Source organism: Botryllus schlosseri, chromosome 7 (assembly GCF_051294905.1).
Source record: "Botryllus schlosseri isolate E-star chromosome 7, Bs_hap1, whole genome shotgun sequence".
NCBI classification, from domain to species: domain Eukaryota; kingdom Metazoa; phylum Chordata; class Ascidiacea; order Stolidobranchia; family Styelidae; genus Botryllus; species Botryllus schlosseri.
Window position 1 is genome coordinate 29,610,249 of NC_137242.1, and position 288,358 is coordinate 29,898,606.

The window sequence follows — 288,358 nt, forward strand, 5'->3', positions numbered from 1 at the left end:
ACGAATTAAAGATTTTCGTCGACGATAGCGTCCTCGTGTCGTGATTGGCTCCATTGAAATGGTCACATATGCTTATTAGTCACCTATGAAGCAGTTAGAGCAGGGATTTAGAAATCCCTGAGTTAGAGCGCTGTCAAGTTGCATATGGTATAGCCTGTATGCCTAAATAAACAAAATCCAACATTCCAAAAAGACTACTATGCCGTGGCACAAATCCTCAAAATTTATTGATATCAATGATAGATACCTGATAGCAGCAAACATGTAAAATTGGAAGACACTTCTGGATTGTGGGCTACGTATACGTACGTACGTATGCCAGTGTCGATATGGTACTATAGGGATTGAAGTAATCTTTTTAAAATGTATTCTGATTCGAATCCAATTTTACGACATGTTTCTATATGCTCGCATTTTAATTAGAATATATGATATCTGGTTTTCTTGAAAATGATACACAAGAGGACTGAATTATGCGAAACGAGTCAATAAGCTTGGTGTATAGACATTTCCATTTTCGTGCTTATGAGAAGGGAATCTGATTCGGAATGTGATTCAATTTCCAAATGTTTGCGAATTCGGCAATTCTAAATTCAGCCTAATCTGAACAAAACTGTGTCGCTGTATCGTTCTAATTCTAAAATGCAATTTTAAAAAGCTGAAAATCCAGTTTTACGAATGTAGTCCTGAGTAGTCAAGAGATCTGTATAAGTTACACGCAAGCGTTAGCTTTATCGCACTTCTTCTGGAAGCGCGCAGTACTCACAGATGCGACCCATCCGACGTAAAGCGCGGCCCCGAAGTGATACTTGAAATAGTCTCCGTTCGCTGCGTGAAAGTCTTTGACAACGTCGGCTGCGTACCAGGACACCGTGCTCAAGGTCAGTACGGCTGAAGAGGAAAAGCACGTTGAACGTACGGGCATTCGACGAACAGAGGGATTTTCAACCTTATTTGCTCATGGCCCGAAAAATTACTACTTCGATCCGACAATTGATTTTGACTAACTTTTGGGCGCTGAATTCAAAAATGACTTCGCATTTTCTCTATCACGTTAAGTTTTTTGGTTAGGCTCCCCACATTGTCTCGTAACCCACATAATAGCACTACTTTTAACATTTCGTGTTTATTGTATAAAACGATTCAAAAACCACAAGCAGTCGAAAGTAAATCGATAGACTTCAAATAAACATTTGCACTGCTCTATTTGGTTGATTTAATCTGATATTGCTTATAGGTCAAATAAAGTGCGAGTTTCAGGTTCCAAATTTACGATAATAACCCATAATTCTGTAGGTTATCTAGTTGGATACTCGAGCAATAGTCAGCTAACATATATGTAAGCTCCAATCTACTCTGGTATCTTTTACCATCATCTTCAGATGTTGGGGGACATTTTCGCTTTGCCCATCTCTGACTATGTCACGGGTTTCAGGGAAATAATTAGGATATCTTAGTTTTTTTGGATGTCTGCTGTCCAACATGTAAACATATGGCAGTGGTACACATGTGTATCAGGGTTACATGTGCTGTGCATCCTTATTGTCTGACCACTAAGAAAGCACAATATTTCAAAGCTGACACATATATGATCCAATCGTGCTCGTGATAATGCAACAATGCAATGTTCTGTATTATTCTTAATGTTTCTGTATTATTCACGAAGACTAACTGAGTATGGAATTGTTACTGCACCTAAAACGTTGCCATTTTGGAGAATGCCACACTTTAGGATCCTTTTTGAGCTACCTATAGTCATTTTCCATTCACTTGAGTTGTAAATCGAGATTCCTAACTTCTCCAGTAATCCATGGTAACAGAATCATGCCAATGCCAGTATCACGGCAATACACAAAGCTACCGAAAGTACGCCTACGATGCAAAGGCCAATTCTCCTGATTGAAAGTGAAATATACCTTGCCAAGTAATCTTTTCGTACTTCGTAACAATGTTAAAAGTTCCGAAAATTTCTATTCCAAATCCCAAAGTTCATGTCAGATCAATAACTTGTGTTGATGGACTACTCTACGTTCTGAATCATCTTCGATTTCAAAATCTTCATCATTAGGCCCGCTATCCCTAAGATCTTCATCTTGATCCAAATTATCGAGCGTATAGCAGTTTCAAGTTACACTGGATAAGCTGAATAGGACATTGGACATATAGCTGATAGTATATGTAATGTTTATTTTCCTTGTCCTATCCTGCAGTTTGCATCAAGTATGTGTGTGAAATATCCAGTGTTGGGATGACTCGAGTCATGACTTGACTCGAGTCAGACTCGAGTCACCTTTTTCGAATGACTTGGCTTGACTCGAGTTTCTTTGCTAAAATGACTTGACTTGACTTGACTCGGCGTATCAGAAATATGGATTGACTCGTGACTTGGAGCAAAATTCACGAGTCAATTTCGAGTCATCAAATAATCGGTGTCGATAAAGATCACTGAATCTTGCATATGTTCGGATTGTTCGCGAAACGCTGGTGCAACCGTGAGCGCGATCAATCATTTAATGATCGTGCGTTTTACTGAGCCTCAATTGTTCCCTCACAAATAAATTGACCGCAAACGAAGTGATCGAAACTTACAGCTTACGTTGTCGTAAACTAGTATAGTAAAGTAATTAATCTCTGTTTTTTTTTACCTTAACCAAACCTCTTGTTTTATTGAAATTGAATTCGAATATAGTTTAAATAGTCCTCAACCATTTGCACAGGCTTGAATTGTATCATATCGATTTGTAAATGGGTAATGTATTGCATCCTATCAATTCGTATCTATCCTCTATTTAGGCTGGTAACTATAAACTGTGGTCAAGCAGTTCTACGTATCTGTGAGCGATATAGCGTCTTCTTGCATGAATATTAAAGTCTATATTCGTTCATCGGTTCAAAATCAATGACCACTCAATCTGTTTTTCAGACAGCTTTCAAAATGCAATGACGTTATCATGCCTCGTGCTTCGAAAAGGCAACTTGACTTGAATTGTGACTTGACTCGTGACTTGACTTGACTTGACTCGACTTGACTCGAGTCACCTCCAAAAATCGAGTGACTTGACTTGACTCGAGTCACCTTTGAAAATCGATTGACTTGACTTGACTCGAGTCAAAATGGGCAATGACTCGAAATGACTCGTGACTCGAAGGTAGTGATTTGATCCCAACACTGGAAATATCCTCGGATGGCTGCATCCTTTAACCAAAAATGGGTGAAAGCGTCGGCCTAGATCGATACCAGTACCTTTTTTCCTAATAATTCAATTGAGACTTTGGCTCTATACCTATATATGGTAAAAGTGTGGATTTTTATATGCTATATGTAAAAGTAATATGGCTAAATTCGGGAATATTTGCATATTTTGGGCATGGTAGAGCAATAACTTGACGTGATAGAAGAAAACTAGCGGCATTTTTGGAATCAGCACGCCAAAATTAGCCTAAATCAAGTGCAAAATCAAAGTCAACAGATTTTTCGTTCAAAATTGTTGCCCAGTGTAATAAAATTTGAGAGTGGTAATATATAGTTTGACACCCCTGCTGTATAGGCTACCCTGCCAGCTCTGTGAGATATTGAAAACAGCGTGATGATCAGATGTGATCAAAGTAATCATCGTTGCACTCAAGTTGAAGTAACATAAATTTCTATTGAATTACAGTAGAATTAGTGATTTCCAAGTAAGTTAGTAATAAAAATATATATTCAAAAGCCTTTAGTTTTGCATTAAAAACTGAAAACCGTTAGTCAGAAGTGGAAGTAGTCTACAAACACGATCCTCTAGTAAGTAGTGCGAGTTGGAAAAATGAAATTGAGTACTCCGAAAAAGCATTAATACTTCGTTACTGTATTACTGACCGCATCCGTTCACTACTAGGCCATGGCTCATAGATTGCAAACGCCTGGATGAAACAATTCGTACACGAAACAAAGAATAGAATTCCCCCTCCCCTGGCTGAGTAGACCTTCTGTCTTCTACGAACGGCGTGGACGCAATTCAGCCCCAGACAGCCCCCTAGCAGACCTCCGAAAGCAAGTATGGACGCGGTCACCATCATTCCACGCTGGGCGTGTAGGGTGGCTGAAAACAGAATACGTTCCAGGTACTGGTCTCGTCTAGTGACATGCAGGTGTGGTAGTCGTGACCTACTAACAGACATAAGCTTGTATAGGCTTTTATTCACTACAGGTATAAAGAAAAGGACACTCTTGGAGGTACAGAACTTCAATAAACAACCCAAAACACCGCAAGATTGCGATACAATAAAAAGATAAGAAGATGTCGAAACCACTTGAAGTGGTTTTTGAAATCAGAAAACCCACCTGAGCCGAGGCCATGTAAAGAAAAGGTAAGCACATTGAACGAACAGTAATAAAGGAAGTCTATACCGCAGAAACACTCAACATATAAATACGTCCCATTGCCCAGTGTCCATCGTAGATGTCTACATGGCCGGCGACGAATATTGCTGTGACGAAGGGATCCAGGGGGTCTGAGTCACCCCATAAGATTGATTTAACCTCCTTTGTGGGGGGCGGGGGCAAGAAAACATTTTGCAGGGGTACGACAAAGTATTGTTTCGTCGTGGCCAGCCGAAAATATTCGGGTATATTTCAATATCAATATATTTCCAATATTAAATTGTTTCTAGAAGTGTAAACTATACTACAAAAAATATATTTACGTTACAACACATGTTAACCAGGGAAACCCACTCACCACACGCTCGCTATATTTCAGCACGATCAGCACGGGACTAACCTTCCAGTTCAAATATTGACTTGTCAAATTTGTCGCATTGAAAAAATCCCACCACGTTGCTTGAACACCGCACCCATAGTCCCTCGTACTCCTGCACCCCGTAATATCTTCCTTGTGATGCAACTTGTGAGTTGATCTTCCAATATCTGGACGCGAGGCAATACAGGATGCCAACAGTCGCGACCGCACATAAGGCGCTGCCAATAAACCCGCAATTCGCCATCGGGGTTAAACACTTTGATCTTCTGGAAGCGTAATCACATCGCATCTTATCTATCAATATTGATGTAGCTATTTCATTTTCGTTGCGTCCGGAATCATTGTTCTTGTGGTAACTGAGACAAGTCTAAATCAGGCCAAAGGCAGTGGCGTAATCAGAGAGCTTTAGGGGCTAATTTGTGATCCATTTTGTGAAATCATTCAATGCTCACATGTCTATGGTTTTACCGAAAATGCTCTATGAAAGCTGCATAGTGCGAAACGAGCCGAGCTTGATGTACAATCATTTGCCATTCTCGTGCTTATGAGACTGAAATCTGATTTGATATCAACTGAACTTAATTTTTCTACCTGACTCGGAATTGAACTCAATTTCCACGCTTTTTCGTATTCAGTAATATTAATTCCTATCTAATAATCGAAAAGCTGAAATTTTTACGGCTCTCCAACTCTGTTCTGAACCTTTCAGTTGCACCAGCAATGAGTACTTCAGCATTACCGATCCTTCACCTACTGGATTCCAGTTCCTTCTACGTTCCATATGGTTATCTTTCCACCAGTAACTAGACCTCAAATTAAACAGCTTGGGCATGCCCATATCTGCCGCCATAATGGCATTACAATTTTATTACAGCGAACGTGAATTTATTTATTTAATATCGTTTGTGGTGAAACTGGCTGCGCGCGCATGCGATCACATATTTTTGAACCCAACAATTCTTATTCGTAACCAGAGACAGTCAAAGCAGTCAGCGTTGTTACTACTCAAGTACACGGAGAAGTATCGCCGTCAATTTATTTACAAGTAGAAGTAGATTTGAAATTTCCATGTCATGCCATCACTACGTCAAGTGGAAGTAGAAAATTAAAAGTTTAGAAATTAAAAAAGTAGATTTGGTCGAGGCTGGCAGGCTTTTAGCCGTTATAGATAGAAGGAGGTGTCTGTACTTTCGAATTGCGAGGTATATCTTCGCTGCCACCAAACTGACTATAGCGAGTATCAGACATGAGCATGCATTAGGATTTGGGAAAACCGGATTTGTGATTTTTTTTCGGATTAGGAATGGATTTACCGATTTTCGGGAGATTGATGTTGTGTGACGAATGGCGACAAAGATTTCCGTCCTACTGTGGTGCTTATCGTTTCTTCGTGACCTCTTGATGTGTGTTGATTATACCCGCACTGTCCCGCACGTTACCCTACCTATATATATTGGATGTTTTGGTGTATCGCGTTTAGTTGCTAGAGTCTTCACAAACCAAATTTGCGTTGAGGTCGTATAGTACGTTTTCAGTACAATTTTATTAACTAAATGAACGTAGCGTCTTTGTTGTAAAAGACATGGCTGCATACAACGAGAAGCTCATCCGCTTACCGGTATTGGAAGTGTTACCGCGTGCGATGGATTCGCAGAATGTTTTCAACCATTGGAAGCGTATGTTGGAGGGCTGTATTGAAGCCGTTGAGCAATCAAGAAGTGCCGGCTCTGCATCGTCTGGAAGTGGATTAGATTCACCCGCCCTTGTCGCCATAAATCAGATCGCCATTATGGGTGGATATTTGTCTGCTAAGATATTTTCGTATATCGAAGATAAGGAGAACTACCTTGATGCAATGGAAAAATTGTAGAAGATGCATGTCAAGAAGAGCAATACTATTTACGCTCGTCATAACTTCTCGGCCAGAAAACAAATGACGAGTGAGGGCGTATCTGAATTTGCACAAGACTTGTTTACATTGTGCAAGAAATGCGAGTTCATTCAAGCCGCTGTTACCGCAGAAACGCATTTGGAAGAATCTGTACGCGATGCGTTCATTTCTGGATTTCGATCAGCAGATGTACGTCTTCGTCTTCTGGAACACGAGGAACTATCTTGGGAAAAAGTGCTTCAAGTTGCAGACACGATGGAGAAAGCAGAGTGCTTCTCCCGTTCCTATGAGACCTCCGCTACTGTGAATAGCGCATATACGCACACATTGCTATCAATAATGATGCAAGTGAAGTCACAGTATAGTCCGTCGTCAATCGTCTAAGTGCATATTTTGTGGTAACAGTACACTCTAAATTTAGAAGTGTTGCTCAACCCGGAAAATTGAACACGATTTGTGATCCAAAAATGAACACTTAGAAGTGTTGTGAAGTGTTTAAATTTAAAGTGTTTACCTAAACAAGTGTTCAGTCTCAAAGTGGCTGGTTGACCTGTCACCGGAACGCAGGGCTCAAAATGACATCGGATTTTATTGCTTCATTCAGAAATGACACTTATAACACTCAACCTGGGTGAATATTGAATAAATACGTGCAAACATTCAAATTTCCAATAGCTGCTGAGACAGGGTTTTATAAATTCAAATCAGCAGTTGAAACCGTATCCGAAATAGTTCATGAAATCACCAACATCACAAATGATTCAGAGCAAACTCACTACAAATATCATGCAACTCACTCAATCATGGGAATGAAAACGATGCACTGGGATAGTAATAACAAAATATCATTTAGTGTCTCAACTTTTCGTGACGGGCATGGAGTCAAATTCATTGGTTACGTCCATTAGCAGAAAACACGATCAACGCAAATCATTACAACTTATGGAAAACGTATCAAATTATGGTTTGTAAATTGCAAAGTTTATTATTAACAAACATAACAAATGTATCAGTACCGCTACCACTACCAAGAAAACCAACCACAAGTATTTCTTAATTTTTAATGAAATTGGGCCCGCTAACCAGGCAACAAAAATATTCCAGTGCTTGCATTACAAGTATTTATATCATGGTAATGCCAATCACTTTTAGTTTAAACAAGAATGGTTTCTTCGATTCAATACAAATTTTGCAGATTTATAGAAAAGATTTTTGTTGTCCTTTACCACAGTGTGCTGCAAAAAAAATGAAATCTGAAAGTCATTACAGCAGTGGTTCCCAGCCCCCCTTTATGATAGCAAAAAATATCGCACACCCCTTATCGTCATATCTTAAAATAAAAAACAACCAGAATGCTAGAAATCCCAACGGATGGATAGTTTGAGGGCATGGAAGTTAATGGCTGCTAGGGAGAGAATAGTCCAATATGAAATTCTGGCTATACAATGAGAACTAGCTATGAGATAGAGGTAAATCGCACCGCGTGAAATAAATTCAGTTGACTGCAGTATCGCGCGCCCCTTCAAATGCTTTCACGCCCCCAGTTCGAGAACTCCTCCTTTAGGATGTGATAACTTCAATGCATAGCAGCTCAAAATGTCAACAATCTTTCTGAATGCGCCATCTTCGCCGAAGCATTTTTATATTCTTGCGATCAGCTGCAACCAAGGCTTGATGAATCTTTGCTTCGAGGCGTGCCATGGCGGCTACGTGTTCTTACTGGTCGACTCCGAGTGGTGCTCCTTGAAAATATGATGAAATACCAAAGTTTTGAATATGCCAAGGAAAATTCTAATTTTTATGCAGAAATAAATAAAAATATTTCAGATAGGTAGGTTACAGAAGCACGGGAAAGGCGCTCGGCTACATGTGAAATCCTATCACTGAGTTAGAGTAAGTCTAAAATTAGCAAAACGACCAATAAAAATATCTTTAATCAGGTCTGTATATTTTTCTATTCGGCCATTTTGACATTTACATTAACATGGCAGGTATTGCTAGGCAACAGTGAAAATGCAGAAATGTGACTTTGAATGAAATTCATAGCAAAACGTTGCAGGTCTTTCTAAACTTGCATGGCCCATAAAACAGAAAGATTACCTGATTCAATGATAAGACATGCCCTCGGAACTTGAACATATATTCGTTTGTCACTCCATTTGACTTGAAGAAGAAGACAGTTGACTTAATCAACCTCATTTTGCTGAAAATAAAATTGATTGCAAACAAGATCAGACAATAAATATAGCAAAATAAATTGTATTGATGGGGTTAGAATCGCTGTTTCTATGGGTTCAGATTTCCATTATGATAATTGACATAGGATTTACATATGACTTTTAATCTAAAATTATATAGCTGCTTTGAATTTAGACGAGAAATATATCACACCTTCGGTCGTCTTTAGAGCAAAAACTTGAGGACTTTTCCTTCATTGCAGGAATTGTAACTGTTGTCAATCATTTAAAATCCTTCCTTCCGGATGATATTTAATTAATGCAAATTGGAAATTCTCCTAATTTGATGTTCACCTAGTGCGTTATAGTTCAGTAAGCAATAGCTCAAATACAAGTTACACGAGCTTATTACGTTCAACTACACCTCTGTTCAATGTATACAGATGAAGCCATTTTCAGCTCATATCGGCTCTACTGGATAGTTTGTGAGAAAAGTAGGACTGCAAAAAAACAGCACAAATGGTGATATATAAAATTAATAAATAGGCTTACATAACCATACGTATCCATGGGTTCTTGAGACAAACGTATGTATCGCATAAGATGACTGCACCGGGAAAAATCCGTTACGAGTGAGTCCTCACGTCACTGTCAACATTGTCTGATAGCGCAGGCAGAGAAGAACAAGAGGGCTCTTCTCAAGAAGTTGACATCAGTTGGACGAATTTGAGGACCAATCCAAGACTATTGAATAGAAAATATTTGTTTCAAAAATTTGCAATAAAACTGAACTAACTATTCAGTATTCACGCAGATATCAGACTAAATACAATTGTGCGTGACAGAAGTGTGTCTTTCATAGAATAATTAAATAATGGAATGGAAAGTTGCACGTGACGCTACCACCAATTTTACTCTGGCACAGGTAGCATACTTCCTGGATTATTAATCATTTTAGTGAATTTTACCCACAAACATTCAGGAAAATCTTTATCACGAAGGTAACCGAGTGCAGCAGAATCAAATTCATTATCTAAGGATATACCAGTTTACTTACGAAACACTGCGATGCTTACCAGTATTTTAAACACCAAATGCATTTCAAAAAAGTGCGAATTGCAATACATACTACCTGCACATTAGGGCATTTTTCATATTCTTTCCATCAGCCGCAACCCAGGCTTGATGAGTCCCTGATTCGTGGCGTGCCATGGCGGCTCCATCTTTTTACTGGTCAAATCCAAATGCTGCTTCTAGAAAATACGATAAATACCAAAGGAAAATTGTAAATTTTATGCAGAAGTAAATATAAATATTTCACACAGGTAGGTTACAGAAGCGCAGGAGAGGTGATCAGCCCCCCAGGTTGAGAACCACTGACCTAGCCCATTATAGTTCAGTAAGCAATAGTTAAAGTACACATTACACGAGCTCATTACGTTCAACCACATCTCTGTACAGTGTACAGTGTACACAGATGAAGCCTTTTTCAGCTCATATCGAATAGTCCGTAGGCTACTCTGCGAGATAGTTCGTGAGAAAAGTAGGACTGCAAATACCAGAAAATTACATAATCAATGGTGATATATAAAATGAATAAATAGGCTTACATAATCACATGTATCCATGGATTCTTGAGAAAAGGTCTGTATCGCATAAGATGACTGTGCCGGCACAAAACCCGTTACGAACGACTCCTCACGTCACTGTCAACATTGTCTGATACCGCAGTCACGGTAGACCCAGGGGGCTCTTTTCAAGGAGTCGACATCAGTTGGACGAATTTGAGGATCAATCCAAGGCTATTGAAAAGAAAATATTTGTTTCAAAAATTCGCAATACAAATGAACTACCGTACTCAGTAATCACACAGATATCATACTGGATACACTTGTTGTTTTCTGCAATAAGTTGTGAGTGACAAAAGGGTGTCTTTCATAGAATAATTAAGTAATGGAATGGAAAGTTGCACCTGACGTTACCACCAATTTTACTCTGGCACAGGTAGTATACTTCCTGGATTGTTAACAATTTTAGTGAAATTTTATCAGCAAACATTCATAAAAATCTTTACCACGAAGATAACCGAATGCAACAGAATCAAATTCATTATCTAAGGATATACCAGTTCACTTACAAACCACCGTGATGCTTACCAGTATTCCATATAGCAAATGCATTTCAAAAAGGTGCCAATTTCAATACATACTAGCTGCAAAATAGAGTTTAGTTCAGTTACCGTATCATAATAAACTCAGGAAAGTCAAATTTGGGGATTGGGCAAAACAAATACTACCCCGTGTGATCCATGGTTTATTGAAAAGATTGTTTGTTTGGCTGTGCCATTATCAGGGCTATTTTTTGGACCTAAAATAGGAAGATTTTGACCTAAAGATACAAATTCACACATATTTTGACGATAAAAAACCTAATTTTGACCCCATGTACTTAAATTAGGTATTTCTCACATAATGTTAGAATTGTACTACCGCGTCGGTACTTATCTTTATTTCTGGCTGGAGCTGTCTGTTCTTCCGAAGTAGTTTGAACTGAAAAAAAATCTTTTGGCATGAAAACTGACAAATTTTCTAATGAAAAAACCTTATTTTATCGAAATCTCGGCCCATGAAGAATTCCAGTATTAGTTACATCTCGTATTATGGTAGAAATAATTAAAACTTTTTTGTAGTACAACAAAAGATACTTTCCTACATTTTCGGCTAGAAAGTGTCTGTCTTTACTAAGTAGCTCGACAAGAATGGAGAAAGAACATTCACCCGCAGCAGTTGTTGGCCGGCAACACTGAAGTTGTGCGTACACTGCAGATGACACACCGTGTTGCTTCATTATGACAAAGTTGTCAGCATAGTAATTTTTCATCATACGGTTTCTAATAGAAGAACCAATGCCCACGCAGTCTTGCTTCAGTTAGGATACTGCAGTAGGCTACGTTGAGCAATTGTTTCATTTCAGAGTTTATAATTCACAATGAGCAGACGATGGTCCGTCTACAACGGTAGGACTATAAAGTAAGCTACAAGATGTAATTTGTAAAATGATAAGTTCAGCGACAGTGCAATCAACTATGAAACTAACGAAATGCAAGTTGCCAAATTTTTTTTGACTTTTTAAACAATTTTGACAAAATTTTGACCGATTTTGACATGTCAAAAAAAATCGCCTTATTTAACACCTCACCACTTAAAATAAACAGTACAGTGTAAAATATGTTGCAGTTGAAAAACCATCAAACCGTTGCATGACTGTCATACCGGTATTCAATTGCTGACATTGCAGTACTTGTCCACAATGCACCACAATATCGCCTCCATAGGGATATTTCAGTGTGGATAGAGAGAACATTCCTTTATCTATATATCAAAAAAGTTAGTTCGATAGCAGCTTCCCATCAGTACCGTAGTACTGGACCAGGTAGCAGCCTGGTATATTATCAGATTCGAAGCTCGATCAACCAGCAATAAGATCAGACGAATCATATACTACAAAACATCCAAAGAACATTAATATGAATAAGGGATATCAGTAGCCTATTAAAACATCTAAAACAAAGACCTTACTGCAATGTCAAAACGAGCTCATTTTATGACTATTCTCACATTACATATAATCAATAACATTTACCGCTTTCCATACCTTACAGTACATGGATGTTATGATCCTTTACGCCAGCAGGTAGCAGAAACTGCTTCAATATATCCATTCCGCAAAGTCTTTTCGTGTACCCTACTCTGTGCCTGAAGCCTGACGACCAACCAATTCAAATTCCAAACTTAAATCGAGCGCGCTCTACCGTAACGAAGGTGGTGACCCTCTGCGTCACAGGGAAATATGTATATTCTATTGAAATAATACTCTCAAACTTAGTGGTTTGGTCAATTGAATAATGTTGTTTTACATATACCATGATTTTATGTGATGCCCAAACGTACCGATTGTTTATGAATGCGAAATTGATGATAAATTACTAAGTATAAATGTTATTGAAAGTAAGCCGCAGTGGCGAAGTGTTACATATAAACGGAGAAATACGCAGAAGCGTTGCGACGATAATGGTCATATGCGTTTATATGCCCAAAAAGTGTGTCTGTACGCAGAATAAAGTGTTATGAAGTGTTCAATACGACCTTGCGGATTTAGAGTGTAGGGTTACCATCTGTCCTCCTTTATGAGGATTTGTCCTCCCTTTTCGGGGTTTTGAAAATGTCCTACGAGGACGCCTAAATGTCCTCCTTTACAGCATTTACAGCTAAGATAATGGACATTTTCGAGTGAAAATGTGCATAAATGACACAAAATAGCAAATACGGACGTTCGAGCGGGAAATTCGTGGTTCGATCCGAAGTGACGACTTTTTTTTAGTTAACGCCACCGAATATGAGTAAAAAGTGTGCAAATCGGGAGCCGAACGGAATCGATGACGTATTTTTGGTCAACTCCGCCTATTTTCCAGCAAAAATAGCAAAATCCGCTGATTTCAGTCTTGAACACAGAACTTTTCTGATTTGGTCAAAGTGTCTTCTTTTCTCGGTTCCAAAATATGGTAACCGTATATGTAACAGTCACGTTTTAGACCGTGCCCTATGCCCTGCTCGGTACGTGAGGTGTTTCAAGTGCCAAAGGCAAGGACATTTGGGTAAAATGTGTCGATCCTAAGTATTGAAAATAGCTGCGTCTGTCACTGAGCCTCGAATCTCGTACATTCCTGCATCTAATGGCTGTTCCTCGCTGTCCCACACTACCGTCCCCGCTTACGTTCGTAAAGCAAAGTTTCGTGCCTTTCTTGATCCGGAGCTTAGGAGAATTACATGGATTCTAATGTAGCCGCTCCGCTTGGTTTGAAAGGCTGGAGGACTGCAAGCCATGATCAAACTCGCTTCAGGACAATTCGCCACCAAAGTCAATGGTTTCGTTAGCGTGTTCCTGTGGATTTGAGTAATCGAATATATATAAGTCTGTTTGGTTTGGCGTTCTCGACGATCTTTGTTGCGATTTGGTTCTAGGCCTAACTTCTTCGAAAAGCAGAATGAAATTGTTTTTAAATTCAGTGGTGATGGAGATCTAACCATCACCAGTGGCAGATCGAGTGGCGGTGGCGATGGGATGGTCACATAATGCAAGCTCGGACGGGAGCGCTGATACAACAGCAGCAACCGATGCTTGTAATGTGATAGCTGCTAAAGTGGTCGAGACGCCGTGTATTTTTCGGTTTGTTGATGGAAACGTGAAGCCATTGGCTACTAAGTCTAGAAACTACAGTAATGATGACAAGGTGTTTATACTTTTGGAATCTGGAGTGATCGAACCTTCCTCATCTCTGTGGAGAGCTCAGGTGTTGGTGGTAAAGGACTCCAGACATATACAATACATACATTACTCTCAAATAATCAACCGGTATACTCCGCTCGATGCGTATCCGCTTGCGAAGATTGAAAACGTTATAAATGAAGTAGCTCGAGGTAAATGGAACAGTCCGATAGATTTGAAGTTCGCTTACCATCAGGTACCTCTTTAAAGTAATGATAAGCTTTTTACTGCATTCGAAGCTTGTGGTCGTCTATGTTAACTTTACGGGCTCCCTTTTGGAGTCACTAATGGAGTTGCTGCGTTTCAACGCTTTATTGACAGATTTATAGAAGGCAACAGACTGAAAGGCACTGTCGCTTATCTAGACGACATTACCATTTATGGCGCTACAAATAAGCAACAGCATGATGAATGTTTGGAATCTTTTGTAACCGCTGCAAAGGTTTGTGATCTCACTTTGAATGTTAACAAGTGGACGTTCTGTGTTAAAGAATTGTCCATTTTTGGTCACATCGTCGCTCCTGACTCCATGAAGCCTGATCCTGCTCATCTGAAGCATCTGGTTGACTTACCTGCGCCTTGTGACGGGAAAAGTTTGAAACGTCGTCTGGGGATGTTTTCTTACTACTCGAAGAAGTGGATATAGAATTTCTCCGGTAAAATTGGTCCGTTATGTAACAAACGGTTTATAAAGAATACAAAATTGTCCTTGTCGACCAGGCAAAGACAACGTATCCGCCGATTCGATGTCGAGAGTTTGTGCCTTTACAGGATCGAGCTTTCGGAATATTCACGTAACCCTGTCTCACTCAGGAGTGCATTTCGTTTTTGCATTTCATGCATTTCGTTCGAGATAAATTTTTACCTTTTTCCACAGAAGAAATAAAGGAGTGCCGAAATTGTCCAGAATTTGCTGAAATTGAACCTCGATTTTCAGACCATAAGCATTTAGCCTACTCTCGTCAAAGCTATTATGTTATGGGATCGCGTGAGTAGGCTATATATTTTAATGGACCAGTTGCTGGAAAGCGACCTTGCTTGCATGTTGTAATCGATGAATTCAGTAGTTTTCGTTTCGTCTTCCCCTGCGCCATATGACGTCGCAGACTGTTGTTAGCTACTTATCGTCATTGGTCGCTTTGTTTGGACTGCCTGGCTATGTGCATATAGTGACAGGGGTAAGTCCTTTCTCTCTGAAGATGTCAACGAGTTTTTGATCCGAAAGGGTGTTACGACCAGTCGTGTAACACTCCTTATCGCCCTACGGGTAACAGTCAGTGTGAGCGGGCAAATCAGACGATATGGAGGTCAATCACAACTCTTACGCGCATCGCCAGAGAGCACTTGGTAGTGGTGTTAGCAGACGCCTTGCACTCTATTATAATCTCATTATTATGTATATATTATAATGACAACATTATGTATACTGCCACCGGAGTCACTCTGCATGAACGTTTCTGTTCGTTTCGTCGTCGATCGATGCACGCTCGCCGCTCAGTCTAATCCAGATTGATTGATATTCAGCAAAGATGCACACCTGAGGAAATTTGTCCGAAATAAAAGCGATCCTCTCTGCAAATATGTCGAGCTCATTGAAGCACATCCAAAGTATGCCCTAGTAAAACGCCGAGACGGTCGTGAAACTACGGTATCTGTGAAATATGCCTTGCTCCATGTCCTATGCATTTTTTGCGGCCCGCGACGAAATTTTAGATTTTTATTAATTTAACAATATTTAGGTGTCACAAATCTTTTCAGGTTTTAAAGTGAAAATACTCTCATAAATTGCTCCTAAAGCCTCAAACTATTCATCAAACTTCACTATCACATCAATTGTAAACGCTACCGTGCAGTGGAAGATTCACTATATCATCGCCACAGTTCCAATTCATGATGACAAAACCTGACCCTTAGACGATTCGTGACTTGGAATTGGACGCGACCTCTCTTTGAATTACTCAGACTTGGGCTATCTCGATGGCAAAAGGAAAATGACTCGAGTGGACTGGGAGTGACTCGGAATGCCGTGAATTCGTTAGAACCATGGACGCAACGAACTAATCGCGTATCAGGGGAATAGTAATAGATCAGAAGGTCGCAGCTTGGTATTTCGCTAACTAAGCAAGTAGTTATGGCAACCATTGGCAATCTGTTAGTTTACGTCTTTGGTCGCTAAACCATGTTTAATATAGTTATATTATATTTATGTTCTTTCCGCTCCTATATTTGAAGATATTTGGCCATGAGATTAATAGCCTACTCTGCAGACGTATAGGCTACCCGAATCCTGGATTGGGAATACAATGCCCATCCTAAAAGTGTTTTGTTTCAGATCAGTCTCTATTATCAATCTGTTAAATTCAAAATATTCATAGTATAGCTGCAAAATTATAACCCGATAGCTTTTATGATGGCAGCACACATTTTTCCGACCATATGATGTCTATATCTTATAATTAATATATATCAAGTAGCCTACAACAACAATTATATTCTAATAGTTATAAATGCGGCGAATCTTTTCGTGCTAGGCCTAAATTGATACAAGAGAAAGTCACATTTTGACGATGTGTGTTTACCGTCAGTCTGTTTGATTGGCTCGCCTTCAATAGGACAATTCATTCCCGCCAAATAACGCCTATACGTCATCACTCATCATCATCATCATTGGTTTATTAGCAATTTTATCAGTTCAATACACCACAAAAAATGCGATACAATGAAAAGAAAGGAAGATGTCGAAGCGACTAGGAGTTGTCTATGGAATCAGACACCCACCTTGGCCTAGGCCAGTGGTTCCCAACCTTTTTCATCTCGTGCCTCCCTTGGCCGAAATTTTAGCCAAAATTCCCCCCTAAGGATAAATCTGCCCGATGATTAAAAATGGTCATTTTTACCGCGCAAACACCTGTTGACTGAGAGAATAAGACGGGCGGTACCGAGTGTTTGTTTCTAGCAGTGCTGTAATAACACTTTATAGACCTCCAACAACCATGGTCTTGGTCCCAATCACACATATTCTGGAAGGCTTGACTCAACAGAGCCCCACACGTCCATTTGTGTTTCCGGCATACCATGCAGCAATCGCTAATATAACTGCAGTGAAAAATCAGTATCCATAAATTTACTGGTGGTATCGCGATTTTTTTTTCAAGTTTGCGTATGCATTTCGCCAACAATAGGGGCACTTTCATACACAGCCGGGCTGACCAGACTCGAGTTTGACTCGAGTCACCATTATCTGATAACTCGACTTGACTTGAGTCATTTTCTCAAAATACGGAAACGACTCGACTCGAGACAATTTGGGTATTGACTCGACTTGGACTCGAGTCATTGTGCATGACTCGAACCAAGCCATATGACTCAAGGCTGTACAACGGCCAAGACCGACATTTCATTGTAATTTCGAAGAACAGTAAAGTTGGACATGAATGTTGGAATTTCGTCTATTGATCCTGGTACTTGACAATGCGACGAGAAACAAGTCAGGAAAATTAGTATATCATAAATCCAAATCATTCAATATCACCAAACAGTGTTGACTTGTGTGTGACTTGGACTCGTACTCGAGTCATAATACCATGACTCGGACTCGACCGTCTGCTCGGTGACTTGGACTCGGACTTGACTCAATGGTGAATTGAAAATGACTCGACTTGACACGAGTCAAAACTATGAAAGTGAGATTGACATGTGACTGGGAGCCCGGTGACTGTGTTACTGCCCTGATATATAACATACACGTGATCAGATTCCCTGCTGGGGCTCATTGAAATTTAGGACACCCATTACGTTTCGGCAACATTTCACCAAGTTCACCATGCCCTTTTTCGATCGGGTAGCTTTTCACAGCAAGGCTGGCGATCTCTTCGACTTGAAGCGATGCCGATGACGTTGGAATATTTAGTAACTGTCTGAAAATGTTGACTTGAAAATATAAGATAATACTTTCACTAAATGCCTTGTTGTGATGGATTCGGTATGACATTTACTCGCTTAGGATATATTTGATTGAGAGGCCGTCGCTGGCCTACAAAATTGTCTTGCGAACCGCAGCACATCTGAACTAGTTAAAATAGGGGTGGGGGGATTTGTATATGAAAAGGAAATTTCAAATAGCATTTAAACATACTTTCAGCAAACAAAAAACAGCCATAAGAAGCATACTTTCAGATATAACTGGTTGACTACATGACAGATCGAACATGAACAATTTGGGAAATCCGTTACAATTCTATAGTCGAATTCCTCCCTAGAAATTGCAAAATTCCCCCCAAGGGGGGAATTCCTCCCCGGTTGGGAACCGCTGGCCTAGGCGATGTAAAGAGGAGGCATGCACACTGAATGAAAGTAAGAAAAATAGTATAGAAAAAGGAAGCGACAAGAAATAGGGCGGCATGTCATGGGAGGCGAGATCGATAGGTCAGTCGTGGTCCGGTAATCTTGCGGATGGACTGTATTTATTTAGTAGTAATTGCTTGTATTTCGACTTGAATGTGGACACTGGACATGCTCGTCGACTGCCGGATGGCCGGCGGGATACTGTTCCACATATCAGGTCCGGCATATTTGATAGAGCGATGATCTTTTCGGTCGATCATATGATATTTGGACGACGTGGACGCGCGTGTGTTGTACTTGTGCGCTTTTCATTCAGACAGAGGTAAAGAAGTCATTGAAATATTCGGGGCAACGACCGCAGTGAAACTGATACATAAACTTGGCGATTTCTAGTTTCCGCATATCTTCTTGGAAAGACATAGAATACCCCTATAAATGCTGCGGCCCGCGGCGTCGTCAAAACTGGAAAACTGGCCCGCGAGAACAATTGAGTTTGAGACCTCTGGTCTATGGAATCAGACACCCACCTTGGCCTGGGCGATGTAAAGAAAGGCATGCACACTGAATGAAAAGTAACGCAGATAGTATAGAAAAAAGCATGCGACTCAAATGGGATGGCATGTCCTGTAAGGCGAGATCGATAGGTCGGTCGTGGTACAGTAATCTTGAGGATGGACTAGTATTCATTTAGTAGTAATTGCTTGTATTTCAACCAGGGCTTTGGAGCAGCCGTAAATTTAAACTGCTCCAGCTCCGGCTCCGGAGCTCTCTCCTATCATACATTAGCTCCGGCTCCAGCTCCGGAGCTGCATTATAACCACTGCTCCGGCTCCAGCTCCGGCTCCGGCTCTGAAATTATCGAATGGTCCTGTCTTTATCAGGGGTGGCCCGCAAATGTGGCCAGCGAGAGGGTTTTGCGTGGCCCGCGAGGTAATGTCCTATTATATTATCGAAAATGAAATGCTCAGATTGTTAACTTGCAATGCCAACCAAAAATTACAATTCTGGCTGCGACACTTGGGATGTTGATGACTAAAATATCAGTTCCGACGAATTGGCAGATCCAGGGTCCAGTCACATTTTCAGTAAATCGTCGTACATTACAGTAAACTAAAATAGTAGCGAAATTTTTCTTCCCGTTTCGCGTGTTTAATTGTCACACGATTTTTTGCTTGGTAGCCTACCCCCTACTGAAAATGAAAAAAACGCCTAACCGTATTCGCAATTACGTAAAAAAGTTTTTTCGCGTTTACGCTCGCATAAAATCGTCGACGGTGAAATGTAGGCACCAAATGAATGTCGCATATTATCGGAGACCTTCGATATCGATGTGTTCAGACGCCGAACAGTCGTGTCCTTGCAAACCGAGCCTAGCGGGTGGTATACAATAGACCCTCAATACTCACCTAGTTTATTTATAAACTTAGAAAATTTTACCCGCTTGGCGTGGCTAGTGGACCGCGCACTCGTTCGTAAATTGCATGTGCCCCTTTAGCCGAAAAGGTTGGCCATTCCTGGTCTATATAGATTACTAATCTACTAATGGGTTAGTAATCTATAGTAATCTAGAGTCCGTCAGCCGCCAGTAACATGCGATGTAGCAACAAAGACATATAGGTGCCGCCGTGCCGGCCTGTGACTTCATACTGAATACTTGTCAATTGTCGACAACATCATAGTTGCACTAGATTGCACTTTAGCCTACTCTATGTCATTGCTGCGCACAGCATTAAAATTCAGGTCTGCTGTTCAATTATGATAAATCAGCAGATGTGGTTGTTGCATATATATAATGACATCTTATGAAATAGGTCGGAGCCGGAGCTACTCCTCAAATAACAGGCTCCAGCTCCGGCTCCGGCTCCGGCTAAATTTTATGTAGAGCTCCGGCTCCGGCTCCAGCTCCGGTGAAAATGCACGGCTCCGGGGCTCCGGCTCCGGGCTCCGGCTCCGGCTCCGAAGCCCTGATTTCAACTTGAATGTGGACAAGGACATGCTCGTCGACTTGTCGGATGGCCGACTTTCAAAACAAGAGAGAAAAGACGTGGAGTGGTCGCCTAATAAGACACTCCACATTGGCCCAGAGCACGTATTCACAAGAGGCACCCACATGACAAGTAAATACAACATAGAAGGACGATTGTAACATAAATATTCAAGTCCAGATCCGATAATGGCTGAAATCTGTTGAAAATTAGCACACCAATTATTATAAATTTCATATACAAGTACATATCAAATCCCGGTCAAAATCTGCGAATCATTACATTTTTGGATCCAATTCAAAGTACATTGCTTCTTAATAAACTGATACTGCTCATCTCTCTGTTTGACGGCTGACGTAGGGGTGATATCTACGGTAAATGCGACTAGTGACGACATAAGAGTACCCTACAATTACAAAATGCCGTAAGGTTAAGAATAAAACAATACAAGACGGTCAAGACTTTTCGCTTGTGTAACGTGTTATCCACGTTGTTTTTTTTTCGCTAGATTTACTGTATTTTGACTTGAACTAGTGCAATTCTGTATTCATTTTCAAAATTCTGAAATCTAGTATTTATTTTACATGCAAGAAGCAATCACACCAACCCTGTAGAAATTTGGATTGGAAGAATGTTCAAATGATCAAATCGAATGGTTCTTTCTTCGCTGCATGAATTGCAATGTTTTTAATTACTATTTACCGGTTCTTACTTACCATAAATTCTCTTTATATTGTATAATAAAGTTATGACTCTATGATATACGGGCACAGTAGATTATTTGGATGAATGGTGATTCGCAACAGAAGATTTCCGAAACTGAAACGCGTTACCTATACAGCATTTTAGCTGATCATGGCTGGATGGGATGTAGATTTCAGCAATGAAGAGCAAGTGAAAGAATATGTACAAAATGTTGAAATTGAATTCATGTTTGGCTGTGAAAAAGAGCACAACTCCGACAGTAAGTAGCCTATATTTGTATGGGGTTGTAGAGTACACTACAAAAAAAAATTAGACAAATTGGTCTCAAAATTAGACAAATTTGGTCTCAAATTTAAGAAATGAGGATGATTTGGTCTCATTTTACCACCCACTCACCATAAATGCTATTTTCGACTCAGACAACCATATATATATTGATCTGAATAGCACATGTGAGTAGTAAGTGGCATGTACCTTGATAACTATATCTAGTGAATACCTTGTAAACTTAGTACAGGATCATCTCAACACTGCAATTTCTGGTCTCTCTCAACCTTCCCCCCCTCCGCTCAGACCCCTAACACTGAAAAGGATGCCCCCGAGGCACTGCTACTATTTTCGATCAATTTCTGGCTTACTTTTGAGACATAAAGTACTTGGTAAGACTAATTGGTCTTTAAGACTTATTGGTCTTTAAGACTTTTTTTTTGTAAAAAATCGATTTGAGACCAAATTTGTCTGATTTTTTTTTGTAGTGTAGCCTATAAAGAGAGTTTAATGTGGTATCAACAGGGTGCGGTATGGTATGAAATCTGGAAATAGGGTATAGAACAGTGGTTGCCACCGGCTGGTTTTCCAAATATTGTGCTTCACTTTTCAAAACTGAAAAACTACCTCAATGCCAGTATGGAATCGGTGTCCAAGGCACGCAGGATCACGCCGACTTGGTCGCCAGTTGCACGCGATCACGCCGTCACGGGTCGTTGATTTCATTTTTTTTTAAAATTAAAAAAAAAAAATTGAAAAAAAAAGTCAATGTTCTCAGCCACCCCAAATGCTATATTCCAGTTAGTATGTGGTATATAATGTTTTGACCTAATCCTCTAGCCAGGATCTGTTGATTACTGTCTGTTGGTAAAGTACTTGCACCTTGCCAGTTGCCAACCATTAGCATCTGATCTCCTCTCACTGGCTTAACACAGTCATTTGAAGTCAGTAATCTTGCTTCTATCACGCAGGATTTATTTCAAAAAAAGGACGGAGATTCCAATCAGGCCTCAATGGGCCGCGAAACCAATAGCCTAAGCAGTATACCGTTGGATTCTGAATGTCAGGCCGCAAAGCTAGACGAGACCAAGGCAACCGAGACCAAGGCAACCGAGCTTATATATCAGGGGTCAGGGTCGTCAAACTCAAATTGCGTCGCGGGCCGGATTCAAGCCTTCAAATCTCCTGCGGTTCAGATCAATAAACTGATTCCCAAATGCAACCTCTTATGCTTGCTTTTCACTTGAATATTATATTATCAACCAATACACGGATCATCATAGGGGTTGTATTCCAGCAAGTCGCAACGTCCTTATTCGTGAACAATAGGATTGTGAAATAACGATGATTGAATACAGTTACGAGCCGATAAAACAGTGGCGTTAACGACTAAGTTGGCATATTTCAATTTCCCCTTTGCTGTTGTCGTAATCCACCGTTAGCCCCGCGAATGCGCTGTGAGGAATAGGCTACACGATATATGTAACTGTAAACGCAGGCGTAGGGCGCAAGTCAGGTTTCTCTACCCGTGTCCCCTTTGAATGGCTAGTGACACAGCAGTGCGATCATAGATATTCTTATATTATCTACTCATGTAACTATAATATATATTTCCATGTAAATTGCATATAACGGGTCAGCATTGGCGTTTTCTCTTCTGTGAATAGCTACTTTTTGGTCCATTTTTCCATAAAACTTTGAACTCGGTGTGCAGCTGTGCACACTCTGCCTTCTCGAATTTTGAGAGATTGAAAGCACAACGCCGTAGTAGGATGGCTGTAATGGGACCTATGGACATTAGGGTTGTTCAAAATTTGGAAAATGTTTGGAATTCTGCGTGTCCATCGCTTATTCTGTAGATTATTGTTAAAAAACAATAATGGGCTTGAAAGAAGCTCACAGGAAAGCCGCTAATATTTGTCTGAATGCGTTTGAAAGTCGTTGTTGAAGAGTGGGCGGGCAACCGACAGCAGAGGCGGGCAATCACGAAACCACGGTTCTTGATTGGGTAATCGGCTAAGCATCACTGATTACTGCAACAGCTGACTCGGATTCGGGAGCTTCGTTTTACTAAATTGAAAGTCTGTTTTGCTTAGGTAGAGTCTGTTAGTTGCGGTTGTGGTTCTGTACAAGCGCGTTGTGGGTTGATGAGTCATTAGTAGTACTGTAACACGTGTTCTTTGAATGCTTCAGAGTCGATAGCAGTAGTTTATGATTTGGAGCAACAATAGTGCAGTCATGGCAGAGGCAAAGCGGCGAAAGATTGCACACATGCCGCAGCGAAGAACAAGATCCAAATCTGAGCAGTACTTGGTCGGATATACTTGCGATACGAGAAGTAATGAGTTACTTGCTGCATCTGAAAGAGCATTGTCCTCAGTCAACCCCTACTCATGAACTATGTATTGTGGTGGTGGATGATGTAATGACAGTGTGGAAAATGGCGAGAATTGCGACAATGCAGAAATCACATGTGGTGCGATCACCTCAAAACCTGCACGAAAGATAGCGTGATCTGAAGAAGAATCCGAAACAGGAAAGTGATTCACTGATAATTTGGACAAGCTGTGGGATATTGAAAGTAGAGATGCCATAACAAAAATAGAAAATGACATTTATCCATCACACGAAAGAAAGCTTGAAGACATTGCATTTTATGAAGATCAACGGCAATCTCGCCAGTCAATATTGTTGGGAAGAGACAAAATTCTGGCTAAAGACCTCAAAAAGAAAACAGCAGCCATTGCAGATCAAATTGTTGAAACGTTTCACACGACTCAAGTTGTGACTATGTTGTTTTAGCATCTTCGTCATCTTCAAAAGAGGGTGAAAGTTTGAGTTCAAGTTCTGACTATGATGCTGATGTTGGACTTTGCACCTCGACCCAATCCATTAAACTGATGGCACCTAAAAATATTATGAAAAATACGCATGTGTCCCAAGCTCTGGCTCGATTGCAAGTAACTGACAACGATGCAACGATGCTGATGGGAGCATTTATTAAGGCTTGTGGAGGAGATGTAGCCATGTTCTCCCTGTCAAGATCTTCAACGAAGAGAGCCAGGGAAACAAATCGCCTAGAAATATTTCAGGACATTTTGGAAAAATTTGCCGAAAATAGACCACAGCATGTTGCCATTCATTGGGATGGGAAGCTCACAGAGGATAGATTAGGAAATCGATATGAAGCTTTGTCTATTGTTCTATCTTGTCAACCTCAATACTCGGAAGGAAAACTACTTGAAATTCAGAAGATACAAAATGCGGCAGGTCAGACACAAGCTGAAACTACTTTCGACATAATTAAAAAGTGGGATATACAAGATGCTGTTACAGCTTTGGTTTTTGACACCACAGCAAGCAACAGCGGCTGGAAGAAGGGTGCAGGGAAGATCCTTGAGGACCTTCTAGGAAAGAAGGTTTATTACCATGTGTGTCGGCACCATGTGTATGAGCTAGTAGTCAAAGACGTCTGGAAACGTTTATTTGGAAAAGCAACAACCGGACCAGAGAACACATGGTTTGCCCACCTAAATAAGAGCTGGAGCAGTCTTGACAGAAAACAGCAATTCAAGACTCTGACCATTCCTATATGCTTTAAAGAACGAGCAGCAATGACAGTTGAGAACTTCAAGCTACTACTCGCCAGAAAAGATTTCTTCACACGGGATGACTACAAACAATGCGTGACTAATGGTCTTGCTCTTCTCGGTGCAGATGGAGATATACATCATCACAAACCTGGTGCAACACACCATGCAAGGTGGATGGGCACAATTCTGTATGCTCAGAAGATGTTCATGTGGGCTGATCAGTTACATTACAAATCTGAAAAAGTGGAACTGCTGCATCGCTTCAATTTATTTTTAGTTATCTTTTATATCCCTGCCTGGGTTGCTTCCAGCATCGGTCGTGATGCAGCCGGTAATGACTTGAGATTCATCCAGGACATGTTGAGTTACAAGGAACATGATGAACAAGTTTCCAAAGCTGCTTCACAAAAGCTTTTAAAGCATGACTGGTATATCGTGGAGGAAACCGCTGTATATGCCTCGTTTTCGCCGAGTGAAAGCAATGAAACCCGAGAAAATATGGCAAAGACGCTCCTGCAGGTAGAGCGAACTTCAAGTTTCAGGAGAGGCCCGCCCTCGTTGAATGCCACTGTACACATCAACAAGGACACTACTTTGTCTGATTTTATTGGGCCACAGTCGTGGTACATATTTGATGTTTTTGAATACTCTGGGGCGTGGCTAGCTCAACCGGTTGATGTTTGGCACTTATCAGATTCCTACACCAGAATGAGCTCCTACATCAGTTCTGTCAAAGTCGTTAATGATGCCGCAGAACGAGGTGTAAAGCTAAGCACAGACTATGCTGCAATCTTGACTGACAATGAACAACAAAGAGACAGTCTGCTTCAAGCTGTGGAACAGCATAGGAAGACAGTTGGAGACAGCAGGAAGTCAACTCTAATCAAAAGCCTGTAATCTGCAACTTGTGCCTGACAATGCAACACTGATCTGCAACGTACTTTTTTAATGTCTTTTGTAAATAGTGCTTTTCGCCTTCATTCAATTGTAAATAAAAAGTGTAATATGCGTTTGTTTATGGGTGAGACGTCGACTAGTCATAACAAGTACTACTGAGATGTTGACTCCTGGTGGTAAATTTTTTGAGTTTCACTCACTGTCAGTAACTTTAGGAAAGGTTGAAGGTAGCAAGATGCATGTTTATTCGTATCTCAACTAGCGAGAGCACCTGTGCAATACATAGCACTTTCTGCAGGTAGATATTAACTTAGGCGGTTGCAATGTCGTACTATGGACTCTTGATGACAACATTAACAAAGGCAATATATCATGTCTGTAATGCCACCAACAGAAACGACTGCACAACAGCACGCAAAAATCGTTACCAGCAGTGTTCACAAAGTCGGTCTTTCAGCCAATCATTAGCTTATTATTACCGGCTTCAACCAATCAGGATTAATGGCTTCTCTTTGCCCGCCCACTTCATCGATTCCCCGCCCACTCGCCGACGGCTACTTTCAAACGCATTTAGACAAATATTAGCGGCTTTCCTGCGAGCTTCTTTCAAGCCCATTATTGTTTTTTAACAATAATCTACAGAATAAGCGATGGACACGCAGAATTCCAAACATTTTCCAAATTTTGAACAACCCTAATGGACATGCTTGGCATTTGTTGTCTTCGGGAAAATTTAATGAAGGTATTTGCTGCAAAAAATCTCAACATTTGGTACAAATGTGCTGAATAATACAAGAAATTTTCAATCTACTTAGAATTGCTTTGCGGGCCGGATGAAATCGTCTGGCGGCCTGAGGGCCGTATGTTTGACACCCCTGGTGTATATAATCAAGAAGGCGAGATAAACTTGTTAAAAATAGATAAGTTTTAATGTGTTTAATTAGTAGATCTCTTCCCGCCATGAATGAGTGACCGCCTTTGCTCAACTAATTCGATCGTTAATCAAAACATTGTGAAGTGTTTCACAATAAATACACAGTCTGACCCAGCTGAAGCAGGAGCCGACGGCGGTTATCTCGTCTCGGTAGCCTACATGTTGCGGAAGGAACCAAAAATTATCCATTTTTACAACAAGGTTAACTCGTCTTCTTGATTATACACGTGCTCGGTTGCCCTGTTCTCGTCTCGCTTCGTGGCGTAGTTGGTTAGTCGTTGACATTCTGAATCCAACGATATATGACTTGATGCTTTCACATCCCATTGAGTTTTACAGTTTTGAAAAGTGAAGCAAATTTTTTTGGAAAACGCGCCGGTTAAACTAGATAAAACTAGATAATATGCATCATGAGCCCTGTCATTCACTTGTGTCCCCTGGGCAAAATAATTTGTATTTCGTCATTATTGAATTACTTTAATTCATTCACAGGCTGCGCAAGGTTGGGAAATTTTCTTGAATCTCTGAGGCAAAATTTTACGGAGGCTGCTCGTATCTACAAATCTTGTTGTGACACATACCGGAACCCAATATGCTGCTACAAGACCGGCCAATATCATATGCTTGGCAAAGGTATGATACAATCAATTGTTGCTTATTATTATGACTGGAGGCAATGATTTGAGTGTTCAAATATGAATAGAGTGTAAAACGTAATGGTTCGCGTCAGGATGTGAGAGATGATCTTTTGAATGCTGAAATGATACGCTCCTTGCCACTATGAAAGACTTCATCAATGAGAATGATAGTTTTGATACAATTTTTCATTGTGGAAGCCCTGATACCTCGATTCACCGTATCACAGCATACAAAACATGTAGGCTCAGGGGTGGGCAATTATTTTCCTCTGCGGGCCAAATGAGAAGTATAAAATACGTTGGCTGGCCGAGTGAAAAATTGTAGCTATATTTTCCAGCGTATTTTATTTTTATTTCTAAATTACATCGCCGTAAATGCTGCTTAGTGAATGTGTCAATGTTAGGTAACAAAGTGGCGGTTAATTAAAAAATAGTCTATTTGTCGTCATGACTGGAAACAATGTTAAACATGATACATTTTTCACTCTATTTAAACCCCTATTAAGGTTTTTCTATTAAGACGCTAAAATAGTGGTTCTCAAACTTTTTTAGGCACGCCTCCCTTTATTATAGTGAAAAATTTCGACCCCTCTTAGTACGATATCACAAAATATTAAAAAGAGCAACGAGAATTCTAGCAATCCAAACTGATAGTTTGATGGCCATGGAAGGGTGTGCCTGATGATGAGAAAATTCTGAAATAATAAAGTCGGACAATACACAGAGCCATAACTATAATACCATGGTCACGGTGTAAATCGCGCAGAGCGCATAAAAAAATTCATTCAACTTCAGGTTCACGCTCCTCTCAGATGCTCTCACGCCCCCCACTGCCCTGAAATGTATATGACATAGTACAGACAGGGTTGTAATGACTCGAGTCATGACTCGACTCGAGTCAGACTCGAGTCACGATTTTTTTATGACTCGACTTGACTCGAGTTATTTTTTTGAAATGGGAAAATGACTCGACTCGATTCGAGTCAATATTTGGATTGACTCGACTTGTACTCGAGTCATTACGCATGACTCGACCCAAGTCATTGACTCGGCTTATTTTATACGACTTGAAGATGAAGAAATTTGCGAATCGTAATGGCTAGATCAACGCATAACTTCTTTTTTATTTTACTGGGTGGTTACTTGATAAAATTGTTATGTTGCATAAAAGGAACACTGAATCTGGCTTAATTTGAAAAAAGTGGAATCAATGATGTGAGAGGAGAATATTTTGGATTTGAAAATAAATGGAGTATTTTAGTGAGAAATTCTTTCATATAATGTAATTACATAGTAGTAAGCCGACTATTTTTTCATATCCAAAACATTCTACTCTAATAACTTCACTTTTTCTAGTTGGAATTGAGTCAAATTTGCTATGAATCATATTTTTACACAATGTAACAATATCATGAGATAGCCGGTAAAATTCTAAAATCTCTATTTGTAAGTAGTCTAAAATTTTCTTTCATGGCATTGCTTTCTACTGGTTGGAATTGAGCCAAATTTGATTTTTTAGGCAATCTAGCAATTTTAAGAAGTAGCCGGAAAATTTGAAAAAATGTTTTTGAACAGCCCCATTGTACAATTATTTATCCAATGCTGTAACTGCGATGTAGTCTGTAATGCAATTGGGAAAACCTTTAGTATAATCAAAAGGTATCTGTTCTGTTGTCACTGCACAATGCACATAGTTGCATGCACGCTTTTACAGCATGCTGGCCTGTTGTAAATACCTCTACATAAACATGCATCTATTGATTCTCTGTCAACTAGTATCTTGACGTGAATTTGTTGGTTCTCTATCAGATAGTATGTAGACGTGAATTCGTTGGCTCTCTATCAGCTATTCGTGAGCTATCGTCGATGTGCTCATAATAAAAACTGAATGCTGGTATTGGTGATGTATCAGACTGACAAGAGAGATATTTGATTTTAGTTTCTAAGATTAGTAAAGTTATATTTAGCATCGGTAAATGAGGCCAGGACCTGTCCGTTATCTGCCTAAATAAACACGTGCTAAGACTCTGATAGGGACAAAATGAGCATGTTTCGCAAACAAGGAATTCGATATCACCCAAGCAGGATTGAAAACATGAGTTGAACATGACTTCAATACTGTGACTTGGACTCGACTCGAGTCATAACACCATGACTCGGACTTGACCCTTTAAACGGTGACTTGGACTCGGACTCGAGTCTGTGATGAATTGAAAATGACTCGACTCGACTCGAGTCAAAACCACAAAAGTATGATTGACTCGTGACTCGGAACCATGTGACTTGGTTACAACCCTGAGTACAGAGTTTATTGTCTCGGTCGCCGCCTTATGACCAGCGTTCACCTCAAATAGCCTTGATGTTGAGCGAAGCTTGCAGTTTTTCTGCAATACGCCCTCCCTTGTGTTTCATGTTTATGCCATAATTAAAATTCTTAATCTCGGCCACATGCTCGGCAAAAACTCCAATATACAAATATTTAGTGCTCTATGCCGTCTTTGAATTTCAGCGCTCGATTTTTGACATGCCGGTTCATCCCTTATGGGCAGGCCTGTTTATTTTTGGATATTGGGTTTTATTTTTGGAGATTCTCCAAAAATAAGATTTGAAAACATCCCAAAATAAGATTTTTTTGGATGACGATTTTTCAGGTTTTTCATGGAAATGAACAAGTCAGAGCGATGTAAACAGCCAGGAAACTCATAAAAACACACAAAAAATAGCCTGTGTGTTAGGGAAGGGGTCACCGAAACGCTAAAACTAGTTCCACTCATTCCACTCCACGTTTCTGCTGACCGTGCCTTCCCGCCCCCTCCGTCTTTGTACTCCTATAAGTTTCACAGTACGGCACGTAGAGAAGACGGGCAGGCAGCTTGAGTGAGGCAAATGGAACGGCGAAACCAAATACGGCCACCTCTGTCACAATCACTTCGTCTACACGGGACGGGACTGATTGGCTACCTCAGACGGCCACAGAACTTGATCCAGGAGATGGAAAGTGCGTGACCCAAGTCTGTTAACGCCCATTGGTTGTCAATGAAGAAGATGGCCTCTTAGTTGACTGGACACCCTACCAAACTCCTTGATGTTATGGATGAGAAAAGTCCGGCATATGCACCTTCGCTGCAGTGGTGATTCCAACTGATCGTTCTCGATCGCATGGTCCCAGAGCTGAGCAGCAACACCGTCACGAAGCTTCAGGGTATTGGCAGTCTAATCGAGGAGCAGCAAGTGTTCCAGCGCCTGGTCGAACGTCTTCGAGCCAGTCCAGGTGAGGACTGGGACAACGACGCACGCCACAGGGAAGGTTTTCTGGTCAGACGGTGTTGGCCGTTGGGTTGTCAAGTTCAATGAGGCACGCAACTTCGTGGAGGATCAGAGGGTTTCAAGCGCATCACTGACGAGCGCTTGTCAGGAGCAAAGCTTGGAAGATTGAGGAGTTTGGATAGTTAGCCATCCATCCGTTTTTGAACCCCTAGGCTCAATGACTCCCACAACTGCGACGGTCGAGGTCTCGAAAATCAAGCCTCTCTCTGATTTTTCTTTAGAAGGTATTCTCCAAGCCAACAGCTTGATTTTTTGACCGATGTATTTGAAAGTTATATCAAGATCACTGATGATGTCGATGTGTCAGAGGACTTGAATACATGATAATAACATACGCTCGGTGGAGTTTTCCAGTGGTAATAGGGCTCAAAACACGTTCATTTCTTATTTTTGGAGATTCTCCAAAAATAAAATTTGAAAACATCCAAAACTAAGCTATTTTTGTTATTTTTGGAGAAATCCAAAAATAAACAGGCCTGCTTATGGGTGATATACACGATGCGTCATAGTAATTGGGAGCACTGATTGACTTGTTTTACGAATTAGGGATTTGGAAACGCCTCAGATAACAATTTGAAACACATAGGCCTAATGTATAATGCGTAATCTGACAATGGCGGCAATGAAGGTTTGCTTGAGAATTTAATTGCTACTCATACTTAGCCACATTGCCTTTAATTCAAATCTGGATTATGCATGCGAGGTACGTGGACAGCGTAATCGTAATGAACAGGCTTCAACATAAACGAATTTCCTGTTTAGTTGATACAGCCTATTGTTTTAGTCCACGCGTAAACATTCAAAAAGCAGGTTTTATGTGATGGATTCCAAGCGACCTTTCGTGGGCCGCACAGAATGGCTTCGCAGCCGCGGCACTTTGTCCAGGTCTGTGTAGGCTAGTATACTAAAGCTACATGCACGTTAGTGGAAATGACACAAAGTCTGAAATCATGACCAACTCACAGCATTGTCACTAAGTGCAATAAAATAGGTTTGGTCAAAATATACCAAATTACATTTACTGTGATGTAGAGCTGGCGATATAGTCATTGTGGTCGCATAAAAGGTACATGTATAAACTGTCCACATCATTCATACTGTAATGACATGATAGTCTAATAAATGATGCTCAAATACCCGACTCGACGCCTAATACTCTATTCAAAATCGTGTCTTATGCCTTCAGGAGGATTAGAGAAAGACCCAATCAGTGCATTTCGGAGCTACAGAAGAGGCTGTATACAGCAGAAGAGCCAAGAAGAAGGAAAAAACGACAGAATCGCAAACAGTTGTGCCAATATGGGATCGTTATTGGTTATGCATAAGGTAGTTTGGATGGTAAAAATTTTGTAACGAATGATATTTGTTATGACTAGGGCTATGTACGATTCGAGTACTCGGTTCTGAATGGTGCAGCATTTAGAAATGCTTTACTGCATTTGTAGTGTTCCAAAATGCAATCTCTAAGTTTGCGAGCAAGCATATTGCTGTAATCAATGCAGGCCAGATTGCTAGAGCTATTTTTGCAAAGGAATTCCAGTTTTTTATCATCACGGACAACATTTTAAATCTTGTTATGGCCGACTTGGTCAACTAGTCCAGTGCTTTCCAACCGGTGGGTCGCAAACCTATTTCTGGTGGGTCATGAAGAATTTCTAAATGTTACAGTTTTTTATCCAATTTGCCACAAATGCCAAACACCTAATCTTCTTACGATTAGACAAGGTCATACCCTTTCTCCTCTGAATTAAAGTCATTTTGATAGGAGTGCGAAATTGGACAGTGTGTTTTTGTGTATACCTTGAAATAATGAACGTTGATTGGAAAATGCAATCCATCCAGATTGCAGTTGTCAAACAATACTCGGGACTTATTTATTTTTGACGTAAACAATGAATTACTACTTATATACCCACTTTCTCGTTTGGTACACTATTACGAGCATTCTTGTCAACTTGATACACTCATATTCTCAAATTGTCGCGTAATTTCACTTGTGGGCATCTCTCACACGACTCATTGTTCGTTAAGTACGTTCTCATGGTGGGTCGCACAATGAAACATTGCGGTAAAAGTAGGTCGCGAATTGAAATAGGTTGGGAAGCACTGAACTAGACAACTCTAGTTGTGTGATTAGACTAATTACAACGAAATGTCGGTTATCCAATTAGTGAAGTTTGTCTTTGCTCTCATTTCAATTTGTATCTAATTTCTGCCTTTCCTGAAAATGCTACAGGAGAACCGTAGAGTGAAACGAACCAAACTCGGTCTGCAGACATTTTCCATTGTCGTGCTTCTAACAAGGAAGTCTGATTTGTTATAAACTAAACTTGATTTTTTTTATCTTGGAATTGAATTGAATTTCCAAATTTTGTGCACATTCAGTAACTCTAATTTTGAAGAACTGCAGCTATCCGTCTAATTTGAATCCAACTCGGAAGAGCTGAAAATTTCTAGTCACTTTCCAAATCTTGTTACAGCACGAAACCGACAAACTGCTGGCAGTCGCCGATGAGAAGCAGGATTACTCGAAAGCAGACAACAAAGTTGAAATTTCCAACCCGCCTCAAACCGCTATGGAAGCCTACCAGAGATCGTGCTTGCTCAAAGACGGCTTAGGATGCAATTTCTTAAGCCAAATGTACATGGCCGGTTTCGAAAATCAATGTAAAAAGGACTTTAAGCTTGCCGCGCGTTATGCGGACAAAGCTTGCGAACTGGGCGACGCGTCTGCTTGTCATAACTTAGCAGTCATGTACGAGCGCGGTGACGGGGTTCCTGTGGACAAGAAAAAAGCGGCAGAGAAAAAAGCCAAGAAAGAAGAAATTTTAAAAGGTTCCGTGTCGCTACAATTTGGGGCGCAATAAATCTGTGAAAGCCGTCTTGTAGAGAGAGTTTCACATCTTGGATTTGTGTTGGAAGATGAGCGAAGGCGATTCACTGTGAATGTATGATTTTCTCTGTGGAGTTTGCAAAATATGAAATCAATCTTCGGGAGTATTCGATGATGTTTTTGTAATGGAGCATGTGTTGGTTTAGCAGACTCTTTTCACTAGGAACTTAACGATAGCAATCAATTGCCAAGCATTGTGAATTGAATTGAAATCAGTCTATAACAGGGCAAAGGGCCCTCGAACCAATCTGCGGATTGACTGCAGTCGATTCCCGGTGCTAATTATCACTAGTGAGAGGAAGACTAGCCTATCTTCAAAGAATACATGGAACTTGATCACATAATGTAAAATAGTAGGCTTTTTATTTTTAATACGGAATGGTTACTGTTCGTTCGTGCTGTAATTCGCAGGTCGTCAAAGTGGTTCTTTTCTACTAGAGAGCAGCTAGCCATTTCTAAGACATTCTTCAAGTGGAAGATGAAAACAACTGCGCAAGTAGTTTCAGAAAGTAGATCAGGTTGAGGTGATGTATACTAGCAATCAATCGTGGGTTGCTACTTCTGAAATCGCAAGATACGTCTTCGCAACTAGAGGAAAATAACACACATAGTTCAACTTTTGAAAATATAGTCAGTTGCCTGGGGGTTATTTCATCAGTTGTAAAAGTGGAATATACCTACCTCAAAACTGCCTTCCACAGTACTCGACAAAATCCAAAGTGGGATGAACACCTCAACAGCGCTGCATTGCGGAGGGCTACCCCATACACTATGATATTTTCTCATGTGCTAGGCGCCGGTATGTTGTCACCAAAATATCAAAAATTTTAGTTTTTCTACTGCCTACCAGTGTTGGGATCAAGTCACTACCTTCGAGTCACGAGTCATTTCGAGTCATTGGAAATTTTGACTCGAGTCAAGTCAAGTCAATCAATTTTCGAAGGTGACTCGAGTCAAGTCAAGTCACTCGATTTCTGGAGGTGACTCGAGTCAAGTCGAGTCAAGTCAAGTCAAGTCACGAGTCAAGTCACAATTCAAGTCAAGTTGCTTCTTCGACGTATGAGGCATGATTACGTCATTGCATTTTACTAGCTGTCTGAAACACAGATTGAATGGTCATTACTTTTCAAGCGATGAACGAATATAGAGTTGAATATACACACAAGAAGGCGCTGTATCGCTCACATCTACGTAGAACTGCTAAACTACTTAAATAATTGCATAGCCTCAGTTTATAGTTACCAGGCGAAATAGAGAATAGTGAAACGAATTGATAAGATGCAATACATTACCAGTTTACAATTTGATATGATACAATTTGAGCCTGCGCCAATGATTGAGGGCTATATAAACTATATTCGAATTCAATTTCAATAAAACAAGAGGTTTGGTTAAGGTAAGAACATAGAGCAGAAATAGACATTTTGCTATTAAATCACTTTACTATATTAGTTTACGACAACGTAAGCTGTAAGCTTCCATCATTTCGTTTGCGACCAATTTATTTGTGAGAGAACAATGGAGGCTCAGTAAAACTCAAGATCATTGAATTATTGGTCGCTCTCACGGGTTACATCAGCGTTTCGCGTACAATCCGAACATATGCAAGATACAGTGATTTTTATCGACACCGATTACTTGATGACTTGAAATTGACTCGTGAATTTTGCTCCGAGTCACGAGTCAATCCACATTTTTGATACGCCAAGTCAAGTCAAGTCATTTTAGCAAAGTGACTCGAGTCAAGTCAAGTCATACGAAAAAGGTGACTCGAGTCAAGTCATGACTCGAGTCATCCCAACACTGCTGCCTACCTCATAGAATTTGGATTTGACAGGACAAAATGTGTGCCAACACGACAAACACATGTCATAGGAAGTACTGGGACCGTCCTACATGTGGCTAAGTTCAGAAGGATTATGTTCAATTTATTTGGGGAAATTTCGTTTTGAAATTTCATAGTTGGCTGTGCAATTCTGTAACTCAGGGCATGGTAGATAGGTCAAAAGACTAATATAAGTCCGGAGGGTAGCTTTCTGAAAATCCATAAGCGATTCATGTGGGACATATATTTAATACAGAATTCTGGTTAACAGCGAAGCGATACAACATTTTTGCAATGGAGGAAAATGAATTTCAGGGTTAGCTAGGACTCTTGGATACAATACTGAGTAGTGCCATTAGGCATACTTGAATACTGCAAAAAGCAGAAGTACTTTCGTACTGATCACCTCTGATAACACTTGACGAGCAATGTTCCCTCTAATTTTTGACGAATCTGCGCACACTCACCAACTCACTGCGCACATCCTTGGAATACGGTGCGTAACGACTAAAAAAGGGTCATCACTTCGGATTTTTTGTGCGCAACCAAGATTTTCTGTGCGCAGAGACCACGTCACCACTGCGCATTTGCGCACGTGCGCAGCTTAGAGGGAACATTGTTGACGAGTCACGTCAGCTTCATTTTCTATCATTCTCAAACATTGTATTCCTCCAATGAAATAGGTGCCACATTGGTTCTAGCATGGCGGTCTCAGGCGTAACATATAATCAGTATGAAGGTAGGTCACTGTCTGACGTATTTCTCCAATGATGATATCCATCAATCAACCTGTCCATCAGTAGCATTGGCCGTCTGGAACCGTTCACATTTCACCGTGTGGAATTTATTATTTCGAAGAGAATGTAAAGCGCAATTGAAAAAATCTTGTCTAATACACCTGCCCGGTCCTGGGATACCACTTCATGCGGCTGGGACGCATCAACGGACGCGTGACCGTTCGCCACCAAAACGGTGGATATCCGTCTGATGATTTTGCGGCCGGAAACTTGTCACTCATCGGAACACCCTAGAATGGGAGACAGACAAAAAATTACAAAAATACCAAATGGATAACGCAGCATAGACACAGAGGTGTTAAAGTAGGCAAGCATTAGAAATGCTGAAATTGGTTTCAGTTTAAAAATATCGTTGTTGTCAAAAATAAACTATTCTCATTTGCCCAACCAACATCACTATACCTCACTAGCTGAAACCGCTTCAACGAGGGAGAATCAGCAATTATGAAAGGAATGCCTAGACCGAGACGATTAGAAAAGGGCTTGGGGCTCTCCGCAAGATCAAGCATTGCGATGTGATAGCCTTCCAACTATTAATGTATCTCGCTAGCCGCAAAATCGTCGGGTATCGCAATATTGCCAAGTTCATATCGCTCATAGTTCAAAATAAACGTGAAGATCATGAAACTTTATTATTAATAATTATTAATTTAATAAAATATTATTCTTTTGTGATAACTTATACCCGTCGCCCATGTTATGAAGCTTAAAATATGGTTTCCAAAGGCTGCGGCCTATATCTCGATATCACATTCTTGCTGCTCGCGGACTCTACAAAATTTGAAAAGTGGCCCACGAGCCGTTTCAAGTGGGCGACCACTGGTCTCTAAAAAGAAATAGAAATACAGCTTTAAAAAGCAATAAATAGGCATCATATCTTTTGCTCAGAAAGCTTTCACTGTGGTTTGCTAAAACAAAGCTTTCACTGTGGTTTGCTAAAACAAATTCTTACACCATGTAATGAGTTTCAACTGCAGCCTGGACTTAGCTGAACTAACCGAACATGTTTGAAAAATCAAAGAACGATAGCCACCAGTCCAGGCACTGGGCTATTTCATCGGCTTAGTTCTCAAATCGTCAGGTCACCTACAAAAAGACGTTGGACACCTAATTTGACTCAATTTCAACCAGTAGAAGCCGAGGTCAGTCAAATTGATATTTCGGTCATTTTTGAAATAATAGTATTTACGGTGACCAATTTCGTCACACGGTCATGGCCAAAAATAATCGGGTTCCAGGTATGCTTGAAGAGGCAGGCGTGTCTTTTCCACTTGCTTTGAGCTTGACAAGGGCCTATGGTCGAGTTCGGATGAAGAAATCGCCTATAAACGAAAAAAGTCATGACACGGATTAGCTGGAAATTAGTCCACTTCATTGAAATATCCACGTTAAAACGATGGTGAGATAATTTTCAAATAGATTACTTTACACACTGAAACTAACGACCACAAAAAAGAAATGAGCTGACAAGCAGGTAAAATATGGGTAAATATATTTGTTAATTGATAGTCATATGCAGAAATCTTTTTTGTAGGACCAATTTAGATCTCACGAAATCCATCCCAAGGCATACCGATGTATCTCTGCCTTGATTCGAAGTTTTGTAAAGTCGCCATTCCCAAAATCTCATCCATAGAGACATCAATTGCATTCCTCAGCAACTCAGTGTTCGAATATTTCTCTGCTACTTGACATTGACTGCTGCAGGGCGTTAAAAATGGTGTGCCGATTGCAATTGAGAATGGGCTATGCTTATGAATAGTATTTATGGGTTGAAAAAGCATTCCTGGTACTTCAAATAAGCGTTGATAGTTGATACTAGAGCTTTTTATGGGCTCAAAACTGTGCGAGCTTTAGGGCAACTAAATGGTAACTCACTGAGCTTACAAAGCACATTAGTCTTTCTCACATTACTCTTCTTGTCACAGAGTAATAAAAAGCATGGGTGTTTTCCCACGATATATGGATACAATTAGATGGTATTCACAGAGTGTGGAGGATGACATGAAGAGAGGGCGATAAATTTTGATAGGAATAAGATCTTTAACGATGCCCATTAGTCTTATAATCCGCCTGTGAGAGTACTATAGGAGAGCTGCAGAGCAAATGAGAGAATATCAAATAATATCGAATTGTATCGTGAAGAAATCTACATTGGACCGACAAAGAATATTGACTATCACTTGAGAAATATATTTACCCGTATTTTACGTGCTTATTATCAGATCATTTCCTTTTCGTGGTCGTTAATTTCAGTGTGTAAAGTACTCTTAGTTGAAAATGATCTCACCATCGTTTTAACAAGTCTATTTCAATGAGGTGGACTAATTTCCAGCTAATCCGTGCCATATCTTTTTTCGTTTACTGCCGATGTCTTCATCCAAACTCCACCATAGGCCCTTGCCAAGATCAAAACAAGTGGAAAAGTTATCCCTGTTTTTTCAGGCATACCTGGAACACGGTTTTTGGTCATGTCGGTGTGACGAAATTGGTCACCGTAAATACTATTATTTCAAAAATGACCGAAACTTCAATTTGACTGCCCTCGGTTTCTACTGGTTGAAATTGAGTCAAATTTGGCGTGTGACGTTTTTTTAGGTAACCTGACGATTCGACAACTAAGCCGATGTCATTTGAACAAAAAAAGTTTGTTTTGAACACCCTACCGGGCATAATTACGTAGTCACATGACATCAAATGATTGAACGTCCTGTTCTGCTACAATTCAACGTGATTATGCCAATGTTATGAGGTTAAAGTGGCAGTTGACTTGAGTATATAGTGGATGCAGAGAAAAACTCACTTGTTCCACATTTTTCTTGTCCCATTCTTCCAATTCCTTCATTTCCTCGGGCCAGACCTTCTCGCGGATTTTGTACCATTCCTCTTTCTTGGCGAGATAGTCCGGAAACATGGCTTTTTCCTCGTTTGCCCACAAGTCGGTGTAGTACTCGTCGATCTGTTACAAAAAATCAACATTTTCAACCACACGTGCAGCATGCTGGCTACCAGAATTGGAGAAGTTCATTCTAGTCTGATTAGACTCGTTAAAGCGAAATGTCGGTCATCTGATTCTAATGCGATTTGTCAAATATTACTATGCACTCATTCAATTCTAATCTTTACGATATATTTCTAGATCTATTTCTAATCCGGAATTTCAAAGTTCCATGAATTCAGTAATTCTGATTTGAAACAGCTGTGTAGCCATAATACTAATTCAAATCCAATTTGGAAAAAAAACTATATAGCTATCATTCCAATTCTAGCTTAATTTGGAACAGCTGTGTAGCTATAACTAATCTAATTTTGAAAAGCTGAAAATTTTTTAATTGTTTCCCGTAATTCTAATCCAATTTCTGACTTTCCTGAAAAGGCTACAGAAGGACATTAGGCTATAGCGCAAAACGAGCCAAGCTTGCTGTGCAGACGTTCGTCATTCTCGTGCTTTTAAAAATCAACTCTGATTTGATACGAACTGAGCTTGATTTTTGTCGCATTTCTTTCAAAATTGGAATGAAATTAAATTTCAAAGTGTTTGCGAATTCAATACGGTGACTTTAATTCTAATCTAACTTGGAATAAAGCAACTGCTCCTTTTCTAGTGATAAAGTGACCTCGATACCACAGAGATGCAGTGGAATGGTACACCACGTGAAAATCTTTTAGCTGCAGTTCATAATACGGTGAATTTCAGAGCAAAATGCCTGCTGCCAAATTGTTTTCTCGCATTCAACTTTAATTTGAAACTACTTCATATTTAGAGTGTAGTACGCCTTCAACTTACCCTATATTTGTCAAATCTTTCGTACATGACACCCCCATATGGACTATTGGTGAATACGGGGGGCATCACATGCTGGCTCTCCCAAAATTCTTCTTCCCCCAACCTGAGGACTTGCGCAGCTTTGGTTTCGTCTTGGATGTCTTTGTTTTGATCGAATCGCGCTCGGAGTAAAGTCCGCTCGTAACAAAATTCACCACTGAGATGAAAAAGATGGGCGGGCTCAGAAATAGACCTACTACACAGCTTGGTGAAATAGGAAATAGCCCTTGTAGCACGGTAGCTGTACTTCTGGTACTTACTCAAGTAGATCTTTTTTTCGCTACTTCTACTTGGTAATATTTTGTGATCTTCTTACTTACTTTTCGCTATTTTCAGTTTGTCAAGTAGAAGTAGTTTAATTCTCCAATCAGGAAGAAAGCCTGAGGAACTTTGTGGCTGTTTTCACGGAGTATCAACATTTAATTTTCATAAAAGTTGAGAGTAAAACCGAGAATTTTCGTCGCGCTTCGCACACAGTGGATATGGAGTGACCAGTATGATTTTACGAAAGTATCGATGAATATAATTTAGGTGGCGGGTTGCATGGTTCCGTTCACATCGCATTGTTGCCCACATAAAATATTTCATCACAGTATAATTATATGTCCCATCATAACGTTTGAAAGTGATGTTTCGCATTCTAGTAGCCTATATACTTATCATATCGTAATCTAGCAGTCCATGGGGTGTCGTGATCTGGAAAAGTTGACTCTGACTTTATTTTAGCTTTAGACCTGTTTTAGCATATTACCTTTGAAACTTTTCTGGACTAAAGACATGAAATAAATTTTCCGCCTTACAAGTAGTATTTATATTTGCCTTTCAATTCCCGTTATCATACTTTGAGCTCTAATTAGTTTCAGTTCTTTTGTCTGGATAACACACATGTCGAAGTATAGAAGCAAGTGTAGTAATGCCTTTAATTTCCGGAAGTAAAGCTACACTATATGACATTTTACGATCCACCATATTTTTTATCAACGTTTACTGATCGCGCAAAGTGTTTACACCGTATCCGATACAATTTCTCTGTATCGCTTTTCGACTACACTATACGTGGCTTATAATATGGGGGAGGGCGCCATACCATGATATTTTCTAAAACGGGCTGTTCGAGTAAACTGAGGATTAGTATCGCATTACCATATCAATGATAACATTTTCATCCCATGATGTGGCGAATGCTTATGCTGTCGAAAATTGGATACCTGCTGGTATGCATCAATATAAATCAAGCTATGCATCTTTCGCAGAGCTCAATTTGCAGCTTTTGACAATCCATGCGAACGAATTACGATCGTTCGACAACTACTTACTTACTTGAGTAGATTTAAAGTCAGTCAATTCTACTTCTACTTCCAAGTAGTTTTAGGTTGCTTATGAAAAGTACATCTACTCGCACTTAAGTAGATTTTTCGTCGCTACTTCTACTTCTACTTGAGTAGCTTTCTTGACTACTTTGACCACCTCTGCGCATTATAAATATCATGGTACATGATATTGGTAGGCTACAATTTTTATAACCCTGTTTGATGATATCAAATGGTTCGCATTTATAATATACTAATTTCCCTCACTTTAAGTGCTGCTCAGCTTCTGGTTGCATTTTAAAGTAGGCTACCAGTACCAATAGAGGAAATCCCAATCGGGTGGTTACTTTACTATTCTTCGGAATTACAATGAAATGTCAGTCTTGGCCGTCTGAGTCTCGAGTCATGCGCAGTGACTCGAGTCCAAGTCGAGTCAATACACAACTTGACTCGAGTCAAGTTTAGTCATCAGAAAATTGTGACTCGAGTTGAGTAATGACTCAAGTCATTACAACCCTGACACAGCCTGCATATGAGTTCATTATACGAGTACATTATTGACTATTACACTACAAAAAAAAATTTGACAAATTTTGTCTCAAAATTAGACAAATTCGGTCTCAAATTTAAGAAATGAGGATGATTTGGTCTCATTTTACCACCCACTCACCATAAATGCTATTTTCGACTCAGACAACCATATATATATTGATCTGAATAGTACGTGTGAGTAGTAAGTGGCATGTACCTTGATAACTATATCTAGTGAATATCTTGTAAACTCCTTAGTACAGTATCATCCCAACACTGCAAAATCTGGTCTCTCATGCTTCCCCTTCGCTCAGACCCTAACATTAAAAAGGATGCCCCCAAAGCACCCCTACTATTTTCGATCAATTCCGGTCTTACTTTTAAGACAGAAATTACTTGGTAAGACTAATTTGTCTTTAAGACTTTTTCTGCTAAAAAATCGATTTGAGACCAAACTTGTCTAATTTTTTTTTGTAGTGTACAGCATCGATCAACATTAGTTAGCCTACCATATACTCACTTATCTTGTCTTAAAAACAAACAAAATAACTGTTTCACTATGTCCTGCTGTATGGAATCGGTCTCCTGTGCTCACACCATGTTTTATTTTTCAATTATTTTTTGTTAAGTTACTTTAACTTGGAAAATCATCGCTGCTCACCTGATATATCAGGCAAAACGGCGATTCCTGTCCGGCAGACCAGCACTGTGTCCTAGCATTTAGCAACAATGCGATTCTGGAACCTGTGCCCGAATTTAGCGAATTCGACTGGATATATATTTGGATTTTCTCTCTCTCACTCTGTCTCCATTAGCTAGGTCACGCCTGTTCCTAGTTATTCGTAATAATCATAAGGTTTGGTACCGTAGCCTAAGCCTACCATAACGATTCAAAAAGTTTACCATGTGGAGTGTGAAATATTGCATGCAAAAGCCAAGAGTAGCGTGTACGGTAGTATAAAATCGAAAATGATATCATCTGCGCAACTCTATATCAATATACTTACGGGCCGAGATTGACGCACCATGCTTCCAAATGTCTCAACGATTTTTTATACAAAGCCTTGACCTTCCTCTTATGTGACAAGAAACGATAAAGGGAGCTTGTCTTCACGACGTTTGCCATCGTTCGAAATGAGAGCAATCGATAGGTTCGCTGCTAGAACACCACTACCGCACTGGAAGTATAACAAGACTAAAACAGAGATGACACTATATTTTCGACCAGTATACAATTGAATAGTATATTCATATTGAAATGAAACCTGAACATTCTCGGCTGTCAGCCGAAAATATTCGGGTTTCATTTCAATATGAATATACTATTCAAATGTACACTAAAGTCCTGTACCTCCAAGAAGCTCTTCAGATTTCGACCGGGCAGACCAGGACGTCCGCAACCATTTCGAGCCAATTGACCTCAGAGACGGTACTACCTATATTGGTGACGTCTCTACGAAGGTATCACCAAACGACATGACAGTTTCTCGTCACTCGCCACCCACGGTACAACGGCCTACTGCTTTCGCCAATTTTCTTGAGATGTCAGTGTCACCAATTTTCTATTTCAGTGCTTTTTAACCTTTTTCGGAATGGTACACACTTTCAATGTTTACTCAAATCTTATACGCCTTACGCTTAGCCCATGTAATGCACCGAATCAGTAGTAATCCTGCAGAAACTAGAAATTCCCAAGTCTATGTATCATTTCCAATGCGGTTATTGCCTCGACTTCTTCAACTAAGAACAAAATATGCATAAGTATAACACACGCGCGTCCTCGCCAACTCTCATATCATACAAACTGCACTCGAGCCACTGCAAAAACTGCAACATAAGGTACTCCGTATCATAGCTAGGGCTCAACAGGGGCCTGGTTGTCCATCCAACAAGTCGATGCTGAAGATATTCGGTGTCCTAAACATAGAAGATATGCGGAAACTAGAAATCGACAAGTTTATGTATCAGTTCCACTGCGGTCGTTGTCCCGAATATTTCAATGACTTTTTTTTACCTCGGAATCAAAAGTGCACAAGTACAACACACGCGCGTTTACGTCGTTCAAATATCATGTGATCATGATCAACCGAAAAGATCATCGCTCCATCAAATATGCCGGACCCGATGTGTGGAACAGTATCCCGCCGGCCATCCGACAGTCGACGAGCATGTCCAGTAGGGCTGTTCAAAAATAACTTTTTTTCCCCGATTCAAGCCGGTCACCTCTTAAATCGTCAGGTTGCAGTAGAAAACCTTGCTCACCAAATTTCACTCGATTCCAACCAGTAATGGCCTCCGCAGATCCAATTAAAATTTTTAATTTATTATTAAAATTAAAAAAAAAAATTCCAAATTTTTCTGCCAACCCCATGAAATTGTTGAGCTGTCTTCAAAGACGTTGCAAAACAAATTTGAGTCAATTCCGACCAGTAGAAGCGGAGTTATGTGAGTTTTTCGATGATATTCCCCGGATTATCCTTGATCGGTGGATAATCCGCGATTTGTCAACGAAAAACTCACATAACTCCGCTTCTACTGGTCGGAATTGACTCAAATTTGTTTTGCAACGTCTTTGAAGACAGCTCAACAATTTCATGGGGTTGGCAGAAAAATTTGGAAAATTTTTTTTCAAATTTTCCATAATAAATTAAAAATTTTAATTGGATCTGCGGAGGCCATTACGGGTTGGAATCGAGTGAAATTTGGTGAGCAAGGTTTTCTACTGCAACCTGACGATTTAAAAGGTGACCGGCTTGAATCGGGGGAAAAAAGTTATTTTTGAACAGCCCTAATGTCCAGTTGTCCACATTCAAGTCGAAATACAAGCAATTACTACTAAATGAATACTAGTCCATCCTCAAGATTACCGGACCGCGACTGATCTATCGATCTCCCCTTCCATGACATGCTACCCCATTTCTGGTTGCTTGCTTTTTTTTTATACTATCTTCTTTACTTTACATTCAGTGTGCATGCCTCCTATTTACATCATGTAGGCCAAGATGGGTGTCTGATTCCATAGACGATTCCAAGTCGCTTCGACATCTTCCTATCTTTTCATTGTATCGGATTTTTGTGGTGTATTGAGCTGATAAAATTGCTAATAAACCAATGATGATGATGAGAGTGACGAAAGCCGCCAGGTAGAGCCATTGAGCTAAAACACAGTAGAGGTTAAGTAGTGGCACCAAAATGGGTGTTGACCAGTGATAATTCATGTGTTCTGTTGTGTGATGTTTTTGCATACATTGCTAGCTCAAACTCATCCCTACTAACAGTGACGCTGCCAGAGCGTGGGTTTTGGGCATCGAAACTAGGGCTGGTAAAATGATTCCAGTTCTCGAATCAGAATCGAGTATTAATTCTAATGATTCGAGTCGAGAAGTAAAAGTCGATTTTTTGAGTGGTGAAATTATACACTCCTCGCTACCGAGAGCCGATTTATCAACGTGAATTTTAGTTAAGATACTATTTTCCACTGTGGGAGCCTTGAAACCACAATTGGGCGTTTCGCTGCATAAGAAACAGATAGTATAAAGCTACGAAGGTTGCTGAAAAACTTATTTCTCAAGTCATAATCAACCCACAGCATAGTTACAAAGTGAAATGAAATCAGTATGGTCGAAAAAATACTCAAGTATATTTAATGTGATGGAGAACAGGCTTTATATTCTTTGTGGAGGCATAAATGGTAGATATTTCAACTTTGACTTCTTGCGTAATGTTATTACGTCATAATGCGTGATACTCGAATACTCGACTCGAAGCATAATGAGCAGGCCTGTTTATATTTGGATATTGGATTTTATTTTTGGAGATTCTCCAAAAATAAGATTTGAAAACATCCAAAAATAAGATTTTTTGGGATGATGTTTTTCAGTGAAATAAACAAGTCAGAGCGATGTAAACGACCAGAAAACTCATAAAAACACACAAAACAGCATCTATGTGAGGGAAGGGGTCACCGAAACGCTCAAACTACTTCCACTCAATCCACTTCACGTTTCTGCTGTCCTTGCCAGCCTGCCCGCCCCTCCGCCTTTGTACTCCTATAAGTTTCACATTGCGACATGTAGAGAAGACGGGAAGGCAGCTTGAGTGAGGCAAAGGGAACGGCGAAATCATATACAGCCAACTCTGTCACAATCACTTAGTCCACACGATGATGGGACTCATCTGCTGATGCTTCAGACGGCAACATAACTTGATCCAGAGTAGATGGAAAGCGTGCACCCCAAGTTTGTTGACGCTCGTTTATTGTCAATGAAGAGGGTGGCCACTTGGTTGACTGGAAACCGTACCAAACTCCTTGATGTTATGGACGAAAACAGTCCGGCGTGTGCAACTTCGCTGCTGTGGTCCATCTGATCGTTCTCGGTCGCATGGTCACGCTCGCACATAGCTGAGCACAACCGTCACGAAGCTTCATGGTCTTGACGTTCTGATCATGGAGCAGCAGGAGCTCATGCGCCTGGTCGAACGCCTGTGTCCAGGTGAGGACTGGGACGAGGACCGCCACAAGGAAGGTCAGAGGGTGTTGGGCTGTCAAGTTCAATGAGGCACGCATGGGATGAGGTTTCAAGCGCATATTACTGACGAGCGCTTTTCAGGAGCAAAGGCTTGGAAGATTGGAAAGTTTGAAGAGTTCCTCCATTTTGGACCCCTAACCTCGATGTTTCCCACAATTGCGACGCTCGAGGCCGATATCTCGAAAATCAAGGGGGGGGGGGCGTCTCGCAGTGATTAATATTCTTTAGAAGGCATCCTCCAGGCCAAATACTAAATTTGTGAAGAATGTATTGGAAAGTTAGATCAAGATCACTGATGATATCTATGTGTTGGAGGACTTGAATACATGATAATAACATACTTTTGGTGGATTTTTTCAGTAGTAATAGGGCTCAAAACACCTTCAATTCTTATTTTTGGAGATCCTCCAAAAATAAAATTTGAAAACATCCAAAAATAAGCTATTTTTGTTATTTTTGGAGAAATCCAAAAATAAACAGGCCTGATAATGAGTGATTCAGAATCGAATCACTCGGGTACTCGAATTTGTCCAGCCCTTATCCTAACGTCTTCCTGTAAGCCGGTTCGTTCGGTAAAATTAAAAATAATAAGATGCTTCGTAACTGATTATAGTTAGTTTTGTTTTAGTTATAGTTACTCGCGGATTTTTAAAGGTCGTCAGTTGTAATTTTAGTGGCAAGTTTGTGTACAGTTTCTACAAGTTTGTTTGTTTCCCTTAGTTGCAACACGGTTAACGGTTTTACCAGAACAGTTTAGGAATTTATCCTCAGGCATAGACTATAGTAGTGCTAACCAATATTGTATTGCTTACAGACAACAACGTAGAGCAGCAGACGAGACATCGGGTTCGGCCGTTGCACTCGGAATCGAATAGGGTTAGGGTTCTTTCGACGACATGATACGAACCGAACGAATATAAAATCGTGAACAAGATTGTCACATTGCAGTTCGTCGAATACCGAGACGCCTGACATTTTGTTAGGGTCAAGCCAGCCTATTTTTTCTCGTGAGAAGAGTTTGACTAGGACTAGGAAATTTTTATCTTTTCCAAATGAGATTTGAATTAGAATGATAGCGAGACATTTTTCGAAATTAGATTAGAAGTTGAAATCCTACAAAAATTAAGTTACATTAACATTAAATCATACTTGATACTCATGAGCGCGAGAATGGCAGATGTCCGTACAGCAGGTTTGGCTCGTTTTGCACGATACACTTCTCATGTAGCCTTTTCAGGAAAACCGCAGATTAAATTGGAATTAGAGCATAGGAACATTTCTCAAATAAGAATTAGACTGGGATTAGTATAATATACAACGAGAATTATCTAGTCGTGCATGTCTGCTCGTAAGACTGATGTTTCCATCACAGTCATTTTAACTGCTGAGGAAAAGTAATGTTATGGGCTCAGGAGAACATATTATTATGACTGCGATTGTGAATTCGACTTCCATTTGAAAACTGAATATAATTTCAGCATTTCGAAATACGTTATCAAACGTTCATATAAAATCTCAAATCATATCGGGGAAGCACGCGCTTGGACGATGCGTACTACCAGTGGCGGCTCGTGACAATATCGGGTGGTGGGGCAAGGGCTGCGAGCGACTTTTATCAACATGACGTCACAATGGCGTTTTCCAACGTAAAAAAGTAAATTTATGATGGTCACATGAATTTCCCGACAACAGTGATTTTAACGTAGGTGCCGCGAGAGGTTTGCCGGTGAGCCGTGACTTGAAGTGTGGTAACAAATGTTTTATTCATTTATTTTTAATCAAAGGATTATTTTACAAAATGTACGTGAACTAAGAATCGTCCCTATGCCACGAATCAAGTATCAGGTCATCCTTAGTAGCATGCGTTTTGATTTCATGGTAGAGTTATAGATTACGCAAATCGATAGACCCTAAAATCCGACCGTCACCCCAAATTCGAAATCCGGATCCAGTCCGGCCAGGTAAATAAACATTGAAATCCTGCTCCTGCTCCTGAACCGGACTGTGGCCATCTCTGGTTACGACCAGGTGATAATAGGCAACCAAAGCGGAGGCACCCGGCGTACGATTGGATCAATAGACTGGACAACTTCTAGACCTCTCATTTTCGCTCTAAAGGCAACTGCTTAAACTACGTACGGAATAAAGATTCAATACGATTCATGTTCGCACTTGACTTGACCTGACTAATTCCAATGACTAGAACTCGAGAGATTGCGTAAGCCTAACTGGACAGGTCAACGAGTTCGGACACATACGCAATTGTTATCTCATAGATTGGGCCTGTCATATTGAATCCAGAACATCAATTTGAATGGTCTTTGAAGAACTAAGGACAGCAGCCTCGGAACTTCGGTCTCGGAACAACGTTGGACATTTTGGCCTTGAAACTGGAGACTGTGACACAACACATACGGCTTACTGTCTATAAGTCTGCTGCGAAATCGCCGTTGGAAAATAAATTAATATATAAATACATGAATAAAAGCCGTAACTTAGTATACTGTTACAAGAAATCATCGAGAAGTAGCATACGCAATCTCATAACCCATTCCGGTATGGTACACTGTCAAAATCAATGCAAACAGACGAACACCGAACTTTGAGTAAAATAGATCGAGGAATAGGCTGATCGAATGATCAGCTGTTAGCCGACATCGAAAATGAAATAGCTATCGCAATTGACAGGGGATTGTAAGCAAATGGTTCGAAGGCCACAATTTCACAGTGAAATGGACATTGGCGAACATAAAATTATGCGAATACTTGAATGCAAACCGAGAATCTTGGTTAGCTGTTTCATGCGATCATCGAGGTATACCATTGGAAATATCATCACCGATCTCGTTATGGAACGTAGACTATAGGTTAGCACAGACCGACACCGGCTTTTGCGTGAGATCCGCAATGACGTAGGTAGGCTAAGTATCAGATCAGCGCGCATCTCTACCATACTCGACCTCGAAAACGAAATAACTGCCTCAATCATGGAGTGTCAACTTTAAGACTTGGCACCGCGTTCGATACTAAAATCAAGACATACCGTGTGAAAGCTCATGACAGATCTAGGTATGGAACATCGTTAAAATCAATAGAGACCAATAACGGCTTTTGCGTAAATTTGTTGGCGATAAATGAAGAGTCAGCTCTTACTCGACTTTGGAAACGAAATTACCACCCACATAGTTCAGTGACAAACTTAAAACTTGTTACATCGGTCGATACTAACACTTACCGTGCCAAATGTCATGACCGATCTCGGTATAGAACATCGTCAAAATCAATGGAGACCAATACCGGCTTTTGAGTAAAATCCGTTTGCTGTACTATGTACATGGTAGATCAGCACACACTGAACTTCGGAAACGGAATTACTACCATTATCTTTAAGTAGCAAGCCTGAAACTTGGAGCAGTGTTAAATACTACCTTCACGACATATCATACCAAGTTTCAAGAATTATCATGGTGCGAAACACCGTCAAAATCGACCTATACCAGCAAAGGTCGACTCAACGCATATTACGGTAACCGAGTTCAGATATAGATACGATTGTTACATCACACCTTAGGGGCGAGTAGGCATATTTGCCCCGGTTGCTCGGCCATTTTACGAATAGGAGAGAGTAAATCACCGTTTCTTTATTGTGCGCGGCTTTGAGAGAATAGATAGTGAAAGCTTGTTATGAGCGCTACCGGGGCAAGCCCCGGCTATAGGCATTCACAAAGCGAAAACACAGAAGAGAATTCGATTTTCGCAGAGACTTCGCTATGTATGGGCGTCTGCAAGCGAAAGCACAAGAAGAACGCGGGTTTCGCTGTGATCTCGGTATATATTGATTGATGTGCGTCTATAAATGGTTAAATTGTTATTGAACAGAATTTTAGGTGGGGCAATGCCCCAGTTGCCCTATAGGACGAGCCGCCACTGCGTACTACTGTCTACTAACTTCTATAATCGACAGATTTTGCTATTCTTCGTCACACCAACACTGCATCACCCCGTTTCAAGGTGCATTTCGTGCGTATCCAATGGAAGAGCAATAGTACTTGTTTTCGACAAAAATATATCGTGATTTTGAATGTCATAACGAATGAATGTCATACAGAGTCTTGAAGTAACCCCAAAGCAATCCGACACTTAGTAGCATCCGACACTTAGTTAGCATTTCAAACCATCGTGTGACCTCTGATCGACGGAAATCGCATTGTTCAATTAAAATTCTATAAGCGTCGATTCTGTGCAATAAAGCGACAGTCGAGTAAGTTGTTTAGGCTCGGTCTCCCCATTCGCGGTATACAGAACACGTATTCTGTCGCAGATGGTGGCCTGCATCGTAATGCCTGTTATGGTCATGAATTTTGGATGATGAAATTGGTTATTGAAGCAATTTTAAGATTCCGACTAGGATATTCAGATAGGTGGATGCAGAGTTTCATCAAGGATGGTATAGCTATAGCAGCCAGTTTTTATTGCATTCTGTAATCAAGGAATGAAGCTGATGTTTACGTCAGACTTCAACAACAAGATAATTTGCGTAATTGCTTTAAAATAATAATGAAGCGTCAATACCTATATCGCGACTAGGCAGAGTTCAAATCCGTATCTTTCACACAATCAAAATGCAAATAATGTCTACAGGTACCAAAATCAATATTTTCATATTTGATAGCCATACCTCGGACAATAGTGCCTCACACCAAAATGTCGTTTCTCTGAACATGCGCAATTGCGCATGTCCGCGTGCTACTTATTGGCGGTGTTGTGATGACGCCAATCAAGGTCTCAGTTCTTCCATTGTGAAAGGGAACAAACAATTTTATAGGGTACGCAGGCAACCTCATTTTTCTGACACTTTGACAACCTTCAAAAACATTGATTTTAGCGTTTACGCGACAAGCTATATATAGTAGAAGCTTAGACCATGCTTTCATCATGAAGTATTTAGATTGTCGATGTGTATATAGCGTTACTCATCTCATCTACATTTTCCTAGTGAATTTCTGTTTCTATAGTGCCGCGTTATAGGTGTATCGGATTAGGTCTACCAGAACGCTGATTTATTTGTGCTATGGTAATCTTCAGTGCTTTTCTTACGTACACTCATAAACAGGCTATCGTCTGTGTGACTGGTCTAGTATGATAAAATCGTATCCAGCATTGCCAACATATTGTTTGTAGAGTCTTCTGTTCTTCTACTTTGCTCACGGTGACTCGTTGGCAAGGTTTTCAAGCAAGTACAAATTGTATATTTCGTGCCAGACTTTTCGCTGAACATATCACTTACGCGTGTGTCTTTCCAAAACACCTCCAAGATTAAATTTACACATGGAGTAGCATCAAGCACATTCATCGCAGTGAAATGATGTTTGAAAGTGTAGAAAGATATATAGTTGGTTGTGCTTGTTCTCTCCATTGCGTAGCTTGCACTTTATGTGCCGATATTTTTAGGGGTACGCCATACGCAGTTTAAAGGAAGTTTGAGAGCCCGTGTTCTGGCTATAATAGTTTCAGTACTCGACAAAGACAGGGTCTGTCTACGCGACTCGAATCATTGCAATCAATACTCCACTCAGAGTACTCGAAACTATGTGCACATCCTTCATTACGACATTGCTACATGTGTAAAGCCGAGGCAGTGCTGTTGAGCCACATATTGTGTGTATTTCTAGATCAGGGGTGGCCAACCTTTTTGCTATTCACGGCCGCATTATGACTACTCACATAGCCTACGGCCGCATTCCAGGGCATAGCGGTCATTAGGGTTGCATTTAAAACAAGAATCAATTTAAAACAAATATGTTTAAAACAAGGCCCTTATTTAAAACATTTTTTTTATTGTTTTTTATGTTTTTTGAAGTCATGACGTCACGAATATTCAATTGTTATGTCATAGTGGATTGACATTGACAATTGAAAATTGAAAATATCGGGTAATAATAGCTCTTTTGACGAAATATATGTACTATTGCTGTTGAACCGACTATTTCGAGGGTTGCAACCATCCCATATCAATATACGTCGGCTATATCGGGTGTTAATTGTCCGTAGACTCATAAAACATGTTGTTTGTAAAGTATTTACACAATTATGGCATAATTTTGCCACTTAATAAAAAACACAGTTTTTTTAAAGGCTTTTTTTTAAAACACTGTTTAAAACACCGTTTGTTTTAAATGCAACCCTAGTCGTAATCGACTAGCTGGACGCCAAATACCAATGTTAAAGTGTCTTTGTCCATTTCCGGTGAACTCCCTACTAATCTATTTAATCATATATGCTTACTATCCGCGCCGAAATTGCGAGTGGTCACTGGTAGACTCACTAATGAATTTCGTCATGAATATTAGTAGTTTTACATATTACTATCAAACATTTATCCTTTATCAGCCCATGTGATCGGATCCACCAGTTGAGTTGATGGAGGGGGTGTTTTCGAAAAATGCATCTTCAAGTGGAGAAAATTGTTATTAGTCACTTTGTTGTATGCTGTTTTCTCTTGACCTCCCATCAGGAATGTCGGTATAGTGAGGAGCACACGATTCCGAGTTGGTATTTTTATATGAGGCGCGTCATTTTCCTGTGGGGCTTTGATTGCAAAGGGCGCTCCTATATTAAAATCGGAAAGCGAAGTCACATTGAATCGCGCGCAGCACCAAGAAAATTTCAAAAATAATCAAAATCTCTCAAGAAATCGGAAGTCAATTTGTAATTTCGAATAATTCCATGTCGACGGCCGCCAACGCATATACTAATTGAGCTACGTGTCTACGGCCGCACAAATCTCCTTATACGGCCGCAGGTTGGCCATCCCTGTTCTAGATATTTGTACTTATGCATTTTGTTTCCGAATACTGTCGCGGGAAATATCCTATATTCAGTGATATACAATTGAATAAGTTTCATCAGAATTCTAATCCTCGATGTCTGTACAGTGTACATCTCGAATTAGCAAGGCCCGGCAATGCATCCATAGCAGTTGCGCAATAATCGCGAAAGTTCGTCGAATGAGCTGCAGTGGAAAGAAGCAACCCCATTCCCATTCCCGTTTTGTCACACAAATCAAGATGAAAAGACGCCTATTTGTAATCATGATAACTCTCTTGATCTTGGTCACCATCGCAAATTGTGTTACAGAAGCAATGAGATCATCCATTTTATTGGCAAAGCGTTCGATTGCAACCATCGGGCCCGAAGTCAAATATATTAGTGACCTCCCGGAAATAGTAATGCCCGCCACATTTATATCTACTTCTGCGAATGTTGCTGACAGCACGCGGGCTACATTGTCAGTTTCGGAGTTCACTCGCGGTACATCTAAGATTACATCAACGAAAGGGGACATTAATCTCTTGCGAATTAGGCATCGCATCACAGGTCACTCCATAAATGGATCGTACGGCTCAGAATCTACACAAGCATCAGCAACTTTCGGCATAAGCAACGATCTGTCAGCGAATGTCAGCGACCCATTTTACGAAAAAAACGAAAGCGGTTCCTCTGAACTGAGAGACAAGACTTCACAAGAACGTCCCAAATATAGTCCCTCAGGAAAGATAATCCCCTATAATAGTACAGTGGCAGGGAGTTGTGGACTTCCCGTGTACAACAACAGGACGGCTTGTTTGTTGCAAAATTTCTTCACGGACCCAATATCAAAGTGCGAGTATGAATTTGGCCGCATGATCTTTATGGTTATAGTCGGAGTGACGGCGACCGCCGCTGTTCTTGTGAACTTATTGATCTTGGTGGTGATCGTGACGAACTCGAAAATGAGGACACCATACTGCTACATAAAAGGTATGCAATACCTATTACCAGAGACGGTCGCACGCTGTAAATCAATGAGCGGAAAATAGCTGTATTTATTAGAATTCCATAATAATGAGAACCCTTGATCGCCGTCGGTTCGTCAATGATAGCACGTATCGTTATAGATCACTGAGCCAGAATGGCTGTTCTGACGATAATGACCGCCGACCGTAAAAATGCTCCATGACTAATTAAAAAATGAAAAAAGTTTTGGCGACTACCTTAGTATAGGCTACGTATTGGATATAAATTTTAAACTTTGAAAATTCCGTATGACGATATCTAAGGTTGCTGATCGACATGGTGGGTATTTTTAGGGATGGTGTGAACTAGGGAGGTTCACACAATAGTGTGAACCTCAGAAAGGTTCAGGTTCGTGTGAACGCGAACCTTTTTGAAAGGTTCTGTCTGAACGCGAACGTGAACCTCATGTCGTCACGTGACGTCATATTGCTAATTCCAACCCTACATTTCAGTGAAGTGATAGCCTATTTGTACACGATACCTAGCGACGACTCGGGCCACATAATGCCACAATGCTGACGTACTTGACGTTTTAAACGTCGACAAATGTATCAATTCGGGCAATTAAATGATATAATAATCCCCTAAAATCAATATTTTCCGTCGCTTTGTCAACAATTTCGACGAGGTCTTGCAAGGGAATATAAGCTTACGCCTTTGGTCTAGGGCAGCACCCTGTACAATGTATTCGGCGTCTGAGTATTGCTTCGTTAATATTGAGCAGAGTGTAAAACGGGCTTCTATACTTGCTGCCGATATTACCCCATTAACAAGTTATAGGCCTACAGCAGTAGCCAACACCCCAATCCCACGGACTTGGTTTTTATGATACAATAAACATATGAAATCAAGCTTGTCCCCGTACGCCAGCTAGATTTTTTACATCAGATACTGATATCAATTTCATTGATTGGTTGAATAAGCATAATTCCGTGACTGTAGTGTATTTCGCTCTTGATGCTGTGGGATTGCGGGTCAAGCTCACAGCAGAGACTCAATAAATATTCGAGCAAACTTTCTAACAAAGTAAGTAAAATTTTTGAAATTGTCAAGGTGCATGCTCGTTTAGTGTTGATTTTTTTTGCTGCCACCGCCGTGCATAGAGTGCTTGGCCCGCAGTTGCAATGTAATAAATTTCAACCACAGATGTTATACTGCAGTGGATATTGTAATATATGAAAAAGGTTAACAGTGCAGAACCTACCAAGGTTCGTTTGTTAACATGAACCTCTAGATTTCTCAGATTCACACACGGAACGCGAACGTTAACCTCACGTTCACACCATCCCTAGCATTTTTGAAAGCAGCGTAAAATTCTGTGTCCATGAATACCATTTTGAGCTCGACCCGACAACTATTGTGGAGTAAATGACCGAAATACAATTCCTTCAACAAGGACCTTATTTTAAATTCATTTTTATTTCAAATGCAACCGTATTGCGATATTCCTTCTCAAGTAACCATGTTTTTAATCACCTTACATTTCTACTCAACAGTTGCCGTTCATGTCCTTGAAATTGACGTGTCGATCTGCTAATTTGTCCCGGAGTATATTCTGATTTGCGCGTGACATGTATACCAATGATTCGCCCACCGATTTTGTTGCTGAGATTTCCTACCTTCGACTTTGATTTTTAGCCTCACTTGCAGTGGCCGACTCTCTCATCGGGTTTCTGGTGTTCACCACCGTTATTCCCCAATCTGGCTGGGTCCGAACCATAACTGAAGTGGAACTAGCGACATTTATCCGAGATGATGTTAACTCTCCGTCGGCTATCATCGTTGGATCTATGCTAACTGTGTCAATGCAGGTATGCCACAATCCAGATCAAACCCACATGATTATTTTCCCTTGAAATTTTTGTGTATAGTAATCGAATTTCTCCTGCTAATATTATTGAGGAATCAGAGTTGGGCCAAGTTAAGTTTATTGTAAATACTTTTAGCCTTTGAAAATCACCACAAGATTGCAATTCAATGAAATGATAGGAAAGTGTCTAAAAACAAGTTGGAGTAGTCTTTGAAATCGGAAGCCCATCTGATCCTTGATGTAGCCTAAATATAGCCTGCTGAATGTAAAGGTAAAATATGACATAATAAGGACAAGGGATAATAATGAGGTGGCATTTGTCGGAAAATGAGGTCGATGTTTCAGATCGCGGTAAAGTTGGTTGTACTATTTTTTTGCATGTGGCATGTATGCCGTTTGACATATTGCAGACATGTTCCATACTGGGGTCGAACGGTAATATACGATTTTCCAATCGGATATTAGTTTGATCCAGATCGGTAAATCCTGAACAGTGGGAGTGTGCCGCAAATATATTTTTGTATTTTCTGAAATTAACTGTATCAAGATTTAAAATAAGGTTTGCGGACGAGCGGACGCGATTTACAAGCGCTTCAACTGCTTCAACAGCTGTTAAATAAGCATGCATGACGTCGAAACTAATTATTGCAATGCCGATAGAGTAGGGTGATACTTAAACTGCAAACCACCCTGCCGTTGTTATCAAATTATCTCTGCCTGCGACGAGCGACATTCTTTGCAAAATCGGTTAAGTGAAAGAATATTATTTCGATTATTACGCTCAGGACATTGCAGATGGAGCGCGCAATTGTTTAAAATTGAAATAGGACAATCGCCAAATTGTATCATGAAACTTTCCAACATTTCATCACACACTCTCGCCAGTGTCACGACACCAATGACAGTGGTTAGAATCCCGGTTCGAACCAACTTCTATGCGACGGGATTTATCTGGGCTCCTCATCGTTATAACCTCGCTGCTATAGCAGTGTTTCAAAAAGCCCAGAATGATGGTGAGCCGTGCCAGTAAAGAAGTCGGCAGCAAAGAGCAAGTCTGGGCGCATGAAAGATAGAGACTGCTATTGGGAGTGCGCGAGTGTGGAAGTCGTCCGGAAAATTACGAAGGAAAAGATCCTGAACATTACAAAATCATTGTCGTGGTGCACATGACCATATTAGGCGATAAGCACAAATTTTGTATGTGTGAAATAAACAAACAATCATGCTCTCTCCCTCGAAATTCACACAACGCTCCTACGCCGTGTTGTACTGGTGTGAACGCCTCGATGACCTATCCTCACAGAACTAAGGATTTCGAAATTAGTGACGGAATTTGTGCGGAGTTGTGACCGTTTTATTTGAATTGCTGGCCCATAATAGTTGACAAATGCCGTGGCGCACAATTACGCCGATAAGCGTCACTATTTTTTTATTGTACAAATAAATAATTATAATAATTGAATTTGAAAGGCGTTTTAAAGAGAGAGACTGTTTGGAATTGACGACGAAACGTGGGTGTGTTTGTCAACAATGCAATGTCGTTTGAGTTGCGTATATGTCCGTAATCAAGCATATGCATCGCATCAAAACGTGAAACCAGTTTTGTATATCAGCGTTTTTCCTTTTGTAACGTTTCTGTTCTGCCACAAAGCTTAAACTATTTGATAATCATTGATTTGTAAATATGAGAATCGAACTATGAACTTTATAAATTCGGATATTCCAGAAACTTGCTTTCTGAATTTCGCACGCCAAGTAAACCATTATTTTCAAAGGCATCCTTGTTGCACCTCTGCTTCTTGAGCATTGAACGTTTCTCGGCCATTACGTGGCCATTGGCTCATAAGAGGCGACCTCCCGTCACGGTCAAGATTATGCTCGCAGTGATATGGGCCTTCTCTCTGCTAACCGCATTTATGCCAGGTACGGAAATCTACTCGCGTAATAACTAGCAAAAGTGTTAGTTGCACTCAAAGCATGAGAAAGTTGCATTTAATAACTAGTTTATCATTATTAGAGTATGAGATACTCGAAATGTTCCGCTGTATAATCCAACAGTTTAAGATTTGCAGGGTATCTGGTTTTTCCGTTTCTTTCTTCGCTATTCAATCGATCATGCATACATTTTTATGTTCTTTAAGTGTGAAGCCTACACGAAAGCATTCTCTGTCAGCTCATGTGAAGCTGTCAAATTTGGTACTCTCCGAGTTCACGGACCGCCGGAAATCACATTTTTGCGATACGTATCAAGAAAATAACGCAATGTGGGAATAAATTTCCGTAAAATGCCAAACATTTAAGCGATAACCCGCCCCTCCCCAAAAACAAGTCAAATACCACAATTCAAACCTAACCGTACAGGTATTCAAGCGTGACCAAAGGCATTGCAGAAAAACTCGGTGTTGGCGACTACAAAACCATTAGCCTGAAAAAGGTGACCCAGTGAAAATTTAATTTTCGGCGGTTTTGCCTGCGAGACGTCCGTGAAGTAGGAAAGGACATCAAAATAAAAAGCAAAACAATGAATTACTCACACGAATTCTTTTTGTGCGGGTTTGGCCAAAAGCCAAGTCATATTTGCCACTTCTAATTTAGTTCGGGCGCCGTCGTGCTTGTATGGGGCTGTTGAGCTTTTAGCATACAAGTCAATTTTTGGGCCATAGTTAACATTGAGAAAAGGCTAACTCATTACTAGGGCAAGTTTTTGTTGCACTAAAATCGCGGGAAAGTTGCATTTAATTTTGACAAAAGTTGCAGTAAAAATTGCATTTATAATTTTTGTTGAATTATTAGGGTATGAGATGCTCGAAAGGGTCGATGGTATAACTTAGTTCCTGCAGAGCTGTCAAATTTGTTACTTCGCCATTTAACGGTCTGACGAAACCGCCGAAAATTACTTTTTCCCCGACAAACAGCAAGAAAATCCAGCAATGCGGGAATAATTTCCCCCCAAAAGCCAAACAGCATAGCGATTATCCCCTCCCCCTAAAACAAGTCTAATGACACACCCCAAACCCTTTAGGTCTGCAAACTTGACCAAAGGCATTACAGAAGAATTCACTCCTGGCGACTTAACCAAAATCAATAGTATGAAAATGGTGACCAGAGAATATGCAATTTTTGGCGGTCTCGCCTGGGCGTTCGTGAAATGGGAAACTATTGCAAATTTAAACGACAGAATTAATACAGCGATCTATTTACATATTGTTCGGGCACGGTCGTGCTTGGCGGGGGTAATTGAACTTATTGCTTGCATAGATAACAGTGAGATGCAGCTAATCCGTCAGATAGCTCTTTGTTATGCAAATCAAGGAGAATAAAACCATACTAGAAGTTGTTTATAGCATGTTTTTAAATCACTCCTTTACATTTTTACGCAATATTTCATAAACGTTGCAGTAAAAATTGGCATAAAAATAGAGAAAAGTTGTAAAATGTTGCACTATAAAATCCCACCAAACAGCTTGAAACATCCTAGTACATAGATTCCGAGTAGGAAGCTGTCGGAAGCTGTAAAAAGGTTGCAAAAGTTGCAAAAACTTGCCCTACTCATCATATAGCTCTTTGCTATGCCAATCAAAGAAAATACAATATAAATATTTCTGTAGCATTTTGTGTTTACAGACTATATAAACTTACACTTCTGCTAACTGTTTTTTTTGGGTAAAACTATACTTGCAATAATGAAGCCATGCCCTGATAGATATAGTCCTATACTAGCCCGGAATGACAGATGATGAAAAACCTTTCAGCATTCCTTCCTCGCCATTTCGAGTACAAGTTTCAACCCGCTCTGCTCATCCATTTGCTGATGCTGAAAGAAAGGGGCGGTACCTTAGATTTGGAAGCAGCTTCCGCCGGCATTGTACTTGCTGTATTGGAACTCATCATACCTTACCTACTCACGGTACGTGCATGGAATTGTTAAATTCATACACTCTGGTTAAATCCCTAATCGTATTCTAGGTTTTATTTTGTGTTCTGACGGGAGTTGTATCGCGTCAAAGGTTGAGGCATGGTGCCCCTTTCGAAAACGGTGCTCGATTCAACTCAGTCGACAATAAGCGTCTTCGATCTGAAATATCGGTTTTTGTCACGATACTCTTCATGATCGGTGCATTCACGCTAACCTTGCGTAAGTATAGCCTACTGCATTTTTAAATAACGGCCCAAGCAGACTGTAAGAGCTTGTACAAAATATGGGATTTTCATCATGCCCAACTACAACTAGAACTAGAACTAAAACTATACTGACTTTTCAAAACTAGCAACCAGTACTATACAAATAGAATTAACGACGTTAAAACCCGCTAACCAACTAACTAAGTATAGCCTAGCTAACAAACTGACTAAAACATAGATAACTGAATTCAATTTCGAAGCAACTCAATATTGTACATATTTTATTGAAAGCTGATCAACTTTCTTGCAAATGAGCTAGGAAATATCGCGGAAAAATCAGCATTTCGAAAGAACGGGGTTTCCAGTTTGAAATGGGAGGATTTTCGACCCAAAAATCTGGCTACGCCACTGTTAGTAGTGATGATTCTGAGCTAGCAAAGGCTGCAATAACATCACTCAACAGAACACTGCTGGTATCATGATTCGCGCCAAACGACGACGCGTGTTTTCTAGCTGTTCGGTGTCTAGTGTTTTTGTATTGGGCAACCAGGACTATACTCACTTTTCAAATCCAGTACAATCACTCATATTGTGTTGAATCAAACGAAGTACTGTTTATTGTGTGATAACTTCACGATGGGGATTACATGCCTTTCTCCGAATTAACCGGAGTTACGACCCTGGGCATTTTCACCGAATAAAGCGGTTGTCCGGATGATCCGATATGTCCGCATTAAAGGGTAGTAAAAGACCTATATCATTTCATTTGTCAATATGGAAAAATGTATAAAAAGGCATTGAAATAGCAATGTATGAGAGAGAGAGAGAGAGTCTTTATTTTCATCGAACCAAAATACATAACAAACGGCAGTGATGGTGGTACAGAAAATATGCGTGCACAGTATTCGGTATTAGATAGGAATGATCGATAAGACCGTGAAGGTCATCTAGTCTGATCACACCAGCATCAAACAGGTACACTTGACTCTGAACAGTCTGGCTGTAAAGAAATGTTTAGTTAAAGGAAAATAGAAAAAAAATTAAACAATGGTGGCAAATGATCAATGAAGCAATGTCTGGGCGAGGTAGGGCAACGGTGTTAGTGTAACGACAAGAGGTGATCAAGTAGGGCTTTTTTGAATCTATTATAAGGCAATTCACGGATATGTGGTGGTAATGCATTCCAGATGATAGGTCCCGAGTAGTCGATAGATCTCTTAGTTAGGTTGCTATTGGGTGGGGGTAAGTAGATGTTTCCTTTAGACGAGGATCTCGTGTAATGGGAATGGACATGTTTAGCAGGTATGAAAAAGTCATCAAACACAGTAGGCAGACTATTGGAAAAATATTTGTGAACAACTTTTGATACTTCGAAGCGATATAGTTCATCAACTCGCAAAATTTGATGCTTACGGTAGTAAGGCGATAAATTGGTACGTAAAGGTACAGATGAGATCAGCCGTATCGCACGGTTTTGCAGGGTTCGAATTCTGCACAAAAATGTTGTGCATGCATTTCCCCATACTACGATTCCATATTGCAGATGAGATGAAGAGATGCAGATGAAGACTGACTCCATCCATTCTTTATTTTTACTTCTGTTTCCAGTGCCTTTCACCATCGCCATGCTGCTTTTCCTGACAGGCGTTCTAACTTGTTCAAACCATACCGTCGTGTACGCGACATGTTTCTTTTTCGGAAAGCTAAACAGGTACGTCTCGCAGTCGTAAAGATGCCGATATAACTTATTTCGTGTGCGTATTATTTATTGCAGTTTGTCAAACGGTTTGGTGTATTCCGTGAGGGAGCCAAAGTTTCGTGAAGCCGTCAAACAACTGTTGCGGATTAAATCATGAAATAGATGTGAATTCCATTTTTTCTCATGTGCATTTTTCTCATCAACTTGGAGCGCAGTGAAGAGTGCATTGTACAACTGCTATTTGTTATATTTTTCTCTTTTGAAAATACATACGTGGTTTTACATGTTCACTATATCCTACAGGCGAAGAATGGAGCGAACTCTTCAAACAGGTGTAGCGAATATTTTGAGTGTTACAATTAGGCCACGTGAATTGCATGAAAATTTTCGACTGGCTAAGTAATTTTTCCATTTTCAGATATTCAGATTGAGATCTTAAGATTCAGTAGCAGAAGTAACGTCGTAAATATCTACTCAAGTACAAGTAGAAAAGTAGCGATTTCCGAGTAAGTAAAAAAGTAAGTTTTCGAGCCCAGAGCTTCCGATTGGTCCACGTTGTGCTTCTTGATCGTTTTGAAGTAATATCCGCCTTTCAAAATCTTCACCGCCTCCGAATATTATTCGTCGGAAGGCTTGTCTCGCTGGTCGCAGAGCTATATTTCAGGTGGATCGGGAATGAATTTCTGAATATTAAGGTTTCCTAATCAATATGCCAAGTACCTTATTTTCTCTACATTAAGTTGTTTTGCTCCCATCAGCCCTACAGGCCACGTTCTCGTGCTTACAATAATTCATTGGCCAGTTCTTCGTGAAGGTAACTTTGGTTGGAGCGCGAAATTGGACAGTGTGTTTTTGTGGATGCCTGAGAATTGGAATTAATTCCTTCCCGCAAAGGCTTTGCGCACGTTGTTCGCGAAATGCCGCAATCTAGGACGATGGTGTTAGAATTAGCAAACAATTGCCGCGAAGCAATCTACTCAGAAGCACCCCATCATGTTCAATGTAAAATTTACGCGATTTATCGTTTGTAATCATCTGTTGCGTGAATTAATTCTTGTCCGCTTCATATACACTCGTATTCAAGAATTATGGTCCATCTTGTAGGCATCCAGTTTAACTAGTTAATACCACGCATTGTGCGAGGCGAGCGTGTAGCGATCCACAGCTGCAAGCTGCATCACCAATAGGTTACTGGTTCGTGTCCGACTCGATAGTAGTCTAAAATCATAATCGCTTGAGTAAGTAGTGCGCGCAGGCAAAACCGACCTAAGTACTCTGAAAATGTGGAGTACTTGATGATTGACCAGCACCATGGATCGCTGGTGCCCATGCCCATAGATCCAGCCTTTCTACTTCATTCCATGCTCAAGTAGAGCAATGACCGCAAAGCTGTTTTAATATAGGGCCTATTCTCTGAATTTTTGGATTGGCGCCCTTAAGCGAAAACGCCGTTTATGTTGAATATTGACTGAATATATCAGGGTAGTCAGGGATATTTTATCGGTATGGGTTCAAAATCCGATATGGGTGGGGCTTTAGTGAGAGTCATTTGCGGATGCGTATTATGTTCAAATTGATAGCAATTACGTATGTGCAATTGTGCATTCTACTTCTCAAGGAATTTCAATTTGGTGTCGTGTGGTCAATAAATACATAGGTCTATGGTATGTTTCAGTTAGACTATAGAGTCATACTCTATAGTTAGACCACCGACCATTTGACCTGAGCGATACAAGAGCCAAAGCCAATATGAAATTCTCAATTACCATATTATCCTCATCGTACAATTAGCGTTCGAATAGATCTTCTTGTTATCCCTTTCAATCCTTTCACTTCATCAAACGAAATCTCCGGACAATATATAGCAATGTGTATGCAGTAGCGGTCTTTACTGACAGATAGTTCGTAAGCGTAACGCGCGTCAATTAATCAGCAGTATTACACTAATTACCGCCTAAAAGCTTTTGAAGATATGTTAGCATAAGTTATTGAAAACAAAAAAGGCATGGCTTATCAAAGAATGGCAAGCTTCAAATATATACAACGTCATAGCAATACAGTGACATATATTGTGAAATTTGGAGTCATCCATGATTCTTCGACCATGATGGGATCTTATCGCTCATATCAACGTATGGATGAGTTAATAGTTTCAAGAAAAAACGGTACGTCGCTTCAAACGGCGTTACAGAGTGAGGAAAAGTTTGTTGTAGACAGGGAATCGATTTCTACAGCTGCTGGCGATTCAAACAGAGCAAAGAAATCATTATTCAGCATTGATTCTATACTTAACGATGGCAAATCGGACGATAGTTCAGAATGTGCAAGAATGAGCAGTGCTGAAAATTCTACTTTCACATTGCGTGGAGAGCAAGTCGTTAACAATACGCCCCCGCAGTATGTTGCAAATCCGGTCAAAAGTAAATCAGAAACTATGATGAGCAGAGTGAATGATGAGTTCACGGATTGCCCGAATGAGGATACTCATCGCAACAATGAATCTGTCAATATCATCCTATCGCATCAGCATCGAATGGTGGCTATACCTACTGACCCGCATTATCACCCATTTGGGATCCCTGCGTTTCGAAATTCGATCGCAATGCCAGGTATGCCGATGACCCTTCGCGCATATAACCAGGCAGATAGCGGGTGTGCTGACCATCCCTGGAGAATACGTAGCACTGATTCTTCAAAGGATGATCTACTGAGATCATACTCGCCGTTCAGTTTACCGTTATGCATGCATTCCATGTTTCCGTGCGTGAGTTTCAGCAACAAGCATCGGATTTTACAACGCTACTGGAAGAATTCTAGTTTGTCGGATAACGAAAAAGTGAAAAGGCATCGTACGATGTTCAGTTCGGAGCAACTGCAACGGCTCGAAGAGGAATTTCTCAAACATCATTACCTGGTCGGTGTTGATCGTCACGAACTCTCGAAAGAGCTGAATCTCGGAGAGAACAAGGTTAAGGTGTGGTTTCAAAACAGACGAATTAAGTGGAGGAAACAGAATGCCGAAAAAGATCGAGTCAAACTGTAAAACCCCATCGTAAGTAGAAATGGGGTAATACGAAAAATGAAAGTGCTACCAATTCTATAACTCGAATTTGTCAAGCCTATAAAATTGAAGTTGTTACGGCATACATGGGTGATTGAATTTCGAGTGGCGAGTCGAATAATCGAGTCGCTCATTACCATATAATAACAGATGAAAGACATGGAAAGTTGAAATATGCAATTTTACGCGACCACGAAGAATATAATTCCTGTTGTTGACGATCATTTGGTATTTTGCCGACCTTGCCAATTTGCCTTGCCTATCGACCTTGTCAATGCTGTGGGTTAATCAGAACTGCACAGATATGTCATTTACACGAACGTGCGTAGAATTATACTACATGCTACGTATGCCGCGATAAGACCAATGGACGTTTCAAGGCTTCCACCGTGAAAAATAGTAGTCTATCGAACCAGTAGCATTCCCGTTGATAAACTAATTTAATGCCCCAGTCACGCATAAATTTTCAAGGCTTTAGCTTCATTTTCACATTTCTATTTCGCAGCATATGTATGGGGTCTTAAAATTCACGGCTTTACTTGATGAATACCTAAATTACGGATGGTAATAATATAGAGTCAATGTAAATATATTGTGTCTCGGCGTTTTGTGTGAATCATTGCGGATGTGCCTTTTATCCAATCACGTTTATAGAACTCTACTTGTATTTCCTCGAAGTATAATAATCTGCTATTAAATTGAATTTTCATCGAAGCTATAATATGCGTTACATTATTGACTGAACAGTCCGCTACCATTTGATAAATAGCTACATGGCCGTATTAATTACATTGATAATGGCTTATACAATATGCATGCCTATAGTAGCAAAGACAGGATTATTTATTGCGCGATGAGGCATTTTCATCTGACCGCACGTTGGGATTTGTACAAGACTACAATTAATTCAATAACGGTCATTAATAAGGATAATAACCAGACATTCATAGCTGAAATCGTATCGACCGTGTAGGTCTACTTGCTCCGTAGTGGTACGGCTTGGCTCATACCGTTGGCACAGCAACAAGCCCTATATCAAATGCAAGACAGAATATTTAAATATAAGCTGTCTTAGATATAAGCTTGATACATCGGCATTAGAAGCAGAGACTAACAAATAAAGTCATACCACCTTTTTCGTTCACTTCAGTACAATTTCTTGTTACTAATTTCATCATTTCAAAACACCGCTAGACTTCAATACAATGAAAAGAGAGGAAGGTATCGCAACGACTTGCAGTATGGTCTTTGAAATCAGATACCCACCTGGGCGGAGAAGAATACGGCGAACCTGATGTAGTTTTTGCATTGACCGAAGGTAATCATCAACTGCAGCACCTCATCAGAGGATTTGTAATTTTGATTGGAATAAGGATATATACTGTATCAGAAGAACCCATAACGCCACGATGAAAGTCATTACAATCCTGGGTTAATTTCGAACACCCTAACATATAGCCAAGGCCGACTGTTGTCTAGTTGGAATTTAAAGCCACGCGGTACCCTTTTAACGTCAGATGGATAGTCTTTTAGTAGAAAGACCTCGATATTAAATCGTAAATATATTGGTTCATTCGAACTATCCAAATATCTAATGTGCATCCACGCAGTTAAAAATAAATTGTCTGATTACTTTCTAGTTGTGATAATAATGAATTCCTTCGTGATTTACATTTGGAGCGTTGGACTTTCATAAACGGCACTGACATCAATTGCAAACCAGGAACCAGCAGATGTGGTCCATTGTCAGAGTAGATTCATCGCTGCTAGTTGCTACTCAAGTAGAATAAGCGGACTTCCAAGACGTGCCAAAACTATTTCAAATGGTAGTAAAAAATGAAATGACCGAAAAGTAACTAATTAGTTTAGAAGAAGTGGATTTGGTCGACGATTCGCATGTTTTTGGCAGTTAATCTGTGGTGACTAGAAATTCGAAATTACAATATGTATCTTCGCGATTACATCGCCCAAAATGTCTGTACAAATATGTGTAAATTCTGAAATATATTCAGCAGATACTATGATCGCTATTTCACGAATTTCTTTTGACGATTTCATACTTATAAGTGACGCAAACATCCAAAATCTACTTTCGGTCTTTCAAAAACCAAATCGTACGGAGTAAGTTGTTTTGCCTAAAAGACCCTTCAAGTAGAAATGGAAAACGTGTAAAAACATAACCACTCGAGCCGGGTTGTAATGACTTGAGACCCACTCGAGTCACGATTTTCTGGTGACTCGACTTGACTCGAGTCATTTTCTCAAAATAGGGGAATTACTCGACTTGACTCAAGTCAATCTGTGTATTGTAGGGTTATCATACGTCCTCTTTTGAGAGGATTTGTCCTATTTTTTGACTTTTTAGAATGTGTGCTCGGTGGACGCCCTTTTGGCCTATTTTTTGAGATTTTGTCCACTTTTTCTGAGAATTTAGGTCATATACTGATATGCGATAAATCAGCACCGAAGTGACGCTCAGGTAGGTATCGCGGAAAGTTGATCCTTTTTAGTCAACCGACCGCAAAGTGGAAAAAATTCACCGTTTTTTGAGAATTCTCCTCCGGTTTTGCAAGTCTGAAAATTCTGAAAAAGTGTCCTATTTTCAGATTTCCAAAATATGGTAACCCTAGTGTATTGTCTCGACTCGAGACTCCGACGGCCAATACCAACATTTCACTATAATTTCGAAGAATAGTAAGTAAAGTAACGACACTAGTGGGATTTCGTCTATTGGTACAGGTACTTGAAAATGCGACCAAAAGCTGCTAAAAGGGAGAAAATGAGTATATTATGAATGCGAATCATTCGATATCACCAATCAGAGTTATAAAAGTGGGTTTAACAAGACGTTGACCGGAAACTGAGCAGTCAACACAATGACTTGAACTCGGAATCGATTCATATAACACCATGACTCTGACTCGAACCTCAGCTGGATGACTTGGACTCGGACTTGGCTCGGTGGTGAATTGAAACCGACTCAACGTGACTCGATGAGTCAAAACTATAAAAGTGCAGAGATTGACTTGTGACTCGGTCACAACCCTGCACTCGAGCCAGTAGTTCAAGTAGGCGAAACTGACTTGAGGACTTCCAAAATCTAAAAGTACGTAATTGCTGACCTACGCCCATACGGCGCTGTACGATAATAAATACGCCCATAGGTACTGTGGCTCCACTATCGAATGTAAACATTCGATGCCGAATACCATTTATTTAACTCTGCTTGAGCTCTGTATCCCACTCACAAAACAATACTGTTAACATTCATATGCGATGATGTGTTAAGTAAACCGCCAGGAGTTAATTTTGCTTTGTATGGTACACAAGAAAGTTGTTTCAACCACAGCACAGATAGCGTTGCACCAACGACTGCACTCAGTACCGAGACATGGGAAGAACTAAGCAATCAATCAGGATTTGTTGGAAATGACTTTAAGACCGCAGCCGGCAGAAGATGAAATCGTAAACGAATTTTCAAAACTCGCAGTGAACTGTACAGATTTGTTGTCTTCGGGAAAATGCGATGATGATATCAAGCAACTCGCTGACAAAATGGAGTGGTTCATCAAAAATGGCGACGTCACAGAACTCAAATCGCTCTTGCAATGTCAAGACTTCAGCCGGATTAACGCCACGCTTAGTAGGCCGGCTTTGGTAATCGCTGCCGACTATGGACAAGATCCTATTATCAAATTACTAATCGAGCGAGGAGCTAATATTAACGAAACGGATCGATTTGGAGTCACGCCTTTGCTTGCCGCGATCTGGGAGAATCATCCTACAACTGTAGCCCTACTGTTAGATATCGGTGCCGATCCGTCGCTGTTATCTCCGAGAGGGTTGACGTACGTCGATGAAGCGAACGACAATAACGCGGTGCTAGAAATGATGCGCAACTTTTTCAGGAGTCGCTCTTCTGGATTTTGAAATTTGCTTATCGCAGGTCGGGCTGAGAAAAATCGAGTGCTTGGTTGATTCGTTTCAGAATCGAGTGTTGAGCTTCGCTTCGAGTCGAATATTCGAGTGTTACTCATTTCGAAAGTCAATCACGATTTCACAGATATGTCATTTCCACGTAGTTCCGTAGCTTTGTACTTCCTGTTTCGTATGCTGCGATACTGCCAATGGAGGTTTCAAAGCTTCCACAGTGAAAAATTCGATACTATCATTTTTTGTTGATAAATTACCTCTTACTGGCTAGGAGAGCATAATTTCAGTATACTCGAATGATTCGTCTCTCACACCTCTACTCAAATAGATGAAAAGGTCTCATTACGAGCTTACAGTGTCACCCATGCTGTCGAATTCGTCGCATCACAGCTAACATTTTATTACGGATAGAAACATATAAATTCACAGTGGTGTACAATATGAAATAGGGACGATAACTCATATTATTCGTAGTATAAACCGTAAATCATGGCGATGGCGTACAAGGACGAATTTTTATATCGGACCGTCGTGAACGAGTCAGTCTTGTCGTTCCAAAGACACCGACTACCGAGGTATACACTGGGACGTTCCTTGAGACTGCCAATGCTGACCACCACGACGTGCTTGTATCTCTTGAAATTCTTGGCTTTAACTGCCTCGGATATTTTCGCAGCGATCGTTTGGCATTCGGTCTTGCAGAGTTGCGGGTCGTACTGCTTATCTCCGAGATGCTCTTCGAGAACGGCTTTCGCTGCACCTTCGATTTCGTATGGCTTGAATCGAACCTGGAAGTAATGAGATTCTAACATAATACACCGCATTAGCAGTAACTGTGTTGCCCATAGTCATTATTCACGCAAAAACGTCAGACTTATACAAACCAGAAACTACCAATATAGTTGTATAGTTTCCGGTCTGCGAACTACTGGATTTTTGACTAATTCAACTAGAAAACACGTGTCATCGTTTGGTGCGAATCGTGACCCCGGTGTTCTGTTGTGTGACGTTCTTGCAGCCATCGCTAGCTCAGAATCATCACTGCTAACAGTAGCGTAGCGAGATTTTGAGGTCGAAAAACCTCCCATTACAATCTCGAAACCCCATACTTTTTGAAATGCAGATTCTACCTCCAACCTTTCTTCCCTCAATTGCAATTCCGTTCAGAATCTAGTTATTGTGTTTTAGGTTGTGGCGTTTTTTAAAGGTTCTTCGGGATAGTTCTAGTTGCGCATTTTGAAAAACCAGTAGTTTGTAGGCTACAATTCTGATAATTGTATGTCCAAAAAATTCGGTATTCGTTAAGATCAAGTGACTAATTTGCCTAATGAACGTAATTTATGTTCTTAACGTTCTCAGCATAGCACCGCCTCTTACCTCATTCTTAATCCTCATTATGATTTCATATCCAGAATAGACTCAACTGAATTTCCGACAATTGTGTTACTGTGGCTATTATAGCCAGGCTCGAGCTATGTTATGCGCCAGTTAGAAATGGAGAGAGCAAACACTGGCGTCTTCTGAGAGCATACACAAAGGATATTCGTCATAGAGTAATCTAGTCATCGCTAAGCAACTCTGTTCATCGAAAGGCAGAGAATATACCTATATGGGAGATATCGCGCTATAAGCCGACACTTTTAACAGTCGCGTTTGGTTGCAACCAGCCCCCTAGTAAATACTGGCGGAAGTCGTAAATTTCCAAATGAACATCAAAATTATTATTACTGTTACCTGTTAGGTTGGATTTGATCAGGGATATCTAGATATCTAGATATCTAGACATCCCTGGATTTGATGTATAAGCATTGACGGCATTGCAATAAAAAGCTGTGACATATCACCCGCAGATCAGTCGTATATGCTGGTTGCGCAAACATTGACTGGGATAGGAATAGGCTCATACAGAAAGTTGGTAAGTAACCAATTACTTCTACTTTTCGAAATACTCAAGTCGGGTTTGCGTACTTTCATTACTCACTCAATACTACTTCTATTTGATGTTTTTCCACGCTAAGTTACTTACTTTTGTAGACTTTGAATTTTGTAAAGTAGAAAGTTTGTTTTTACATAGGTTTGCCCCACTTTTACGAGTGAAATTGTTATGACAGCAGAACGAAATATCTTCTGCGTCCTGAAAACCGAATACTATTCGCATTGTCATTAGTTATTTTGTTAAATAGCTGCTATGTGCGATGGTACATCTTTCAATTCAATAAAGTATAGCCACCAGCGATTGTCTAAAACTAAGTGTATGCGACTCTTCTACAGATCTACTTTTTGAAACAACTTGAGTACTTTTGAGGGCTCTAACTTTCTATACCACTATACTATCTCCTCTTGACAAGATTGCTAAGAATCTTGAGCAAGCCGATATTGGTTCTATGAAAATATGGGTATCAGAAATTAAAAAATATCGGAACAGCGCCTTGGATGATACATATAATCAAATGAGTCTAATTCGCCGTGACATTATCTGTGATTAATGTTTAAAAACTCTCCTCGCCCTTATGTGCTTCGTGCAGAGTAATACAGGCAATTCGTCGCCGTATGCCAGGCGTGCCTAAAGATACGTAGGATACCCATTGGTATCGGCAAAATCTGGTATACCTGAGTAGTCAGAGTCAGTGGTTCCCAACCTATTTGAACTCATATCCTCCCCCCTCCTTATCAAGCTCGACATAAATTTTCGCCCCCAAGAGTTACGGATCCGAAAAGGAGGACGTACAAACGGGAAATTTTTTCACCTAACTCTGATCGCAGGGGACTTGACTAAAAAAGTTACGGTCATTTTTCCGAAACGATGCTCGGAAAACCGGTTTCTGCTGCTACATTCCGGTTGGTTGACCTATTTTTTAGTCAACTTTTGCGTTATCTGCAGAATAAGCCCCGTCTTCACGTGTATTTTGGGGGGCGATATCGCCGACGCTGGAAGCCACTGGTTATATAGAGAGTTGTAAATATAAACGACCAGTCGAGTATATAGCGTGATATGAATTGACCACACGACGAAAGACGTAACCGTTTTTATTTGTACCCTTCCGTCATAAACAACTTCATGGTAGGTGCGTGTTACGTGGGTTATTGTATGTATTATGATGATGCTTCCCTGTAAAGTAGCAAGGTATGACGTCATGCCTTACCCAACTGTGCATGACCGCATCACTCGTGCTTGACCGCTTCATCTCATATATCATCTCTGGTTGATGGCACATGGAAGCCATAATAAATGTACAGCAAGAAACATGGTGTCAGAAGATAACTGAACTCGCGAGCTCTAAATCTGTCATTAGCTCGGCATAAAGATTTATCATCTTATCTAACTATATGGATCTCAGATATGTGATACCCCATCCGGGTCCTTTAACTGTCTCTGGTGATTTGGCCACCAACTGGAAGAACTGGAAGCGCCATTATGAGAATTATGAAGTGGCTACAAAACTCAATAAAGAGGAACATTCCATTCGTATTGCGGCTCTCAGAGCGGCTCTTGGAGTAGCTGGGTGTGATGTCTATGATGGCATTACTTTATCAGAAGATGACGCCAAGAGTTACCCAGTCGTATTGAAGAAAATGGAGGAGCGCTGTGTTGGGAAGATCAACATTATATACGAGAGGTACTGTTTTTTCAGTCGTAGTCAAGCTTCAAATGAATCATTCAACACATACTACGAACAGCTGCGAAGGCTGATAAAAACCTGTGATTTTAAAACCTTGGAGGATGAGCTTCTCAGAGACAAAATTGTGTGTGGCATATCCGATGTTGTGCTGAGAAGAAAACTCCTACAAGAGACAGGACTTACATTGGACTCCTGTATTTCGAGCTGCAGATTGTTTGAGTCAACTGCTCTGCAAATGGAAAAAATGACTCTAACGTCAGATGACGTTGCAATTCATGCGATACAAAATAAGTACAAGCAAAGGAAATGGCCTGCTGCTGAAAGGGACTCTAAAATGAATCGAGGATATGATGGTAGTACACCTCAATCGGAAGAGCTCCCCAAAATCTGCAAGTTTTGTAGAAAGGTGCATGTTTTTGGTCGGCGATATTGCCCGGCTAACGGCAAAACTTGTTCACGCTGTAACGGAAAAGACCATTTTGCCGTGGCATGTCAGGCAACTGTGATGATGATATCAGCTGATCGCATTGAGTCGGATGAAGAAGAGGATGACGAAGTTCTTTCGTTTGAACATGTGAGTGCTACGGAGGAATCCTATGTTAAGAAAATATTTGCTCTGTTATACCTGGTTAACATGTATGTAAAATTCCAAATTGATTGTGGCGCAACCGTAAATGTTCTTTCATGGCGAGATTACTTGAATGTAACTGGTGACACAAAAATGCTCAACTTGAAATCTACTTCTATGAGACTGGTTGTATATAATAAGGAAGTGATAAAGCCTCTCGGAATAACAACGTTGGAAATCACCAATAAAAAGAATGGTGAAAACTACTTGCTAGAATTTGTAGTGGTTGAGAAGCCGAACACTTCCATCATTGGTTCCGCCGATGCTCAAAGGATGAAACTAATTACGATCAATTTTGAAAACATAATGATCGAGGAACCTTCAGTACAAGCTCTTACAGCGAAGGATCCTGAATTCGCCAATTTTGCTACACTGGAGTTTGATCAAATATGTGAACAATTTTCGGATGTTTTCAATGGTACGGGAAGGCTAGAGGGTAAACTTCATCTGGAAATTGATGACACTATCAATCCTGTACAGATGCCTGTTCGCAAAATACCCCTGGCACTTGAAGCACAAGTGAAGGAGAAAATTGATAGTTTGGTTGATGCTGACATAATAGCTCCCGTGGATTGCCATACTCCCTGGATATCTAATCTGGTCACTGTAAAAAAGCAATCTGGAGATATCCGCTTGTGCCTGGATCCCCTGGCGCTGAACAAAGCTCTAAAACGCAACAATTATCCAATGCCGACAGTTGATGATGTGTTACCATATATGCACAATGCCAAAGTATTTACACTGTGTGATGTAAAAAATGGATTTTGGCATGTAGAACTTGATGATACTAGTAGTTATCTAACTACATTCGGTACTCCATATGGTCGTTACAGATGGCTCCGACTGCCTTTCGGAATCAGCCCAGCACCGGAGGAGTTCATGAGAAGACTGAAGATAGCGCTGGACGGCCTGGAAGGAATCACGCCCGTCGCGGATGACATCTTGATTTATGGTGTGGGCGATACTGTTGAAGAGGCGACTATGGACAATAAAAAAAAGTTCTTTGAACTGTTGAAACGCTGTCAACAAACTGGTATTAAACTGAATAAAGCGAAACTACGCTATCTGCAGACTGAAGTGCCCTACTTAGGCCATACCATCTCAAAAGATGGTCTAAAACCCTCATCGAGCAAAATTGAAGGCATCATAAAAATGCCCCCTCCAACGGATAAGCAGGGCGTCCAGAGAATTTTAGCGATGACAAATTTTCTGCAGCGTTTTGCCCCTAAGCTTTCAGATATAACCGCTCCCATCCGCGAACTCCTAAAAAAAGACAACGCGTTCATATGGGATCCAATCCTACATGGGACATGCTTTGAGAAAATAAAACAAACCTTGATCAACGCGCCAGTTTTACAATACTTCGACAAAAACGCACCTATGGTACTGCAATGTGATGCCAGTTCAAAGGGGCTAGGATGCTGTGTATTGCAAAACTCTCACCCTGTTGCCTATGCTTCACGGGCGTTGACAACAACGGAGTGCAACTATGCACAAATCGAAAAAGAATTGCTTGCTATTCTCTTTGCCATGGAAAAATTTGAGTTATATGTCTATGGCAGATTTGTAACAGTTGAAAGCGATCACAAACCTCTGGAAGTGATCACAAAGAAAAGTCTGGTTAATGCACCAAAACGGTTACAGCGCATGTTACTTCAGCTCCAAAAGTATGACTTCGAGGTGATATACAAGCCTGGATCACAATTATTTGTGGCGGATACGTTGAGTCGTGCGTACATTCCAAAGTCACCCAAAGACGCAGAAACTGCTGATGTGTTTGATATCTTTCAACAGATTGCACATGTCGACATGTTGAATGATATACCGGTATCAAGCTCCACGCTCGGCATGGTCAGCCAAGCAACAATCTCTGATTCTGTCATGAACACGTTAATCTCTTTTATAAAACATGGGTGGCCGAATGAAGCCAAGCTGGTACCCCAATCAATTCGAAATTTCTACTGTTTTAAAGAGGAGTTGACATTTCAGGATCAAATCGTTCTGAAGGGTGATCGTATTGTCATACCGTCGTCCATAAAAGGCACTATTCTCAAGCGACTTCATGCCAGTCATGTTGGAATTCAAGGTTGTGTACGCCGGGCTCGTGAATGTTTGTATTGGCCCAACATGGTTAACGATATTACGGACTTCGTATCAAGCTGTCCCACATGCGGCTTACACCAACCCAACCAACAGAAGGAAAGTCTGATTTCACATCCGGTACCAGGACGTCCTTGGCAAATAATCAGTAGCGATTTATGTGAATCTGACGGACAACATTATTTGATTACAGTTGATCACTACTCGGATTATTTTGAGGTAGATCGACTAACCTCACAGACTTCTACAGCAGTTATTCGCCGCTTAAAATCACATATGGCACGTCATGGAATCTGCGAGAAATTGATTACTGACAATGGTCCATGCTATGCTGCTCATGACTTCGAGGCATTTGCAAAGGAATATGAGTTTGAACATGTGACCAGCTCTCCAGGACACAGCCAATCGAACGGAAAGGCGGAATCAGCTGTCAAAATCTTCAAATCGTTACTTCGTAAAGCGACAACTGACAAAAAAGACATAAATATTGTACTGTTGGATTGGAGGAACACTCCAGGCGAGACTGTTCCTGGCTCTCCAGTACAGAGGCTATTTGGAAGACGCACCAAGACCTTGTTGCCAATAGCAACTAAACTGCTTGAGCCGAAAATTGTTTCTGATGTCATTCCATCGCTTATGGATCGGAAAAGAAAACAGGCAAAGTATTACAATCGTGGTGCAAAAGACCTCGCCCTGTTGAGTCCTGGTCAACAGGTTCGATTCAAAAGGACAGAAAATGGCTTGTGGCTCGAAGCGGTGGTGATTAAGCAACTGAATGATCGATCGTACATTGTTAAGGCGACAGATGGAACGATCTACCGACGCAACAGAAAGTTTATTCGAACTACTGTAACTCGCCCGCATGTTGCATTTGACTTTGACGACATTTCGATTGCCAGACCAGCAGTAGTGAACAGCGACACTAATGGGTCGTTATCTGGTTCCAGTAGCAGCAGGCCAAGTCGTACAGTAATTCGACCAGCATACTTGCAAGACTATGTTACAACTTGATTCGTTGCTGTAATTTATATCCTAATTCGGTTCGCTTCGTTTTCTATTATTTTGTGATGTTTTGAGAAGGGGATGTTACGTGGGTTATTGTATGTATTATGATGATGCTTCCCTGTAAAGTAGCAAGGTATGACGTCATGCCTTACCCAACTGTGCATGACCGCATCACTCGTGCTTGACCGCTTCATCTCATATATCATCTCTGGTTGATGGCACATGGAAGCCATAATAAATGTACAGCAAGAAACAGTGCGTGGCTGCACAACAAAGAAATAGCGAGATGTGACAATTCTTCTCGTGTCAGATGCCATTTCACAACAGCGTCGCTTCTATGACCATGCGTAGAGGTCAAGACAGGCAATGCAACAAAGTTATTTCGCCGAGAGAAGGCGGATTCGGAAGCTCTCTCGGTGAAAAGATAATACACTTGACTGAAATGACTATTCTCGTTCATAAAACAAGTCATGGCCACCAAGGGGCGTGATATCGGTAGGCCTACTCAAGTCACTTAATTCTTGACCGGAATTGTCTCAAATCATTACATTCCACTCAGATTCAAGTAGGCAGTACCTACTCATACACTCCATATACGACATATGGGGACCAATTTGTTAGTACATTCTCAGCGAAAATAGTGTGTATTCACACGCAAAAGATGGTACACGAAAGTAGACCTAATTCAGAATGATACCGAGGTATATACCAAACGCAGCATTTTAAACATGAATGATGCTTGATGTGGTATTTTATGCATCCGCTAGGTGGCTACCTTTGTCTCATTGCCGTTCGTAATTATTTCGCCCGTTTGTCCGCCAGTTAATTTATCATTCTGGTATAGGGCGTTTCGAGAGTAGCATGTGTTTTCTGAATAAATTGTGTTCTATAGTTAATATTCTCTGTAGCATAGTCCACACTTTTAATTAGTAAAAGCCTCGAAACCCGTTTGTAACAGAGAGGTAGAGCGATATTGATTTTTGCTGGCCGATACCGATACCGATTATCGACACACTCGCCAGGCCGATAACCGATAACATAGGCCGATATTAATATGGAAAGAACAGAGAGCCATTTTGCACAAAACATTATACATTAGGCAAGATGGCCCTTTACACGACACAGAAATCTGAACAACAAACGAACAAATGAAATTAAAAATAATTATTGCAGAATTGTGCACATTCATTGAAATTTAAAGCTAACCAAAAAGGGAAAACGTGATACAAAATTGCAGATCAGTCCAGTAGAGGTAGATTGTAATGCTGGAAGCATAGTTTCTCTGCATGCTCACCCAGTTAAACTTGTCATGCAAGCGTAATTCTATCACGTATCGCCCTTTTCGTCGTCGATTTCTTGTGATTGAGAACACTGAGCAACGGATTTCCATTATTTTTTAAAAATCTTTCCATAGAAATATCGGCCGATATCGATAATCGGCAAAGTTCCCCACATCGACCTCGATAATCGGTCGACCTATAGTTTGTACATCTGTAGGTTTTCCTCGAAAGGTCACGGCACTTGACTTGTAGAATTTGTAATGCTTTACAGACGAATCAATCAGAAGCGTCGTCTCTTACGCAAAGAAACCAAAACAACTAACCTAGCGATTGAATAAATACAGCGAAAGAAAAACGCCGATTGATAACCGATAATTGGCTCGAAGCGTGCAAAAATTACATTGAAACATGCAAATATGAAAACAAGGAAATGCTGTTCAGTCTCAAATAAGTGGGTGAAATAATCGATCGTCATCCCGAGAAAGTAGTTTCTGAATTCTGACGTAGCCTATGTTATGTTTTCGTGTACGACCCTTGGGTGTAAATATACACTCTTTCGCTATATACACACTCATATCTCTTTCGCTAACAGTGTATATCCCTGATAATCCCATTCGAGGGCAGTAACGATGCCGACAAAACATCCAGTATGGAAAATCCGATGTGCGAATCCACGTGCGATTTTACAGTATCATAGGTAAAACCAGTCGCGATAACAGTAACATCGTAGCAAAGATTCATGTTCTTACCGATGGATCCGTACGATAGGTATTCTCATATTGAACCTTCTTTTGTTGCATAATTGCGAAGGAGATCTCGCTGCCAGCTCTTTGCGATTTCGAGTCCTCAGTTATAGCTAAAATGGTAGGTTTAGATTCAACTCACGAGCGAATTCACATGACGATCACGTAGGTTGCATTTATGACAAAACTTACAGTATCTGTGATAACGGTTGCTACAGAGAGAAACTGTAATTACACCCATCAAGAATGATACTAATAATGGCATAGTTTAGGCCTATAAGCCAATGGTGTTCCCACAGTATGGGTGAGAAGGGTATAGCCTATCAATTTGACTCGTGACAACGTTTGTTCAAAAAACTGATTGTCTTTATCCCGTCTATCCCATCGTGTCTGAAAATAAACTGAGCATGCCCACATCCAAAATGTATATCAGGAATATGAGGCTCAGATTCTGGTCGCAGTCTAGTTCTACAGTGGCCTTACAAAAAGGCAGAAAGCATTAAGTAAGTGGTTTTATAGCACGGCAGATGAGACACCAAAAGTACGAATGTCGGTCTGGTGTGAAATTTCCAAGAAAGTCGAAACACTGAAAAAGACAGATTTAGTTTCTCGACTTTTCTGCCAATTGTGAGATTTCCATAGCGGACGTGGGTGAAATCTTTTTGCTAGATACCGTTCCTCCACAACCCTGTTCATTGACCAGGGCTTAGGACAGACAATAATTTTGTACTTGATCCACTGCATTCACTACAGCATCGGGTTCTCCGTATATCAATGCTTAGGCCCCAATAACGCCTGCATGTGTAACTGATAAATCGATACTCAAACGATTCGGTCTTCTCGACATAGAAGACATGAGGAAGCTAGAAATCACCAATTTTATACAGATCAGCTGCATTGTGGTCGCCGTCTCACAAATTTCAATGACTATACTTCATGTCGGAATTAAAAGCGAGCTCGAAGGATGCCAAAAATTATTTCGTGAATTAACATAAATCATGGAGTATTTTTTTTATATATAACGTTGTCAAATTTATTGATTATTGGGTACCGTTTCTCCAACTAAAAATACGCATTACTTATAGAAAAGGGCGCTTCGGCGTCGGCCATTACCGCGTCACGACGCACCAAGACATATAACGTTATACGACATGTAACATGCGACTCCGAGAAGTGTGCCAGAACGATCAGCAGCGATAAGAGCTTGGCCGGAAAGGACTACCCTTGCACTGACCGAAAACATCGATATACAATAAATACGTAGTATATGTGTTTAATTGTCCATAGGCGCCTAAATCGCTGGCGCCGAATATTCCTGTCCTGGAGAGCTGAGCACCACAAGACAAATGCCATCCCGCAGGTACATTATTTGCCAGTAAAGAAATACCAATTTGGAATCGTGTACATCTTTTAGTTAAGTACGTGTTGGGGATTTCAATATCTCTCGACATAGCAGATAGAAGGTCACGAAATAGGATCATGTAACGAAGTCATCATACCAACGGAGGCGCGCGAGGATGTTTAATTCATTATTTAGGGGTCCTACCTCACTTTGTTCTACCGGTAAATTTGATTACGTGAGCAGAAAAAGGATAAAAATAAATAGCAATGTAGCTAATTCCCGATCATATTGACGGATTCAATTATGATTTATCGAAAATTTTCGCGATTCTCGCGTTTGAGCGAAACAAGCCCGCTGACTAAACGAACACCCAATGTAGAAGTAGCGCCCAAAAGGGTATGGCATGAGAAGGGTCTGGGGAGCGAAGCCCCACATAAGTTTGGTTTATCACCCTAGACTAGGGTTACCATATTTAAGAAACCCGAATTCCGGACGCTCTTTAGCGCCCACTAGTGGATTTCAGAATGCGTTATGACGTCACACAATCAAAGCTTTGCTCAAAGACCAGAGGTGCTTCTCACGATCCGGTTCAGGAGTATGTTGCTGTGTGATGTGTAACCGGGACCGAAAGCACATGTTTACAGCCTCCTCCCACCCAAATATACAATGATTTTGAGCCCACATAGGGTAATCGATGCAACTTCTGGGGGGGGGGGGGGGGGTGGGTGCTTGCTATATGTATCTGGTTTATATATGCATCTGGTCGTTAAATTATTTGAATGAATTCTGTCATTAATATTGGTCGTTCCATCTATTACTAGATAGCTACTGTTCTCGGCCCACATGATCAGAGTTAGCGTTAGAGCTGGTGGACGATGATGAGTTCGAAAATACAGGGAGCGTAATTGCACTTCGTTAAGTTATGTTCATGTCCTACCGATAAAATTGTTTAGCATCCTTATGCCGGCGCGCACCACGGAGTTTTACAAACACGCAACATCCAGTGGTTTCAAACCTTTTATGGTCGCGAATTCATCTCCAATTTGAAAATGTTCCGTGGCCCAGATCAAAATTCGTCGAGCTGATTACTAAAAGAAGTCAGCGCCGTTGCCCGGACTTGGTCACGGGCTATTTTGGAAGCTGATTACATTCAACATTCTCGCGTACCCCAGAATAAAAGCAGATGCCCCCCCTCCGTTTGGAACCACTATATTTGAATAAGGCATTTAAACGGTTTTAACGATATCTAGGAATATACCGTTCTCCTATAATTGCAATCACAATTAGGCTTATTCCAGTAAATGAAGGTTCCTTTCATTTATATTTTATTGCAGTTTTTGCGAGGATGGTAGTCTCCATATTAAAATCAATAAATGTGATAGTAAATCGCGCGCAGCGCGAAGAAAAATATCATGCATCTGCATAAATATTCCCAAAAAATATTGTTTTTATGCTGATTTACGAAAAAATTATGAGTCTACGTCAAGTCTTCAAAATTCCGGACATTTGGCATATTTTAGAAATTCCTCCCGGACGCTAGTTTGAACAGTGAAATTCCGGACATGTCCGGGAAATTCCGGACGTATGGCAACCCTACCCTAGACCAACGTTTTTTGTGGGGGTTACAGTCGTGCGTATCAGTAGCCTACAATTGTGGTCTCTGTCAGCCAGTGCAAACCCAGGAAACTGTATCAACCGATATGTAGACACACCACCCCTATGCCCAGCGAAAACCAATTTACGCTGAGCAACCGATGGATCTTATCCAATTGATTGCAAAAGTAAGATGACACCGCGCTATATTTAAGTTTTTTTTTTATTACAAGACAGACACCAGTGCGACAATAAAATTTTCATCAATCTGTGAGAGCCGAATCTGTGAAAATCGATTGTGACATTTCACAAATGTATCGCGAGTCGACGAATCGAATGGTAATTCCATCAATTTGGCATTGAAAGGTTCGATTCAGATGCAAACTGCGAATACAAACTTCCCGTAAGTGATAGTATTGTTGGTTGGTATATGTTCTCAGCTTGGTAATCTCTGGCCCTTAGCCGTATGTTCTATTTACTCAGCTCAATTGGCGCATTGTGGACCTGCAATGATTTAGATATCTGAATATCTGCTGTAACGTTGTAACCGACACGTGAATTGTGAGAGAGCTGATTTTAATAAAATGATAAGTACTGTAAATGACCTTTGCAATACCAGACTACCAAAGTGGATGTTTGAAGAATGTGCTGTAACAAAAGTCTTTTCTGCACCCTTAAAACTTCAAGGTATAACAATAGTTATTTGTGCGTATTTGAGAGATGAAAATACGGCTGGTTTGTACTCATTGCAGACTCGGGTATTCAGCACCCCATAACGGTGGATTGACTGCTCCTACACAAAAATTGAGATACTTCCTCAGTGCTTTTGATGTTACATTACTTCTACTCGACAGTTTTCGGTTTTCTTGCCATGGAATAGACTGCGTACTTGGTCACTTATTACTTGTAGCATATATCGCAACTTCTACTTCTACTTGAATTTAGATTTACGGTTCAAGGTTCAACTATTAAATGTAGAGACCTGCACCAGTGTTGGGATCAAGTCACTAACTTCGAGTCACGAGTCATTTCGAGTCATTGCACATTTTGACTCGAGTCAAGTCAAGTCAATCGGTGTTCGAAGGTGACTCGAGTCAAGTCAAGTCACTCGATTTTTGGAGGTGACTCGAGTCAAGTCGAGTCAAGTCAAGTCAAGTCACGAGTCAAGTCACAATTCAAGTCAAGTTGCCTTTTCGAAGTACGAGGCATGCTTGCGTCATTGCATTTTGCTAGCTATCTGAAATACAATTCGAGTGGCCATTGATTCTGAGCCGATGAACGAATATAGAGTTAAATATACAGTTATGCACGCAAGAAGGCACTGCATCGCTCACATATATGTAGAGGTGCTAAACTACGTAATTGTATAGCCTCAGTTTATAGAGAATTGAGAAACGAATTGATAAGATGCAATACATTAACGATTTACAAATTGATATAATACAATTCGAGCCTGCTCCAATCGTTGAGGACTATATAAACTATACTCGAATTAGATTTCAATAAAACAAGAGGTTTGGTTAAGGTAAGAACAGAGAACAGAAATAGACATTTTCTTATTCAATTACTTTAACAGTTTACGACAACGTAAACTGTAAGCTTCGATCACTTCATTTGCGGTCAATTTATTTGTGAGAGAACAATGGAGGCTCAGTAAAACGCACGATCATTGAATAATTGGTCGCTCTCACGGGCTACACAAGCGTTTCGCGAACAATCCGACCATATGCAAGATGGAGTGATTTTTATCGATACCGATTACTTGATGACTTGAAATTGACTCGTGGATTTTCCTCCGAGTCACGAGTCAATCCCCATTTCTGATACGCCGAGTCAAGTCAAGTCAAGTCATTTTAGCAAAGTGACTCGAGTCAAGTCAAGTCATACGAAAAAGGTGACTCGAGTCTGACTCGAGTCAAGTCATGACTCGAGTCATCCCAACACTGACCTGCACACGGCCTATTTGGAAAGCTAAAAATGATCAGCATACTCCCAGAAAAAGGCAAACGATCGACCGGAGGTCGCTACTTGCAGGTTGAAAACGACTGATGCATATGTAATACACTGAGATATATTAAGTAATATGTAATGAAATACAAAATTTGCAAATTGAGATTACATTTAGACGGAACCGGAGTCCGGATGATTAAAGAGCTCAATAATTTTTTTACCAGCTATACGTCGGCTGTACTGCAACGATACATATCTTCATTACTCATAGCTCTCGGCAACGTTACGCGTTCGACAGGATGAATAATGAATCAATATATAAAATCGACCGCACCGTCAAATGTGACTATAGGCCAATTTGCTCAATCTGCTGATACCGAATCGCTGATCAGTTACGTAGTTTACCGCAAATCAACGCATCGTACCGAACATGATCATTTCGAACGAAAATGCATGAGAGCGTTGGTTAGGAACGCCAATATGTATTAGTCATTATCGCTTATGACTGTAGTGTTCATCATACTATAGAGATTGTAGGTCTCTACAATCATAATCATACGCTATCTTGCAACTCGCAAGTGGTTAATCATTTGTTATTCATGGACCATGTGGTCGCTGGGGCGTATAGTTGATCGCTCAGCCATAGAGAAAGTGTGAAAGGGAAGTAGCAAGCCAGCACTGAAGCTTTTTAAAAGGAACTTGAGTCGAATATCGGAATGGCGTAGTCTGTCATCCATTGTAAGATATGGATATCGAAGTCATCGATTACAGCCTCGTAGGCAAAGGCAGCGGTTCATACTATGCATATTCTGTTCGGACGACTGTATCCGATCGCTCTTACACGGTCAAGAAAAGATACAGCGATATGCTGAACTTGCATAAAAAGCTTAAGAAGCAGATGAAGCATATCCCATCTTTTCCCCCGAAACAAATGAGAAATCACGATGTCAGGGTGTTGGATTCAAGAAAAGCGGCTCTTTCGAGGTATTTCCAAGAGATTGCGCAAGCCAACTTGATTACCAAAAGCCTCTTGCAATTTCTCGAAGTGAGGCATTTTCCCGAGAGTTTATCGTACGATTACAATCACCTGGAAGGGTATGCTATGGAATTTGGTTCCTTTGATAACATTGAAGCCAGCTCGGACCCAAATCATGCTGCTGTTTTTGTGCATGTAGGTGATAAACTGTTTCAATCGAAGGATGTGGTTGATGATATTATTGTAACTGGAGTGTTGAAGGCTATTTATGACTGACGTCTTTGAGAAACAGTAAGTTGGACCTATCTGTGATACCGTAAACTGTGAAAGTATTTGACCTGATTTAAAGTCATTTATATATTAAATGCAGTTCTTCTTATAAACGGTTCAAATAGGCTATACAAAATAACCTGCTCAAAGCTATTTCAAGCATTCCCTTGTGCTTGCTGATGCATAGGGATCCAAATATACTAGAGGTACATTCCAACATCTATTTTCTGTACCGTTATATACCAGTCTGCACGCACTGCTGAAAAACATGCATAATACTGCTATGCATCGGACTTTTGCCAATGTTCAAATGCTTGTGAATTGTCTGTATAGTTGTGTTGCAATACTTGATGTATCTTTTGGGGGATCTGTTTTCTTGGAAATGTGTTGGGTACCGTAGCCTATTAAAGTGAAACTGAATTTCATATGATATTGCGTAGCCAATAACATAATATAGGAGCATTTTAAACAATTTCAACGCTTTGTGCAAATATTGAATTAGTTACAGCATAGTCGGCAGTGGCACTACATGTGTCTCAATAAATGTTTATCTTTCAACTATTTGTTACACTGCATATGGCTAACTGTGTTTGCATGCATAAACATATCCTCCTGAGTCTACCTTTTCATACATTGTGCTATTTTGATTATATAATAGGATGTTAGGGTATTCAGTTGTCCTGAGTACAGGAGTGGGTAACTGGAGTCGCTAAGTGCTGTGCAACTTATCGTTTTATTGGGGTTTATTATGCAATACTCAATATATTAAGAAGTGTAAATACTTACGTCAGAAGGACTGTTACAAATGAATGCGGTGATCCGCACTCCCTAGAGAACTAACTTTTTTACCTGTATTATCATGTGACATAGCAATAAGTTCAGGTGATTTTTTGAATGCAATTTACAACACAATTAGCCTTCATAAAAGAATTCTTCAAGTGAAAAGTTTGACAATGTTTTGGTGTACCGTTACATGGTAATGGAAAATCTATATCCTGGTTTTTCCTAGTTATTATTAAGCTTGTCATTACAGTATGCCCATAACATCCTTACGTGGGTTGAAGAATGCAACCCAAATATCATCGTAAAAGGCTGACTGAATATGTACGGTATATTGTTTAGTGCAATGTGTGTTGGTATTAATATTCAACAATCATGTCATATATTAAGGAAATGATAGTAGTAGCTTAGCTACTTAGCTTTTCATGAAATACCGTACCAATTTTCTATTTTATAAAACTTCTATCAACATCAATGCTGTGTGTTTGTATTCATATCTGTTTGCAGGCAGTATGGAGTCTTCATTGCTTCCAAATTATCTAGCTCTGATATTTGATTATTCATTTTCTTCCATAAATTTCTGTAGAATGTTTCGTTACTTATCATTGCTACATTGCAGATTTGTCGAGCGAATTTCCGCTGTCAACTAGCCTGGCAATGCCTTATTCCCACTCATCTTCATTTTCTGTTATGCAAAAACGACCAACATGCTCATTATATTGCATAATTTGTTACGCAGCAATCCATCATGAAACATTGCAGTGATTGATCTTCATATTATATTAGTTTGCGCTCAAATTTTATTGATCCGTTGCTTGAATATTTTGTGTCGCTTATGATCAACTGTGTATAACAACCCTTGTTGATGTGTTCTACCTTTGATGTAGATTTTCCTTTAAACCTACCTAGCGATTTTAAATATGGTCGACACTGAAAAGGCTTTATGGCATATAAAAAATGGGGAATTAAACGATCTCAAAGATCTGATGATAAAAGCTGCGTTGAAGGCTGACGATTTGATACTGAAGAAAAGACCAGCAATCATTCACGCTGCCGATTATGGCCAGACTGAAATAGTAGCTTTCCTCATACAGAACGGAGCTAATGTGAATATAGCTGACGAATATGGAATCTGCCCCCTTTTGGCCGCCGTGTGGGAGGATCATGCTGAAACGGCAGAGGTTCTTCTGAAGAGCGGCGCAAACAAAAATATCAAGTCTCCGGATGGGAAAAGCATACGAGATGAAGCCCCTAGCAACAAAATCAAAACTATGTTAGACCGATTTTAAAGTTTGGTGCGGTCGTGGATCAGTGGCACCGAGTGGGACTTACCGTATCCGAAAACGGTGATTTGATGATAATAATTCAACACTTGTATGCATAACCCCTGAAACAGTCCACTCAGTATAAGCTGAGGAACATTCATATTATAAATGTTTTCCAAAGGACCTTCACCAACTATTTAACGGCTTTCGAAAGCTTCTTCAGATTTAATATCAGTTCTGTCCGTTATGACAACACGTTTTCTTTTTCTATCATGACCCAATTGGTGGTTTTGTCAACATTCTGTCAAATTATTAGGTCTGAGAAAATCAAGTACCCGAGTGCTACGATTCTAAATTGAGAATTAGGCTTCGAGTCGTCGTTTGAGTATCATTAATTATTGCGACACAAAAGTATGGATGAATTCGAAAGCCGCCACGAGGACGGGAAAACTGTTCCCCATGTTATCCGTAGACCATGGGCTAGGAATCCACGATGTAGAGTAGACCTTGAATACTGTAAATCAGATTTTTCTTTGGACAATTTTTCACGATTTCGCTTTATATCTTGAAAGTGCTAGAGTGCAGAGGAAGTAAATTCTGTTTTTTCAGGGTAATGGAGGAAAGATGAGGATGAACCAATCCAAAATCTTCATTATTATAAATAAGTAGTGTATTTTCGGAATTAACAGAGTCCAAATTTACCCCACTAACTGCAGTTATTTGTAGGCTATGTCTTCTCACTCCTTACAATTAATACTCGATTCTGATTTGAGTTCTTAGCCTATTCGTTAGTCGATGCACAAGCATTACGCATGTCTATGATTGTATAGTAAATTCAGGCTGATGTCTATATTTCATTGATTTATTATGCATGTTACCTATAGGTGCTTACCAAGCACCCTGTAAGGATGATAGCCGTTCAGGGAGTTTGATTCCCATTTTTGGTGTAGTCGTTCCTACTAAAAATCATGATGAACTGCCTGTCTGTGTGTGACACATTCCTTCATTATTCCGCGAGATATTATGTAATCGTGTTCGCGTGTTGCTATGATCATTTGCTACACCTTTGAACGCCGATTACTCGAATAATACAAGTAAAAACTCCATACCTGTCTGTCTTGTTTAGGGTGTTGGAATTGTGGAAGTAGGCAGAGTCTGGGTTTCAGTGTGTTGATGTACGGCTTTTTAGCACTAACGACTTGGCTTTACACCACTTCGCTGGAGAACGTAGCGTTTCGCTTTTTATGATTAGCAGTTACTGTTACTGTACTAAATTTGCATTGCTCCAGCTCCGGAGCTTTCTTCTATCATACATTAGCTCGGGCTCCAGCTCCGGAGCCGCATCATTACCACGGCTCCGGCTCTGAAAACTATCGAAGGTGTCTGTCTATATCAGGGGTGGGCAACCCGCAGCCTGCGGGCCATATGTGGCCCGCGAGGAGGTTTTGAGTAGCCCGCGAGCTAATTTCCCATCATATTATCGAAATTCTGTTATATTATCGAAATTAAATTGCTCAGATTGTGAACTTGCTAGGCCAACCAAAAATGTGATTAGTCTGGCCGCGACACCTGGGACTAAAATATGAGTAAAATATCAGTTCCGACGCATTGGCAGATCCAGGGGTCACATTTTTAGTAAATCGTCGTATATTATACTAAACTAAAAAAGTAGTAAAATTTTTCTTCACGCTTCGCTTGTTTAATTTTCACACGATTTTTTCTCTGTAGCCTACCCCCACCTGAAAATTAAAAAAACGCCTGATTTAGCCGATTGAGTCTAACTATATTCGCAATTACGAGAGAAAGTATTTTCACGTTTGCACTCGCAGAAAGATCGTGGACGATGAAATGTAGGCACAAAATCTTCGATATCGATATGTCCAGATGACGAACAGTCCTGTCCTTGCAAACTGTGCCCAGCGGATGGTATACAGTCGACCCGCAATTTACACAAGTAATAATAATATTAGCTTTGAAAATTTTACAGGCCTGGCGCGGCTAGTGGGCAGCGCACTCGTTCGTCAATTTCATGTGTTCCTTTAGCCGAAATGGTTGGCCTATATAGATTACTAATTTAGCCGTAGGTTAGTTATCTATAGTAATCTAGAGTCTGTCAGCCGTCATAGTAACATCGGATGCAGCAACGAAGACGTAGGTGCCGCCGTTCTGGCTTGCGACGACATAATGAATACTTGTCAATTGTCGAGAACATCATAGTTGCGCTAGAACGCACTTTACTCCGTGCCATTGCTGTGTACAGCCAGCACCGTAACTGCCGCACCCCAAACCCCACAATTGGGGGGGGGGCGAGCACGAAGGGGGCCCAAAATTATTTCGTGAATTAGCATAAATCATAGAGTATATTTTGAAAATTTATGCAACTACTTCAAAATTTTTTCGCGTTGGGCGCGAATTCAAGTCACCATTTATATTTATTATTGGGTATTGGGCCATTACCGCGCCACGACCCACCAAGACATACAATCAAGTTTTAGGCCATATAACATGCGACTCCAAGAAGTGTGCCAGAACGATCGGCAGCGAGAAAAGCTTGGCCGAAAAGGTCTATGCTCTTATGCAGACCAAAGACTTCGTTATATAGGATATACAAAATACACATAGGTTTAATTGTCCATAGTGCCTAAATGACTGGCGTCGAATGTTCCTGTCTTTGCAATCTGAACCTCACAAGACAAATACCATCCCGCTGGGAAAAATTTTATGCCAGCGAAGAAATACCAATTTGAAATCGTGTGCGTCTCTTAGTTTAGAAGCCTAAGTTTGGGCGATTCTATATTTTTTGATATAGCAGACTGGAAGTCACGAAATAACATCATGTAACGAAGTCATATCAACGGGTCCGCCCGCCCGAAGATGTTTAATCATTATTTACGGGCCCTCCCGTTTTCACTTCACTCAGCTCTACCGGTAAATCTAATTACGCGAGTAGAGAGGACAATAAATTAATATTATATATGCAATCGCCGATCTGATTGACCGATTTTATCATAAATTATCGAAAATTCTTGCGCTTCACGCTGGCTCACAATACAGTACAGATAATTTCGCGACAAACGCGAACAACGTGATGGGGGGGGTCGTTTTATCACCCTATGGGAGCCCAAGACCCACGTTTTTGGGGCCTGACGAGGTGCTGTTTCGTTCCTGCCATCGGGTATACGCCCGAAGATGTGTAATTATTATTGAGTGGTCCTACCTTTTCAAACACACCTCACTCAGCTCTACCGGCAAATCTGATTACGTGAGCAGAGAAAAGATAAAAATTGATAGCAATATATGCAATTCCCTATCATACTGACCGATGAAATCATAAATTCTATAAATTTTCCGCGCTTCGCGCGCTCAGGCGACAAAAGCTGATTCACTAAACAAACTCCCAATGAAATGATCAATAGCGGGAAACAGTGTATGGCCGGAGAGGGGTCTGGGGGGCAAAGCCCCCCAGGAGTTAGGCCTATAACCCTATGGGGGGCCCAAGACCAAAGTTTTTTGGGGGGCCTGACGAAGTGCTGTTACGGCCCTGTATACAGCATTAAAATTATGATGCGGCGTTTTAACACTGGCACTGTACTCGTTATGATTAAGCCATACAGCTCAATCCAATCTTTAAATGTGCGATTATTATACAACTGTAACTGTGTAGTAAGCGCAATATGGGCGAATATAACGAAGTGATCAATAGAAATTCGATTTGTACCTTAAATGGCCAATGGTTTGACGTTCGATATTGGTGCACTCGTGACCAGTCCATCCGGTGTCGAACAAGTTTATCGGAATAATATTTTCCCGTTGAAACGAATCGAATTACACACTGTGCCATGCACATTGCGCCATGCCCATAGCGAATTAAACTATGCAGTATGCACATTTACAAGTTTACGAAACAGATGATTACATATTGGAAATCGCGTATCAAATCAGTAATTTGTCTCCAACATAAAATACCATGGGGTTTTGGGCTACTCTTCTGCCATCCCCTTTTTACGCTCGAAAATCCTTACTGGAGTGAACAATGATGCGCAGTAATGAATTCCAATTAGCATACATAATTGCATACTCAATAACTCTGTCCAATTTCGCGGCCCGATTAAAGAATCACGAAAGAAGAAGTATTTGCTCATCCGATTTATATATATATAGCAGCGATGAGATGGAATTTCTCGGCTCGTGCTCGTCATATCGACATGTGCAACTAAATCACGTTTTATCCTCTCTCCGATTTTGCGTAGCCTAATACATAGTGATCATTATTTTCAAACCTTATACAATTGGCCAACAAGGTTGTGCTGATGATGAAATTGCGGGTATGCCGAATACCCACAATATTCACAGGCATATTTCGCATACTGAGGTTCGGCACTCAAGTATGAAAATTGAACATTGAACATACGACTGTTGTTAAATCCCCAGGAACATGGTTAGTCGGAAAGGGTAGCACCAAAGAGGAAAAGATTCTTAATTTCGCGAAGGCCTAGCTGTTGAATTATGTGAAACTCAGCAGATATGGTTGTTGCATATATAATAGCATCTTATGAAATACGTCGGAGCCGGAGCTACCCCTCAAATAACTCGCTCCAGCTCCGGCTCCGGCTGAATTTTGTGTAGAGCTCCGGCTCCGGCTTCAGCTCCGGTAAAATTGCACGGTTCCGGGGCTCCGGCTCCGGCTCCAAAGCCCTGATATCTAGTCATGAACTCGCCCTGTCGATAGAATCCAATGTCTCAAACGACGTTGTTCAATCACGTCATTTTTAACTTTTATATAGATTCATGGGGAGACAAAACTTCATATACAACTGAATAATACTAGTCCACCCATAAGGTTACCTGATCTACCCCTCGCCTTCCATGACATGCTACCCCAATTTTTGTCGCTTGCATTTTATTTGACCATCTTATACTTTTCATTCATTGTGCATGTGCATGCCTGCTCTTTACATCGCATAGGCCAGTGGTTCCCAACCTTTTTCATCTCGTGCCTCCCTTGACCGAAATTTATGCCCAAATTCCCCCCTTAGGAGAAATCGGCCCGATGATTAAAAAAGTTTATTTTTACCGCTCAAACACCTGTCGACTGAGAGAATAAGACGGTTGGTACCCAGTGTTTGTTTCTAGCAGGGCTGTAACAACACTTTGGAGACCTCTAAAAACAATGGTCTTGATCCCAGTCAAACAAATTATTGAAGGCTTGACTCAACAGACCCCCACACTTACATTTGTGTTTTCGGCTTACAATGCACCAATCGTTAATATAACTGCTGTGAAAAATCAGTATGCATAAATTTACTGGTCTCGCGACTTTTTTCTCAAGTTTGCATATGCATCTGGTCAATAATATTGGTAATTTCATATATAGCCGGGTTGACCAGACTCGAGTCACCATTTTTTGATAACTCTACGTGACTCAACATATGAGACGACTCGACTCGAGGCGATATGTGTATTGACTCGGCTTGGACTCGAGTCATTGTGCAATGTGCATGACTCGAACCAAGCCATATGAGTCGAGGCTATAAGACGGCCAAGACTGACATTTCATTGTAATTTCGAAGAACAGTAAAGTAACCACCCTATTGAAATTTCGTCTATTGATCCTGGTACTTAAAAATGCGACAAGAAACTGCTCAAAGTGAGGAAAATTAGTATATTATAAATTCAAATCATTCAATGTCACCTAACAGAGTTGTAAAAACTGGGCTTAACAAGACTTCAACTGGAAACTGAGCCGTCAACACAATGACTTGGACTCGGACTCGAGTAATAATGCCATGACTCGAACCCGACCCTCTGCTCGGTGACTTGGACTCGGACTTGACTCAATGGTGAATTGAAAACGACTCGACTTGACTCGACAGTCAAAACTATGAAAGTGAGATTGACTTGTGACTCGGAGCCTCGTGACTTGGTTACAGCCCTGATATATAACATATGGGCTACACGTGATCAGATTTCCTGCTGGAGCTCGTTGAAATGTAGGACACCCATTACGTTTCGGCAACATTGCACCAAGCTTAACATGCCATTTTTGATCGGGTAGCTGTTCACTAAGAATAAAGCAAGGCTAGCGATCTCTTTGACTTGAATCGATGACGTTGGAATATTTTGTCACTGTCTGAAAATGTTGACTTGAAAATATAAGTTAAACACTTTCACCAGAGGCCTTGTGATAGATTCGGCACGAAATTTGCTCGCTTAGGATATATTTGATTGAGAGGCCGTCGCTGGCCTACAAAATTGTCTTGCGAACTGCAGCACATTTGAACTAGTTTTTAAATAACAAGGGGGAATTTGTAAGGGGAAAAAGATTTCAAATGGCATTTGAACATACTTTCATCAAATAAAAACAGCCATAAGGAGCATACGTTCGGATATAACTGGTTGACTACATGACAGTTCGGACATGAACAATTTGGGAAATCTGTTACAATTCCAAAGTGGAATTCCTCCCTAAAAATTGCAAAATTCCCCCTAAGGGGGGAATTCCTCCCCGGTTGGGAACCACTGGCATAGGCGAAGGTGGGTGTATGATTCCAAAGACTGCTCCAAGCCGTTTCGACACCTTCCTAAATTTTCATTGTATCACATTTTTGTGGTGTATTGAAATGATAAGAATTGCTAATGAACCGAACTAATATATTCATATTGAAATGAATTATAAACGTGGTTCTGTACTGTCGGCTGCTGCTTCGAAATTTTCCAAAATTCAAGTGCGTCGCACAAGCGGTAGGGTAAGATAGAATGTGAAACAACCTACCCTACATCGAAAATGTGCTTGCAAAGTTCATTTTCGTGTTTCTCAGATTTCTAAGGTAAATTATTATCCACAAAAATCCTACACCCGGGCGAGCTGAAATATCCAAGCACACGGTGTCGCTATTCATTCGCACAGATCAAATCCACCAATTTAGAAGTGATGGCTGGCCAATTCTCCAGCTAAGATAACGCCACGGCCTTTATCCAGAAAGTTGATATATTTGGTGGAACTTGTGCTAATGATCATATTGGGGGGGGGGCTCAACTTTTGGAGGCACAATGCCCCGACTGCGACTGCCATGCGGGACGAGCGGCAAATCGACAAATGTTTGATTGCTTGCCTGCCTTTACCGGTAGTTTGTAATTTTGGCAAAAGTGTAGGGACTGTAGGTGTACCGTGTATTTTTTATATTCTTTGAAGTATGACCTATGTTTTTGTTAAGGACGGAGGCTAAAGGAAGTCTAACGACATGACGTACGCGCTGTTTCGATGCTACCACGAATCCCCTCGCGGGCATCTTTCATCTATTCATCTCGTTCATCTTTTCTTATTTGGGGGAGAGGACAGTTTGCGTACGCCACACGGACAACCCGCATATGTATGATACGCATAAATTATTTGTGCTACCCCAATATCATAAAATAGTATTTGTGGTGACTGCGCGAGAAACTCCTCAAATTGCAATCAGCCCAAATCGCAATAGCCAGCCTCTAATCTAGTGGTTCTTAACCTGGGTGGTTCGGTGGCGATCGGGCATTTGACAGACCCATACCACGCGTGCTACAATATGATGAGCGATCAGTCTTGTACGATGTGGAACGCCCTGCGCCTTCTCACGGTTCATACACTAAGATACAACATCATTATGGTACATCGCCCATATCTGTATATCACGTGACTTATATCTTTCTTCTCGCTACCACGTAACTTACCATTTATCAGCACGTGCATCTCAAATTACGAACGAGACTCATATGCGATATCCTACTGTATATTTCATGCATATTCGACCAATATATCTATCTGAGGCAATACTGTCGTTGGATTCACGTTGAAGTTGTCAGATCAAGGACTAACGCAGGGACGTGTGTCTACTACCCTGAGCTAAGTATATCTACCCAGCCACACATTACGTGGGACTCAGGTTACAACTCTAGCAGGTTATCAGACGACCCACTTCTTCTACAACGAGTATGGTAAATATCAAATTAAAGACACGCTCAACGGAGTTAGTTGCTCTGGTCCAGTGCCTTTCAACCTCTGTGACGGTTCGCACTTGTGTGAATGAAAAAAATGGCAGTGCGAATGGCGATAAGGTGGTGCGAATAGGGCGAATGAAAATCCGGATAAAGTGCGAATGAAAATCACGAATAATTTTTCTGACGAATAATTCAAATATACCTAATATGAAATTTAAAGTCAGTGTAACTTTCGTAGTGGCGACGCGATTGTAAAAACTTGTTTAATTTACACCCACCACTAATAGTAGCGCTCACAAGCCGTTTGAAAGCTGGTGTAATGGCAGACATAGAGTATATCGGCCCGTCTAAACCCGCAATAGGCTGGAAAATGACGTCAAATTGACTTTCTGCTTTCTTTCGCTAAACAATTTAAAATTTTCGTGATAACTGTTAGATTAGCGCAGGGCACGAGGATAGTAGTAAATACCATCATTTCAGACTCACATTTGCAAGTTACTGTAGCACAAATTCTTACCCCTTCAAGGGTTATTAAAGTATGGGCGCGAAGGATATAATTTTGGGTCGACACGGTGCCAGAGCTATCTCCAAATAGGTAGCCTACTATTTGTTGAATTTATTGCAAAAAATCCCGCGATAGTTTTTACATATCCAAGGTCATTGTGTTGGGTATAGTAGCTAATAAGCGAGACACGCGGAAAATATGAATTTATCATGAGAATTTATGATAAGATTTGTCCGACTGGTTTTTCTGGAACACATGGTCGAAGTCTGTTCGGATGAACTATTGTGTGCAACGAGCTAGTTCGGGCATCTGAGACTCATTCATTTCGAGGCCAACTTTGGTCTAAAAATGACCGAAGTTGGATGGCCAAACCGTCGGATATGTTCCGTTGTCGGCACCGAATAGTCCCTATCTTGCAATCTGAGTAAACAGTAGTACAACTGCGACACGCAGAGGAATTTAATTTGCCCAATAACTTTAAATCGCGTGCGTCAGACATGTTTTGTAGAGCTGTGTTGGGTAGAATTGTGGTGTGCGCGTTCTTTATGTCATACATTTACGTAAAATCGTAGCATACAACTGTAATATTAAAAATAAATTCCTTTTCATGTGTGAGGTTCGGGTCGCGAGATGCCACAAAAACTCAGGTTTTGCTTTACTGTTATTAAACTGTTATGAATTCTCAAGTTAGGTTGAACTAAATAGCATAACACACAATATCGTGAGTTTATTTGCTCTCCTCATATCAGTGTTGGGATGACTCGAGACATGACTTGACTCGAGTCTGACTCGAGTCACCTTTTTCGTATGACTTGACTTGACTCGAGTCACTTTGCAAAAATGACTTGACTTGACTTGACTCGACGCTTCAAAAATGCAGATTGACTCGTGACTCGAAGCAAAATTTACGAGTCAATTTCAAGTCATCAAGTAATCGATGTCGACTAGATCGCCGTATCTTGTATAAGTTCGGATTGTTGACCGATCCCTCAATGATTGTGCGTTTTACCGAGCCCTCATTGTTACATCACTAATGAATTGATCGTTAACGCAGTGATCGGAGGTGCTTTAAATCGAACGAATATCGTCGATATACGTTTATAATTGTATATCATGGATATATATGTGGGTAGGGTATTGCTCCATATCATTTTATTGAACTTTCTGATGCTTCATATGCTATCCTATATTTTGGCTGATAATTATAGATCACGGATGGGCAGAGCTGCTTCACGCGCGAGCCGCATATCAAAAATCGTTGCTTTAAAAGAGTCACAACTCAAAAATTTATATATACCAATTTATTTCGTCACAAGGAAATGTTGGGTATCGAATGAAGTTTATTATTGTGTGGTATAAGACGATGCGTCTCCACCTAGGCTGCAAGGTGTTGGAAATCGGGCTGATATGACGTCAAACAGTGCGGAACTCGGTAATCATAATACTTCGTAAATATGTCTTTTTTGGGTAACTCTTGGCCATTAAGGTTTTGGTGTTTCGTTTCGTAATGACGTTTGAATTCTAACTTTGTGATTATTAGTGGGCGAATCTTGACGGAAAGGGCACAGTGGCTTACGGTCATTATCACCGAATGCACATTGTACAGTGCACACTCATTGAAGAGCCTCAATCAAAGACTCAAAGATCAGCGTGCGGTTCGTGACTCGCAGTTTTCCCACCCCTGTTATAGACTGAAGCTATACTTGCGTAGTTTGACATTTCTACGTATGCAAGAGCGATAGATCGCATTCTTGCGTGTATAATCAACTCTTTATTCGTTCCTCGATTCAAAATAAATGGGGACCCCATCTGTGTTTAAAACAGTTAGCAAAATGCAATGACCTTGATATCACGTATCGTACTTTGAAAATTCAACTTGACTCGACTAGTGACTTGACTCGTGACTTGACTTGACTTGACTCGACTTGACTCGAGTCACCTCCAAAAATCGGGTGACTTGACTTGACTCGAGTCAAAATCTGCAATGACTCGAGATGACTCGTGACTCGAAGGTAGTGACTTGATCCCAACACTGCCTCATATACTCGCGAGACAGAAGTTGGAGCGACGTATCATAAGGTAGCGAGCTCTAACGTGCCTATACTCTTCTTAATCGTTTTGCACCTCATGTTCCAAGACATAAGGCAAAAGCCTCAGCACAAACATGTGGGGTTTTCACCCTTTCGACAAACTGGAGCCTCTGGGACCTTTGTGTCAGCTCTCAAAAACGATTTCTGCCAGCAAGCATTTTTCACTTGCGAAAAATACGCTGCAGAAGAGATTTTAACGCCTGGCCATCTAAGCCCTAGTAGTCGTTCTTGTACAAAACCCAGCAACTTGTTTGGCCGAGAAGGATTTTAGTGAAATAGTTGAAACCAAAATGAGCGAAAAAAGTTGCGTTTTTATTGGGGCACTTGATAGCTTAAGCTACATTGGTTCCAATTTGTTAGACATCTGAACAAAATGTATAACAAGTTTCGATTACTTTGTGCGAATGGAATTTAATTCTGAATCACGCATTACGCTTCGGATCGAGTCGAGTATTCGAGTATCTCTCGCTATTGCGTTACAACAGAATGCACTATGTCAAAGTTCAAATATGTACCTTTTATGCCACCACAAAGAATATAATGCCGGTTATCCGTCACATTAAAGATACTTTGGTAATATTTCGACCATACCGATTTCATTGCACTTCTTAACAAAGTGACAAATGTGTTAATTCCAGTAACGATCGTAGCTTTGTGCTATATGTCTCGTATGCTGCGACTCGGCTAATCAATGTTTCCTCAATGGAAAATAGTATCAAAAGTATGATTCTCGTTAGTAAATTAACTTTCAGTTGCGAGAAGCGTATAATTTCAGTACTCGAAAAAAAATTATTTTTTACTACTCGACTCGAATCATCAAAATTATTACTCGATTCAGATTCGAGTACTTTAATCATTGTGCGCAGCCATACTAATAATAAGCTGATCAAATGTAATAAATTTTAAAATTTTCATTGGCGTCGCCAGGTGGTGACAGTGGTTCGCCATATCCCCACAAAAAGCTGTAATTATGTGTTCGTCGAAATAAATCCTTGGGGTCACGTCGTATTTAATGACATTACTGATATTACTGCTAGAACCGTTCTGACGGTACTGTGTTGATATGACGAATGCTACCTGGTCACATATCGCATACCCAGTGTTGGGATCAAGTCACTACCTTCGAGTCACGAGTCATTTCGAGTCAGTGCATATTTTGACTCGAGTCAAGTCAAGTCACTCGATTGTCGGAGGTGACTCGAGTCAAGTCGAGTCAAGTCAAGTCAAGTCACGAGTCAAGTCACAATTCAAGTCAAGTTGCGTTTTCGAAGTATGAAGCATGATTATGTCATTGCTTTATAGCTGTTTGAATTACAGATGGAGTGGTCATTGATTCAGAAGCGATGAAGGAATACAGACTTCAATATACACGCAATAAGGCGCTGTATCGCCCACATGTAGGCCTACGTATAGGACTGTCAGCTAAAATAGAGAATAGAGAAACAAATTGATAAGATGCAATACATTACCCATTTATATATATATTGATATGATACAATTCGATTCTGCGCCAATGGTTGAGGAGTATATAAACTATATCTATTAAAATTTCCAGGGATATCTAGATATCCCTGTAAAATTTCAATAAAATAACAGGTTTGGTTAAGGTAAGAACAGAGAACAGAAATGGATATTTTGTTGTTAAATGACTTCACTACTATAGTTTACGACAACGTAAGTTGTAAGCTTTTATCACTTCGTTTGTGGTCAATTTATTTGTGGGAGAACAATGAAGGCTCAGTAAAACGATTGGTTGGTGTCACAGGTTCCAGCAGCGCTACGCGAACAACCCGAAGATATGCAAGATACAGTGATTTTTATCGACACCGATAACTTGATGACTTGAAATTGACTCGTGAATTTTGCTCCGAGTCACGAGTCAATCCACATTTTTGATACGTCGAGTCAAGTCAAATCAAGTCATTTTGGCAAATTGACTCGAGTCAAGTCAAGTCATACGAAAAAGGTGACTCGAGTCAAGTCATGACTCGAGTCATCCCAACACTGCGCATACCATACAGCAATTTTTGGTGCCAGCAGATGGCAGGATCTGGCTAAATGGCTTTACAAAAATATTGTGCAATGATTTCGCAGTTTTGTTGAAGAAACAGCATTCGAACGTCTTTTGTATAAGGCTTTTATGCCAACGTAGTAATTGATTGGATTGCGTGCTGCGATTGTTCATGAGCACACCGCATTGAGATGTTTTAATTCTGATTGCTGACTATTATAGATCTTCCCAAACAGTGTCATACTTGATGCACCAAAATGCGCACAGCTCCCTGGAGTTCCCATCTGATAATTTGAGAGGCTGATCGAGGATATAAGAAATAGCAACTGTATCAGGTTGTATTAATCGCGTCCATATTTTATTATAAAGAATGGTGTCGATCTTCACAGCCCAGGCAAAGGAGCGGCTGCTAGGCAATTTGGACAGACCTGAATTTTACGATGACGTACCGATGACAATCGCAGTTACGGTGTTGGTATAGATACTAGGGATTGTGTGAACCTCTGAAAGGTCCCGGTTCGTGTGAACGCGAACCTTTTTGAAAGGTTTTGTGTGAACGCGAACGTGAACCACATGACGTCATGTGACGTCATATTGCTAATTGCAACCCTGCATTTCAGTGAAGTGCTAGCCTATATCAATGTACGCGATGCCTAGCGACGACGCAAGCAACATAAGGCCACAATGCTGAAGTAGGCTACATATTGATGTTTTTAACATCGTCAAATGTATCAACTGGGGCAATCAAATGATATAATGATCCCATAAAACCAATATCTTCCGTCGATTTGTCAACAATTTCGACGATGACTTGCAAGGGAATATGAGCTTACGCCTTAACGGTCTAGGCGAGACGGACAATGTATCCGGCGTCTGAGTATTGCTATACGTTGATATTGAGCAAAGTTTAAAACGGGTATCTAATTTCTATACTTGCTACCGATATCACCCCATTAACAAGTTATACAGTAGTAGCCAACACCTCAAATGCACGGATTTGGTTTTTATGATACAATAAACATATGGAATCAAGATTGACCTCGTACGCCTGCTACATTTTTATATCAGACAACGATATCAATTTCATTGATTAATTGAATAAGCATCATTCGGTGACTGACTACCTACCTACATGTATAGTGTATTTCGCTTTTGGTGTTGTGTGATTGCGGGTCACGCTCACGCCAGAGAATCAAGCTGGATATTTCGAGCAAACTTTTGTAACAAAGCAAGTAAAATTTTTGAGATTGCCAAGGTGCATGCTCGTTTAGTGTAGATTTTTTTATGCTGCCAGAGTCATGCATGGAGTGATCCGGAATTGTAATGCAAAGAAATTCAACCAAAGACGTTATAATGACGTGATTGTAATATATGAAAAATTTTGACAGTGCAGAACCTACCAAGGTTCGTTTGCAAACGCGAACCTCTACATTTCTAAGGTTCACACACATAACGCCGCGAGATATAGTGTATAGTGTATAGTGGTATAATCCACAGCTGCAACACCAATGGGTTGCGGGTTAGAGTCCGACCGAGGTTGACTCTACAATTCCTACATAAGTGTTGGAGGTTTATCTAGGCTCCTTCTCACCATATCGTCCGTGTAAGCAGTGTCTTATAAAAGTCGAGAAGTGGGCCTCGCTAGAAGTCGGCAGTTATGGAATAAAAATGAAGAAGATGGCCTGGTGTAAATGACCATAGTAGTCGACAAACACCATGAATACCTCAAACGAACAAACAAACACACAACGCCAACGTGAACCTCACGTTCACACCATCCCTACAACATAGTAAGTTAACGGTCAACCAACTATTGGTTTATTGAATAGATCTAGTTCTTGTCGTACTTGTGAATGAAGAAAGGATAATTGCCGAACAATGCAAACATAGTAGTCGTTTGGCGTGAATCGCGATACCGGTGCTCTGTTGCGCGATGTCCTTATGTAGCCATTGCTGGCTCAGAGTCATCACTAGGCCACTAACATTGGCGTAGCCAGCGGCAGCGGAGTTATTGCCGTCGAAAAATTTGGATTTGAATAAAATAGTATTTACGGTGACCAATTCTTTAATTATTTATTATAGCGGCAGTAACTCCGCTGCCACTGGATGAAATTGAACCAAATTTGGTGAACATCCTGTCTATAGACTACCTAACACTTTCATGGTGTGAACATAAAATTTTCCAATTTTTTGTTATTTATTTTTATGTAATAAATAGAAACTTTCTTCTCCTGTAGCAATGCTGCTACTGGTTGGAATTGAACCAAATTTGGTGTGTAGGCTTAAATTAGGTAACTTAACAATTTTATCAAGTAGCCAGTACGATTTGAGAAACGAAGACATTTTTGAAGAGTCCTATATAGTGTACATTCAGACGTCATTGAGTGAGAAAAAATTCTTACCATCGTCAAGAGTTCCTCCGTCCGAAGGCGCGAGATGTTTGAGTTTCGTAGCATTTTTCTTTTTCCCTTTATTCATTTCACTCGAATTAATCAATGCCTTGCTACTATACCCTAACGAAGATATTAAGATAAGTATGATGAGTACGTGTGTGTGTAGCAATGCATATCAGGGGCTCTCACATATATACTCATATCAGAGGCGGTCAATTTTGCCGTCCTTGGTGTTCAAATAGAAGTAGAAGTAACGTCGTGAATTTCAACTCGAGGACGATTTCAAGTTATGATTTCAGAGTCAGTAAAAAGGATTCCAGGCCTAGTTTTGTATAGAAAACTTGATATTGTGAATATTAACCTTGAAGGCTACTCCAAGTTGTTTCGACACCTTCCTATCTTTTTCATTGTATCGCAGTCTTGTGATGTTTTGAAATAATTAAAATGTTAATAAAACTGATTGATTGATTGAACCACTTGGCTAAGTAGTCCAGGTAGGCGAAAATGTACTCTATATCTACTCTGCCACCTCTATCTATCATTCGTGTCGGGAAAGATCGAGTATATGGATTCCGAATTTACTGCAGTCTGTGACAATGCAGTGGGTTAATCGTGACTCCACAGATGTATCATTTCCAATAACGTGCTGCATAGCTTTGTATTGCATGTATTGGATGCTGTAACACCGGCAATCGAGGTTTCAAAGATAACATGATGCGTAAAAGGTATGGAAAGTATATAAATATCGTTGCTCATATACCTTTTAGCATAATGAGGCGAATAATATCAGTACTCGAAAATCCTCTATCACCACTCGGACTCGAATCCTAGCAATTCATACTCGCACTGTACGCTAACGTTTATACACATTATCGTAATATTTATCCATTTTGCAACGAGCTATGGTAGGCTATACGTGATAGCATACCGCAGTGATGTTACGACTCACCAAGGAGCTCGAAATGTTTGGGTGTAACGCAATTGGAGTAATTGCCTCTATCTACCACAGCACAATAAATGCGTGACACGGAGTTGTTCTTGCTAGAATGTCAGGCTGGTTTAATAGTACTCGTCATATTTATAATTGATATTGAAAATATCACATCTGGCTGACAGATGGCATCGTGATCAGTAGCGTCTGAGTTTGGACAATTACTATTGTTCGTTTCCTGATTCGTCTCATTTTCTACGACTACACGTTGCGGGTTATCCGGCACTTTATGATTGATTGATTCATCTAAGAAATGAACGAGTACGTATGGTGATAGAAATTAACATTATTCTGCTATATTTGAACTAAAAATCACACCGAATTAGATAACCAGTTACCACACCATGTTACGCTGCTATGAGATTTGATGTGCTCATGTCCACGATTAGTTACACGCGAACCCGATTAACAATATGGGAAACAGAAATTTGCTGTTCAATAAGTCATCGACACCAAACAATGCGAAATACCAGTAACAGGCCGAAGTATTCAAGTATAGGTTTTCACTACGTGTACTGCATAGTTAGGGATTATGACCTGTGCCTTATTTAACAATTTTGACAAAACTACTTAGTGCTCACAATTTAGATTCTGAAAAGCTTCTTCACCTATATGAGCGAAATTGTCATAGGAACACTATGAAATATCCGCTGTGTGAAGGTAACTGCATATATTTTCAAATATTGTACGTATTTGCAGCGTCATGAGTTATCGTGCATGAGTCACGAAGATACATCACGAAATTTTAAAAGTAGCTAAAACCAATCTTTCACAAACTACTTACTCGAGCACTTTTCAAATCTTCATTTCGACATTCACTTGAAATAGTTTTGTCATGTCTTTTAGATTGTCAGTCTACTTCTAATTGTAATCGAGTAGGAATTGGTCACATTGCTTCCACTTTTACTAGAGTAGCAACGCTGACTATTGCGACCCCCACTGGTTGTCAGTAGTAGAGCATAATAACGGGGTACATTCACATAGAGTAGCTGTGATCTCTCGACCGTGACGGTAATCAGTTCCACTGAACTTGTCATCTCTACCGCCATCGCTAGTGTGTCTTTCGAGTCGTCACTCCCATATTCTTTCCATTCCAACTCATCCGGGCGATAGTGCGATCACTGGGGCATAAGGCATAGTGCTCTCATGGACATGAAAATGAATAGGCTACACTTCGCATACTCACTACGCTACGCATCAAAAGCAATATAGACATTTAGAGTAAAAGTCCTGAAGCAACTAAATCCAATGAGTCTGATACGATCTCTAAATCCAAAGCGGTAAGGTTATTCTGAACGTCACATCTTGATGAGACAGCAATCACCTGTATACCCAACTCACAGAGGCTACTATACGTCTGTGATAACTGAAGCGGTGGTACTGTCACTAGCAACGGATCCGTTGTAACATGATGCCTGAAGCTTTGTTCCAGAGTCCCTTGCCAATGATGACAAGAATACCGAGGGCTGTTGTTGTCACTACCGGTTGAAATGTTTATAAGAGGGATAAATCAACAAAGTTCTCTCGATTCTTCAAAACAATTACTCTCCATTACGACGTTTCGCGATATATACAAGTTAGACATTGGGTTCGCAATCCCCTCAAGGTCATTTTATAAACCAATAGTATGTCTTCCTAGTGTAATCTACTTAGGCTAAATCAGCCCAGAGAATCTGGAGCGCAGATTTGGTAAACCAGATCATTCTAGTTGTCTAATGAGACTCATTAGAGCGAAATGCCTGTAATCGAACTGATTTGCGAAATATTTCTGTACTCTCATTTTCATTGCAATCTAATTTCAGTTGTTCATGAAAATGTCACTGAAGAACTGCTGTTTGGTGCGATACCAGCCAAGCTTGCTGTGTAGATATTTGCCGCTGTCGTGTTTATGAGAACGAATCAAATTTTATATAAATCGAACTTGATTTTATTGTATTTCTTTCTAATTCAGTCATTCTTATTCTAATCGAATTAACAAAATGTGTTGTTATCATTCCAATTCTAATCTAATACGGAAAAGATTACAATTTTCTAGTTATAGCTGATAGTGTTTTTGAGTTGAGTTAGTCTTAGCGATCAGATCAAACCTTTGTTTCAATTGTTTCGGCCCGCTTCCATTGTTAATTGAACAGGTATCCACTATCCAGCGACGCTAGTGGCGACTGATGGCGATGTGTCTGTGAATTGAATATTTCCGCGCAGATTTCCAAAAAATATTGTATCAAATGAAAGAGATCACGGCATGGAAGACGACATGCACATTGCACATACTTCAAAATATTTCATAAATTGAAATTAACTCGATGCAAAAATTGCAGTGCCTCGACAGGAATGGTGACTTAAAGTTGACCGAAGGTACGTCACCACTAGATACCAACCCAGCCTCTGGTCGCGAGAAATCCACAAAGACGGGTTCTACACCAACGTACACATATATAAATTGCTGCCTATGAACTCAATTCTAATCGACTATCCATATATCGGTAAATATGCTCCGTGACTGTGGTGTCAAAACATTTTGCGATTTCCTTGTTCTTTACTAGGGCTGGGCAAAATCGAGTACTTGAGTGATTCGATTCTAAATCACGTAATATGCTTCGAGTCGAATCGAGTAATCGAGTATTAGTCATTATGACGTCATAACAGAATGTAATATGTCAAAGTTCAAACATGTACCTTTTATGCTACCACAAAGAATATAATGCCTGTTATCCATCACATTAAACATAGTTTGGTATTTTTTCGACCATACCGATTTCATAGGACTTCGTGACAATGCTGTGAGATGATCATGACTACGGAAATGTGCTATTTACAGTAATGTTCCTAGCTTTGTGCTATATATTTCGTATGCTACAATATGAAAAATCATGTTTCAAGGCTTCAGCAGTGAAAATCAGTATCGAAACTATAATTCTCGTTGATAAATTAACTTTAAGTGGCGAGGAGTGTATAATTTCAATACTCGAAAAATTCGTCTTTTACTACTCGACTCGAATCATTAAAAATAATACTCGATTCAGATTCGAGTACTCGAATCATTGTGCCCAGCCCTATTCTTTACCATGCCCATAGTGATAAAATGTTCACGGTATGTTATGGTGTGCGCGAAAGTCAATAAACAACATATTTTTGCGATCCAGAAAAAATAACTTCAAGGATATATGATAGTTCATAAAATGAAATGGTCCATCTATTGTACTTGCATTTCAGCCTATGGGACTCCGCGAAACGTTGACAAAGGAAATACACATTCCTGTTATCCAACGAGCACAGATTACGTAATCAGTGCTCAGCGTTGCTACTCAAGCCGAGCAGAAGGAGTGATTTTGTTATGTTCGTGCATTTTACGTTGGTATCGTTTGTTTCTTATTTATCTAGGATTAGTAATTACCGCCAATCATTATTTCCTCGTGTGTCGTGCTTGGTATTTATACCCATGTGTTCTGTTGTCTACTGGTCTTTCGTTTAACTGCACTCTGGATCGTGTCGCCTGTCTTAAGTTATTCTGTAGCATAATATACTGATTTCATATTGCAACCTCGTGTATGAGTTATTGTTCAAACAAGATCAAGAACATAACAATTGGTGTCAGAAGTGGGATTCGAACCCACGCCTCCATGCGCGTGTGTAACTCATCAAGTGCAAGTATAAAATATAAGATTTGAAGACTAGAAAATGCAGTCTCAAAATGTTGATTGGGTTGAGCTAGCATGCTTTTAGCTTTTAACCGGAGGTGGCTACTGGCTATACTTTTAAAAAATGCAAGATGTGTCCTCTCGACTGACGCACGATGACGAATTGCGCTACAAATGCATGCGATGTTTGAATTGATATCAGCGGCTCTCACGACAGTGTATGTAGATGTATTTTGTAGTTTTGTCTTTGTCTTGCTGAAGTAGAAGTGGAAGCAGTCTAAAATCCAACCAATTGAGGAACTAGTGCAAGGATAGGTAAAAGCTTCCTACGCAATACTTCATTAACAACCGAGGTCAGTAACGAAGTACTTCTACTTTTACTTCAAGGAGATCCCGCTTTCACTACCTCCTCGGGGGGTTATGGTTTAGAGTACTTTTACTTCATCATAGGTTTCAGTTTTCTAGGCGAAACTAGGCCTAGAATACCTACTTTTACTTATTTGTATATCACTACTACTTCTACCTGTACGCGAGTCAAAATATACGACGATGGCTCATTTGACCGCCTCTGATTGTGGAAAAAGGGAATTTTAGAATGTTAACCAACTAAATTGCTAAATCGTTGAAATCATCGATCAAAATCAAAGGCTATTACGTTCGTCACCGGGTGACAATCAAACACGAATATCTCGGATTGTTGATCCCTCTCTTATAAAATAATCCTATGCCTCGCTCTGTTATGTTTTGCCTCGTGGGCACGAATGAAATGTGACTGGTAAAATGTAAATCACGCAAAGCACAAACTTAACATGACGGCAATATTTTTGTATTTTATCGTTGAGACGGAAAACGAATGTGGGTATCATTTCAGCAGAATTATGTAAGAAGGTATCACCACCCGAGGGGGAATTGAAAATAGATAGTAATTGCGTTGGTATAGTGGATATATATATATATAGGCATATAAGGTTGCTGTGCCTATCACGATTCGACGATTTTGATAACCGCACGCAACGCAATGGTAGTTTTCGGAGTCGGTAGTATTGTATTGCTGATGTTAAACTGTCTGTTGATTTACTTTGCAGTCAACCAGAGGAAGAGGTAAGAGGTTATCGCAGAATAACTCACATGTATAGCTTCACAGAGAACTGATAATGACAACGATATTCATGTTGTCATCAGGAGACCGGGCGAGCCCCCGCTAATTCGTCACCCACTGCCGTTCATTGGGTGCGCTTTGGAGTTTGGGAGAGATCCGTTGGGATTCTTGATGAAGCTTAGAAAAAAACATGGCGACATGTTCACAGTGAACATGAGTGGATGGTAAGTAACGGCTTCGAATTGACATTACCGAGAACACAGACGTGCTGCTGTTTCCTACACGGTGTGCACCAGGGGGTTTCCAACCCTTTTACGATTGCGATACCAAATTTCGATTTGAAAATGTTTCGCCACCCACCTCTCAATTTGGTGCACTGATTTCTACAATAATGGTAACCATTACTGATGGCTTATGTGAATCTGGCGACTGTGCGCAGTAATATCAATTATACAATTTCGAGCTCGTCAACCTCCATCTATCAAGTCTATAGCAACGTGTATAGGTCTTTTGGACCGATTTCATTCATTCATTCATTTACCTTGTCGAAGCAGTAAAGTTCTGCTACAAGAAATCCTGCGTAACGTGACATACAGATAACGATGAAGTTATCAAGCTGCGCCGAGCGTGTGTGTAACTGTGTATATATACTGTTAACACATAGCACTACCGGCTCACTCTTCATAATTTTCCTGGAAGGGAAATTGCTGCCCTATTGATTTCAATGTATTTCTACTGTCAGATACTATACTTAATACGAGGTGCGGCGCTTTAAAATGATGCTTCGACCTATCTGATAACTTGTTTGCTAGGTTCGCATTCCTCGAAGGTCGTCTTGTCATCTATTTTGAAATGAGCAGCAAATATAGCATATGGTTAATTTGCATTCTCGTAATAGTGATTGTCATTTCACTTCCGTCTCCGCAACCCCAGAGAATAGATAAACGACCCCATGAGTGCCGCGACCCTCAGGTTGGGAACCTCATGGTGTAGTTATACAACCAAGTGTATTTATATGAGAATCTGACATGAAAACATCTTACTGTGGTAATACCGTGTCAGTGAAGCCAATTCCAAACAATTTTTAGCGTAATGTAGCTGCACTCAAAATGGAAGGGTGTGTCCCAGACACGATTCTCCTGCACGATGTCTACTTAATTCGATTGACAGGAGGGTATTGGGCAATATATGCCCTGTGTCATATCCGTGGCAACGCAACGATTCTCAATCATTGGTTTATTAGCAATTTTGATCAGTTCAATACACCGCATCAAAACCTAAAAAATTTGGCGAAGGATTTGGTTATCGGTGTCGATTGTCTACTAACGAGTTTGATAAAACCCTTCGTTGAGTACGGGGTACGCGGAAATGTCAGCCTGTAGCCCGAAACGTGAAAGCAATTTAACAATATTTCGAGGCAGCTTCATTATGCAATGAGCTCGATTTAGTCTCAAACAGTGTAGTGCAGGGTCCCGATATGCGAAAGTGGAACAAAGTGACAAAACGGTTGTTTTATTTGCATATTTTAAATTTCAGAATAATGCTAGGTTTTGCCGTTTCACGCGTGGATTCGAAATCCTTGATCCTGTGACATGATCGATTGCTGTGACTCCTATCTTTAGTGCTCACGTTGCGTCGTGATCATAACACCGAAACTCCTCCGATGACTTTCTCTCATACTTGAGTCCTGGCCCTCAGAAATCCATTTTTCTTGAGCCGACAAGTGAAGGAGAAGTTGCCATCATACTATCTGAAATGAAAAGTAGCAAAGCAGTAGGACCCGATCTCATCCCAACGCACTTTCTGAAGCTAGTCTTTAATATTATTGGTGATGTTATATGCATTTTCTTTAATGAGTCGATACGTCTGGGCATTTTCCCAGATGCACTGAAAACTGCCAGAGTAATGCCAGTGTTTAAGAAAGGCTGTAAAAAGCTAATTTCTAACTACCGACCAATATCTGTTCTGCCAAATCTTGCCACGGTTTTTGAAAAACTGATTGACTGCCGACTCAAAAAATTTTTTGAATTGAATGCAGTACTGTCTCCGACCCAGCATGGATTCAGATCAAACCACATTACCAACCATGCAATACTATCAATTGTAACGGACTATTACAAAACCATCAAGCAAAAAAAAAGTGGCTGCAGCATTTTTATCGACCTCCGCAAAGCTTTCGACACAGTTAACCACAGAATCTTAAGATACAAGCTAAAACACTATGGAATCAGGGGTATTGCAGCAACTCTACTTGAAAGCTACCTGACAAATCGCAAACAATTTGTTAAACTGGGGACATTAAGATCGACTACCAGAGATATAACTTGTGGAGTCCCACAAGGCTCAGTCCTTGGACCGACCTTTTTCCTCATTTATATTAACGACATTGTTAATGCATCTTTATTCCGCACAACCCTATTTGCTGATGATACTCACCTCTTCATAACCTCCAACACTGGCAATGATTTGCATACATCCGTGAATACGGAACTCCCAAAAGTGTCGAGATGGCTCCGAGCAAACAAACTAAGCTTGAATGCAGATAAGACCGAGATGCTCCTTTTAAATAATGCCAATCATAGTTTCACTGTGAACATCAATCATTATCAAATCTCCATATGTGACTCAGCAAAATATCTCGGTGTCACTATTGATGCTAAAATGTCTTGGAAGCAGCATATTGAATGCACAATATCAAAACTAGCTCGGTGTGTGGGAATAATGACCCGTCTGCAATCTTTGGTTTCCAGATCAATACTACGAACCATATATTTTTCTCTTTTCCACTCTCACCTGCAATATGGAATCGTAGTATGGGGAAGTGCATGCAAAACATTTCTGTGCAGAATTCGAACCCTGCAAAACCGTGCGATACGGCTGATCTCATCTGTACCTTTACGTACCAATTTATCGCCTTACTACCGTAAGCATCGAATTTTGCGAGTTGATGAGCTGTATCGCTTCGAAGTATCAAAAGTTGTTCACAAATATTTTTCCAATAGTCTGCCTCCTGTGTTTGATGACTTTTTCATACCTGCTAAAATGTCCATTCCCATTACACGAGATCCTCGTCAAAGGGGAATATCTACTTACCCCCACCCAATAGCAACCTAACTAAGAGATCTATCGACTACTCGGGACCTATCATTTGGAATGCATTACCGCCACATATCCGTGAATTGCCTTATGATAGATTCAAAAAAGCCCTACTTGATCACCTCTTATCGTTACACTAACACTGTCGCCTTACCTCGCCCAGACATTGCTTCATTGATCATTTGCTACCATCGTTTAATTTTTCTTCTATTTTATTTTTTTTAACTACTGTAACTTTTTTTACAGCCAGACTGTTTAGAGTCAAGTGTACCTGTTTGATGCTGGTGTGATCAGACTAGATGACCCTCACGGTCTTATCGATCATTCCTATCTAATACCGAATACTGTGCATGCATATTTTCTGTACCACCACCACTGCCGTGTGTTATGTATTTTGGTTTGATGAAAAATAAAGACTCTCTCTCTCTCTCTCACCGGCACCAGTTAATACCGAACTACCATCGCCGGTTTTTGATTTCGAGACCGTATATTTTTAGGCTGACTTACTTCGTGACAGTAAAAATGTAGTATTGGTCACACGAACGTTGTCGGTGCATTCATTTTTAAACCATCAAAGACTCAAGGCTTCCGCGGGTCAAATATACGTAAAACCCGAGCGGTTGGCGAGTTGGACACCTCTATGAACGTGTAGTTTTCCTAGTCAAGTACTAGAAATAAACCCTGTTACAAGTAGGCAGATACGGAATATAACGAAGGATGATGAATGACCAATGAAATCGAAAAAAAAAACATAAACACCATAGAAAACTTATAGCCAAGGGCCTAGGGTGAAAGTTGGTGAAATACATTTGTTGAAGTGTAGCCTACAGTACACTTGAAATATCGCATTGGCTGTGTCGGATTTTATTGGCTCATACTCGCTGTTGCATTCATATTACGACATTACAGGACCGTGCACTTTTTTACGAATCCTACTGACATTAAAATCTTCGAAAAGAGCGCCATACTCGAACACGGAACCGTGGTGACCGACTTCGCCAACCGGGTTGTGGGACAGCCACACGCGTTCGACGAGAGCGGTTTGCTAAACGCCAGAGGTCCTGCCCTACTGAGCGCGATTGCGCAAGGGTTGACGGAGCCTTTGAATTTGCAAGATTTAACGGAGGCATGTGCAACCATTTCGTCAAAGTCAATCGATGTAAATCTCCGTCAGGATTCAAACTTTCAAGCTACGTGTCCGGTGAGACTTTATCGCATATTCGTTTAGTACAGGGTTGCTCAACTACACTCTAAGTTTTGAAGTGTTGCTCAACACGGAAAATTGAACACGAAACGTGATCCAAAAATTGAACGCCTAGAAGTGTTGCGAAGTGTTTAAATTAAAAGTGTTTACCTAAAAAGTGTTCAGTCTCAAAGTGGCTGGTTGACTAGTCACCAGAACGCAGGGCTAAAAATAAAATCAGATTTTATCGATTCATAAATAAATGACGCTAATAATACCCAACCTGGGTGATTAAATACGTGCAAACATTGAAATTTCCAATAGCTGCTGTGACAGGGTTTCATAAATTCAGATCAGCAGTTGAAACCGTTTCCGGAATAGTCCATGAAATCACGAAAATCACAAATGATTAAGAGCAAACTCACTACAAAAATCATGCAACTCGCTCAATCATGAAAATGAATGCATAGGGACAGTGATAACAAAATATCATTTAGTATCTTAAACTTTCGTGACAGGGGCATGGAATCAAATTCATTGGTTACGTCCATTAGCGGAAAACATGATCAACACAATTCATTACAACTTATTTAAAACTGATCAAATTATGGCTTGTAAATTTCTAATTTTATTATAAACAAACAAACAATGTATGTATCAGTATCACTACAACTACCACGATAAACAACCATAAGTATTTTTTTACTCCTAATAAAATTGGGCCTGCTAACCAGGTATCAAAAATATTCTAGGGCTTGCATTACAAGTATTTATATCAGGTTAATGCCAATCACTTTTGTTGAAATAACAAAGAAATCGTTTCTTTCAGTCCATACAAATTTTGCAGATTTACAGAAAAGATTTTGTTGTTATTTACCGGTCTGATGCAAAATATGAAATCTGGAAGTCATTAGGGCAGTGGTTCTTAAACATTTTTGGACACGCCCCCTTATGATAGCAAAAAATTTCACACACTCATCGTGGTATCATAAAATTGAAAAAAGCAACCAGAACGCTAGAAATCCCAACGGATAGTTGGATGGCAGTGATGGTAATGGTTGTTGATGAGAGAATCTTCAAATATTAAATTCTGACCATACACAGAGAAATAACTACAAGCTGCCATGTGCGAAAAAGAGATTAGTTGACAGCGGCTTCACACCCATTCAAATGCTTTCTCCTGTTTGAGAACCACTCCTTTAGGGTATGACAATCCAATGCATAGCAGCTCAAAACGACAACAATGTTTCTGAATACTCCATTTTCACTGAACCAATTTTATATTCTTGCCATCAGCTGCAATCCAGGCTCGGTCAATCTCTGATTCGTGGCGTGCCATGGTGTTTGCTTCTTTTCTACTGGTCGACTCCAAGTTGCGCTCCTTGAAAATGTGATTAAATTCCAAAGTTTTGAATATGTCAATGAAAATTCAAAATTTTATGCAGAAATAAATATAAATATTTCACACATGCAGGTTACACAAGCGCAGGAAAGGCGCTCGGATACATGTGAAATCCTATCACTGAGAAGGACTAAAATTAGCATAATGACTAATAAAAATATCTTGAATCAGGTCTGCGTTTTTTTCAATTCGGCCATTTTGACATTTACGTTGACATTCAGACGCACAGGCAACAGTGAGAATGCCGGACTGTAACTCAAAATGAAATTTATAGCAGAACGTCGCAGGTCTATGTAAATTTGTATGATCCACAAAACAGAAAGATTACGGTACCTGTTTCAATAAGACATGCGCTTGGGTCTTGGATTATATTCGTTTGTCTCTCAATTTGGCTTGGAGATGAAGACAGTTGACTTCATCAACCTCGTTTTGCTGAAAATGTAATTGATTGCAAACAAGATCCGACAATAAATATAGTAGAATCGTTATTCCTATGGGTTCGGATTTCCATTATAATAATTGACATACGGTAGGCTTTACATATAACTTTGATTCCAAGATTTTATAGCTGCTTTGAATTGAGACGAGAAAATATATCAGACAAAGGACACATTGATTGTCTTTAGTACAAAAACTTTGTGACATCTTATCGAAGATGTTGAATACTTTTCCTTCATTGCAGTAATTGTAACTGTTCTCAATCTTTCAAAATCCTTCCTTCCTGATCAAATTTAATTAACGAAATTAATTGGAATTAGCACAACATGGGAAATGATCTCAATTTGATGTTCACCTAGTCCAAATATAGTTCAGTAAGCAATAGTTTAAATACAAGTCACACCAGCTCTTTACATTCCACAACACCTCTGTTCAATGTACACAGATCACGCCTTTCTTCAGCTCATATCACATATATAGATAGTTTTTGAGAAAATTAGGACTGCAAAAACCAGCACATTACATAATCAATGGTGATATATGGACTGAATAAATAGACTACATAATCACATCTTTCCATGGGTTCTTGAGGGAAAAGTATGTATCGTAAAAGATGACTACACCAGCACAAAATCCGTTCAGATGACTCCTCACGTCACTATTAACATTGTCTGTTAGCACAGGCACGGTAGAACCAGGGGGTCTTTTCGAAGAGTCGACATCAGTTGGATGACTTTGAGGATCAATCCAAGACTGTTGAAAAGAAAATACTTGTTTTAAAAATTTGCAATACAAGGGAACTATTCAATATTCGAACAGCTTCTTTGAGGTACGAAACTTCAATATAAAAGTGAATAGTATATGCATATTGAAATGAGCCCGAATATTTTCGGCTGAGACTCTTCAGGGGTAATCGTCATTCGTCAGAAACTAGTAGAGAACTCAGAAGAACGTTGTACATCAACAATCGTATCACAAAATATGACGTCACCAGCATTCAGTATTCACGCAGATATCAGACTGGATACAATTGTATGTGACAAAAAAACGTCTTTCATAGAACAATTAATTATTGTAATGGAAAGTTGCATGTAACCTTACCACCAATTTTACTCCAGCACGAGTAGCATACTTTCCTGGTTTGGTAATCATTTTAGTGAAATTTTACCAGCAAACATTCACAAAAACAACCGAATGCAGCAGAATCGAATTCATTATCTAAGGATATACCAGTTTACTTACGAAACACTGCGATGCTTACCAGTATTTTAAACAACAAATGCATTTCAAAAAGGTGCCAATCGCAGTACATACTACCTGCACATTAGGGCATTTTTCATATTCATTCCATCAGCCGCGACCCAGGCTTGATGAGTCCCTGATTCGTGGCGTGCCATGGCGGCTCTTTTTTTTTAAAGGTCAAATCCAAATGCTGCTCCTAAAAAATTCAATGAATACCAAAGGAAAATTGTAAATTTTATGCAGAAATAAATATAAATATTTCACACAGGTAGGTTACAGAAACGCAGGAGAGGTGCTCAGCCCCCCAGGTTGAGAACCACTGACCTAGCCCATTACAGTTCAGTAAGCAATAGTTAAAGTACAAGTTACACGAGCTCATTACGTTCAACTACATCTCTGTTCAGTGTTCAGTGTACGCAGTTGAGTGTACACTGTATAGTGTACACAGATGAAGCCTTTTTCAGCTCATATCGAATAGTCCGTAAGCTACTCTGCGAGATAGTTCGTGACAAAAGTAGGACTGCAAAAACCAGCAAATTACATAATAAATGGTGATATATAAAATGAATAAATATGCTTACATATTCACATGTATCCATGGGTTCTTGAGACAAAGGTATGTATCGCATAAGATGACTGTGCCGGCACAAAACCCGTTACGAACGACTCTTCACGTCACTGTCAACATTGTCTATTAGCGCAGGCACGATAGACCCAGGGGGATCTTTTCAAATAGTCGACATCAGTTGGATGAATTTGAGGATCAATCCAAGACTATTGAAAAGAAAATATCTGTTGCAAAAATTTGCAAAACAAATGAACTACTCAATCATCACGCAGATATCATACTGGACACAGTTGTTGTTTTCTGCAATAAGTTGTGCATGACAGAAGGGTGTCTTTCATAGAATACTTAGGTAATGGAATGGAAAGTTGCACATGACGTTAACACCAATTTTACTCTGGCACAGGTAGTATACTTCCTGGATTGTTTACAATTTTAGTGAAATTTTATCAGCAAACATTCATAAAAATCTTTATCACAAAGATAACCGAATGCAACAGAATCAAATTCATTCTCTAAGGATATACCAGTTCACTTACAAAACACGGTGATGCTTACCAGTATTCCATACAGCAAATGCATTTCAAAAAGGTGCCAATTTCAATACATACTACCTGCAAAATAGAGTTTAGTTCAGTTACCATATCATAATAAACTCAGAAAAGTCAAATTTGGGGATTGGGCAAAACAAATACTACCCCTTGTAATCGATGGTTTGTTGAAAAGATTGTTTGTTTGGCTGTGCTATTATTAGGGCGATTTTATGGACCTAAAAAGGGAAGATTTTGACTAAAAAATCCAAATTCACACATATTTTGACGATGAAAAACTTAATTTTGACCCCGTGTACTTAAATTAGGTGTTTCTCACATAATGTTAGAATTGTACTACCGGTACTTATCTTTATTTCTGGCTGGATCTGTCTGTACTTCGGAAGTAGTTTGACCTGAAAAAATCTTTAAGCATGAAAACTGACATATTTTTACATGAAAAAACGTTATTTTATCGGAATCTGGACCCGTGAAGAATTTCAGTATTTGTTACATCTCGTATTATGGTAGAAATAATTAAAACGTTGTTGTAGTACAACCAAAGATACTTTCCTACATTTTCGGGTAGAAAGTGTCTGTCCTAACTAAGTAGCTTGGCAAGAATGAAGAAAGAACGTTAACCAGCGGCAGTTGTTGGCCGGCAACACTGAAGTTGTGCGTACACTGCACTCTCTCTCTCTCTCTCATCATGACAAAGTTGTCTACATCGCAATCATACATCATCGTACATCATACAGTTTCTAATAGAAGAACCAATGCCCACGCAATCTTGCTTCAGTCAGGCTAGTGCAGTAGGCTACGTTGAGCATTTGTTTCATTTGACAGTTTATGATTCACAATGAGCAGACGATGGTCCGTCTACAACGGTAGGACTATAAAGTAGGCTACAAGTTGTAAATTGTAAAATGATAAGTTCACCGACAGTGCAATCATCTATGATACAAACGAAATGCAGGTTGCCAAAAATTTTTTAATTTTGTAAACAATTTTGGCAATTTTTGACCTAACGGTACAATTTTGACAAAATTTTGACCTATTTTGACATGTCAAAAAATCGCTTTAGTTAACACCTTACCCTTGGAATAAACAGTACAGTGTAAAATGTGTTGCAGTTGAAAAACAATCAAAACCGTTGCATGACTGTCATACCGGCATTCAATTACTGACATTGCAGTACTTGTCCACAATGGACCCCAATATCGCCTACATAGGGATATTTCAGTATGGATAGAGAGAACATCCCTTTATCTATATACGTCAAAAAAGTTAGTTCGATAACAGCTTCCCATCAGTACCGTAGTACTGGACCTGGTATATTATCAGAATCGAAGCTCGATCATCCAGCAATAAGATCAGACGAATCATATACTACAAAACATCTAGAGAACATTCATATGAATAAGGGACATCAGTAGCCTACTAAAACATCTAAAGCAACCGACCTAACTGCAATGTCAAAACGAGCTCATTTTATGACTATTCTCACATTACATATATTCAATAACATTTACCGCATTTCCATACCTTACAGTACATGGATGTTATGATCCTTTACGCCATCAGGTAGCAGAAACTGCTTCAATATATCCATTCCGCCAAGTCTTTTCGTGTACCCTACTCTCTGCCTGAAGCCTGACGAACCACCTATTCAAATTCCAAACTTAAATCGAGCGCGCTCTACCGTAACGAAGGTGGTGACCCCTCTGCGTTACAGGGAAATATATATATTTTATTGAAATATTACCCTTAAACTTAGTGTCGGGTCAGTTGAGTAATATTATTTTACATATACCAAGATTTATGTGATCTCCAAACGCACCGATAGTTTATGAATGCGAAATTGATGATAAATTACGAAGTACAAATTTTCTTGAAAATAAGCCGCAGTGCCGAAGTGTTACATGTAAACGGAGAAATACGCAGAAGCGTTGCGACGATAATGGCCCAATGCGTTTATATGCCCAAAAAGTGTGTCTGTACGCAGAAAAAAGTGTTATGAAGTGTTCAATACGACCTTGCGGATTTAGAGTGTATTTTAATAGAGGTCGTCTAGTTACAAAAGTATTAAACAAATTTTGGTCCAGTAAGTCTCATGAAATAATTTACACTCTTACAAGTAGGCTATTATACGGTATTATGGCTATATACAAATCCGGAAAATCGGTATTAGAAATAGCTATAAAGGAAATGTATTTATCGTTATGTTAGTCATTAGTAGGGTTTGTGTTTCAAGACATTTGATTTAGCAAAATGTTTTTAAAAAAATTGTTTTTCTTTTCAAACGTTGTATAAAAATGCCTTAATTGTGTAAACTTTTGAAAAAACATGTAGTAGGGGCCTATTGCGGACAACTTGCACTCGATATCGTCGATGTATACAATGTTGAGTGGTTGGGACCCTCGAAATTGTCGGTTCAACAGTTATAGCAGGTACATAGATATCATTGGCACGGAATTTTCTTATGATGACGACGCCGACCGCAAAAATGCTGCATAGCGATGCATTCCTGGTTAAAGATGTTTCTAGATCTGCGTATGGCAGTGGTCGGGAGCCTTTTTCGTCGAAGGAGCCCTATTTACCCTATACTTACATTGTAGTCTGATAGTCAGATTTGACATTTTTTCTTTCTTTCTAGTTATTTAAATCTTAATTCCAAGGTAGTGAGAGCGAGTCGAAGGCAGTGATGACCGTTTACACTGGTCAGACGTGAGCGAAATCTAATCTTTATAACTTTAGTATTCGAAAACGCTGACTTGTAGATGCTAGTAGATCCAAACATTTTATTTTTGCAAATCAACGACATTGGATTTGGATTGCTGGTTGGTTTTTGTCCGTCCAAACAGAGACAGATAAGGTCCGGATTCAACACTGAAAAGGTTCTCCAGTTGAGTAGCTCCGGTATAGTAGCTCACGAAAATGTATTGCCGATCATCTTGTTGATAATCGCCAGAAGAAGCATGCAACATCACGCACGGTGCTTATTCCCGTTCCTGATCACGCCAGAAAAGCTCCGATTTGTCACATCACAACAAGAATAGAAAAATACAAACAGAATATGACAAGGCAAATACCAGCTGCACAGGAAAGGGATTTATCGCTCTATTTCGCTTATCCGTCACAATCTATAAGTCGCAAAGGTCAATCCAAGTGTACTGTGTACAGTGTACGTACATGAATCAGGTTCAAAGGTCCAGAGACCTTTTTGCATGAATAGGAAAGTACAAAGGAAATATGCAACGATGTTTACTGACATTACACCGGTATGAGCAACATACCAACAATTCATTCTTACTATACTATCTAGCTCCAATGAAGTGTGTAATAACATCACGATACCATTGAAAAGTTTAAAATCACAATTCCGTCGGCATAGTAGCATAATAAATCTGCATTCTGAATCTATTTTTTGGCGATTACGAACAAAAATGTGTCTGATCCATTTGGAGATTAGATATCGCCGCAGATATCTAGTGGTATGTCATCATCATCATTGACATAGCAATGTCTTTTCGATTTCAATTTCAACACCACAACAACTATATTTGGACAATGAACAAATGTAAGGAGCCGAAACGAGTTTGCAAAGTCCATAAAGCCTTTTAACCTTAGTCTACAAAAGTAGTTTGAAATGGAGGATCATATTAATTAGAGGCACAATGCACACTCCGGCAGATGGCACTTCATTACGTCGCTTGTTCTTTTTATGCTATCTTCTGCTACTATACAATGCATGCCTCTTATTTACATGTTCTAGGCTAAGGTGGGTGTTTCATTGAAAGACTACTAATCGTTTCGCCACCTTCTTATCTTTTCGTTTTATCGGAATCTTGTGGTCTGAAATTATTAATAAAGTGATACCAGCTGAACTGAGTATCAACAAACATTTGCAAGCGATGAAGAGGCAGTGTCATTTTCCCGCAGCAATGTGTCAAAAGTTGATCAGACCCAACATGCGGCACACCAGTATTTATCCGGTAGTAACTGTGCGCGATGTAAACAGTGGCGCACAAGATCTGAACCGGTCATAAATGCCACTCCACACTATTAATAATAAAAATAATTTATCCAGTACAAAGTGCTTGAATTTCGACCCGAAGATCGCGACTCTCTGCAATTCTGTAGAATACAGTTGTCCTAATGTCCACTGGAAGCTTCGTACTGTAAGTTTGGCGGCAATTCGACAATGAAGACGCCGGCGTATAAGTCTGCACAGCCTAGTGTCAAATTCAGCAAGGCAGAGACCGCAATGACATTGATACATGAGTTTTAAAATTTCTAGTTTTCACATGCCTTACTTTCACATGCCTTACTAAGTCAAGATATACCCAATCATCCCGGCCCTTTTTAAGAGGACCAAAGGTGGTTCACGCCGTGTCAAAGTCATCGAAACTGTGGTACCTATCCCGAAATGTAGGCCTAAGCAGATCGGCTCAACAATACTAAAATTGAGCGGATTACAAACCCTTTCGAATCGAATGATGTAAGACGTGAAGAAATGAACTCGGAGGGAATAATTCGTGCGATTATAGATATATCCGTCGATGCGGGTCTGATACGGACGTGCGTTTACGAGCGATCGTATTTCACTTTCAAAATATCTAAATTGGTTTTTCGCGAATTCTTAGCACGCGAAAAGTGTGTTGACCAATTTTGCCGCTAATCTGAGCAGTTCTCTGTTATAATAAAACTTGTTATATAGACAACCAAAATTGTTTTAAACTCACTCCCGGTTTTTTGTGGCTTTCAGTTTTGATTTTTGATATAAAAATAATTCCACACAGCGCAGAATTCGTTATTATCGGTGACAAATTCCTTGCGAAGTTTGGCGTATGAAGCAGTGCTTCTCAAACTGTGACGCGTCCTGCTATAGTGGTCCGCGAGACCATTTCGGTTGGTACGCGAGCAGATCGGTGAATTTTTTTGTTGTATTCACTCCACAATTTGCTGTCCTTTGCAGTAAACCACTGTAAATACACACGGTGCACAATTACAGGTATGTAGCAATTTCACGATGGAATCATTTAGCAACATCAGATTCACATTAAATAGAACCAAGCAGTAGTAGACTTAGCTGGCTTTATGCCCCGCCAATCCCAGAAGGCCACGTCGCCTTAATTGCCACGCCTACATTGCCACATCATCCACCCATTGCCGCACCTATAGCACACCTATTGCCACATCATCCATCCATTGCTATATCATCGCTGCATTGATTGCCGCATCTTGATACTTTTCTCAGATATTGTATTATGTGTATTTAGGACTAATATCATCCGTCCATATTTTTTAAACTTGATTTTATGTGTACAAGTTACGGTTTCTGCAGTTTCCACATTTTACGACTTATGATTGCTGCGTCAAAACTTACCTTGGCTAGAATCGACAGATTTTCTATTATGTGTATTTAGGACTATGTATTTAAATTCCTATTCAGATTATACATAAATGCGAAAACTATGATGTCTATGTAAGGTTATATTCTCCGGATAATATTATTAATATCAAAATTCTACACATCATCACTAATTACTTAATATAAAATGCGACTTTGAGCGCTGTGACTTGATAATATGAACCCCTACGCTTCTGATGCATGATTTTTTGTGATAAGGACCTAGTTAACATTCAGAGTCTGCAACGATTGTTTGGATATACATTATAGCAATACCCCACTAAACTATAGGCGGTTATATTACTCTATTGGTCAGAGATAACTCATCCGTCCATATTTTTAAACTTGATTTTATGTATACAAGTTACTGGCTCTGCAGCCTCCACATTTTACGACTTATTTTCATTAGACGCAGGCAAGCGATTCTCAAGTTCGGAGCTACGGAAACAAATCACTCGCATGTGCGCGTTCCGAATAGTCTTGTAGAATTTTCTAAAGTCGTAACAGCTTAGTAGCATATACGCGAATACCAAGGTGAAAATAATCGAACGAACTATAGCCGTAGGCGTGCGATTCGCAGGGCTTTATTTATACAAACTCTATCGATGCCTGTACGCGAACCCCAGCGTTAAAACGATTAGGTCTAATTAACACGTTCTGAAGCCGAAAATTTAGTCAACATCATTGAGATAGCCATGATTTGAAGATGGTGATCGAGTGTGACAATAGCACTCGCCAAGGTTAGACAAACATAACCTTAAACATACTCTCTACTTCACAAAATATAAAGTTATAAAAGTAAGCAGATTTCTATGAAAACCCGTGAAATAGAAGTAAAAGTAGCCTATAAACATAACTACTTAATGAAAAATCGTGATTCTTGAAGTGACCACATTTCATACGATTCAGTCCTTTTCATGTCACTAGAATAAGGTGATTAAACTGACAGTGAAACGGCGCCGGCGTCTTATAACGTAATAATGTAAGCTGCGTCGGGTGCTGCTATAATGTTAGGAGCGAATATAGTAGAAAGTTCACGTCTGGACGTCTGTAAGCAGGTGCGCATACTACCGTAGTAAAACGCATAACAGAATTCACGCAAAAGTCGATATTGCTTTGTGATGCTTTTGATGTTGTTCCATACCGATTGGGAAGATAGGACTCCTAATTTCCTAACTAACTACATAATCCCTAGTAACGTAGTCAGACGCATAACGGAATTTACGCAAAATCGGTGTTGCTCTGCGATAATTTTGACCACTATGTTTTGATAATAACTTGCTTCCGAGAAATAAATAACATTCATTATACGTTAGATGATACTTTTCTTTGATATTCTATTATGTGTATTTAGGGCTAATGCGACATCACTATATTGGCGACAGGCCTGATTTGAACACACTAATTTTGCGAATTAAACTTATCGCCCAACACGGACACTCAATGAAGAGCACCCCGGAGACCCGCATAAATGCTCCACAATTCTCGACATATAATATACTGAGCATATAATAAGCTAACAAAACCTATACTATTCAGAGTTGATATCCGGATCCGGTTATTTGTAAAGTGGATAGAAAACTACACTATTCCGATGCAGTAAAGACTCTTACACTCTGGATTTTGTGCAGTATATACTAATTTTACATTGCGGAGTATTCCATAAACGTTAATCCAGTGATCCTCCTTCTATTTTCAATCACGATCCGCTTATTATTCTAGGCTTCGAACCCCACACCCAGTACGTTTTATGGGGATTAATATTTTTAGATTAAATATAGCGTATCGAGACTTCGTGAAACTTACTTGGAAATAGTTATTTCTACCCTAATTTAATAGATTTCTCAGATATCGTAGCAACGGAACTGGCTTGAGCGAGCGGTTAAGGCGTTGGATTTAAGTTTCAATGAACAAGTGTTCTAAGTTACTCATGTTTTCAACACAACCTAAACGCAAAGTGCACTAATTTCCATATTGATCAAATACCACAAATTTTGCTGGCTTTCAGAGTTAGTAACTAAGCTCGTAACAGAATTTACCTAAAAAAGTCAGTACTCCAAAAATTTTGTAAAGTATAGCTTTTTGGCGTTGGACTTAAGTTCCAATGAACAAGTGTTCACATAGGTTCGAATCCCACACCCACTACGTTTTACGAGAATTAATATTTTTAGATTCAAATTTAGCGTATTGAGTACTTTTTCTGCCTTTTTCAGCGCATTAGAGACGTTTACACTATGGATTTCGTGAGCTTTACTTGAGTTTTATAAATTAACGTAAAAGTAGTCATTTCCGAGTAAGTAAAACGTTCGTATTGTAGGTTCATTTCTGCCTAATACTATAATTATCATGGAGTTGGAGCAGTCCAATATCAAAAACACCCGAAAGTATTTGTTGCATATAGCTAAAAACCTAATTGAGTACCCTGAAGAAGTGCAAGTAGCACAGTTTGTGGTATTTCTATGACATCGAAATTTAGCTAACCAGAACTTATACTTGAGTACTCCGAAATGTACAAGTACTTTACCTTTACACGACGTTTCTGTAAAATGAATACTGATTTTATTAAAAAATAAAAAAGCACGAAAAATTACATTTTATTCCAAACCATCAGAATACTAAAGTAGCTTATTGCGTATATGAACCTAATACTAAAGTGTTTATGATTTCAGTTCGCTTCAACTTCATGACATTTTCAGTATTAAACAGAAGTATAGGCCTAGAATGCTAACTTTCTTCGTAAATTGCTACTTCTGCCTTAATTTAACGGATTTATCCGATATCATTGCTTTACTTAATCTCTCCGAAATGTGCATTATACTAGTATGTCACCATTGATACGCAGATGTAGGGCATTATGGCAATGCACCATGCTAAATTTCATCACACATCTAATGATGGAACACCTTTAAAACTAACGCAGTCGAATACCGACTTTTACGCATATCTGTTTTGCGTGAACATAGCATATACCTATACATAGTCAATTTTAATAGCAGAATTACCGTGTTAAACATTGAATTCCCACCTTGAAAGTTGGTACGCGGTTATAGGACATTACAAAAATGCACGATACCAAATCCCATCACACATTTCATGATGAAACAACTTTAAAACTAACGCGGCTCTACATCGACTTTTTGCGTACATCTGTTTTGCAGGAGCGTATAGCACGTACCCATACATCAGAGGTCTCAAACTCAAATGTGCTCGCGGGCCAATTTCCCAGTTTTGATGACGCCGCGGGCCGCAGCATCAATGATAGGGATATTTATTGGCCTTATTTGACGGGATCTTGCAGACAGGCATTCCACAAACATCGTCGAAATGTAATTTACTATTGTGCTATTACCGATTGACACATTTTCAAATATTTGAATAAAATTGTTTTTGTGCCGGGCAGACTTTTTTTTAATTACCGAGGTATAGACATCATGTGAGAGGATGCATTATGACATCGTAAAACTGTCGGGTTATGATATTGCAACTAGTGGACCTATGGTGAGCAACAACTTTAGGTATACTATTTTAAAATCTACTGATGATTGACCTGATATCAGAGCATGTGAGCGGTGTAGCCTAATCCTATGGTATTGATATCGTCGTGGTAAGTATAGGCTATTGTTACTGTCATTGGCAAACACAAATTAAATAAGCGTAAGATTTTTTTTTGCCTTCGATATATCAACAACTTAAATACTACACTCATTATTGAGCCATAGTAATAGCAATGCTTCATAAACTTTTTAGTGATCGTACCCCTTGTGCTTCCAATAAGATTTCTCGTAGCCCTTGACAATTTTCAACACAATTTCTGATGGTACCTATCTAAATCAGAAATCCCACACAAAATCGCGCGCAGCGCGAAGACTATTTTTCATTTGAATAAATTGGTCAAGAAAATATTCCACAGCATATCGGCCTACAAATTCTACAAAGCATCACTTACTCCCTGATGTGGTGCTTCGTACCCCGATGGGGTCTACGGACCCTGGTTAAGAACCCCTCGAATGGAAATGTCCAATCGACGAAGAATTCGTTGGTGTTACCGGAACGTTACATCAACGCGTGTTAACTACTTGTATTATGTAGCCTGTAATTCATGCAAGTAAGTCGGACAAATTCGTCGCATGAACACGACTCTAATGGACATAAAGAAAGGAAAATTTTGTAAAGTAGATATTTTTCGGTATGCTAAAATCGGCTACGCGGTGCTAGTCTTTTTGGCCGCATGAAATAGGATGTTTTAGCTTCAACCTCAACGCATTACCACACCGAATTTAAATATAGGCGATAAATAATATACAGTATAGCTCCAATTTTAATGAAAAAATAAAAATAAAAAAGCGCGAAAAATTGCATTTATCCTGGAACGCACCAAGAAAAACCGTAAGAATTTGTAAAGTAGTTAGAAAACTACACTATTCCGCTACACTAAAGACTTTGACAATCCGGATTTTGTATGGTGTATACTAATTTTACATCGCGGAGTATTCATTATTATGTAGCTTGTAACTCAGGCAAGTAAGTCGGACAAATTCGTCGCATGAACACGACTCTAATGGACATAACGAAATGAAAATTTTGTCAAGCAGATCTTTTTCAGTATGCTAATTTTGATATTGTTCCATACCGAATAGCACTCGTCAAGGTTATACGAGCATACCCTGGTTTCAACACTTTTACAACGATTCTTCTTGCTTCCTATAACATCCCACTTGAAGCCCTCGTTATTAGACTATGATCTCAGCCTGAGCCATGTCTTGAAGCCTACGGTACTCTGCAAATTGTTTCGATTTATTCTGCTCGTTTTAATTTAAGGAAGCCCATTTCACTCAATGTATCGATGCCTACGGTACTCTACAAAATTTTCTGATTAATTCCCCCTATGTTAATTTACCATAAGAAAGACAATTTGACTCCCAAAGTCCGAAATACTTGTTCGCTTGAGCTATAGGCCGCAGCGCCTGGAGTGGAATTTTATAGTTCTTGTAAAAAGTTATTTTTACACAATATATGTTTAAGGTAAGTCCTACGCATTCATGATTTCGTCCGAGTTTGTATTTTAGTAGTATATACCAATTTAGGATACCGCGTTTGTAACTTGTGCAAGTACAGGAATATCATAGTTCTTGAACCGTGCTCAATGCTTAATAGACCATTTTTGCTATTTTTCATCGCCATAAGTCATTCTGGACCTCGTAAACACATTGTACGATATAGATGAAACTTATGCAAATCCCCGGAACGCAACAAGAAAAATCGTATGAATTTGTAAACTACTTATTCATGACATAATAATAATTCTACTTGTACACTTTTTCACATTTTATAACACTTTAAGTAGTACTTAACAGTTTCAGTTTTAAATAAAATACGGAATATAAACTAATCGAAAAATTCGGTAACCAATTTCGCGTAGGCTATGCATACAAATGAGGAAAGTTACATCAACGCGTGTTAACTAGTTGGTCGAGTTATCGAATGATTTTTTCCTTACATCAAAACAACTAGAATGTGTAACTACATTAAAAACGTATCTAAATGAGCTCCAGGGCATTGTGATTATGCAGCATACCAAATTGCATCACACATTTACACTTCATGATGGAATAACTGTAAAACTAACCCAGTTCTATAGCAACTTTTGCCTACATCTGTTTTCGGTAGCGTGTACATGTACATATACATAGTCAGCTTTAATAACAGAAATACCATGCTAATATGTGACTCCTCACCTTGAAACTTGGTACGTAGTTGTAGGACATTGTGATTATGCAGCATACGAAATTTTTTTACGCATTTCATAATGGAACAACTTTAAAACTAACGCGGCTCTACATCGACATTTTGCGTACATCTGTTTTGTGGAGGCGTATAGTACGTACCCATACATAGCCAACTTTAATAACGGAATTACCATGCTTAACATTGAATCCCAACTCTAAACTTGATACGTAGTTGTAGGACATTATAGCAATGCACCATGTTAGATTTCATCACACATCTAATGATGGAACACCTTTGAAACTATCGCAGTCGAATACCGACTTTTACGCATATCTGTTTTTCGTGAACACAGCATATACCAATACATAGTCAATTTTAATAACAGAATTAGTATGCTAAACATTAAATTCTCACCTTGAACGTTGGTACGCAGTTGTAGGACATAATAAGAATGCACCATACCAAATTTCGTCAGACATTTCATGATGTAACACCTTTAAAACCAACGCAGTTCTATACAGACATTTGGCTAAGTCTGTTTTTCCGTAGCGTAGCACGTACCTATGCATAGTCAACTTTAATAACGGAATTACCATGTTAAGAATTGACTCCCAACCTTGAAACTCGCTACACCGTTGTAAGACATTATGACAATGCACCATGTCAAATTTTGTTACGCATTTCATGATTGAACAACTTTAAAACTAATCCAGTTCCATGCCGACTTTTGCGGGGGGCGTAGCACGTACCTATGCATACTCAACTTTAATAACGGAATTACCGAGCTTGAAATTGAATGCGCAACTTGAAGATTGGTTCACAGGTGTAGGACATTATGACAATGGAACATACCACTGCGCTAACTTTCAGAATTGTTAAGTATAGTACTCGCACTTTGTGAGAATACCCAAGTAGCTTTTTTGCCTACATGCACCAAATACTCTCAAGTCCTTATGATATTGGAGTACATCAACTTCATGATAGCTAGAGTAATGAACAGAAATAGACCTAGAGTACTAACGTTTTACTTACTCGGAAATGACTACTTCTACCTTATTTTAAAGGATACCTCCTTCGAAGCGAAATTTATGTGGTTTTGGATAATATCCAAGATGTAGGCTCACTTTGAAGGGTACTTCCTAAAACTCAAATATTGCGCAAAAGTTAAATTAGGGATCTAAAAGTAACTAATATAGATGGTTATTTTTGTAGATTACTTACCCTATACTCAAGAGGTTTTTCAGGTGGAACTACCTACTTTTAGGACTGTGTATGTCAAAGTAGTTTGAGCTTACGTTTGTATCACATTGACAAGTAACATTATCAGACATGAAAATGATACTATCACCTAATACAGAAGTTAACACACGTGAATGTGCTTCGGAATTCACTAGAAATTGGTTACTAAGAGAAGTATATTCTTGTGTACACAATAGCGGAGAGAATATTTAAAATGTAGTAAGCAGGCTGATGGGTAGTCATTGAGTTGTATAAGCATAAAAAACATTCCCGCGCGCGTCTTAGGATTAGGTGGTAGGGTTAGGCAGGGTTGGGTTTAGGAGCGCGCGGGAATGTTTTTTATGCTTATACAACTCAATGACTACCCATCAGCCTGCTTACTACATTTTAAATATTCTCTCCGCTATTGTGTACACAAGAATATACTTCTCTTAGTAACCAATTTCTAGTGAATTCCGAAACATATTGACGTGTGTTAACTTCTGGTATTACGCGATAATATCATTTTCATGTGTGATAATGTCACTTGTCAAGGTGATATAAACGTAAGCTCAAACTACTTTGACATACACAGTCCTAAAAGTAGGTAGTTCCACCTGAAAAACCTCTTGAGTATAGGGTAAGTAATCTACAAAAATAACCATCTATATTAGTTACTTTTAGATCCCTAATTTAACTTTTGCGCAATATTTGAGTTTTAGGAAGTACCCTTCAAAGTGAGCCTACATCTTGGATATTATCCAAAACCACATAAATTTCGCTTCGAAGGAGGCATCCTTTAAAATAAGGTAGAAGTAGTCATTTCCGAGTAAGTAAAACGTTAGTACTCTAGGTCTATTTCTGTTCATTACTCTAGCTATCATGAAGTTGATGTACTCCAATATCATAAGGACTTGAGAGTATTTGGTGCATGTAGGCAAAAAAGCTACTTGGGTATTCTCACAAAGTGCGAGTACTATACTTAACAATTCTGAAAGTTAGCGCAGTGGTATGTTCCATTGTCATAATGTCCTACACCTGTGAACCAATCTTCAAGTTGCGCATTCAATTTCAAGCTCGGTAATTCCGTTATTAAAGTTGAGTATGCATAGGTACGTGCTACGCCCCCCGCAAAAGTCGGCATGGAACTGGATTAGTTTTAAAGTTGTTCAATCATGAAATGCGTAACAAAATTTGACATGGTGCATTGTCATAATGTCTTACAACGGTGTAGCGAGTTTCAAGGTTGGGAGTCAATTCTTAACATGGTAATTCCGTTATTAAAGTTGACTATGCATAGGTACGTGCTACGCTACGGAAAAACAGACTTAGCCAAATGTCTGTATAGAACTGCGTTGGTTTTAAAGGTGTTACATCATGAAATGTCTGACGAAATTTGGTATGGTGCATTCTTATTATGTCCTACAACTGCGTACCAACGTTCAAGGTGAGAATTTAATGTTTAGCATACTAATTCTGTTATTAAAATTGACTATGTATTGGTATATGCTGTGTTCACGAAAAACAGATATGCGTAAAAGTCGGTATTCGACTGCGATAGTTTCAAAGGTGTTCCATCATTAGATGTGTGATGAAATCTAACATGGTGCATTGCTATAATGTCCTACAACTACGTATCAAGTTTAGAGTTGGGATTCAATGTTAAGCATGGTAATTCCGTTATTAAAGTTGGCTATGTATGGGTACGTACTATACGCCTCCACAAAACAGATGTACGCAAAATGTCGATGTAGAGCCGCGTTAGTTTTAAAGTTGTTCCATTATGAAATGCGTAAAAAAATTTCGTATGCTGCATAATCACAATGTCCTACAACTACGTACCAAGTTTCAAGGTGAGGAGTCACATATTAGCATGGTATTTCTGTTATTAAAGCTGACTATGTATATGTACATGTACACGCTACCGAAAACAGATGTAGGCAAAAGTTGCTATAGAACTGGGTTAGTTTTACAGTTATTCCATCATGAAGTGTAAATGTGTGATGCAATTTGGTATGCTGCATAATCACAATGCCCTGGAGCTCATTTAGATACGTTTTTAATGTAGTTACACATTCTAGTTGTTTTGATGTAAGGAAAAAATCATTCGATAACTCGACCAACTAGTTAACACGCGTTGATGTAACTTTCCTCATTTGTATGCATAGCCTACGCGAAATTGGTTACCGAATTTTTCGATTAGTTTATATTCCGTATTTTATTTAAAACTGAAACTGTTAAGTACTACTTAAAGTGTTATAAAATGTGAAAAAGTGTACAAGTAGAATTATTATTATGTCATGAATAAGTAGTTTACAAATTCATACGATTTTTCTTGTTGCGTTCCGGGGATTTGCATAAGTTTCATCTATATCGTACAATGTGTTTACGCGGTCCAGAATGACTTATGGCGATGAAAAATAGCAAAAATGGTCTATTAAGCATTGAGCACGGTTCAAGAACTATGATATTCCTGTACTTGCACAAGTTACAAACGCGGTATCCTAAATTGGTATATACTACTAAAATACAAACTCGGACGAAATCATGAATGCGTAGGACTTACCTTAAACATATATTGTGTAAAAATAACTTTTTACAAGAACTATAAAATTCCACTCCAGGCGCTGCGGCCTATAGCTCAAGCGAACAAGTATTTCGGACTTTGGGAGTCAAATTGTCTTTCTTATGGTAAATTAACATAGGGGGAATTAATCAGAAAATTTTGTAGAGTACCGTAGGCATCGATACATTGAGTGAAATGGGCTTCCTTAAATTAAAACGAGCAGAATAAATCGAAACAATTTGCAGAGTACCGTAGGCTTCAAGACATGGCTCAGGCTGAGATCATAGTCTAATAACGAGGGCTTCAAGTGGGATGTTATAGGAAGCAAGAAGAATCGTTGTAAAAGTGTTGAAACCAGGGTATGCTCGTATAACCTTGACGAGTGCTATTCGGTATGGAACAATATCAAAATTAGCATACTGAAAAAGATCTGCTTGACAAAATTTTCATTTCGTTATGTCCATTAGAGTCGTGTTCATGCGACGAATTTGTCCGACTTACTTGCCTGAGTTACAAGCTACATAATAATGAATACTCCGCGATGTAAAATTAGTATACACCATACAAAATCCGGATTGTCAAAGTCTTTAGTGTAGCGGAATAGTGTAGTTTTCTAACTACTTTACAAATTCTTACGGTTTTTCTTGGTGCGTTCCAGGATAAATGCAATTTTTCGCGCTTTTTTATTTTTATTTTTTCATTAAAATTGGAGCTATACTGTATATTATTTATCGCCTATATTTAAATTCGGTGTGGTAATGCGTTGAGGTTGAAGCTAAAACATCCTATTTCATGCGGCCAAGAAGACTAGCACCGCGTAGCCGATTTTAGCACACCGAAAAATATCTACTTTACAAAATTTTCCTTTCTTTATGTCCATTAGAGTCGTGTTCATGCGACGAATTTGTCCGACTTACTTGCATGAATTACAGGCTACATAATACAAGTAGTTAACACGCGTTGATGTAACGTTCCGGTAACACCAACGAATTCTTCGTCGATTGGACATTTCCATTCGAGGGGTTCTTAACCAGGGTCCGTAGACCCCATCGGGGTACGAAGCACCACATCAGGGAGTAAGAGATGCTTTGTAGAATTTGTAGGCCGATATGCTGTGGAATATTTTCTTGGCCAATTTATTCAAATGAAAAATAGTCTTCGCGCTGCGCGCGATTTTGTGTGGGATTTCTGATTTAGATAGGTACCATCAGAAATTGTGTTGAAAATTGTCAAGGGCTACGAGAAATCTTATTGGAAGCACAAGGGGTACGATCACTAAAAAGTTTATGAAGCATTGCTATTACTATGGCTCAATAATGAGTGTAGTATTTAAGTTGTTGATATATCGAAGGCAAAAAAAATCTTACGCTTATTTAATTTGTGTTTGCCAATGACAGTAACAATAGCCTATACTTACCACGACGATATCAATACCATAGGATTAGGCTACACCGCTCACATGCTCTGATATCAGGTCAATCATCAGTAGATTTTAAAATAGTATACCTAAAGTTGTTGCTCACCATAGGTCCACTAGTTGCAATATCATAACCCGACAGTTTTACGATGTCATAATGCATCCTCTCACATGATGTCTATACCTCGGTAATTAAAAAAAAGTCTGCCCGGCACAAAAACAATTTTATTCAAATATTTGAAAATGTGTCAATCGGTAATAGCACAATAGTAAATTACATTTCGACGATGTTTGTGGAATGCCTGTCTGCAAGATCCCGTCAAATAAGGCCAATAAATATCCTATCATTGATGCTGCGGCCCGCGGCGTCATCAAAACTGGGAAATTGGCCCGCGAGCACATTTGAGTTTGAGACCTCTGATGTATGGGTACGTGCTATACGCTCCTGCAAAACAGATGTACGCAAAAAGTCGATGTAGAGCCGCGTTAGTTTTAAAGTTGTTTCATCATGAAATGTGTGATGGGATTTGGTATCGTGCATTTTTGTAATGTCCTATAACCGCGTACCAACTTTCAAGGTGGGAATTCAATGTTTAACACGGTAATTCTGCTATTAAAATTGACTATGTATAGGTATATGCTATGTTCACGCAAAACAGATATGCGTAAAAGTCGGTATTCGACTGCGTTAGTTTTAAAGGTGTTCCATCATTAGATGTGTGATGAAATTTAGCATGGTGCATTGCCATAATGCCCTACATCTGCGTATCAATGGTGACATACTAGTATAATGCACATTTCGGAGAGATTAAGTAAAGCAATGATATCGGATAAATCCGTTAAATTAAGGCAGAAGTAGCAATTTACGAAGAAAGTTAGCATTCTAGGCCTATACTTCTGTTTAATACTGAAAATGTCATGAAGTTGAAGCGAACTGAAATCATAAACACTTTAGTATTAGGTTCATATACGCAATAAGCTACTTTAGTATTCTGATGGTTTGGAATAAAATGTAATTTTTCGTGCTTTTTTATTTTTTAATAAAATCAGTATTCATTTTACAGAAACGTCGTGTAAAGGTAAAGTACTTGTACATTTCGGAGTACTCAAGTATAAGTTCTGGTTAGCTAAATTTCGATGTCATAGAAATACCACAAACTGTGCTACTTGCACTTCTTCAGGGTACTCAATTAGGTTTTTAGCTATATGCAACAAATACTTTCGGGTGTTTTTGATATTGGACTGCTCCAACTCCATGATAATTATAGTATTAGGCAGAAATGAACCTACAATACGAACGTTTTACTTACTCGGAAATGACTACTTTTACGTTAATTTATAAAACTCAAGTAAAGCTCACGAAATCCATAGTGTAAACGTCTCTAATGCGCTGAAAAAGGCAGAAAAAGTACTCAATACGCTAAATTTGAATCTAAAAATATTAATTCTCGTAAAACGTAGTGGGTGTGGGATTCGAACCTATGTGAACACTTGTTCATTGGAACTTAAGTCCAACGCCAAAAAGCTATACTTTACAAAATTTTTGGAGTACTGACTTTTTTAGGTAAATTCTGTTACGAGCTTAGTTACTAACTCTGAAAGCCAGCAAAATTTGTGGTATTTGATCAATATGGAAATTAGTGCACTTTGCGTTTAGGTTGTGTTGAAAACATGAGTAACTTAGAACACTTGTTCATTGAAACTTAAATCCAACGCCTTAACCGCTCGCTCAAGCCAGTTCCGTTGCTACGATATCTGAGAAATCTATTAAATTAGGGTAGAAATAACTATTTCCAAGTAAGTTTCACGAAGTCTCGATACGCTATATTTAATCTAAAAATATTAATCCCCATAAAACGTACTGGGTGTGGGGTTCGAAGCCTAGAATAATAAGCGGATCGTGATTGAAAATAGAAGGAGGATCACTGGATTAACGTTTATGGAATACTCCGCAATGTAAAATTAGTATATACTGCACAAAATCCAGAGTGTAAGAGTCTTTACTGCATCGGAATAGTGTAGTTTTCTATCCACTTTACAAATAACCGGATCCGGATATCAACTCTGAATAGTATAGGTTTTGTTAGCTTATTATATGCTCAGTATATTATATGTCGAGAATTGTGGAGCATTTATGCGGGTCTCCGGGGTGCTCTTCATTGAGTGTCCGTGTTGGGCGATAAGTTTAATTCGCAAAATTAGTGTGTTCAAATCAGGCCTGTCGCCAATATAGTGATGTCGCATTAGCCCTAAATACACATAATAGAATATCAAAGAAAAGTATCATCTAACGTATAATGAATGTTATTTATTTCTCGGAAGCAAGTTATTATCAAAACATAGTGGTCAAAATTATCGCAGAGCAACACCGATTTTGCGTAAATTCCGTTATGCGTCTGACTACGTTACTAGGGATTATGTAGTTAGTTAGGAAATTAGGAGTCCTATCTTCCCAATCGGTATGGAACAACATCAAAAGCATCACAAAGCAATATCGACTTTTGCGTGAATTCTGTTATGCGTTTTACTACGGTAGTATGCGCACCTGCTTACAGACGTCCAGACGTGAACTTTCTACTATATTCGCTCCTAACATTATAGCAGCACCCGACGCAGCTTACATTATTACGTTATAAGACGCCGGCGCCGTTTCACTGTCAGTTTAATCACCTTATTCTAGTGACATGAAAAGGACTGAATCGTATGAAATGTGGTCACTTCAAGAATCACGATTTTTCATTAAGTAGTTATGTTTCTAGGCTACTTTTACTTCTATTTCACGGGTTTTCATAGAAATCTGCTTACTTTTATAACTTTATATTTTGTGAAGTAGAGAGTATGTTTAAGGTTATGTTTGTCTAACCTTGGCGAGTGCTATTGTCACACTCGATCACCATCTTCAAATCATGGCTATCTCAATGATGTTGACTAAATTTTCGGCTTCAGAACGTGTTAATTAGACCTAATCGTTTTAACGCTGGGGTTCGCGTACAGGCATCGATAGAGTTTGTATAAATAAAGCCCTGCGAATCGCACGCCTACGGCTATAGTTCGTTCGATTATTTTCACCTTGGTATTCGCGTATATGCTACTAAGCTGTTACGACTTTAGAAAATTCTACAAGACTATTCGGAACGCGCACATGCGAGTGATTTGTTTCCGTAGCTCCGAACTTGAGAATCGCTTGCCTGCGTCTAATGAAAATAAGTCGTAAAATGTGGAGGCTGCAGAGCCAGTAACTTGTATACATAAAATCAAGTTTAAAAATATGGACGGATGAGTTATCTCTGACCAATAGAGTAATATAACCGCCTATAGTTTAGTGGGGTATTGCTATAATGTATATCCAAACAATCGTTGCAGACTCTGAATGTTAACTAGGTCCTTATCACAAAAAATCATGCATCAGAAGCGTAGGGGTTCATATTATCAAGTCACAGCGCTCAAAGTCGCATTTTATATTAAGTAATTAGTGATGATGTGTAGAATTTTGATATTAATAATATTATCCGGAGAATATAACCTTACATAGACATCATAGTTTTCGCATTTATGTATAATCTGAATAGGAATTTAAATACATAGTCCTAAATACACATAATAGAAAATCTGTCGATTCTAGCCAAGGTAAGTTTTGACGCAGCAATCATAAGTCGTAAAATGTGGAAACTGCAGAAACCGTAACTTGTACACATAAAATCAAGTTTAAAAAATATGGACGGATGATATTAGTCCTAAATACACATAATACAATATCTGAGAAAAGTATCAAGATGCGGCAATCAATGCAGCGATGATATAGCAATGGATGGATGATGTGGCAATAGGTGTGCTATAGGTGCGGCAATGGGTGGATGATGTGGCAATGTAGGCGTGGCAATTAAGGCGACGTGGCCTTCTGGGATTGGCGGGGCATAAAGCCAGCTAAGTCTACTACTCCAAGCACCCGATTATATTGACTAGCTTGGCTACTAGGGCTAACATACTAATGCATTAGTGATGAAAGAAAAATAAATTTTAACCATGTCGAAACCAGAGTATAATCCAGAATACGTGAAGTATCGAATGAATCGAATGCAGAGAAAATGTTTTCTACGCTGCGTGTTTGTATGAGAACCGATTTAACGCGACCACGAAGCCCGTGCAGTTTGTTTAAAACGGCACCTCGATTTAAAACAATGCAGAAAAGAGGAAATGAGATCCCCCGCCTCGGCGTGTTCGTGCGAGGAAGGGCTTTCGGCCAGGAAGTGGCCATGGCCATTAAGTCGTCCAATTAAGCCTGAGCAATGGACATATTTTCCAATGTGTTATGAATCATCTTATATCCCGCACAGACAATCTTGTCTGCCGGAAATAGTTGTATCTAGCAAATGAAATCCGCTTTTCGTTCTGCTCATTGGTGTTATGGTGTATTAACAACGGTAATTACTTATAATACTGGTACATTTGACTGAAATAAGTCATTAAAGATATAGGTGGTACGCGGTAAAGTAAAAAGACAAATTAGTGTTACGTGACCGGAAATTGTGTAAGTAAAACTGTCGTAAATGATCATATGCAGAGGTGGTCAGTAACGAAGTACTCGTACTTTTTCCATAGTACTCAAGTACGGCTTACCCTCATTATCAGTGGTGAACTAGACCCGTAACCGCGCGAGAGCATCGCTAGAAACTCAATTTACAATTGATACAATGAATACAATCGGGCAGGAAAGCAAAAAGTTGCAGCCATGGGTGTGAAATACGTGTATCCATCAGGTTTCCTTTATAACGTAAAGGGTCTAAATCGCACCCACCCGGAGGGTGTGAAACACAGTTTGGTACCTGTAAGTGCTGTTTACCTGATTCCCACCATACTTTAAGGTGGAAACCGGCGAAATACACCATCTTCGTTTACAGTGCATTGGGGATCGTGTGGGCACTGGTGCATCCGGCATTACGTATTCCCTCGAGATATATTTACAAATGCTTGTTCAATCATTTGAGGGGAGCAATCTCTCCTGCGATGTCGGTACCTGATTTTAAACTCTCGCCGTTTCCATCTCACAGATTGGATTGTACGAATTCCTGCGAAAAGTGATATTCGACACCACCTTTCACATGCTGTTCGGCTTTGACGCGTCGGATCCGAACCTGAACTTTAAAAAGGGTGCGTTTTACGAGGAATTTTGCTACTATTTCGAGCAATCGGCGCTTTTGGTGGACCGGGTTTCGATCAATCTACTTCCGAGCGTGAGGAAATCGCGGGATCGTCTGTTCGAATTCATGAAAGAGGTCGATCTATCAAAGAGAGTCGGCGTGTCCCGATTAATACAAGACATTGCTACTATCAGCGAAGGCAAGCGATGTTTCCACATTTAAGCATGTGAGCTTATATCATCAAAACCAACCCAAATCCAAACGCTAAAATTAGCCAATAAACTAACCGTTATTACGATTAATAATTAATTAAATGATTAATTATCGGTTACTATAACCCTAACCTAACCGAAAATAGAAGTGGTGCTCGATTAAATTTAGCTTACTCGCACGATACTTCCTCAAGTGGTTACGATTTCAGACTGCTTGTACTTCTACTTGTCAGTTTTCAGTTCTTTAGGCAACGCAAGTCCCCAAATACTTACTTCAATTCGCTACTAATACTTGCGCTTGAGTAGAAATCTACGACGTAACTTCTGATTCTACTTGAGTAGCGACGGTCACTACTTTGACCACCTCTGAACCTCGCGCGAGAGTTCTCCTGCGGGCACATGGTAACTTTTCTGCTACAATCGTAAAATTACAGTTCATTGTGCTCATAAGTTCATCATTATGGTTAATTGACGGATTTACAGATACAGTGAATACGACCGCGTCACAACGCATAAAATGGTTCAACACAGCGATGTAACGAAATGAATACTCCAAGAGTTGAATCGATCTCCGGGTATGGCGACGTGATATCTTCACACTGCATCAATGATAACACCCGATATAACGGTTAAGCTTTCAAAATTCCTTTTAGCAGCTTTGCTTGCTTGCAATATGATGATACAAGTTCTATCATCAGATATTATGATCCCCAGTCGTTTCGGATAGACCTACACGCATGGCGCATTAACGATATGGAACTTATAGATGGAGGTGATTTGATGGTGGGTAATATCCATCAAATAGAAATAGACACGGAAGTATCGATTTCCACGTCAGACCCACACAAGTTTAAATAGAAACGTGTAACTTTCAAATATATCACGGGCGTTGCACTACGAATTGGGACAGTGAGTTTCAGACCGGCTATTTAAAATCATTCATGTTAACAATCCCATTGTCGCTTGGCTGTGAGTTTGCCTGTGACATTCAAATGTGAATTCACGTTCGCATGCGATGAATAAATGCAAATATGTCTGTGTGCAATCGGTGCTCATCAAAACGAAAGTTTTAAGTTAAATCTTACTCGCTAGTTCATGAGAAATAAGACACATCAACCAACCAATGACATTGGACTTTTGAAAACGTTTCACCGAGTATAGATACTGCTAGTATCCACCTATGTACATTGTACATGTACAGGGTCGTAACTGCACTGCTTCAATCCTTATCCTTGAGACGCTTGTCGAATGTCGATCCCCCATGGTGATCACCCAACGACTCGTTGGCTTCGTTGGGAAGGGATGTTGACTTTATAATCGATTTTGATTAGGAGACTCTGCATCAGCCTGCTGCATCAACTTTTGCCGAAAGCAGCAATTTGTTTAAAAAAAGTCAAGCTCCAGTTGACAGTCTAGCTCAGTTTGACTATCTTCGCATCAAAATAAACATCGTTGTCTGCACGAAAAGTTGTATAACATAATTCAGTAATAAGCGAATTAACGTGATATCATCGGTGTTGAATTGGCTTCGAAATTGAGTTATGACTGTCGCCACATAACATAACGAGATCGATCGTAAATCTGATCTTCGGAAACCGCAATGTGCGCCGTTTACGGATATATGAATTCACGTGGTCGATCAATGTAAAGTATTTATCCGCTGAGTACTCCGCATTCTTCATTTGGAGAGTGGAAACTGGGAGTTTGAATAAGTCTTGAGATATCTGAACGATAAACCCGTAAATAGATCTACTCATCAGCATAATGATATGAATTAGGAACAGTTTACAGAAATCGAGTGCAATGCCCCTAAATCGGGGTTTCTTACATTTTGCGAGCGTGGACACCTTCATGTGTCTTGGGCGGTTTCGAGTAACCCCAACGTTTCGGAAGCCGATTACTAAGAAAAATCACACTAGACCAATCTATAGGCAGGCTATTCAATGCCTGAAAAGATACCTGATGACTAAACAAAGGATCGTCACATCAAGATCTCCTTTAGCATCAATGTCGTAAGACACTATCTCGACTATGTCAGGAACTGTCTCATTATTCTGCTCGAACATAATAAATAGTTGCTGGAGAGGTAGAGATCATATAGTCGATATTGATTCTACTCCAGTAGAACGCATAAACCAACATGTCCCGAGATTCATCAGAACACGTGCTTCACGCTCAGTGAAAAGCTCACCCTTAACTCATCCGCTTAAGATTGATGCTGATCGATCAAAAGCCATCAATTCTGCCATCGGCAAACATCTGTTAGATAATCCGATTTGTGCGAATAATTATCGAGACGACCGATTTCGAATCGTTGGGCGAGGCCGTTCACAATTCCATTTGTGTGCCTTGGAGTCGACTTTTATCAAAATACACCAACCAAAACTCTGTCAACAAAAGGAGTTTGTGTACCACCTAAAAATAGTACATTGAACGCTCTCTCATTCACGAAATTTCATGCTGGGGACGTCATATTTTGTGATACGATTGTTGATATACAATGTTCTTTCCATTTCTCTACTAGTTGCTGACGATTACCCCTGACGAGTGTCAGCCGAAAATATACGGGTTCATTTCAATATGAATATACTATTCAATTGTATATCCAGTAGAATATTGAAATATTCCATAGTATAGCCGACACTGACATAATAGATCAGTGGTTCTTACCCTTGCCTTCAGAGCCCCCCTCTCCCCAGGGGGCGATTTTGATTTTGATGGGGGCGGAAACGCTCCGATGGCGAAATGGGGGAGCGCTGAGATAAGGAGGCGGTATGGAGGGCGCTGAAGAAAAATGGCTTCGCAGTAGATGGCGTACGAAGGACATATGAATATATAGTAGAACGATAGCTCTATATATCCCTGAGTTCTCATTGCGAACAAATATTCGACAAAATCTGTCAACACAACGTCTTTCGTTGTGCTCATCGCGAAATATCCACCGACCATGTTTCCATGAATGCAGTGGATTATTTTAATTCATATAAATGAATTTGGCATAATTTTGGATTGCCAATTGCCCGTTATAACATTCCCTTCGCGCTAGCTACTCCAAGTCGTTTCGACACCTTCCTCTTCATCTATTCATTGTATCGCTTTTTTGTGCTGTTTTGAAATGATGAGAATATTAATAAACTGATACTTATACTGATAGCTCGGGGTATTTTCTACAAAATGTTTTGAACTAGGTACTTTATTCTGCAGCGAACTGCGTGTAGAAATCGTAAATGCACTGTAGGCTATACTGTACAACTTTTGAGAGTGATGCCCTTTGTTCAGGAAAGATGTTTTGAAGCTTTTTGGCCAAAATAATAACTAAATATAATTGTATTTGAGAGCTATAAAATTACATCGTCAGATTATTCTTCATCGTATCATAAAGGATGATACTGTGTAGCGTTGTTACCCCATTCATGGTAAAGCTAAGAGCTTGGTGCAGTACTAAATGTAATGTGAGAAAATCTGTACCACATACTCAGTTTATGTAGTAGTCACACAAAGCAATAAAACAAAACCCAATACCATTACCTTCACCGTATTGCCAATCGCAGAGCGAAATTCGGGATGTGTTGGCTAGATCGATCTCGAACCAAATGCGATGAGCCAGTAGTCCTTACCCGATGGTTGTTATAACAACCTGGATTTGATCCCGACAATAGCACATCCAATTAACCGTTTTTTAGTCGAGTGGTCTACTATATAGTGAAGTCCTAACCCGAAAGTGAACTTTGACCAATAACCCATTGCTTTTTATACAGTCCTTAAAATAGGTGGGCGCCAGACTCGGGCAATATTTGAAAGGGGGCGCTGGAGTAAAAACGTCAAGAACCACGGTAATAGATAGTAGACGCTCTGAAAAAAGGGATCGTCGCTTTCTATAGTCGAAGGACAATCTATTTCTGTAGTTTTTATATGTTTATGCATGTATTACAGCATTGCCCTGTCACGGACACTTAAAGGGTATGTGGACCTCTGTTTAATAGCCCGCGCTAGAAATTCATATCCGAATAATATAGATACTTAACGAGGAGAAATGTGATGCATCGTGGCCATACAGTATAGTCGAAGTTGATAATTGCAAGTGATTTTGATCCAACACCACGACAACAGAGTAGCCTATATTAGAACAATGGCAGGACCCGTACGATACCCAATTAGGGCCTTCAATAACGCAGCACTTCGCGGCGTTTCTTTGTCTTATGAACGAACTCAGTTCAAGTCGGCAACGAGGGGCAAGTTTCCTGCAACATGATATGTTTCTTACGCCTTAGGTGGGTTATAAGTAGATGATAATATACGGGTTTTCCCTGGCCATAATCTTGTTGAGATCAAGTTGCAGGAGATACGACACGCGAACTTGCATTTACGCAATAGCTTTCGTTCTTAGCGATTAGCCCTTTGACGCTAAGCGACATACAATTGCTACTACCAGAAACAAGTTGGGTCTCAGAAACATGTAGCCTACTTTCACCTTTGACTGCTCGTCTATTTATACCCAAGTAGGGTTCGAGTGATATTGTTGAAAAAGCAGGGCCGAAAAACGCAGCCAGCTCAGTCTCACGTGGCATTTTTGGGTTGAATGAGCTTTGGATTTCCTTCGTCTCTCCACACTATGTATTGTATACCTGAGATCAAACATGGGGACAAGTGCTATTCGCTGTGTAGCCATTATTATGTAACCCCCCCACCCATCTCCAACCAACCGATGGTTAATGCTCGATGATAGCGGAAACTAATGAGCATTTTGGAATCAGCTCCTCAAAGTTGCCAAAAACTATAGGAATATAAAGATAACCAAAATTAATTTTTCCCGATTATGTTACATTTTTTTTTATTAGTTTTCGTTATATCGTCATTGTGGCTATTGTGATCTGTGTTGAGCACATAAAGTCATAAATAACTCAATAAAATAAGAAATGAATAGGGGCGACGAAGTTTTATGGTTTTTGGTTGTAGTTTCAACATAGACCTTTCATGAAGCCTTTAAAACCAGCCCACGAACGCTAAAGGGATCCATGGACCACAATATAAGAATCCATGGCTCCTTTCAGATTGTGAAGAGGAGCGAGCCCATCATTTCCTCATTCTACTGTGGGCCGCACAAGCCAACGCTTTACCGGCGGTGTTCTGGACCGTTTACCACCTCCTTCAAAATCGACCTGCTCTAAACCAAATTCTGTCGGAATGCGATGACATTCTGATGGACAAAAACGCGAAAGACGAAACGCGCGATTGTGAAAGTGGCGAAAATAGCCAAATCCGAAAATTGGCTCGATCGGATCTCGCGAAAATGGCTGTACTTGGTAAGCATGAAGATTATCTGTTTTACAATGTTACGCACGTAATTACGTGTGTGGGCCATTGAGGCTGTATGTGTTATAGGCGGCATCGAGCATCCCTTTCCTTATTGCACAAGCAACGATGAAATAGCTCTCATAATCAAGTAGGCAATTGGTCTGAATTGTAGAAGATGAATCGAATGTGATTGCGATAAATGTGTATAACACACACTTTACAACCTAACTCATTTGCATACCACGCCTATAATATCTATCAAAACACAAGATCTAAAGCGGGCCGCCTCTGATCGCGTGCGTGAGCCAAAGACCATTGTCCAGTGCAAAGTTGGACGATTGGTAAATTGTCAGCTTTTTCGAATCAGATTAAAATAAGAATGATAGCTGCGTAGTTTATCCCAATTAGAGTACTATTAGAATTACTGAATTGGCAAAAAAACTTGGAAATTGAATCAAGCTCCGTTGATATCACATCAGAATTCATTCTCGTAAGCATACGAATAGGACAGGAAAACCAAAAATAATTAAAATGATAGCATATACAAACATTTCATAAATAAGATTAGAATTACATTACCGGCTTCTCGTTCTAATCATTTGAATTGGAACTGTCCGGGCCTGTTGCAGTGTCTATATCTTCGGCACGCGGACAGGTGAACTTTCAAAAATCAACAACAAGTCAATTAAAGAATTTGCCGCTTTCATTTTGATATGTCACCTTTTATGTGTGGCTTTATTTAATTTTCTGCAAATACCTGTAAAAATTGCGATCTCCATTTTGACTGTACGATTTCTCTTGAAAGAGATGTTACTTCGCGAGTTGCATGATTCTATTATACTGTTAAATGTTTCAAAATTGTACTGTCGAATTTCGTTAAATTTTATTGAAAATGTGTTTTCAGCCATCAGATATAACTGGTTTGAACGAGTTGTATATAGGCTACCTTGAAACAGTTCGCTACATAACTCGCAGCATCGTAACGGAGAATAAGTCGAAAGTATAGATACCATGAACTCGCACGTCAGAGAGCGTTGCATATTACGTTGCAAATTTCTAAATCCATTCAAAATTGGGTGTTTTATTTCTCCAATCCAAGCAAAAGACTTCAATCTGTTACATTGTGCATCTGAGAATAAAATTTAAGCATATTTCAAAATATCTGACAACCACTGCATGGCGTAGTCCACATCACTGAGCCTCTTTTCAGACGCTTGCATCAAGGAATCGCTACGAATCGCAGGATCCAGCATGGTTGTCAGAAAGGCAATGCGCGACGGAAGCATTTCGATTAGCACCGGCGAACGATTCTCTGTGCGGAAAGGAGATTATGCCATGTATTATTCTGAAGTAACTCATATGGACCCGGAACTGTTTGCATCTCCAAAGGTATCTTACTTTCATCTAGTCATGTACCAGCCGCTTATCACGTTACGAAACTACGCATATCAGGTTAAATATGATAACATGCAGATTTTGAACATGCTCTGCAGTTCTACTGCGTCCCTGTGCATTCCGCTTTTAATTAATACGAATTGATTGAACCGATTTTTCCTATATCACATAGGCCTATAGCCCAGATGGTTTTCAACCTTTTTGACCTCACGGGCCGGTAAAACTTTGAAACAGTTGTTGCGAACCGGTGGACCTGCAAAAATCAAAATTACCGCTAAATCTAATTAATGCATGCAGGTAACACAGAAGTAACATTGGAAACTTATTTCATGCTGGCTATTTATATTAGGTACGAGGTTCAATCGAAGTTTCTGCGAGGCGGGGCTCGCAAAGTCCTGTTAAGAACAATAAATCGATCGTGATCATTCGGTATATTTTGTCAGAAATGCGACTTTTTTGCTATCGAGTGTCGCGTCGTCGGAATTCTACAAAGTTTATTTATAAGTTTACATAACTTTCACATATAAAGTGTCTGAGATGGGTAGTAGGCAGCTTATAAAACAGTTTCGTACAAGACATGCGCCACTGTCAAGTAGCCTACGTAAGAAGTAGACGGTGAACTCTCTATTGCGACACGATACAAAATACGTTCCAAACTTCGAAATCAATATAAAACTTGTTGTATTTCGGAATTGAAGGGTAAAATTCTAATGTATTCGGCGAACCGGCGGTTGAGAACCACTGATAGCCTATATAATCACACGGCAAATAGGGACAGCGGTGACCAGAAACGAAGTACGTCTACTTTGTCAAAGTACTCAACTACTCATGTAGATGTTGCCTAAACGTGCACTTCTTACACGGGTGGTTTTGTTTTTAGATTGCTTCCACTTATACGTAACAGTTTTTTAGGAAAAACTTTAGACTTTAGTAACGCAGAAAGTAGTTTAAGGGTATGTTTGCATCACATTTACGCGTTAATTTGTCATACCAACTGAAGAAACAGACTCTGTACCATGGCAGCTTTATACATATCTATGGTTGCCGGTGAACTCAGACCTCGGTGAACCCAGCCTTACAAACTCCGCCCTCGGTGAACTCGGCCCTCGGGAAATTTTGTATTCACGGATTGAGTAAGCGGGGGAGATAACGCGACGCTCACATACTCTACTTGTTTGTTTTGTGGTATTCATGGTGTTTCTCGAATACTATGGACCTCGGTGAATTCCGCCCGGAACAATTTTGAATTAAAGCTGGGAGCTGGGATATTAGGGTTGGCGGAGGTGGGATATTAGGGTTGGTGGAGGTGGGATATTAGGGCTGGTGGAGGTGGGATATTAGGGCTGGTGGAGGTGGGATATTAGGGTGGCCGGAGGTCGGATATTAGGGTTGCCGGAGGTGGGATATTAGGGTTGCCGGAGGTGGGATATTATAGGGTTGCCGGGGGTGGGATATTAGGGTTGCCGAGGGTGGGATATTAGGGTTGCCGGAGGTGGGATATTAGGGTTGCCGGAGGTGAGATATTAGGGTTGCCGGAGGTGGGATATTAGGGTTGCCGGAGGTGGGATATTAGTGAATACAAATAGTGAATACAAAATTTCCCGAGGGCGGAATTCACCGAGGGCCGGGTTCACCGCGGTCCGAGTTCACCGAGGGCCGAGTTTGTAAGGCTGAGTTCACCGTGGTCTGAGTTCACTGGTAATCATATCTACATATTGTAGCCCTAGTGTCATCATAGTCATTTGGCTTATTATTATAGCTTAGGCCTACACGTGTTCATTTATCGCGCTCTGTACCTCCAGATGTCTGGTGTCTAGCACTAACTGTACGATTCTGCTAGAGCAGGGCTGGGAAAACTGCGGCCCACAACAACGTTTTGTGTGGCCCGCGAAAGCCTCAAGAAATGTTGCAAAAGTATTGATGAAATGCGCACTGAAAATCAAATTGCTATGGGTGCTTGATTAAACTATTTCCTACTATATCTCAACATGATAATGATTAATTATATTCTTACCGTAGTAATTTTTATTTTATTGATGGCGCCATAGCTTGACTTCGCGGCCCATGCATTTTGAAAGTTTTCAATTTCTCGACATGACAGAAAGTGAAACGTAAATGACTTAATTCGGACCACGAGTGTGATTTTAGATTGGCAACCCGAGCAAGTTGATTACGTTTGTGCTGTACTTGGAAAAACCGATTCGTGAGTGTGTTAGATCGATTCGTATTTTTGTATGTGTATAGAAGTATTTGTATGTAGAACACATGTATATATTATAGAAGCATATATCTAAAGGTCATGGTTATGATGCTGTCAGCACTGTGTGTCCTGGAGTTAAACCAAAAGTACAGTCAGCAAAGCTATTAACAGATCGCTGCTCACAGACTCAAATTTACATCCCCTTCTAAGAATGAGGACAACTTATACTTTCATCCCTAATTTTGACAATGCGGATTGCCAGTTTTTAAATTCTCGTCAATGTTTCTGACGCGTGCACTCGAAATCATCAAATCAATATTTGGTTGTTTTAAACATACAAATACAATATACATTATTTACATGCCGTCGGTCACTATAGTCAAACAACAATATTGAATTTTGGCTAAGTAGCAGAGATGAGCGGATTTGAAATTTCTATGTCCTAATCCAATCCAAATCCGACCCTTCGAATCCAAATCCAAATCCTAATCCATAACTTTTTCATATTCAAGTCCATGTCCAATCCTAATCCGATTCCAACTGGAAATTCAGAAAAAATACTAATTTATGCAATGGAGGGATTCGAAAATTTTCTTTCACTACCAACGATTTACTTGATTCAAGATAACTTAGTAACCATAATTACATTAATAACTGATTTGAATAAAGTTGGTCGCCATTCGCCACACGACATTTCAATCTCCCAGAAAATAGGTAAATCCAATCCAAATCCTAATCCGTTCTGAAAAAAATGTCTAATCCAAATCCAATCCAAATCCGACCAAATTTCACAAATCCTGTTTTTTCAAAACCTAATCCTAATCCATGCTCATCTCTGCTAAGTAGGTCTACCCCAATTTTATATAGTGTGACCCGTAAATGGATTCAAATGTTGAATGCAGCCCGCGAGCTAACAAGTTTGCCCTCCCTGTGCTAGCGTGTTGTACCGATTGATCGGAATGAATGATAGCTGTTGTTATGGTTAACCTATGTCAACCTATCTGGATGGCCTGATGGCGCAAAGATAGACAGTGATTAATCTCGATGTTTCGACCCAGGGATTCAATATAGGCCTACGTTCGATTAAAGTAAAGCACACTAGAACAGTACTCTACTGAAAACCTCAACGAAATATCGTATGGCACCGTAGCCTACAGAGTTGGGCAACTAGATTTCTTCTACCCTTTTTAAATTAGAATAGAATTCGAGATATCGTTGCGCAGCTTATTTAAAATTAGAATTACGGAAGTCGCATAAACTCGGATATCGCAGCAAATTCCGAATATTCTGAAACAGATCCATCAAGCATCAAGTTAAATTCATATCCAAATCAAAGTTCTGTCTCATAAGCATGGCATGGCAAATGTCCGTACAAAAAGTTTGCCTCGTTTATTCGCACTAACAGTTATCCTGTGGTATGTTCAGAATAATCAGAAATTATAGGTTGGAATTAAAATGATAGCATAGAAAAATTTCACAGATTAGATTAGAATTACAATACTTGTATTTCACTCTGATTGGTCTATTTATCCGTTTTTCTTGGTGAGGTAGGCGTATACTTGGCGAAATATATCGTACCGTAATGGCAATTTGATAATTTCCAGCAATACAACTATCATCGACACATACTTCCGAGCCAAATCTTATTCAAAGGCCGTAGAAAGAAAAGCGACGACTCCGCGATCAGCGTTTCAGAACAGGAAGACGACGATAATCTCCTCTCCGTTCCAAAAGCTAGGAGAAGATACAGTTCAACCACGGTAAATCTCTCGTCGTCAACCGCTATCCTCACGTTCGGATGCGGTGGAAGCAGGTGCCCCGGACGCCACCTTGCGACGGCCGAAATCAAGCTGATCATACTGCACTTGTTCAAATATTACAACGTCCAGTTCGGAGATGTTCAACAGAAAACGCCTGTCTATGATATGAAACACTTGGGCTTCGGAGTAATGCCGCCTGCGTCTGATGTTAAAGTTCGCATTACGCCCAAATAATCGTGATGGAGGATGCATGAAACGAAAGCCTTTAGCACAAAGGATATAGTCCATCTTCAAGATTACCGGACCACGACTGACTTATCGATCTCGCTTTCCATGGCATGCCGCCCTATTTCTTGTCGCTTTTCTTTTTTCTATACTATCTTCTTTATCTTTATTCAGTGTGCATGCCTCCTCTTTACATCGCCTAGGCCAAGGTGGGTGTCTGATTCCATAGACTACTCCAAGTCGCTTCGACATCTTCCTGTCTTTTCATTGTATCGCATTTTGTGGTGTATTGAACTGATAAAAATTGCTAATAAACCAATGATGATGATGATGATGATGGTAGGTTTACGATACGATGTTATGCGACATATACGGCAGGGTACGAAATGACGATGTTTTTTCGTCCTGTACCGCACTTCTTTCGATCAGTATTATAAACGCAGATGTGTTGCTTGTTATAGGAATGACAATTTCTGCATTGCGAAGTCCCTGTGGCCAAATCGATATTTAATGTGATACGCGCGACATGTGTCATTTTTAATATTATTATTGATAATATTAATATTGCTATGTGATTGCTATCGAATTTCACGAAAGAGTGTAATAGCCTACATTGGTTTCTAACCGTTTGTTAGCATGGATGACCCCTAACTTATGTTTTGTGGTTGCGTGCAATCCTTATAATGTACAATGTGGTAGTTCCAACAGTGGACTCTTGATAGACACCCTGAAGCTAGTCTTCGGACCCCAAATTAAGAACCCCTGGTGCATTTTGGTATCCTGGCGTCACACCAATCAGGAAAATGGCTCAAGAAACAAATAATTAACGCAATATATTTTGCTTATTGATTGATGTTATGGGGCCAAAATATGCAGTTTGTGTAGTGTTCAATTTTCTATATCGAAAATAGCATATGGTTTGGTTGGAGACACCAACGAGTAGCCTATGTAGCTAGGGTTGCATTTAAAACAAATGGTTTTTGTCAAGTTGTAAAATCATGCCATAATTGTGCAAAATACTTTCCAAAAAACATGTTGTATTTGCCTACGTACAATTACCACTCAATATAGTCAACGTATATCGATATGGGGTGGTTGCGACCCTTAAAATAGTCGGTTCAACAGTTATAGTACAGATATTACCTTAAAGGGGATGTTTGCGATTGCGCATGTTTTTTTTCTATCCTTTATTTGATACACGTTTTTAGAGGAATCAGTTCGTCTTTTAACTGTCCTTATTTGTATTTCGTGTTTGTAGTAATTGTATTTGTACGATTTTAGTGGTTTGATTGTTTGATTACCGTTTTAAATTGTCTTTTTCGCTTGTATAAATTGCCCTCGCAACTGTTGTTTCGCCCTCCATTCCACCGAGCACCGGACGAGAAAGCGCTATTGCGAATCTCGATTATGCATCTTCGGGTTTCAACCAACCAAAGCCTTGTTCAATAAGGAGTGGTTGGTTGTGTTATATTGAATAAGACTGATAAGCAAGGTTTGCATAGTCCGAAGCAGATTCGACTCCTGCTAAATCGGAAGTCATTAAGATTGGAGTGTCACGTAGAAACAGGGGCTTTATTTACCCTATATTTTCAATGGTCAATGACAATCCACTATTACTGCACTATTGAATATTCGTGACGTCATAGCTTAAAAAATCAACAATAAAAACATGTTTTAAACAAGGTTCTTGTTCTAAACGTTTTTGTTTTAAATCGATTTTTGTTTTAAATGCAACCCTAGGTGTCGCCTATACCTCTGCTACCTTGTCAACGGGTCTGTCACGAAAGTCCTATTTTCAGCCAGTTCCTATTACAAAAGATAATTGACAGTGTAGTGTACCAATCCCGTATATCGTCTGATTGATGTCCCTCATACCCAGCAAGTCTACAGTATGTTGGTTTGAGAGGCTTTTTGGACAGTCGACCCTTACGAACCTTGCTGCATATGTATCGCTGTTGTTTTTAATTGTTTTAAATACAAGAGTTATGAGAACTTCATAAGGAGCTTGCAAAACGCTCCAACGAGAGAGAGTCTTATTTTCATCCAACCAAAATACATAACAAACGGCAGTGATGGTGGTACAGAAAATATGCATGCACAGTATCCGGTATTAGATAGGAATGATCGATAAGACCGTGAAGGTCATCTAGTCTGATCTTGATCACACCAGCAGCATCAAACAGGTAGACCTACACTTGACTCTGAACAGTCTGGCTGTAAAAAATGTTTAGTTAAAAAAGGAAAATAGAAGAAAAATTAAACGATGGTAGCAAATGATTAATGAAGCAATGTCTGGGCGAGGTAGGGCAACAGTGTTAGTAGTAGGGGAGATGTGGTACCGATGGATCAAAAATTGCAAAATGATCTCTGGCCCTCAAATCTTTTGCTATCTCAACACTTCGATACAAGCTCTACCTATCGCGGACATTTGCATGAAAATCCGCCTTCTCAAAAATATTTATGAACGTTTAAAATTTGTTGCTCGAACGTGTCATCGGTCCCCATCTGGTGGGTCCAAAGGCACACGACCATATGAAACATACGCTCAAAAACTCAAATTTGTTACCTTGTTTTGTTGTGTACTATAAGCTTAGCTACAGCAAGCCAATAAACAATGTTTCGTTGCGACCTTCAAGAATGAAATCGATTATATCAACTAAAATGTTGGCATAATATCATGTTTTGATTTACGCCTAAACTTACAAAATTAATGCCACATACATATTACCCGCAACTCAACATTTTGACTTTCAAATACCTCGTAATAGCGATAAAACACCACAGGTAAGTATGATTTAACAGCTTATATATATGTAGGCCTAGGCGAGTTTCTGTTGTTAAGTGATTAGTTGGTCCATCTATTTTGCTTGATTTGGCTATGCTACCATGGGTCCCCCGCCTCATAAATATTGTAATTGGCTTGAAAATAGTCCACTCGAGGATGGTATTGATTCGAAAATTATGTGCCATTATATATACCCTGATACAAGCCCTATACTTCACATCAAAAATTATGGTGGGTTTGTTAGTCTGAAAGGTGATATAGAAAAATGCAAATGTCGATCCAAATTTACTTTACACCCACTAAAACGTAAATCATTCGTCACAGACCCCATAACTCAAGCAGGTCGGCTTTTTTTACATGTGAGGAAAGATTCTGTCAGCATGTAATTGTAGACAAATTCACGGAGTGTCATCATGGAATTATCATGGAGAATTTCTCAAGTATTTTCGGTCCCAGTGATCCATCGGTACCACATCTCCCCTATAACGACAGGAGGTGATCAAGTAGGTCTTTTTTAAATCTATTATAAGGCAACGAACACCGTAGCACAGTGGTTCTCAACCATTTTGCCTTCGCGGACTCCTTTTGCTCCATCACGGAACCCCGCCGTCCCCCTAAGTTTTAGCACGAATTTAGCCCGATTATCGTGCAAACGTCATCTGTGACCTGCAAATAAGAACTGTAGGGTAGCGATAAACAGCAATAAAATGACCTTTCTTGAAAATAACATCATACTATTTATGTATAAATTGGGAAAACTTTCATTATTTCAAAGCGAATTCTGTAGCTTCTTTTCTTGAAATACGCGGTCGAGTCTTAAAAATTTGCGACGTTGGTTTGATATGAACAAGTGCCAAAAATCCATTTTTGCGAATGGTGGCGAAAGTAATAATAACGTGTAACGCTTCCGACGCCACCTTCGGGTAATGTTTGTTGTTTGCGGTATTCATGGTGTCTGTCGACTTCTACGGTCATTTACACCAGGCCGATTTTTCTTCATTTTATTCCGTAGCCGACGACCTTTAGCGCTGCCCATTTCCAGGCTTTTATAAGACACCGCTTGTACAGAAAAGATGGTGAGGATGAGCCTAGAAATCCCTTCAACTCTCAGGTAGGAATTCTGGAGTCGACCTAGGTCGGACTAGAATCCACAACCCGCTGTTGCTGTAACTGTGGATTATACCACTATACGCTATCTCGCCACGTACGCCTTGTCGCCTTCATGTATGATCGCAAGTCGCCACATACGTGAGTAGTATAGTAGATCGGTCGCGATTCGTAATGGGCTCTTATGGGCGGGGTGGCGATTCGCCTGGAAACCCGGGGTGGCGAGCGGCTCTTATTTCTTATGGCGGGGGTGGCGAGCGGCTATTGCGTCTTATGGCGGGGGTGGCGAGCGGCTCTTATTTCTTATAGGTGGGGTGGCGAGCGGCTGGAAAACCGGGGGTGGCAAGCGGCTTTTATGTCTTATGGCGGGGGTCGCGAACGGCTATTGTGTCTTGTGGTCGCACGGTAACCCTTTTCAGCATAGACAGCGGTCGCACGCGGCTTCGTTGTTGGCATGTCGTACTTCGTGTTGAATATGTATCAAGTAAATAGTCATGTGAATGAACCTTTGTTAATGTGTATATCGTCGTGTATTATTACACGGTCTCTACTGATTCACCATGTGTTCTTATGGGTGCGGTCGTGATTCGTACTTTCAGACATCTCTCGCGTGGTGTTGAATAGTCACCAACAATAACCGCACAAACGGAAACGTGGCTTGCAAGAGGATTAAGCAGTGCGACCTATATTCCGAATGACCTGCGCGCTGAATTGTTTCACAGCCAACCGCGGTGGTCGTGACTCGCCTTTTTTACTATAGGTGGTGACGGTGATTCGCCTGTCGTGTATTCTTACGGGGTCTGTGGTGACTCGCCATGTGTTCTTATGGGTGCGGTCGCATGCGGCTATTGCGTCTTATGGCGGGGGTGGTGAGCGGCTATTGATGCTAACACGAAACCCGGGGTGGCGAGCGGCACTTATTTCTTATGGCGGCGGGTCTTATTTCTTATGGGTGCGGTCGTGATTCGTACTTTCGGTATAGACTGCGGGCGGCATGTCGTACTTTCAGCAAAAAAGGTGTGAAATAGTTTGCCAAGTCTAGGAATCACTTGCAAGGTAATATTTTGGTATTTAGTTTACCACAGAGCCGGCGTAGACGGCGATTCGAATATCAACAATAACAACGCTCACGAATTAACACTTCAAATAGCTGTGAAATAGTTTGCAAAACCCCGCGATCGCTGACAAGATAATGTCTCGGTCATAACCATCTTTCACGACTTGGTGTCATAACCATACCGATCGCTTACGCGGTGAAGTTTTAGTAATCAGTTTGTCACAGTACTTGATATCACTGGTAAGATTTAACAAGTAACGAATAACAGACCGCGGTAACTTGAATAGCGACAAATTGTCACTTATTTCCGCTCTAACTCTAATCCTTTGTGAAGTGAACGCTTATTCAAAAGGGTGTGATATAATTTTAAAATCCAACGACCACTCACCGGATAATACTTCAGACATAGCAATTCCTCATACCCGCCTACAAGGTAATATTTCGGTAATTAGTTTGTCACAGAACCGTCGCAGGCGGTGATTGGAAAACCGACAATTTGTCACTCGCCCGCGATCGCTATATGTTTCACGCCTCCAGAATAGTGGCTGACTTTAGTTGCGTGATAAGATCCATGAAAATATTCAATCAATGTGTTAGTTTATCAACTTGAAATGAAACTCACTACACAAATCAAGTCGATTCGTATCTGAATGTTTTAAATCGGTACAACTCTAATCCTTTGACAAATCCCTTACCGCGTTTTTGTTGAATCGAACGTAACCCGAATATTACTGACGCCGACTTTCAGTCGCATCGAATTATTCGCACATTCCGCGCCACTGTTTTCACACTTATAGAATCAATACCAACTATAACTCTACAAGAATCAAGAATCACAAGTATGTGCATTACACAGTTATTATCTTTATTAACTTGAAATCAAACACTTAACAAAAACACACAACTAATCATTTGGCAACTCCAGCATTACCAAAAAATTCCAGTATTGTTGATTGAAAATCCTTGAGTCATTATTATCAAAAATGTTATAGTACCGCATCGGAATCCATTCGCGGGATGTACTAAAGTTAAATCCAGATAATCCAAAATGAAATATTTGGACTTTGACATAGTCTGAATTGAAATATATTGACAAACATGACTACCAACTTTGATCCAGTCACATTTCAAGATCATACTTTGAAACAATCCTTGAAACTTACAACTCTATTCACGACTGAGTTTTCCGTTTATCAAATAGAGTTTCAGTAAATACTATCGCGATATTTTAATGTGTTACTACACACAATAGAATCAATCAATGAAATAGCACCTGTTGTAGATATTTCTAACTTGACAACCACTTGTGCGTACCGCGATCGACTTGCGACGCGATGAGTTAAATCGGAATATTTCAATCTATTTGTCGAAACCTTGAACAAACTATCAGGTTATTTTTTGTTGTAATCGAGTGAACGGAAATAGTATTACGTCTCAACATTTTAGCATCTTCCCATAAACAAAAGAGTAAAATACAAAAAACCATGTCAAGTCAATCCGTTTGTAACTTACCCAACCAAAGCAAAAAGTATCCTTATGAAAAGTAGACAAGACTACGCCAGTAATCACTACAATCCAAAATCCATAACAAGCTCGGTTGTATTCATATCCCTACGACGCGTCTTTTGTTTTTCAACTGTAAAAGTCGTTACTATTTTGCAAGACAAAGTAATTACTACTTGATATATTTTATAAACCAAAGTAAATACTACTCGGTGTGTGGTTTGAGATTAACATATTACATTTGAGTATACCGGATTTGAATGCCTGACCAACGTAGTTGAGAATTCATTTCTTACAATCAAACGCCGGTTTTACATTGAAAGGTATCATACTGTAAACATAAGGATTGACACATTGATTTGATATATGAGATTTTGTAATGCTCGACCACGACTTTATTATTTAATTATTCACGATAATTAGACCCGATGTTGTGGTAAAGGTTATTAGAAAATATCACTTTTGACATCGAGTACCAGTCGAAGTGGGTGAACAATAACACCGAAAATGATAAATGCGTTTCGTGCTACTATTGATACAAGTTCATTTCTATCGGGTGAAATAAACGCCATCACAAAACTCAGAGCATGCAAAGGTCTTGATTGATATGAATTTCGATTTGTGTCTTATGATTTTAGAAATATTATGATTCGTTAAACCAAAGTCGTATGTCCGATTATTAATTGATTGGAAACTTGATCACGTACCTCGATCATCACAGAAGATTATAACCCCATTGTCCGACAATCTTTTACAAAAGGATCGAAACCAAGTAACCCAAAGTCGTTGCCGTCGCATAAACAATTTGTACGACGTTTGATAATTGTACCCTATACGTTGGTGTACTAGAGATATTCGTAAAACACACTCTGGTAAAGAAATCGAAAAGATATCCTACACCTAAATCTGATAAAACCATTTTGCACTTTTTGTTCGTCAGTAGTATCCATTTTAATTTTCCCATTTCCTCTCGTCAAAGTAGATGTAATCATAGTCACTAAAGAACTTACTTGGATGTGTTTGAATTCTAGACATAGTTATGATTTACTCAACGCAAGACCCAAGAACAACCGTAGTTAACAACCGTGCACACATATCCAAAATATCGCACACTCCGCTATTCCTAAAGTACAAACACCCGATACAAAATATCACTTGTTGCGGCATCATCTTCACAATATCACCATTTTGTTTGTGTCAATTAGTTACTTTGTATGTTATCCCACAACTCTTACAAAAGTACGAAGGATATTAACATCGCACTTTACTCGATATTCTCGCATTACGAAACTAAAGAATGGTTGGTTAGACTCTACAAACTGTTTCGATATCACAAGACCTTTATTGTCTGAATAGGTGTTCATGTATCTTAATAATCAAATAGTTCAACACAGAACTAGTACTAACAGAAACATCAGAGTTGTTTACACAAAAGTTTGTATGTGTACAGTATGCGAATACCATGTGTAAGTCCAGCACAATTGCAGTATCCATTCGAGTTTAGTCAACACAAATTTATTACAACGGAGCCACGTAAACTTTCGTGAAAGAAAAGCATACTCACTTCCAGAGGGTTATGTCAACACCATAGCAGTTCCCCAACAACAAAGTACATATGTTTCTAGCCACGGTCCTTACATCTTTCACATAGATCAATCTACTTTGCTAACGAAAAGTGCTGAGTCATCACATGATCGCTCTCACAACAAAACAGCTAGTAGATATTATCATTCAAAATATTCCTAACCCTTTACACACCAGTGACAAATCATACAACGAATATGCTTTACGGGTCGAATTGTTGTTCAGTGTCAAGTCTACCTGTTGAAACATACATTAAACAGCGCAATCCAATTAAAACCACGAATCTATTTTCATTTCGTCACATACAGAAAAATAAATTTTCTTTCTCCAACACATACTTGTAACCAATCGCTTTCATTAAACACACAACACCATAAAAGTATTTACTTTCTACAACACAGACATTCCGATGTAGTCAAGAAATATTTTTATTAATCAAAATCATCGATTTCTGTTCACGGCGTTAGTGTGTGCATGTCATACCTGTGGGCCCCGTATTAAAATGGACACGACACGACTGACTGTAAGGAGATAGAAGTCTATCACATCGATTTACATGTGGTCTTCGCTGCGGTTTCAAAAAATGAATCATCTCTTTTGCATTGATCTAGACCGAGCAAGTTAGTTAATGGCCATGATTGTGTTTGTCATATGCGAATGATAGGGTTACTGTCAAATCTACATACAACAATCTTCTGACGATCATAATAGCAATTTCATTTTCCGCCCCTTCATAATTGTACAACTCGGTAACTACGTTTAACAAGACCAATCACACTACCGGCGTTGAACACAAGATACCTACCCAAGTAAAAATATCATTCTGGTTTGGACAACTGACGTTTACCTGTGTAAAATTATCATTTTCACTTGGAGGTCCACCGTTACCTAACTAAAATACCATTGTCCTTTGGAGATTTATCGTTTACCCAGTGTAACAATCCCCTTTTCACTAGGAAATCTATTTTTGGTCTGAATAACAAACCCCTTTTCACTTGGAAATCTATTTTTGCCCTGGATAACAAACCTTTTTCATTTGGAAATATATTTTTTCTCTTGGTAACAAACCTTTTTCACTTGGAAATATATTTTTTCTCTTGGTAATAAACCTTTTTCACTTGGAAATATATTTTTTTCTCTGAGTAACAAACCTTTTTCACTTGGAAATCTATTTTTTCTCTTGGTAATAAACCTTTTTCACTTGGAAATATATTTTTTCTCTGAATAACAAACCCCTTTTCACTTGGAAATCTATTTTTTTCTCTGGTTAACAAACCTTTTTCATTTGGAAATATATTTTTTCTCTGGGTAACAAACCTTTTTCACTTGGAAATATATTTTTCCCCCGGGTAACAAACCTTTTTCCCTGAGCAACAAACCTTTTTCACTTGCAAATATATTTTTTCCTGGGTAACAAACCTTTTTCACTTGGAAATATATTTTTTCCCCGGGTAACAAACCTTTTTCCCTGAGCAACAAACCTTTTTCACTTGCAAATATATTTTTTCCTGGGTAACAAACCTTTTTCACTTGGAAATATATTTTTTCCCTGGGTAGCAAACCTTTTTCGCTTGGAAATATATTTTTCCCTGGGTTACAAACCTTTTTCACTTGGTGATCCGTCGTTTACCTGAGTAAAAATATCATTTTCCTTTGGGGATCTGGCGTTTACCCAGTGTAACAATACATTTTCTCTTGGTCATCTAGCTTTTCCTAGAGTAACAAAACCATTTTCATTTTGAAATCTGACAACAACACCGACAATTTGATATTTTTGTATTTTCTTACAGCGAACAGCGACAAAATATACACCAACAACGACTCCGATACATATGTCTAATCAAATATTCACTTGTGTTGGTGCATCCCATCAAAATCGTCGGTTACCCACATGCAATGCGCTCTTGTACACAGAAATGCATGTTTTGGAAAATTGAACAATAGGCTTCGATAGTTCTGTGATGTCCGGGTTCGTGCTTTGGATTTTCCAGAGTCAAAATGTCTGAATAAAACACCTCCTTGACGATGGTTGGTATGTGGATAACGGTGTTCTGAAAACGGTTGGATTTATGTCACCCATCGCGATAACAATTCCAGGTCGAGTTTTCCCCCGCGCGTTTACTATATTGTGTCTTTATTGGTCAATGTATGTCTCGACATTCAGTTTGAAATCGGAAACCCTGATAAGTATGTAACCGGATCCGGATATCAACTCTGAATCGATAAACCAATGAACAATATTCAAAGTAAACATGTTACACCCTGTGTTCCCACGAAAAAATACCATCCAGACATACGTCGCGCTTGTTTGCCCACATCAGTATACGCGTAAATGGAGGTGTGTGACATTGCATGCAATGTGTTGGTATACAAACATCGATCCACAGACATTATCATAGCCGGTAGTTTTGATGTAGATCGAATGTCATCACACCCGATAACAATACCAATAAGCCACATTGCAATGACTCTGAGTCCGCGCTATTACATCGATATTTCGACACCGTTCACTGATTTACTCGATGGTGTTATCATGTTGTAACATTACAAGATAGTCATGGCCCTATCTCCGGACAGACCACCCAGACCAATTGGATACATCGATCAATGTGTTGTCCACAGCGAAGTTTTCTGCTGCAGCGTTTGACCATGGTGAACTATCGAAGTGGTGCTCGAAATGATTGCAATCAGTCTTTCAGTCACGATGCATGGATGTCGCTACTCCCACATAACGACTCCAGACAAATATCGTGAACAGTGATTATACAAATCTCGGACTGATACTGTGATCCAATAAGGTGTGTTTCTGTGGAATGAAGACTGCAATCGTACACCACAATAGAACACTACCTCACGATTTCACACGCAATCATAAAACACATCATCGTAAGGATTCAGTTCGTCCGGTGACATTTCGAAACGGTCATCGCCACAAGAGATCGGTATCATTTTGAAAAGACATCGTCACAAGGCTATTGACGTCGATTCTGTTGGTCATGTCAATCCGTTTCACAATCCTCCGTTTTTCAACTCCCCGCACCATAGTGTTACGACACAGACAAGAAGCGTCGGTGGAAATAATAAAACACAGAAAGCACACTTTGGTGTTATTTGACATGGATTTTACACCCGACGAACCTTACATTCGAGCGATGCATTGGAATGACGCTTGTATTATTGACGTAGAAGGAACAGAAATGTATCGATTTATTGGTTTCGTACATATCCAACAAAAACCAGGGTATGTGATTGTGCGTGGTTCGCATATTCGACTGTGAACGCTCTATTGGTATATGCTGTATAGTTCACTTTCACCGTCGTGCGAATAACCCATGTTACGGTTCGGCTCGATGTTTGTGTGTCTGTATGTCACGCTTCAGATTGACTCAGAGTCATTGCAATGTGGCTTATTGGTATTGTTATCGGGTGTGATGACATTCGATCTACATCAAAACTACCGGCTATGATAATGTCTGTGGATCGATGTTTGTATACCAACACATTGCATGCAGTGTCACACACCTCCATTTACGCGTATACTGATGTGGGCAAACAAGCGCGACGTATGTCTGGATGGTATTTTTTCGTGGGAACACAGGGTGTAACATGTTTACTTTGAATATTGTTCATTGGTTTATCGATTCAGAGTTGATATCCGGATCCGGTTACATACTTATCAGGGTTTACGATTTCAAACTGAATGTCGAGACATACATTGACCAATAAAGACACAATATAGTAAACGCGCGGGGGAAAACTCGACCTGGAATTGTTATCGCGATGGGTGACATAAATCCAACCGTTTTCCGAACACCGTTATCCACATACCAACCATCGTCAAGGAGGTGTTTTATTCAGACATTTTGACTCTGGAAAATCCAAAGCACGAACCCGGACATCACAGAACTATCGAAGCCTATTGTCCAATTTTCCAAAACATGCATTTCTGTGTACAAGAGCGCATTGCATGTGGGTAACCGACGATTTTGATGGGATGCACCAACACAAGTGAATATTTGATTAGACATATGTATCGGAGTCGTTGTTGGTGTATATTTTGTCGCTGTTCGCTGTAAGAAAATACAAAAATATCAAATTGTCGGTGTGGTTGTCAGATTTCAAAATGAAAATGGTTTTGTTACTCTAGGAAAAGCTAGATGACCAAGAGAAAATGTATTGTTACACTGGGTAAACGCCAGATCCCCAAAGGAAAATGATATTTTTACTCAGGTAAACGACGGATCACCAAGTGAAAAAGGTTTGTAACCCAGGGAAAAATATATTTCCAAGCGAAAAAGGTTTGCTACCCAGGGAAAAAAATATATTTCCAAGTGAAAAAGGTTTGTTACCCAGGAAAAAATATATTTGCAAGTGAAAAAGGTTTGTTGCTCAGGGAAAAAGGTTTGTTACCCGGGGAAAAAATATATTTCCAAGTGAAAAAGGTTTGTTACCCAGGAAAAAATATATTTGCAAGTGAAAAAGGTTTGTTGCTCAGGGAAAAAGGTTTGTTACCCGGGGGAAAAATATATTTCCAAGTGAAAAAGGTTTGTTACCCAGAGAAAAAATATATTTCCAAATGAAAAAGGTTTGTTAACCAGAGAAAAAATAGATTTCCAAGTGAAAAGGGGTTTGTTATTCAGAGAAAAAATATATTTCCAAGTGAAAAAGGTTTATTACCAAGAGAAAAAATATATTTCCAAGTGAAAAAGGTTTGTTACCAAGAGAAAAAATATATTTCCAAATGAAAAAGGTTTGTTATCCTGGGCAAAAATAGATTTCCAAGTGAAAAGGGGTTTGTTATTCAGACCAAAAATAGATTTCCTAGTGAAAAGGGGATTGTTACACTGGGTAAACGATAAATCTCCAAAGGACAATGGTATTTTAGTTAGGTAACGGTGGACCTCCAAGTGAAAATGATAATTTTACACAGGTAAACGTCAGTTGTCCAAACCAGAATGATATTTTTACTTGGGTAGGTATCTTGTGTTCAACGCCGGTAGTGTGATTGGTCTTGTTAAACGTAGTTACCGAGTTGTACAATTATGAAGGGGCGGAAAATGAAATTGCTATTATGATCGTCAGAAGATTGTTGTATGTAGATTTGACAGTAACCCTATCATTCGCATATGACAAACACAATCATGGCCATTAACTAACTTGCTCGGTCTAGATCAATGCAAAAGAGATGATTCATTTTTTGAAACCTCAGCGAAGACCACATGTAAATCGATGTGATAGACTTCTATCTCCTTACAGTCAGTCGTGTCGTGTCCATTTTAATACGGGGCCCACAGGTATGACATGCACACACTAACGCCGTGAACAGAAATCGATGATTTTGATTAATAAAAATATTTCTTGACTACATCGGAATGTCTGTGTTGTAGAAAGTAAATACTTTTATGGTGTTGTGTGTTTAATGAAAGCGATTGGTTACAAGTATGTGTTGGAGAAAGAAAATTTATTTTTCTGTATGTGACGAAATGAAAATAGATTCGTGGTTTTAATTGGATTGCGCTGTTTAATGTATGTTTCAACAGGTAGACTTGACACTGAACAACAATTCGACCCGTAAAGCATATTCGTGGTATGATTTGTCACTGGTGTGTAAAGGGTTAGGAATATTTTGAATGATAATATCTACTAGCTGTTTTGTTGTGAGAGCGATCATGTGATGACTCAGCACTTTTCGTTAGCAAAGTAGATTGATCTATGTGAAAGATGTAAGGACCGTGGCTAGAAACATATGTACTTTGTTGTTGGGGAACTGCTATGGTGTTGACATAACCCTCTGGAAGTGAGTATGCTTTTCTTTCACGAAAGTTTACGTGGCTCCGTTGTAATAAATTTGTGTTGACTAAACTCGAATGGATACTGCAATTGTGCTGGACTTACACATGGTATTCGCATACTGTACACATACAAACTTTTGTGTAAACAACTCTGATGTTTCTGTTAGTACTAGTTCTGTGTTGAACTATTTGATTATTAAGATACATGAACACCCATTCAGACAATAAAGGTCTTGTGATATCGAAACAGTTTGTAGAGTCTAACCAACCATTCTTTAGTTTCGTAATGCGAGAATATCGAGTAAAGTGCGATGTTAATATCCTTCGTACTTTTGTAAGAGTTGTGGGATAACATACAAAGTAACTAATTGACACAAACAAAATGGTGATATTTTGAAGATGATGCCGCAACAAGTGATATTTTGTATCGGGTGTTTGTACTTTAGGAATAGCGGAGTGTGCGATATTTTGGATATGTGTGCACGGTTGTTAACTACGGTTGTTCTTGGGTCTTGCGTTGAGTAAATCATAACTATGTCTAGAATTCAAACACATCCAAGTAAGTTCTTTAGTGACTATGATTACATCTACTTTGACGAGAGGAAATGGGAAAATTAAAATGGATACTACTGACGAACAAAAAGTGCAAAATGGTTTTATCAGATTTAGGTGTAGGATATCTTTTCGATTTCTTTACCAGAGTGTGTTTTACGAATATCTCTAGTACACCAACGTATAGGGTACAATTATCAAACGTCGTACAAATTGTTTATGCGACGGCAACGACTTTGGGTTACTTGGTTTCGATCCTTTTGTAAAAGATTGTCGGACAATGGGGTTATAATCTTCTGTGATGATCGAGGTACGTGATCAAGTTTCCAATCAATTAATAATCGGACATACGACTTTGGTTTAACGAATCATAATATTTCTAAAATCATAAGACACAAATCGAAATTCATATCAATCAAGACCTTTGCATGCTCTGAGTTTTGTGATGGCGTTTATTTCACCCGATAGAAATGAACTTGTATCAATAGTAGCACGAAACGCATTTATCATTTTCGGTGTTATTGTTCACCCACTTCGACTGGTACTCGATGTCAAAAGTGATATTTTCTAATAACCTTTACCACAACATCGGGTCTAATTATCGTGAATAATTAAATAATAAAGTCGTGGTCGAGCATTACAAAATCTCATATATCAAATCAATGTGTCAATCCTTATGTTTACAGTATGATACCTTTCAATGTAAAACCGGCGTTTGATTGTAAGAAATGAATTCTCAACTACGTTGGTCAGGCATTCAAATCCGGTATACTCAAATGTAATATGTTAATCTCAAACCACACACCGAGTAGTATTTACTTTGGTTTATAAAATATATCAAGTAGTAATTACTTTGTCTTGCAAAATAGTAACGACTTTTACAGTTGAAAAACAAAAGACGCGTCGTAGGGATATGAATACAACCGAGCTTGTTATGGATTTTGGATTGTAGTGATTACTGGCGTAGTCTTGTCTACTTTTCATAAGGATACTTTTTGCTTTGGTTGGGTAAGTTACAAACGGATTGACTTGACATGGTTTTTTGTATTTTACTCTTTTGTTTATGGGAAGATGCTAAAATGTTGAGACGTAATACTATTTCCGTTCACTCGATTACAACAAAAAATAACCTGATAGTTTGTTCAAGGTTTCGACAAATAGATTGAAATATTCCGATTTAACTCATCGCGTCGCAAGTCGATCGCGGTACGCACAAGTGGTTGTCAAGTTAGAAATATCTACAACAGGTGCTATTTCATTGATTGATTCTATTGTGTGTAGTAACACATTAAAATATCGCGATAGTATTTACTGAAACTCTATTTGATAAACGGAAAACTCAGTCGTGAATAGAGTTGTAAGTTTCAAGGATTGTTTCAAAGTATGATCTTGAAATGTGACTGGATCAAAGTTGGTAGTCATGTTTGTCAATATATTTCAATTCAGACTATGTCAAAGTCCAAATATTTCATTTTGGATTATCTGGATTTAACTTTAGTACATCCCGCGAATGGATTCCGATGCGGTACTATAACATTTTTGATAATAATGACTCAAGGATTTTCAATCAACAATACTGGAATTTTTTGGTAATGCTGGAGTTGCCAAATGATTAGTTGTGTGTTTTTGTTAAGTGTTTGATTTCAAGTTAATAAAGATAATAACTGTGTAATGCACATACTTGTGATTCTTGATTCTTGTAGAGTTATAGTTGGTATTGATTCTATAAGTGTGAAAACAGTGGCGCGGAATGTGCGAATAATTCGATGCGACTGAAAGTCGGCGTCAGTAATATTCGGGTTACGTTCGATTCAACAAAAACGCGGTAAGGGATTTGTCAAAGGATTAGAGTTGTACCGATTTAAAACATTCAGATACGAATCGACTTGATTTGTGTAGTGAGTTTCATTTCAAGTTGATAAACTAACACATTGATTGAATATTTTCATGGATCTTATCACGCAACTAAAGTCAGCCACTATTCTGGAGGCGTGAAACATATAGCGATCGCGGGCGAGTGACAAATTGTCGGTTTTCCAATCACCGCCTGCGACGGTTCTGTGACAAACTAATTACCGAAATATTACCTTGTAGGCGGGTATGAGGAATTGCTATGTCTGAAGTATTATCCGGTGAGTGGTCGTTGGATTTTAAAATTATATCACACCCTTTTGAATAAGCGTTCACTTCACAAAGGATTAGAGTTAGAGCGGAAATAAGTGACAATTTGTCGCTATTCAAGTTACCGCGGTCTGTTATTCGTTACTTGTTAAATCTTACCAGTGATATCAAGTACTGTGACAAACTGATTACTAAAACTTCACCGCGTAAGCGATCGGTATGGTTATGACACCAAGTCGTGAAAGATGGTTATGACCGAGACATTATCTTGTCAGCGATCGCGGGGTTTTGCAAACTATTTCACAGCTATTTGAAGTGTTAATTCGTGAGCGTTGTTATTGTTGATATTCGAATCGCCGTCTACGCCGGCTCTGTGGTAAACTAAATACCAAAATATTACCTTGCAAGTGATTCCTAGACTTGGCAAACTATTTCACACCTTTTTTGCTGAAAGTACGACATGCCGCCCGCAGTCTATACCGAAAGTACGAATCACGACCGCACCCATAAGAAATAAGACCCGCCGCCATAAGAAATAAGTGCCGCTCGCCACCCCGGGTTTCGTGTTAGCATCAATAGCCGCTCACCACCCCCGCCATAAGACGCAATAGCCGCATGCGACCGCACCCATAAGAACACATGGCGAGTCACCACAGACCCCGTAAGAATACACGACAGGCGAATCACCGTCACCACCTATAGTAAAAAAGGCGAGTCACGACCACCGCGGTTGGCTGTGAAACAATTCAGCGCGCAGGTCATTCGGAATATAGGTCGCACTGCTTAATCCTCTTGCAAGCCACGTTTCCGTTTGTGCGGTTATTGTTGGTGACTATTCAACACCACGCGAGAGATGTCTGAAAGTACGAATCACGACCGCACCCATAAGAACACATGGTGAATCAGTAGAGACCGTGTAATAATACACGACGATATACACATTAACAAAGGTTCATTCACATGACTATTTACTTGATACATATTCAACACGAAGTACGACATGCCAACAACGAAGCCGCGTGCGACCGCTGTCTATGCTGAAAAGGGTTACCGTGCGACCACAAGACACAATAGCCGTTCGCGACCCCCGCCATAAGACATAAAAGCCGCTTGCCACCCCCGGTTTTCCAGCCGCTCGCCACCCCACCTATAAGAAATAAGAGCCGCTCGCCACCCCCGCCATAAGACGCAATAGCCGCTCGCCACCCCCGCCATAAGAAATAAGAGCCGCTCGCCACCCCGGGTTTCCAGGCGAATCGCCACCCCGCCCATAAGAGCTCATTACGAATCGCGACCGATCTACTATACTACTTACGTGGCACCAAAATTGAGAAACGTGACTCAATATATAACGTACAGCCTAATCATTTCTATCTAGCTAGCAGCTCATCTTGAAGTTATTCTAGAAGAGCAGTTATGTATATCACAGGAGAAAATCGATTTTGCAAACAAATTCACCCAAAACCCCAATAAAACATCTCGAAACAGAAATAAGTTCAAGCTATTGGCAATTAAAATGAGTTTGCAGAGTAGAATATATCATCCCTGATCGCCATTCTGTTATGTGGGTCCCGAAATTATATCAGTTATGGAGCGAAACGGCCTCGTGATTTCTTCTAATTGAAAAAATACAAATTATAGGTTTATCAGCCATTTTGCAAATTTGAGGTTTCGTGGACCACCTGGAAATGCAAGGTATTTTTGTCGACCATACGTGTCCAAAAGTAGCAACATGCCGAAAGCATCAAGATTCATATATCTAACTTTCCTAAGAAATGACCATCATCGACATCTCAAATGAATTTGAACAAAACTGAACTTGAATGATTGCGCCTGCTATTTGTCCGTTGAGCGTCTACCGTTCCAGACATCAGGCGGAGTACTTGATTAACGTGTCTTCGACTGTTCTGACTAACCAGTGAGAGCTCAGTTCAGTAAAGACTGCAGTCATTGATGGATTGTGAGAAACGAACGCGCCAAAGCAATGTACAAAATGCAGGGCAAACAACAAACGGGCATTTGTCCCTGATTTTGCCTGATAGCGTACTATATGATAAGGAATCCCAATTTATACTGCTGTATCTGACAATTTGAAATTCAGAGCATGAAAAAATCCACTAGCAACTAAAATCCGCTTGTTTCAACATATTACGATGGGAGGATCCTGCTACCATCCAAATTTAAGAACAGCTTCAGAATGCCAAACAACTCGGTAACACCCTGCCCTAATTATCGCTAGAAAACATTGCGAATCATTTTATATTGTCTTGGGATGAATTTAATTAGTTTACCGCAGGGGTTCTTAACCTTGCCTCCAGCGCCCCCCAAGGGGCGGAAACGATCAGGGGGCGATATGGGGGGCGCTGAGCTCAGGGGGGCGATAAGGGGGCGCTGAAGAAAAATGGCTTCGCAGTAGATGATGTGGTAGTACAGGGGTCACCAACCTAGTGCCCGCGGGCACCAGGTAGCCCGCGAGGACCAGATGAGTGGCCCGCGAGCCTGCTCTAAAAATAGATCGAATAGCAGCATTTGCCAATATTCGTCAGATTATCACCAGTGAGCTTAAAAATAAATAAATTGAGTGATTCAGCCATTCTTGTTTAAATCAAACTATAACATGTGACTTAGAAATGACAAAACATATATGTAAACACTTAAAATGATGATATAAAATATCCCCAATTAAAATTAGTAATATACCAACATGTAATAGAATAACAAGAGATCGAAGACGTAGAATACGGCGTAGGCTATTGCTCATACATGCTATATGACGGCATACCATCCACGGTCTTCTTGAAATGGTGGGGGGCTCAGTTATGGTAGCCCGACGTCCCGGACAATGCCAAAGTAGGAAACAACATTATTATCCGATAGCACAGGGGTGGGCAAACTACGGCCCGCGGGCCGCATGCGGCCCGCAACACCGTTTTGTGCGGCCCGCTAGAGTCTCGAGAAGCTTAATGAAAATATTGATATAATGCGGACTAAAAATCTACAGGGACTTCATTGAACTTTTTCCTAATATATTTTACCATGTTTATTCTAAGGTAAATACTTCCTATATCATTTTTATGTATAATTTCTGGCGCGACAGCCTGACCTTCACTCAAGGCCCGCGCATTCTGAAAGGTTTGAACTGCTAAACATCACAGAAATCCTAAACGGGATTGATATAATTCGGATCGCGAGTGGGATTTTAGATTGGGCACTCCAGCAACGTTTATTAATTTTAGTGTTGTACTTGGAGAAAACGATTCGCGGGTGTATTAGGGTAGATTCGTTCTCTGTATGAGTAAAACAGGGGTGGCCAACCCGCGGCCGTAGAAGGAAATTTGTGCGGCCGTGGACGCGCATTTCAAATAGTATGTGTTGGCGGCCATCGACATGCAATTTGAATTTACGAATTGACTCCCGATTTCTTGAAAGATTTTAATTAGTGTTGAAATTTTCTTCGCGCTGCGCGCGATACAATTCTACTTCTTTTTTCGATTTTAATATAGTAGCGCTCTTTGCCATCAGAGCCCCACAGTACAGATGCGAAAAGCAGAGGAAATGATGCGCCTTACATAGAAATGCCAACTCGGAATCGTGTGCACCTCTCTATACCGACAATCTGATAGGAGGTTAAGAAACAACAGCTTTCAACAAAGTGACTGACAGCAATTGGCCCACCCGGATGTGCATCATCATTTATAATTGGCCTTAAATTCTCGAAAACACCGCCTCCATCAACTCTACCGGTGAATCTGATCACATGGGCTGAGAAAGGTTAAAGTTTGATAGTAATAAGGTTAAAGTTTGATAGTAATATCTCAAACTACTAATGTTAATGACGAAATTCACTAGTGAATCTGAAAAACTTTTCGCGCTTCGCGCGAACATGGACATTTCCTTATCATTTCCAGTGCCCACCCGTGATTTCGGTTCGTATGGCAAGCCTATATCATTTAATAGACGAGTCCGGAGTTCACCGGAAATAGACATAGACATTGTAACATGGTTATTCGGCGCCCAGATCGTCCTATATCATTTGATAGACGAGTCCGGAGTTCACCGGAAATAGACATAGACATTGTAACATGGTTATTCGGCGCCCAGATCGTTCCTTAGAAATATGCCCAGGAATGCAGCCGTAGGCTACGTGAGTAGTCAAAATGCGGCCGTGAATGGCCAAAATGTTGGTCACCCCTGGCGTAAAATTACGCTATCTATATTTTTATCTACACGTAGTAGAAGCGTGTTTGAAGGTAATATGGTTTTGATGCTGCCAGCATTGTGGGTCCTGGAACTGACCCAAAAGTGCAATTAGCAAATCCACAGATAGCTGCTCACCTATTTCAATTTCAATCCCTTTTCCAAGAATCAGGACAACTGACTTTCATCCCTATAGTTTTGACATATTGGTGTTGGAGGTCGACTAGCCTATAAAGTCTCGCCACTGTTTCTGACGCGTGTACGATTTCGTCAAAGCAATGTTTGGTTGGTTCTAAATAAGCATATAGATTATCTCCATGTCGTCGGTATATGATCAAGTATCAATATCGTGTTTTGGTTTATAATCCCAATTTTATACAGTGCGGCCCGCGAATGAATCTCGATGCTGAATGCGGCCCGCGAGCTCAAAAGTTTGCCCACCCCTGCGATAGCAGATAGCGGTCACGTAGCCTACTAGCAGATGCAGTATGCCCATTACGTATTGCATCTTTTGACACAGCTTGTCTCTCTTGCACTCAACGCAGTTTATAGTACCATGTTTCTAACTTTCTGTAATCGATGCTGCTGTCAGGTATAATGAAATCTGTCATGTCTGGATGCTGAACAGTCTGAGATTCAAATTGTACCACTGCAAAATCACCTCCATCTCCAAGCCCACAAGGCTGCAGCAAACTTTTGGTTCCTTGTTGACACGGAAAAGTACAGTGGTGAATGCGCATTGCGCACTTGCGCAACAGCGATGAAGGTGGCAAGCGTGTTTGGTTCAACTTGTCGTTGTGTATCTGCCTTTGCGGACACGACATTGATCAAAAAACAAAGACTGCACATGCCTCACTAATGCACATTGCACATCTGCAACACTCACTCAGAGTTGCAGTGTAAGTTACATACCAGAGTACAGCGCACCAGTTGATAGCTTTCAATGACAGGCCTCTCACTGACTGGTATAGAAACAGATAACACGATGTCCAGTCTAACGTAAGACGTGATTTATTTTAAAATCTGAGCTTTCACAGTGCTTATATAATATAATTTATAAAAACAAGGTTCGAAGTAATCCGTGATTTCTTAAACAGTCTTTGTGGCTAGCTGGTTGAAATGAGATGTTTTGAATTTAAAGAATCTCTTAGAAGTCTTACCGCTATGCGATACCTGCCCAATGCTATGAATATCAAAGCGGTAATTCCGTCTGACACGGGTAAACGACGGGAGTAAATGGTAGCCCGTCGCTTCAATCAGTACCCAAAAGTAGCTCTTGGTTGCAAAAAGGTTGGTGACCCCTGTGGTAGTAGGACATATCCTTAATGAGTATTCAGAACAAATTAACATTCCACAAAACTTGTCAAATCCCGAAACTTTTGGTCGCGCTACGCGACGATGATGTTTGCTACATATATCTTTTCATAAATGTAGTGGGTCATTATAATTCATATAAAACGAATTGCGCGTACTTTTATACGGCCAATTTCCCGTTATTTAAAACACTGCCGTCACGCTTGCTAGGGTTATTTTCAACAAAATATTTCGAATTAGGCATTGTATCCCGCAGGGCAGAGCGCGTGAAAATCGAAGAAGGGGGCACTGTATATTACTTTTGATTAAGATTGAGAGCCCTTGTACATAAAATAAAAGTTTTGAAGCTTTGTGCACGAAATGAATAACCAAATATACTGGTATTTGAGAGCTACAAAATTAAATCGTCAGAATATTTCTTCATCGTATCATAAAGGATGATACCGTACTATCTGCTATCTCGTGTTGTTGTTCACAACCTCACATGAACGTTATGAGTTGCTTTGTTTGGAATACAGGGGAAGCGTAGGGAAAGCGTAGGGAAAGCGTAGGGAAAGCGAGTGGCGCAGTTAGTTAAACACTGTGGTCACGACACCAATGGACGCTGGTTCGAATCCCGGTTCTGATCAACGTCTACGTGTCGGAGGTTTATCTGGGCTCCTCATCGCCGACCTCATTACTATACCTCACTGCTATAAGTCGGCAGCAGAGACCACGATGGGGACGCATGGAAGCGAGAGACAATGAAGATTACTGAGAGAGAGGGAATGAGAAAGACGTTCCCAACAAGAGAAAAAAGCAAAGAAATTCATGTCGTGGAGCACAATGCCTAGAAAGGCGATAAGCTCCACTGTGTTGTGCCAATTAATACAAATACAATACAACTGGTGACAGTGCTAAATTAAATGTGAGCAGATATTTGCATCCGATTTTCAGTTGACTTACTCAAGTTATACAAATCACTAAGACAAAATCCAATACCATTAATTTACCCGCATTGCCAATCGCCGATGAGAATTCGGGAGGGTATGAAACCGTAACCGATTGTTATTATAACAACCTTGATTTGACCCTGAATATACCACACACAATTATAATAAGGTTTATTATAGTCGAATGGTCCTCGAGGGCGATTAAATCGTGAAATATTTCCAATACCAAAGTCCCAAAACGACCGACTGAACTTTGACCTCTTATCAAGAACAAAACTGCTGCTCTGCTACCCAAGCCCCCAATCGGTTAGCTCGAAGTGTTCCCTAAATTATTTCGGTCAATGAACATAAATTAAACATCATGTTTTGACGACTCCCCCACGGAAGAATACGCATAATTATAGAAAATAGAAATAGGCATTTCGGCGTCGGCCATTACCACGCCACGATGCACGAAGGCAATGAAGATCCGGTGAATATGGGACTTCGAGAAGTGTTTCAAAAAGATCGTCAGCGAGAAAGCCTTAGCCAAGGAGGATTGTCCTTACGTTGTGCGTAAACTTCGATGCATATAAGTCTAATTGTCCATAGGTGATTAAATTGCTCGTGCCGAATTATCATGTCGTCGCAGTCTGCACCCCACAGGACAAGTAACATCCATCCCAGAAAATTATTTGCCAGTCACGAAATACCAATTTTGAAGGGTTTTAATATCCTTTGACTATATAGCGGACAAGAGGTAACAAAATAGCAACATGGAACGAATTCATTGTACCAACGGGCACGCCCGAATATGTTTATTTATTAATTACGTGGCCTTTATTTTCCAATACCACAGCTCACTCACCGCTACTGGTAAATCTGACTACGTGGGCTGAGAGGATTAAGCGACATATATATGCAACTACCACCTATTTATTCATGCATTATAGAAATTTTTGGCGACTAGGGCGACCATCTAAATCACGCGACGGGGTTCTTGGGGCGAAGCCCTCAGAAGTTTGGTCTATCACGCTATAGGTGCGCAAGACAATAATTTTTTAGGGGGGTTGACGAAGTGCTGTTACGGTCCTCCCTCTTACCCATTGTCTTTATTACAGTCCTTATAATGAGGTGGGGGGCGCTGACGCACAATTTTTGAAAGGGGGCGCTGGAGGAAGAAAGGTTTAGAACCACTGGTTCACCGGATATCGGGTTGACCACGAAATGTAGTCGATGATTGCGAGCATAAAGATCTAATCCGGAAAGGGATCACGATTTGAAAATATTAAAACCAGCTGACCACTGTGGTCAGTGGCCACCCCGCCGCTACAGGCGAGACTCTCTGTACCCCATCAGCAGCAATGCATATTGAGGCCGTTGTTTAACTCTGATTATACTGATAAGTATGAAACCTGAACTCTCTGCTTGAGCTCATACGACTAACAATTGACGCATATGTCGGATCACTGCTGCAACACTCAAGGCAAACAAGCGTTATATTTCAGGGTGCTTCATTCCGTACAAACTCCATATCAAGTAAAATCAGTAGGTGTCCATGCTTCAATTCCATAGCGAAACTACTGTAAATCACAAACAATATTGAATCATCGATAAAACGTGTTAAAATGTTACATAATCCTGCGATAAAGTTAGGATGCATAAATGATGGACGATTTTGAAGAATTTTGGAGCAAGAATGTACAACTTCATCACAATGATTCCATGAAGAAAATCGACATAATTGGAAGCGGAATATCTGAAGGCTACAATAATGCTTTTTTATATTTTATACATAGTAGTAAAGAATAATTATGAAGAGTCGACCTACATCATGCATAAATACTGCAGTGTGGTTATTATGGAAAATGAAAAAAACTTCAGAACCAGGTGACGTCACAAAAATATGCAAACAAGAATTGCAGTGTACTACCCCACGGTACAGTATAAACCTTAGCACCAACGGTCTTGTGTACAGGCAATTTAAATTTGGTCATGAAATTCCAAGAATAAATCATAGGTACGGTTAACATCTAGGCCGACTGTGCCGCTTTGATAATAGTGTGATGAATATGTATTGATTCCATGGCTAAGCTTTGAATGTATACGAAATGGTTTCAAATTATGTCAATTAATTCAGGTGATAAAAACAGACAAGATAATTTGCAAAATGATTCCGTGCAAAAGCGAGTAACATGATACAGTTAATGTTACTAGATTCAGAAGGCAAGTGTCAACAACTACATAGAAAAGGATGATATTATGATGGAAAGAACTGCGAACAGTGTTTGCAAATTGGTTATAAATCATGGAACGGGCGGAACAGTTTGGATAACGAAAATAATTTCAGCAATTCTGCATCGAGTCATGTACAAAATTGAAGAACGGATGAAATAATGCTTTCCAGCTCAAGTTTTGAAGAGTGCATGTGCATCGTTACTTAATGCTTGGTAAGAAACGTCATGTGGTAGAGGAATCAGTATCCAAAATCGAATGATATATACAAGACAAGCGTCCCAAAAAAGGACGGGCTCTTTACACCACCATGGCGCAGTAATGTTGTTGAAGATCACCGTGCAATCGTACATACATAATCGAATGATAACTGATTACGCGAGCTAGTAGGGCACATGTTACATATGTGCCACCGTGTCAATATTCTTGTGATTTTGCAATGAATTATTTTTTAGATTTCTCACGCGCTGTAATACAAATCGACTTCTCATTATTGAGTTGACTTTGTTATTGCGTAACTTTATCAGAATAGAGCGGTCCCATTCTGGTAGCTCACTTCAGTTGCATATCCGAAATTGAATTGGTTCGAGGTCCATCACAGTAACAAACCAGTCGTCCATGATGTCGTAACAAAAGAATTTCAACCTGGAGCATGGTACAGCCACAGTATTAGTGCATTTCGGTGATATTTTGTGGACATACCATACATCAGTGGTTCTCAACGTTTTGTCTTCGCGGACCCCTTTTTGACTATCACAGACCCCCGCGGACCCCGCAGGTTTTGATTTAAATTTAGCTCAATTATCATGCAACCGTCAATTGTCAAGTAGAAATATTAAATGTAGGCTTGTGATTAACAGCGACAAAATGACTTTTGTTGAAAATAGCTCCATATGTAGAAATTAGGTCGATTTTTCTTAATTCAAAGCGAATTTTGCAGCTGCATTTCTTGAAAATACGCGCCTTCGATTTGATATGGACGAGCACCAAAAAAATCCATTTCGACGAAGATCGGTGGAGGCGAATGTAAAATGTAACGCTTCCGATGGCACTTTTCGTATGGCCGCAACATGAGTCACCGAAATTGAGGACCATATTTTTTCTATGAACATATCACGTCGAGCCTATAGTCATTTCTATCGAGAATCGCATCTTGAAGATATTCTGGAATAGTGGTTATGTAGGCCTATATCACAGGAGAGGATTTCGTGGTGGGACAGATTAGGATAAGAACTTCATTAATTTCTATTTCAAACGACTGTTTAACAATTTACTGAGACTAACGACTTCACATCTAAAATGACTTTGCACAGTGGGATATTTCATCCCAGACGACCAATCTGATAATGTGAGTCATGAGGTTTTAGAAATTGTGGAGCGAAACGGTTCATGCTATCCCTAATTTAAAAAAATTATAAATTAGGTATTCAATCATTTTAAAAATTTAGAGGTTTCGCGGACCCCGTGAAAATGCTGACCCCCGGTTGAGAACCACTGCCATACATGCTGCATTGGGAATAGCTTCAAACGGAGGCGTACGTTATTGCCAGAGGTGGTCGAAGTAGGCAGCGTCGCTACTCAAGTAGCCTATCCGCACCAGTGACCCTAGCTTGATTGGTATCAGTAAAACAATGTCAGTTTTCATTTAACCTGAGCTGATGGATCAGTGTACACTGTACATCCTACTGTGCCGTGGTGCTGTAAACAGGCACTGAATGGAAATTAGCATGTGCAAAATGATGAAGAGTCCGTGCTTTTCTGTCACGCTAACGAATCTAACGTAATATCTTGGTTCTCTGTGTCGAGTCGTAAAATAGTAACGTCGGAACCGGTCGTTATTGGTTGGTCCGGCCCTCGAGAGTACATCAGTAATGGAAGTTCGGCAATCTTCACATGAAGCTCCTGTATGCTTGAGTCCAGACAGGTTTCGTCGATACACCATTTGGACGGTGGAGTCTGAAATACGGGCAAACATATCACAACCAGTTGCGCAACTAGAAAATGTTCAGCTTTCCTAAATCAGATCACAATTGGAACGATGGGTACAGTTTCCTTCCAATTTAGATACAATTAAAATGACTGCATCCACAAAAACATGGAAATTAAATTCAATTCCAAAGAAATACAAATAACAAAGGGGACACCCTGACCCGTAGCGTCACCCACATACACATGCATCCCGTAATCACAGCCATAGTCATTACAAGCATCGATTGAATATCACAGGAAACGTGGCTGATCAGCGGTAATTTGGAGTATTTTTAAAATATGCTGTTGGTATCAAAGAATTTCCGAGATTTGCTATTGCCGTTACAAATAACCCAAAAGCAATACCAGCGCAATGAAATGCTCTATGGGTCATATGTCATGATGCTTCATTTTTCCCTATTAGACGTAGTTCCTTCCATATTCCGAGCAGAACCTCGGTAAACGCGCCACAGAATATTTGTAAACCAGAAACCTTTTTCGAAATGCAACAATGGTTGAGAGCAATGCGAATTTTCACCTCTGCATGCAATTTTGATGATCATTTGCATTTTCGCAATAAGTTTGATCTGATTTATTACTTTTTTAATGAGTCGCTTGCAATGAGAGTTACAAAAAAAGCACAATTCATCTTTTGAACTTGAATGGACGAGGAGGACGTAGTTTGATTTTTGTCCTTAATGTTCTTTTTGCAGCATATACACCGACTCATGATATACATACACACGATCTGTGCCTATGCATACCATGAGTGCATGATGTGCATATGTCGTTGGACAAGGAAGGTGCAGATATAGCCTGTTACGGCTTTCTAATTCTAGCACCACCCATATATGCTATCCCAGTATGATATAATCCATACTGACACGGCCAAATTTTTCCACTTATGAATCGCATGGTCTCACTGGTTTCCAGAATTTCAACTCTACTTTCAATCTTATATCAACATTGCCTGTTTTCAACATCACCACTCCGGCTGGGAACAATGATTTGAGTTGAGCAGCGAGAGATGGTCTTTTATAAGTACTGACATTATGTGCTTCTTGCAACTGAGAGCTCATTTATCAACAAGAATGATAGTATCGATACTATTTTTCACTGTGGAATCCTTGAGTTACTCGACTGGACTTGAAACCTAGTTACAGCCACGTAAAATCACTCAAGGAATGGAGCAATGGTTCTCAACAAGGGGTCCGCGAAGCATTTTCAAAGGGTCAACAAAACTCGGAAATTTGCAGAACGATTGATGACTAGGGCGATTTTTTTTGACATGTCAAAAAAGTCAAAATTAGGTAAAAATTATAGCGTTAAGTCAAAAAATGTCAAAATTGTTTACAAAGTTGAAACTTTTTTGCAACCTGCATTTCGTTTGTGTCGTAGATTTTGCGCTCTCGTCTCTCGGTGAACTTATCAATTGACATTTCGCAGCTTATAGCATATTTATAGGCCTACCGTTGTAGACGGCCCATTGACCGCTTATCATAAATCCGAAACATTCAAACGAAACAAATAGGTTGACATGGTGTTATGCTCAGTACCGCAATATCCCAACTGAAGCAAGACTGCGTGGGCATTGCATGGTTCTTATATCAAGCAGCGCATGATGTGCCAACAACTGCTGCTGTTGAACGTTCTTTCACCGTTCTTGGCGAGCTACTTTGTAAGGACAGACACTTTCTACCCAAGAATGTAGGAAAGTGTCTTTTGTTGTACTACAAACATTTTGAATTCTTTCTACCATAATGCGTAATGTAACTACTGGGATTCTTCATAGGGCCAGATTTCGTCAAAATAACGTTTTTTCATGCAAAAATTTGTCAGTTTTTGAGGAAAAAACTTTTTTTTCCACGCCAAACTTCTTCGTAAGGACAGACAGTTCCAACCAGAAATGAAGATTTGTAGTACAATTTAAAATATGAGGGAAAACACCTACTTCACATACGTTAGGTCAAATTAGGTCACATACGTTAAATCAAATTAGGTCATTAAGATTTTTGAAGTAAAAAAATGTCAAAATTTTGATTTTTTAGGTCAACATCTTCAGTTTTTTAGATTAAAAAAATCGCCCTACTGATAACCTAATTTGTATTTCTTTGAATTAGGTAAATTACGAGGCAGATTCGCTTCATATATGCTAAAACTTCAAGACTCACATCAACGGGATGGACATTTTGTTGTGGTCTGTGGAAAAATTGAAAAGTTGGATTAGTAAGGTCAATCAGGGTGACATTGAAATTTTTGCAAAACTCCATTTACTCCTGTGAACCACAATTCCAAAGTGAGAGGCTTGATGGAAATGACTGGGCTGGACATTATATGTTCATTAAAAAACCTGTTAGCTACTCAATTTTGTTGCCATATATGTTGCGGTCATACCCAAATGTGTCGTCGGAAGCGTTACGCGTTAATATTACATTCGCCACCACCTATAGCATATATGCAGAAATGGATTTCCGTCATCCGTCCATAGTAAATGGAATGCGTGGATTTTCAAGACACAACCATATTTAAAGAAATGCAGTTACAGAAATCGCTTTGAAATAATACTACGATGTTATTTTCAAGAAAAGACATTTTGTTGCTGTTCATTACTAGCCTGCAGTTCATATTTGCATAAGACAGATTACCCATGCACGGTAATTGCGCTAAATTTGAACTAAAATGGGTGAGTGGGTCGGCGGGGGTCTATGGCGATTCAAAAAGGGTCACGCAGGCAAAAAGGTTGAGAAACACTGGAATAGAGTAAGCCTATATGCTATGTCGACTTACATTCATGGAGCCTTGTTCCACACACGGTTTGACAATCATTTCTGTACCTTTCACCGTATCTGTCTTGCCGAGAACTTCCGGTTTGCTTTTGCTCTGTAATAATTGAAAATTACGTTGGCGGCTTGAAATCAAACAACATTGAATGTGATTGCCTGAAGTTGGTGATATTGGAACAGTCGGTGGCTAGGGAGTTTTTGAAAATAGAAAATACTAACTAGTTCGTTATCTTGTAGGGCAGGGGCGGGCAACATACGGCCCGCGGGCCGGATCCGGCCCACGAAGGGATTTTGTCCGGCCCGCGGACTGTTTTCCGTCTTACATGATAATGTGGCCCGCGGCCCTAGTATGCCAAGATCCCCCACTACTTGCTCACTCGGTTCAATTTTGGTGACTGTATGTCATTATATACGTGTATGCGCATTGCGCAGCGTGCGAGAGTGGAGCGTGTACGCGTAAATTCGTCGAAGCGAGAATACATTATCGGCATTTACGATGTACTCAACCCTAATGCCGTTTGTGGTAATCATGGTGTTTGTCGACTACAATGGTCATTTACACTAGGCTGATATTTCTTATTTTTGTTTCCGTAACTGCCGACATGTAGCACGGCACACTTCTCGGCTTTTGTGAGACACCGCTTATGCCAGTGGTTGTCAACTCAAAACGGGTCGCTGGCCACTATCCAAGTTTCGTAGGGGACGCAGGCCGCAATAGGCCACACAGTTAACAACGACGCTATCCCGTCACCGACTCAACCCCAATGAATTGATATCTTTGTAAATTTGGGGTACTGGACTTATCGAACGGCTTGAAATCTTAATTAAGGATTTGCACCGTGTGTTGATTGATCAGAGAGAACCAGACATGGTGGCGCCTGTATGACAACGCTATTCTCAAATCCACATTGTCTTCGTCATTATCGGCGTGAAATGGCTGTGAAGTGACATTGCTGTCGTTAAAATATATTCATTAAATACGATTTATTCCTTGTATATGTGGATAAATGGGCGAATAATGTATCGATTCAGCAATCCGGCCCGCCAAGTACTTAATTTTCCTATATCAGGCCCTCCGACTGGAGAAGTTGCCCGCCCCTGTTGTAGGGGGTGGGTCAGTGTTTATTCAACTTTTTTGATCATAGGCCCCTTCAAGTTTTGTGGGTGACCCTCAAAATTTTAGGAGCCAATGACCAAAACTGGTCTTCATTCAGTATCATCAGTATGGCTTGGAATAATGACTCTAGTCTTCGAATCCGAATTCAGTATGAATCGTAATGATTTGAGTCGATTAGTGAGAGATGACTTTTCGAGTAATGAAACGATATGCCTCTTCCACTAAGAGTTAATTTATCATATCATATCAGCAAGAATTCTAGTTCTGATACACTTTATCTCCAAGTAAAATCCTTGAAAGCACAATCACTCGTATCGCAGCATACAAAACATGTAGTAAAGCTACGTATATTAGGGGAAATGATGTATCTGTGTAGCCGCAGACATGTAGGTATGGTTGCAGAAATACCAATACGTCTTCAACGTGATGTAAAACTGGCATTGTTATCTTTGTGGCCAGATAAAAGGTGCATATTTCAACTTAACGCACCATTCATATTGCTATGGCGTCATAATGAGTGATACTCGATTCTCAATCCAGTCACCAGTTACTCGATTTCGCCCGCCCTAATCAACAGTGGCCACTTTGTTTTGAAACAACACTAACAAGAAGCTCAGCAGCAGCAAAAGCAAAGTTGGACATTGAGCAAACTTACCATATTAGAAGATAGCGACACTTGACTTCCCATCGTAACAAAAAGGTCTTTGCGCGACATCGTTTCCCGAACCAGCATCGCCGACAACGCCACATCGGAAATCTCATCATCGTTGAAATGTTGCGGCAAAGACGTCACCATAACGTCCAAGTAGCTCCGCCGCTCCACCTTGTCCCAGCGGTCCTGTTTCGGCCACACCCCGGAGTCCGATCCAGAAGACGATTGCCCGTCCAAGTTTTCATTCCTCTTGTGCTCCCCATCCTCGTCGTCAACGTAATGTTGGTTCACGATTGAAAATTTGGCAAATTCCTCTTCTGCAAATAGTTCCTCTTGATCGTACGAATCATATTTCTGCTTTGCGTCTTTGTAGTGGATGTCGCACGGATATGACCTGCAATAATGCGGAATTTAATCCACTCAGAAATGATCACTAATAACAAAGTACGACTGTTGGTATACTCTTCCTTGCAGTCCATTACTGTTTGCTGAAAATGACCCTTAAAAGAGTGTCAGCCGAACATATTCGGGTTGATTTCAATAGCAACATTATTCAATAACAAAATTTGATGAAATTTTTGTTTGGCTTGATATTTTTATGGTTCAACCTCATTGTAAGGAGCTGATTTCAAAAATGTAATTTGTTGTAAGGCTGAAAAGTAAAATATGACCGAAAGCTGGAATCAAGGCGCAATTGGATATCTAGATAAGTAATTAGAGCGAAATGTGAGTAAGATAAGTAAAGTTCGAATCTAATCTGTGAAATGTTTCCACCCTACTCGTTTGATTCCAATCCTATTTTTAGTGTACCGAAAATGCTGCAGGAGAACTGTACCGTGCGGAACGAGTCAAGGTTGCTGTACAGACCTTTGACATTGTTGTGCTTATGACAATGAACTATGATTTGATATGAGCTGATTAATGCGAACTTGACTTTTGTTGTATTTCTTTCCGATTCAGAATACAATCGGATTACCAGATTTTTGGCAGTTCATTAATTAATAATTATATCATTCTAATTTTAACCTAATTTGCAAAAGCTGAACTGCTTCGAGGGGAACCTGAACAACATATTCTTATTATTATCATTTGATTCGAAGTTGATCAAAACTACTTTACACAAACACATCTGAAATCAGGTATTTTTCATTACTCAGGAAAAAAAAAGCAAAGAGGGTGATAGTCCAAAAATGATTACATTTTTGAAATAAGCGCCCCATAAAATCTAATAGGGCATACAAATACTGCTATGTAGCGTATGATAATAACAAATGATATATTCATAAAATATTGCCAAAGTTATTCGATTCAAAGCTTTTCGGCTGATTCTCATCAGCAGCGAAATTCAGTTTAATGCACTCAACAGAATTTGCAGAAATATCATGAACTAGACTTTGCATGACTACAACAAGTCGTTTTGACACCTTCCTATCTTTTTATTGTGTCGCAGTCTTGTTGTATTTTGAAATGATGAAAATAGTAATAAGCTGATACTGTTTGCTTATAGAAATTCCGATTAGAAAAGAGAATTTCTAGTTCCGCATCCACCAAGAGGTCAGTTCGGATATGATTACATCTTATCTTATTCGTGATGAAATGGTAGACACTGGAATTTGAAATACGATCATGACGCGCTATATTACCTCTATTGATATCGATATGAGATCAAAAAAGCACTATGTACAAACAGCTGTCGTCGGATGAGTTGTGAAAGAAAACAAGGGAAATCGGCATGATTCGTTTCGTTTTCGTTACTTTTAATTACGAGTATCATTAGAAATAGTGAATGGGTATTATTTTAGTATCGAACTCGAGAGCGCTTCCTAACCTCCAAATCAAATGGCACTTTTATGGCATTTTGTCAACAGTGATCCTACTCGTAGTGAGACGAACACAAACATTATATTCAAGAAGACTGAAATGAAACCAATTGTTTGCTAGACATTTCCTATTTGAACAGGCCATTTCTCGGCTCTCTTTTGAAACCATGTCGTTTTATGACACCAGGTAATCGATACTCGGCAGTTTTGCTATTCACAAACAACCATAAACAAATTCCTGATAATGTAAGCGTAATATGCTGGAGTAGGCCAAAACTATTTTGTGTAAAAGTCAGAAATTAAACATCTGTGAATTTTGTGTATTCAGATAATGGTGAAGAACATGACAAGGTAGTTGAGACAAAAAACCTCACTTTTTACCAATAGCTTCATTCAATATTCCAAATTTGACACAAGTATTATCCCGATGATTGTCCATCACCAAGTGACAAGTTATCTTGTAAACCGAAGCAACCAATGTAAAATTGACTGAATTACATACTGAAGAAAATATGTTCGCTGTTTTAATTCCAGACTGTAAAAGTAGGCTACTAGTGAGAATGGTGATGCTACTGAATTGCCCAACATAGTAGAAATAGCAACTTCTAACAAACTACCAATCTAGTTAGCTGACCGTCAACCGATTACTGTTTGATTTGTAGTTCTAGTTCAGACCTGGGCAAAGAGCGGCCCGTCGAGATATTCTGAGCGGCCCACGAAAGGTTGCTTGGAATTCAAAATATAAAACCGGATTAAATCCATAGGCTGTATAAACTGAATCTGAAATTCATTTACTTTCAAGCCTGTTCATTAAAACGCCACGATGACGCAGCCTACATACTTCAGTTACTTCACATGCGTTATCCAGATTCGAATGCGGATAGGGGTTTAAAGAGACTTCAAAATGTATCATGTTCAACATTGTTTCGAAATATGCCGTCAAAAAATATCATTTTTGGGTAAAACCGTCACTTTTTCATTTCCTAATAGCAACAAATCCACTGAGCAGCATTTAGTGTAATTCGCTGCTTTCAATTTAGAAATAAAATGTTGAAATTTTTGACTGGGCCCGCTAACGTATTGTTTGCTTCTTATTTGGCCCGCGGAGAAAAATAATTGCTCGCCCCTGTTCTAGTTCTAGGTATGTGAAAAGTTTGGAAAAGTGAGTATAGTTCCAGTTCTAGCTAAACATCTTGAAAATCCAGTAGTTTGTACAAATCTGCCTTTGACAAACTTGATCTCATGAGATTCATCAATGTAACAAGCACGGTGAGAAAGCAGCAAAGTCCTCCAAGTCAAGAGACTTGGAATCCAATTAGTGCAAATTTCAGTAGAAGGCTCACATATTCAACCACTGTACCTTCTTTGCACAATTGCCTTGGTGAAAGCCAAGCTCTTTTTGAGGCTGCCTTGAATAGCACCAAGCTTTGAGCCGGGCGCATCGGCAGACGTATCGCCACCAGAGAATCCGTACGACGCCGTCAGACCGTATCTCAGAAAGTTGCCGTTCTTGTCGTGGAACTTACATACAGGGATACTTTGGATGCAGCCTGCAATAAAACGGTCGTGATCAAAGTAAATGGTAAATCATCGGTAGGGCTGGCCACAATAATTCGAGTAGGGCAGTGACGGACGATTCTTTCAAGTACTGAGATGATATACTCTTTCAGTAAGATTTCATTAATTAGAGAATGATAGTCGCGACACGCTTTTCCACTGCGGAAGCTATGAAACCTCGATTGGGTGTATCACAGCATACGATACATGTACATTATACATTTGTACAACCAGAAGAACGTTAGCGAAAATGACATATCTGTAAAGTTGTGTGATCCACAGCATTGTCAAAAAGTGAAATGAAATTGGTATGATCGAAGAAACACCAAATTATTGTTAAAGTGACATTACATTGTTTGTCATAGCATAAAAGTTCATATTTGAACTTTCCGTATCACTCATGCGGTCGTGACTTGTGACATCATATTGAGTGATAACGGAATACTGGACTGGAGGCCTCATACTAGACTCACAATCAACCTGTTCACGTATTCGACGTGGCCATGCCATTCGAGCATTTGGCGAGCTACCGTGCGGACGTGTCTGATTACGCTCACGGGACCGACAATCAAAGGCGTGTTCTCTATCAAGAACTGTTAGAGTATGTCTCGCTCAGGAAAGGTCGTATTGAATGAGGAAGAAATGATAAAGAAGATATTGCCTTCGCTGCTAGAAAAGCTAACAGGAGAGATCAACAACATGCTGCAAAAAAACCAAGATCGGCTGTTAGAGGAGATTGCCACCATCAAGAGCAATACCTCCGAGATATCTGCTAAAATGAACAAACTTAATACGAGACTAGATGCGCTAGAAGAACAGGTTCAGAAGAACCTAACAGATGTGGAAGCCAATCGAGAAAGTATCGAGACTGCATTTAGTCGCATTGACGAGCTCGACCGCATATCTCGCCTCGACTTACTAGAATTTCAAGGCATTGTGGAGAAAGAAAACGAGGATACAAAGAAAGTTGTTATGGATATCTGTAAAGCGATCGGGGTAAGTCTGGATGAAGAGGACCTATCATTATGCTATCGTAAACCTCTCGGAGATGCTACAAAAACAGCCCCTATCATGGTGAAATTCTTCGATCGAACTATCCGAGATGAGATCTACTTTGCAAGATTGTAACTTCGCGACGTTTCGAGCGCAAAGTTGGAAAATTGCAGCTCAATCTTCATCGCGGAAAATCTCACCGAGAGGACCCACAAGTTATTGTATGACGCTCGTCAACTGAAAAAGAAGCAAAAATTTGATTTCCTTTGGACCAGACATGGGAAGATCTGGGCAAAAAAGAACGTTGACTCATCAGCATTTCTAATCGAAAAACATAGTGATCTAAAGAAGATCCTGTGAGTAACTATTCTCCCTCACGCAATCTATTCATATTAAGCGCATTATTTTTCATTCTTTCATTCATTATTATGCCTTTGCCCCACTATTCCTTTGATCTTGCTAGTAGGCGACATGACAAACACAATATCAATGCCACGGACTGTTTGCAACCTCAATCAGACCTCCATGAAGGTGCTGATTTGTCCCCAGAAAGCTTCAACTTTAACAATGTCAAGAAATGTGAATATGTTTGCCTAGATAAATTGACTGATATCTTATCGGGATCCTCCAACCAAGATCGATTCACAATATCTCATTTTAATATGAGATCCCTCCAGAAGAACCATGATGATCTTTCTGAAATTATAACGTCGCTGAATAGTATGCCTACTCTCATCGCTATTTCTGAGACCAAACTCAAATCTGATCCGACTTCTAATATAGCATTGGATGGATATACGCTCCTGCACTCACCGACCCGTTCCAATGCGGGCGGGGTAGGCCTCTATATCAAATCTAACCTGCGATTCACTGTGCTAACGGCCTATAATCTTGCGTATCGAGACTGTGAGCAGCTATGGGTCAATTTAGAAGATTTCCAGCATAACAGGTCCCTAATCATTGCAATCATATATAGACACCCTAGATCTAGCGTGGATGATGTCACCGAATTCACAGAAGAAATGAATCGAGCCTTGTGTAAAATTAACGAAAATTCGAACGATTGTTTCGTCATTGGAGATTTTAATGTTAACCTCAAAGCAAAAAATAGCCCGACTGTGAACCGATATATCAATATGTTACGATGCTGTAACTTCGTACCATTAATTTCCCAACCGACTAGGTATTCGGACAGTTCTAGTACTCTTCTTGACCATATTTACACGAATTTAACCACCCGAGAAATCCAACCGTGTGTGTGCTCATATGTAATATCTGACCACTTGCCTGTTTTTGCGATAGTTGATTTGAAAACTAGCAAATGCAAACCCTTGCGTTATTATAAACGTGACCTCGATGGTATCGATCCTTCCCGTCTAGCAACCGAATCTCAATATGTGTTCTCTAGATTATTTGACAAACCCTTAACCTTGAGCAATTTTGAAGCATACTTCGATGCTTTCAAGAATGCCATTGACGAGTTATTGAACAGTCATGCTCCTCCGATCACACTCAGCAGGCGCGACCGTAAATTACTCCGCAAACCTTGGATATCGAAAGGTATTCTGATCTCTATCAGACGGCGTAACACAATGCATTATCCTCTTTTTGTTAAGGGCAATGCTGAGCAGAGAAAATTTTATAAAACTTACTCGAATAAGTTAACTCGTATCAAAAAAAGGGCTAAGGAAAACTATTTCTTGAAAGCTTTCGTAGAGAATAGAAATAATCCGAAAAGGAGGTGGAAAATGATCAACAGTATCATTCATAGGGATTCTAAAACCTCGAGTAAGCAATTGAGTATCACTGATTTGACTGGCGAGATGATGATTACCCCGGGTGAGATTGCTGAATCGTTTAATGACTATTTTTGCACGTTAGGTCCATCGCTAGCGCGCGAATTGCCATCGCCGACTGAGCGCCAGTCATTTGCTTCGACTTCCTCGAAATCCATTTATTTGAGATCCACATCGCAAAGAGAAATTGTACAGACTATAGCTGGCCTTCGCAGCAATAAGGCTAACGGTGTAGACGGCATCCCTGCAGCTTTTCTGAAATTAATTTGTCCGTACATCTCTCCACTAGTTTGCAAGATATTCAACTTCTGTATAAATAATGGAATCTTTCCGTACCCCCTAAAAATAGCGAGAGTAGTCCCAATCTTCAAGCAAGGAGATGACACCAACAGAAGTAACTACATACCAATTTCTATACTACCAACCATGGCTAAAGTGTTCGAAAAGCTAGTCCATATGAGGTTGATGGATTTCCTTGATAAAGAAGAAATTCTGTCGAAACAGCAATTTGGTTTCCGGGGAGGATTCAATACCTCCCAGGCAATTCTCGATGTGACGGAGAAATACTATAAGGTAATTGAGCAAAACAAAGTGGCATGCAGTATATTCCTTGATCTCAAGAAAGCGTTTGATACCGTTGATCATGACATCCTTCTTGCCAAGTTATCGGCCTGCGGTATCAGGGGTGTCGCCAATGACCTTTTCAGATCTTACTTGAGCAATAGATCTCAATGTGTCGATATCGGTGGCATCAACTCGTCGCCTGGCGCCATACGATGCGGTGTCCCTCAAGGGTCTGTTCTTGGTCCGACATTGTTCTTGATATATATCAACGACCTAGCTAAATCCACATCGATGGAAACCACCCTATTTGCTGATGACACGCACCTCTTCGCCTCGTCAGATTACGTTGATGAGCTCAATGCGAAGCTTAATAGGGAAATGACTTTGGTATCCAAATGGATGATATGTAATAAATTAACGCTGAATGCTGCCAAAACCCAGATTATATTCATTAGTAACGTCATAAGTACTAAAGAATATCGCACTGTTAGTGTAATGGTAAATGATAAGACGATAAACCCTTCTAGGGTTGCAAAATATCTTGGCATATTCATTGATGGCGATCTATCCTGGAAGGACCATACCCAGAAGCTAGCGGTTAAACTCTCCCGTGGTGTTGGCATCTTACGGCGCCTTAGACATCTAGTTCCGAAGACGGTGCTCCGAGAAGTGTATTTTGCAATGGTTCACAGTCACTTGCAATATGGAATTTTGAGTTTGGGCTTCTGCAACAAAAGTACTTTGCATCCAATACAGGTGATTCAAAACAACGCCATTCGTGCCCTTACGGGGTCATTTCGATGTAATCTTGGGAAGTCATATCGGGAGTGGAGAATATTGAGAGTTGTAGAAATTAAATATCTGGAAGTAGCTAAATTCATGTATCGTTTTCACAATAAACAGCTTGCCTTTAGTTTGGAGGATGAATTACAACTATCAACATCCACCCATAGTCACAATATCAGATTTTCAGCCGCACCAAATTATCGCCACAATTTAGTAAAGAAGGAATTCTGCAAAGGATCTCTTTTGATAGCCGGTCCTATCATCTGGAATAATGTACCCATTACAATTCTAAACGAAGCTTCAACGGTTTTAAAAAATCACTGATAGACTCTTTGCTGGACCCTTCTAATCAACCTATTGGTCTGTAATTGATGCACTGTTGTTGTTGTTGCTGTTCGAACATGGCTTTCTTATGTGTATGTTGTTCGTTTATACCGATCTCTTTTATTTTTGTGTTTTCGAAATTTATCATTGTGTTCGTCTGTCTCGTGAGTTATAATTTGTATGCTCTATAGGGAAGGGATTGACTAGATGACTTCTCGGTCGTATCGTCCCTTCCCTGTCCATACCGATTATTTGAATGTTTCAAATTTTCCTGGTGAGACGAATTTAATAAATGATCTATCTATCTATCTATCACTCATCGGAAGTGGTTAAAATAGTCAGCGTTGCTACTCAAGTAGAGGTAATGGCGTAAATTTCTACAGCAATCCATTTCCAAGACATATCAAAACTACTTGAGGTGGGCATAGAGAATGGAGGAAAAGTACTCCAGCAAGTAGACTTGGCCCAAAACGTGTATCAGTTTAGCCGAGGTGGAGACTTTCAAAATTTCTTTTCAACTAAGGCAAGATTACAAGTGACACTGTAAACATGTGCGATTCAGTTACTGAGGCTTTCTCGCCTAGTTGTCATGACAATTTCACTCCCAAAAGTGACGCAAGCATATTCCGAAACAGCTTTCTACTTCTGCCTACTTGCGTACTCGCAAAAGTACAACTAAGCTCATACCGGAACACTCTTGGAGGTACACGACTTCAATATAAAATTGAATAATATAACCATATCGAAATCAACCCGAATCTTTCGGATAGCCCTCGTCAAGGGTAATTGTCAGCAACTAGTAGAGAATGGAGAAGAACAGCGTATATTAACAGTTGTACACACAAAGTGATTTTGAATTCTATACCAGTTGCTGGCAAATATCCCTGATAAGTGTCAGCCGAACATAGTCGGGTTTGTTTCAGTAGGATTAGGCCCACACGATGCAACTCGTCATACCGTAAATGGCATGCAGTACGGCCGTCTCAGGGTCCGCGCTACGATGTAATTCCTTGCCGACAAAGTTATTGACAGAGGGAGGAATATATCCGAGCGTAGGCAGGCTGGTGTGCAACGTTCCCGATTTTAAAGACTCGATCTTGAATTCGAGAACGGCTCCGACGACAGTAGAGAAAAACGGCAATTTTCCGATCACCAGGATCCTAAAAAGAGACAATACGTTGATGGACGCCACGGCATTGGTGCTCAACCATGATAGCTTGTGGAAGGCTAATATTTCAAAATAAATTTTGCAGAGTGTTCAACTTTCAAATCAAATGAAATCAAGCAAGAATGTCATGACTCATGAGTCCGGCCGATATGGTATTTTTGAGCCGATACCATACCAGGGTTATAACCAAGTCACAAATCAATCCCTCTTATAGTTTTGACCCGAGCCAAGTCGAGTCATTTTCAATTCACCACCGAGTCAAGTCTGGGTCCAATTCAGCAAGCAGAGGGCCGAGTCCGAGTCACAATATTATGACTCAGGTCCGAGTCAAGTCATAGTGTTGATTTCTCAGTTTCCAGTTAACGCTGCATCATAGTTCTACTCCCTAGCACCATGTTGTGATGTCACAAAATTGCCAATATTTTTTCACCTCTACTAGCCAACACCGATATTTCTTTCAAAGTTTGATATTGACTCGTTATCATCATAGGCGAACTTATAATTGGCCGAGATGTGGTAATTACCACTCAAAAGTATACAAATCAGACCAAAGAATTGGAATTCTTTAATTTAATGATAAATTTGTTGCTGTCTCTTTGACATTACATCTGTTATGCATGGTTCTATCTGAGGTTCTGCTAGTATTGTTAAAACCACCAACTCAATGTAGACTGGTTTGTAATGTAGGCCTACTAACTCTACAGCTAATTGACGCGAAGATAACAGAAGACCATTAGGTGCAGGATAACGCCGTCAGCACAACACAATCTGCTAATTGTAATCACAATACAAATCGGGGTTGTTTTTAAAAGAAATACGACTTCGCTGTTTGCAAGATTTTATTATACTGTCAAACGTCACCACATTGTACTGTCAAAGTTCATTTAAAAAGTATTCTTAGCTTTTACAGATAACTAGTCCTAACCGTGTTATAGGCTAGGCCAGCTTGTTACAACACTTGCAGCATTGTCGTGTTGTAGAACATTGGTTCTCAAACTTTTTTTAGGCGAGCCCCCTTTATGATAGTGACAAATTTCGCGCCCCCTTATCGTCATATCACCAAATACAACCAGAATGCTAGCAATCCCAATGGATAGTTTGATGGCATGGAAGGTTATGACTGTTCATGAGAGAATTTTAAAATGTGAAAATCATACTATACACAGAGCAATGAAATGTATGAACCGGAGGTAAATCGCGCCGGGCGCAAAAGAATGTTTAGTTGTTCGCAGCTTCGCGGCCACTTCAGATGCGTTCACACCCCCCCAAGGGTGGCCGGCCCCCAGTTTGAGAACCACTGTTGTAGACCAACAAATCTACATCACGCCACAAAGCGTTATAAAATTTTAAATCAGTTTAAAATTCTGTATTTCATTTCTAGGAATTAATGGACAAGCCTCCAAGCTCTTATACACTTTGCAACTGAAACTAAATTTGTAATATAATCGGTGGACTGGCTGGAAAGTTGAGTCGGAACGGTGGTTGAGACCAGACTTGGACAACTAGATAATTTTCGTTGTCTAATTAGACTAATTAGGGTGAAATGCCAGTAATGTAATTCTAATCTAGTTTGCAAAATGTATCTATGCTCTCATTTCAATTCTAATCACATTATTGGCTTTCATGAAAATACTAAGGAGAACTGTATCTGGCAAAATGAGCCATGCTCGATGTACAGACATTTGCTATCCTCGTGCTAATAAGAATCAACTCTAATTTGGTATGAAGTGAACTTGATTCAATATCCAAGTTTTCGGGAATCCACCAGCTCTTTCATTTTAATCTAATTCTGAAAAAAAGTGTGTAGCTATCATACTAATTGTAATCTAATTTGGAAAGCTGAATATTTCCAGTTGTCCAAGTCTGGTTGAGACGAGCCCAGCAAACCCCAGTCAAGAACCACTGACATACATAGACTAAAGGAAAGAGAAAAAATGAAAAGTTATGGAAGGAATTAAGAAAACGGCTCACCCTTGAAAGGAGTCATCGTCATGACGAGTGGATTGTTCCGACAATATTTTCGTGACATACTCCGCTACGTCGTCCCCCTTGTCGAATTCTTTATGGATCGTTTTGATTCCGACGGTTTGAAGTCGCGGTTCAATGATGGAGCTCCACGCGCTGGTGGACAGGAAGATATTCGGGGAAAGGACCAGTAGTCTAGTGGGCCGGTCCGTACGAGCTGGACAGCAAATGAGAAGGATGGATTATATCACTTTACTGGATTTTCAAGATGAGAAACTAAAACTAGAAATTGTCTACCTGCCTACTACTTACACTTTGAAAGTTCACAACCAAAACTAGAACAATAAGTACCGTTGCTACATTTGCAAAATCCGCAACCACAACTGCAACTACTCACTTTTCAAAATCCGCAACCAGAGCGAGAACTAGAATCAGCTAACTAAAACAAACTACGGTAACTAAATTACATTTTGACGCTACTCACTTATTTTATATTTATTGGAAGCGGATCGGTTTTCCATGTGAGCATCAGTACAACAAAATCACTGAACAAAATTTAAGTTTGTATTGGGATGTGTTTCGACCCCCAAAAGCCACCCTCTGGCTACCCAACTGTTCGTAGTGATGACTGCGAGGTAGCAATGGCTGCAAGAACATCACACAACAGAACACTGGTATCACGATTCACGTCGACACATGTTTTCTAGTTGTGCGGCAACTAAATATGTTTTGAATACACAACTACAACTACTCGGAAAATCGGTAGTCAGTTGACTGTCAACCAACTAGGTTGCTAGTTTCTACAAATCTGCTCCTAACCCTGTGCAAAGTATGGTAGCCAGGTGGTCAAGTAGTCATCGTTGGTACTCAAGTAGATGTACAAGTGAATCGCAACAAGTAGCAAGCCGGGTTAAACCAAGTCACAAGTCAATATAATATATTATATAAATATACCGCCATATAAAGAGTAGTTGGGTGCTTTTCAAACATCCAAATTGACACAAACTAATTACGGTTGACCTTTAAACTTGATAGTTCCACTTCCACTGCATTTTAACTACTTCCGCTTGAGTAACCAGACGTGTCTAGTTCCATCACTTTGGTGAAGGCTTTTGTTATCTGAACTGCAGAGGTTTTCGTTCTTGGTGTGATTGTGATTATTACTCTTGAAAATATTTTATTATAAAAAAATATGACATATCAAGCTGAAAAGCATTTCATGATAGGGATCGAATCAAATTCCAAAAACATCAATTTCAAAAAAACAAACGAGTGAAGGTGTATTTCTGCTGGAATTTTATCAACAGTTACCACAAATGTTCTTGAAAATGCAGCATATTTCCATTGCTATGGAGCCACCACAAAGAAATCTGCTAGCGGATATGTACAAAAAAGAGAATTGAGAAAAAAATGCCCATTGAATAATATATTGATATCAAAATAAACCCGAATAATTTTGTCCGACACTCGTCTGGGGTAATCGTGAATCGTATATTGAAGTTTGGACCTCATAAAACTGCAGTTTGTCAATCTTATGCAAATACACGAAAAAGGAAGTCGATTGGAGTACAAGCTTTGGGCAAACAACGATTGTTTGCCACAATTTTACGGACTTTTGTATTCGTTAACAACAAACACCTTTATCGCATCTAAGACGCAACATGATACATATTGAAGCAATGGCGCATGCATTGATACCATACCTAAAATAGCTGCCTTAATCTTCGTTGCCCACTGGATACAGATTTCTCGGCTGTAGCACAAGAATAACGTCGACTGTTCACGGAGTTTTTCACCTTTGGCTCTTAAATAACAAACCAATTGGTTAAAAGCGGCAGCAGTGGCAGGAATCGGCATTTGGGTGTAAAGCTGAATGAGTTCTTCAATAAATCAAGGTTAATCACAAATTGTAGCGCAAATGCTAATAATAGTCATTTAGATTATATTTATACTGGATGAATTGAAAGTTTCGTTACCATATTGCCATGCACTATTGAAATACGGCCAAATGTAAAACCTTGAAAATAAGCTTCGAAAAGAGAAGTGGAGAGCCTAGACCAGTGGTTCTGTGGTTCTCAAACTTTTTCTCCCCCCTTATCGTCATATCACAAAATGCAACCAGAATGCTAGCAATCCCAACGAATAGTTTGATGGCATGGGAGGTTATGACTGTTGATGAGGGAATTGTGCAATATGAAATTTGGACTATACAGAGAGCAAAAACCATCAAATGGAGGGAAATCTGATGGACCGCGAAAACATTTTTCAGTTGACCGCAGCTTCGCCCTCATATGCTTTCACGCCCCCCAGCTTGAGAACCGCTGGCCTAGACCAGATCAATTGCATAATAATTGTGGCTGCATTCTGCATCAATGAATATACTACTATAATACTATATTTTGGGGTTTTGGTTAGATTCCGGACTAGAAAACTGCTGATTCGAAAAATTTTTTTGTTGTGTTGATTAAAAAGAAGTAATTTTTCCGACCCGACTCACGAATTATAGTAATACTGCAGATTCCAAGTCATTTATGGCGTTTTTTAGTTGTGCCTGTCCATTAGCCTGGCCATCAAAACTATCAAGGAGGGCGATTTTCCAAAAAGGAGGATATCTCGGCGTTTTCGATTTCCTGAAAAAGGAGGCCAAATCCTCCTAAAGGAGGACATATGGTAATCCTAACGAATGGGAATCAAGATATAATTTCTTTGGAATTTTGCATCACCAATATAACAAGTGCGTGAATTTGTGACTATTTTAACACAACTTTAGTCATTTAGGTTAGGATAAGTGATAGAGGGGAATAATGATTGTTGATCACTATTATACAAAAGTTATTTGCTGGGAAAATTCGCACATAACCACTCTTCTGATGGGGGCCGACCCCATAAAATATGTGAATGCCCTGGCTGCACACTATAGGCCTATCATTATTTTACAGGTTGCTCGTACACAAACGAATAACCAAGATGAAAGTGATTGGCGAAACAGCCACTATATCACGGTGATTGAATATATTAGAGAAAATTGCCAATAACTCTGGATGTCATTGGTCATTTTACGTTATTCGCGAACACGTGCTTTGAAATTTCAAATGAAGGCAGCTCTAATCAACTGCCAAAAGTATGCGTCCCGTCCCCAAATCTACTTTATGTGATTGCTTACTTGAGCACTTACTAAGATGTTATTTTCTACTTCAAGTAGTTAAAACATGTTTTAAAAATCGATACTACATTACTTCTATTTGCAAATGAGCAGAAATATACAGCTTTATTTCTACAGTTCTTCGTGAGTAGCAAATTTCACAAAATTGACTATCCGTGATGGCTTTAGTACCAGAATACCGGTATATCAAATAGTCACTATAAGATTTTACATGAAACTGAATTGAGATTAGGGCATTTACTTTAGGTAATTTCAAATTTCTATTCCGTACCAGTCCAAGTATGTACCACTACGTCAACTCGCCTTTGCAGATGATAAAACAGGATTGCAAAATTTGGATTTGCATTCGAAATGAAAATACAGAACGGCGGATCGCTATTTCGAAAAATGAATTGACTGATATCTGGAAAATGTTTACCCGACGGTGAAAATTGCGAATCCGATGGTTGTGATTGTTTTTGCTTTGACGTTTCTGATGTTTTTGAGTCGAACCGCAGATATTTGATGGATATACACGAAACCCGAATCAACCAACGATCCGTCTGTCTTGGTGTCTGAGAAAGCAAATTCAATCTGCTACTAACATAGAGACTACCTCTCTAAGCACACTGCTGAAAACAATTGAATCTAGGCCTACTTAACGACTTGAACAAAATGACAATATCAAGATATTAAATGCTCATAATGATTAGTAGGTCTACCTTATAATATATATGTCTGCATATCACAATCATACATGATATGGCAAATCATTTTATCGCAGAGTGATGCGTTTTGTACCCCTACCGATTGAAAATGTAATGTTTTACAATTTAGGGCAAGCCATCAAAAAATGAAATGTGATGTGGCCTGATATTGAAGTGGTAAATGTGAAAATCATGTTGGCATTGGCAGCATACAATATGTTCCGAACGTCTTCGTATTCGAACTGCACAGCTAAATGATATTCACACATTGTACCATTCCACTTTATCTCTGTGGTGTCGAGTCAGGCGTCATTGTTTCTTAACCGTTTGCAAAACTTGTCAGTGGCGCACATTATGAATTAAATGTATTTTCTTCTTTTTGGTTATGACAAAACATAGCCTACACATTTGAACTTTCCATATCATTCACTCGAATACTCAAACGCTCCATTATATAGCATCGCATCACCCAGGCACTCGATTTTTCTCAGCTCTACTGGTGGCTCTACTTACTATATTTGAAAAGTATTCCTTTACTCAGTTGTAGTTTTAACGCTCAGCCTTATCAGTAGGCCTATAGCGAGTGCGACAACTTACTGGATTTTGAAGGCTTTTTTGTAACCGGGCTAACGGGAGTCCAGGTGATTCTGTCTTCAAACATGGCAACGTCACAACTTGTCTTCTCGATAGAAAACAATGCCGATAGAATGGCTTTGTTGGCTTTATCGTGCTCTTCCGCCGCTTTTACATTCGGAATCGCCGTCCAAGGCCTGAAACATGATTTGGTAACTATATGTTTCTAGAGGTGTTGCCGCGATAAATGTATGAAAATGTCAACTGAAACCTTGCAAATGTCGATGTGTCTCGGTCTCGGCGAGATTTAACTCTTGATGAGGTGTGTGTGTTCGCAGAACTTGCTTGAAACAGAGAAGTAACTGAGAAATAAAGACAATTAGTGCTGGGAAAAATGTTAATTTTCGAGGACCAAACGAAACTTGTAAAGTAAGAGATAGAGAACTTCAATATATAACTGAATACCGTGATATATATTCGTGGTGAAAGAAGCCAACTACCGATTTTCAGCTGACACTGGTCAGTGCTAATCGTCAGTAAATGGTAGAGAATTCAAAATAACCTTGTGCATTAACAAATCAAATCTGATGTCACTAGCATGCAATTTGGAATGCCGGTAGCCGAATTATGGTGGGCAGAATTTGTAATTGGTATCAAAATCCCATAGTCTAATGCTGTGCTCAGAATGAGCTAGCGGTATCGTGAACCTTCCAAACATAGATGCATTTAAGAACATGAAAATCGGTGGCATACGACCTTTTTGATTTTGTGAACCCATTCATGTCGTTGTGAAGAAGTCGTTAACCAGTAGGCCTACTTGAAAGGCAAAGTGAGGTAAAAAGCAATATGAAAAATCCTGACTGTGAGGCTGTGTGGGCTGTGAGCTAAGAGTCAGCAAAGCTTTTGAATTGTTATGATAAGTAGGCCTAGTATTATGATCTGCATGTATACAAGTAATTTGTGCCTATATATCGGATCAGCCATTGGACTTTGATATTGCTGCAGCAGTCGGTTATGTTGTACTGTATTGAGCGAATTTTTCCCCTACTAGCGTCGTTGACAATCAATCCCAGCATGGTAGTAAGGTTGCTGGTCAGCAATACCACACCACACTTACTACCATGTCGTTGGCATGAATTGGTTTTGTGTGGTAATAAGACATGAATTCCTTCTTCAAACTTGCCAAATCAATACAAGAGTGCTGTGTCTGTCAGTAAGTATCATAGCCTTAAGAGTAGCAGACTGATATAGCCGAATCATACAACTAGTGACCAGAGCACAAAATTTAAATAAACTGATCTCAGTCGAAAGTAACTTCTACGCTGATTCCAAAAAAATAAATCTTGGCAGGGTACTGGAACCACACTAAATTGCCCTCGAAATCCGAGATTACAATCGCAGTTGCTTTCAGCCGACATAATTTAATTCTACGGTCTGGTCGTTAACTATGAGATTTAGCAACAGTAGGCTATCATCTTATTTGTAAATTCATTATGGTATTTCAAAACACTTCAAGACTACGATGTCAATAGATAGGTAGGTGTCGAAACGACTTGGAGTATAGTCTTTGAAACAGAGCCGTGCACACTGTATCAAAAACATAAAGGATGATATAAAACGAATAATGATGGAAATGAATGACGCATGCGTCAATAGACGAGATGGATATGTAATCTTGAGGGCTGAGCCCAGCTGACTGGTATAAGAGATCAACAAACTTCATGTATGATGTTAAGCCCACTTAAAACTCACCATCTTTACGCTCTTGCTTGTCTTCGGCACTTTCAACGAAAGCTTGCTGACTTTTCGACTTCGAAACATCAGCCACAACATTGGAAGTTCCCGTTTCAAATATCTCCCACCCAGGTTTCGGAGCTATTGGTTCGCTACTGCTAAAGTTTTGTGGCAAACTTGTGAGAAGTGACGGAGAACTCATGATGCCAGCACACGCAGGGCCAGACGTCAGCGTATCCAGGTTTTCGATCTGTAGTCCCGTTCTCCTTGTCAGATCATCTGAAACGCTGTACGCGGTAGCAAGGAAATCAGGCCACTGCAACAAGGGACGAGGCCCAGCAAAGCAACCAGCATCTATGTTGTCATGTCCTTCAAAAACAAAAGCTTTCTACTCCCCCGTGTGTATAGAATATTGCATAAACGGCATTCACCTGGTGGCACTCAAGCCCCGTTTAGAACAGTAAGGTCAATGATATATATCAGTGGTTCCCACTTCCCAGCCTTTTTGGATGTCGGAGCCGCCTTTTTGGATGTCGGAGCCGCATTTCAACCTTCAGAGTACGCATGGAGCCGTATGTAAACACTCGAGTAGGGTATTTGTAACGACACTTAAAAACACAAATATATTGTCCAGTCCTTCGGTTACTTCAGATATAAAACGGCTAAAGGTACAAGCGTTGGTCAAGCCGAACATCATCGTCGTTGGTTGGAATAGTCCTTCGGGACAAATAAAAGCAGCCTTCTCTTGATCGTCCGGATGAAGAGGAATTTGATGGTACGCCTTCGCTAAGTCAACTTTGCTAAAAACATTACAGTTCGACAGTTCATTGGTAAAATCACGCAGAAATGGGACAGGCCAGCGATCCTTGACCGTTTGATTGTTTAATTTCCTATAGTCGACACAGATTCTAATATCGTCTAACCCAGTGGTTCCCAACGCGGGCTATATCGCCCCCCAGGGGGCGATTTGGCGGTCTAGGGGGGCGAAAAGAACGAAGGGGGCGACGGCGCGTTAAGACGGCTATACTGGAGTCGGGACCGTAACTACCGCACCCCAAACCCACCAATTGGGAGTTGGGGGCCCGAACTCGAAGGGGCCAAAAATTATTTCGTGAATTAACATAAATTGTAGAGTAATTTTTTAGAAATTCATTCAACTTTTTCAAAAAATTTTCGCGCTGGGCGCGATTTTCTATTTTCATATTTCTTGACTTTGGGGTACCCGTCCCCCAACAAAAATACGCATGATTTATGGAAATGGGAGACTTCGGCGTCAGCCATTACTGCGCCACGACGCACCAAGACATATGAAGTTAGAGGCCATGTAACATGCGACTCCAAGAAGTGTACCAGAACGATCAGCGGCGAGAAGACCTTGGCCGAAAAGGAATGCCCTTGTGCTGACCGAAAACTTCGATATATCTACATATATGTTTAATTTTCCATATGTGCCACAATGGCTGACGTCGAATGTTCCTGTCCTGGCGACCTTGACCCTACAGGACAAATGCCATCCCGCAAAGAAAAAATTATTTGCCAGATAGAATCATGTATCGAAGTCAATATAACAACGATTCCGCCTAATTTCGTGGCAAAAGCAAACAACGTGATGAGGGTCGGTTTGTCATCCTATGGGAGCCCGAGACAAAGGTTTATTGGGGGAGCCTAACGAAGTGCTGTTTCGTTTCTGCCAACGGGTCTATACGCCCGAAGATGTATAATTATTATTTAGGGGTGTCCTACCTTTTCCAACACACCACACTCAGTTCTACCGGTAAATCTGATTACGTGAGCAGAAAGAGGATGAAAAAAATTCATAGCTATATATATGCAATTCCCGACCATTTCGACCGATTCAAACATGAATTGTATAAATTTGTGGCACTTCGCGCGTTTAGGCGAAATACGGTGACTCACCAAACAGTACATGAAATAGGGTATAGCTGATATGTAGCGAAAAAAATCCCACTGGCTGACAGGGGGTCTGAGGTGGTTTATCACCCTATGGGGCCAAAGACCAACGTTTAAGGGGGGCGACGAACTGCTGTATTGCGGTTCTCGATATTTAGGGGGCGATGGTCGGTGTGGAGCTTCAAAAGGGGGCGATGAGTCGAAAAAGGTTGGGAACCACTGGTCTAACCCCTTTGGTACGACTGTAATAGGAGAGGCGAAAGGCGATTTTGAGCGAATGATTACACCGGACTTCAACATCTCTTGCAATGATTCTTCACCTTCTGTTTCAAATGTGGCGGCAATGGGCGACAGCGAGATCGAGTGGGACATCCGTTAGTAATAATTCGATGTACAGTACCGTGATTAGCTCGTACTGCTGCATTCCGTGGAACGGTAATGTCGTTGAATCTCGACAAAAGATCTACATATGGTGCAGAGTTGGATCAATTGGAATTTGAATATATTACATTTTTCAATGTAATTGTAATTTATTTGTAATTGAAGCATTTTTATTTTGTGTAATTGTAATTGTAATTGTAATTTGACAAAAATTTTGCTCAATTACAATTTCAATTACATTAAATTGCTATTGAGACCTGACAAGCACAACATAAAATATTTGACTTACAATGCATTCTCTTTAAATGTCGACAAGGAATTTGGTGGATCCATTCGCGGAAGCCCTTGACTGCGCCCTTGCGGGCGAAGTTTTTTTTTAAATTTTTACCGCTATGCTGGCCTCGGCTGCCATTGTATACAATTTTTAGATTACTAACCAACGGATGGATTCGCAACACGTGACTCACGATTGAATACGCCGAGAAGCGAACTGCTGAGCCGGCTAAAAGCAGCAGAATTGATAGTCCCATAGCTGGCGATCCAAGTACCTATGGTCCTAATCGAAAGCTAGTGTCGCACTGATTCCGCAATAAAAGTATATTTCCAGGCAATGGTACCATCCCAAAATAGTCGTGAAAGTCTGGGAATCGGTATTGTTCTGAACAATCGCTGGGCGTAATTGGTAATTGTTGTGTTCATGCTGCTGCAGCGCTCTCACTTTTCAGAACAGTCGGCCTTAAACGGCTATTTTGGAGCAGATACATTGCCCTGACGAGATTTTATTTTGTATTTTCGGAATTAGAACATCAATAGCTTAAGATAAAGACCCGATGCATCATATTTGGACGCATGGATCGCCAGCTCTAGGACCACAAAGTTTGCTGCTTTTAGCTGACTCTGCAGTACGTTTGTCGGTGCATTCATCCGTGACTCACATCTTGCGCATCTATCCGTGGGTTGGCAATCTACAATACGATTTCAGATCACGATGCTGCATCGTTACTTCGTCTGGCTAACTAACCAGACCACTGGATATTATATAACGTCTTATCTGACAAAGCACGGTTTTGTTTTTACTCTTCATCCTAATTCCTACGTCCCTCGATAAAAATAATATTATTTCTTTAATTATATACTATATACGCAAATCCAACACGTGCATATATTATAATACTTTTTCAACGACATACTGCACCCTATCCTTAATCCTAACCCATAGGAAATTAGGTAAATAACATTTTACATTTCCAATTACGTGAGCCATAATTATCGAGCATACAAAACACGCTTATATTACGTCTTACGTCACAATGACATCTTACATAGCATACTATGTACGCACATAAACGCATTTATTACTACACAATCTGAACTAGACTTGAATTGTTGTTAAATACGACGCTACGGTTGTCAAGGAGCACGCTTGAATTTATGATTATTCAATTACATGTTCAACAGCAGCAATTGTAATTGTAATTCTAATGTAATTGAAGCATGCAAGGAGTAATTGTAATTGTAATGTAATTGAAACATGCATGGAAGTAATTGTAATTGTAATTGTAATTGAACTGAAATAATGTAATTGATCCAACTCTGATATGGTGTATTGTGATCAGGCGCTATAAAGTTCAAACCGCGAACTACTGGATTACACTTCCAGCCAGGAATGAAACCTCCTGAAACAGTATCAATCAGACAATTGCTCCTCAAATCTACGATGAGAGAAAATCGCTTAATAAAATCAGCCCCCAATATGGCAATGTGCGTATCGGCAATATAGAATCAAAATCCATACTTGTGTCTGTCGGAGAACTCGATCCTCAAATATCTCGTTCCAAACGTCGCAATTTTTGATCCATTTGTAGCGTACAGATTTGGTCCTGGGTTATTCTTTAAAACGTTACTCGAAGTCGGCAAAACAGAAATGGATGCTCCTGTATCGACGAGGAAAATCTGCCCTGAAATCGAATCTCGCACATGCAATAAAGGATTTGGACATTCAGAGTTAGCATTCACTGTTGAAAATTGTTGCGATCCCTCACGAGGCCTCCGTCTAAAAAAGGGCGATATGAAGAGTAGGAACAGGGTGGACGGCAATTTCGAGCTCGATCACCGAATTTATCATGATAAAAGCACAACTGATTCGCACCACGCAGATGAGCAAATCGAGTTACCTCACCACGTGTCTGTGAACGGTTTGACAGCGTTCGAAAAGCTGGTCGATCATGTGTAAATGGTTCAGGACGGAGAGCGGAACTACGATTGAAATCATGTGATCGTTGTCCGTCAGATACAGCTACTTGTCGTGCCGAAGGTATCGCTTTGAATTCTCTGACCTCAAGAGCTATCGATACAACAGTTCGTTGCAATTCATCTAATTGATTAGTCTGAGGATAACGGTAATGATTTGAACCCACACGAGGAGAAGCGCGAGTGTATATACTATCAGCTCGTAGGGCAAGCTGTTCCACGGTATCGTCTACATGTGACGACAATATCCCAGCAATATGATCTGGCAAATGATGAAGGAACGTCTCTTTCAAGTAACAGTCAGAGCTTGTGTGTTTAATTGGGCCCCCATTGCATTTTGCAATTTTTTCAGAAGTTCAGAGGGTTTTACAGCGATCACTATAAAGCTCCTTAACACGGTCTCGCAAGGGAATAGCGTACTCACGCATCAGAAGATCACGCAATACTTCGTAGCAGTCGTCGTCTTCTGGGCCAGGTAACTTTAAACGGATCGATTCGACCTGGTTGCCGTCCTAACATCTCAGAACGTGAAAATACTTCGCCGCAGAGTCGGTAACACCATAACTGGAAAATCAGGCTTCCACCGAAACAAACCACGACTCCGGCGAATGGGACCAGAAATTGACCACCGGTGGCGGCATCCTCGGGGCACCAGTGAAATTCGCTGAGCTGGCAATATCGTCCATCTATTGTTGTCGACGTCAGTAGTATATACGATCGCTCGCGAACGGCAATGGGGTTCTTATGGGCCCGCTCGCACATCGCCGTGAAAACTCGTGGTGGTGATGGCACCCTTTTGACCATCCTTCCGCTCGCACATCGCCATTGGTTCTTATGGGTGCGCTCGCATGTCGCACTTTCGGGTATAGGCATCTCTCGCACATCGCCGTGAAAACTCGGGTTGGCATATCGCGCTTTTAGACCCCCCCTTCCGCTCGCACATCGCCATTGGTTCTTATGGGTGCGCTCGCATGTCGCACTTTCGGGTATAGTCATCTCTCGCACATCGCATGGAAAACTCGTGGTGGCACATCACCCTTTCGGGTAAAGGCATCTCTCGCACGTCGTACTTTCGCATGTCGTGCTTTCGCGTATAGGCTGTGTTGGTGATTCGCCATGTGTTCTTATGGGTGCGGTCGTGATTCGTACTTTCAGGCATCTCTCGCGTGGTGTTGAATAGTCACCAACAATAACCGCACAAACGGAAACGTGGCTTGCAAGAGGATTAAGCAGTGCGTGCGACCTATATTCCGAATGACCTGCGCGCTGAATTGTTTCCGTGCAGTTGTGTGCTACTATCGATTATTACACTAGACCAGTCAGTGTGAAATAGTTTGATCGTAAATTATGATATATGATGTCGTAGTTTAGTCGTGTCAAATGACCGATCGTGTTCTCTTTCCTCGCTATTGATTGCTACCTGAATAATACTTTCGGCTTATTCGCTGTTTCGCGCCTACAGAATAGTCTGCTGTTCACAGTCGCGACTTCATCGCGATAGCGCAATTTTCACACCTCGATCAGTAGAACAACACCGCGCTAACCCAGTTGTCGAATCACATAGGTCATACATTTTACGCGAAATGAAATATTGTATTGTGGTATACAAATATGCAAACTATTCTTTCAATTCAACAAGTCTAGTTAACGGATCGATTTTCAAGCTGCCGACACAGTTTTTAACACGAGTGAGTTCATATTTCTTCCCGGGTACGAGCGAGACTTTGTTCCATTGATCCAAAACCACCTCGCCAGTATCATCCTTCAATGTAAAACTGTATAATTTCAACTCCTTTCCGGCACCAGAATTGACCATCTTCTCCTCTCGAGAAACACAAGTAGCGGCGATCGAGACGTATTCATCTTTATTTCCGTATACCGATTCACAGGTCAATAATGGGTATTCTTCAGTCGTATGTCTCGATTTTCCATGTAGAGTTACTGACGAAGCCCGTCCCAGTAATACAGCAGTTTTTCCAGTAAACTTGTCAATTTGGACCCAACCGGATTTGACCATGAGTTTTTTTTCGCTTGGAGAATGCTTTCTCAATGACCCCGAACAATTCACGATTGAAACACGTGACACACTAAATACGTCCGGTTCTGAAATTCGGAAACACGGTCGGTTCTGAGGATTACGCAGTGTGCGTGCGGCCTATATTTCGAATGACCTGTGTGCTGAATTATTTCCCATCCAGCCGCGTGCTACTATCGAATTTAATCTATAAATAGCCAACACCGCGATCTGATTGTTATATTTCGCTGTCGCAGACATAAACGTTGGTTGGTGCAGTTAGATTAATTATTATACAATGGCCGAGGTTCAGATAGATAATCTTGACAAATTTGGTTATGAACCAAATGCATTCGAATCGCAATTTGAAGAGAACGCGGATATCTTTGATGCGATTAATCCTGGTGATCTGATGACGCCGGATTTAAGAGTTGAATCCGCAGAACGCGACCTTACGGCAACGATCGAAATGCAGTCAAACTATACAGATATAGCGCGCCAGGCGTGGCTGAAGTCGGGTCAACTAGCTAGAGAAAGCGCGATTAACGATCTCACGAACTTGGTGACGATACCGTGTGTACCGACCGACGAGACAGCCGTTAGCAACGAATTACCGAATCCCGAGAAACCGTCGACTTCTGGGATGACGATACCGCGCCCCGCGGGGTCGCTATCGGTGACTGATACTCCTAAATCTGTATCAACCAGCAAGCCAACTCGAAAAAGAACCATATCGACAACGGCGGGCATACCACCGGCTAAACAGCTTCGTAATGGGAAATCGAAAAATTTGAATCGTACCGAACCGAGACAGAAGGTTGGTAAGAAACCTGTGAAATCTAAAAGCGCGAGTAACGATGATTTTCGCGACGACGTGAAGGGAAAAAAGAAGCAGGAAGAAAAGTTATGTCAATACACAGTTGACAAGATGGTCACCTACCTCCAGACTATTGACGTTGTTAAGCCGCATTTAGGTTCAATACTATGTTATGTTGATTCGTTGACGGAGAAAAAAAATTTGACTGTCACAAAGCTCATGGCTGACATCAAACGATTGCTTACTGTCAAGGGTCAGCGTTGGAGTCTTGATGAGATTCAACCTGAATTAAATACCGCAACCAATGAGTACTTGCATCGACTTCTAGAAATTAGAACAAAATAGAAGTATAATTTGTGATTGTGCTGAATGATTTTCATTGTTGTGAGTGTCTATTCTCAATTTCTGTTTTCCGTTTCAGATTTTACATTAGAGCCATAAATAAACAATAGATTCTAAAAGCGCAACCACTAGTGGTGCTGGCGCTCTTGTAATCTCGAATCAGCGGTTTAGGTCTTTCTCTCTGGGTGTCGAGTAGCGAACAACGTGGCTGACTCTCCGGGTATATTCGACTGCGATTGGTGGATAAGGAGTTAATTAGTAAGTTATTCGGTACGATTACTTTGATTTATGAATATAATTTGTTATTTATTTATCCACCAGACAAAACAAGCGCTAGATTAAAGAATTGAAACGGTGAGTTATTACTGTTCAGAATGATAGGAGTGTGATGTAACGATTTTGTTGTTGAACAGACAGAGCAAACTCAAGTTGAACGCACGAGTCTACTGGTAAGTTATCTGCTATAACACAACGTTAATGAGCATAGCATGATGTGTTGTTTGTTTTATTAAGCATAAAGGAAGACACCAAAGAAACTAGATTGTAAGTAAGACTAGTTTAATGTTCCTCAAGTGCTGAATTTGACCGCGTGTTATCAATTTTACAGATGAGTCGACGCAGACGGAATCGTGTTCGTGAAGAACCGAATGCACCACCAGAGATTGGGGACGAACGCCAAGAAGTTCTAAATCAGAACTGGCAAGCGATAAAATCGTATGTAGTGAACAAGACTAACCATGTGTATAATATTCGGGCAAGCGATAAAATCGTATGTAGTGAACAAGACTAACCATGTGTATAATATTCGAGTCATCGGTCGGGAGCTAGCGGATGTTTTCCGTGATATACAAGCTATATTTTTCTCAGAGTCGACTCGTTTCAAAATCAATTTCGCGTATGCATTTATTTTGTACCACATCGAGACTTTGAGATTTCGTTATTTTCATGCATCGGCGAATGTTGATAGTGTATTAGAAACACCGGCGGTGATTTCAACACTAGCTAAATTCAATGAATTTGTTGAGTCTATAAGGTTGGAAACGGCGTTCGATTTATTACGAAATTCTCGACCAAACACAAAGTCACTGCCGGTCTGTCTGACTAATGTACAGTTTTATGTATATCCTACCGACGGCATGTTGATTGGTTGTGCTGGTATTAAGCTACCGATATGGCTTGCGAGAGCGAGATGTATCATGGCATTTACACGTCGAAAAAACGGCACGAGGTACAAGGATAATTTATGCGCTTTTCGCTGTATCGCGCACTCACTAGGAAAAGATACAAAAGCACTGGCTCAGCAGTTTACTTCGGTGTGTGGTGTAAATGTAGAATCTGGTGTGACTCTCGACATGCTGGACGATATCGAGGACTTGTTTAATGTGGCCGTATTTGTGTACACAAAAACTGAGGGTAAAGCTGTCGCACTCCGTCGTAGTACGTTTGAAGCGAAACCTGTGTACTTACATTTAGAAAGCAACCATTTCTGTCTAATTACTGATATATTCCGTTACGCTGAGAGCTATCAATGTGATGTTTGCGAAAGATTTTTCAATTTGCAGTATGAATTGACCAGACACAAATGTGCAACGGGTCCTGTTGAAGTGTTTCCGGGTGGCGTTTATAGCCCTCCACTGAACATATTTGAAAAGCTTGATTTAGAAGGGGTGTTTGTTCCTCACCAGCTTCGTTATTTCAAATACCGTATCGCGTTTGATATCGAGAGCATGTTCGAGAAGTGTGATATTCCAGATTCCTCCAAAACTTCGTGGGAGTGCAAACATATTCCCATTTCTGTTAGCATATCTTCTAATGTGGAAGGTTTCTTGGAAGCATATCTTCTAATGTGGAAGGGTTCTTGGAACCGTATGTAATTGTCTCGAACGGTGAACCAAACGACTTGTGCGCGGAAATGGTTGATCATTTTCATGATATTCAAAGTGAGTCATTTAGGTTGTTACAGATGGAATATCAACACTACTTGGACATGCTCGAAACTAAAATTACCGAAATGAAAGCACTCGATCCTTCCGAGAAAAAAATACCTCTTGAACGTTTACAAGAGGAGTTTACGCGATATTTAAAACAAATCCCTGTTTTGTCGTTCAATGGTGGTCGGTATGACTTGAACTGTCTCAAAGAGTACTTGATGGGTTTACTCGTTGATGAAAATCTGAGTGTATTGAAGCGCGGTAACAACTTCCTCTCGTTGACAACCAACAGACTCAAATTTTTGGACATTGTAAATTACTTGGCACCCGGGTTCTCGTACGATGCTTATTTGAAAGCCTTCAAATGTAGCGCCGCTAAAGGTCATTTTCCGTATGAGTTTCTGACTAGTTTGGAAAAGCTGGATTATACGAGTCTACCTAGCCACGATGAGTTTTACAGCTCGCTAAAAGGTCGTAATATATCCACAGCTGAATATGAAAACTGTTTGAAGGTTTGGAATGATAACAAAATGACCACTTTACGTGATTATCTCAAATGGTACAACGCAATCGATACTCACTACTTCATTGAGGGGTTAGAAAAACAATTTCATTGAGGGGTTAGAAAAACAATTTCAATCTTTCAAAAGTCAATTCAGTATGGATATATTCAAGGAAGCTGTCTCCCTACCCGGGGTTGAATCAAGACATCTTTTTAATAGCATTCCGCGTGATTTCACCTTGTTCAATGATAAACACCAAGATCTGGTTTCACTATTCAGAGACAATTTAGTGGGCGGACCGTCGGTCATTTTCCATCGATATCAAAAACAGGGTGAAACTCGAATCAAAGAAGTTTTTTATAAGGAAAACGCTCAGATTACCCAACATGTAACAGGGCTGGACAGCAATTCGTTATACCTTTTTGCTTTGAGTGAACCTAGTCCAACCGGTTTCCCGGTACATTGGCAACCACTCGATGCTGAGTGTACTAAATTCAAACCGGTGAAGACCGCACCGAAATGGGGGGAGACAGCAGCTCAATGGCTAAACTGGTATTCGTATACCCACAATGTACATGTCCACCATGCTTTTAATGGACCTGAAATCCGCGTAGGAGCTCGTAATTACCCTGCTGATGGGTTCTATCGTAATTCAGCTGGTCAAGGGGTAATCTTGTCTTTTCTTGGATGTCATCTCCATGCACATCAGTGCAGATTTGGCTGTGATGATTTGGAACGTCGAGAACGGACTAAACGTGTTCATGATTATTACAAAAGCCTCAATTACCAAGTCATATGTAAATGGGAATGCAACTGGCGCACGGAGAAACAGGAAAATCCTGATATTGTGCGATATCTTAATGGTATTCAACCACAATTGACTCGAGCCAAGTCTGTCACCGCACAAAAATTGATGGAGATGATAATGACTGGTACATTCTTCGGATGTTTATCAGTTGATATTTTTACGCCAAAACATTTACAAGGAAGTTTGTTGAACTATGTCCGATATTCAAAAATACGATGGTGTCTCGCGAGCATTTGACAGGTCACATGAAACAGTTTGCCATTGATCGTAAATTACTCGCCAAACCCACGCGCATGTTGGTTGCTTCAAACTGGGGCAAGAAAATCTTGTTGACCTCCGACTTGATCAAGTGGTATGTAGAGCACGGGTTGATTATATCCAAAATTCATGAGGCGGTCGAATTCACAAAAAAGACCTGTTTTGACAACTTTGCGAAAAATGTCTCAGATTGTCGACGAGCTGGGGACCGCGACCCTAGCCTAGAGATCATTGCCCTGACACAAAAATTAGCCGGAAATAGCAGCTATGGCCGCGTCTTGATGAACCCACGTAAATTCAAACGAACCTCCTACTGTGATAAAAGCGAATTGGGTGTCAATGTGAAGGATCGTTTTTTTGTGAAATGTGACGAATTGAACGCCGATCTATTTGAAATAACGAAGCGACCTAAAACGATCAAGTGGGGTAACTGTATTCAAGTGGGATTCTGGGTGTATAACAATGCTAAGCTCAAGATGCTCTCGTTTTTTTATGACTGTTTGTGTAAATATTTCCGTGACGAGTGCTTCATGCTATTAATGATGGACACAGACTCCCTCTATCTTTCGCATTCAGCCTCATTCGATGATATTCTTATCCCCGAGAAAAGGGATGAATTTTATCTTGAATACGAGAACTGGTTTCCACGCTATTTTTGTGACGAACACCGAACTGAGTTTCTGACTGATCCGGTTTCTTTTGATCGCTCGAGGCAGTGTTGCAAAGACACGTATGCGTATTACCTTCGTCAACCGGGTTTGATGAAAGTGGAGTATGAAGGTGGGACATCTTTCTGCGGTCTCCAATCCAAAAATTACTTTTGTGATGGTCCAAAGAAAAAATTGGCTTCCAAAGGTCTCCTGAAATCCAACCCAGTCGATTTCGAAACTTTTCTGGGTGTCTTGACATCTAGGCAATCTGTCGGGGGAGTGAACAAGGGGTTTTGGTGCAGAGATAGGGGTGTCTATACGTACAAACAACAGCGTAAAACATTTTCCTATTTCTATGCCAAACGCCGAGTGCTCGAGGATGGTGTGTCAACCCTGCCATTAAATGTGTAATTGTATATTTTGTGTGCTATTGTATTTTATCTGTATGTCTGCTATTATTATGATTTACTTGTATTTTTTACGTGCTAATGTGTCATTTGTTTTCCAGATGGATAACACTATTTCATATATTGAGTCAGTAATTTCAGAATTGGGTTTAAATAGTTTGCACAAAGAGACGCTTGAACTGGAGCAGGAATTAACACAGCTCTCGATTCACGGTACCGACGACAACTCACAAGACCGCACGATATCCGATCGAGCCAAGGCGCGCCGTCAGGAACTAGACGAGAAATGGACCCGTGTCCGAAGTGTCTGCATAGAAGCGCTACTTCAACTACAATTTCCTGATCGAAAGACGCCGAGTGATAACCACAGCCTATTCAACAGAGCAAAGCTGACACATTATGTGGTCTTGGGAAAAAATTGTTCGTGGATACCGCTTTTCGGTTACGAAGAGAGACAAGCCTACTTGAGAACTCGCAAGCGACATCGAAAATTCCAATTTTTCCTTGATCAACATCGAGTTGCAAACAGTTTGAAACGAACTCGTTCTGACTCTGAAAGTAGCGATGCTACAACCGATGATTTTGGCAAACATGATTCCCTTGGTCATTGTGAACATAATCTGTGGTGAACACTGATAGTTTTAGGTGAAACTTTGTTTACAATCTGTGGGTGTTTTCGAAATGTCAACTTGCAATGGAAACATTTTAGTAACAATATTTGCTGATATCTGTGTCTTGTTTTTACAGATGGCTAGTGATTACATAATAGCTGTTCTGGAACAAGCAGGCCTGACTCGGTTACACGAAAAGACACTTGTACAACGCCGCGATCATGTACGCTTCGTGGAGCTGTATTTGAATCGAGAGATATCGCATGAATTATACGAACGACGCGTGTCGAGACAACATAAAGATTTGAAAGAGTGTTCAAAAGGTGAGGTCTATAGTTGTTATAGTAACACTGTTAGATTTTAAAGCGCTATGAATCCTCTCGTGTCATGAATCCTCTTATGTGATTTATTATTTTACAGATTGGGATCAGCTGCTTGACGACTTGAATAAAGCGTTCGTGACACTACAACTCCCACTGACGAAATTACGAGGAACAGATGAAGATTTCATAACCCGCGGAAAATTGTTAAATCGAACTCTACTGGGATTATATATTCCACTAGAACAAGATGACTACAACAGTGGATATTCCCAACCTTGTTGATATATAAACACATGCACTTTATCGAGTTTTCAATAAACAACAAATGATGGAATTGATCCACCCATTCGCGTGTATTGTGAGTGGTCCTTCAAGAAGTGGGAAGACTACTTTTGTTGCAAAGCTGATTAGACATGCGACATCAATGATTAAACCTAGTGTGTCCAGGGTCGTATATTGTTACAATAATTATCAGGAGGTTTTCAAGACGATGCATAACGTAGAATTCCACGCCGGTCTAGATATTTTAGAAGAGTTGAAGGCTTGCTCTGAAGACACCTTGATTATAGTGGATGATTTCATGACTGAGACAGCGAAAATTGCAGACTACTTTTACAAGATTTTCACATCATTCGGCCAATTCAATTTGCTATATCACGCAGAACCTGTACCACAAGGGTAAAGGGGCACGTGACTTGAGTCTTTCAAGCTCGTATATGGTGATTTTCAAGAATCCGCGCGACCAACAGCAGATCAGTTTTCTTGGTCGACAAATGTATCCAAACTCTAGATTTTTAACAGAGGCTTATCGTGACGCTGCTAGACAACCTCATAGTTATTTATTCCTCGATCTCACGCAAGAAGCACCTGAAAATCGACGCGTTATGACCAATATATTTCCTGGTGAAACCATGGTGGTTTATAGCCCGATGGTATAAATAGCCAAGCGTGGGGACGACTTTAAACTCAAAATGACCAAGGTACCAGCTCGGACACGGCGGCATATACCCACACTAGAGTTCCTACATAAAAGTAAACCCGAGATACGCATGCAAATTATATCGGGGGCCAGCAAAGAATTGATCGAGTGTATATGCGATTGTACAAAGAACATTTTAAACGGTAACATCCCTCTTTCAAAGTATAAAAGAAAGCGACTAGCAGCTCATAAATGTAGTTTACGTCGACTTGTCAGGAAAGACATCCCTATTCGACATAAAAAACGTATGGTTAATCAGAATGGGGGTATGTTTATGACTCTATTATCAAGCATCCTACCCGTCGTCACTGGTTTACTCGGTAATCTTTTCAAAAAATGACTTCTTTTAAAAAAATCTTCATAAATCCGAATCCGATCAACGAGGTTGAAGTTCAGAAATTGGATTTGGATATCGAAAAATGTATGAGCGACATATTACAGATGAACATACCCCAAGAACGAAAATTAGCCTTATATAACGACGCACTAAATCGTTATCAAACAAAACACGACACATTGAATCAACCGATGAAAATCGATATATCAGAACAAAGGAATCTATTTTCGGCTAGTGAGTTGGACGCACTGCGACGCCTGATCAAGGGTGAACCATCAAGGAATCCTAAACCCCACTCACCGAGTAGCCAACGAAGCAAAGTAAAGACTCAACATGCCAAGACGAAAAGTGGTCGTACACCCAAGACCCCGAGACGATACGGATGGGAGCCATACTAAGTATTTCACACCAGGGCTACCTGGTAGTTACCGCGGTGCATACGTATTCTCTAGAGGGCGGAATAGAACCAAAGTCAAGGAGTTTCTTTCGAGCAAGGACGCGTACACAAAACATTTTCCCTATCGAAAGAAATTTAAGAGACCTAGAGTGATTACGTCGGGTCTTGGTGTTCAGTATCAAACCGATCTCATGCATATGCAAAATCTTTCAAAAGAAAACGATAATTTTAAATATGTGTTGGTGACGATCGATTGTTTCAGCCGATTTTTATATCTGTATCCGCTCAAGAACAAAACCTCGCAAGGTATTATTCGCGGATTCAAGGAAATATTTAAGGATCGTATACCTCATGTTATTCAAAGTGATCAAGGTTCTGAGTTTACTAATCGTGCGTTTCAGACTTTCTTAAAAGAGAACAATGTGCGACATTTTCATACAAATAGTGAACTGAAAGCATCGATATGCGAGCGTGTTATTCGTACTCTGAAGCAAGTGTTATACCGTTATTTCACGCATAATAAGACTTTGAATTATGTCAGTGTCCTGTCTGAGATATGCCGGGGGTATAACACTACTTTTCACGTTGCTATAGGGTGTCCTCCAGCGGATGTTAATTATTCGAATCAAGAACAAATTTTCCATAGGTTATACGGTGACATGACCCCCAAAAAACCCAAACTAGGTATAGGCACACCCGTGAGGATTTCGAAATCACGTGGTAATTTTGTAAAAAGTGCCTTGGCGAGTTGGACCGAAGAAATCTTTTTCGTATCTCAATGTCGTAAAGGTGACCCTCCTACTTATCAATTGAAAGACTACCACGGCGAAGTTATAGACGGTCGCTTTCAGCGTGAAGAGTTACAACCAATAACTAAAAATAATAATATTTACAATATCGAAAAAATCCTGTCTACTCGCAAGAAAGGAAAGAAAACACAATATCTTGTTAAATGGTTGGGTTACCCGTCTAAATTTAATTCCTGGGTCTCGGATTTGTATAAATAGACTCTGAAAATGTTGTTCAACCAAACTATGGATTCTGATTCCGCCTCATCTCGCATGGGTCAAGTCTCGGACAGTCTGAAAAACCAGATTGTGTTTATTGTACAGATTTGTATGTTAGTGTGTGTAATCGTGTTTTCATTATATCAAATTTCTGTCGGGGTGGATCGTGAGATATATTTAACGCTACTGTCTTCTTCACTTGGGTATTTATTACCGAATCCATCACCTCATCGTATATGTTGAAAGAAACAATAAAATGTTGTTGACTCTACCTTCGAATGCGAGTTTGGATAAATTTCCGAATACTAGCACAGATTTTCAAACGGAACTTTACAAAGAATTAGAAATGAATCGCCATGAGCTAGGATTATGTGAGCTGACCTTCCCCCATGATTTCCAGCCGCGAATTGAAGTGACAGCGAAAAGTATCGGTTTTGGATTTGTCGATGCGAATGGATACACCGAATGGTATTATATTCCCGAAGGCTCGTATTACAGCATCGGTGAAATGTTAGAATCGTACGAGAAATATTACATGGGGGACATTTTCATTTTACAAGGATTCGGTGACTTTAGAATCACATTCAGAAGATTAGTCACGAGTAAAAAAAGACACAATCGAGCTGCATCCATAAATACTGATACCGCAGACTCTAGCGCCAAACACATACCCCGTACCACGCATGATTCAACCGAACCTTACGGACTGATACCACTTGGTTCTGTGTTGGACACAATAACATTTAGACGCGTTGTATCTCGTCGCCGCGGAGTGGTAGAATTTATATTTACACCTGCGATAAAGTTGGAACGGATTGATAAGGTTTATGTGTATTGCGATCTGATACAACAAAGACCACATGGTAACAAGCTGCAACAACTTTTACGGGTGGTTACTGTAACCGCTAAACCGAATGAAAACCAAATCAACATATTCCCAAAACCATACTTCTTTGCTTTAGCGAGAAACAATTTTAGAACGATACGAATTTATCTACGTGATGCAGCTGGCAACCCTATTAAATTTCGAAAAGCACCAGTGACAGTAACCCTACGCTTCCGTCGTAGAGCTGTTGATTCAATATGAGTTACATCACGTTGTCTGGCACCCAAGGGGAATTCTCGGTGGTGTTACCGAATGAAATTATTTGTAATGAGCTTGCGTTGGTGGATATGAGTTTTGTCAGTGAATCTCTTGATCGAATTATAATCAATCGTGATCAAGCACTCTGGGAGCTACATAACGAAAAAGATCGAGTAGTAGAAGCGTACCTAACACCACTTGGGAATTATGCAAACAACCTCGAGTTGACGCGAAGAATATTATCTGACAGTTTCAAACACTGTTTCACCGAAAGAATCAACGATGAACTTTTCCGAATTCGTTACTCGAAACGTATCACACTCCACCCCACGGATATATTCACGAATTATTTCAGTGTAGTTGATCAAGTGTCGACACCAGTATGTAATGTCACGTCGATCAAACCTAAACCAACTCAACCCCACCTCTGATATCTTTTTGTGTATATGAATGTACTACGACATCATCCGGTGGGTGATTACATGAGTCAATTGCTTCGTGTGATCCAAGTAAATAACGAGACGTGTATGAGACAAGAAGTTGTATATGAAAAACCGTTTTATTTCCCAGTGTCGATTAACCACGTCCGCGATATAAAAATCACCATCTGGGACCAATACGGTCAGTTAGTACATGATATAGAGACCACATTGACACTCCACGCACGATGAAAATAGTGACGTTAACCACCTCTATGCTTGGTGTTGATTTTGAACACAGACTACTCACCATCAACAACATCCCGACGAGATATTGCGAATTAGCCCTCATGGAGATCGATTTCACTTTAACCGAACCGGCGATTGGGCAATATTTGTTTGTGTATTGCGATATTATTCACCCTCACTTACTTGGAGATACGTTAGCGCGTTTATTACGAGTTATACCGCTGACACCTGGTGATGTCGCACATAATTGGATAGCGACAAATCCGTATTATTTCTCCGTTTCAAAAGATGTTGTAGATTCTGTATGTCTTTACCTCAGGGATGAGTTTGGGGAGCCTATAAATATAATAAGTCGTTCATTGCAAGCTACATTTAACATTAGGAAGCGATTATGAAAGTTGTTTTCACGTGTGATCATCATTCTGTCCATCGTCATTATAACCAGACAGGTGATGGTTATGGATATTTTAGTGGTGGAGTTCAAGCCGGTTCCGGTATCGGGAGTTTGTTTAAATCACTTGGTCGTTTAGTGACACCTATTGCGAAATACGCCGGCGGTCAATTGTTACGGACTGGAGGTGAAATAGCGAGAGATCTATTACGGGGTAACTCGATCAAGTCTAGTGTTGTCAAGAGAAGTAAACAAGCTGGCGGTCGAGTGATTGATAAAATTTTAACCCCAAAAGCTATAAAAAGGAAAAAAACAAAGTCAAAGAACACTTCATCCAAACGTCGTCGTAAACAACAGGGTATATTCGACTAAGAACTATGTTGATGCACGCGGGTTCCAGAGAATGTCATAACTCCGGATTAAACATATTTAGTATACCCCACACGCAAACCAGTATTGAGGAATCGCAATATGTCGTCGTCAAACCCCATAGTTTAGGTAATGTCATGGAAGTACAATTACCAAGGACGGATCGATATATGGATCTACAAAACACGTTCTTGAGATTACGTTTGAAGCTCACTAAACGCGATGGAACTGATTTAGCAAACGATACACAAGTGGGTCTGGTCAATAACATGTTGGATTCTCTTTTCAAACAAATCGATGTAACTATTTCAAATGAGGTTATCACAAATTCGGATAATTGTCATGCGTACAAAGCTTATATCTCTCGGTTGTTGAATGATACACATGGTGCCTCGGAGAGTTTTGTGCAAGGACAAGGTTTTTATAAAGATGTCGCTGGATCTATGGATGTTCTTGGTGCAGCGAATACTGGATATGTTAAACGAAAAGACCTTACAAAAAACAGCACTCCGTTAGAGTTGATCGGAAAAATTCGAATGGGTCTTTTTGAACAGTCTAGATGTATGTTGGATAATGTCGACATGAAATTAAAATTTACACGTAACGAAGATAATTTCTGTCTGCTTGGTGATGCGGAAGATGTACAAATTGTTTTACTCGAAATGGAGGTGTATGTCAAACAGATGAAGATCGCTGAAAGTGTAAGCTTAGCACATAAGTCTGTATTACAGAAGAATACTGCCAAGTACCCCTGGATACGCTTACAAATGTCGACTCATACATTCGCCGCGGGCTTGTCGAAAATTGATAGAGAGTTAGTTAGCGGCACCATGCCAAAGAAGATCGTAATTGGTTTAGTCGAGACCACGACATTTAACGGTGTTCGAGCCAAAAACCCATTCAACTTTAAACACTTTGATGTTCAAAATCTTTCTTTAAGTGTGGATGGGCGTCAAATTAACGGACGCGAAATTCATTTCGATTTTGATAAACATGGCGGACTGGAAGGTTATATGACACTATTCTCCCAGACAGGTCGCTGGGAATCCGAGGCACCTTTAAATATTTCACGCAAAGATTATGTCAACGGATACACTCTTTTTGTGTTTGATTTGACACCCGATAATAGTTTGGGATGTTATCAACTTCATAAGACAGGAACTGTGCATCTGGTTTTGACTACGTCGAAGCCTTTACCAACCTCCGTAACCTTGTTATGTTTGAAGGAGTTTCAACATCTTCTACAGCTGAATCAAAAAAGACAAGTCGTCGAAATATGAATACGTCTGAGATCGATGATATTCTCTAAAACCACCCTGACACACAAAGTCTATATCTAGGAACTTATCCAGTAGATCAGTTACCGAAGAAACCAACTAACGGAAAATTCGCAATCACCATTAATTACGATGAATCGAGTTTGCCTGGATCTCACTGGGTGTCTATATACAGAGATGAGGATGCGCATATTCATGATTCGCTAGGTTTCGGACCGCTAAAACCTCAGATATTCCAATTCCTGGAGCCGGATGAATTTTCCGTGACTGGCAAACAGTTACAGAGTAAAACTTCAGATGTGTGTGGAGATCATGCTATCGCATTCTTGATAAAAAGAGCTCAAGGGTTTTCAACCGAGGAATACTTGGATAATTTTGGCGATGATAAAAAAGTGAATGATACGATTGTACGTGCTTTTGTGAAGAGTTTGATTTCAGAGTAATAAACGAATGTGTAAATGTGTATACTTGTGATTCTTGTTGCGACTGTGAACAGCAGACTATTCTGTAGGTGCGAAACAGCGAATAAGCCGAAAGTATTATTCAGGTAGCAATCAATAGCGAGGAAAGAGAACACGATCGGTCATTTGACACGACTAAACTACGACATCATATATCATAATTTACGATCAAACTATTTCACACTGACTGGTCTAGTGTAATAATCGATAGTAGCACACAACTGCACGGAAACAATTCAGCGCGCAGGTCATTCGGAATATACGTCGCACGCACTGCTTAATCCTCTTGCAAGCCACGTTTCCGTTTGTGCGGTTATTGTTGGTGACTATTCAACACCACGCGAGAGATGCCTGAAAGTACGAATCACGACCGCACCCATAAGAACACATGGCGAATCACCAACACAGCCTATACGCGAAAGCACGACATGCGAAAGTACGACGTGCGAGAGATGCCTTTACCCGAAAGGGTGATGTGCCACCACGAGTTTTCCATGCGATGTGCGAGAGATGACTATACCCGAAAGTGCGACATGCGAGCGCACCCATAAGAACCAATGGCGATGTGCGAGCGGGAGGGGGGGTCTAAATGCGCGATATGCCAACCCGAGTTTTCACGGCGATGTGCGAGAGATGCCTATACCCGAAAGTGCGACATGCGAGCGCACCCATAAGAACCAATGGCGATGTGCGAGCGGAAGGGTGGTCAAAAGGGTGCCATCACCACCACGAGTTTTCACGGCGATGTGCGAGCGGGCCCATAAGAATCCCATTGCCGTTCGCGAGTGATCGTATATACTACTGTCGTCGTCGTCTAGTAGACATTTCAGATACAGCAGAGAGTGAGCAAGGGATGCTAGTCAGCTAGTGCTCGTTGGGTTTGAGTCGGCTGGCGAATCACGTCGGCTTGGAAGGCTAGCGAAATCACGTCGGCTAGGAAGGCTAGCGAAATCACGTCGGGGTCACCAAAATATAGCGTGCTCTGTCGTGGGCGCGCGTTCTTCTTGGTCCGCGGCTCGATAAGTCAAAGTAGACAAGTCAGCATTGCTCTTTTAATAAAACAACTAAAACATGACGATGCTCGTCCGACGGAGACTAAAAGCGACTGGCAGCGCGGACGGTGACTGAAAGGTGACGGAAAGGCGACTGGCTCGGATGGTGACTAAAAGCGACTGCATAAAAGAGTACAACAGAACAAGACATAGCAGTAACATAATCAGTAATCAGCGAGGGTAATTATAGGTCAATCATGGAGCAGTCCGCTACAACGCCCTATTTCTTGTCGCTTCCTTTTTCTATACTATCTTTCTTTACTTTCATTCAGTGTGCATGCCTCCTCTTTACATCGCCTAGGCCAAGGTGGGTGTCCGATTCCATAGACAACTCCTAGTCGCTTCGACATCTTCCTTTCTTTTCATCGTATCGCATTTTTTGTGGTGTATTGAACTGATAAATTTGATAATAAACCAATGATGATGTATGGTAACCCTATGCTATACATTGAATTAAACTGAAAATGCACATCATTACTACACCATATTAATATGTCGTTATGTGATGGCTCTTTAATACACCCAGCATTTAATGCACCTGTTTGCTGGGGGTTAGACGCTGATTAATATTGGACTTATTGAAATTTATGCTTGACTGTGAGCCGTTATTTTGATGTTAGTAAAATCGTGTCGAAATTTACTCTTCACTGAGACAATATATAAAGGTCTATGAGTAGCAGAACTCAAGATATATATTTGTCTGGCGGGTATTCATCCATGCGTTTGACGCTAGAGTGCAAGAATTCTCTTTCCCGGTTTTCAGAAGCGGCCTTGGACGGCTTTAGGTATAACAATATTCCTCATTTTAGCAGTCATATTGTAACAGGAGGGTGTGTCGAGCTGGAGCTACGTAGCTGAGCTGGCGACTGTCTGTCTTAGGCGGTGATTCTTCTCTCACATGTTCACTCGGTCGGATGTATAGCAGAAGATATACGTACGGTTCGTGGATGAATCTCAAGTCTCAAGGGACGATAAGAGATAAAACGTGGGTTTTTATACCCGAAAATGTGTAACAATGCATGTAACTGTGAAGCTTAATAAGCCAATTAGACTAGGGTTGCCATACGTCCGGAATTTTCCGGACGTGTCCGGAATTTCACTGTTCAAACTAGCGTCCGGGAGGAATTTCTAAAATATGCCAAATGTCCGTAATTTTGACGTAGGCTCGTAATTTTTTTCGTAAATCAGCATAAAATCTATATTGTTTGGGAATATTTATGATGATGTATGATATTTTTCTTGGCGCTGAGCGCGATTTACTATCACATTTCTTAATTTTAATATGGACACTACCAGCCTCGCAAAAACTGCCATAAAATATAAATAGAAACGACCTTCATTTACTGGAATAAGCCAAATTGTAATCGCAAAGATAGGAGAACGGTATATTCCTAGAGATCGTTAAGGCCGTTTAAATGCTTTATTCAAAGATAGTGGTTCCAAACGGGTGGGGGGTCGTAATAGCCCGTGAGTAAGTCTGGGCAAAGGTGCTGACTTCTTTTAGTAATCAGCTCGTAAAATTTTGATCAGGGCCACGGAACATTTTCAAATTGGAGATGGAGTCGCGACCATAAAAGGTTGGAAACCACTGGATGTGGGGTGTTTATAAAGCTCCGTGATGCGCACCGGCATAAGGCTGATTAACAAGCTTATCCGTAGGACATGAACATGACTTAACGATGTGCGATTACGCTCCTATTATTTTCGAACTCATCATCCTCCACCAGCACTACCGCTAACTCTGATCATGTGGGCGGAGAGTAGTATCTATAGTAATATATGGAACGACCAATTGACAGAATTCATGGAAATAATTTAACGACCAGATGCATATAGAAACCAGATTCATATTATAGCAAGCCCCCCCCCAGCCCCCTTCAGAAGTTGCATCGGATACCCTATAGTGTGGGCTCAAAATCATTGTTTATTTGGGCGGAAGGGGGCTGAAAACATGTGCTTTCGGTCCCGGTTACACAACAGTAGTGAGGATTGAATCGTTTGTTACCGTCCAATCACAGAAGGCCACGTCGCCTTAATTGCCACGCCTACATTGCCACATCATCCGCCCATTGCCGCACCTATGGGACGCCTATTGCATGTTATGATCTACTTTTGGCGCAGGCCAATCAGAGAACGCCACGTCATCCTAATTGCCACGCCCATTTTCATGCCCTAAGGGTACATTCATCTGTTACGTCATCTGTGCCACATCATCAACCGCCACGCCTATAGTGCCACATCATCCATCCATTGCTATATCATCGCTGCGTTGATTGCCGCATCTTGATACTTTTCTCAGATATTGTATTATGTGTATTTAGGACTAATATCATCCGTCCATATTTTTTAAACTTGATTTTATGTGTATAAGTTACCGTTTCTGCAGTTTCCACATTTTAGGACTTATGATTGCCGCGTCAAAACTTACCTTGGCTAGAATCGACAGATATTGTATTATGTGTATTTAGGACTATGTATTTAAATTCCTTCATGAATGCGAAAACTATGATGTCTATGCAAGGCTATATTCTCCGGATAATATTATTAATATGAAAATTCTACACATCATCACTAATTACTTAATATAAAATGCGATTTTGAGCGCTGCGACTTGATAATATCAATCCCTACGCTTCTGATGCATGATTTTTTGTGATAAGGACCTAGGTAACATTCATAGTCTGCAACGATTGTTTGGATATACATTATAGCAATACCCCACCAAACTACAGGCGGTTATATTACTCTATTGGTCAGAGATAACTCATCCGTCCATATTTTTAAACTTGATTTTATGTATACAAGTTACGGTCTCTGCAGCCTCCACATTTTACGACTTATTTTCATTAGACGCAGGCAAGCGATTCTCCAGCTCGGAGCTACGAAAACAAATCACTTGCATGTGCGCGTTCCGAATAGTCTTGTAGAATTTTCTAAAGTCGTAACAGCTTAGTAGCATATACGCAAATCCCAAGGCGAAAATTATCAAACGAACTATAGCCGCCGGCGTGCGAAGCTTCAGTAGCATATACGCAAATCCCAAGGCGAAAATAATCGAACGAAGTTTAGCCGCAGGCGCGAGATTAGCCGGGCTCTAATTATACAAACACTCTTTCTGCCTGAACGCGAACCCTAGCGTTATAACGACATGGTCTAATTAGCGCATTCTGAAGCCATAAATTTATTCAACTTCATTGAGATAGCCATGATTTAAAGATGGTAATCGAGTGTGACAATAGCACTCGTCAAGGTTATACAAACATAACCTTAAACTCATCTTTACTTCATAACATATAAGGTTATAAAAGTAAGCAGATTTGTATGAAAGCACGCTACATAGAAGTGAAAGTAGTCTAGAAACATAACTACTTACTGAAAAATCGTTACGTAGAAGTGGGGTTAGTCTACAAATATAACCACTAGCTTACTTTGAAATCTCTACTTGTACTTGTATTGGAGCAGAATTGTGACCGATACATTAATGATTTTAATACTATGTATTTTAAATTACCCACAACTATGAGTCGAAATGTTCTTAAGTAACCCATGTTTTCAATATCACCTAAACGCAAAGTTCCAAAATTTCCATGTTGATCACATACCACAAACTTTGCTTGCTTTCAGACTTAGTAACAAAGCGCATAACAGAATTCACCTAAAAAAGTCGGTACTCCGGAAATTTTGTAAATTAGAGCTTTTTGGTGATGGACTTAAGTTCCAATGAACAAGTGTTCACGTAGGTTCGAATGGAGCGGAATTTTGACCGATGCAATAATGATTTTAATACGTACGTATTTTAAATCACCCACACCTATGAGTCGAAATTTTCTTAAGTAACTCATGTTTTCAATATCACCTAAACGCAAAGTTCCAATATGTCCATGTTGATCAAATACCACAAATTTTGCTTGCTTTCAGACTTAGTAACAAAGCGCATAACAGAATTCACGTAAAAAAGTCGGTACTCCGAAAATTTTGTAAATTAGAGCTTTTTGGTGATGGACTTAAGTTCCAATGAACAAGTGTTCACGTAGGTTCGAATCCCACACCCAGTACGTTTTACGAGAATTAACATTTTTAGATTCAAATATAGCATATTGAGTACTTTTTCAGCGCATTAGAGACGTTTACACTATGGAGTTCGTAAGCTTTGCTTGAGTTTTTTAAATTAAGGTAGAAGTAGCCATTTCCGAGTAAGTAAAACGTTAGTATTTTAGGTCCATTTCTGCTTAATACAATAATTATCGTGGTGTTGAAGCAGTCCAATATCATAAACACTTGAAAGAATTTGTTGCATGCAGCTAAAAACCTAATTGAGTACTCTGAAGAAGTACAAGTAGCACAGTTTGTGGTGTTTGTATGACATCAAAATTTACGTACTTTTCGCTTACCTTATGTTAATAGTGTTCCTCGTCTATCTACTTTATAAGATTCAGTGTAGAAATTCAGTAGAAATGTAAACACGCTTGAATATGACTAAAACTCACATAAGCATTACACTATGATTGATTATTTCAATTAGCAAGCATAATAGATCATCACCTAATGAGTGCAAGGACGAGTTCGCAAGTGGAAAATAAGTCAGATCGCTCGAAATAATAGTCCCGGGTTGCGTAAAGCTAATGCTCTCCCCGTAGCGGAGATCATGGTTTGCAATTTCGCCTATGGGAATGAGGTATTAAAAAATACCAATTGGAGAGGTTCTCTACTAGATAGTGCCTATAGCTTTCAATACCACAAACTTTGCTTGCTTTCAGAGCCGGCAACTAAATTCAAGACAGACTTTACGCAAAACTTGCTATTCTGAAAATTTTGTCAAGGTAATGGTTTAAAAACTTATACTTGAGCACTACGAAATGTACAAGTACTTTATCTTTACACGACGTTTTTTTGTAAAATGAATACTAATTTTATTGAAAAAATAAAAAAGAGCGAAAAATTACATTTTATCCCGGAACGCAACAAGAAAAATCGTATGAATTTGTAAACTACTTATTCATGACATAATAATAATTCTACTTGTACACTTTTTCACATTTTATAACACTTTAAGTAGTACTTAACAGTTTCAGTTTTAAATAAAATACGGAATATAAACTAATCGAAAAATTCGGTAACCAATTTCGCGTAGGCTATGCATACAAATGAGGAAAGTTACACCAACGCGTGTTAAACTAGTTGTATCGAGATATCGAATGATTTTTTCCTTCATCAAAACAACTAGAATGTGTAACTACATTTAAAAAAACGTATCTAAATGAGCTCCAGGGCATTGTGATTATGCAGCCTACCAAATTTCATCACACATTTCATGATGGAACAACTTTAAAACTAACGCAGTTCTATAGCAACTTTTACCTAAATCTGTCTTCGGTAGAGTGTAAATATACATAGTCAGCTTTAATAACAGAATTACCATGCTAATATGTGACTCCCCACCTTGAAACTTGATACGTAGTTGTAGGACATTGTGATGATGCGGCATACCAAATTTCCTCACGCATTTCATAATGGAACAACTTTAAAACTAACGCGGCTCTACATCGACTTTTTGCCTACAGCTGTTTTGCGGGGGGCGTATAGCACGTACCTATACATAGTCAACTTTAATAACGGAATTACCGTGCTTAACATTGAATTCCAACTCTAAACTTGATACGTAGTTGTGGGACATTATGGCAATGCACCATACTAAATTTCATCACACATCCAATGATGGAACACCTTTAAAACTAACGCAGTCGAATACCGACTTTTACGCATATCTGTTTTGCGTGAACATAGCATATACCTAAACATAGTCAATTTTAATAGCAGAATTGCCGTGTTAAACATTGAATTCACACCATGAAAGTTGGTACGCGGTTATAGGAGACTATAACAATGCGCCATACCAAATCCCATCACACATTTCATGACGGAACAACTTTAAAACTAACGCGGCTCTACATCGACTTTTTGCGTACATCTGTTTTGTGGGAACGTATAGCACGTACCCATACATAGCCAACTTTAATAACGGAATTACCATGCTTAACATTGAATCCCGACTCGATACTTGATACGTAGTTGTAGGACATTATGGCAATGCACCATGCTGAATTTCATCAATCATCACACATCTCATGATGGAACACCTTTGAAACTATCGCAGTCGAATACCGACTTTTACGCATATCTGTTTTTCGTGAACATAGCATAAACCCATACATAGTCAATTTTAATAACAGAATTAGCATGCTAAACATTAAATTCTCACCTTGAACGTTGGTACGCAGTTGTAGGACATAATAACAATGCATCATACCAAATTTCGTCAGACATTTCATGATGTAACACCTTTAAAACCAACGCAGTTCTATACAAACTTTTGGCTAAATCTGTTTTTCCGTAGCGTAGCACGTACCTATACATAGTCAACTTCAATAACGGAATTAGCATGTTAATAATCGACTCCCCACCTTGAAACTCGGTACGCAGTTGTAAGACATTATGACAATGCACCATGTCAAATTTTGTTACGCATTTCATGATTGAACAACTTTAAAACTAACGCAGTTCCATACCGACTTTAGCTGGAGCGTAGCACGAACCTATGCATACTCAACTTTAATAACGGAATTACCGAGCTAAACATTGAATGCGCAACTTGAAGATTGGTTCACAGGTGTAGGACAGTATGATAATGGAACATATCAAATTTCATCACACATTTCATGATGAAACACCTTTAAAACTAACGCAGTTCCATACCAACTTCGCGGGAATCTGTTTGCGGGAGCGTAGCACGTACCTATGCGTGATCAACTTTAGTGATGGAATTACAGATGTAATTAAGTTTCAATACTTTTACAACGATTCGTCTTGCTTCCTATAACATCCCACTCGATTCCCTCGTTATTAGGCTGTAATCTCAGCCTGAGCTATGTCTTGAAGCCTACGGGACTCTGCAAATTGTTTCGATTTATTCTCTCCGTTTCAATTTAAGATAAGGAAGCCCATTTCACTCAAAATATCGATGCCTACGGTACTCTACAAAATTTTCTGATTAATTCTTCCTATATGCTTATTTATCATAAGAAAGATGATTTGACACCTAAAGTACGAAATACTTGTTCGCTTGAGCTAAGCCGCAGCGCTCGGAGTGGAATTTTACGGGGTATGTGGACTCATTTCGTAGGGCTCTATGCCATAGGAGCATACTTTACGCTCCAATTCGATTCCCACACATTCCATATAATTACTAACAGAACCATTGAGTACCAGCCTTGACATTTTCCGTAGTACTAGATGGCATGTATACAATTTCATGACATCCGACAGTACGACGGAGACTATCAAAATATCGAAAGAAGACGTCTATTCTTTTCTGAAATAATCAAGGTTTTATCAGGACTTCCCTTCATATAAACTCCAGCAGAATCACTAATAACCTCTCAAGTTTACTCAATTTACTCTAATTTGATACTCGTGTACCAAATCCCTATTTTCCGCAAGTAGGATAGAGGCTATCGCTCGATACTCAACGATTCGTAATTTTGCTGGAATTTTAGTACAATTAGGGATTGAAAAGTGACTGATACAAGTGGTTATGTTTGTAGGATATTTACACTTCTACTAACCGGTTTTTCAGGAGAAACTACCTACTTTTAGGACTTTATATTTTAAAGTAGTTTAAGGTTACGGTTGTATCACCTTGACAAATGCTATGATCAAAAACTGCTTTTGCTAAACTCTTACACTTTCACTAAACTTCTACACTGAATCTTGTAAAGTAGATAGAAAAGGAAAACCAACATAAGGTAAGTGAGAAGCACGCAAATTTCGATGGCATACAAATGCCACAAACTGCGCTAACTTTCAGAGTTGTTAAGTATAGTACTCGTACTTCTTGAAAATACCCAAGTAGATTTTTTGCCTACATGCACCAAATACTCTCAAGTCCTTATGATATTGGAGTACATCAACTTCATGATAGCTAGAGTATTAAACAGAAATAGACCTATAGTACTAACGTTTTACTTACTCGGACATGACTACTTCTACCTTATTTTAAAGGATACCTCGTTCGAAGCGACATTTTATGTGGTTTTGGATAATATCCAAGATGTAGGCTCACTTTGAAGGGTACTTCGTAAAACTCAAATATTGAGCAGTGAGAGTTCGCAAATTCTCGAAGTATTTTTGTTATTTTTTATTGCGATAAGTCATTCTGCAGCGCGAAAATGCGTCGTAGGATATAGATGAAACTAGCACCACTCATCAAGACCGCTGAAAACAGTACATTTCAACATTTAGTATCAGTAAGTTTCTAGTAAAGTACAAGAAGTGATGATTTCCGAGTGAGTTAAAAAGTAAGTATTGCAGGTATAGTTTACCTGAAAACCGAATACTCTGAAATAGAAGTAGATGCAGTGTAAATAGTTAATCACTTGATTAAGTATAGTGCAAGCAGATAAAACCTATACTTGAGTACTACAAAATGCACGAGTGCTTCGCTATCGGCTCCCACCACGTAATAAGTGACTACGGTTTAAGACTGCTTTTACCGATACTCGTCAGTTTCAGTTTTAGATAGAATTCGGAAACCAAATAATTTCACTAACATAAGCTAATTAAATGAATTTACTCGAATGTACTATGCCGCGCTGATAAGATTAATTATAATATACTTATCATGTTACAGCGATTTTTCTAGCGTAGAAAATCTTTAAACTGTAGTAAGCAGGCCGATATGAAGATATTCGTTGAGTTGAATAAACATAAAAAATACTCTAGACTACTTTATCGGTACTTTACAGTTTCAGTATGAGATAAAATTTGCCCTTTTCACCTGTAATTACAACTCCTCGCTATCTAAACATGTTTAGAATATATTATTTGCGATGATACGAAGCCGTAAAGTACTCAAGTAGCTTTTCGTAGGATATAGATGAAACTGACACCACTCACGAAGACCACTGGTCCACTGAAAAAAGTAAATTGTAGCAGTAAAGTCTTACTAAAGTACAAGAAGTAATGATTTCCGAGTGAGTTAAAAAGTAAGTATTGAAGGTATAGTTTGGTCAAAAACCGAAAAACTCTGCAATAGAAGTAGATGCAGTGTAAATAGTTAAAAACTTCATTAAGTATAGCGCAAGTAGGCCAAACCTATACTTGAGTACTCCAAAATGTACAAGTACTTCGCTATGTTCTCCCTCCACGTAAAAAGTGACTAGGTTTTAGAGTACTTTATCGGTACTTGACAGTTTCAGTTTTAGATAAAATTTGGTAAGACTTTAAATTTTAAAGTAGTTTGAGCTTACGTTTGTATCACATTGACAAGTAACATTATCAGACATGAAAATGATACTATCACCTAATACAGAAGTTAACACACGTGAATGTGCTTCGGAATTCACGAGAAATTGCTTACTAAGAGAAGTATATTCTTGTATACACAATAGTGGAGAGAGTATTTAAAATGTAGAAAGCAGGCCGATGGGTATTCGTTGAGTTGTATAAGCATAAGAAACATTCCCGCGCGCGTGTCTTAGTATTAGGTGGTATAGGGTTAGGAAGAATTAGGTTACGGAGCGCGCGGGAATGTTTCTTATGCTTATACAACTCAACGAATACCCATCGGCCTGCTTTCTACATTTTAAATACTCTCTCCACTATTGTGTATACAAGAATATACTTCTCTTAGTAAGCAATTTCTCGTGAATTCCGAAGCACATTCACGTGTGTTAACTTCTGTATTAGGTGATAGTATCATTTTCATGTCTGATAATGTTACTTGTCAATGTGATACAAACGTAAGCTCAAACTACTTTAAAATTTAAAGTCTTACCAAATTTTATCTAAAACTGAAACTGTCAAGTACCGATAAAGTACTCTAAAACCTAGTCACTTTTTACGTGGAGGGAGAACATAGCGAAGTACTTGTACATTTTGGAGTACTCAAGTATAGGTTTGGCCTACTTGCGCTATACTTAATGAAGTTTTTAACTATTTACACTGCATCTACTTCTATTGCAGAGTTTTTCGGTTTTTGACCAAACTATACCTTCAATACTTACTTTTTAACTCACTCGGAAATCATTACTTCTTGTACTTTAGTAAGACTTTACTGCTACAATTTACTTTTTTCAGTGGACCAGTGGTCTTCGTGAGTGGTGTCAGTTTCATCTATATCCTACGAAAAGCTACTTGAGTACTTTACGGCTTCGTATCATCGCAAATAATATATTCTAAACATGTTTAGATAGCGAGGAGTTGTAATTACAGGTGAAAAGGGCAAATTTTATCTCATACTGAAACTGTAAAGTACCGATAAAGTAGTCTAGAGTATTTTTTATGTTTATTCAACTCAACGAATGTCTTCATATCGGCCTGCTTACTACAGTTTAAAGATTTTCTACGCTAGAAAAATCGCTGTAACATGATAAGTATATTATAATTAATCTTATCAGCGCGGCATAGTACATTCGAGTAAATTCATTTAATTAGCTTATGTTAGTGAAATTATTTGGTTTCCGAATTCTATCTAAAACTGAAACTGACGAGTATCGGTAAAAGCAGTCTTAAACCGTAGTCACTTATTACGTGGTGGGAGCCGATAGCGAAGCACTCGTGCATTTTGTAGTACTCAAGTATAGGTTTTATCTGCTTGCACTATACTTAATCAAGTGATTAACTATTTACACTGCATCTACTTCTATTTCAGAGTATTCGGTTTTCAGGTAAACTATACCTGCAATACTTACTTTTTAACTCACTCGGAAATCATCACTTCTTGTACTTTACTAGAAACTTACTGATACTAAATGTTGAAATGTACTGTTTTCAGCGGTCTTGATGAGTGGTGCTAGTTTCATCTATATCCTACGACGCATTTTCGCGCTGCAGAATGACTTATCGCAATAAAAAATAACAAAAATACTTCGAGAATTTGCGAACTCTCACTGCTCAATATTTGAGTTTTACGAAGTACCCTTCAAAGTGAGCCTACATCTTGGATATTATCCAAAACCACATAAAATGTCGCTTCGAACGAGGTATCCTTTAAAATAAGGTAGAAGTAGTCATGTCCGAGTAAGTAAAACGTTAGTACTATAGGTCTATTTCTGTTTAATACTCTAGCTATCATGAAGTTGATGTACTCCAATATCATAAGGACTTGAGAGTATTTGGTGCATGTAGGCAAAAAATCTACTTGGGTATTCTCAAGAAGTACGAGTACTATACTTAACAACTCTGAAAGTTAGCGCAGTTTGTGGCATTTGTATGCCATCGAAATTTGCGTGCTTCTCACTTACCTTATGTTGGTTTTCCTTTTCTATCTACTTTACAAGATTCAGTGTAGAAGTTTAGTGAAAGTGTAAGAGTTTAGCAAAAGCAGTTTTTGATCATAGCATTTGTCAAGGTGATACAACCGTAACCTTAAACTACTTTAAAATATAAAGTCCTAAAAGTAGGTAGTTTCTCCTGAAAAACCGGTTAGTAGAAGTGTAAATATCCTACAAACATAACCACTTGTATCAGTCACTTTTCAATCCCTAATTGTACTAAAATTCCAGCAAAATTACGAATCGTTGAGTATCGAGCGATAGCCTCTATCCTACTTGCGGAAAATAGGGATTTGGTACACGAGTATCAAATTAGAGTAAATTGAGTAAACTTGAGAGGTTATTAGTGATTCTGCTGGAGTTTATATGAAGGGAAGTCCTGATAAAACCTTGATTATTTCAGAAAAGAATAGACGTCTTCTTTCGATATTTTGATAGTCTCCGTCGTACTGTCGGATGTCATGAAATTGTATACATGCCATCTAGTACTACGGAAAATGTCAAGGCTGGTACTCAATGGTTCTGTTAGTAATTATATGGAATGTGTGGGAATCGAATTGGAGCGTAAAGTATGCTCCTATGGCATAGAGCCCTACGAAATGAGTCCACATACCCCGTAAAATTCCACTCCGAGCGCTGCGGCTTAGCTCAAGCGAACAAGTATTTCGTACTTTAGGTGTCAAATCATCTTTCTTATGATAAATAAGCATATAGGAAGAATTAATCAGAAAATTTTGTAGAGTACCGTAGGCATCGATATTTTGAGTGAAATGGGCTTCCTTATCTTAAATTGAAACGGAGAGAATAAATCGAAACAATTTGCAGAGTCCCGTAGGCTTCAAGACATAGCTCAGGCTGAGATTACAGCCTAATAACGAGGGAATCGAGTGGGATGTTATAGGAAGCAAGACGAATCGTTGTAAAAGTATTGAAACTTAATTACATCTGTAATTCCATCACTAAAGTTGATCACGCATAGGTACGTGCTACGCTCCCGCAAACAGATTCCCGCGAAGTTGGTATGGAACTGCGTTAGTTTTAAAGGTGTTTCATCATGAAATGTGTGATGAAATTTGATATGTTCCATTATCATACTGTCCTACACCTGTGAACCAATCTTCAAGTTGCGCATTCAATGTTTAGCTCGGTAATTCCGTTATTAAAGTTGAGTATGCATAGGTTCGTGCTACGCTCCAGCTAAAGTCGGTATGGAACTGCGTTAGTTTTAAAGTTGTTCAATCATGAAATGCGTAACAAAATTTGACATGGTGCATTGTCATAATGTCTTACAACTGCGTACCGAGTTTCAAGGTGGGGAGTCGATTATTAACATGCTAATTCCGTTATTGAAGTTGACTATGTATAGGTACGTGCTACGCTACGGAAAAACAGATTTAGCCAAAAGTTTGTATAGAACTGCGTTGGTTTTAAAGGTGTTACATCATGAAATGTCTGACGAAATTTGGTATGATGCATTGTTATTATGTCCTACAACTGCGTACCAACGTTCAAGGTGAGAATTTAATGTTTAGCATGCTAATTCTGTTATTAAAATTGACTATGTATGGGTTTATGCTATGTTCACGAAAAACAGATATGCGTAAAAGTCGGTATTCGACTGCGATAGTTTCAAAGGTGTTCCATCATGAGATGTGTGATGATTGATGAAATTCAGCATGGTGCATTGCCATAATGTCCTACAACTACGTATCAAGTATCGAGTCGGGATTCAATGTTAAGCATGGTAATTCCGTTATTAAAGTTGGCTATGTATGGGTACGTGCTATACGTTCCCACAAAACAGATGTACGCAAAAAGTCGATGTAGAGCCGCGTTAGTTTTAAAGTTGTTCCGTCATGAAATGTGTGATGGGATTTGGTATGGCGCATTGTTATAGTCTCCTATAACCGCGTACCAACTTTCATGGTGTGAATTCAATGTTTAACACGGCAATTCTGCTATTAAAATTGACTATGTTTAGGTATATGCTATGTTCACGCAAAACAGATATGCGTAAAAGTCGGTATTCGACTGCGTTAGTTTTAAAGGTGTTCCATCATTGGATGTGTGATGAAATTTAGTATGGTGCATTGCCATAATGTCCCACAACTACGTATCAAGTTTAGAGTTGGAATTCAATGTTAAGCACGGTAATTCCGTTATTAAAGTTGACTATGTATAGGTACGTGCTATACGCCCCCCGCAAAACAGCTGTAGGCAAAAAGTCGATGTAGAGCCGCGTTAGTTTTAAAGTTGTTCCATTATGAAATGCGTGAGGAAATTTGGTATGCCGCATCATCACAATGTCCTACAACTACGTATCAAGTTTCAAGGTGGGGAGTCACATATTAGCATGGTAATTCTGTTATTAAAGCTGACTATGTATATTTACACTCTACCGAAGACAGATTTAGGTAAAAGTTGCTATAGAACTGCGTTAGTTTTAAAGTTGTTCCATCATGAAATGTGTGATGAAATTTGGTAGGCTGCATAATCACAATGCCCTGGAGCTCATTTAGATACGTTTTTTTAAATGTAGTTACACATTCTAGTTGTTTTGATGAAGGAAAAAATCATTCGATATCTCGATACAACTAGTTTAACACGCGTTGGTGTAACTTTCCTCATTTGTATGCATAGCCTACGCGAAATTGGTTACCGAATTTTTCGATTAGTTTATATTCCGTATTTTATTTAAAACTGAAACTGTTAAGTACTACTTAAAGTGTTATAAAATGTGAAAAAGTGTACAAGTAGAATTATTATTATGTCATGAATAAGTAGTTTACAAATTCATACGATTTTTCTTGTTGCGTTCCGGGATAAAATGTAATTTTTCGCTCTTTTTTATTTTTTCAATAAAATTAGTATTCATTTTACAAAAAAACGTCGTGTAAAGATAAAGTACTTGTACATTTCGTAGTGCTCAAGTATAAGTTTTTAAACCATTACCTTGACAAAATTTTCAGAATAGCAAGTTTTGCGTAAAGTCTGTCTTGAATTTAGTTGCCGGCTCTGAAAGCAAGCAAAGTTTGTGGTATTGAAAGCTATAGGCACTATCTAGTAGAGAACCTCTCCAATTGGTATTTTTTAATACCTCATTCCCATAGGCGAAATTGCAAACCATGATCTCCGCTACGGGGAGAGCATTAGCTTTACGCAACCCGGGACTATTATTTCGAGCGATCTGACTTATTTTCCACTTGCGAACTCGTCCTTGCACTCATTAGGTGATGATCTATTATGCTTGCTAATTGAAATAATCAATCATAGTGTAATGCTTATGTGAGTTTTAGTCATATTCAAGCGTGTTTACATTTCTACTGAATTTCTACACTGAATCTTATAAAGTAGATAGACGAGGAACACTATTAACATAAGGTAAGCGAAAAGTACGTAAATTTTGATGTCATACAAACACCACAAACTGTGCTACTTGTACTTCTTCAGAGTACTCAATTAGGTTTTTAGCTGCATGCAACAAATTCTTTCAAGTGTTTATGATATTGGACTGCTTCAACACCACGATAATTATTGTATTAAGCAGAAATGGACCTAAAATACTAACGTTTTACTTACTCGGAAATGGCTACTTCTACCTTAATTTAAAAAACTCAAGCAAAGCTTACGAACTCCATAGTGTAAACGTCTCTAATGCGCTGAAAAAGTACTCAATATGCTATATTTGAATCTAAAAATGTTAATTCTCGTAAAACGTACTGGGTGTGGGATTCGAACCTACGTGAACACTTGTTCATTGGAACTTAAGTCCATCACCAAAAAGCTCTAATTTACAAAATTTTCGGAGTACCGACTTTTTTACGTGAATTCTGTTATGCGCTTTGTTACTAAGTCTGAAAGCAAGCAAAATTTGTGGTATTTGATCAACATGGACATATTGGAACTTTGCGTTTAGGTGATATTGAAAACATGAGTTACTTAAGAAAATTTCGACTCATAGGTGTGGGTGATTTAAAATACGTACGTATTAAAATCATTATTGCATCGGTCAAAATTCCGCTCCATTCGAACCTACGTGAACACTTGTTCATTGGAACTTAAGTCCATCACCAAAAAGCTCTAATTTACAAAATTTCCGGAGTACCGACTTTTTTAGGTGAATTCTGTTATGCGCTTTGTTACTAAGTCTGAAAGCAAGCAAAGTTTGTGGTATGTGATCAACATGGAAATTTTGGAACTTTGCGTTTAGGTGATATTGAAAACATGGGTTACTTAAGAACATTTCGACTCATAGTTGTGGGTAATTTAAAATACATAGTATTAAAATCATTAATGTATCGGTCACAATTCTGCTCCAATACAAGTACAAGTAGAGATTTCAAAGTAAGCTAGTGGTTATATTTGTAGACTAACCCCACTTCTACGTAACGATTTTTCAGTAAGTAGTTATGTTTCTAGACTACTTTCACTTCTATGTAGCGTGCTTTCATACAAATCTGCTTACTTTTATAACCTTATATGTTATGAAGTAAAGATGAGTTTAAGGTTATGTTTGTATAACCTTGACGAGTGCTATTGTCACACTCGATTACCATCTTTAAATCATGGCTATCTCAATGAAGTTGAATAAATTTATGGCTTCAGAATGCGCTAATTAGACCATGTCGTTATAACGCTAGGGTTCGCGTTCAGGCAGAAAGAGTGTTTGTATAATTAGAGCCCGGCTAATCTCGCGCCTGCGGCTAAACTTCGTTCGATTATTTTCGCCTTGGGATTTGCGTATATGCTACTGAAGCTTCGCACGCCGGCGGCTATAGTTCGTTTGATAATTTTCGCCTTGGGATTTGCGTATATGCTACTAAGCTGTTACGACTTTAGAAAATTCTACAAGACTATTCGGAACGCGCACATGCAAGTGATTTGTTTTCGTAGCTCCGAGCTGGAGAATCGCTTGCCTGCGTCTAATGAAAATAAGTCGTAAAATGTGGAGGCTGCAGAGACCGTAACTTGTATACATAAAATCAAGTTTAAAAATATGGACGGATGAGTTATCTCTGACCAATAGAGTAATATAACCGCCTGTAGTTTGGTGGGGTATTGCTATAATGTATATCCAAACAATCGTTGCAGACTATGAATGTTACCTAGGTCCTTATCACAAAAAATCATGCATCAGAAGCGTAGGGATTGATATTATCAAGTCGCAGCGCTCAAAATCGCATTTTATATTAAGTAATTAGTGATGATGTGTAGAATTTTCATATTAATAATATTATCCGGAGAATATAGCCTTGCATAGACATCATAGTTTTCGCATTCATGAAGGAATTTAAATACATAGTCCTAAATACACATAATACAATATCTGTCGATTCTAGCCAAGGTAAGTTTTGACGCGGCAATCATAAGTCCTAAAATGTGGAAACTGCAGAAACGGTAACTTATACACATAAAATCAAGTTTAAAAAATATGGACGGATGATATTAGTCCTAAATACACATAATACAATATCTGAGAAAAGTATCAAGATGCGGCAATCAACGCAGCGATGATATAGCAATGGATGGATGATGTGGCACTATAGGCGTGGCGGTTGATGATGTGGCACAGATGACGTAACAGATGAATGTACCCTTAGGGCATGAAAATGGGCGTGGCAATTAGGATGACGTGGCGTTCTCTGATTGGCCTGCGCCAAAAGTAGATCATAACATGCAATAGGCGTCCCATAGGTGCGGCAATGGGCGGATGATGTGGCAATGTAGGCGTGGCAATTAAGGCGACGTGGCCTTCTGTGATTGGACGGTAACAAACGATTCAATCCTCACTACTCACAACACACAGCCACATACTCCTGAACCGAACCGTGACCACCTCTGGTCTATGAGCAAAGCTTTGCTGGTGTGACGTCATAACTCATTTTGAGATCCACCAGTGGGCGCTAAAGAGTGTCCGGAATTTGGGTTGCTGAAATATGGTAACCCTAAATTAGACACGAGTTTCTAAACTCCTGGCGATACCAAAAAGGTAGAACTTATGTTTGGCGTAGTTACTAAGCTTGCACAACACTTGAAGAGATATAGTAGAGTTATCAAAGTTGTCATGATATGGTCATATCCTAGTAGGCTACTACGAGCAGGAGTATATTTCCTTCATAACAGATACCTGGCGTCAACTAGGGACATTGAATTAAAAGGACCAGCGGTCTGCTACACAGAAATTTACCATTGCTATTCATAGAAACAACAACTGCCGTCTGAGGTCAATCAGAGCCGCGGTTGGAATCACTGATATATAGGCTATCATTGTATGGATATGTAGGCGGTTATGGTTATAACTTGAAAGTTTTGTGTGTCCTGTAGTCCCAAATGATGAACTTCTGTGTCCTGATTTGAAAACCGACAAAGGTTAAGACTGTTCAAACAAAATCTCCCGCACCAAAATTTTCAATGTATGAAGGATATATATTAGGCTTTTTGTACATAATATCAGTGTTGGGATCGAGTCACGAATCGAGTCACGAATCATTGCACATTTTGACTCGAGTCAAGTCAAGTCACAATTCAAGTCAAGTTGTCTTTTCGAAGAATGAGGCATGATAACGTCGTGCATTATGCTGGTTGTCTGAAATACAGATTGAGTGGTCATTGATTTTGAACCGATGAACGAATATAGAGTTGAATATACACGCAAGAAGGTGCTGTATCGCTCACATATAAGTAGAACTGCTAAACCTCAGTTTATAGCTACCAGCCAAGATAGAGAATAGATGCGAATTGATAAGATGCAATACATTACGCATTTACAAATCGATGTGATACAATTCGAGCCTGCGCCAATGGTTGATGAGGACTATATAAACTATATTCGAATTCAGTTTCAATAGGCTTGGTTAAGGTAAAAACAGAGAACAGAATTTACTTTACTATACTAGTTTACGACAACATAAGCTGTAAGCACTTCGTTTGTGGTCAATTTATTTGTGAGAGAACAATGGAGGCGCAGTAAAACGCACGGTAGTTGGTCGCTCTCACGGGTTACACCAGCGTTTGGCGAGCAATCCGAACATAATGCAGGATACAGTGATTTTGATCGACACCGATTACTTGATGACTTGAAATTGACTCGTGAATTTTGCTCCAATCACGAGTCAATCCACATTTCTGATAGGCCGAGTCAAGTCAAGTCAAGTTATTTTAGCAAAGTGACCCGAGTCAAGTCAAGTCATACGAAAAAGGTGACTCGAGTTTGACTCGAGTAAAGTCATGACTGGAGTCGTCCCAACATTGCATAATATCCATAAATGAATGCATCGAAGTCTAATCTGTGAGGCGTTCTGGATCTATCTTGATTTGATAACCTTATTGTATCATAACAACAGAATCCGGCCGATTGGGGTGTTGGCTAGATCGATACTGTTTAACTTGTGTTTGACATAATAACATCTGGTGCTTATAGAAACCAGTGTTTCACTATAGATCGCTAACTTACGGAAGTTAGCAATCTATAGTTTCACTCATGAGATTACATATGTCCAATCTAGCTGAGTCCTCGCTAAAGTTCCCTCTAATTTTTCACGAGTCTGCGCGCACTCGCCAACTCACAGCGCGGTCCCTTGGACAACAGTGCTTAACGACTAAAAAAGGTCATCACTTCAGCTTTCTTGTGCGCAGCACATGTTTTTCTGAACGCGCCGATTTTAAAAGCAGGGCACGGCCGCGCACGCGCGCAGCTTTGAGGGAACAGTGGTCCTCGCCAAAATTGTTGGCTAAGCTATTGATTTTATGTATTTATTATACCATTTAATTTTTCTAGTTGATACATTAGTGACGCTTAAAAAGTCATCCTGTTGGCTTGATATTATGGCCTGAGTCGTCGCTATAGTTATCATTCAACCCAATTCAAATTATTGCTAAAAAATTTATCATTTCCATACACCAGAAGACCTCGATAAAATGAAAGATAGGAAGGTGTCCAAACGACGTGTACATTAATGTAGTACTCTTCGGAAGTGTAGGTTGGAATTACCAATATGACGTCACTTTACGGTATAGGTTCACGTTCTCGTTCACAATCACACAGAACCTTTCAAAGCGGCTCGCGATCACACGAATCAGAACTAGGGTTGGATTATCTGGAGAACGGTTAACCGATTAACCGCAGGTTTTATTTTTATTTTTTATCATCTGATGTCCTGATATGAATCTGCCGGTTAACCGGATAAACGAGAATCGTTGCTAATGCATTTTACACTTTTTAGTAAGCTTCATGAAGTCGTATTATCAGTGTTGCGCGCGGTTAATTAGCGAGAAGCGTGTTGCCAATTAGCGAGAGACGTCTAAGTGCAATTGTGCACTTGCGCACGCGATCATCCGCTCAGAAGATCGAAAATTAGGTCATTGATTGCCATTGATTGCATTCAACATCTGATTATAGTGGCGGGCCGCACTATAGTAGAATCGTATTTATAAACCAAAACGCAAGCTATTACTCGATCAAATAAAACAGTGGTTCCTAAATTATTTTGACTGCGACCCAACTTTAGTTTTAGTGGCATCTCGCGACCCAATCCCCACTCATCAAATCGTATACATTTTAAATATAACTATGCTACATTTTACCGGCATGTATGCGATATGGAGAACGCGCAGACAGCAGTCGCAAGCAATGTGGCTTCATGGAACATGTCTGACTCGACGCGCTTTCAAATTAGGGTCTGCTCAGACTATTCAGTACCGACCATTTCGACCACCGGACATATCAATATCGATGGTATTAGCCTGTCAGCGACGGTCCTTTTTGGATATGGTTTTAACGCCGCCAATCTTTTTGGCATCACACTGTACCCGTCGAGATGTTGCCAAAAACCTAATGCCTTCATGTGTCCTGGTGTCAAAGGGTTTGGCCTCGCAAGTCCTCTCTCTCATAGTCCCGCACTAGATCGTTGCGCAACCCTACACTAAAGCACCCTAACGCTGCCCGACAGTGCTTTTTTAGAGAAAACAAGGTCGGACAATACATTCTGTGGTGAATTGAAACCAATTTACGTAATACAGAGATCGGTCCATTTTATTATCAAGCCAAGTTGTTGTAATGACTTTCCACGTGTCTCGCTTATTGGCCGATAGTACCCAAGAGAGTGTCCTTGGAAATAAACATAAACGATCCACCATTTATACGACCTTCTCTTTTCGTTTACAATGTCCTTGGCCGCGGTGAAAAAGGTCGTTAGGCGATAAGTGCCAAATCTTTATGTTTAGTTAACAACAACAACAAACGATAAACCGGAAATCGCGCGTCGTGCGAAGAATTCTTGTTGAAACTCAACGTATATTACATATTTGAAAGATCGCTCTGATGCCATCGCGACCAAAATTATACCCTTCGTGACCCATACTTTAAGAACCCTTGATATAAAGTAACCGAAGACGAGATAATACACATGTATAATGAAACAATTTAAATGTAGATTTGATGATAACGCACATGCCAAAATAAGGGAGGAAAGTAGGCTCTGGCGATTCTTAGGATAGGATGGAAATTGAAATATGTGAGCAAAGATCGGCTTATAGATATGTTGATTCCGCGTTTGTTCAAGCTTCAGAACACACAATGCTGACACCAGCATGTTACCTTTAAATGCGTTTCAAAGTGCTTACGGTAATAAACTTGTCTATTTCACGTTCCCTTGTGGGGACGGCATCAACATAACTTACTATACTGTCTGAAATATTTTACCGATTCGGCTGATTTATTTTGCACTTCATAATTTGATAAATTCTGCCTATAATTAGGATGTTTGAATTTAAATGGTTGTTTGAAATGAAGCAATAATAGCATTTTCCTCTTTTCCATTACTTCGGACAACTCATTATGAATGAGGTAAGACCGAAGTTTAAATGATTTGCAACTAACTTCGCATACAGAGGACGAACCTACCAAAAACCACTCACCAATCGGTTTTGTTTTTCAAAGTACATCACTGAAAGTTCTAATCTAAAATTACAATTGTGATCCGAACTAACTCATTTCCGTTTCGATTGTCTTGGATAGTTAGCAACCGAAGTGTTTCAAAACGCGTTGGCCCCACGGTCGGGCTATTGTACTAACTATAAAACCCGAAAATGCAATATTAAGATTAGGACTCACTCAATATCATGATAAAATATATTAAGAAAAAGTTTAATCAATTTGCTCCAGTAATTTGATTCTTTACAGCAGATTTTTATCAATATCTGTATCACGTTTTTCGATGTCTTCGCGGGCCACACAAAATGGTGTCGCGGGCCGTAGTTCGTCCACCTCTGGGCTAGAAGGATCGCATCTGCAATAAGCCCTGTGCACACTATACCATCGCTGGCATGCACAATCGCATCTGCATTGTTTTGGTGCTCACGATGTTATCGCTGGCCTACACAATCGCATCTGCGATAGGCCTGGTACGAAAGATATCATCGCTGGCCTAACCATCGCGTCTCGGGCCTAGCATGCGTTGGCTCCTATCTCTCGATAGTTTGGAAACAATATGTTGTTAAGTGTATTCTGACTAGCGATTGTGATTAAAGAGTGACATCGCGAAACTGACTGACATCGAATGTTCGCAAAAATGTCCGTGCGTGCAATTGTAATTGGTTTCCGCTGATACTGACTTCGAAAAAAATCAAAACCCCTTCATTTTATTTCTAACACCCTCCTTATTTTTCGGTTGGCCACGCGCCTGATAACGTTAGTTTCTCAAGGAGGAATTAGAGCGAGATATCATGTCGGCATCAATTCCAGTACCAGCTACTAATCCTTCCAGTAATCCAAACCTAAACTCTCCACGGAGCGCTTCTTACCATTCAGCCCACTTCTGTGGAACCAGAGAGAGCATTCAATGCATGTGGACTCTTTGTTACAAAACTCCGGTCCCGGCGGCAGGATGCCACAATTGGATGCATTGTGCTTAAGGAGGGCGATGCAGAAGCAGTGAACATTGAATTTGCGTGATTTTTCTCGTATTCGCTCGTACAGCGCGTGTACGTATAGATCTATAATAACACTGTGTAATGATTTTGCGATCCATTTTTCATACAGACCTCGTGAAATCGATTGTCTCACTTAGCAGTTTTTATCAGGTGAACCGGTTCGAGATCAAATCCCCGTTCCGCTGGAATGCCAACGAGCTCATTTGCAATTAAGCAATTGGTGTAACGCCGTTGCCTTTCGACCGACCAATTAGGGATGGTGTGAACCTCTAAAAGGTTCAGGTTCGTGTGAACGCGAACCTTTTTGAAAGGTTCTGTGTGAACGCGAACGTGAACCTCATGACGTCACGTGACGTCATATCGCTAATTCCAACCCAACATTTGAGTGAAGTGATAGCCTACGATACGTAGCGATGACTCGGCCCACATTGCTAGCATTTCGACGAGGGCTTGCAAGGGAACATGAGCTTACGCCTTGTTGATCTAGGCCAGACCGGACATTGTATTCGGCGTCTGAGTATTGCTACGTTCATATTGAGCAGAGTGTAAAACGGGTTTCTGCACTTGCTACCGATATTACCCCTTAAACAAGGTATATAGCAGTGGCCAACACCCCAATCGCTCGGATTTGGTTTTTATGAAACAATAAACATATGAAATCAAGATCGACCCTGTACGCCGGCTAGATTTTTTACATCAGACAACGATATCAATTTCATTGATTGGTTGAATAAGCTGACTACCTACATGCAGTAGGTTTCACTCTTGATGTTGTGTGATTGCGGGTTAAGCTCACGGCAGAGGGTCACTAAATATTCACAAACGGAAAACCGCATGGTTATTTCGAGCAAACTTTTGTAACAAAGCAAGTAAAATTTTGAGATTGTCAAGGAGCATGCTCGTTTAGTGTTGATTTTTATGCTGCCAGCGCCATGCATAGAGTGGCCCGCAGTTGAAATGCAATAAATTTCAACCAAAGATGTTATAATGAAGCGAAAATTGTAACATGAAAAAGGTTCACAGTGCACAACCTACCAGGGTTCGTTTGTGAACGTGAACCTCTAAATTTCCGAGGTTCACACACAGAACACGAACGTGAACCTCACGTTCACACCATCACTACGACCAATACGATAGTCCTAAAACTTTCTATGGTGAAGCCTCGCATTTCGGAACTGATCTCTGAAAAGGGAGCAGAATAAGACACGCTGATTTGCAGTAAATAGTCATTATCATGTTTCCCTTTTGTGAGACAATCTGAATACTTTAACCACAACTGCTCAAAAGTGCTCATATATGCACTATAATGTCACACGTGGCTATCTGTTGAGGAATTCCCCTGGATTCTCGCTGTCTGACTTCAATGAGATGCCGGGAACGAATTCCAAGCATCTACAGAGCATTTGTTTTGGTGGGATTACTAACGAAGGAAAGCACGCTGCCATTTGTTGATAAGGAATGCCTTATTGGTTTTGCAGTGTTTTAGCAAGGTAAGTAGGCTACATCGAACTTTGCAAGATATAATATAGCAGTTTAATGCATTAAGTTGGGTGGTATTGTCACTTCCCGACTTGCACGATTTACGTTTTGACAAGTGTGATATAAGAAACAAAAAATAACAGTCTAAACATACATACATTATCATCAAATTCAAACTAAAATTGAAGTAGCTTGAGATCTAATGAACTCATGGAGTGGTACAAACAAGTTCATTATACACACGCCACTTTGTTCTCATGTGCAACTATTTCTGACAGAATAACAAACACATTATCACTATATCTAATGTATAATTCCAATTCTTACTGTGATGTGTTTCACAGTAGAAATTCGCTAATGACATCGTAATAAAGACGATGATCAACTCTGGATAAGAACGATTTCTACGTACAGTCCGATTAATGCTCGAGATTTGCAGGACGTCCGGCAGTCACGTAATAGTACAAGGTTCACGGACGGATGTTTATTTAATCGTTTGCTGTTGAAGATAGTCCAAAATATATCTAGCTTTTGATATTTTCCTTGAAGGTTGGCGATTACGTGAACATCGCGTGGATTTACACCACTTCGTACTGTTTTCGGATCTCTCTCATGAGACAGCACGCGAACACGATGCCAATAATCTGAGTGACGGCTATTCCGAATCCAATCCCACCGATGACTCCCGCGTTCTTCTTGATGAAAACCTTAATCTTGCTAACACATCCGTCCGTAGTACCGTTGTAAATGGCGTGTCCCCTGCTTAAACCGCAATTTTGCGTGACAGTACGGCAACAACTATCAGGAACGAGTATACTAGATCTAGTGATGTTGTCTCTTCTGATGGCGATCTCGGCGGTTCTTTTGAAAGTGTTACTTCTATCCCAATCTGAAGCGTTGAGGGCTCCACAGCAATGGAATTTGGTTTGAATCGCGTCGAAGACTTTAGCGTGTTCCGGCGTGTACTGTTCCAGAGACTTTTGGACGCTTGCTGTAATCCAAGATTGCAAGCGGTTTTTCAACGCAAAGGCGGCGATGCCGGCAGCGAACTCGAGAATGAAAATGATCACCATCATCACCATGAACGAAGTCACCATGCAGTAATTTTCCTTGTAAGCCCCGCAGCATCCGAAGAAGGCCACCATCAATATGAAAACTCCGACGCAGATCAACAGAATCGGGGCTGACGATATGGCAGAGCTCGTGATCAAGGTGATATTTCTATATTTGATTTCAACAGCCGCGCCCACGCCGATCATCACCAACGCTACGATGAAGAATATGAAATTGAAAGCGAACAACAGATACTTGATCAACTTCATTCCGCACTCCATGATCCCGGTATTTCGGTGCTCGATATAGACTAGGAAATGGTTTAGAAACTATTGCTACACGGTTCTAAAGGGTCGGATCTGTCTCAACAAGAAAGGATGTAATGCAGAGAACGGCAGAGGATGAGTCCGTACAGAAAGCGTGCACTGATTTATTTCCGATTATGTTGCCAGCTATATACTGTTCGTTCATCACTAGCTATACTTTCTACATAGACCTTTTTATGACTGTTGCACAACTCCATATGGTGATATCTTTCTGATCTGCAATACACCAACCTGTATAGTACCTATTCGTTCCCCAGAATTGAAACGCGTGGGCGTATGTAAATTTTATTCACAATACAGGCTCAGGGCTAACTTGTTGTGATCCCACAAAACAGTTTTAGCATTTGCGTACGCTAACTCTGGTATAAGCTTGAATTGGATGCGGTAGAGCGCTATACTTCCTGTAACGAAAGTTGATCATAATAAATCCGCCCATTATACAGGAATCTCCTACAAGCGCCCACAACGGATGCAAATTCAATAACTCGCGCAGTCGTTAGTGTGCGGGTAATGCATCTATTCACCTCGTGGCCATACCGTGGATAACAATTGGGATTATGGAGTCACCAATAGGCCATCAAGATATAACACATAGCGCGGTTTCCAAAAACGCATATGGTGCGCCAACAGCCTCTGAAGTGGCACCGAATTTCTATGTTAATAACACACGCCTTACAATTTTAAAAGTATCTCGTGGTGACGTTGATCTGACCGAACACAAATTAAATATCTACTTAACTAGGTCTATGGCATTTGATTATTATTCCTGTCAAATATTACCATACATTTACATTGTACTTGTACGATGTAAATTGACCGGCGATGTATATTGGGATACGACATCTGGAATAATGCATTGCGCTAGATATTGTGATATCAATTCAATTCCCATCGAATTTATCAATTTTCTACTTATAGTTTTGGCACGCCCAACATCACACTGAACTGCGAAGAAAAATAGTTATATGGTCCATTTGTCCTCCGTGTCGAAGGACCCTTCCACCCTTGATGATTGGCCCATTGTATGGCAGAGATAAGCACTGGACTGGACTTGGATTGGATATTGATCCGAACTCTGGGTTATTTTTGTTGGATCTGGATCGGACCGGACTGTGAATTTGGAAAAAGTGGATCCATCCAGTTAGACATGGACGGTCTTTTAGATTTTATCATGGAAAAATCCGGACTGGGGTACGCTGGTTTCGCAACCAGAACCGTGGGACGAGGAGTAAACTTGTTAGGCTACTCCAGGAAGTTTGTATTTTGTAATGCCAGGACCGGTGCAAAAGCCACCAACGTTCTTGAGCTGAGAGCAGATAGTAATTTGGCGAATATGGCCATCACAGAGTGAATGTTGGTGTCTCCTTTTTAAGCGTGGCACTGTGGAAGTTTTTCATATAATTTGCATGAAGCCCGATCATAGTGAAGACGGGTCACAAGCACTGAGCTATATTAACCCAGTCAGGCGGAGAATGTTGGCAAATGTGGCAAAGGTAGACTATGGCCTATTGAATTGTTGATGCAAATACTATACCAAGTTTTTTGAGTAGTTCACTATTTATTTCTCTTGTATATATAGACATTAGGCATATATGTATGCTGCGATTATTGTGGTATAGACAGGAAGTTTTGCTAGTTTTGATTAGCTGTCTTGTTGCTCTAACGCAGAATGAAGAGTAGCGTGATGTGTAGTATAGGCATACTGGAGAATAATCTTTCATAGTGTATATTTCACGCCCGGGCTTTATTACGCGACGTTCAATTATTCTCTGTAACGTGGTTATTCAGTTTGTTTTCAGTATACCGTCATAGAATTGGACTGTGAATTGGAAAAATATTTTTGGATCAAGGTGGAGTTGGACTGAATTGCAAATTTTCAGGACTGGACCATAACTGAAAAATATCACAGTCCGCTCATCATTGTTATATGGTAGGGCGGAGGTGGCGGACTCGTAGCTATTAACAGCTGGAAAATATGATTTTCTACCGTATTTGAGTTTGACACCCCTGCTAGTATATGTGGAACTAGATCAGGAGTCACCAACTCGCGGCCCGCGGCCACACGCAGCCCACCAAGACATCTACTGGACGAAAACTGGTGACGGAAAAGGTGCATTGAGTGACGCAGCAGTATCGTATAGACCAGGGGTCACCAACCTTTTAGCAACCAAGGGCTACTTTTGGGTAGGCCTACTGATTGAAGCGACGGGCTACCATTTACTCCCGTCGTCTGCCCGCACACGACGGAATTTCCGCTTTTATACACATAGCACTGGGCAGGAATCACATTGCGGTAAGACTTCTATATGAGAGTCTTTTAAATCAAAACATCTCATTTCAATTAGCTAACCACTAACACTTCTTAATAAATCACGAATTACTACGCACCATGTTTATATAAATTAAACAAAAACTGTCAGCTCAAATTGTAAAATAAATGATGTCACGCGTTAGACCAGACATCGTGTTATCTGTTTCTATACCAGCCAGTGGGAAGCCTGGCATTGCATGATATCAACTAGTGCGCTGTAGTCTTGTATGTAATTTGACACTGCAACTCTGAGTGAGTGTTCCAGATGCGTATTAGTGAGGCATGTTCATAGTTTGTTTTTTGATGACGGTCGTGTCCGCAAAGGCTGAACCAGTGGTTCCCAACCTTTTTCGGTGGCAGGGCCAAATTTGGAATTTCAGAGTACGGTCGTGTCCGCAAAGGCTGAACCCGTGGTTCCCAACCTTTTTCGGTGGCAGGACCAAATTTGGAATTTCAGAGTACGGTCGGGTCCGCACGAATACCAGGGCAATGAAAGGAACCCAAAATAGTCACCAAAATATGAAAATTGGCATTGTTCAAATCATTCGCTTGACGCCATTGGCCGTTGTGTTGCCGCGCACCCGTTGTTCAGAACAATCAACCTTTGGTGGCTATTTCGGAGTATTTTTATTGCCCTGTCGAGATTTCAATTCGTATCAGTGCGACACTTGCTTTCGATAAACATCGACATATCAAATTATTCGGATGCTTGGGTCGCGAGCTGTACGACTACCAATTATGCTGCTCTTTGCCGGCTACGCATCTCGGCGTATTCAGTCGTAACTTGTTGCACATCTATCCGTAAATAAATTATCAATACCCAAGGCCATAACAGCACTTCGTCAGGCCCCCCAAAACGTTGCTCTTGGGCCCCCATAGGGTGATATACCGAACTCCGAAGCCCCCCAGACCTCCTTCAGGCTAGACGGCTGTTTACCTCTATTTATCATCTAAATCGGGTGTCCGTTTTAGGCAGCTTCTATCGACTAATTGCGCCAAGCGCGAAAATTTTCTATAATTAATGATTGAATCGGTCAATATAATCGGGAATTGCATATAAATTGGTATCAATTTTTATCCTCTCTCTGCTCACGTAATCAGATTGACCGGTTGAGCCGAGTGAGTTGTGTTTGAAAAGGTAGGACTACTCAATAATAATTAAACATCCTCGGGCGTATACCCGTTGGCAGGAACGAAACAGCACTTCGTCAGGCCCCCCGAAACACTTAGGTCTTGAGCTCCCATAGGGTGATAAACCGACCCCTCATCCCGTTGTTCACTTCTGCCACGAAATCAAGATCACCGAGCGAGATAGTGTAATGGTTAAGCGTCCGGCTTCTCGAGCGGTAGGTCGTGGGTTCGATTCCCGGCCGGGTCATACCAAAGACTCGAAAATTGGTATCCGCAGCTATCCTGCTAGGCGCTCAGCAATCACGGATAGCATGGAGGAGAAAAAAACGGGCGCGCTAGACTAGATGATCTCATGGGGCCGTATCGCAACTCCGTCGTCAAAGCATCTCGATGGTGCAGGCGAAAACGAATATCGTCTCTATCTCTCTCTCACCGTTTAGTGAGCCAGCGCCACGCGCGAAAATTTTCGATAATTCAAAATAAAGGTCTATAAGATCGGGAATTGCATCTATATATATTGCTATCAATTACTTGTCCTCTCTGCTCACGTAATCAGATTTACCGGTACAGCTGAGTGAGGTGTCTTGGAAACTGTAGGACCCGTAAATAATAATTAAACATATTCGGAAGGGCGGACCCGTTGGTGCGACTTCGTTACATGATCTTATTTCTTGACCTCCAGTCTGCTATATCAAAAAATATAGAATCGCCCAAACGTACTAAACTAAAAATTGCACACGATTTCAAATTGGTAGTTCTTCACTGCCATATAATTCTTCCCTGCGGGATGGTAGCCAATTTGTCTCGTGAGTTTCAGATTGCCAAGACAGGAACATTCGGCGCCAGTCATTAAGGCGCCTATGGTCAATTATACCTATATGTATTTTGTATATACATAACGAAGTTTTCGGTCAGCGTATGGGCAGTCCTTTGCGGACAAGGTTTTCTGGCTGCCGATCGTTCTGGCAAACTTCTTGGAGTCGCATGTTACATGGCATAAAACTTTATATGTCTTCGTGCGTCGTGGCGCGGTAATGGCCAACGCCGATATGCCAACTTCTATAAATCTTGCGTATTTTGTATTGGCGAAAGAGTACCTAATAATTAAGGTACTTGGAAACTTGAACTCAAAAAATTTGAAAAAGTTGCATAAAATTTGATAAAATACCCTATAATTTATGCTAATTCACTAAATAATTTTGGGCTCCCTTCGAGCTCGCTCCCCCCCCCCCAATTGGGGGGCTTGGGTTGCGGCAGTTACGGTCATGTCAATACCCATATCTATACCTCTATCTATAAGTACAGCTCGTTCAACTGGTAAGTGATGGCAAATTGTATGAAACAGCAGTGACGTAATTTTAGCAGTCTACTCACAACTTTCCTGCAATCCTAATTGAAAACTCCAGACTCCAAGAGTATTTTATAAATATTTTTTTTTCATTAATCGATCTCCCAATATTTTTTAGGGGGCCGTAGTTGGGAATCACTGGGTTGAACCAAACACGCTTGCAACCTTCATAGCTGCTGTACATTCACCACTGTACTTTCCCGTGTCAACAAGGGACCAAACGTTTGCTGCAGCCTTGTGGGCTTTGAGGTGTAGGTGACTTTGCAGTGGTACAATTTCAATCTCTAACTGTTCAGCATCCAGACATGACACATTTCATTATATCTGACAGCGGCATCGATTACAGAAAGTTAAAAAAAAATAGTACTATAAACTGCGTTGAGTGTGAGATAGACAAGCTGTGTCAAAAGATGCAATAGGCTACGTAATGGGCATACTTCATCTGCTAGTACTTCACCGCTAGCTGCAACCGGATCGTTATGTTGTTTGGCCCACTACTTGGTATTGTCCTGAACGTCGAGCTACCATAACGGAACCCCCCACCATTTCAAGTAGACCGTGGATGTCATGCCGTTATATCGCTTGTATGGGCAGTACGCCGTATTTTAAGTCTTCGATATCGTGTTATTCTAACACACGTTGGTATATTACTAATTGTAATTTAGAATATTTGATATCATCATTTTAAATGTTTATATATATGTATTGTCATTTCTAAGTCACGTGTTATAGTGTGACTTATAAAAGAATAGCTAAATCACTCAATTTATATATTTAAAAGCTCACTGGTAATAATCTGACGAATATTGGCAAATGCTGCTATTCGATCGATTTTTAGAACAGGCTCGCGGGCTACTCATCTGGTCCTCGCGGGCTACCTGGGGCCCGCGGGCACCAGGTTGGTGACCCCTGGTATAGACCCATTGCCATTTGATATTGCTATGTTTTGGCCGGCGCTGCCTACCAAGTTGACAAATTGACCAATTTTGAGTTGGTGACCCCTGCACTAGAACAATTAGCATAGTCAGCTCTTATATAAGTGCTGTATTATGATATGTCGTAACCTTCCAGATAAACATCACGCTTAGTGCTGATAGTGGGATAAAGTCTGATAATGACGTACTGAGATGATCCAACCACTGAACACACTAACTGATTAGCATTCGAATTTGACGCAATTACCCAAAGAGACATTGCATATATCTCGTCATCACGATCCGATTTCCTGGCTGTAATATGAAATACCCTACATCTGGCTATACACCTTGCTGCTACGATTCTGCCGAGGCGTAAAATAGTATGTAAGATGAGTTCGAAAATATATAGTTACCGAACTGACAGATTATCCTTCAAGTTATGCTGCTTTGGACATGTTATAATCGAAACAACTACTCTGACAGTATTCGCGTGTCGTCGCTCATCCAAAGACGGACTTTCCTTCCGCCTATTCTGTCAAATTTTAAATACCATGTCGATGATTGTTTCTCATGAATCTGTTAACGTATCGTTTATGGATCGTTGGCTACATGATGACCCTTGAATCTAGGAGCCTATTGAATTCATCATGAATACATCCCGAGTACCACCAGCATCAAAACAAAACAGTTGGGTGTGTATTTTGTTCACGATTATCACATGACACAGATATTGTATCCGAGTGTAACTGTATTCATATATTGCTCAGTAAATAAACATGACTGGCCCGAACTGGCAGACTATGGTCGACTTGTACCGTAATGCATTGAGTTTTCTAGAAGTAACAAAGTAAACGTAAAAGATCTCCTACGATGCACGACGATAGTCGATATTCCCTATATTCTTGTTCATTTACAATTGCACGTATAACATAATTCAAATCTTTATAAAATACGAAGTTGTGCATTAATTGCCGTTACGGGCTAAGTCGAACAACCAGTATCATATATTATGCATTGCGATGCTTCCATATTTGTCAAATGAACCATTACGCTCTGAAACTGATTTTGGAAATGATCAACTTTGTGATCATGATTGGATACATGACGAATGCTTCGCTATATGCAAGGGAAAATTGTCTGCCTTGTTGGGTTGTCCACCCCATTTTAGACATATCGATCTCGCCTGCCATGACCTGCCACCTCATTTTGTCGCTTGTCCCGTTATATGAACTTATTTACTTTTTATTTAGTGTGTGTGCATGCCTCCTCTTTACATTGCCTAGGTCAAGGTCGGGATCTGATCCCAAAGACTACTCCAAGCGTTTCGTCATCCTTCCTATCTTGTCATTGCATCGAAGTCTTGGGGTGTTTTGAAATGATGAAATTTTATTAATAAACTGAACTGAACTTCCAACGATCACGAAAGCTTGCTTCAACGTAACGTGAAAAGGGAAAATTTCATTAACATGCCTATGGTGCGAATGAATGTACCTTACATCGTGTAAATATTTCAGTAAATAAATAAAAGTTTAATGTATCAAATTGCTATTTATTGCCCAAAAGCACACTCGTTGGTGGCTGTTTTATTGGCCGTGATATCGCAGCATAGTTGCATAGGGAGTGATAAAACTATAATTTGCCACTGCTCGACTGGGAATATTCATCTATTTCTTAGTAGACGCTTTTGGTGCCCAAGTACAAGTAACTTCGTAAATTTTTTCTTAAGTACAAGTAGAAGTAGCGTTCGACAGATGTGCCCGATGCAGCGCTTAGTCCTCGTTGGTAGTCAAGTATACAAGTAGAATCGTTAATACCTAATAAAAAACAAGTAGAAGCGCATCCAAGGAAGTAGAAATCGAAGTATTCTGGGCCTAGTTTTGTTAAAAAATCTGAAAACTGTACAAGTTGAAGAAGTAAAATATCATAACCTTTTCGAGTAATTTGTACAAATAGGCAAACCGATTTGAGTACTCTGAAAAGGCACAAGTAGCTCTTTGCTGACGACTCTGGTAAAAGATATTCAGATGCATCCTTTCTAGTGTATTTCATGTCCAAACATAGCAATGGTGGAAAAGATGTTCAAATAAATGCCGTGAAGTTTTGCGCCTCGAAATGACATATCTTTTGAATATCGGCCAAATATATCCGGTTTATCGTGGTGATCGTTCTCGGCATCGACTCAAAAATCCGACATCGGTCGGACTCTATAGTTTGTTTGTGGTATTCATGGTGATTTTTAGACTGCGATGGCATTTACACCAGGTCGATATAATATCGTTTTATCCCGTAGCTACCAGTGTTGGGATGACTCGAGTCATGACTTGACTCGAGTCAGACTCGAGTCACCTTTTTCGTATGACTTGACTTGACTCGAGTCACTTTGCTAAAATGACTTGACTTGACTTGACTCGGCGTATCAGAAATGTGGATTGACTCGTGACTCGAAGCAAAATTCACGAGTCAATTTCAAGTCATCAAGTAGTCGGTGTCGATCAAAATCACTGTATCTTGCATATGTTCGAACTGTTCGCCAAACGCTGGTGCGGTAACCCGTGAGAGCGACCAATCATTCAATGATCGTGCGTTTTACTGAGCCTCCCTTGTTCTCTCACAAATAAATTGACCGCAAACGAAGTGATCGAAGCTTGCAGCTTACGTTATCGTAAACTAGTATAGTAAAGAAAATTCTGTTCTCTGGTTGTACCTTAACCAAACCAATTGTTTTATTGAAACTGAATTCGAATTAGGTTTATAGTCCTCGATCATTGGCCCAGGTTCGAATTGTATCATATCCATTAATAAATGCGTAATGTATTACATCTTATCAATTCGTATCTATTCTCGATCTGGGCTGGTAACTATAAACAGAGGTTCAGCAGTCCTATACTTATATGTGATCGATACAGTGCCTTCTTGCGTATATATTTAACTTTATATCCGTTCATCGGTTCAAAATCAATGACCACTCAACCTGTATTTCAGACAGCTAGCAAAATACAATGACTTAATCACGCCTCATACTTCGAAAAGGCAACTTGACTTGAATTGTGACTTGACTCGTGACTTGACTTGACTTGACTCGACTTGACTCGAGTCACCTCCAAAAATCGAGTGACTTGACTTGACTCGAGTCACCTTTGAAAATCGATTGACTTGACTTGACTCGAGTCAAAATGTGCAATGACTCGAAATGACTCGTGACTCGAAGGTAGTGACTTGATCCCAACACTGGTAGCTACAGGAGCGGCCACGCAGCACGGCTCACTTCTGGCTTTTGTAAGAAACCGCTTACGGGACAGAGATGGCAAATCGGAGCCTATATAGACCTCCAACATTTAGGTTGGGAATTGTGGAGTCGACCTCGGTCTGACTCGAACCCGCGACCGATTGGTGTTGCAGCTGTGGATCATATACCACCAGTTCACCACGCTATCTCGCCACTAACTCTAGCTGGGAGGACTAGCTGTATCATGCCAGTGAGACAGGTGATGCATTGATAATAGTCGTTTGGGTTTTTATAATTAGGGCTGGGCACAATGATTCGAGTACTCGAATCTGAATCGAGCAATGATTTTAATGATTCGAGTCAAGTGGTAAAAGTCGATTTTTTCGAGTACTGAAATTATACGCTCCTCATCACTGCAAGTTAATTTATCAACGAGAATTATAGTTTCGATACAATCTTCTACTGTGGAAGCCTTGAAACCTTGATTGGCCATATCGCAGCATACGTGACATAGTACAAAGCTACGAAAGTTACTGAAAATACCATATTTCCGAAGTCATGATCATCCCACAACATTGTCACAAAGTGCAATGAACCTCGCATTGTCGGAAAAATACCAAACTATCTTTGATGTGATGGATAACAGGCATTCATATTCTTTGCGGGGGCATAAAAGGTTCATATTTAAACTTTGACAAATTAGACTCTGTTATGACGTCAAAATGAGTGATACTCGAATACACGACTCGAATCGAAGCATTTTACGTGATTCAGAATCGAATCACTCAGGTACTCGATTTTGCCCAGCCCTATTTATAATACGGTTCAATCGCGCCTATTTCTATTAATTCGATCAAATTCTACTGGTATGTCGGGGATGCGAGTGGCGCAGTGTGTAAATCGCCTGCGCTGCGACACCAATGGTGGTTAGTTCGAACCCTTGTTGGGCTAGTTTCTATGTGTCGGAGGTTTATCTGGGCTCCTCATCGCTGATCCCGCTGCACTAACAGTGTCTTGATAAGCCCAGAAACACAGTATGCCACGCTGCAAGAAGTTGGCATCCGACAACCGAAGTTGAGTGCATGGGAGAGTGCGATGAAGTGTGAAGGGTGAAATGAAAAGTGAACGATTACGAAGCAATTGAAGGACGATGAAAAATGAAAAAAAGTCGAAGATACTGAAAAAGACGATGTCGTTGAACTGTACAATATCCATGCCTTGAAATAATAATAATAATAATAATAATAATACTGGTATGTCAAATCCATTCCGGCAAATCGTGAGCCAACAACAATCTCCAATCGCTACAGTCAAAACTTAGCCCACGGGCGAGATCAACACTCATTTGGTGTTTACGGTCGAAATCTGCCCTACTTTAATTGAATAATATATTCATGTTGAAATAAACCCGAATATTGTCGACTGACAGCCGTCAGGGGATTAAGCGTCAGCAACGAGAAGATAATTCAAAAAAAAATTGTCTGCTAGTTTCTGACGACCACCCCTGTCGAGTGTCACCAGAAAATATTTGGGTTTATCACAATATATATATACATCATGCGATGGTATATTGAATTTCTGTACCTCCGACAGTCTCTTCAACCAGAATGTCAGCGAAACCTTGGTGTGAGCGAATGTAATGACTTTTTGTTACTCTGTGTCGTCCAGTGTTGGGATCAAGTCACTACCTTCGAGTCACGAGTCATTTCGAGTCATTGCACATTTTGACTCGAGTCAAGTCAAGTCAATCGATCTTCAAAGGTGACTCGAGTCAAGTCAAGTCACTCGATTTTTGGAGGTGACTCGAGTCAAGTCGAGTCAAGTCAAGTCAAGTCACGAGTCAAGTCACAATTCAAGTCAAGTTGCCTTTTCAAAGTATGGGGCATGATAACGTCATTGCATTTTGCTAGCTGTCTGAAATACAGATTGAGTGGTCATTGATTTTGAACCGATGAACGAATGCAGAGTTAAATATACACGTAAGGAGGCGCTGTATCGCTCACATATACGTAGAGCTGCTAAACCACAGTTTATAGTTACCTGCCAAAATAGAGAATAGATACAAATTGATAGGAAGCAATACATTACCCATTTTCAAATCGATATGATACAATTCGAGCCTGCGCCAATGGTTGAGGACAATACAAACTATATTCGAATTCAATTTCAATAAAACAAGAAGTTTGGTTAAGGTAAAAACAGAGATTAATTACTTTACTGTACTAGTTTACGACAACGTAAGCTGTAAGCTTCGATCACGTCGTTTGCGGTCAATTTATTTGTGAGGGGGCAATGGAGGCTCAGTAAAACGCACGATCATTAAATGATGGGTCGCTCTCACGGTTACACCAGCGTTTCGCGAACAATCCGAACATATGCAAGATTCAGTGATTTTTATCGACATCGATTACTTGATGACTTGAAATTGACTCGTGAATTTTGCTCCGAGTCACGAGTCAATCCATATTTCTGATACGCCGAGTCAAGTCAAGTCAAGTCATTTTAGCAAAGTGACTCGAGTCAAGTCAAGACATTCGAAAAAGGTGACTCGAGTCTGACTCGAGTCAAGTCATGACTCGAGTCATCCCAACACTGGTGTCGTCTGCATCGAGTACTAAGATTGGGCGCTGTCGAAGAGCGGGTATTACTTCTTTATTGGAAAATATTCTGAAAAGCCGAAACTCACGATGTCCTCAAAATGATATTCGTCTCGGTAAAGGGGACTATGGCAGGTTTTCAATTCCATTCCTAATGATGTCATTGCAGCGTGACTCGATGGCGCCTCATAGTGACCAGGATATTCATAATTTCACATAAATTTACAAGTAATCGATGGACTGCGGGTATCTCACTGCAGTGACGGGCGGTCCAATGAGGCAAGGGATTCAGTGCCTCACCTGTCGTCTGGGTGAGTAAGTGAAATCGTGAAAACCCTCGATGAGTCGATGATTACACTGGTCAACACATTATTTTAGGCAGACAAAGTAAAAGTGGTTTTGGGGGTTCTGAAGGGCACTGATTCTGAATATGACCTTGTTTTTTTCAAATTGTTGTGGAGATAACTCATGGGGCTGTTTTGACCAAAATCTCCCATTTTCGAGGTAATGACTAGATATAAAATCGGCTTAGTGGTACTATAAAGTTTAGAAAATCAATCTACTTGTTATTTTTACACACAGAAGACTCTTTTAAATCTAAGTACAGCAACAGGACTATATTTAGGGGTAATAGATTTATCATAGTTACAGATTTTCAAGAATATCATGTACATAAATAAATTCCAGTCATGTACATAAGTATTTACCTTGACACTCAAATACCGTGGCATTAATGCAATCAGTTTTACGTCAACCAGCTATTGTAAAGTTGAAATAATCAGTTGGAATATAATATTATTGGTATATTTTAAATCACAATTGTAAGATTTTCGCCTGTAAGCTATTTAGTGCAGTTTCTTGAAAGTTTGCGGCAATGGTCTGACATAATATGTTCAATTGTTCATCTCATCTGCCCTGATATCTTTCTTTTGTTGTTCTGATGTCTTAGTAGAACCTCTCCCCTTGCTAATCAACAAGATGATCAGGAAATATATCAAGATTTCTGAACAGGAAGTGAACTTTTATGCTCATGTTTGTGCTCAAGTGTTCGATATGCAGATACGAATTTTCGGACCAACTGATTGGTATTGGGTGCTTATGATCATCTAAAAAGTCTTATTTACTACATCTTAGGAGAAACTACATGCAGTGAACTCCTTCTTAATGTAAAATTGGAATCTTTCATCGGTATTCGAATATACCAGATACCAGATTCAAGCTTCTCGTTTGATAGGGTTACTAGGTATACCCACTTTGTTGACTCAGCGGAAAATTATCAATTTACCAGTCGAAAGAAAGGAGACGCATATGAGTATTGTAGTTAAGCCTTCGAAGGACAAATTTTTATAGTTATATACTCATCTTTAATCTTGGTAGAATGACCAATTGATACAGGAGAATATGTATTTCCGTTGTGCAAAAGTACAAATTTTAGGCTTCAAAAACTGCATTTTTGACAAACAAATATTTCGCATCATGTCCTGTTAATATTGACAGAACGACTTAGAATGACATGAGGATTCTTTATAGTAAATTAGTTATTTATACGCAGTATAACATTAGAAAAAACTTCGATTTTCTTCGTACCAAGTGAAATATTTAGGGGCAAAAACAGTAATTTTGGGCGTTTTTAGGGGTGTAAATATCTCCTGACAAAGAGCCAATCTGACAAAACTAATGTGATATTCGTAATCAGCAACCTCAAAAACCCCAGAAACGGCTCTCAGATGTTCTGCCTAAAAATTTTTTTCATTTTGTTGACCAGTGTTATAGATGTTTTACATCGATGTTCATAAATAACTAAATTTGAACATTTTTCACCCAAAATCATCAATTTGCATAATTACTATTCAAAAATACAGCGCGAAAGGAGAGGTGAGGCACAGGCGAGGCACGGGCGGATCATGCCTCACCTGCGACAATGCAATTCATCATAAATAGCTTGGAATTCATATTAACTGATATCAATCAAATGCCATCGTCACACTGATTCCGAAAATCCAAATATTAACAGTGTCAGAGCACCAGAACCCCCCAAAATCGCCAATGAAGGTGACATTCGGCTTTATTACAGACAATACCGTCGCAGAGAAACAATGGCCAGGTGAGGCACAAACGAATCTGCCTCATGCACTATTCGCTAACAATTGGACAATCAAAGAGCAGTGAAACGCGCTATCGATTTCGGAATCCAACAGTGTTGTAGGAATTATATAGTAGCGACGGCCAATATACGTAATGCGGAGCCAGTACATTCCCTTACTTATGTAGCTGTTATGTATTTTCCATCCATAGCTACGTTAAATTGCGGTATGTGATAGCTACTTACATAGGCTGCATTGTCCTTGTTTGTGTCCTCTATGCTGTGTTGGACTGCAATAGGCTACCTATAACCCCTAATTGTGGTATATTATAGCTATACTTACATAGCCTGCGTTGTCGTTGTTTGTGGTCAGTGGTGGCATTCCTAGTGTTTTTACACTAGATCTAGTGTATTCTGACTTGACCTATAGTGTCCTAGTGCATTTTCTTTCAAAATTCGGCAAATTTAGTGTTTTTTTACTGAACAAAATTTGTAAATGAGGATACTATTTTCATGTGGCTTCGAATAATTTATACCGGTACTTGAAGAGATAGTAATTATTATCCGTCTAAACTTGCCCATTTAGCACAATAGCGACCAGCCCTATATGTATTGTAGAATATGGAATTGCAAAGGATATCGGTGTGTGCAAAGAAAATGCTCTCTGTACCCACTGCTATTGTTACGTGCGTGCGTGTTTGTGTGTGTGTGGGGGGGGGCGTGCCTCACCAGCCATGAACCTCACCGCAAGTCACTGTCTCACTGTCATCACTCTGCACAAGTGGTCAAAGTAGTCATCTTCAGTACTCAAGTAGAAGTAAGAGAAACGTGGTCAACTTCTGCGCAAGTACAAGTACAAGTAGCCATTTCCAAGTAAGAGATAAGTATTCTAGGCATATAGTTCTGCTTAAAACTGGAAACTGTGAAGTTGAAGTATGGAAGTAATCGCAAAACCTAATCAATAGAGTAAGTAGTGCAAGTAGGTAAAAGATACCTGGGTGCCCCTTCATGAAAGTAGAAGTACTCCGTTGGTGACTACCTCCGTTATTCTGAGGCTTCGGATTGGACCGTGGAGGTTACGAGTAGATTTATATTTTTGACATTTTTACTCGATTATCTTGTTTCGGCAGCATCAAAATAGTAGTGCAGGGAAAATATATCTTCGCAAACCCCAGAATAAAGGAAAACTACCCCCATGTTCCGACTCTAGGAATTCTCCAATAATTGCGATTACAAAGAGAGTTATTTCTGAAGGTTATTTTTTATTTATTTTTGCTCTTAGTTTTTGCGAGGTTGGTAGTCCATATAAAAATAAATACATGTAACACTAAATCGTGCTCAGCACGAAGAAAAAATTTCATGTGGCATATAAATCTGTCCAAAATAATATTGTTTATGTTGATTTACAAAAGAATTATGAGCTTACTTTACGCCTTCGAAATTCCGGAGCTTTAAGCATATTTTAGAAATTACTGCAGGACGCAGTTTGGGAGGTGAATTTCCGGATTCCCGGGGATTTCACTGTTCAATTACCATTACGTAGCCTACACCTCGACTTTGCTTCTATAAATGGTCGAAGGTCGGCCGTAAATGTGACATTTGTAAAATATTCCTGATCGCCCGAACTCTACGTTCTTTGTTACATTGTTTTTCCCACTGAGAATGCGAATTTCGATACATTTCATTTGATCGTTGTACTTTCGATGAAGGCCGGTGTAAGCGTGTTGTGCAATGATTTAAAGCAGGGGGAGGTCAGCATGCGTCCAGACTGACATTTGTGCGGTCGTGGACAATTCAATTAAAAATTAGAATGTGTTGGCGGCCGTCGACAAAATTTCTGAGAGATTTAATTAATCTTTAAATTTCCTTCGCGCTATGCGCGACTCAATGCGACTTGGTATAGTAGTAATAATGGTTCTATAATCTATACCAATACCGAGAAAACCGTTACCGAGAATGAACATTATCGAGAATGCCATTACCGAGAATGGACATTGCCGAGAAAGGACATTACCGAGAATGGTCATTACCGAGAATGGACATTACCGAGAATGGTCAATGTCAAGAATATAGCTTACTGGGACTGACGTTGCCGAGAAATTTATACCTGAGCATCGATACCGAATGTGACAACGTCGTGATGCGCTCACACGACCTGTGCAGATGCATAACATGCCTGTATTGCATATATTGCATTCTCGGTAATGTCCATTTTCGGTGGTGTCCATTTTCGGTAATGGCATTCTCGGTAATGGTATTCTCGGTATTGACCGGACACCGTAATAATAATGTCCCAGCTGATCACAATATACAACAAAAAGAATCAGAAAAGCAGTCCAAATACGCAGACCTCAAAATGGAATGTGAGAAAATGTTGCGATGCAAAATAAACATTGTACCGATCGTCATTGGCGCTACAGGGGTTGTAAGCAAAAAACTCATGAGACATATCCAACAGATTCCGGGTAACTTTCGATTCGACATGAACCAAAAGATCACGTTATTGGGCACTGTGCATATTATTCGGAAGGCCTTGAATGCACCACTGGACTAAAATTATACTAGTGAATCACAGCATCATTTCTATAATTTCGACTCTTCATTTTCAATCATCTCTACCTCTGCTCTGTAACCCTTGCCAATTCTTCATCTACTGTAATTCTGTAATTGACTTCTCCATGTACTGCATAGGAATAACAATTTGACTGCATTACTGAAATTCTAAAAATTTACTCCAATCTCGCCATTTTCCTTTGGGTGCAGGTTGCTCCCCGGATTATGTGTGTATTGACCAGGTTCTTACTGTGATAAAGAATATAATAGTAGTATAGTAATATATATCACCGCCCGTTGCAGTCTGAGTCCCACAGTACAGATGCGAACAGCGGAGGAAAATAATGCACCCCAATTAAAAATACTAACTTGGAATCGTGTGCTACTCACGAAAGAAATTTGTTTCTGGTACGTTTGAAAGATTCCAATATATTTCCACTATACCTAAAAGCTAGATAGGAGGTAAAAAATAACAGCATGCAGCAAAGCGACTAATAACCACTGTCCCACCCGAATATTCATCATCATTAATAACTTGCCCTAAATTTTCGATAACACTACCTCCATCAACTCACCGGCGAATCTGATCACATGGACTTCATATGACAGCAATATGTGAGACTACTAATATTATTGATAAACTTCTTGGAGGTACAGAACTTCAGTATACAATGGAATAGTATATTCATATTGAAATGAAACCCGAATATTTTCGGCTGACACTCCTCAGGGGTGATCGTCAGCCACTTGTAGAGAATAAGAAAGAACATTGTATATCAACAATCGTATCACAAAATATGACGTCACCAGCATGAAACTTAGAATGACGAAATTCATTTGTGAATTCAAAATCCCAGTACTATTCATAACATGACCATTATATACCGATTTCATTCAGTGTGTATGAGACGATATGACAACGTTTAACATGGGTATTTGGCGTTTAGTTAATTCATTGCGACTATGCACTGGTATGCTATGCATCCGTCGGCCACATAAATAATCGAAATGCGGTCGTCAATAGCAACAAATTGGCCACCCCTGATTTAAAGTAACATATTCCTCCCATTCTAATGTTGTTCACAGGGCCACTCGTGAAAATACCTTACGTGGAGTTTGGACGCGGAGGGTTTCCGAGTAAAATAGCTGCTGCAAGTCCTGTTTTCACGACTACGACTTTAATTTTAGGTCGCATAATAGTGCGCTACAATCACTTGGAGGAATCGCATATTTTCCAGTAAGTGATCGCGTGATCACACGAAATCCCGGGATGTTGAAATTGAAGCCCCGTAAGTAGCCTTGCACTACTATATAATTGCAGGAGCGAAATGCTGGTAATCTAAATATAATCTAATTTGTGAAATGCCACTACGCTCATATTTTCATTCTCATCTATTTTCTGGTTTTCATGAAAAGGCCTTCAGAAGGACTGTACAGTACGAAACGAGTCAAGCCTGGTGAACAGACATTTTCCATTCTCACGTTTATGTGAAGCTACTCAGATTTTATATTAACTGGACTTGATTTTGATTTATTTCTTTCCGATTCGAAGTTCAATTCAATCTCCAAGTTTTTGCGAATTCAGTCATTCTAACTTTTATCTAATTCGGAGATAAAACTGTCCAGCTATCATTCTAATTTTAATATAAATTGCAAAAGCTGGAGCTGGACGTATGTTGCCATTCACCGGTGCTAATTGCGATAAAAAAGAAATGTTATAATATATATTGTATTCCATCATAAACCATACAATATCACTATGCAGTGCAGACTTATCGATTACATAACTTAAAGGTCAAGTAAGTTAGCAGCATATTTAGTTACTACCAATATACCCACGCGATTACTCTGGGAGTTTTCGGACAAGCTATTATAATTTGGATTGATCTACAGCCGAACTGCAGGTGCTCACGCGGCATATAGATCTAACAGTTCAACGGGCACAGATTTGCGTGAGGTACTTATTCAAGTTCACTCGTGGATGGGGGGGTCAGAAGCAAGCAACAGGGGTCATATAGCCTATACGTGCGAAGAGCACAGGCGGAAGCTACCGAATGTAATTCTCGCGGAAAACTATTCGATCGCACAGATTGTCATAATTGAGAGGTATGCATTACACAATATATGTATGAAGCAACATAATGCACTATCCATTCTGCCTATACATTGATTATTTGTAATAATGTATGCTGGATTCGGCTTTACGTTGTGAAGCTTTTCAGTCGCGTCTGGTAGAGCAAACCAGCAGTGTTGTGCCTTGAAATCGGAAGTTACTAAGCGTCTTAGACGACTACTCCTTCCTGTTTAAAGTCTTCGTGCAATACATGATTGTGTTTTCCACGCAACCGCACTTTCAGTATAGGATATATGCCTACACGCAGTTGATTCAACAGAACCTTGTTTCATCCTGCATTCGTTCGTGATATCGATGATTCACGGCTGCGTATACGGATCTTGGAAATTTGCATGACCGGTCCACTGAGTCACACGGCGGTCGAGTTGATCTTTTGACCGTTTGAAGATCTTATACTACCTCGTCTGCTCGTAGTGACATCTTCCACCGACCTACTCCGAAAAAACACAGACGCAATCAATACATTCTGTCCGAACGTAGAAATGATGCAAATCAAGTTAATAAAAACGCTGACGTCGTACATGGTGTAGCGTATCACAGCAGGGTAACTCCACGGGACAGCCAACACGCCCAGTAAGGTAACCGTGGAATCGGAAAAGATCGCCACGCCCGTGCACACGACGGAGCGGTGAATCGTGGCTGAAATGATGTTGCGTTCATCCTTTTGATTTCTGGCTGAGGCGCCGCGAACCAGTGTGTGACGATTTTTGACCATCGGATACACGAAAAGTCCGACCAACGATGTTTGCCAACACGCAGTGAGCGCGCCGACCACAAAAAATTTAGCCGTGGCCCACGTGGAACCTTCTTCTGGGTTTATTTCCACGCAACCGTTAGGCGACGCACGAAAATCGACTGGCACGATAAATCCGCATAATAACACTAGACTCGACAGACATATGAATATTAAGAGGAACCAACTAAATCGTCGAATCGAGACTTTGTTGATCGACTTCATAAACGCGTGAGCGTAAATCGCCTTTTGTCGCATCCAAAGGAAGATATACGTTGCCAGGATAGCGAACACGCAGAAAAAGTCACTTATATCGGCTATGAGCTCGCAGTTGTCCATAATGGCCGCGTTATAGACGTCGTAAAAGCGCACGTGATCGAGTACGAATCTCGGCAAGGAGAGCACGAATGGCACAAAGCAAGCGATGTACATTCGGCCCCCGTCGTGCGTGCAGCTCCATTTGCGTCGTCTTTTTCCATACTCTATCATACACAACGCGATCCATGCCGTAGATACTGTAATGAAAATGCTAAGCACCTTGCAAACGATTAGAAATACGGCGACAGACTTTAATTGATGTGGTGACAGTGTGTCGTTGGCAGTTCTGTTGACGTCCATAGCTTTCCCCTCCAGATTCGATAATTTTGAAGAATAATTTGTTTCGTAAACTATTAGGCACATTTTCACTAATATATAACAAAAATATATATTTCTCATTCACGAAAACGTCGAAAGGCAACACACATATTTTATGATTGACACTGCTACGCTAATTCAATTTAAGCCAGAGGTTGCCAAGCCCTTATTGATTACGTTCTATCTATGAGGTAACATAAACTTATGCTCTGGGCTCAAACGTACGTAATATTACAAATGCGTTACCGTTAGAACTTGTATCTTTTGATGAATGGTCGAGGTCAGGTGAACTTTATGGTAATCTGCACGCCTATATGGCGAACGACAAAAACGCCTTTCCATAGAGACATAAATCTACCATATTAAGCTATACACGTCGAACTACACATCTAATACCTTACTATATATCCCTCATGAACAAAATGAACTATGCTCAAACAACGGTGTTATAAGAATAAAACCAATGAAACACGATTTTCACGATAAACTAAAATATGCCATTGAATATGTACTGTAAATCAATATGATGACTTTTGCCGTTTGAGTCGGGTTTATGTCTTGACCTCCATGGAGACTCCGAGACTGTCCCAGCAAACCCCGGTTAATGACCACTGGCTTATAACCAGTCGATAGCATCAAATATTATTGTATTAAGAGTAGGCCTCCAAGTAGTGATGTCAATCCACTTTAAAACCGAAAACGCTAAGCCTTGTCTCCAAACCTTGTATTATTATGCAAGTATCTGGTGAAGAAGGCATGCACTTTCACGACTGGGAATGTGTTTCTTAATGATTCCTGTACGAAGAGGAGCATTTTCATTGCTTATAGTGAATAGTTAATACATTTACCTTTCGATTTGAAAGTCACTCAACACTATTTCAACTTATTTCGTTAGGTTGCATTTAAATTTGCGCTTGGGTTTGAAGAATAACTTGTTTACAGTATATTCTATGATATTTCTTTACTGACCGATAAATGAATAGTTTTCACCCAATTCATCCCACGCCATGAAAAGTTGTCCGCGCTACGCGTGAACCAAGTTCACATTTGCTGTTCAGAATGTTTGTATTCGGGGTGGCGATTTCGGATGAAATGCTGGACATAAGCATCATCAATATATTTTTTTCAATTTTTTTATGCAACTATGCTGAAAAGTCTACGTTGTCTAAACTGTGGGAAAATTCAAAGTGGTATGTCAGATTATTTCCGAATTGAGTTTCAGAGGTTCTTAAACTATTTTGATCGCGAACCCTTTAAATATTGTGCGGTGGAGTGCAACCTCGAAATTTGAGAAGGCAATGACTGAAAAGTCATCACATCAAGCTCCATTGTGGTTATAATCATCCATGCCTAAAATTATAACTAACGACTAGACAAGGTGGGCACAGTTTCACTGACGGCGTTGTTGTCAGAGGATAATCTAGTTTAGTAGTTTATTGATGACGTATGACCCTTACACGGACCTCTTAAAACTAGTTCGCGGACCCCTAACGAGTCCGTGGAACCCATTTTAAGAATTCCTGACTTGGATTATCGTTCAAGTAGTTCATGGCGATTTTACATCATCGGAAAATGGCAGTTGATTGTTTGCTGTCTTTGTCGAAACCAATAAAACCCAAAGTTGTTATTGTGTAGCCTATATAGAAATGCATGAGGGGTCTGCATGTGCCCGAAAGCAAATTTATAGTAAGCGTGCGTTGATCTTCAGCGCTCACCTCATTTGAAGAAAATTCTGAAAGATTTCCATCGCTAGAATGTCATAAGAACGTAAGTTGAATGATATTTCTCTGGCTGCATTGCAGCACCGACGCATGTCTCGGTATTGCGAGTTGCGACTAGAAATATACACTGATGCACAGCATATAGGGGAAGTCGGCCTTGAGTACGAATGGTTCGAAATGTTAATCTATGAATAATAACCAGAGAAACATCGTATTGATTGATTTTATTCAACATCTGGGCGATTCTGAATGAACTAAAAGCTGACATGAACGACGGTAGTCACGTCACATCATACCACTGATTTAACCATGATCATTTCGTTACCAGACGCAAGCTAGCTGCTAATAAAGAAAAATCAATTGCTAGGTGAACGTAAAGTATCATATATTTCGATAGTCAGGAAAACCGGCACCCGAGGGATTACACTTTTCTGGTAACTGAACCATAACAACACTTCATCAGAATGAACTTGATTTGTAATATCGACCGAAACTGACGTTTAATATAAATATATTTCAAAATACTGTCTCGCCCAGCGGCTTGTAACGGTCGATAAAAATCGAATCGAGATCTTCATGGCTAATTCCTGAAGAGAAAGCTGACGGAATCGATCATTCCATCACGGTAGCTCATTGATACCGAAGTTGACACATTTTACAAGCGTCTTCTTTCAAGCCTTTGCAACAATATTACTTTTGTAGAAGAACAGATATAAGTCATTTTTTTTGCTTTTCATGTATGCACTTGAGTTTAAATTTCCGGTCGGAGTGCTGGTTCTACTTACAATCTGCAGTTCTCTACTGAACAGAACCTAATTATAAAATTGATGTTTCATCACTGAGGCAGTGTTGGGATGACTCGAGTCATGACTTGACTCGAGTCAGACTCGAGGCACCCTTTTTGTATGACTTCACTTGACTTGACTAGGCGTATCGGAAATGTGGATTGACTCGTGACTTGAAGCAAAATTTTTCGAGTCAATTTCAACTCATCAATGTAATCGGTGTCGCTTAAAATCACTGTATCTTGCACTGTTGGGATTGTTCGCAACACGCTGGTGTTATCTCTGAGAGCGATCAATCATTCAATGAGCGTGCGTGTTACTTAACCTCCATTGTTCTATCACAAATAAATTGACCATTGACAATATAAACCAGTGGTTCCCAACCTTTTTCCACACATCGCCCCCTTTTCAAGGTCAACACCGATCATCGCCCCCCAAATTTTGTATACTGAAAATTGGGCATACAAAATGTAATCACCGGCAGGTTGACTAAAAAAAAGGTCAAATTTTCGGCTCGATGTCTAATTTGACACACTTTGTAACTAAATTTCCGTGGGTTGACTAAAAAAAGGTCAGCCGTTTTGACGCGTCATCGCCCCCCCTATCGCCCCCTTCGCTATTTTCGCCCCTCTCGTCGCCCCCTTTGTCCATTTTCGCTCCCCTGTCGCCCCCTTCGTCATTTTCGCCCCACCAGACCGCCAAATCGCCCACGTTGGGAACCACTGATACAAACGAAGTAATCGGAGCTTCAAGCCCACGTTGTCGTAAACTACTAGTAACGGGTTTAGTATCAAAATATTTGTCTCTGTTCTATAGACTGCTCATTTTGATCTGTTCTCACCTTAACTAGAATCCGAACATAGTTTATAAAAGTGTATATTGCTCATCAACTATGGGCGTATAGGCTTGAGTTGCATCTCGTGGATGTATAACGGCTAGTGCATTGCATCATTTCAATTAGTTTCTACTCCCTGAGGTTTCGTGCTCTATTCTCTATTTTGGCTGATAACTATATGTAGACTGAGACTGAAGAGAAACTTATGTAGTTAAGCAATTCTACGATTGAATGTGTGAGCGATACAACGCCTTTTTGCAAGTAGGCTATATTTAGCCATTTATTCGTTCCTCGTTTTAAAATAAATGACTACTCAATCTGTATTTCAAACACCTAGTAAAATGCAATGACGTAATCATACCTCGCACTTCGAAAAGGCAACTTGACTTGAATTGTGACTTGACTCGTCACTCGACTTGACTTGACTCGAGTGACCTCCAAAAATCGAGTGACTTGACTTAACTCGAGTCACCTTCGAAAATCGGTTGACTTGAGTTGACTCGAGCCAAAATGTGCAATGCCTCGAGATGACTTGTGATTTGATCACAACACTGAACACTGCACTGAGGGCACGCTAAATGCAAATCGTAAGCGAATTGGATTCTAATTATAATTAGAGCTGCACATATTTTTTCAAATCAGATTAGAATTGGAATTCCAGAATTCGCGAAAACTTGGGGATTGAATTTAAATCAAGTTCAGTTCAAATCACGTCATAGTACATTCTCACCAACATGGCCAGTGTCTGTACAATAAGCTTGGGCCGTCTCACGCTATACAGTTCTCCGGTCATATTTTCTGACAAACCGGGAGTTAGATTAGAATTACAATGAGAACATAGAAACATTTCACGAATTAGATTAGAATTACATTTCGCTCTAATTAGACAACATGAATGATCTAGTCGTCCAAGACTGGAATGAACCCGATTATATTGAAACCGTAGCAATGTCGAGGTTAAATTAGGGATCGGTATGAGAGTTGAATTCCGCAAATAAGTAAATGCCGCAACATTTATCCAATTTCGTAGCAAAAATCCTACCACGGGATATTCTAATCGTAACACGATGTAGTATACTTCTCGTATCATTCCCGACAGAACGTGATACAGTAATGTTCAATTTGTTTGCAGTCATCTTAAAGTATCAATAGTACAATATATAACATTTTTACAAGCTAAAATAACCGCCGTACGCAATATACAATAGAATTGAAGAGCTTCTTGGAGGTACAGAACTTGAGTATAAAATTGAATAGCATATTGATATTGAAATGAACCCGAATATTTACGGCTGGCACTCGTTAGTGGTAGTCGTGCTGGTAATCGTACCCCTGACGAGTGTCAGCCGAAAATATTCGGGTTCATTTCAATATCAATATACTATTCAATTATATAATATATAATACAATACTGCCTGTTGTAGTTATCTCTGCAACACTGGCGATAAAATATTATTGTTGGTAACCAACCGTCGACACAAATATATGTCGTAAAAGCCTGAAACAGGCCTTGAGTAAATGTGATAACTGCCATCAACGGCAACCTTTTAGTGTCGATCATTGGTTCGGTAAACTAATTACCCTGAGTCATTCAAAATTCCTCGAATACAAAGGTCGGGAATAAGGGTATGCGAATAGTAAGAATCGCCCGTCTTGCCACGAGAGGTTGGCGTTAATCGTTTCTCACAGTCATGGGTGTTACCGAGGATTGAACACTGACTATGGCTTGATCGATAACATTTTCAGCCTAAAATCAGAGGCTCAAAAATATTCTGAAATAGAGTCTAATTGTAGGCTGCTTCTATGCCATTTTCAATGCAGTTATATCCCGAACACACTGAATATATTCAATAATAGATAGGCTACAACAATACTTTACGCAGCTCACCTCACCAAGAATACCGTTGCTTGTAGACATAGTAAGGTCGCAGGTAGAGCGCACGACAGAATATGGCCGGATATTCGTCGTGCGGTGACAGATCGTAACCTATACCCAGTGACTCGAACTCAATCATTCGGATTCTCCACGTCACCCGACTCTGTGAGGTAGCATGAATCTTATGCCTTTCGCACTTGTCAATTGTAGTCATCACCTTTTATTGCGTCATCCACAGCGTATTGCGTGACATATATGTGGAAGTGGAACGCGTCACAAAATTGATAATTGATGAAAATATATTCAGGGACATTGGAGTACCAGCGTGGGGAATCTTTTACATTATTGAGAATCCAATGATGCGCGCACTTATGATGTAATTCAATCATTTTGCTACGCTACACATATACATTGTGAGTCATGCAGGTTATGTCTCTGATATAGCCAGAAATTTATTATATATCACCTCATCGTCATCATTGGTTTATTAGCAATTTTATCAGTTCAATACACCACAAAATGCGATACAATGAAAAGACAGGAAGATGTCGAAGCGACAAGGAGTAGTCTATGGAATCTGACACCCACCTTGGCCTTTGCGATGTAAAGAGGAGGCATGCACACTGAATGAAAGTAAAGAAGATAGTATAGAAAAAGAATGTGACAAGAAATAGGGCGGCATGTCATGGGAAGCGAGATCGATAGGTCAGTCGTGGTCCGGTAATCTTGAGGATGGACTGTATTCTACGATCTGTGTTCATTTTGGGTATGTGTGACAAGATAGCGTAATGGTGGAGCAACCGGCTTCTTGATCGGTAGTTCTTGGGTTCGATCCCTGACCGGGACTGATCAAAGAACTAATCAGTAAAACTGGTATCCATGGCTTCTCCGCTTGACGCTCAGCATATTCAGATAGCATGGAGAATGGTGTAAAGAAAGGCTTACAATGCTATTTCAGCACCTTCGCATCGGCATATTCTCAGATCGTTTGTTCCATATGTGATATGTCGGTGTAGGCCTATATATGTCCCCGAAACACCAAGGACAAATATATCACGTCATATTCCTATTTCTATGTCGCCAAACCTCAAATTGTAATTCTACGAACACTTTTTAGGATTTTATAGATATATGAAGTTATCACGCAATATCTGCCTCACTTTCACAGTGACATCGTAGCACTTTATTGAGCAAAATTTATTCAATAAAATGTACTATGGAGCGAAGGCAACGCTGAATCATTCCACTTTGGAGACGCGGGAATGATATATACATACGGCAAGCAACAACTCACAGCATTTATTTACATAATTCATAATAGATGGGAAATCCGAGCACTTTTGACAATTAGCTGTGCAGCGAGTTGTCACAACATGGCTTAGAATAATTTTTGAATACAAAAAGCCTTTATAGCAGGGTGGTAAAAAATCCGGCATGCTACCTGTGTATAGTGGCAGTCATTAAGTCACTCATTGCGAATAAAGGTGACATCGAAAGCCTATCTACACTCGTTATATTATTTCGAGCGGTACTCATGCATCCTCTATAGCAGGGGTGTCAAAGATATATGGTCCGGCCCGCGACGCAATGCTGAGTATATGAAAAGCGCTAGTAATATCCAGCAAATTTTGATGGAAAGTTGGGATTCTTAGTAATAATCCCTCAAAACCGCAATTTTTGAACACGTTCCCTATCATAACCACCCGAACGCAAAGTTAGGTTTCACTCTGATCGCCAGAATTACTAACAAGTTTACTATATTTGCCCAAAACTTTTCGAGCTGACACTCAACAAGTTCAAATCCGACCCCGACATCAATTGAGTTTGGCACCCCTGGTCTATAGATTTGTGATCACTCATCACTAAGAAAGTGCTTTCACAAATAGGCTACTTCAACCGAACATGGAGCACATGGAACGCATTGAGCAATTGAAAGTACAGGAAGATTGACAAAAATGAAAAATGAAATGGCCCTTGTTTAAAACACTGTTTAATACATGTTTTAAACAGAGTGTTTTGAAACACCGTCTGTTTTAAATGCAACCCTAGATTTGTCATATCGTAATCCTGTAATCTCTAGCCCAGATCATAGTAATCTAGCTAGTAATCCTATACTAGAAGCGTGCCATTTTTAGTCTCAAATATACAGTATAAATATAGAAGTTCGTGAGGCACCCGTAAAAATATTCGATCAATTAAAACAGAAGATGACGTTGTTATAATTAGATTGTCGTTTTCACCGTTGCTGTACCTGAAGCTCTCGTGCCCCTATATTCCGGCCTACTTTTCTTTCAGTCTTGGGCCACCCTATATGCGAGACTTGGACAACTAAATTAATCCTGTGGTCTAAGTATAGACTAATTAGAGCTAATGCCAGTATTGTAATTCTCTGATTTGGAAAATGTTTTACACTCTAATTCTGATTGTAATATATAATTTGTGAAATATTGCTATGCTCTCATTTTAATTCTAATCTAATTTCTGGTTTCGCTCAAGATACTGCAGGTGAACTGTATCGTACGAAGCGAGCCAATCTTGCTTATGAGAATGAGCTCTGATTTGATATGAACTAAATTTGTTTGCATTCCCACGTTTTGGCGGAAACAGTAATTTCAATTCTAATCTAATTTGAAAATAAATCTGTAGCTATAATTCTAATTCAAATCTAATTTTGAAAAGATGAACATTTTCCAGTTTTCTGATTCTGCAACCTAGAATAGTACCGAGCCTTGCATATCACCAAATCTCAGTGCACCGAAGATCCAACACTTGTTGTGTGAGCTCTGGCGCCACGATAGGATATCTTTTTAACTCTGAAACACGATAATAATATGTCATAGTTTTTCCCGTACGTGGACAGTATTGATGCGATGTTCAAGAATAAATTGACGTCGTATAAGGTGTGCCGAATAATCGAGGGGTAATGCCAGGGTACCAAGTTCATTGCGAGTAACGCGGACGCGTTATCGGAGCATATTGTGATGAGGGAGAAAAACAGCGATCTCTTGATGACAGCGAGTATCTTGTCCACGTTGGGCGATGAGCCTTTCTTTGAGGATCTGACATTTCGCGAAATTCTATGTCGATTTCGCAGCATCGGGTAAAGAAACATGCCGAGCAGAGTCATTTGCCAAATGCCGGTGAATGCGCCTAGTACAAAGGTTTTCAAGGCGTCCCAACTACCAGCGGTGGGTGCGATTTCAACACAACCGTAAGGTAAAGCCGTTTGGATTTGCGGAATAATGAAAGCACAGCTGAATGCGATCGAACTTAACGTGATGAACACGAGAAGAGAAATACTGATGGCGGCTAGCGTTACTTTGCTGATACCGGACATGATCGGGTGTGCATAGATGGCTCTTTGGCGAAGCCACAGAAATAAATAGACGCAATAAATCGCGGAGCCGAAAAAGACGTCCGAAATATCCGAGACCACTTCGCAATACTCCATACCGCCGGGAATATCAGTCGTGTAAAATCGCGTGTGATCTATCACGAATCGTACCAGCGAGAAACCGACGGACGCAAAGCATGCGATATACATTTTGCCGCCTTTTCCGCCGATTCTCCATTTGCGTTTGACAGTTCCGTACACCATCATTGATCCTATCATCCATATCGTGGAGCAAGTAACGCAAATATTCAAACCCCTGCAAACTTCGAAAAATATCCAGAACTTCTGCGGAGTCGTAGAATTCGTGGAATTCGTCATTACGAGACCGCTTCGTAGAAACTTAGCTTTCGATTGCTCGTTTTCCGCACTTATTAACATTGAGCCATTAATTCCGTTGAGTAATATATTCTACGGCGAACTGTTAAATTAAAGAACGGTATTAGAAGAGTTGTTTTTAAACAGTCACGTGTAACTGATAAGTACAATCTTTGTACCCCGTCTGCTCACGTGTTCGGCAATGATTACACGCGGAGAGCAAAGTTTGACAAAGAGGCAATTTTCAACTTTTCCATATTAGAAAATTAGAATTATAGCTACACAATTTCTTTCCAAATTAGATTGAAATTAGAATTAAAGATACACATTTTTTTAATTAGCTTATAATTAGAATTATAGCTACAAAATTATTTCCTAATTAGAATTATTGAATTCAATAAAACTGGGAAATTGAATTGAGCTCAGTTCATATCAAATGAGATTTCATTCTCCCAAGCATGAGAGGGGAAAATGTTTGTACACAGAACTTGGTGAGTTTCGCACTATAGTTCTCTTGTAGCATTTTCAGGAAGACCAGAAATTCGATTAGAATTAGAATAACAGCATTTGGCTCTAATTAGACTAATTAGACTATTTGATGAATCCAAGTTTGGATGACGGAGAGAAAAGTATCATAAAATATCCGTTGTGAATACATACGCGGGTCTATGGTATCACGTGAAGTGAAATATCCAAAGTGTATGTAAATATATAGCAAAACAATCTTCGTCGACGGCGCCCTTTAAAAATGTAACATTCGCGGCACCCTAATCAATTCTATGTATTGCAAACGTCAAGATAGGCCGGCATTAAAATGGTATCGCAAAATACGGTCGCTCAAAATGCACAACACTGATATCATTTTAATGTGAGAAATGTCATTGTTCATTAGGCACACTTAATCAAACCGCATCGTAATGTTTGATATCGACAGAAGCATCCAACTGTGACAATTTATTGCTCTAATTTGACTTTGCCACATAATAACCAAATCGCGCAAGTGTAATGGTATAAGGGCGTAAGATCCAGAAGAACTTCTAAGCCAGCGGTTTATTAACCGGGGGTCTGCGAAGCATTTTCAGGGGCCCGCAAGATCTTGGAATTTGCAAAAGAACTGATACACAATTTGTACCTCTTTCAAATTAGAGAAATCGCGAGGCCGTTTCGTTCAAAACTGCTAAAGCTTCATAACTCACATCAACAGAATGGCCGTATGGCCGCTCACTTTAATGGCCAAATTGCCAATAGCCTACTGATACAAACATATTGCTGTTTATAGTTTGTTGAAAATAGTTTTTCCTAATCTGTCTTAAGAACGGGGTAAAACCGCGTCACGAAATCCATTTTCTGCTGCTAGATATGTCGTTTTCAAACTTTTCCAAAAAATTCATGAAACGGTTCCTGGGATTTTTTTTTTAATTACAAAAGCACGACAAAAGAGCGCTGCAGATTGTATAGTGTCAATATGACAGATATATAGCCAATTGTTTGCGACTAATTCGGCTATGTTTGGTCACAATTTTGAGAACGCAACTCTAATATTATGAATCACATTCAATCGATTCAAATTCTCATTCAACACTCGATAACGGCGGTCTTGGTCCTCATAGGGTATTCAAGCTAATCTCCGGGGGACGAGCCCCTCACATCCCTTTCACCCTTACGGGTAATTTCATAACTACCCTTTATATATTCACAAACGGGATCTCGGGATCACGCGATTCACGAACCAGCCGAAATAGCCAACGGCAAACGCAAAGCTTATTAATTTATTTCTATCGACTTAGTAAGCACCAACCAGTGTTATGAAAATTATTGTGCAACTATTTTCTTGTCGCGTGAACCGCGAAGTTTTTTCGATTCAAGGAATAAATTCTGCGCGAAAATACTCTACCTTGTACCAGTGTTGGGATCAAGTCACTACCTTCGATTCACGAGTCATTTCGAGTCATTGCACATTTTGACTCGAGTCAAGTCAAGACAATCTATTTTCGAAGGTGACTCGAGTCAAGTCAAGTCACTCGATTTTTGGAGGTGACTCGAGTCAAGTCGAGTCAAGTCAAGTCAAGTCACTAGTCAAGTCACAATTCAAGTCAAGTTGCCCTTTCAAAGTATGGGGCATGATAACGTCATTGCATTTAAATAGCTGTCTGAAATACAGATTGAGTGGTCATTGATTTTGAACCGATCAACGAATACAGTGTTAAATATACACGTAAGAAGGCGCTGTATCGCTCACATATACATAGAACTGCTAAAACACAGTTTATAGTTACCAGCCAAAATAGATAGAATACGAATAGATACGAACTGGTAGGAAGCAATACATTACCCATTTGCAAATCGATATGATACAATTCGAGCCTGCGCCAATGGTGGAGGACAATATAAACTATATTCGAATTCAATTTCAATAAAACAAGAAGTTTGGTTAAGGTAAAAACAGAGATTAATTACTTTACTGTACTAGTTTACGACAACGTAACCTGTAAGCTTCGATCACTTCATTTGCGGTCAATTTATTTGTGAGGGAACAATGGAGGCTCAGTAAAACGCACGATCATTAAATGATTGGTCGCTCTCACGGTTACGCCAGTGTTTCGCGAACAATCCGAACATATGCAAGATTCAGTGATTTTTATCGACATCGATTACTTGATGACTTGAAATTGACTCGTGAATTTTGCTCCGAGTCACGAGTCAATCCATATTTCTGATACGCCGAGTCAAGTCAAGTCAAGTCATTTTAGCAAAGTGACTCGAGTCAAGTCAAGTCATTTGAAAAAGGTGACTCGAGTCTGACTCGAGTCAAGTCATGACTCGAGTCATCCCAACACTGCCTTATACTGAATGATGATATAATGTCGGGCCATCATCCAGTTTGGTTCTAAAATAAGTTGGCTGAACTTTTTTCCAATTCATTTTTTTTCAGTATCGTGTGAATTTTGTAGAACATGCTTCACGGTTCTAGGAAATTCTCTCGCAGACCCCAACAGGAGCGCGCACCCCAGTTTGAGAACCACTGAGCTACATAGAAATGACTAGTCTGGACATGATAACTTCAATAAAAAATCTTGTTTCTTCATTTTGGTGCCATATATGTTGCGATCATACCCAAATACGTCGTCGGAAGCGTCGGACGGCATTGTTACACCTTCCACCACCACCATCCACCACCACCTTTCACCACCCATCTTTGTGGATATGGATTTACGGCACTCCTTCATATCAATTCGAAGGAGTGAATTTTCAAGACATGACCACATATTTCGAGTAGGTCCAAAAGGGGTCTGCGAAGACAAAAAAGTCGATAGCCACTGTTCTAAGCCTACATATATACGGAGATCCGGATCCAGATATGACGTGAATTAAGTTGGATCAGTTAGGGTTGCATATATTTTTTATTAAGATCTGAGGAAGATAGTGGAATAAAGATATATGAGGATATATGTATCAGGGTTGTAACCAAGTCACAAGGCTCCGAGTCACAAGTCAATCTCACTTTTATAGTTTTGACTCGAGTCAAGTCGAGTCATTTTCAATTCTCACCGAGTCAATTCCGAGTCCAAGTCATCGTGCAGAGGTTCGAGTCCGAGTCATAGTATTATGACTCGAGTCCGAGTCCAAGTCATTCTGTTGACTGCTCAGTTTCCAGTGAAAATCTTGCTAAACCTACTTTTATAACTATGTTTGGTGATAGCAAATGGTTTGCATTACAAGATACTAATTTTCCTCACTTTTAGCAGTTTCTGGTCGCATTTCCAAGTACTAGTACTAATAGACGAAGTGCTAATAGGGTGGTTACGTTACTATTCTTCGAAATTACAATGAAATGTCGGCCTCGGCCGTCTGAGTCTTAAGTCATATGACTTGGTTCTAGTCATGTGCAATGACTCGAGTCCAAGTCGAGCCAATACACAGATTGACTCGAGTCGAGTCGAGTCATTTCCTTCTTTTGAGAAAATGACTCGAGTCAAGTCGAGTCATCAGAAAATCGTGACTCGAGTCGGACTCGAGTCGAGTCATGACTCGAGTCATTACAACCCTGATATGTATACTATCGTATACTATGTACAGTACACGAACCAAAACCTTCGAGCGGCTCGCACCATTCTTAGACAACCGATATGGATCATGTGAAATAGTCATGCCTTCCATACCCCATATTAGACGATGTAAACTATCTTGCTCAAACACGATCGGCCGTATATATATATTTTATGTTTCGTCGTTTGGGAAGGGAAACATGGATTTTGATCTTGAAATGGATGTTTCACAGATCCTTTCTCGTGCAACCGAGAAGATGCGGCTAGCAATTCGAAGCTCAAACGAAAAGTAATTTAACTGTAGAGATATCGTGTCGTTTTTCAAAAGGTTCACCGTGAGGAATCTCTAGCAAGTAGTGATGATGTGAACGCGAGGCTCACGTTCGCGCTCTCAGACATGGGGTAATCGCGATTAGTATTCGTAATCGATTACGACGATTACAGCATTTTGAAGTAATCGCAATCGCAATCGATTACATTCGAAAAAATTACGAAGTAATCGTAATCGACTACTTTCCATTTCCAATCGATTTTTTTGTGAAAGAAGGATTACTTTTTATTCGTACAAGGACTATCACGTTGACTGAACAGTTGTGAACAAGGAAGCGATATTATACCAGGTTAGTGATAACTGATAACACAAACGTCTGATTTTCAAACGCCACTGCTGATTATTACGTCAGAAGTATTAGCTTTGCTCGACATTGCGTAATAAGTGTCCACACATAGTAAATAGATATTAGAATTGGATGTACTTGTACATTGTAGTGTGATTGTAACAACACCCGAAATTCTACATATCTGGTTATCATTACCCTCGAAACACCACTACCTCGCATCAGGACAATATTCACCACTTTGCCTAGTTTCGAATAGTAACTTATCTATTGATATTTGGTTATGCTGAGGTAAACGAAATTTGACCGTTGCTGCTTGGCGAGCAGCAAAGATTTTTAATTTTGTGCTCGACAAATGAAATACTAAGATTTCAACAACGAAGCAATGCAAACTGCTGCTACATATCATAACCGAGCCGTTCTTCGCTGTTTCTCGTAACAGCAGCAAGCACTATCTGTATTAAGTGGAAGGCAGGATTTATGCTCATTTTATCTTATTCTCTTATGACTATAGTTGAAACGGGCGCCAATCGTTAATTCGCAATTCCTGGACCTGCCGCTATAGCAATCCGCTTATACACCATGTTAGCGTGGGATCAGGACCAAAATAGCAATGCGTCCCCCACTATAAGCGTTGGTCTTACGCCTTCATAGGGTGGTTAATTTTCAAGTTGATGACGGAATTTCGTCAATAATATTGGTAATTGCATTATGTCACTATAGATTTTTAACCTTTTCTCAGCCCCGATGGTCAGATTTACCAGTAGAGCCGGGGACAAGTGATTCATAATTATAGCATCTAGGCTACTATGTTGTTGTTATTATTACTTTATTTGAACAGCTTCTTGGAGGTACAGAACTTCAGTATACAGTTGAATAGTATATTCATATTGAAATGAATATACAATTCAATTATACTTTATTGTGTGTTGTTAATTCGTGACCTCCCGTCTGTTATAAAATCAAAAGATATTATAATCGCCCAAACGTGGCAGACTAAAAGAAAAACTTTCGTGAGACGCACACTCAAATTGTCATGTCTTCATTCCTCTGTGAGTGCCTGGGGTGGCGTTTCTATTGTGGGGCTCAGTTTGGAAGGATAGGGCTATTCGTTGCATGAACCTCAGAAATTTGGAGGTTCCCGTTCACAAACGAACCTGGGTAGGTTCTGCACTGTGAACCGTTTTCATGTATTACAATTTTTCACGTCATTATAACGTCTTTGGTTGAAATTCTTTTCGTTCCAACTCCGGACCGCTCTCCGAACGGCGCTGGCAGCACGAAAAGAAATTCAGCACAAATGAACATGCACCTGGCCAATTTCAAATAACTATTTGTTGGAAAGTTTGTCGGAATATTCAGCTTTCCGTTTGAATCTTTAGTTACTCTCTGCAATGAACTTTGCCCGTAATCACGCAATATCAATAATGAAATACACTACATTTTGGGACTTCGCAAATTGTGTTAAGTCAACCAATCAATTATTCACATCAACGAAATTGATATAAAGCATGCATCGATATCTAATATAAAAAATCTTCCAGGGGACGGTATATATATTAATTTGATATTGCATCATAAAAACCAATGCGCTAATACGAAGGCTGTATATATTTCATCCGTAACAACTACCATATGATCAGGACGGAATACAAGAAAAACGCATCGCTCTGTCAGAGTGCTTCTCAAACTGGGGAGCACGCCCCACTCGGGGGACGTGAGAGCTTCCGAAGGGGGACGCGAAGCCGCCTGAGATAATAATGATGTTTATTGAACTTTATGAATTCAACTTGTGCTGAAACTCCCAACTTTTAACAACGGCAATATTCTTTTTTTTGAGTAGTGCGCGATTTACCTCCACCTCGTAATTGTTGATCTGTGTATAATCTGAATTTCAAGTGATAATTCTCTCATCGGTCATAACCTTCCATGATATCAAACTATGCGTTGGAATTGTAAACATTCTGGTCGGTCTTCATAACATGTTTTTGATATGACTATAAGAGGGTAGCACAATTTTTCACTATCGTCAAGGCGGGCGTGTCTAAAAAAGTTTGAGAACCACTGCTCTATCAAGTATGCCGGAACTCAGGGGTGAAACATAATCTTGTCGGCTATCCGACAGCGTCCAGCATGTCCTTTCCACATTCAAGTCGAAATACAAGCAATTTCTACTGCAAGAATACGAGTCAGCCCTGAAAATTACCGGACCTCGATCTGACATATCGATCTCGCCCATCGACACATGCGTCATTCATTTTCATCACGAGTCGTTTTATGTTGACGCTCATTTCTTTGCATCCAGTGTGCATGCCTCTTATTTACAAGACTGCTCCGAGTCGCTTCGACACCTCCCTATCTTTTCATTGTCTTGTGCTGTATTGAACTGATGAAATTAATGATAAACAGATACTTATACTGATAAGAGTGACCGAAGAACAGGAATCCATTTCTTGAAGTTTATCTCAATTCGACATTGTGATTGCTGACCCATACGAGCGTGTCCAAAATGCATCGCAACTCTATGGCATTGTGCGGAAGCACAGCTTCAAACATGACAGGCGTACTGACTCTAATTTTCGTTTCCTACAAATGATTTTGAGGGCACGGTGGATATAGTAGCGTGGTGACACATTGTAAATCTATCGTGAATTTATCAGATTTCCACCATAGTGTATACAACAAACACACCAGTCTCAGAGGTATATTCCAGGGATGCTTTTGGATGGTAAACCATTACCAGTGCTGTCGAAATATCAAGAATACTAAATAACAACAAAAACAAAAACAACAAAAACAACAACAACAGCAACAGCAACTGCAAATTTTCACACAAGGAATAACTATATAAACCTTTGGTGCACGCAATGTCAGAATGACTCACAGATATTTTGCTTGTCAAGTCATACCACCACGTATGTAGCGAAATAGACTAAAATGGATTGTTTACAATAAACTTATCTCTGCAGCGTTGTGTCAACTAATTTACCGCGCTTCACGAGGCCACAACGATCAAAGGTCGCAAATTCATCGGCAAAGTTTACTGTTTCGCACCATTTGTATCGACGTAAGTTGAGCAGGGAATCGTGTTTGACCTCATGTATATCTACTACACATTCGTGTGAACATATGTATTGCATGACATCTTATGCTTTGTTTTACATATGTACAGCATATGAGAACTTGACAAGACAATATGCTTAGTGAAGTTTCGCGGTTTAAAAACGGCCAAACTCAGCACTAAAAGCGTTCTAGTCACATTATGACATAGGACACTGGACAATGCCAAGGAGGTGAACTTGTCATCGCTTTGCAGCATTCTCTCAGATAACATTGAACACCCCAGCCAATCTAATCTACCTCACAACGCTTCTGCGCAATTGAACTCTGCAACAGGTGATGAATTATTTATAAAGATCTTCAACGGCCCTTGATTGTCCAAATTCTGACATTCGTGCCGACCCAAATGTCGCTGCACTCAATAAAACTCCTCGGCGTAATGATCTGTACTTGAAATGGCACATTTCGGCTGTATTGTGACGGTGTATTTTACTTTTTTTTCGCGAGAACACCTTTTGATATCATTTCATACACGCAGTCAGATTCGCTAACTCATATTCTATGCGTCTCTCATATAGCACTTGAGTATCACACACGACAAGCGATCTTTCTCTTTACCATTACGATCTGGCTATGCTAAGTTACTTACAAATGTTGAATTTGAATATCCGAAATGTACCTTTGACTTTTTTCTGTGCAAGGCGATGACTCAATGTAAACTTATCGTATTGAAGCTGAGAATTGCGTCACTTAAGACTATTGGTCAAACCCGTTCCAAATACCTTCCGGCTTCCTAAAACGCAGCATATACCTACCATTATAAATCCGACGTGGATAATTATGAAAGTGGTCGATGGAGCACTACAATATTTCGAAAAGGCATGAGTTTTGTTACGTGTGTACTGTCAGTTGCGGTTTTTTATTGGGTTGAATAATAATTTCCCCTCTACGTTTGTATATCCGTAACGTTTTATGATGTCGATAGCGTGATCTACCTGGGAATTTGCGTTAGTAGTGACGCATTGCACGATCTCCACAAACTCGAAATATAGGCCGACACATCTTTTGATGATTCAACATGAACAGCAATTACGTCTACATCCGTTGCTAACTCTGGTATAATATTGAATTATCGTATTTCTGAGCGAGTTAGTATCCTGGTAAAAGCATTTCTATTCGGTAATGATCGCTGCGGAATGCAGTGATGTGTGGTGATTGTCATGCGAGGTATAATAAGCACGAAATGACGTAGAACAGAAATTCCCTGACATTTCATCCATGTACCAATTGTACCATGTTTTAAGCTTTTGCCTAATCTTCGTTTACGCTCCGTTATATCTGACCATGATTCAAGTGATGGCCCTATCATTGAAGGGGGCCAGTGAAACTTCCGACCCCCATATTTATATACACGCAGTCTTCAACCCGACTCAACGGAGTCGTTGCTTTATCTAAAACAGAAAAGCAAACACGATATGTAGCGCCGGAGTACAAACGACAGTACAGGGTACATCACAGTGATTTATGCGTCACGTACATATACAAGAAGCATCGCTTACAAACAGCCCGGTGGATGCACGTCGCATTTTGGTATTTGTATTTTTTTGTTGGACCGAGCAATTCTTCCTCTCTCTCTCTTCTATACAGAGGAAATTGCAGCCATCTGTATAATATGAGAATTGAACAAGGACATGGTAACATTCAGCCGGTTGAAAGACATGATTTTTATTGCTGAAAATGTGCCAGAGCTATAAATACGCTTCTGACTACAACATTATATATTGCATGTACTGTACACAGATTTTTATAATCACAGGATTGTGTATAGCCTATGTAGCTGTTTAATATAAAATCAATCACAAAGTTCAAGATATGCGGTTTTCATGTGTGAAAGTAATCACAAAAACAGTGGCAATGGAAAATCAAAAGGCAAAAGTTCATACTTTTGAAGAAAATAACATTTGTTATTATTGGCCTTTCCTCGCGGTATGCCCGACCCAATAGGGTCTGTATAGCGTTAGGCTAGGTTTCGTGTACGTTATTCAAGACATTCGACTTTGCTCTTTTCTATCGTTTTGCCACCCGAGGACTCTTAGGCTAGCTCTCAGTTATATCTTCCAGTATCCTCACTAGCCCCTCATCGTTCTGCGTCCTTCTTCTCAGTTTTAGTCTTCTTGTTATCGATTTGGTAATCCAGTCGTGTTCCATTTTCCAACTCTAATATTACGTTTTATTTCTTACTGTCCTTACCGCTTATGACACCACAATTTTAAAAAAAAAGATCAAGTAAATGAAAACTATTATACGGGTACAAAATCATATCGGCCTGGTGTAAGCTTACCAAATAGTCGAGACATCATGATTCATGAATATTTCAAAGAACTCCAACAACAAACGATGATGACTTCCGTTCTTTGACAAGATCACTCAACCAAGAGGGGTTTATGGTCATCAAGAATTACTACCGAATCACTCAACATGGATCAAATCATGGACTGTATTTCTACGGCAACAGCGAAAGAAGAATGATTTATTCCTAACAGCTAACACAACAAAAGTACCTACAGAAAATAAAAAGAACAAATACCGGTATATTACTAATCATCACTTGTCCCAGAAGTTACGTAACGAAGGCATAGCTTCATGCTTATGGCAACACGGTATTTATGAATTATTACCATGAACTATTTCATTTTATAGATGGAATATAACCTAATGCAGCAGTTTAAAAAGTAGGCGATTTTGAGAGAAAGGAGTACAAAAAGTGTTCAAATAAGTTTGAGTGCTTACAAGCAAACCACTTGAGTAAGTCGACATTATATTATTGAATACCACGGAAAAGTATAGAATGATAATGACCCCCTTACTGATGACCTCTAGTTTACAGGGGATACAGATATGTTGAACTTGAGTCGAAAAAACACCGACCTAGAAGACATTGCGGAAATAGCAAAAAATCATCCTACGTAGGCCCAATACTATAGGGTTACCATATTTTGCAAATCTTAAAAAAAGGTCAACTTTCTGGCTCAACTCTCAAAAATACAGTTTTTTTCTTTCACGTCATCAGGAAGTTGACTAAAAATAGGTCAACTTTCTCGCTCAGCGCCCGGTTTTTCTTTCACACTAACGGGTGGTTGACTACAAACAAAAGGGTCAACTTTCCGGCCCAGCTCCCGAAATAGCCGCCGGAGCGTTAATAAAATGCTGACTTATTGTGTCTCAATCGTATTTGGCCCTATATCTAACCAAAATTGTGTAATATGACGATAATGGGAGCACGAAATATTTCACTGTTATAAAGAGGGACGTGTCTAAAAAAAGTTACAGAACCAGTGGTCTAAGCTAAATCTTGCTATTTCAAAAGTGGATGAACAGCAAATAAACTCTTCTGAAACCTGTGCTGAACCATTTCCTGCACCGCAGTCAGAGTTTTTTAATCTCTGACCGGTACTGAGGTTTGCTGCAACAATTGCAAAAGGGAATTCAAGTTTTCCCCAGGGATTCATCAAACTTGATCACGCATTTGTACAGATGTTATCCCAATCTTAGCCAAATTTACTGGTGCCAGAAACTTTTTGAGTTTTTGAGCAAGTGAAAACGTAAATGCCAACCCACATTTTTTAATTCGTTGTTATCAGGAGCTTCTTCCCTTTTGCATTTATTTTAATTTTACACTCCTTATCAGTATCATCTTTATCGCCGACGCCTTACCAATTACATTCCATTTGCCCTACTCAGCTCTGAGTATTCGTTTGATTACATTTCATTGACTGTCTTGTAGCGTATTCGCTGTGAGTCGCTCAAACTTTTAATTGTTAATAATCGCTGGAAATTTTTTTTGTGTTTGTACTTTTCAGTATTATGATTAGGAATAGTTCGAACATGTCCGAGTTTTTTTTTTTTAATAAAGGGTATTCTACGTATCATGAATGAAACATGAATAGCTTGAGATTGTTGCTGATTACGTCACTGCGGTTGTCAAAGAGCACCTCTCTACCGAATCAATTACATGTTTAACAGTAATTGTAATTGTAATTTGATATTTTTAGCGTTGAGTAATTTAATTGTAATATAATTGAAACATGCAATGAAGAAATGGTAAAGGGTTGCCATATTTTGGGAATATGAAAAAAGCACACTTTTTCGAAATCTTCAGACTTACAAAGCTGGCGTAAAATCTGGAAAATTGGTAAATCTATTTCGAGTTTATGGACTAAAAAAGGTCAACTTTCCGGCTCAACTCCCCAAATTCTCGCCGGAACGTTACTTGAGTTCTGGATTCGTATATCTCAGTCGAATTTTCACCTACGTTTAACCAAACCGAGCGAGGTAGTGTAATGGTTATGCGTCCGGCTTCTCGAGCGGTAGGTCGTGGGTTCGATCCCCGTCCGGGTCATACCAAAGACTCGAAAATTGGTATCCGCAGCTATCCTGCTAGGCGCTCAGCAATCACGGATAGCATGGAGGAGAAAAAAAACCGGGGGCGCAGACTAGATGACCTCATGGGGCCGTATCGCAACTCCGTCGTCAAAGCATCTCGATGGTGCAGGCGAAAAAAAATATCATATCTCTCTCTATCTCTCAAAATATTCAAAATAGAGGACAAATTCTCAAAAAATAGCATATTTGGACGTCCTCCGAGGACACTTTAAAAAAGTCAAAAAAGAGGACAAATCCTCTTGAAAAAATTGCGAACGCTGGTTTCAAGATGAACAAAACATTGCCGAACTCGCCTACTACTGCCTACAATATGCATTGCTGTCAGAACTTTTGAGAGCATATATTCAATAAAAACTAATCTTCATAGCACTTTATGTTACAATAGCTTTCATATGATGACACAGGATGCAAATTTTAAAGTTGACAGAAATGAGCGGCATACTACAATGATTTCCATGAGCAATGGCCTTAAACTTCATCATCATCATCATCATCATCATCATCATCATCATCATCATCATTGGTTTATTAGCAATTTTATCAGTTCAATACACCACAAAAATGCGATACAATGAAAAGAAAGGAAGATGTCGAAGCGACTAGGAGTTGTCTATGGAATCGGACACCCACCTTGGCCTAGGCGATGTAAAGAGGAGGCATGCACACTGAATGAAAGTAAAGAAGATAGTATAGAAAAGGAAGCGACAAGAAATAGGGCGGCTTGTCAGGGGAAGCGAGATCGATAGGTCAGTCGTGGTCCGGTAATCTTGAGGATGGACTTGAGTGTCATACATAAAAAAGCTGAATTGTAACTTGAATTATATATTAGACCAACTTCTACAACATAGCTCATGTACAGACCTACCAAAATTCTATCAATTTTACGAATGAATGAGCCGGAAAAGCTCGTTTTTTTATCATGCGCCAACTTGAAAAGATGGAAATTGAATTCAAATACTTGAAATTGTGATGTAGACTACTCAGATATATTTCACAATGACTTGATCCAAATTTGGGTCAAATCTGAAAACTGAAATAGACCAAATAATTTGTTTTAAAGCTATACTGCACTGAGATGCACCGGTCACTGAAAATATACACTTCTTGTAAACTCTGTAGTAGTTTATTGTCACTTTTATTGTAATTTTAAAAACTGAAAAAAGTGTCTAATATTATTTAAAAATATCATGGAAGTGTAATATTCATTTTTGACTTTTTCTGAAAGTGTCCTCGGAGGACGCCCAAATGTCCTCTTTTTGGGATTTTGTCCTCTTTTTGGGAATTTTTGTTAAATATAGGGCAAAATTCGACTGAGATACAGTATATCTGCACTGAAGTAACGCTCCGGCGGCTATTTCGGGAGCTGGGACGGAAAGTTGACCGTATTTCTATTTTAGTCAACCAACTGATAATGTGAAAGAAAAACTGTATTTTTGTAGTCAACCCACCAAGAAGTGCAAAAAATAACAGTTTTTCCGGATTTTCTTCCGGTATTGCAAGTCTGGAAATTTGGAAAAAGTGTCCTCTTATCAGATTTTTAAAGTATGGTAGCACTATTACATAACCAATTAGATGAAATGGAGTAGCAGCGAGGCCTTCAGAACTATGCGAATACTTGGTGAGTGAATAGTGGGATACCGGTACCCATGGTTGTAACCAAGTCGCAAGGTTCCGATTCACAAGTCGATCTCACTTTTATAGTTTTGACGAGTCGAGTCAGTATCAATTCACCACCGAGTCAAGTCCGAGTCCAAGTCAGCGAGAAGAGGGTCGAGTCCGAGTCATTGCATTGGGACTCAAGTCCGAGTCCTCTTTTAAGTGGATTTGTCCTCTTTTTTTACTTTATTGAAAGTGTCCTTGGAGGACGCCCAAATGTCCTCTTTTTTATAATTTTGGTTAAATATAGGGCAAAATTCGACTGAGCTACAGTAAATCAGCACTGAAGTAACGCCCCGGCGGCTATTGTCCGGGAGCTGAGCTGGGAAGTTGACCTTATCTTTTTAGTCAACCAACGGATAATGTGAACGAAAAAAATCTATGTAATACGGCAGTTGAGCCGGAAAGTTGACTCTTTTTTAGTCAACCAACCACGAAGTGGTAAAAATTGATCATTTTTTCGGGATTTTGAAAAGTGTCCTCTTTTCATATTTCCAAAATATGCTAACCCTAAGTAAAGGGATTCTGTTGCTGACATAGGTCGACCAAGGCCCCGGTGTTTCAACAGTTGAACTTTGCTATTCCCACCGCGTGTAGGAGGTTAGCTTACAAAATCTGGATTCATTGAATATTCTCCATTCAATTGGTTGGGTATCACCTCGAATCACAGTGAAATCGTACATACTTCGGAAATTTGAAATCCACTTTAAGGTCAATTTGATAGCAAGTCAATATTGCATATATTCAGAAATCATCCATCTAAACACCACGCTATATACATGTATACGGAAAACTGCTAGTTCGTATTGTTGACTTGTTGAAACGCGGGTCATTAAGCTACTGGATCCGCGTGGTATAGAATTCACAACCTGCATGCATTCACATATGCATAGAAGCAATAAACTAGGACTCGGACACTCAACCTATTGGTGTTGCGGCTGTGGCAAGAACCACTACGTTAATCTCGCCACACGACCGTTCAATGGCTCTCGAAATTAACTCAGTCACGGACTACTTACTGGATTCTGTCAGGCTCACGGATGCATGAATCCTTCTTTTGATTGTTTGTAGTGTAATTTGCGCTCAAACCGCTAACCTGTAGACAATCTTTAAAACTCGTCGAGTTATAGACTGATGACAATATCTGGCCATCAACAATATGCTACCTGTCGCAACACTGCATTATATATTAATGTTTTCAAATCGAGTTTGAAACTATCACATCCGTTTCACAAATGGTAATCCTAAAGCAGGCGCGGTCAACCCAAGGCCCGTCGGCCACATGTGGCCCGCGAGGCAATTCTTGAAATTATTATAGTATCAGAAATATATCACCCAGGTAATTTATAGTGAACTGGCAAGGCCAAAAATTAGCCTGACCGCAAAATACGTTCCGACGCTTGGCGTAGCGAGGGCCCAGCCACATTTTTCGTAGATCACCGTATATGACCATGAAGTAGAATATTTCGGTTAGATTTATTTGACTTTATATTTTTCTTGGCGCTTTGCTCGATTTATTGTCACTCAATTACCTACTTTTAGTAGGGGTACCCTCTCCTGAAAATTTGAAATACGCCCAATTTACAGAGTTGGGTCTAGCTATATTCGCAATTATGAGAGAACGTGTCGCCCAACATGCGACATCACGTCAACACTCGCAGAAAGATCGTTGGCGATGAAACCGAGGCACAAAATGATAAACGCATGTTCGCCCCGAATAATCCAGTCCTTCTTAAATTAGCCCAGTGGTATACAGACTACAGGGGCGATGGTCCGCAATATATGAAAGTACCATTATTATTGACCGAATTCATTGATTAACTTTGAAAAAATTCCGCGCCTGTCGCGGCTAGTATGACAACAATTTTGACTGGATTTTAATGACATAATTCTTGTCGATTTTGATGCGTAGTAATATAAATCTTGATTTCACCGATACCTAATCCGGCTCGCTCTTATTGGCCGACTATCAAAAGGTCACCAATATTGAAGTGGCCTGCAAACTTATTTAGCGCATAATCATGGAGTGTCCCCTGCAGCATTCGTCAGTGAATGGCCGACCCTTTTACACTCGTGGAAGCATTAGGTAGCCTAATGTTTGACTACAGTGATGTCATGCTGCCAAATGCGAGTTACGTTAGCGCATTAACGTGTGCGGAAATCAAAGGGATTATATAAACTAGCATGCATTATATCACAACCATCGATGGTCTGCAATGGATCTGTTCGTAAAAATCCTTTAGATCCCTTTCGAATATGACGCATTTCTGAGGAAAATGAATGCCTTCAAAATGTTTTTCACGCCACGAACTTTAATTCGGGACCACGTTATGTTTAAAGCACATAGTGCCCCATTAAAGACATCCCAATTCGATCTGGTAATTACTAGTGTTGAATTTGAATATCCGAAATGTGCCTTTTGGCTCATATATCCGAATTCTGAGTATAGCATTTGGGAAGTTGATGACAAAAGACCATCACCGGTAGTGAGGCCGTGGCATTTAGTCTTGGCCGAAAATGATG

The 288,358-nt window shown here is 39.9% G+C and overlaps 15 protein-coding genes and 3 long non-coding RNA genes across 23 annotated transcripts in view; 7 read left to right on the top strand and 11 right to left on the bottom strand.

Moving 5' to 3' along the window:
* Positions 1–1,016, bottom strand: part of LOC145443453 (claudin-3-like) — a 2,892-nt gene extending 1,876 nt beyond the window's left edge. The window contains exon 1 of the mRNA XM_080321425.1: positions 767–1,016. Coding sequence (XP_080177551.1) covers positions 767–925 — 159 coding nt within the window. The 5' untranslated portion in view covers positions 926–1,016. The remainder of the gene's footprint in view (positions 1–766) is intronic.
* Positions 1,017–3,883: 2,867 nt separating this feature from the next.
* Positions 3,884–5,028, bottom strand: LOC145443529 (claudin-1-like). The gene is made up of 3 exons (XM_080321483.1): positions 4,761–5,028; positions 3,978–4,079; positions 3,884–3,900 (listed from the first exon to the last, which is right to left on the bottom strand). Exons 1-3 carry the CDS (start codon positions 5,026–5,028, stop codon positions 3,884–3,886), a joined length of 387 nt encoding a protein of 128 aa, XP_080177609.1.
* Positions 5,029–6,458: 1,430 nt separating this feature from the next.
* Positions 6,459–117,761, bottom strand: LOC145443454 (uncharacterized). Of its 3 annotated transcripts, XR_013916431.1 has the most exons (7): positions 12,462–12,967; positions 10,964–11,356; positions 10,418–10,609; positions 9,940–10,060; positions 9,360–9,551; positions 8,731–8,833; positions 6,460–8,372 (listed from the first exon to the last, which is right to left on the bottom strand). It is a non-coding gene; the product is annotated as an uncharacterized LOC145443454 (long non-coding RNA). The 3 variants fall into 3 exon arrangements; XR_013916432.1 differs by lacking the exon at positions 12,462–12,967 and adding an exon at positions 117,246–117,761 and having other exon boundaries at positions 6,459–8,372; positions 10,418–11,356; XR_013916430.1 differs by having other exon boundaries at positions 6,459–8,372; positions 10,418–11,356.
* LOC145443447 (cytochrome c oxidase assembly factor 7B-like) lies at positions 21,177–33,822 on the top strand. The gene is made up of 4 exons (XM_080321416.1): positions 21,177–21,425; positions 27,350–27,490; positions 32,009–32,148; positions 33,303–33,822. The coding sequence occupies exons 1-4, from the start codon at positions 21,317–21,319 to the stop codon at positions 33,687–33,689; spliced, it is 777 nt and encodes a 258-aa protein (XP_080177542.1). The 5' UTR covers positions 21,177–21,316; the 3' UTR covers positions 33,690–33,822.
* On the bottom strand, positions 36,363–43,476 carry LOC145443448 (NADH dehydrogenase [ubiquinone] 1 beta subcomplex subunit 9-like). Of its 3 annotated transcripts, none has more exons than XM_080321417.1 (5): positions 43,356–43,475; positions 43,012–43,182; positions 40,125–40,320; positions 39,141–39,296; positions 36,363–36,567 (listed from the first exon to the last, which is right to left on the bottom strand). In XM_080321417.1, exons 2-5 carry the CDS (start codon positions 43,128–43,130, stop codon positions 36,430–36,432), a joined length of 609 nt encoding a protein of 202 aa, XP_080177543.1. In that variant the 5' UTR covers positions 43,131–43,182; positions 43,356–43,475; the 3' UTR covers positions 36,363–36,429. The 3 variants fall into 3 exon arrangements, with proteins under 3 accessions (XP_080177543.1, XP_080177544.1, XP_080177545.1); XM_080321418.1 differs by having other exon boundaries at positions 43,012–43,199; positions 43,356–43,427; XM_080321419.1 differs by lacking the exon at positions 36,363–36,567 and adding an exon at positions 37,029–37,163 and having other exon boundaries at positions 43,356–43,476.
* LOC145443252 (trace amine-associated receptor 9-like) lies at positions 52,795–62,342 on the top strand. Its single transcript, XM_080321239.1, has 7 exons — positions 52,795–54,333; positions 56,008–56,180; positions 57,955–58,102; positions 59,932–60,086; positions 60,146–60,314; positions 61,910–62,012; positions 62,076–62,342. Exons 1-7 carry the CDS (start codon positions 53,457–53,459, stop codon positions 62,155–62,157), a joined length of 1,707 nt encoding a protein of 568 aa, XP_080177365.1. The 5' UTR covers positions 52,795–53,456; the 3' UTR covers positions 62,158–62,342.
* Positions 63,706–65,733, top strand: LOC145443445 (uncharacterized). The gene has a single exon (XM_080321412.1). It carries the CDS (start codon positions 64,006–64,008, stop codon positions 65,041–65,043), a length of 1,038 nt encoding a protein of 345 aa, XP_080177538.1. The 5' UTR covers positions 63,706–64,005; the 3' UTR covers positions 65,044–65,733.
* On the top strand, positions 68,268–69,101 carry LOC145443451 (myotrophin homolog). The gene has a single exon (XM_080321423.1). The coding sequence runs from the start codon at positions 68,491–68,493 to the stop codon at positions 68,989–68,991; it is 501 nt and encodes a 166-aa protein (XP_080177549.1). The 5' UTR covers positions 68,268–68,490; the 3' UTR covers positions 68,992–69,101.
* LOC145443449 (dynein light chain Tctex-type 5-like) lies at positions 69,365–102,271 on the bottom strand. The gene is made up of 3 exons (XM_080321420.1): positions 101,526–102,271; positions 78,377–78,483; positions 69,365–69,782 (listed from the first exon to the last, which is right to left on the bottom strand). Exons 1-3 carry the CDS (start codon positions 101,599–101,601, stop codon positions 69,459–69,461), a joined length of 507 nt encoding a protein of 168 aa, XP_080177546.1. The 5' UTR covers positions 101,602–102,271; the 3' UTR covers positions 69,365–69,458.
* On the top strand, positions 83,288–86,169 carry LOC145443450 (sorting nexin-24-like). Its single transcript, XM_080321421.1, has one exon. The coding sequence runs from the start codon at positions 84,001–84,003 to the stop codon at positions 84,505–84,507; it is 507 nt and encodes a 168-aa protein (XP_080177547.1). The 5' UTR covers positions 83,288–84,000; the 3' UTR covers positions 84,508–86,169.
* LOC145443452 (myotrophin homolog) lies at positions 86,202–87,652 on the top strand. The gene has a single exon (XM_080321424.1). The coding sequence runs from the start codon at positions 86,202–86,204 to the stop codon at positions 86,568–86,570; it is 369 nt and encodes a 122-aa protein (XP_080177550.1). The 3' UTR covers positions 86,571–87,652.
* Positions 95,576–97,523, bottom strand: LOC145443456 (uncharacterized). Its single transcript, XR_013916434.1, has 2 exons — positions 97,056–97,523; positions 95,576–95,758 (listed from the first exon to the last, which is right to left on the bottom strand). It is a non-coding gene; the product is annotated as an uncharacterized LOC145443456 (long non-coding RNA).
* Positions 105,597–149,948, top strand: LOC145443442 (cholesterol 7-alpha-monooxygenase-like). Of its 2 annotated transcripts, none has more exons than XM_080321410.1 (7): positions 105,597–107,246; positions 107,328–107,468; positions 111,250–111,541; positions 137,090–137,378; positions 142,443–142,694; positions 143,897–144,075; positions 147,935–148,181. In XM_080321410.1, the coding sequence occupies exons 1-7, from the start codon at positions 107,164–107,166 to the stop codon at positions 148,043–148,045; spliced, it is 1,347 nt and encodes a 448-aa protein (XP_080177536.1). In that variant the 5' UTR covers positions 105,597–107,163; the 3' UTR covers positions 148,046–148,181. The 2 variants fall into 2 exon arrangements, with proteins under 2 accessions (XP_080177536.1, XP_080177535.1); XM_080321409.1 differs by having other exon boundaries at positions 105,604–107,246; positions 147,886–149,948.
* Positions 111,750–116,425, bottom strand: LOC145443455 (uncharacterized). Its single transcript, XR_013916433.1, has 6 exons — positions 115,729–116,425; positions 115,187–115,379; positions 114,681–114,801; positions 113,926–114,116; positions 113,259–113,357; positions 111,750–112,904 (listed from the first exon to the last, which is right to left on the bottom strand). It is a non-coding gene; the product is annotated as an uncharacterized LOC145443455 (long non-coding RNA).
* A 25,065-nt stretch (positions 149,949–175,013) lies between the features above and the next one.
* On the bottom strand, positions 175,014–197,504 carry LOC145442432 (uncharacterized). Its single transcript, XM_080320339.1, has 11 exons — positions 197,092–197,504; positions 195,611–195,701; positions 195,364–195,536; positions 194,499–194,634; positions 192,621–192,721; positions 190,924–191,134; positions 188,742–188,944; positions 183,125–183,314; positions 179,948–180,338; positions 178,180–178,272; positions 175,014–175,380 (listed from the first exon to the last, which is right to left on the bottom strand). The coding sequence occupies exons 1-11, from the start codon at positions 197,273–197,275 to the stop codon at positions 175,186–175,188; spliced, it is 1,968 nt and encodes a 655-aa protein (XP_080176465.1). The 5' UTR covers positions 197,276–197,504; the 3' UTR covers positions 175,014–175,185.
* Positions 197,505–242,070: 44,566 nt separating this feature from the next.
* On the bottom strand, positions 242,071–243,505 carry LOC145442729 (CD63 antigen-like). Its single transcript, XM_080320711.1, has one exon. The coding sequence runs from the start codon at positions 243,371–243,373 to the stop codon at positions 242,618–242,620; it is 756 nt and encodes a 251-aa protein (XP_080176837.1). The 5' UTR covers positions 243,374–243,505; the 3' UTR covers positions 242,071–242,617.
* Positions 243,506–260,961: 17,456 nt separating this feature from the next.
* On the bottom strand, positions 260,962–266,188 carry LOC145443255 (uncharacterized). Its single transcript, XM_080321245.1, has 2 exons — positions 263,020–266,188; positions 260,962–262,966 (listed from the first exon to the last, which is right to left on the bottom strand). The coding sequence occupies exon 2, from the start codon at positions 262,938–262,940 to the stop codon at positions 262,068–262,070; it is 873 nt and encodes a 290-aa protein (XP_080177371.1). The 5' UTR covers positions 262,941–262,966; positions 263,020–266,188; the 3' UTR covers positions 260,962–262,067.
* A 3,295-nt stretch (positions 266,189–269,483) lies between these two features.
* LOC145443150 (uncharacterized) lies at positions 269,484–272,323 on the bottom strand. Its single transcript, XM_080321142.1, has one exon. The coding sequence runs from the start codon at positions 272,074–272,076 to the stop codon at positions 271,051–271,053; it is 1,026 nt and encodes a 341-aa protein (XP_080177268.1). The 5' UTR covers positions 272,077–272,323; the 3' UTR covers positions 269,484–271,050.
* Positions 272,324–288,358: the final 16,035 nt, after the last annotated feature.

Excerpts from the sequence above, each read along its gene's own strand:
- LOC145443450 (XM_080321421.1), top strand. The coding sequence starts at position 84,001 with ATGGATATCGAAGTCATCGATTACAGCCTCGTAGGCAAAGGCAGCGGT.
- LOC145443448 (XM_080321417.1), bottom strand. The coding sequence starts at position 43,130 with ATGGCAAACGTCGTGAAGACAAGCTCCCTTTATCGTTTCTTGTCACAT. Across the intron at positions 40,321-43,011 it reads TGGTGCGTCAATCTCGGCCC|TGGTGAATTTTGTTACGAGC; the intron begins GTAAGTATATTG and ends TTTTCATCTCAG. Across the intron at positions 39,297-40,124 it reads AAAGATTTGACAAATATAGG|ATCGACGAGTACTACACCGA; the intron begins GTAAGTTGAAGG and ends TTTTTGTAACAG.
- LOC145443150 (XM_080321142.1), bottom strand. The coding sequence starts at position 272,076 with ATGTTAATAAGTGCGGAAAACGAGCAATCGAAAGCTAAGTTTCTACGA.
- LOC145443255 (XM_080321245.1), bottom strand. The coding sequence starts at position 262,940 with ATGATAGAGTATGGAAAAAGACGACGCAAATGGAGCTGCACGCACGAC.
- LOC145443529 (XM_080321483.1), bottom strand. The coding sequence starts at position 5,028 with ATGCGATGTGATTACGCTTCCAGAAGATCAAAGTGTTTAACCCCGATG. Across the intron at positions 4,080-4,760 it reads GTCAATATTTGAACTGGAAG|CCACCCTACACGCCCAGCGT; the intron begins GTTAGTCCCGTG and ends TTCTGTTTTCAG.
- LOC145443449 (XM_080321420.1), bottom strand. The coding sequence starts at position 101,601 with ATGAATAAAGGGAAAAAGAAAAATGCTACGAAACTCAAACATCTCGCG. Across the intron at positions 78,484-101,525 it reads CGGAGGAACTCTTGACGATG|CTATAACTGAGGACTCGAAA; the intron begins GTAAGAATTTTT and ends CTACCATTTTAG. Across the intron at positions 69,783-78,376 it reads CCTATCGTACGGATCCATCG|GTTCGATTCAAGCCATACGA; the intron begins GTAAGAACATGA and ends CATTACTTCCAG.
- LOC145443447 (XM_080321416.1), top strand. The coding sequence starts at position 21,317 with ATGGCTGGATGGGATGTAGATTTCAGCAATGAAGAGCAAGTGAAAGAA. Across the intron at positions 21,426-27,349 it reads AAAAGAGCACAACTCCGACA|GCTGCGCAAGGTTGGGAAAT; the intron begins GTAAGTAGCCTA and ends ATTCATTCACAG. Across the intron at positions 32,149-33,302 it reads CGTTATTGGTTATGCATAAG|CACGAAACCGACAAACTGCT; the intron begins GTAGTTTGGATG and ends ATCTTGTTACAG.
- LOC145443445 (XM_080321412.1), top strand. The coding sequence starts at position 64,006 with ATGGCTTATCAAAGAATGGCAAGCTTCAAATATATACAACGTCATAGC.
- LOC145443451 (XM_080321423.1), top strand. The coding sequence starts at position 68,491 with ATGACTTTAAGACCGCAGCCGGCAGAAGATGAAATCGTAAACGAATTT.
- LOC145443252 (XM_080321239.1), top strand. The coding sequence starts at position 53,457 with ATGTCTGTACAGTGTACATCTCGAATTAGCAAGGCCCGGCAATGCATC. Across the intron at positions 54,334-56,007 it reads ACCATACTGCTACATAAAAG|CCTCACTTGCAGTGGCCGAC; the intron begins GTATGCAATACC and ends TTTGATTTTTAG. Across the intron at positions 60,087-60,145 it reads TCATACCTTACCTACTCACG|GTTTTATTTTGTGTTCTGAC; the intron begins GTACGTGCATGG and ends ATCGTATTCTAG.
- LOC145443452 (XM_080321424.1), top strand. The coding sequence starts at position 86,202 with ATGGTCGACACTGAAAAGGCTTTATGGCATATAAAAAATGGGGAATTA.
- LOC145443442 (XM_080321409.1), top strand. The coding sequence starts at position 107,164 with ATGGTAGTTTTCGGAGTCGGTAGTATTGTATTGCTGATGTTAAACTGT. Across the intron at positions 107,469-111,249 it reads ACAGTGAACATGAGTGGATG|GACCGTGCACTTTTTTACGA; the intron begins GTAAGTAACGGC and ends ACGACATTACAG. Across the intron at positions 137,379-142,442 it reads CATTGCTACTATCAGCGAAG|ATTGTGAAGAGGAGCGAGCC; the intron begins GCAAGCGATGTT and ends GGCTCCTTTCAG.
- LOC145442729 (XM_080320711.1), bottom strand. The coding sequence starts at position 243,373 with ATGGAGTGCGGAATGAAGTTGATCAAGTATCTGTTGTTCGCTTTCAAT.
- LOC145442432 (XM_080320339.1), bottom strand. The coding sequence starts at position 197,275 with ATGAGTTCTCCGTCACTTCTCACAAGTTTGCCACAAAACTTTAGCAGT. Across the intron at positions 195,702-197,091 it reads CAAGCAAGAGCGTAAAGATG|TTACTTCTCTGTTTCAAGCA; the intron begins GTGAGTTTTAAG and ends TTTATTTCTCAG. Across the intron at positions 178,273-179,947 it reads TGTCGCTATCTTCTAATATG|AGCAAAAGCAAACCGGAAGT; the intron begins GTAAGTTTGCTC and ends CAATTATTACAG.